The sequence below is a fragment of the Carcharhinus amblyrhynchos genome, chromosome 24 (genome assembly GCF_965287045.1).
Source record: "Carcharhinus amblyrhynchos chromosome 24, sCarAmb.v2.hapA, whole genome shotgun sequence".
Lineage (NCBI taxonomy): Eukaryota > Metazoa > Chordata > Chondrichthyes > Carcharhiniformes > Carcharhinidae > Carcharhinus > Carcharhinus amblyrhynchos.
Window position 1 is genome coordinate 42598928 of NC_137347.1, and position 288358 is coordinate 42887285.

At 41.2% G+C, this 288358-nt stretch overlaps 1 protein-coding gene across 4 annotated transcripts; it reads right to left on the reverse strand.

The window, feature by feature from the left end:
- Positions 1-43810: 43810 nt before the first annotated feature.
- On the reverse strand, positions 43811-228643 carry ahdc1 (AT hook, DNA binding motif, containing 1). Of its 4 annotated transcripts, XR_013889370.1 has the most exons (8): positions 228589-228643; positions 197361-197547; positions 195575-195675; positions 90448-90547; positions 84892-84929; positions 69722-74299; positions 46943-47289; positions 43811-46542 (listed from the first exon to the last, which is right to left on the reverse strand). XR_013889370.1 is itself a non-coding variant. In XM_080211326.1 (7 exons), the coding sequence occupies exon 6, from the start codon at positions 73529-73531 to the stop codon at positions 69758-69760; it is 3774 nt and encodes a 1257-aa protein (XP_080067452.1). In that variant the 5' UTR covers positions 73532-73593; positions 84892-84929; positions 90448-90547; positions 195575-195675; positions 197361-197547; positions 228589-228643; the 3' UTR covers positions 43811-47289; positions 69722-69757. The 4 variants fall into 4 exon arrangements, 3 of the variants coding, with proteins under 3 accessions (XP_080067452.1, XP_080067449.1, XP_080067450.1); XM_080211326.1 differs by having other exon boundaries at positions 43811-47289; positions 69722-73593; XM_080211323.1 differs by having other exon boundaries at positions 43811-47289.
- Between the last annotated feature and the right edge of the window lie 59715 nt (positions 228644-288358).

Below are 288358 nucleotides of genomic sequence, written 5' to 3' on the forward strand. Positions count from 1 at the left end.
CATCTTGGGATAGATCATTAGGGCTTATCCAGCAATTAACTGTCACTTCCATAGCCATCGCCTGATGCTTTATTTGGGACACATTCCTGCAAATTGCAGGATTACTTGTGTTTATTCTGCATTGTGAGAGTAGAATTTGCATTTGGGGTTCAAAGTACAGAGTCCTGTGTTTTTCTGTGTGCTGAACATGAAATCTTTATCAGGAATTGGAAACGGGAACCATTGATTAAACTTTTACTTGATTTTTTTCCCCCAAACATCATGTGTATGTTTGTGCTGAACTGATGTGTTTCTCTGTCTCTGAAAGGCAGATAAAGGTTCACGTGTAATTTAGAGAATCCTGAATGTTTGACAAATATAAAAATTTTGATTGCCTGACACAGGTGCCACAGTAAATAAACACAACCATATAATGAACAATATATATCCACTTTCACTCAAAAACTAAGTTAATGTAATTTAGTCTTGTGTTAAGAGGGACTTAATAGAACAAGCTATCAGGTGTGAAGGACGTGGCATATTCTGGAGAGGGTGACTAACTCGTGAAATGATGCTTAACACTCGTAGAAAGACAAGAGACAATGACAAGATATATCCAGACCTCAAAGTATCTTACTGTAATTAGAGTACTTGTGTTCTTAAATAGTATTTAATCCCAGATGTTGTGGAGATCATCGATATAACAGTTAACTACTGTCAAGGTAGAGTCAATATTATAACCTTTAAGAAACGTTACATGGAATTGAAGAATATATACAGTAATAAAACCTGTGGTACTGTATAGATTAATAAAACACAGTAAAACCTATCTCCCAAAAAACAATCATCTCCTGGAAAATCTCTTATTCTCCACAAACTTCATTCATCCAAAATTCTGCCACTCATATCCTGTTCATACAATAACTGCTGATCTAAATTAGCTTTACGATCTGACAATTCTCAAATTCCTGTTCCAATCCTCTTCCAAGCCCATGTCTTGCCCCATCTCACCAATCTCCTCCAGTCCTACAAACCTCACCAATACCTGCTTTCCTCCAATTATGGCCTTCAGGGCTTATTCAATTTCCATCACCCTAACATTGCCAGCTGTCTCAGATCTAAACTCTGAAATTCTGTACACTCTGGAATTCCCTACGCACTGGAATTCTCTACGCGCTGGAGTTTCCTACACTCTGAAATTCCCTTCACAATGAAATTCCCTACACTGGAAGTCCCAACACTCTGGAATTTGCTACACACTAGGAATTCCCTACATTCTGGACTTCCTTACACTCTAGAATTTCCTACTCTCTGGAATTTCCTTCCTAAAACTCTCATCAATCATAGAGTCATAGAGGTTTACAGGCCCTTTGGCTCAACTTATCCATGCCACCCCTTTTTTTAACCTCTAAGCTAGTCCCAATTGCCCACATTTGATCCATATTCTCTATACCCATCTTACTCATGTAACTGTCTAAATGCTTTTTCCAGTAAGAAGTCTCACAACACCAGGTTAAAGTCCAATAGGTTTATTTGGTAGCACAAGCTTTCGGAGTGTTGCTCCTTCACCAGGTAAATGAGAGAGCAGTGCTACCAAATAATATATTTGTGCTACCAAATAAACTGGTTGGATTTTAACCTGGTGTTGTGAGACTACTTACTGTCCCCAGTCCAACACCGGCAACTCCATATCATAAATGATTTTTAAAAGACAAAATTGTACCTGCCTCCAACGCTATATCTGCAACTTGTTCCAGACACTCACCACCCTCTGTGTGAAAAAATTGCCCCTCTGGACACTTTTGTATTTCTCCCTCTCACCTTAAACCTATGCCCTTTAGTTGTAGGCTCTCCTACCTTTGGGAAGAGATTTTGACTATCGCTGATCTATGCCCCTCATTATTTTATAGACCTCTATAAGATCACCCCTCAGCCTCCTACACTCGGGAGAAGAAAGTTCCAGTTAATCCAGCCTCTCCATATAACTCAATCCCTCAAGTCCTGGTAGCATCCTAGTAAATCTTTTCTGCACTCTTTCTAGTTTAATAATATCCTTTATATAATAGGGTGACCAGAATTGTACACAGTATTCCAAGTGCAGCCTTACCAATGTCTTGTACAACTTCAACAAGACATCCCAACTCCTGTATTCATAAGAACATAAGAACATAAGAAATAGGAGCAGGAGTAGGCCAACTAGCCCTTCGAGCCTGCCCCGCCATTCAATAAGATCATGGCTGATCTGTCGTGGCTCAGTTCCACATTCCCGCCCTCTCCCCATAACCCTTAATCCCCTCTCTTATCAAAAACCCATCAACCCGCATCTTAAAAATATTTAGCGAGGCAGCCTCCACCACTTCAACGGGCAGAGAATTCCAGAGATTCACCACCCTTTGAGTGAAGAAGTTCCTCCTCAACTCCGTTCTAAACCGCCCCCCCTTTATCTTGAGGCTGTGCCCCCTAGTCCTACTGTCCTTCCTGAGCGGGAAGAGTCTCTCCACCTCTATCCTATCCATCCCATTCATCATCTTATACGTCTCAATGAGATCTCCCCTCATTCTTCTAAACTCTAACGAGTACAAGCCTAATTTATTCAGCCTCTCCTCATAGCTCAACCCCTTCAACTCCGGCATCATCCTAAATGAAACCAAACATGCCGAATGCCTCCTTCACCACTCTGTCCACCTGTGACTCCACTTTCAAGGCGCTATGAACATGTACCCCTAGATCTCTTTATAGCGCCCTACCATTAACTGAGTAAGTCCTACCATGGTTCAATCTACCAAAATGCATCACCTCGCATTTATCTAAATTAAACTCCATCTGCCATTCGTCAGCCCAGTGGCCCAATTGATCAAGATCCCATTGCAATCCTAGATAACCTTCTTCAATGTCCATTATGCCACCAATCCTGGTGTCATCTGCAAATTTACTAACCTTGCCTCCTATATTCTCATCCAAATCATTACTATAAATGACAAATAACAGTGGACTCAGCACTGATCCCTGAGGCACACCGCTGGTGACAGGCCTCCAGTTTGAAAAACAACCCTCTACAACCACCCTCTGTCTTCTGTCATCGAGCTAATTTTGTATCATTTGGCTACCTCACCCTGGATCCTGTGAGATTTAACCTTATGCAACAATCTACCAAGTGATACCCTGTCAAAGGCCTTGCTAAAGTCCATGTAGACAACATCTACCTTCTTGGTTACCCCTTCAAAATACTCAGTTAAATTTGTGAGAACCATGCTGACTGTCCCTAATCAGTCCTTGCTCCTTAAAATGATAAACTGAATCCAGCTTTTGGTCACCTGCCTGGGATTTTTATTTTATCTGATTGTGTTCCTGTTAATCACCTTGTAATGTTTCACTATGTAAAAGACACTACATAAATGCAGATTGTTATTTTTATGTTTTCTCTTTAATTCTTTTATCATTTTGCTTTGCGTTTTTCCATTAACTCATCCCATTTCTTCATTTGGATCAAATTTCTATTCATTTGACCTTCTGCCTTATTTGCTTCCTGGCTGTATTTTTTCTCCTTCCTCTCTTTCCTAATGTGCTTTCTCTCTTTCCCAGTCTTTCTAGTCATTTTGACATCTTTCCTTACCTGTGTCGAACATTTATTTCCTCAGCAACAGGAATGGGGGAAGTAACAGCTACATTTTAGTTAAAATTTGAATTAAGATGGTCAAGCTTTGTGTGAGATAACTCTGACCGGAGCTGGAAGAGCGACTCTGTCTTTTAGTGAGGTTCTTTTGCTGGTTCTTCCTTTGTGTTGTGTAATCCATCAACAGCATGACATTGATCTTGAAGGTAGATTTGGAACCTCACTGTTACTAAGTGATCCGTGGATATTGATGCAATCCTTATGTGGAAAGTGGACAGGATTGGAAAGGAAAGGGACATATTTGTTAAAATATATGGAGGAACTGAGCTGAATGATCAAGATCTATTGTGTTCTGATGCTCCTAATGAGGATGAATGATGAGACATGAGCCCTAAAGCGTGCTGGAGGCTGGATCATTAGAAGTATTTAAAGTGGAAGTGAATAAATATTTGATAGATCGAGGAATAGAGGGCTGTAGAGAAAAGGAGCTGAGGCTGGCATAGATTAGCCATGACCGTATTGAATGGTGGGGCAGATTTGAAGGGGCTGGTGGCCACTCTGCTTCTATTTCTTGTGCTGTTGTGTGTAAAAACATGGTTTTTCAAAGCCAGTGGATTGGAAGCAGGAAATGAGGGAAGGAATTCTGCACCTTAGAGTCTTAGGGAAGAATAATTCACAGGTGATATGATGAGCTGTGAAATTAACATAGATACAGGGATGACAAAAGGAATATGGAACAATTAACTTATAAAATGACATGTATAAGAGAGATATTTTTAAACAGTGGACAGCCCAACTGTACAAACCTATCCTGGGAGGAAGTCCTTTTGTATCACAGTATCCCACCGACAAAAGACATTCATGGATTCAAGGGAGAGAGTGCCCTTTTCTTCCAACTGGATGTGGGGCACCAAAAAAAGGCATAAAATTTCAGAAACAAACCTATTTCTCAATCACAGTCGAGGACTAGGTGAATGGACCACTGAAAACAATCATTGCATATAAAGAAAATGTTACAGTCACCATCGAAATCTTCCAAAGTGCAGCAGATGGAAAAAGCAATATTTATCTGCAAGAATAAATCGACAATTTTAAATACCAAGCAGCAGTATTTGTAATCAGACTATTTAATTTTGTTGGAATTTGGAATATGTTTCAGGGAAGGAATTTTCCATATTAATAGTTTCTTATTGCAAAAAATTGTTATTTGTCATTTTTAATGTAATCATTTAAAGTGCCTCTGATATGATATATAACTCAGTGCATTGTGTCTTGTTCCTATAAGAAATTTAGTGTGGGTTTACAGTAGCACAATACATGATCACATCTGTCCTCATTTCAGCCCATATAAGCTATTCACAGAGCATCCGGGCAAACGGGAAACACAATGTTTTTTGACACTGGTAAAGTACAAGGTAAATACAGCGTGAATGTACAAAGTAACTCTTCCTTCTCATGTATATCCATTTCACAACAAATTAGCTATTCAGGAAATTCAAGGAACTTGTGATTTTTGGGATATGTCAGACAATTGTTCAATATGTAAAGTCTGTGACTTCATATACAGATTTGTAAGATGGTTCATTAAAATTGATGTGAATGTTTCAATGTGCGACTTTGTGGAAATATGTTCCGAATTTCTGATGTTTACCAGAATCTGTGAGCGTAACTGTTCATTCTTCAATTAAAAATAAACCCAATTTCACAAATTTAATGCCGTTTTTATTTACAACATTTGCTCACAGGATTGCAAAATACCATCAAGGATTCCTCAAGAGTTAATCAAAAGAAGATTTATTTACCATGGTTATATGCCACAGTACAGATTCCACTTCTAAGTGGTACAGTCTATATGTATCATCTTAGAATACACATGCTAGAATTTTACACCCCTGTTACTTGTGGGGGGTTTGAAATTGGATGGGTGGATAGAGTGTGGGCAGTTTTGCCATGTTTGTCACCTTCTTTCCTCTGCTAGTGTTATCCAGTTGTGGAATAGGTGACAGGTCGCACATCTACTTTTAGACTATATTTTATTATCATTCATGGGACATGGGCTACACGAGCTGACCCTCGCAATTGAGAGTCAGCCACATTACTGTGGCTCTGGAGTCACATGTGGGCCATGCCAGGTAAGGATGGGCAACACAGTGGCACAGTGGTTAGCACAGCTGCCTCACAGCGCCAGCGACCCAGGTTCGTTTCCAGCCTTGGGTAATTGTATGGAGTTTGCACATTTTCCCCGTGTCTGCGCGGATTTCCTCCAGTTTCCTCCCACAGTCCAAAGATGTGTGGATTAGGTTGATTGGCCTAATGCTAAATTGCCTCTGGATGTCAGTGGGATTAGCAGGGTGAATATATCAGGCTACAGGAATAAGCTGTGGACGGCGTTGTTATCAGTGCAGGCTCGATGGGCCAATTAGCCTCTTTCTGTTTAGAGATTCTATGATTTCCTTCCCTGAATGACATTAGTGAACCGGATGGGTTTTCCTGACAATCGATTCATGATCATCAGTAGAATCTTAAATCCAGATATTTTTCCACTGAATTCAAATTCCATTATCTGCAGTGGTGGGATTTGAACCGGGATCCCCAGAACATCAGCTAAGCTTCTGGATGAATAATTTAGTGATAATCACACAAGGCCATCACTTCTCTGATAAACTGAAGTGCATAAGTGATGAATAATTGGCCACAGACGGGTCACCCTTTTTCACACATCACTGCTTGTATTTTACAAATGGTTGGGGTGATGATGCTAAGGCTGACTGATGTACTGAGGTGGCTTGGTGGCAAGTTCAGGATCCTACTTGAAGGGGTACCCAGTGCCTACAAAGAGCATATCCTCCGACCCTCTCACTCCACCTCAGCCCCACATGCCATGACCTGCTAGTGGGCGCACTGGGAGGAACATCCCTTAGAGAAGGCAGGGCCACCAGAGGCACTAGTGTCCTCACTAACACATGCCCCCCTCCAGCCCTTTAGATCAACCCCAACACCTCCCTTCAGCAGAGCCTGTCTAGTTGGTCCTGGAAAGGTCACCGCACTCACTTCTCCTCCAGCAATACTTTTAGGGGCAGCTGAGGTTCCAGCTACTTATCATAGTTTCCAATCGAAGAGTAATCTTCTGATTGGCAGGCAGTTCTTGGCAATGCAAAATTCTGCTTTGTTTGCATGGCCTGGGTTTGGGGGGAGGGGGGCGGAGGGTGCGGTGGGCGGTGTAGTGGTGGTGTTGGGCGCAGGGAGTGCGGTGGGTGGTGTAGTGGTGGTGTTGGGCACAGGGAGTGCGGTGGGCGGTGTAGTGGTGGTGTTGGGCGCAGGGAGTGCGGTGGGTGGTGTAGTGGTGGTGTTGGGCGCAGGGAGTGCGGTGGGCGGTGTAGTGGTGGTGTTGGGCGCAGGGAGTGCAGTGGGCGGTGTAGTGGTGGTGTTGGGCGCAGGGAGTGCGGTGGGCGGTGTAGTGGTGGTGTTGGGCGGGGTGGGGGGGGTGCAGATAAAAGAAACATAGAAATGGGAGGAAATGGCCATTCAGCCCTTCGAGCCTGTGCCAGTATTCCACATAATCATGGCTAATCCTCTATCTCAATGCCATACTGTTTCATTCTCCCCATATCCTTTGATGTCTTTAAAGTCTAGAAATGTGTTCCTTTATTAAATACATTCAGTGATTTGGCCTCCACAGTTTTCTGTGGTTGAGAATGCCACAGGTTCACCACCGCACGCACCCCCCCTCCCCCCACCCCACCTCTGCCCCCCCCGGGTTAGGTTGATTGGCCATGATAAATTGACTCTTAATGTCAGGGGGATTAGCAGGGTAAACGTGTGGGGTTACGGGAATAAGGCCTGGGTGAGATTATTGTTGGTGCAGACTCAATGGACTGAATGACATTTTAGGGATTCTATGATTACTCTCAATCCCATGTACTTTGATTTTGCATATTGACCTCGTGTGTGGAACTTTATCAAAAGCTTTCTGAAAATCCAAATACATCACATCCACTGGTTCATCCTTATCTATTCTGCTAATTACATCCTCAAAGGAACTCCATAAGTTTGTCAAACATGATATCCCTTTCATAAATCCAGGGTTACTTTGTTTAATTCTGCTAATACTTTCCAAGTGTCCAGTTATAACATTCTTTATGAGAGACTCCAGCATTTTCCCTACTGCTGACGTTAGGCTCACCACTCTGTAATTCCCTGTTTTTCCTCCATCCTCCTATTTTAAATTGTGGTTACATTTACCACTCTCCAATCTGCCAGGACTGGTCCAGAATCTACAGAATTTTGGAAGATGAGAATCAACACATCCACTATTTCCATGGCCACCTCTTTTAGTTCCCTGGGATCTGGATCATCAGGCCCTGGAGATTTGTCAACTTTCAGTCCCATTTATTTCTCCATATTATTTTTTAGAAATACTAATTTCCTTCAATTCCTCCTTCTCATTGGACCTTTGGTTCCCTTGCATCTCTAGAAAGTTATTTGCGCTTTCCTCCATAAAGGCAGAACTAAAAGTAGTTATTTATTAAAGAAAAAAGAACAGTACAGAACAGGAACAGGCCCTTCAGCCCGTCAAGACTGTGCTGACACAGATGCCTCTCTAATTTTTTTTGCCTCTATGTGGTCCATATCCCTCTATTCTCTGATTATTCATGTATCTATCCAGATGCCTCTTGAACGTTGTTATAGAATCTACTTCCACCACCTCCCCCAGCAGCTCATTCCAGGCATTCACCAACCTCTATGTGAAAAATCTGCCTCTTATATCTCTTTTAAACTTTCTCCCTCTCATTTTCAACCTATGCCCCCGAGTAATTGACCCTTCAACCCTGGGAAAAAGACTCTGACTATCCACTCTATCCAAGCCTGTCATAATCTTGTAAACCTCTATCAGGTCCCCCTCACTCTCCAATGAAAACAATCCAAATTTTTTTCAACCTTTCTTCACAGTCCATATCCTCCAAACCAGGGAACACCCTGATAAATGTCTTCTGCACCCTTTCCAATGCATCAGCATCCTTCCGATAGTGTGGTGGCCAGAACTGTGCACAATACTTCAAATGCGATCTAACCAAAGTCTTATATAGCAGCAACATGATTTTTCAATTCCTATATTCAACACCCTGTCCAGTGAAGGCCAGCATGCCGTATGTCTTCTTGACCACTTTGTCCACCTGAGTTGCCACCTTCAGGAAACTGTCAATCTGCATGCCTAGATCCCTCTGTATGTTAATATTTCTAATGCCGCTACCATTTACTGTGTACTTTGCTTCTGCAATGGACATTCCACATTGCATTACCTCACATTTGTCTGGGTTAAATTCCATCTACCTCTTTCGATTTATATCCTGTTGTATCCTCTGACAATTCTCCTCACTATCTGCTACTCTCACAATTTTTGTATCATCTGCAAATTTACTAATCAGACCATCTACATTTTCCTCCAAATCATTTATATATATTACAAACAACAAAGGCCCAGCATTGATTCTTGTGATTAGAAAAGTATCCTTCCATTGCTACTCTTTGCTTTCTGTGCCCAATCCAGTTTTGTATCCATTTTACCAGCTCACTTCAGATCCCATATGACTTCACTTTCTGTATCAGCCTGCCATGAGGAACCTTATCGAAGGCTTTACTAAAGTCCATGTAGACAACATCGGCTGTCCTGCCTTGGTCAATTTTTTTTGTCACTTCCTCAAAGAACTCAATCAAGTTTGTGAGACACCACCTCCCCTTCGCTAAACCATGCTGCCTATCACTAATAAACCTATTCTCCTTCAGATGTGAGTACATCCTATCCCTAAGAGTTTCCTCCAATAATTTTCCCATCACTGATCTAAGGCTCGCAGGATTATGTCTTCTGCCCTTCTTAAACAGAGGAACGATATTAACTACCCTCCAATCCTGTGGTATCATGCCCATGGCTAAAAGGTATCGCTCTGCCATCTCTTTGTTCTCTGTTACAAATTCCACAATTTTGGACTGTAAGGGACCTACATTTGTCTTCACTAATCCTTCTCTTTTCATATGTGTACAAAAGCTTTTACAGTCACTTTTATGGTACTTAAAGCTCATTTGCCACTTTTGCCCTCTCAATCCATCTCTTTGTCCTCTTTTGCTGAATTCCAAACTGCTCCCAATCCTCAGCCTTGCTACTTTCCCCAGTGACTTTATGTGGCTCCTCTTTGGATTTAATATCATCCTTACTTTCTTTTGGTAGCCATGATTGGGCCACTGTCATGTTTTCTGCTGTTGCCAAACCTCTTAATGAAGTTTTTCAGTGCACCTTAGCCATCTCCTTTGTAGTTTCCTTTCTTTAGATTTTGTTTTAGATCAAACTGCTTGAGTTTCCATCCTAATAAAGAATTCTGTCATGTTGTGGTCACTGTTCCCTAAAGCATTCAGCATAACAATAAATCCCTGAAGGTGGCAGTGCAGTTAGAATGTGAAAAAGATGTATGAATGTTTGCCTTCATGGAATTTAGGAGTGGGGAAGTTTTGGGTTAACTTTATAAAACATTGGTTAGGCCACAGATGGACCATTGTGTGCTGTTCTGGTCACCACATTAGTGGAAGGAAATTATTGCACTGAAGGGGGCGCAGAGGAGATTCACCAGGATGGTGCCTGGGATGGAAAGTTTCAGCTATGAGGAGGGCTTGGATAGGCTGGGTTTGTTTTCACTCAAGCAGAAGAGACTGAGAGGGGAGGCACTGATAGGGGCAGCATGGTGGCACAGCGTGTTGGCACTGCTGCCTCACAGCGCCATGGATTAGGGTTCGATTCCCAGCTTGGGTCACTGGTTGTGCAGAGTCCCCGTGTCTGCATGGATTTAAGAACATAAGAAATAGGAGCAGGAGTAGGCCATCCAGCCCTTCGAGCCTGCCCCGCCATTCAATAAGATCATGGCTGATCTGTTGCTGCTCAGTTCCACTTTCCCGCCCTCTCCCCATAACCCTTAATCCCCTCTCTTATCAAAAACCCATCAACCCGCGTCTTAAAAATATTTAGCGAGGCAGCCTCCACCACTTCAACGGGCAGAGAATTCCAGAGATTCACCACCCTTTGAGTGAAGAAGTTCCTCCTCAACTCCATTCTAAACAACCCCCCTTTTATCTTGAGGCTGTGCCCCCTAGTCCTACTGTCTTTTTTGAGCAGGAAGAGTCTTTCCACCTCTATCCTATCCATCCCATTCATCATCTTATACGTCTCAATGAGATCTCCCCTCATTCTTCTAAACTCTAACGAGTACAAGCCCAGTTTATTCAGCCTCTCCTCATAGCTCAACCCCCTCAACTCCGGTATCAGCCTAGTAAACCTCCTCTGCACTCCCTCCAAGGCCAAAATATCTTTGCGCAGGTGCGGCGCCCAAAACTGCACACAGTACTTCAGCTGCGGCCTCACCAATGCCCTATACAGCTGCAGAAAGACCTCCCTACTTTTATATTCAATCCCCCTCGCTATGAAGGCCAGCATCCCATTCGCCTTCCTGACCACCTGCTGCACCTGCAAGCTGGGTTTTTGCGACTCATGCACAAGGACCCCGAGGTCCCTCTGCACCGTCGCCTGCTGCAGTTTTTCGCCCCGTAAGTAATAGTCCTTCCTACCATTCTTCCCACCAAAGTGGACCACCTCACACTTGCCAACATTAAATTCCATTTGCCATTTTCTGGCCCATTCACCCAGCCTATCTAGATCCTTCTGTAGACTCTCCACACCCTCCGCACAATTTGCCGTTCCCCCAATCTTGGTGTCATCAGCAAATTTCGACTCTCTACACTCGGTTCCCTCCTCCAGATCATCTATATAAATGGTAAAAAGCTGAGGCCCCAGCACTGACCCCTAGGGCACCCCACTAGTCACCATCCGCCAATCCGAATAGCACCCGTTGACCCCCACTCTCTGCCTCCTATTTGACAACCAATCCTCTATCCACGCTAACACCCTACCCCCAACTCCATGTCCCTCGACCTTCTGCAATAACCTCTTGTGAGGCACTTTGTCAAACGCCTTCTGAAAATCTAGAAAGACCACATCCACCGGCTCTCCTCTATCCGCCGCCCTAGACACATCCTCATAGAACTCCAGTAAATTTGTCAGACACGACTTCCCTTTAATGAAATCGTGCTGTGTCTGCTCTATCAAGCAATTCCCTTCAAGATGCCTCGCAATTTCCTCCTTAATGATAGATTCTAACATTTTATTCCTCTGCACGCTCTGGTTTCCTCCCACAGTCCAAAAGATGTGCTGGTTGGGTGCACTGGCCATGCTAAATTCTCTCTCACTGTACTCAAACAGGTGCGAGATTTTCACAGTAGCTTCATTGCAGTGTTAATGTAAACCTAATTGTGACACTAGTAAATAAACTTAAACTTAGAGTAGATTATAAGAATCTTTTCTTCATGGCAGAGGTGGCTAAGATGAGAGGTTTAAGGTCTAAGGTGAGGAGTAAGTGGTTTTAGAGGGGATCCTGAGGAAACTTTATTTCGCCCAGAGGGTCATGGAAATATGGAATGTGCTGCCTGAGAAGTTGGTGAAGGCAGGCACTCTCACAACATACAAGAAGCATCTGGACAATGCTTAAATTATCAAGGAAGAATAGGCTATGGTCCATGTGCTGATACTTGGGATTAGTATATATTGCTATTTCATGGTTGACATAGACGTGGTGGGTTGAAGAGCCTATTTCTGTGCTGTATGACTCAATACACAAGATTACTAATTAACCCCCTCTAATTGCACAATAACAATTACTGTGTTTCTTCATTGATTCATCAAAATACTAGTCTAAAAAAACACCTTGTGCACATTCTAGGAATTCATCCACTACACTATTATTGCTAATTTGGTTTGCCCAGTCTCTATGTAGATTAGTTACCCATGATTTCTGGAGCAGCCTTGTTACATCTCTAACTTCCTGTTGAGTGTCTTCCCCTGCCTGACCATTACCAGTTGGAGACCTAGATTCAACTCCCATCAATATTTTCTGCCCCTTGTTGTTTCTTAGTTCTATTCAGGTTTATTTCACATCTAGATTTTCTGAGCCAATATCCTCCCTCACTATTGCACTGATTTTATCCTTAATCAACAGTGCCACCCCTCCTCGTCCAGCTTTTTGCCCCTCCTTTCTAAATGTCATGACATCTTGGATATTTAGCTCCCAGCCTTGGTCACCCTGCAGCCACGTCAACACAATTGCAATCACATTGGACCCATTTACATCAATTTGCACTAAGTGTGTCTTCCTTATTGCGAATGCTCCATGCATTGTTGCACTTGCTTTTTTAAGATTCTGTTTGTACTGTAGCCCTATTTGCTGTTAGCCCTTGCTTCCTTTGCCATCCACTTTTGCTTTCTATCTTTTTGTCTTTCTTTTTTTTATTTGTTTCCCTCTCCTGTGTCTCCCCACTCAGATTCCCATCCCACTGACACCGTCCCCCTAACACTTGCGAATGCCCTGGGAGGATACTGGTCCAGATCCTGCTGGGGTGCAACCATCCCCCGTATGGGTTCCATCCTCCCCAGAATCAGTCCCAATGCCTCAGAAATCTAAATTCCTCCCTCCAGGGGCAGAAGCCACAACATCAGACAACTCATTGGATCTTAGTCATAGTTTTCTCCTTCCATATAATTCTCAATGTTTCATCTTCGTCTCCGTGTACAAACCAAAGTGAGAATCCTACCGATACGATGAAAAAGAATGTCCAGATTTTGAAAAGGATAGTTGAAGAGAAAATTTAACTGCAGGACACAGTCGCAATGGAGTATATCAAGTTATCACAATAATGATCTGCTCTGGCAATGGGTAATGCCAGCGTATGCTGTACAATTGGGAGAAATGATGGTTAACAAAGAAAGTTAGTGATATTATTTGTGTATCACGGCCTGGGTTTAGCGGTGATATGATAATGGCAAATATCCCAGCACACCACTGAAATTAACAACAAGTTGAAGTCCGCACATGCATGCTGAGACAAGGAAATCTGAAGTTGCTGTCTGTGATTCTACACTCCTGCAGAGAGTGCGCTGTTGAGGAACCACCCCCCCCCCCCCACCCCTACAGCCACCCCACCCCCCTCCCCCTCCCCTCCCCCCCTACAGCCACCCCACCCCCCTCCCCCTCCCCTCCCCCCCTACAGCCACCCCACCCCCCTCCCCCCCCCACAGCCACCCCACCCCCCTCCCCCACCCCTACAGCCACCCCACCCCCCTCCCCTCCCCCCCCCACAGCCACCCCACCCCCTCCCCCCTCCCCTACAGCCACCCCACCCCCCTCCCCTACAGCCACCCCACCCCCCTCCCCCCTCCCCTACAGCCACCCCACCCCCCTCCCCTCCCCCCCTACAGCCACCCCCCCCCTCCCCTCCTCCCCCACAGCCACCCCACACTCTCCCCTCCCCCCTGCACACCACCACCGCCTCCCCGCCCCCCCCCCCCCGGCCCCCAGAGTGCAATCTCTAAATAATGAGTGAATTTTACACTGTTAGTCTCACTGTAAAAATCCTCAAAAAAGTTTCAGCCTGTTGAATGACATTGAGCTGGATTCTAAATGCTTCATTATCACTGCTGAACAGCCTCACTGCCCCTGGCAATTCATTTTCGATTTGTAATGTCAGTTTTTCCCATTGTGATTAAAAACATTTAACTTTTTTAAAACAAATACATTTTTCATACATAAGCTTCTACCTTAATCCTGTCATAATGTGAGCGCCATGCGGTCACAGTGGTCATTGCTGCCTCACAGTGTCAGGGACACGGGTTCAATCCCGGCCTTGGGTGACTGTGTGGAGTTTGCATATTCTCCTCCTGTCCGCAAAGATGCTCCCCTTTCCTCCCACAGTAAAGGTGCGCAGGTTAGGAGGATTGGCCATGCTAAATTGTCCCTTATTGTCAGAGGGATCAGCTGGGTGAATGTGTGGGGTTACAGGGATAGGGCCCTGTTGGTGCAGGCTCAATGGGCTGAATGGCCTCCTTCTGCACTGTAGGGATTCTATGATAATCATTTAATTTGATTTGAAGACAAACTAAAAAGCAAATGCTATTAAGTGGGTTTAACTTGCTGGATTATGAGAATACTTCATTGTGATTTGACTATTTATTCAGCTTACTGGCTTCACTGCTGTTGGATATTTGAAGATCCAATTCGCTTGCTGCCAGGTTTAAACTGCTGTCAGGAAAGGGGAAATCCATGCCACACAGGGACTTTCTTCAAGGTCAGTGGCGAGTGAAGTTGTTTTGCTGTCCCCGACAAAATCCACCCTCCCAGGTGTTGCTGAAATGGATTTTCACCATCATTGTGATATTTTTCCAAGATGGGCAGAACCCTGGACGGTGGAAATAGCCAGCTTTCAGATCCTGGTCACTGCAGCTTGAATTTTACTGACATTGTGTTTTCTGTATACACTTGAGAAGTGATTCCAAAACACATCTGTGATCATTCTCATAATTAACAAGCAGCAATCCAGCTGTGACCTTATTCTGAAATCTGTGCAACTTCTGGTCTTAACAGGGCAATTTTACACTTGTAATTGGGTGGTTTGAACATTGATGATAACAATTAGGTTACCAAGGCAGCACAATGGAACAGGACTTTTGCACTCCAGCACACTGTGCTACAATGTAGAAGAATGTAGGTCTGCATTTATATTTCTCCCTCTAGTAAATCTTGATATTTTTTGCTGCCTCATAATGCAGGTGACAAGATAACCTACAATGGTTTAGGGAAGAAAATGGGAGAATCTTGAGCAAGTTTTCCATACTGTCTTTTTAAGAATTAATGTCACAAGTAGGCTTACATTAAATTTAAGTGTCACACATTAACACTGCAATGAAGTTACTGAGAAAATCCAGTAGTCCCCACACTCCGGCACTTGTTCGGGTACACTGAGGAGAATTTAGCGCGGCCAATGTACCCTAACCAGCATGTCTTTCGAACTGTGTGAGGGAGCCGGAGCACCCAGAGGAAACCCTTGCAGCCACAGGGAGAATGTGCAAACTCCACACAGAGAGTGACCCAAGCCAGGGATTGAACCTGAGTCCCTGGTGCTGAGGCAGCAGTGCTAACCACTGTGCCACCATGCCACCTCATGGAATTTTGTAAGGATCCTGTCATTGGCCTAACTTGTCCACATTATATAGAAAGGTCCAGAAAGATATTGAAAAAGTATATTAAAAATTAAATCTGAGCATCTTAAACACAGAGAGATGAAGCAATGTGCCAAAGTCCCAATGAGTTGAATTAAATGAATTAGTTCAAATGCATTTCTGAAGGTCAGAATCATCCAGATGACAACTGCCTCCAGATAGGGAGGGAAAACTGAAGGAAGAGTAACTTTAGTCTTCATGAGCATCTTGCGATAGCCAGCTCAAAGCAGTATGATCAGAGTGCTGGCAATCCTCCTTCTCTTTAAGAATAGCTTTCAACACAGGAAACAAGGAGAATGTGTTTTAAGAATAAATCCACTTCAATTAAAGAGAAAATATCGAAACCACATTTTGGATTCCTGCCTTTACCAATGGGAATTTCTTTAAAAATGGATCTCTGAAAACCATGATATATCAACTGAGGTATCTGAATAAAACTAGACTGTTTTTTTTTTGCAATATGTTTTATGCTCTAATTACTTTAGCTACTTTCATTTCATATTTGTTCTTCATATTTGGTGAACAATAAGATTTCATTGCAGCAGACAGGTTTAAGTGTAGCCAGCATATATGCTTTCTGCTAATTTATTCAGTTTAATGTTAAGCTACAGGGGAAGATGCTGCAATGTTTGCAAATTCCTTTACTTTTCTCCCAGTACAAAGCTGCAGAGTATTTTGCCACAAGATGTCAGCAGTTTAGATAGTGAATGCTGCACTGCAGATTATTAGGGCATTGAAATTTGGTTAAGCAAATTAATCTCTACTCCAGTACTTTTTAAATGTTGAAATTGTCAATTATGGCAGCTCTTCACATTGTGGTGAAGACAAATTTCACTATGTTTAATAGTTCTAATCAACTAAAAGATTTGGGATTAATTTTGATCGTCTTTTGTTTCCATTGCTATTGAATTCCTTGCATAATTTTTGTTTAATGTTGTGTGGTGATTACACCACTAGGGACCGGCCTGGAAGAAATATTAAACTATATTTGTGTGCCAGTGTTGAATGCGAATCATGTCCGTTATTCCTTCGATACATTTTAGATGTGTAAAATAAACCATTCCATTGGAACAGAATGTGACTGCATTAACATAAGATGAACTATAAAGCGTCTTAATGTGTTATCGCTCTTTCCTCTGTTCTTATTCAAATGAGAACACACATTTTAAAGCAGATTGCTTTCAAAATGGCAAATTGTTAATTTGGACAATGCTCATATTGTTGAAATAGAAAATGGCATTTTGCAAAACACCACAGACAACTCCAGCAGTTATCATTTTATCACCTTGGTTGGTGGTTGGAATGGAGAACTCTACCAAATGGAATGATTTGGTTACCACCAACTTACTTGAAGTGCTTTTTTCACTGAAAAGCCCACTTCCTGTTCACTAGTTTCACACTCTTTTTTTGTCATTCCCCAAAGATACGCAGAGATGACACACAGCAGGTTGCGTGTGTGAGAACAGGGCTTTATTAAAAAAAACTTTTAACGTTTCTGCCAGGGTTCCAGCTTTCTTTCAGTTTCTCTGTAACTATACCCACAGGCTCGACTAGCAGCACACAGACACACACAACCAAGCATGAAAACTCAAGTACCACATATTTTGGCCATAATAAGGTGATTCTATTAGAGCTAAAGATTTTCACAAACCCTGTCACAATTGCCACATGTGCCTTTATTGAAGGAGCCCATCTGATATTTTCCAATTGGAATTTGATCCTTTTAAGTTTACTTACACAATATTTTCATTGTTTTAGTAGAGTTTTTCTCTTACCAGCTGAAATTTGAAGCTGTATCTGTGAATAATTTTTCAATTGTCTGATCCAGTAGAATTTGAATTTTATTATTACTCCAATCATTTTGATGGAATTAGTTTTTATTCACTTCAGCCTCGCTTATACCAATGGATGAAACTCGGTCCTCATCCATCAGTTAGAAAAGTTTAAGGAAATAAAAATGTCCAACAGTAAATCTATAGTTTGAGAATCACTGGAAAAAGGAACATGGATTTACAAGACACAATTAGTCAAGGTTTAGCTGGTGTAAGATTTAGCAATGCAAATTACAAACAGATATTGTGAGAGACTTTGAATGTAAATGATCTCAATAAAATAAAACAGGAGGAAATACTGAGTGGGGATTTGAATCATTGAAGCAACAGAAGATTGGGTAGTAAGGTGTTTGCTATATCAGTGGATCCAGAGTTTTCTTAGCAAGGCTACTTCCTACATCAGAAAATAGCTTACGTCATAAGATGGACAGATGGTTGAGAGCTATCAGAAAGGCAGATGGAAATGAATCTAGAACAAGGAGCAGACAGAAAGAGCCTTGTGCATGCGTTACATTGCCACTCGTGTATAGTAATCCACTGGATCACAAAAATGGGTTCCATTGAAGACGATGCTAAGGCTCATTTGCTCTTTCCCTTCGAGAATACTAAACCTCCCAATATCGCATCCAACTGTGGACCACTGGCAATCCATTCCAGTTGCCAATCATATACTGTGTTTGGAAATATTGCATTATGTCTGTATTACATTTTCCCCTTAGAACAGTGAATGTGAATTTCTTGTCCTGCTTCTCTAGAATTTTGTAACTTATAACTCTGCCACTGCAATGTTTTTGAGTGGGAGATCCCTAGCTTATGGAACTGTTCTTGTAATTGTGCTGACAATGGAACTATCTACCTAGTACCTTCTCCCTACTATTACTACAGTTTTGCTCCCCCTTTGACTATATTTTGCCCTTCCACCAGACTTGTTTATATGACTGTCTCTTTAAGCATCTCTTATGAATCTCCCAAGCCATCATTTTCCAGGAGTTCATTTTTTTCCTCTCCAAGATCTGCCATACAGCCGGTAATGTTGTTTCCTCCCAATGAATTCTCCCTCTTAGATATCCATTCATTCTTTCCCTGAAGCCTTATCATTCTGGTGCTACTTTCCCATCCCCTATCCCAAATTTTTCAAACTTATCATAAGGTCAACCTCCTGCTCTCTCTGTTCTCTCCCCAATCAATTCATGAATGTTGTATTCCACTTCCTGGCTCCCATTGCTCATCAGTGAGCCAGCACAAAATCTGTCCCTTTCACCAGTCACAATGCTTAGGCTGAAATAACTAGAACTTGAACAGAACTTTAAGCTTGACACCTCATCCATCATCTAGGCTTATCCTAGAATCCCTACAGTTCAGAAAAAGGCACATCAGCCCATCAGCGCCCACCCTCCAAAACAGAACTCTCCCTAGGTCCACTCCCCCAGAACTTTGTGCATTGATCATGGCCAACCATTTAACCTTGTAAACTTTCAGACACTAAGGGGCAATTCAGCATAGTCAACCCACTTAATGTGCTCATTGTTTCAGGGAAACTCACGCAGGCATGGGGATAACATGCAAACTCTAATGGGACCCACTGATGATTGGACTTATCAAAGGGAACCAAGAAGCAGAATAGAACTGTCATGAGTTCAGAAACTGTGGATTCAGTAGAGTCAACTAAGATTGCACCATGACAGTCACCCAAAGCTGGAACCGAACCCAGGTCCCTGGCGCTGTGAGGCCACCATTCTGCCTATTACTTCCATCATGCTGTCCATTATTTCCAGCACTAAATCATTGCTCTGCTACGGAAACCTTTATCGAAGCTTTATTCACCTCTGGACTCGACCATTCTAACGCTCGCCCTGTTGCCCTTCATCCTTCACTGTCTAGGATTTCCAATTTGTCCAAAACTCTGCTATCTATCCCCCTAACTGCTTGTTCATTAACCCATTCTTCTTGATCCAAATTGGCTTCTGTTCCCATTGCATTAAACGTATCCACATCTCCAGTTTGTGTGGATTAACTTGTATCTTCCTTAATTTTCTTTCCTCTTCTCTCTAATAGACATCGATTCCTTAATGGATGCAATTTCACATCAATTCAATGTTACCTGGCAACTCATCAAAAAGACCATTTCTCACATAAGCATTCGCAACTTGTTGAAAGTGAGAATTAACAACAGTGAATAAACCCTATTCTCACTCAAGGTCCTTGTAGAGATTTCCAGCAATTACCACTGGATGAGATACAGTAATGACCATTCATCGGCTCATTTTATTCCCTAACTCAGGGTGTTGAGAGCAATCTGAGTTCACCCCTGCCATTTCAGCTGAGAAGAGTTCTCTGGATATTTAATGGAACAAATTATTTTACTGTGTAGTCAATAAAGGTGATTCCACTTATGCAATTTTCTCTCTTCTGGATTTATTCATTCATGGGACTGGTCGGCCAGCATTTATTATCCATCCTTAGATGCCCTTGAACTGGTAGTGGTGAGCTGCGTTATTGAATTGCTGCAGCCCACATGCTGTGGGTTGATCCATAATGCCATTAGGGAGGGAATTCCAGGGTTTTGACCCAGCGACTGCAAAGGAATGGTGAGTGGCTTGGAGGAGAAATTGTAGGTGGTGGTGTTCCCATTTATCTGATGCCCTTGTCCTTCTAGATGAAAGCGGTCATGGGTTTGGAAGGTGCTGTCTAAGGATCTTTCGTGAAATTCTGAAATTATCACCACATCATTGAAAAAGATTCTTAGTGAATACAATCCTTACTATGCCTTATAAAGACTGGCCTATTGGTGCAGTTAGCTGAAGAAATTATATTACAATAAATGCATTTCAAAAGAACATGCCTTGTTATTGGTATAAAGATTGCGGTTGGACTTTTTCACCTGTGATATGCCTTTCAATTTTTTTTTCCAGTAACTATTTTTACCTGTTTACTATAATTGAAATGGACTTTACATTGAGAAACCTGTGATATTCCATGCTCACCCACTCAGGCCCACTGGCCTTAATCTTAGTAGAGGCTGGTATTTCTAACCATCTTGTGTGTCTGTATATTTTAGAATCAAGAAAATTCATAAATATCTCACTGCATTTTAAGGTTTCTAAAGAGGCTAATTTCATGCTGCGAATATTGAGGAGGTGGGTTAATGACAGAAATATCAAACTGCTCAGATTTCCTTCTGTTCACGACCTGCTGTGACATATTTGTTTCCCAATGATGCAGGCAAGTGAATATTTCAATTGTCTCTGTCTATGCTGCTGTGTGTGATGATGTGCAGGAGAGAGAGGTTGTGATGGCCGCAGGTGGCTGCTCTTACTACTTCCATTATTTCCCCTATACGCAAACTCTTAGCCTCTGTTCGGTGTCCCTCCAGCAGTCTGCCAGTGTTCTGGGATACAGCTTTAGGGAACTGTCACTTTATACTTGTGCTTGGTGCACAATAGGACACTGGCAGAATACAATTTGATCCCATTGTTTATGGCAAAAAAAATTATTTCCCCATGATAGTTTTTATTGTCAATTTGGTGTCAATAGCATTTGCCATTGAATGGGAGGTCATATTTTAGAATTCATCAGATTTTGAGTTAGAAATTTGCCAAAGAATGACAGCTGTAAGTAAAAGATTTCAAATTTGAGAAAGTGACCACATAAAGGGCATTTTGTTGTTGTAATTAGTGAAGACTAATCATTCTTATTAAAAATACAATGAATGATCCCCATCAGATTTTATGGAAATAGTGGACAGGCAGCTGATAAAATACAAGTTCCATTCAGGTGGATTTTGTTCCAAATTCCTACATAGCACACATTATAATATTTTTTATGGCCTGTTATTAGATGGATAGTGAGGCATACCGAACATTGGCAGCTGAACCTGTTCCAAGAATGTGTACTGATACTTTCTCCCCCAATGTAATTTCGAATCTGTAAAATCCTACTTACAAATAAGGCTGCAAGGAATGACCCTGTGGGTTTTATTGTGAAATAGGAAACATAATTAATTAAAGTATGAGAGAACTGGAAAAATACTTGAATTACTTGGAGGTACTTACAGATACATCTAGTTGGATTAAGAACCAACAGCAAGTGATTATAAATACATCAAAAAATAAGTCAAACAAAAAAGATATGTATTAACCTGCAAACATCATTTAAATTTCTTTTCAGAATATTAAGTTTGTGTGTTCTAATTTTACAGCGTGTCTGTCTGGAAGTCCAGACAGTACTTTCACTGAGTAGAGAGGTGTTTGGAACATGTCCCCAGTTGTAGCACATTCTGTTTCTGTGCTATCTAATATCTTGGGCTGACTTCTAACATTTTTTATGAACTGCATTTAACTCTCCATTGAAAGTGGCTCAAATTTTTTTAGTTTTCAGCTCTGGAGAAGGGTCATCTAGATTTGAAACGTTGGCTCTATTCTCTCTCCACAGATGCTGTCAGGCCTGCTGAGATTTCCCAGCATGTTTTTGTTTCAGATTCCAACATCCGCAGTATTTTGCATTCATTCATTGTTTTTTAGTGTTTGCTAGAACTGCGAGAGGTGACAACGCAAAATAAAAGTCTCCAGAGACAAGTGGGAGCATAATATTTGGAATTGTGCACCTGGAATTATTGACTGCTGAATAGCCAATTTTAGATTCTTTTTAACCGTGTATAATTGCAGTCACATTGAAACTGCCCATGTGCTTTATGCTGATTTTCACATTTTAGCTGGTCTGCACCTTTTCTTAAAGGATTCACCATACTGACAAACACAAAGAGACTCTTCAGATCACTAGAATTTCACTGAAGTCAGAATTCCCCAGTTCATATTCTTGACCCAGCCTACACTGAAGAGGTTCATACAAGTTAGATATGGAGTCAAATTTCTGGTCAGTTTGGATCACAAACAGGAAAAAGAAAGGGTCGAGTGAAAAAAGGCTCTGCACTTGTATTGCACTTTTCGCAAATACAATGTGTCAAAGTGCTTTACTGCCAATGAAATGCCTCTGAAATGTAATCACTGCTATTGTTAATTTGATGTGGAGATGCCGGCATTGGACTGGGGTAAACAGAGTAAGTCATCTCACAACACCAGCATTCCGAAAGCTTGTGGTGTTTACTATCAAATAAACCTGTTGGACTTTAAGCTGGTGTTGTGAGACTTCTTACATTGTCAATTTGCACACAGCAGCCTCGCACAGACAGCCTGTCCAGATCATCTGTTTTTGTCATGTTGATTGAGGGAAAATATTAGCCAGGACACTGAAAAATATGCCTCTGCTCATCGTTGAATAGTGCCAGGAATCTTTAACAGCCACCTGAGAGAGCAGACAGGCCTAGGATTAACATTTCATCTGAAAGGCAGCACCTCTGAGCAATGCAGAACTCCAGGACTCCCTCAGCCCTGCACTGGAGTGTCAGCCTTGAGTTTTTTAATTCTTTAGTAGAACTTGGGCATTCCCGGCTGACCAGCATTTATTGCCCATCCCTGGTTGTCCTGGAGTTTTGATACAACTGAGTGGTTTACTAGGCCATTTCAGAGGGCAGTTAAGAGTCAACCACATTGCTGTGGCTCTGGAGTCACATGTAGGCCAGAGCGGGTAAGGACGGCAGATTTCCTTCTCTAAAGGACATTAGTGAACAAGATGGGTTTTTCTGACAATTGATAATGGTTTCCGGTCATCAGTAGATTCTTAATTCCAGATTTTTTTTCATTGAATTCAAACTCCACCATCTGCTGTGGTGGGATTTGAACATGAATCCCCAGGACATTAGCTGAGGTTTTGGATAAATCGTCAAATGATAAAATCACTAGCCTTTGCCTCCCCTCAAGTGCTCAAGTCCTAGATTGGAACTTAAACTAGAACACCTGGCTCAGAGCAGTGACTACGCAGCTGGTCACAGAATAATTCTCAGAGATATTTGCAAATCCAGAAGGCAGCAACCTGATTGAGGTCTTGTGGAAGCTATTTCCCAAGGGAAAGGGTTTATTGTTTGAAGCAGCAGTTGCCAATAGTGGAATGAATGGATCTGAGAATAATCAGGAATCAGAATATGGGACATGAGGCGATCTATATTCTACGCAATTGCTGTAATAATGAGACCATAATCCAGGAATTCCAATCTTGGTATTAGATCATCAACATTGCAATACAATAAAGTGTAAATATATAAAAGGAAAATCAATTTTAAAAAATGCCCATCAGAAGATTCAAGTGCTACAGAGTAGGCTGTAGTATTGCTAAAAAGGGACAATTTATCAAAGTTTTTCATTTTGCACTCATCAGCACAGAACCATAAGAATACCAAATTTTAAAGGGAATAACCACAGAACCCCTACAATGCAGGAGGTGGTCAATCGGCTCATTGCATCTGCACTAACTCTCCAACAGATCAAATTACCCAGGCCCACACATCCACTCATAGAACACTACAGCACAAACAGGCTCTTCGGCCCACAAGTTGAGCTGATCATATCCATACCTACCAGTATACCTACCTCCCTGTAACCTTGTGCATTTACCATGGCTAACGCACTTAACCTACCTGGGGTTCTAAGGGACAATTTAGCATAAACTTAATGTTTATTAACAAGGGGTTTGAGATTAAGAGCCGTGGGGTTATGCTGCAACTATATCGGACTTGATGAGACCACATTTGGAATATTGTGTACAGTTCTGATCACCTCACTATGAGGAGGATGTGGAAGCATTGGAGAGAATGCAGAGGAGATCTACCAGGATGCTGCCTGGTTTGGAGGGTAGGTGTTATGAGGAAAGGTTGACGGAGCTGGGGCTTTTCTCTTTAGAGCGGAGGAGGATGAGAGGTGACTTAACAGAATGATATGAAGTGGGATAGCTTGATCTTGGGTTTGGACATAGCTTGGCACAACATCAAGGGCTGAAGGGCCTGTACTGTACTGTAATGTTCCATGTTCTATATTCTATGGCCAATCCACCTAACCTGCTCATCTTTGTATAATTTATACTAGAAACATAGAAACTTATAATTCTGGAGTGCTCCATGTGCCTATCCAATCACCTCTTGAAAGTTCCTAAAGTGTCCGTCTCCACTATCAGAGCAGGCAGTGCATTCTACACCCCAACCACTCTCTGAGTAAAGAATCCATCTCGAACATCCCTCCTATATCTCCCACCATGAACCTTATAGTTATGCCCCCTAGTTACAGCTACATCCACCCGAGGAAATAGTCTCTGCATGTCCACTCTATCAATCCCTCTCATCATCTTATAAACCTCTGTTAAGTTGCCTCTCATCCTCCTCCGCTCTAAAGAGAAAAGCCCCAGCTCCCTCAACCTTTCCTCCTAAGACCTACCCTCCAAACCAGGCAGCATCCTGGTAAATCTCCTCTGCATTCTCTCCAATGCTTCCACATCCTTCTTACAGTGAGGTGACTAGAACTGAACACAATATTCCAAATGCGGTCTCACCAACGTCCAGTATAGTTGCAGCATAACCCCACGGCTCTTAAACTCAGACCCTCTGTTAATAAACGCTAACACATTATAAGCCTTCTTCATGGTTCTATCCACTTGAGTGGCAACTTTCAGAGATCTATGGATATGAACCCCAAGATCGCTTTGTTCCTCCACATTTCTCAGAACCCTGCCACTGACCCTGTAATCCACATTCAAGTTTGTCCTACCAAAATGAATCATCTCGCACGTATCAGGGTTAAACTCCATCTGCCACTTTTTGGCCCAGCTCTGCATCCTATCAATGTCTCTTTGCAGCCTGCAAGAGCCCTCCACCTCATCCACTAATCTTGGTGTCATCAGCAAATTTACTAACCCACCCTTTAGCCCCATCTTCCAAGCCATTGATAAAAATCACAAATAGTAGAGGAACCAGCACAGATCCCATGGTACACCACTGGTTATTTGGCCTCCAGTCTGAAAATTTTCCTTCCACCACCACCCTCTGTCTTCTATGAGATAGCCAGTTACTTATCCAGTCAGCCAAATTTCCTTCTATCCCACACCTCCTTATCTTCTTCATGAGCCTACCATGGGGGACCTTATCAAACGCCTTACTAAAATCCATATATACGACATCAACTGCTCTATCTTCGTCCACACCGTATGAAAAAAAAGTGTTGATGAGTTGGCAAGTGGATTTTGATTAGTAGAGGCATTTCCCTGTGGAATGCATCAGAGAACACCAAGTTTTGTTGAATTGAAAAAGATGCAATGCTTGGGACATGTTTGTATTGTCTGCAATGGACTGGGCTCTGTGTCTGAACCTATGGAGCTTCTGGCACACATATTGTGAGCCTGACAGATAATCTTAAACTGGGTTTCAGTGTAATTTTTAGCACAATCAAGGTTGTCTTAACAAGTGTTGTCCAATGATGGAATCACATCATGTTCTAAGTTTTGCAAGCAGCAGCTGGTTGAGTACAGTCAGTGCTCTGCCTGTAGTAAACATAATCCACCAGCTACACCCTGATATCACACCAGAGCTACATACATCATGTAACTCATGTGTGTGATAGGCAGAATGTATTTTAGACTTGACCGCAGCATGTTGTTAATGGCATATACCACTCATGTCGCTGCTGCATTGTAACAGTGTGAAACAGCTAGCTTCACCTGTTGCTCAAATATTTGAGATACCTTATCTTTCCAGGATAATCCAAGATAGTCTGGGCACTTTTCAGGGCCAGAAGTGGCAATTTAGGCTGATTTATACGTTGGTGCAATGTACATACACAGTGATGGTCTGATTGGGGTAGCTGTTAACCTGCAGGATGGCTTTACTGCACCCTATTATGTTACCAAACTTATCAAGTGAGAAAATGTCTCAGAATCTACTTACCAGTTGCCAATAAAGGCCCAACTTTTGGCAGGTGGGGCAGCAGGAATACCAACACTTACTCCTAACAGGAAAGGTAGATGTGCCGGTCGAGAACCCAACAGAAAATTTCTCAACTAACACGTTGTGGACGTGAGGTTTGTTTGATTGCTCCATTTCAAAGGTGATTGTGAGCGGGGAAGGAGTCCAGTGAGGTGTGTAAGGAAATTCTCATGTGCAGCTGCATACTCAACCAGCTTGCGCTTGCAAAATTCAGAATACAGGACTGAATTCTCCCCTCCTGGACTAAGATTGTTTCCTGCTACAGAGGATGACCAGGTTCCATCCCGACCACTTTAGTTATGCATCTGGGGTTTATTGTTGTATTTGAAGGCAGGGATGGCTTGATTGTGCGTGTCGCATCATCATATCTGGTGTAATATCGAAAAGGGTCCCAACATCACTGACCGACCACAGAAGGAAGAAGCTGCATCTCCGGGAACACTGAGGCTGGAAGATTGACTCCCTTAATGGCACTGAAGTTGGACGATCTGCCCAATGGATACTTCCCCCACCCTGTTGTGTTCCAGGGTCCAGGATCACTGGCAGCTTCGATCCTGAACTCTGGAGGCAGCCCCAGGCATTCTTCATGAAATCCCAGTTTCCATACACCACGATGTTCCAGACACGTTCTGGACTGGAATGCTTTCCTGCTGGCATCACAGAGAATCAGGTGTGGGGAAAGATTCTGGTTGAGCCTTCATCTGTATCCCATTTGCAGGATGCAAATCAATTTCATGCTGGCCTCCATGGCGAACATCAGCAGAAAATCCCCCAAGAAATTCACACCAGCATAAAACTGATTTTTTGGACTCCTGCCAAATTCTCCCGTCCACAGGAGCATGGGAGAACTCCACCCAGTGTCCAACATTAGATGTGATGACACAATTGGATAACAATACTGCACTATCCTCAGTGTAGTCATAATTACACTAACAACCAATTTAAGATTATTAGTCGGGCTCATTCACATTTTCTAGAAGGCTACATGTATGCAGGGCCTTATCCTTTACAAATAAAAAGAACATGTCCAAGCATTGTATCTTTTTTAACAAAATAGCCTGATGGTCAACTGCTCCCCAGTTCATTTGCCAATGGCAACATCCCAGCCAGACTTGCCTCGTTTCAAGGTAATCAGAATTTGGAGCTTAGCTGGTGCATTCTCCATGGCTATGTCTCTAATCATAGTCTACTTGCCAACCAATCAACACCCTTTCTTCTTGCAGTACAATTGTTGTTCCCTTTGTAATGATAGGTGCAATTTGAAAAGCTTCAACTGCATGTTTCTTTTTCACAGTACATAAATGTGAAACTAACCTTGACATTAAACATTCCTTTATTTTTTAGTCTTGCGTTTATTGCACAACACCAAATCAGCTGTGTTTATGTTCGAAGGAGTTAACTTCTCGTAAAAAAAAAGTGTCTGGATTGTATTGTTTTATCTAGCGATGACTTGGGAAAATCGACATTGAAGGGGCTGGCCAAAAATATATCCACTCACTTGGGCAAAATCTGCTTCTGCAAAATATAGGTATATTATGGAAAGAATGCAGAACTATCTGAAGTAGCAATCCATCCACACAGCTTGCCTTCTCCACAGGAGACACACTGGAGGCCTTTGCGATGGAGAGAGGCATAACTTCATACATGATGTCAGTGAACCTCCAGAGGCTAAAAGAAAAATCAGTCAGCTCAAACACTGTAACCTTGGCACACACTAATCCTTCGTCATTACCGCTGCTAATTTAATCTCCAACCAACATTTTCATTTAAATAGTGCAACACAATTTTTTTCTTGTCTGGTTGACAGCAGTCGTGGTCAAAGAAATATTCCCTGACAAGCTGGTTACATCTCAGAATTTAACTGTTCCATCAGCAGCAAAACTACAAGACAACGTAGACTGCAATTTCACCATTTTGTTATTTATTTAATATATCAAAAAGGAAAGAGCCATAGTGACACCAAATATCCTGGCATTTAAATTCAGCCACTAAGTTCTTTATTGATCACAGATTGAACAGAATTCTATATTGCTGATATTGGGTTTTGTTTTCAAATTAATGTCCTTCCCTTTTATCTACAGGCAGCTTCATTCATGACTGTTGCAATACATAACGGGGAGAGTGAATTTTAAACATGCAATACTGCAACAGTAAGCCAGGATAATTAATAGAAACAATTATTTTGGAAAAAGAGGGAGAGCACATCCTCAGTTTGGCAAAGAAAAATAGATTAATAATTAAGAGAAATTGTTCAATAATTAATGTATTAAATAATGAAACAATTTATAGTTTTGAAGGCTTTGGAGCATTTAGTTTTATGATAGTTTGAACATTTTACCATTTAATGTCCACAATTATTCCATTTTGCTGCAAGTTCAAGTAATCTAGCTTTATGAATATGGAATTTAGCCAGCAATAGAAAATTGTTTATCTGGCATTTGTCTCAGGTTAAAGCCAGTATCCTCAAGTCCCACTATTTTGCAGGGCATTCCAACTGGTGTTCTAAAATTTCCAGCACTAACACACAAGACAAGGAACTTTCACTACTATGTTATTTTATCGGAAATTTCAGTTTGTAAGTTTAAGTTTAACAGTGCAATACTCACTCTCATTTTTAAGAAGCTTTTTAAAAAATATTTTTAAAAAAATAACCACGCTCAGGCATTGCTGCAAAGTTTGAAATGCAAGCAGTTCTCCTTTTGCAGAAAGTGCTTTTCCTTCCAACAAAGAATTTCTGCTCCGTCACTGCAGCCATATATTTCATATGAACTGTTGCACTGAATGGTGCAATAACTTGAAAGAATAGAGATGGATCAGTCACATCTAGCGGGTTGTCATCTAATTCCTTGAATGAATCTACATTCCACACATGAACGGGCTGCCCAGTCAAATGAAACAAAAATCAGTGATACTTATCTTTCTCAGATGTCTGAGGTGCCACATACGATCTTTCTTTCCCTGCAGTGCAATAGTTCAACTTGATTTCTTTCCCCAGCAGCAGAGGAATCAGCACAGAATGGCAGGAATCCTATAAAAAAAACCTTCAGAACGCAAAAAACTTGCTATATAAATAAAAGTAAACTGAATATCATTTTCACCTTAAAAGTGGAATTAATACATTTTCAAAGGAGGCACATCTCAATAAAGAATTCATAATTCTTGGCAGCAATATGTTAAGAACTATAGATCTGTTTGAACAAATACTTAAAGATGTGCAATCTATCTTTATTTTTGCATCCAATATGACCTGGGGTGGCCCATAAGAAGTAGTGCTTCTGGTGGGAAATCTGGACTAGTTTGACTTGTATGATGAGGTAATGTTAGCATAACTGTGCCAAATGGTTTGGAAGCACCAATTCTGAATGAAAGTGAGCAAACTGATGCAGATTGTCAACACAGAAATTCAATGCTTCTTTGTTTGTGGTCCAAAACAATGATTTCTGATTTTATTGGGGCAACATAGTCCATCAATTCATGTGAAAACACAACTTTCTAATTCACTGCGAGACTGAAAGCTTGGAAGAATTCCTATGATTATACATCAATTTAATAGTCAGTGACTTCCCACGTCAGCCATGCACCGCTGTTATGCAACGTATCAAAAGCCTCCTTAAATTCCAAGTGTAGAATGTCAATAGAGTTTCCTCATCCTTGCTTAGGGATATTTTGGGGTGAACAAAAACCTGGCGTGTTAGTTGGGCATTCGGACTTCGGAATCCACATCAACTCAAACAAACTGCATTTTCCTAGAGCTTTGTTCATCTGATTCTCCAGAATTGTCTCACAGATTATCCTATAACCCATGTTAAAACTTGTCAGTCTACAGCTAAACCGGAATGTGCCAGCAAAAACAATCTGCACCACCGCCGATAATGGAATACAAGTTTTCTGCAGGTCACACAGAATTAGAAACCGAATGGTATCTGTTTTAAGAGAATCACATTTTAATTTAAGGGAGTGAAAAGGAGAAATCCATTATCGATTTCTATCTATTAGTAAAACCAATTAAGCCCCAGGTGTAAAAAAAATCCTGACAAACACATGAGGAGGAGAACAGAAGGAGAGGGAATGCTGAGAGAGAGAGAAAGAAAGAGAGGGGGAGAGAGAGCAAACAAAATAAAGAGGAAGAGAACTGTCAGAGATGATTTATTCCATGCAGACTTTGTGGATGTTTTTTTTGCCTTTGTGAGTCAAGCAACATCACACAGGGGACTGCAGAGCTCATAGCAACGGCAGGCTGGCTGGTTTCCTTGGCAGTACACAACAGAATTCACTGCATTCTCATAAGTCAGACAGGGTTGGAGGTCATTTCACTCCCTGTACTATTTTATGCAGTGACAAAAAGATGTAACATTCAACTGATCTGCATTGCATCACAACAGTTTTTTTAATTAAAAGGCTGGTAAAAGATTGCAGAGCAACAGGACTTGTGTTTGTAGCAACAAAGGATCCACAACCAAAGATATTCCTTTAAACAAACAAAATGGTACTGAATTATTGAAATTAAACATTTAGATGTGTCAATTAATAAAATAGGGATGTAACATCTACAAACGAATTAGATTGGTTCTGTACATTTTTCTCACGTAACACAAATAGACATTGTTAATGGAACTTGTCATCTTTACTGCTCCAAAGTGCTACATGTCAATGTCCTGATCAGGCCTAATCCTGCCCTCACTTAGGGCTGGATTGACTGCAGCCCATTGCAGTAGGAAATATGGAGGCTGGGACCACTTAAGCGTGACTGAGGCCCCTGCATCAGTCTTTTGGCAGTAGCCAAATCTCTGATTAATTCATAGGGCTGCAGGATTCCCAGTCACTGGTACCAGGATAACAATTACACTTGTTGCCCCCAAGCCCACAATAAGTGGTGGTTCAGGGGTTAAATTGGGGCCTTCCTGAATCCTCAGAAGGCAGTCTATCAAGTTCAGTCATGTTTGTCACCAGTATCCTGTGGGGTTGGGTTTGGGGGTGTCCTCGTGTTCAGGCATTCAGTGTGCAATCGAGACACCAGACATCAGGCAGACTGGCTGCTAAAAGCCACCCTTCTGTTCTTGCCTGTAAACCCCAAACATGATCCCCTGTCTCACCTTCACCGACTTGGGTCCCATGCTGATCCTGGGCCCCCGGTGAGTACAGCATTGGCAACAGCCACCACTCCCACATTCCCACTGGCAACATGAGGAGCTGCAGGCCTCTAAACAACTAACAATTCTAGACAGGGAAGGCCACTGGAGTGCCTGAAGGGCATTTCATTCCATTGGGCTTCCACCACAGAACACACAGTGTTACCCCACCAGTTCTCCGATTGGTAGACCCACCCGAATCCTGGTTTGGAGTCTACATATGTTGTCCATTTGGGGGTGAGAGCTTTCATTAAATGGAGATTGGGAGCAGAAACTACCTATGGCCTTCACTATAGACAGCAGCTACAAGACAAGGTCCAAGATTCATAGTAAAGAATTATGAGGAAAGTTTGAGAAAACCTGGGTTTATCACCTTTGGATTCTGCACATCAGATGAAAGGTTTATAAGGTAATAAATGTTATATAAAGGTAAATCTAATACACTTTTCAAATTGTACCAATGTATATATTTAAATTAATGATACAGAAATGTATAACAGATCTGGAATCACAACATATTGCAGCATAGAAAAGGCTATTCTGTCCACTGTGTCTATGCCAGCTCTTTAGCAGGGCTATCCAATTAGTGTCCTGATCTTTTTCCACAGCCCTGGAAATGTTTCATTTTCAAATATTCATCCATTTCCCTCTTAAAACTTATGGTTAAATCTGCTTCTACCACCTTTTCAGGCAGTGTTTTCCAGATCATACCTCACAGCATAAAAGGAAGTTTCTGTACATGTCACCTCTGCTTCTTTTGTCAATTACCTTAAATTGTTTCCTTCAGTTATCAGGTTGTCATTTTAAACAGTTTCTCTTTATTTGCTCTCTCAAAACTCTTCAAGATTTTTAACACTTTATTTCAAATCTCCCTTTCATTTTCTCTACTCAAAGGCGAACAACCCAATGTTCTCTATCTTTCAACTAACTTGCATCTTTCTTGGTAGCAGTCTAGTAAACCTTATCCAAGCCTCTGATATCTTCCTAAGGTGCAATGCACAAAATAGAACACAATGTTTCAACTGAGCCCTAACCAGTGCTTTACAAAGAATTGGCATAGATTTCCTGCTTTTGTGCTCTCGTTATATAGATAAAAATATTGCATGCCTTTTTAAACAGCCTTCTCAAACTGCCGTATCATCTTTTAAAATTGACCAGATTATAATGTCTCTCCCCATTTTTTCATCAAAATTAATCACTTCCCACTTTTGTTGTGTCATCAGCCTGTATCTGTGTGAAAAAAAAACAAAAAGGGGGAAAAAATCCTTAATATGGGGAATTCAGAGTTCAGGAACTACAGATTGTCATGGGTCTGGAAACCTCCACACATTCTCTGGTTAGGAACGGGCGGCACATTCACAATTGATCCATTTTGACACCTTCAGGCTGAGAACCAGCCTTGTGCACATGCGCAGAGAAAAAAATGCAAGTTTGAAACTGCAGGTCAGGAGATCTGAAAATGACTGACATTCTAGAGAAGATAGCCCAGGAAACTGGGTGAGTGAGTGGGGAAAGGGAGTATGTCCCAAAACACAGAGTGCGACAGAAACAGGTCCAGGGTTCTTTGTTAAAGCACAAATACAGAGATCAGAAATAGATCCTGTTGAGCAAAGTTGAGAAAAAGGAGCAGTGCAACAGGCTCTGACTGAGAGAGCTGCGAGGAACAGACTTGAAGCAAAGTGGTTTTAAGAAAAACCCTGAAGATAAGAGAGGACAGCTGGAGGTTGGTGACTCTGTGGTGGTGAGCTAAGGACAAAAGCAGCCTTTTGGAGTAGTGGTGTTCTGTTTAGCACAAATGGCAGCATGGTGGCACAGTGGTTAGCACTGCTACCTTACAGCACCAGGGACCTGGGTTAGATTCCAGGCTTGGGTCAATATCTGTGTGGAGTCTGCACGTTCTCCCCGTGTCTGTCTGCTTGGGTTTCCTCCGGGTGCACCGGTTTCCTCTCACAATCTGAAAGACTTGCTGGTTAGGTACATTGGTCATGCTAAATTCTCCCTCAGTGTACCCGAATAGGCACCGGAGAGTGGCAACTAGAGGATTTTCACAGTAACTTCATTGCAGTGTTAATGTAAGCCTACTTGTGACAGTAATAAATAAACTTTAAAACTGAAAATGTGAAATTGTGCTTAGGAGGAGGAACAAATCTCAGAAGGAGAACAAAACCCTCAGGTGCATCCTGGTTGAAGCAATCTGAGCGTGAGGGACGTAAGGCAGAGAATTCTTAGGTGAGCTTCAAATGTGAAGATTGGAAACCTTGCTAAGAAAAACAGAGTTTCTGTGAGAGTGGCTGGTTCACAGTGTGACAGGCTTACGATGTGACAGGCTCACGGTGTGACAAGTGTCTGGGTGTGTTGTTGAGAAACCTATAGAATCTGATTTGGTCACATCTGTTATTTACTTTGCAGTCTGTGTCTGTCCAGAGTTCTCAATTTGGTTCGCATGGAGCACATGCTTACTCAGAATATCAGACAATAAGAGTTATTGTAAATTGCTGCGTGCGTCTTCAAAAATCTAGATGGGGTGAAGAAATTGTGAATATTTGAATAATTCCCCTATGTTTGCATTGCAATCTTCCCAAACTTTATGTCTGGTGTAATATTTTTAATAAATGTTTTATGATGTTTTAAAAGTTCATCAGCAGACTCCTGATAACTTGTTTAGTAACTTACCTCCTTTGGTTCTAAAAGAAATAAAGTTAGGACATATCAAGGCAGGTTTCACTCTGGTGTCTGACCTGTTCTGTATGATCTGTCCTGACCTGTCCATCACAACATGTCCATCTCCACTTGTACTGACTATTCCCATCACTACATTTTTGACTTTCAAACATTTGCAGACTTTGGAATTTTGCTCTGTATATTCAAGTCCAGTCAATTAATATATATCAAAATGAATCATAAACCAACACTAATTCCTGGGGTGACACCACTGTGTACTTCCCTCCTGTCCAAAAAATCTTTCAGAAAGTTTTGTATGTATGCAGCCACTGACACTTCAATCATGTATTTTCATTTTGTTGACATATAGAACTTTATCTAACATCTTTTTAAAGTCCATATACAGATCAACCATGCTATTAACACTCTCTGTTAACTAACTCAGTCAAGCTAATCAAAGACAATCTTCAAATTTAATTTACAATTTAACAAATCCATATTGATTTTAATTTATTATGTATAGAACATAAGAACATAAGAAATAGGAGCAGGAGTAGGCCATCTAGCCCTTCGAGCCTGCCCCGCCATTCAGTAAGATCATGGCTGATCTGTCATGGCTCAGTTCCACATTCCCGCCCTCTCCCCATAACCCTTAATTCCCTCTCTTATCAAAAACCCATCAACCCGCGTCTTAAAAATATTTAGCAAGGTAGCCTCCACTACTTCAACGGGCAGAGAATTCCAGAGATTCACCATAGTTTGGCAAGCATCAATTAATTTTATCTTGAACAAATGGGGGAATCATCAGTCAAACGATTGTGGGGAATCCTCAGTTTGGGACTTCCTTACCCACTGTGGAACTTTGACAGTGGCCTGAGGAGAAGGTTGGTCGCAGATGCCTGATTGAGGCGGCTCTTCAGATGGACACTTGGATCCAGGAGGTAAAGTTACTCACATCCTGAAGGCTTTAACTATCAACAGACATCACTATTTCTAGATGTGAGTGCTAATTAGAAAATATCCAAAGCTTAGAGCTTTATTTCATACTCATTGTTTTATCTCATTTTGAAGAAAATAAGCCATTTAATTTTGTATACTTTATACTTTCTCTATTTACCCTTCCATCATTCTCCAACTGCAGCCTATTTCCTGGCATGTATCTTCATCCAGGATGGAAAGCAGACTGTAACGTCTTAGCTGCAAAATGATCAGCCAGTTTGAGAAATAGCTCCCATTAGGAATGGTGGAGGATCTGAATTTTCTTCTCCCTCCCAACAAGAGATATATAAAAATTTGATTTATGTATGAATTTGATTTGTGGCATCTAACCAAGAACTAATTAAACTCTGTGAATAAGCAACAGGATGTTGAAACTGCAGGTTCCCTGACGCTTAGGAAACCCGACTGACAGCTGGTAAATTCCTTGGGACTCAGCCTCATTATCATATTTAAAGTCCCAAACTGCCTCCTTGGATTAGGTTGGGCTCCTGTCGAATTGTTGGTTCAATTAAAGCTAAAAAATGATGGGCGGGTCTCGGCCAGGGTCGGGTTGCAGGAGAGACGTTTGAGATGTCAACTCCCTACCCAACCTAAATGTGCTTTCTTTCAGTTTTAAATTTCCTGTCAATGTTTCCCCAATACTGACAAAAGTTTCTTTCACAGTGACCAACAAGTGGAATGAACTTCAGTGCCAGCTGTGGGAGGCAGCAACATTGGAATTATTTTAAAATCACAGTTGAAATTTGTATTGGAGAAACTGAGAAGGCTTTTCCTGGTGGAAGAATTAAAATGGATGAACAGAAATTCTGAGCCTGTATCTATCTTGTGATTTCATTCACTGAAAAGAGAAAATTAATCAAAGTGGCTGAATAAGAGAAAATGGCATATTGTGCAGGAAGGCAAAGACCACTGTTCACTTCTTAACAAAACAATATTTCCTTTCAGTTTTCCAATTCACAAGACTACTGCAGAGAACAAAAAGACTAAGAAGCGGTCCTGGGCATTATCAAAATAACTGTTCATTCAGAAAGGGGAGGCTGATATATTGTGCAACAAAATTAAATCACAGATAGAAAAATAAAAATCCTTAATATCATTACATGGAGGATTAAAACATTAAGTTAATAGTTAATTATGTATGTAACTTTATCACAGTACTCTTGCGAACTAATGGATCAAATGTCCAAAACCTGGAGATAAGATTTGAAAACGGTCTTATAAATTGGCAGATTGACCCATTGTTTTAAGATGTAGTGCCTTTACCTATCAATAGATGTCACCAGTGCACATTTAAATCAAGATCAATAATTATCATTTCCAGATGCAAATATTCATCAGAAAAAAATCTCAATTTAAGGGTTTTCTTTCATATTCTTACTTTTATTTTAGAGAAAACAAATTAGCCATTTTGTTATTATCCATTTATCCCTTCCATCATCCTCCAATTGCTGCGCATTTCCCAGGATGTATCTTCACCCAGGACAGTGTAGACTGCAACAACGTGCTAACCGCAAAATGATCAGCCAGTTTAAAAAATAGTTCCCGCTAGGAATGGTGGAAGATCTGAATGTTCTTCTCCTTCCCAACAAGAGATATATAAAAACTTTATTTAGGTATGAATTTCAATTATGGCACCTAACCAAGAACTAATTAAACTCTGTGAATGAGCATCAGGATCCCTGGGGCAAATTGATAATCTTCTGGCTGAGAGTCAAATATTTCAGCACCACTTCAGCTTGAACTTGTTTTTTCAGAAGACATCTCATATAGTAGCTCGTCTGCTGTTTACATTGTCCATAAACAATTCAGTGCCGTGCAGTTACACAGTTCAGCTGCTTTTTCCTCTCAAATGACAGAAAATTTTGGCTTCTATTGTTTCAGTCTATACTTACAGGTGAGGACTAGTTTCCAGAAAGGGTTCCATTTTCGCTAACTGCTACATAAAATCAATAATTTGCCTGGGTAATGAATAAACATCCTGTTTGAGATTATTTTAGCCAATGGGTCTCATCCGGTGTGTTCGTGAATTTCTTCTTTCTCAGTTTGCAATATGACATTACACTAGATGTTGTCTGAGGCTTCAACAGCAAGCAAGTTTATTAAACAATGGAAGAACAAGTAAATGGTAGCAGTAAGAAAACATGCAGGAGTTTACAGTACTTTTTTCCAGCTTGCAATGGAAAGTAATAGTTTATAACTAGCATATTAAACTAAAAGTAATTCTTTTACACGGCATTTTTTTTCTTATAAAAATGGAAGTTATGAGGCCTAACTATGTCTCTCCATAGTTTCCGTATAGACAAACTGACCTAAAAAAGACAGGATAATAAATAATTTCAAGATACTGAAAGGGACCTACTGATACTAAATACCAGTCCTAAAAGGAGCTGCCATTCAAAAGGAAATTTCAACAGATCACATGTTTGTATTTGAACTGAAAGCTTGTCTCCTCCTGTGCACACAGCTCTTAAATCAACTAACAAACGGGCATTACAAATGTATAACATTAAGCTGACACAAAAGTTTCTGAGACTGAAGCTCATTTTTAAACCCCTTATGCACACTGACAGAAGCAAGCAAGCTAATATTAGGCTGAATCTGAAGAGGGGAAAAGTCTCCATTTTGTTGAAGGTAATCCTGGCAAACATGCTGAGGAAACCAAATCATCTAAGGGGGTTGTTAGCAGTCAACAGAATGTTAAAAAATGGAAGGACAGCACACTGGTAGGCACTACTGCCTCACTGCAAGGGACCAGGGTTCGATTCCGGCCTTGGCTGACTGTCTGTATGGAGCCTGCACGTTCTCCCCACGGCTGCGTGAATTTCTTCCGCGGTTCCGGTTTCCTCACACACTCTAAAGATGTGCAGGTTAGGTGGATTGGCCATGATAAAGTGCACCTTAGTGTTGCCAGATGTGTAGGTTAGATGGATTGGCTGTGCTAAATTGTCCCTTAATATCCCAAGATGTGTACGTTAGGTGGATTAGCCATAAAGCCTTTAAAGTTTTTTTAAAGCTTAATTAGTAGTATCACAAGTAGGCTTACATTAACACCGCAATGAGGTTACTGTGAAAATCCGCTAGTTGCCACACTCCGGCACCTGTTTGGGTCCACTGAGGGAGAATTTAGCAAGGCCAGTGTGCTTAACCAAGAATGTGAAGCTATGGAGGAGAGGGCCTGTGCATATAGACTGGGTCTGTACACGTTGGAGTTTGGAAGGATGAGGGGGGATCTTATAGTGACGTTTAAGATAATGAAGGGGATGGATAGGGTAGAGGTAGAGACATTCTTCCTGCTTAGAAAGGATAGCAGGACTAGAGGGCACCGCCTCAAGATAAGGGGGGGGGGGCTGCAGTTTAGATCAGAGTTGAGGAGGAACTACTTCACTCAAAGGGTGGTGAATCTCTGGAATTCTCTGCCCGTTGAAGTGGTGGAGGCTACCTCGCTAAATATATTTAAGTCACGGGTAGATAGGTTTTTGATAGACAAGGGAATTAAGGGTTATGGGGAGAAAGCGGGAAAGTGGAACTGATCCACTTCAGATCAGCCATGATATTATTGAATGGTGGGGCAGGCTCGAAGGGCTAGATGGCCTACTCCTGCTCCTATTTCTTATGTTCTTAAGATACCCTGTCAGAGAGTCGGCGCAGACTGGATGGGCCGAATGACCTCTTTCTACGCTGTTGAGATTCTATGACTAAGGAATGCACAAAATGCACCTCCTAAAAACAGGAATGGCCCAAATTCACTCAGCACTCTGCAGATGTCAAAAGTCACATTGACCCAACAGCTGTGGAACAGGTTCAAATCTATAGCTTTAAATAGGAAAGGCTGGTCTGTCTTCAGCACTTTCATTAAAGTCATGGAATAAGTCGTTTATTATGTGTGCATATATTGCAGACTTTTTAAAAAATTCTGCATTGAGAGGAATTAAATTATATTGTGGCTAGAACATTTCATTCCTGTCCTTAGGATGCAAAGTTGCTGATAGAAGACCACAAATTAGGTACAGTTAATAATCAAAGCATGTGTGCCAGTCTGTTTAAAGATTTACCACTCTTCCTGTATAAAAAATGGTGATATGCAAGAGGACATCAACAGTTATGTAACTGTAAAGCCTGTTGATTTTTATCTTGCTATAGCAGGTTAGATGGGATTAGTCATTTTCATGGTCTAGCAATATACAGAAGACAAAACATTCAACGAATACGTTTCTTTATTAACAATGGTGAAAATAATAGACATAAGGTACATTTAGATGAAGGCTAAATTGAATGGTTTTGACCAAGAACAACTTATTGCCCCTTTGAGTTTTTACTTGATTGTCAAAGCATGAGGAGTTATAGCAAAGAATCACTTTTTCAGTGGATACTTAACCCATTCCTCCCATTGCTGGTCAACCCTTGTTATTATAATTCTTAACCAACTCTATTATCTAGAACTCCCCCTTTCTCAAACAGCTAACAGGCTAAATAAACACAGTGGTTAACTGTTTATCATTGACCTCCTGTGTCTCTTTCCTTGGTGCTTTAATAGCATTTCTGTCTGACCAAAATACATCATTCTATTCGGCGTATCAAAGTAAAACCGGTGTTCTGACCACATGAATAAATAAATATTTACAATTCCAAACCCCACATAACATTTACTTGCTCAGTATAAGAACAATGACACTGTTTGAGAGATACTGAGTTTCTGTATAAAATTTTATCTTAGCACCAAGAACATTGTTATATGAGACTTGTTTCAATAATTTTGCTTTGTAAAAGATTAACCCCTAACACTCCAAGTTCTGGATTGTTTTAGAATTGCTGGGTTTGTTTTAAATATTAACAATGTAAACCGTTTTCCAAAACTTCCCCATATTTATTTCCATTGAAACTTATACTGTCAGTAACAACTGATTCCTCTGAAATGCAGTTTTGCAATCTGAGACATGATTTGCATCACCATGAAAGGGTAATTATTTTATCTCATCTGGAATTTAGCTAGTGCAAGTAGGAAAATCATATGCCATTTTTCCTGGTTAGTCAGTATGTTTATACAGAGGCTGTCTCAGTATGTGTGCATTATTAACATACCTTTACTCCACTTAAGAAGTTGTGTGAACATTCCATATTGATTCTTCCTCGGTGAAATGATATGGTTATATCTGGCTGAGATGGAAAACTCTGCAACAGTATCCACAGAGTATGTAATCAAGTAGATGGGTGCTAACAGCTTCAAGAACTTTAAAGCCAAAACATCATAGTAACTCAGTGACCATCTTATTTTGTCCTGTTCAGATTTCTATTTCACTGCTGGAGCAGATTGAGTTTTGGATCAGAGCAGCAATTCCTTGCTTAATGTTATCGTTGCAATTCCTGAAAGTGCAACTTTAAATGAAACAACTTTAAGTGAATCAGATTTTCATTTTATGACTAATGTAAAAGATATAGTTAGGTTCTGTAAGACTTTTCTCAAAAGAAAAGCATTAAAAATGATCCCCTAAAAGTTGAAATACTGCACATCCCTAAATTTCCATATCAACACATGAAAAAGATTATCAAATCAAATAAACTTAAAAATATTGAAGAGATTTACTAGTTCTTTCTATTTACCTCCTGCTCACCATTTCTTCCACTGGCCAACCATCCCACTTCCTGACTAGCTCCTGCTCAATGGCCTTTCTCACTCACTGCTTCCCCCTCCTGAACCCTCACTATGAACGGGGGCTCAGGAGAGGGTTGGCAACAGCGAGATGAGTTGCAAGCCAGAGGGTTGGGGAAGGAAACAGTGACAGGAAAGGCTGGGGAGTGATAGAGAGTCCGGGAACAGCAGAGAGTTTGGGAGCAGAATCCAAAATGGCGGCAATTGGGTCACAGGTTGCTACATTGGTCCCAGCATAAAATGAAGCTAAAGCAGAAGTCTCAGCACTAAGTGCACATACCAGTAGCATTACATCCACAATGCTAAAACAGAGCAACTGTGAATGACTTACATTGGGGACTTAATGTATTTTCACATGCTGCAGTGAAGACTATCTTTATAAGTAATTTGTACAAAGGATCTGAGAGAGCTACAGATGGTAGCTAGTACGTAATATAAATGTTGCAGTGCTGCACTGTACCTTTACTTTTATATATCATTTTACCTGCAGAAAGTGGCTTATTCAATATAAATTAGTCTAGTGATGTGGGCACTTTTCTCATCTAATATGATAGGAGATACTGTGGGCATCTTGTGTATTCTGTAGTAAGTTACAGGCTGTAATTTTGCCACCCCGCCCACCACAAGAATCAGAGTGGGCAAGGGGCAAGACCATGGAAAGGTCCGTTGACCTCAGGCAGGATTTTTTGGTTTCGGGATGAGCGAGGCATTAAAATCCCAGCCACTGCATTTGGATTGTACTAACTAATTCACAGAATCACAGAATTTTTACAGCACAAAAGACTATTTGGCCCATTGTGTCTGCACCGGCTCTCCAAACGAGCATCATGACTTAGTGCCATTCCCCTGCTTTTTCCCTGTATTTCGCACATCGTTTCTGTTCAGTTCTTTTCTAGTCAGTAATGAATAAAAACAGGCCAATTTTAACTTGAATGGGGATTGAGTTTGAAAGGGGCTAGATCGTTGCAGCATGACGCCTGGGCTATTTTAAACATGGGCCCAGATTTACATGCTCTATTAGGGTTCCCACCTGGAGCCAGGAGCCAAAGTTGGTGGCTGGGGTGCATGTGAAGGTGAGGCCACTATATCTGCTAGGACCCATCCAAACAGATCCAGCTGGACATGTAACAATATTAATGAAGTCCAAGAATCCACGACCGAATGAAAAGGGGTGGGGAAGCCCATGGCAAGGAAGCCCCAAAAAGCAGCCATATCAGACCATCCATAAGAAACCGTAAATATTAATTAAAAAAAAACAAAGTTTCCTTTTACCAGGGTCCTTTTTGCCACCTGTTTTTAATGGCAGGCAGACAGTATGATGCTTAGTCTGGTTTACCATGATTAAAATGTCATGCATGTTCAGGTGATGTAATTGAGATTGATCCAGTCCTTTGAATCTGGCACTGTGTTGGCTTTCCATGGCTGATCCCAGTAAAAATGGAGAGGGAGAGGGGACACATTAGGAATGTGACACAAAGCTTTGCTCCACCATCTTTACCCGTCCTTTCACAATGTTTCTACTGAGGTTAGGGTGCAAGTTAAACTCAGCTCTACAATCTTCAGTTTATAAGCGATAACTTATGGAAACTGTCAGTCTACTTGAGCAGAAGTGTTGAGTAAAGTCTATAGTGTAACAACTATTTCAAGTAAAAAGAGGCTTTGTTAAATTACTACGATCACCATCAAATTTGAAGAGCTGCATTTCAAAGCATTTACACTGTACTCCTGTTGAGAGCTCATTCTTAACCAAATAAAACTAGGTGGGGGAGGGAGGAGGGGAATCATTTATATTTTTAACAGAGACACACTATTATCAGAAATTCAGCTGTATGCCATTTTCCTTCAAGGGAAACAAAATCTGAGTATTTAATTTATAAAATTTAAGCATTTAATTTATGGCTTTTAGTTGTAAAACAGTTGAGAGAGTTATTCCTTTGCATCAATATCAAGAAAGAAACAGTTGCTCAATTAAACAATTTATGATCATGACACAAATTTCTTATCTCTCAAACAAAAGACCTAAAAATAATAGATCACGTCTGAAATTTTACAGTGATCTCTAAATACTTGAAATGTTCTTTTTAAATTTTAATGAACTAATATTGTGGATAAATTGATGATCAAAATTATTTTCCACAATTTTGAAATTAAAGAAGGGCCTTGGGATGTTTTACTTTAAAGGCACTACATAAATATTTATAAAACTTTTACTGAAAGATTTTTTTGCACCTAATACAGAATTAGATCAATTCCGTACTTTTAGTTCTTTTTCTTCATTAAAAGGCAAATCTTTTCAGACAGACCTGCATATGGATTAGCAATAACTTGAATCTTTATTATAATATTTACCTTTGCTGGAAGTAATATTTCATATAAAGCACTCAACATAATTAGAGGACAGACCTCTGAGTAATACTTGACAAAAGACTGGAGGTTTAATAGGAGAGAAAGATTCAAAATATTTCAATTTAAAGTAATTCCAGATCAGAGCTTTCCTAACTCTGTCTCCTGCACCCCACAATGTTCTTAGATGCAAGCACCATGTGGTAAAGCAATTTTTTCAGGTTACCCATGGTAATCGGGAAAAAAATGATAAAAGCATCATGATTACGAAACGTATACAGTTTAGGAAATGATGAAAAAAGAGGCATGTTTTTCATCTTGTGCTCATCAGGACAGAATCACAAGAATTCTAAATTTCAAAGGGAGCATCAATTCATGCTGCACAAGAGAAATGTGCCAAATGGTTGGCAAGTGGACTCTGATTGGTTGGCATTGCCATAGAGAATTGAACGAATTTATGCAAACATTTGGGGGAATCACAGTTCGTGGGTGCATTCCCCATTGCAACACCTGGACCAGAGTCCATTTGCCAACCAATTAGCACCCTTTTCTTATGCTGCATATATTTGTTGTTCCCTTTGAAATTTAGTATTCTTGCAATTTTGTCCCAATGGATGCAAGATGAAAAAGTTTGGCAGGATGCCTTTCTTTTTCCAAGCAGTATTACTAAATTTAGGAATTAAAACTTGCGCCAAATTAAAAGGAGGTAATGAGAATTTGGTTCATTAATACTAGAAAAGAAAGCTGAGGAAAATACATTGCACTTCCAAATATTTATGACGTATGTTTCACACCCAATATGTAATACATATACTAGTATAAAATTTCATTGTTTGCCCAAATGCAATTCTGTTCTAAGTTATAGTGCAATTTTCATATCCAATGTTCTTGGCAATCTGGCAAGGTCACAACTGATTTTGACATTGAAATTATATATGTACAAAAGAAACAGAAGTCCAAACATTGATTCCTTTTGGATCTCATTCAACACTCCCCCCAAGTATGACAAAACGTCTATCATTAGTACCTAGATTACAACTTTCTGGGAAGTTTTTCCCATGAAAGGTGCTACAGAAATGAAAATTGGTAGTATTGATTCAAATTTTCTTCATTGCAATAGAATTAAAAATCTTTCAAATCTTTCCGAGTCAAACAAAATTATATCACTTTTGATTCTTATTATTCCATTTATTTATTACCTCTTCAAAAGAAATTGAAGAGGTTTGCTTGGGAAAATCATTATTTAAAAACATTCCAAAATTGTTTAATTTCTCCTTCACAATGACTTGTCCTATCGATCCTTTAGAATGGGTTTCATTATTTTGACTGGAAAGAACTGGCTTTGCATAATACCATTCATAATTTCAGGATAAATAGCATGTATGGCAGCCAATTTGCTGAAGTTCCATAAACAGAAATGGATAATGAAATGTTTAAATCTCTGGATTGAGCTTGAACCCACAATCTTCTGAATTGGAGGAAGGATTGCTAACATTAAGACAAGGCTGAAGTCTTTAACCAGTTATTGTATTAAGGATACATTTTGTACCTTTTAAATATTATTGTCCAATGGACTCAGGTGGAAAATTACTCATTTCTACCATTTTTTTATTTGCTGACGTCCCACTTTAAAGCTAGCTAGGTCAATGGGCATATCAGAGGTGCAACTCTGTCAAAACTGAGGAAAACAACATCTTGCCTGTCATCTCGTTTTGTTGAGAAACATCAAGTCATTAGCAAAAGATAAAGAGTCCAAGGCTGAAGAATGGCTAAGATGCAACTTTCTACACACCAATGATTCACTGCCGTGGTCAACACCAGCGCAATGCACTATACTAGTCCCAAATATCAAGACGTGGAAAAGTTACCACCCTTACAATCAGTTAGAATTTGTTTCTTTTAGTCAGCCAGAATGGCACAGGGATACTGGAATTTATAAATCAACAAAACTGAGGAAAGAACAACCTACAAAATGTTCCAGCAGCTCAGTCTCTGCCAGCTCAGGGCTCAGGACTCTGGATTTGCAGCTCAGGATCTGACAAAGGATTCACCAACCTCCAAAATTAAGAGTCCTGTGAAGCAGAACTGACCAAATCAACTGCACAATATCTACCTGTCAACCATGGAAAGCCCTGAAGGGAATAATCTGACTCTCACAAATGTTTTTGTGGGTCTCTCGAGAATTTAGGCCTTTTTTTTCAAATTGCAGATGGAATCAATGGCATATGGATGTCAGCATCCCCAATGGATACATGCGTAATGATCATACTTCCTCTTAAGTAGACCACGAGAGCGGTAATGGTTCAAGTGATAAAGACCATTGCATAAGGTCAGTGACAACAGCAACTGCCCACAGCTGACATTCCACACTTGATGATTCTAACGTAAGTAAACAAAAGTTATGTTCTAATTACTGGAGAAGGATGTGATTCTTGTCTTGGATACTATCAGTAGAGGATGCGCACAGATGTTTTTATTATGCGTGTAAGCAAAAATGTGAATCTTGAAAAGACAAGGGAACAAGGGGTGAAGCAAGGAGAAAAGCTCATCTATGGTAATGCTGGTCTGTATTTTATGCGGACTGAACTAAACACAATCAGGCAGTCACTGAGTACAACTTCAAGAACACATAATGTGAAGACGATTTGTTTAAAAAATGGTTAAAAATGTTCATATTTTTCCACACAAACCACTCAATAAACAGATCAAATCAGGCAAGTCAACAGAAATGACACCCTGAGCTTATTATCATCTGTACTCCGAAATTCATCATAATACTGCATCTTACAAATAAAAAGTCAATACGAAATTGTTTTACAAAGATATATCTTTGGGTGCACACTGCATGATGGCAAAAAAATGTGCTAAAAACCAACCTTGCAACCTCACAACAATCACTACAGGTAGGTACAGAATACAATAAAAACACATCTTAAATAAAACAATATATACATTAAATACGTTATACCTTTTTCTGTCATTCCCCAGGCAAACATTTCAGTGCATATTTGAAGCACTAGCTATATCGATATAAAGAATTTACAGATACATTTGTACAGTAACATGAACTGCTGGTGCCCTGATGACACATCTACTCCATCCTTGGTTAAATACTGTTTATAAAAACTGTACATTTTAGTCTTAAAAAAACATATGTATTTATAATAACACAACATGTATTGTCACTGCATAATGAGGTGACAAAAAATGGATCAAGAGCTGTTGACAGCATTGCAATTTCAGCGATCTTTGCTGACTCCAAGCAATTATAGAGCTGCCAAAATACACACTGTATGGCATATCAGTACCATGTTTCTTGTGCGGGTCTTGTACTCTGAAGGAAAAATGAGTGAAGAATTAGTGTGATTCTTTTCCCTAATTATCCCTAATTTTGCCATTGCTGTCATCAAAAATGTACTGTGCATTTCTTTTTCTCATCAAGTACCCAGGTTAAGCACAAACCTTTTAAGTGGCATTTAGAACTTCTAACTTAGAGACAGCAAGCTCACTGATACTTCGTGGTAAAAAATACGCTCTGGAGACAATGAGGAATGGCATTGTAGCAAAAAAACATTGGTGACAATTTTACAGTATCTTAAATGGAATACATATTAGAAAGCTTTATACAGTGCACTTTTAAATTTTGAAAGAGGAACCATACTGTTTCGAAAGCGTTAAAATGAAAGATCACAAAATCAGAAGTTATATTTACACTGTACAAACATTATACGTACCAGCTGAATAAGTGCATCCAAGAATCTCATTTTTGTAGCTGTCTAAAAGATGGATTGTGTATGAGAGAAGAGTCAGCATTTTGCAGCCAGTTTTTCATATTTTTTCAAATGTGAATATAGCAACAGCTTCTTCACTGCAGTTCTCAAAGTGCAATTCCTCTGTCTGCGTCCTTCTGCTTACCTTCCCACAATTCTTTGTGATTGTCTCTGCAGGAGTCCATCTTAGTACTCTTTAAAGCCGAAATGCAGTTTTCCTGAATAAGTCAGTTCACAACAAAACTCTCCAATGAATTCATGCAGACTATGTGCGTTCCTAATTGCTCCACAAAACCCTTGATCCAATCATCCTGAAAAAATTAATGATTTTACTGTATAGCACGGTGTCCCATCACAGGATAAAAGTAACATTTACAGTTTTCAAAAATTGCATACATCTAATAATTATTACAGTCTAATAATAATAGGATAAATATAAAAAAGACAACTAGACTTGCATTAATATTTCTTTCATTACCAATGGATGTCTCCAAGTACTCTGTAGTCAATGAAGCACAGTGAAATGCAGCAATTTGTGCACAGCAAGCTCCACAAACAGCAAGGTACTAATTACCAGATAATCTGTTTTTGTAATGTTAATTGAGGGATAAATATTGGCCAGAAGACCAGGGATAACTCCCCTGTGCTTCACTGAAATAATATCACGAGATCCTTTATGTCCACCTGTGGGGGCAGAATGGGCCTTAGTTTAATTGTTCATCTGAGGGACAGCACGTCCAGCACTGCAGCACTTTCTCAGTAATGCACTGGAGTGCTAGCTTGGTTTTTATACTTAAGCCCTGGACTGGGACTTGAATCTGGAATCTTCCGTACCAGAGATGAGAATGCTACTAACTGAGCTACAGCTAACACTTATTTTAACATTAATATTTAACATAAATGACAGAATTAAACTGAAAAGTTTAACAACTCCCATACTTCAGAGGAAATCTGTATAAATGTGAACTGTTCGGTCCAAATAGTCTGGAACTGCTTTGGGGGTCAAGTCACAACACGTGCATTACTTATATTTATTCATATTGAGTTAATTTCTGTCTCTTCTCTCACTATGACTATCGGCACATTAACTTACAATCGCTTCTAGCCAGCAATTTTCCAATAACATTTCCTTGATTCCAAAAATATACCCCCAGCTCTGTGGAGCCCAACATCACTGCCAACGTCATGTTAAATAGCTTCTCCGATGTCCAATTTTAACTGTCAACAACAAAGCTGTACTTTATCACGATTTAAACCAAAATTGCTATGTTATTGATTTGGGCACTTTAGAAACTTGGTTAAAGTTGTTTTTGGCTCCACAGAGTGGAAGAAAGTTTGTTCAAGTAGCTGAATATGGGGGTATATCTTGTTATAATTTACTGAAAAAATTATTTTGCATTGGTTCTGAAATAAGCATGCCAGCTTAATTGAAAATTCGTGGAAGCAAGAGGAAATAGCTGTCAGAATACAAATTTCCTTGCAGGGATGTTACAAGTGAATGATAGATATGGAAATATCACCTTTTTTAGTACAGCAACATGATTTCGTAATTTAGCCTCATCAATGTTGTTACAATGCACCTAATAACTTGTTCTAATTCTATTTGCCTGAATTCACTTTTCTGCACTTCCAGTGACCAATGTCCAAAGACGTGCAGGTTTGATGGATTGGCCACGCTAAATTGCCCCTTAGTGTTCCAAGATCTGTAGGTTAGATGGATTAGCTATGATAAATGAGTGGGGTTATGGGGATAGGGTGGGGGAGAGGGCCTGGGTGAGAAACTCTAACTGGGAATCAGTGCAGATTCAATGGGCCAAATAGGCTCTTCTGCATGCAGGATTCTATGAAGTCTTATTAAAGGCTATGAGAAAGATCTGTAACTTAATCTTGGGTCTTTATCAATACACAAGTTGATTTATTCTCTTGTGTACATGAAGTGCCCCTTCCTAATCATCTAGGAAAAACTCGGAACTCATTGCACGAATAAAAATTGGTAGTAATCGAAAAAACTGCTCCTCTTTAATGCTGAGTTATGAAGCAGTTTCAGCTTTCCATCCATGAAGATGATACTTCTGGAATACAACATTTTCTATTAGATGGTTTTATACCACACAGACACAATGTATTTCATTGCCACAGTAAAATTATACGGTCAGTCTTCCTTGATCAGTTAAGTATTTTGATAACCATATTATACTTCACCAAACCACAATCAGGCATTTTATTTGTGAGACATCTTGCTGTGTTATGATGATATTATGGACAAGAGTACAGCGAATGGAATGTTAGCCTTTATAGCGAGGGGGATAGAATATAAAAGCAGGGATGTCTTGCTGCAACTGTACAGGGCACTGGTGAGGCCGCAACTGGAGTACTGTGTGCAGTTTTGGTCACCGCATTTGTGAAAGGATATATTGGCCTTGGAGGGAGTACAGAGAAGGTTCACCAGGCTGATACCGGACATGAGGATGTTAGCCTATGAAGAGAGATTGAATAGACTGGGTCTGTACTCGTTAGAGTTTAGAAGGCTGAGGGGAGATCTTATAGAGACTTTCAAGAAAATGAAGGGGCTAGATAGGGTAGAGCTAGAGAGATTCTTCCCGCTTAGAAAGGATAGCAGAACTAGAGGGCACAGCCTCAAAATAACAGGGGGGGGGGGGTGCAGTTTAGATCAGAGTTGAGGAGGAACTTCTTCACTCAAAGGGTGCTGAGTCTCTGGAATTCTCTGCCCATTGAAGTGGTGGAGGCTACCTCGTTGAATATATTTAAGTCCCGGGTAGATAGATTTCTGATAGACAAAGGAATTAAGGGTTATGGGGAGAAAGCGGGAAAGTGGAACTGATCCACTTCAGATCAGCCATGATCTTGTTGAATGGCAGAGCAGGCTCGAAAGGCTAGATGGCCTACTCCTGTTCCTATTTCTTATGTTATGTTCTTATGTATCACTTTTAATAAGGTGCCTTCAGTTGTTTGTTGATTTATTTTTACAAATACAGCCAATGAATCTTGATTTTAAAATGGCAAGTACTTTATCAAAAAAACCATCAAGATAACTACAACTTTGTAATCGTATGTTAATTCTCTGCAAGATGGACAATTTAGATTTTGTTATCATTCATAAAATGAATTTCCATTGTAACTCTAACCATATATCAATTCAAAGTTCCACGGTAGTCACAAAAAAAAACTCAACGGTCATTTGCCCAGTAACAAACACAAGTGGAAGAAATTCAGGTGCTATCTTTTCTGGTTACCACAAAGCAATGAAACTGCTTAAGTTTTAGACTGACTTCTATGACGAACAAGATATTAAGGGCAATATTTTCCTCTGTGTGAAGCCGAATAAAAAGAACCTGAGTAAGCATGGAAACAGGGTAAGTGTAACACCGCAATGGGTTTTTCCTCAATTTTATCACAATTTTCGAGAATTGCACTGTTGCAAAATTTAACAAAAATCACCTAAAATTTATACCCACTGTTAAATCAAGAAGGGAATAGAAATCCTGTTGCACCATACATCCACTATGGGATAATTTAGCAAGAGACAGTGGTGAATTTGCAACCACAAAGTAGAGGGTGTCACTGTGTGTATAAATGAAGCCATTAATGCACCAAACAATTATGCAGCATCCTTATAATAGTAAAGGATATTATTCCAATATGCAAATGTGTGACTATTACCAAAATGTAATACACATCAAGATGCACTTCCTGGGGAGTATGCATGATGCTTCGATTCTGAAGCAGTCACATCATCTTAGGAGTTGCTCCCTGGAAATAGAAATGATACAATGCAACCATGGGCAATAAGGCTTTTGCACAATCCCTTTACTCTAGCTGAGATCAGACACAGCAAGGATCAATACTCCAGTGTCTGGACTGCTTGTAGGGATGGGAAAAACTGCAATCTATTCCAGTGAAGCCATGCAGACCTATCATAGTATGGCCACGTTGCACATAGAGAGAAGCTTTGTCATATACTTTGAAGTGGAGCAGCACCCAGGCATGGAAAGCCAGGAGGACAACCCTGTGTAGGAACCCTGTGCAGTGACCAATAGTTGATGAGCTGAAGTAGACAGATGCAAGAGGAAATGCAAATCATTTCTAAGAACTTTGTGGTTCACACAGCAGCCTCTATGTTGAGCACATTAATAAACAGGAAACTATTAGTTGATTTCCCCGTTTAATTTTGCTGAAGAACTACATAATTTCAGTTTGATCTACGTTTGAAAAAAATAATTTCCTGTACAAAGAGTCAAAGAGATATAATTTTATTCAGTGAAAAAGTGCATGCGATTAATCTGTCATGTGTTTTTTATGATGTTTGCATCTTGTGGTTTATATATTTCTAGACATCATTTTTACACATTCTGTTGCTGAAGGTGTAATAGTGGTGGCTTGTTGCTGAGTCAATTGATGAGTTGCCTGTGATTCAGAAGACCGAGTCCTTGCATCTTGGAATAGCTCTGATTAGTCTATTTGAATGCCAGAAATATTGATATGGATTCATTGCTCTCAGAGGCAACGCCTGGAGCAATTTTTGTAGCCGGTAGCCCAGAATCGCTATAATTATCACCCTGCTCCTGTTTTTCTATATATATCACTGATGCATCTGAATATTTAACAGTGGACTCTTCAAGTCCCTCAGACATGACAACCATTAGTAAAGAAATTTGTGGATCCTTTCTCAATGTCACCACCTGCCTCTCTCACAATTGGAGCCAAACCACTAATGAAAATGAGTCTGGTTCCTGCATATTGTCACGAGTTCATAAGTTTACATCTACAACATCCAGTGTCTAGAATCACTACACAGCAGGACCTGGGAGCAGTGTTGAAGGGATAGCCATAAATGAATGGCTGTAAAGAGGCAAATGAAGAATCTGGAAGTTTCATTTTAGGGTGGGGATAAAGAAAAGTTCCAGCATAAATTGGGAAATTTTTTTTTGAAGGGGTAGGGTCAGAGAGGAGCAAGTGCAAACATGAATTGAAGGTGAGAGCGTGTGAGATTGAACTGAGGAGGTACAGGGGCAAGAGCACCAATTTAAGGGGCAGAAGAAGAGTTACAACTTTAACTGGGGGAGGTGAGGAATCCAACTTAAAATTTAAAAAAAAAGTGCAAGTGTGAAGTAGATTTGAAGGGGCAGAAGAATTAGAGATTAAATGGAGAGGGGGTGTATAATATGCATGCTTTTGGGAGAATGAAGGAGGAGGAGTTGTTTGATTAGACGGCAGGCAACTCTGTATACAGTAGGGTTGATTTTAATAAAAGCAAAATACTATGGATGCTGTCGATCTGAAATAAAACAGGAAGTACTGGAAAAACCCAGCAGGTCTGGCAGCATCTGAGGAGTGAGAAACAGATTTAAAGTTTCAAGTCCAATATCACTCTTCTTCAGAACCCAGGTTCTTCAGAACTTCAGACTGATTTTAATTCCATCTTCCTGGTGGAAACCGGGCAAATGGGCAGCTAAAAATGAGATGTAACTTACCCACACAGATCCTGACTATTTGCAATGCTGTTCTGCAGGATTTTGCAAGCAGATGAGATGCTCACTTGAAGCAAATTTGGTCCAATTAAATCAAAGTGATCCTGATGCAATTTTAACAGGGGCATGAGCAGGGTGCCACTGTGACATTTTGAACATTGGTCAATAACTTGAGGCAACCAGCTAGGAAGTATAATGCAGGATTCCTACCCTGCCTTCTTAATGACTGACATCCCTACAAAGCCTACAATGCCAGTAACTTATGCTTCACATTATGTAGCCCCACCTTCATGACTAAACACTGACTATCTAAGATGTTGCTTGATCCAAGTGTGGGTAATGATATTTGGTGCTGTACCGTGAAGTATTAGATTCCCCACGCTCTGTAAAGAGACCAGATGGCACATTATTAGTACTCAAGTAAAACCGGCATTTTCGATACCTGCAGTATGGAACACTTGTATATAGTGTTTGGCTACACTCATGCAACAAGAGAACACAAGATGAAGACAGTGCGTACCTTGGAGCTAGTGATCGTCCACCCTTTTGTAAATCTTCACCTTCTACAGCCACCCTCCATGGTATTGCCACCGTATAGGTGTCTTTAGTGGCTGCTGTTGCAATTGGGATCTTGTTCCCTTTGTTACCCTTTTGTTGAGTGCAAGTTTTGCCTTTAAACATAAGAGCAGTTGAATTCAGAAATATTTGGAACGTGCAAGGTTTTTCCAGCAGCACATCCTCTGCCATTCTGGTAGTGTGATGCAATTTGCAACGTTCATTTTAAGTTGCACTAAATTCTTCTGAACATTGTGAGATTACAGATTTTTTCATCCCAAGTACAAGCAGGCTTCTTGTGGCAGGATTCAAAATAAAAGCTATTGTATGATTCCAAAGTTGCTCACAAATTATCAAAATCACAATTGTTCAACAACTTATTTGACTAAAAATTGTCTTCTCTCAGGAACTTGTTCAGCTCTCTTAAAAGGCTTCTTAATTTCAAGGATGCCACATTCCCTGGCAATCACTCTGAAAATAAAATATTTTTGGCATGTCATAAGAAGGCAGCGAAGCAGTTTTAGCACTATTGTAAGAGTGGTGCAGCAGTAGTGGAAGAGTAGTTGGGGATGGGTGTGAAGTTGTTTACAAAGTGTTGTGGGAGGGGGCATTAGAATTTGCAGTATGGCCACATTTGGCAGATATTTGGAATAGTGGTAACAGAGGTTGAGAACACTGACAATGAGGGGTGCTTAGAGTGGGAGTATTAAAAATCAATTCTAGTCAATACATTAACTAGGGGAGGTTGAGGGGTGCTGCTGTGAAAAGTAGTACAGGCATGCCTGTGCCTGAGAGTGGGAACTGGATGTAATTGTTGAGCATGTACAGCATCTTTTTTTAATTCCTTCAGGGGATGAGTCCTGCTGGCAAGTCTAGCATTTATTGCCCATCCCATTTTGCTTTTCATGATTTAATGCAGCACAAAAAAAAAGTCATTCGGGTCATCTTGCCTGTGTAAGCTCTTTGAAAGAACTATCCAATTAGCCTTATACTCTTGCCCTTTTGCCATAGTCCAGGAAAAGTTTTTCTTTTTGAATATTTATCAAAATCCCTTTCCCAAGTTATTAGTAAACCTGCTTCCACCACCCTTTCAGGCTGTGCAATCCAGAACATCATAATTCACTGCATAGAAACATGCCCTGCCCTCTTGCCAAAGAAGAGTATCTCCTTATTTACTCTATCAAAACCTTCCAAAAAATTTGAACACCTCTATTAAACGTTTCTTCAATCTTCTCTGCTCATAAAACAATCCCAGCTTCTCCAGTCCCTCCACATAACAGAAGTTCCTCATTCCTGGTACCATTCTAGCAAGTGCATCCTCCAAGGTCCTCACATTTACCCTATATTCTGGTGCTCAGAAATGAACACAACATTCTAGCTGAAATCAAACTTCTAAGGCCTAAGCTTTGGAATTCACTCCGTAAACCACATTTCCTTACTATCTCCCTTTCCTCCTATAAGACATTCCTTAACACCAAGCTCTTGATGATCTGGCCTGATATCCCCTTATATGGTTTAATGTTAAATTTTGATAGATATGATACCGGTGAAGTGCCTTGGGACATTTTACTACATTTAAAGGTGCTATGTAAATGCAAGCTATTGTTTATAAAGGTTAATAAATGTACCCCCACACTTCACATATGCAATGCTATGGGAAGTTATGAGTAATGTATTGGATTAAGCATACATTTCCTGAAATATTTTTTCCACCACCTCACATATGTATTATACTTGTCTCCCAATTATTTACTTCATCTATTTATAATGCCCTAGCCTTCTGTATTCTTTTTAAAAGATTCTCAATTTGTCCTGTCACCAAAGTAGCTGATCATAGTGATGCCAACTCCCAGGTTCACAGTCAGGATTACGATAATAGGTGATTTTGTCATGGACAGATAAAGGGAGGCACTGACAGCGAAAAGCTGTAAGATAGATCAGTGAGGGTGGAAAGCATTAATACTTGGAATGGGAGAAAGAAAAGGCGGCACGGTAGCACAGTGGTTAGCACAGTTGCTTCACAGCTCCAGGGATCTGGGTTTGATTCCCAGCTTGGGTCACTGTCTGTGTGGAGTTTGCACATTCTCCTCATGTCTGCGTGGGTTTCCTCCAGGTGCTCTGGTTTCCTCCTACAGTCCAAAGATGTGCAGGTTAGGTTGATTGGCTATGCTAAAATTGCCCGTTAGTGTCCTGGGATGTGTAGGTTAGAGGGATTAGAGGGTAAATGTGTCGGGATTGGGGGTAGGACCTGGGTGGGATCGTGGCCAGTGCAGACTCGATGGGCCGAAGGGCCTGTTTCTGTACTGTAGGGTTCTATGTTGTATGTTCTTGAATGGCCAGAGGTCCTGGGTGGAGGGGAAGCAGCAAGCAGGATGGCACAGGAAATTATCATTGGAGGAAGGAGAAAAGGAATCTGCAATGAAAGCCAATGGAAAGGGAGGGATGAAGGCAGTCAATTTGCAATGCCCCATCCCTCCTTCCCTGAATAACTGAAATGCTTTATTAAAGTCGCAGGGAAGCCCACCCAGCACTGCAATAAAATCACATTAAAAATTCCACACATGGTCAAGGTCAAAATTGGACGGGCACAATAAATATGCACTTGGAAGTGTCAGTTTGTCAGGTTGGGCTGGGAGAGCAGGGAAAATATCAAAAACTTAGGTTGATACAACAGTTTAGGCAGCAAGAGGTTCATCCAGAAGCAGACCTTGCAGCTCGAGACAGGTGACATGGTAGAACAGTGCTTCCCAAATATTTTCCCACTATGACCCCATTTTGAAACTTCTTGGCATGACCCAAGGTGCCAACAAAAACAAAACAGCAGGACCCTAGCATTCAATTATAACATTATTCATTATTACATTTTGCACATTAATGATAAACAAACAAACCATCATATATGCTTTTACATTATTTTATGAAAATGATATATTTACTCACAAAGCCTAACTGTTCGATTCCAGATTAGGGAAGCAGTATGCTAGTGAGGAGCTCCCAAAGGTGTGTGGGTTAGATTGATTGGCCATGCTAAGAAATTGCCCCTTAGTGTCCAGGGTAGCAGAGGTTAGAGGGATTAGTGGGTATAATATGTAGGGAAACAGGCGTAGGGCCTGGCGGGGGGAGTGGTGGGGACTGTGTTCGGTGCAGACTCAATGGGCCGAAGGGCCTCTTTCTGCACTGTAGGGTTCTATGATCTACGATCTCCCCTCACCTCAACCCTCCAACTGCACCATGACCTTCCTGCCTATTCATTGATCTCTATATCAGGGATTCTTCCAATTGATTGATGTGGCACTGTCATATGTGGTCATTGGCAGACAAATATAATTTACATAGAGTCACTGGTTTACATCATGGAAACAGGCCCTTCTGCCCAAAACTTGTCCATGCCACCCTTTTTTTTAAACCCCTAAACTAGTCCCAATTGCCCACATTTGGCCCATATCCCTCTATACCCACCTTACCCATATAACTGTCTAAATGCTTTTCAAAAGACAAATTTGTACCTGCCTCTACTACTACCTCTGGCAGCTTATTCCAGACATTCATCACCCTCTGCATGAAAAAACTGCCCCTCTGGACACCTTTGTATCTCTCGCCTCTCACCTTAAATCTATACCCATTAGTTTTAGACTCACCTACCTTTGAGAAAAGATATTGACTATCTAGCTGATCTATGCCCCTCATTTTAGACCTCTATAAAATCATCCCTCAGTCTCCTACACTCCAGAGGAAAAAGTCCCAGCCTATCCAGCCTCTCCTTATAACTGAAACCATTAAGTTCCAGTAGCATCCTAGTAAATCTTTCCTGCACTCTTTCCAGTTTAATAATATCCTTTCTATAATAGGGTGACCAGAAACGTATACAGTATTCCAAGTGTGGCCTTACCAATGTTTTGTACAACTTCAACAAGGTGTCCCAACTCATACATTCAATGTTCTGACCAATGAAAGCAAGCATGCTGAATGCCTTCATCACCACTCTGTCCACCTGTGACTCCACTTTCAAGCAGTTATGAAACCTGTACTCCAAGATCTCTTTGTTCTGTAACTTTCCAAGGTATGTTAAAGGTATTGGAAAAGGGTTTCAAGAACCACATGCTACATCCAATAAATTAACTAATGATTTCCAGTAGCATTGCACACCTTAATTCAGAGGAGAAACATTTATTAACATAAAAAGCAACTTGCATTTAATGTAGTGAAACATCCCAAAGAGTGTTACCAATGAGAATTTGTAACTGGCTGCATATGGGATACAGTATTAAGGAAGATGACCAAAAGCTTGGACAACTGGAATACTCCCTGGCAGGAAATCAGTGAATGGGGGAGAGAAGTCATAGTGCAATTGGAGTATTGGGGTGAGGAGGGGTTCCTCATTAGCATGCTGCTTCCCAAAGCTAAGGAACATCTTAAAGGAGGAAAGCAGAAAGGTAAATTTCAGAATTTAGAGCCTCACAATTTAAGGCCACAGAGGGATTTGAAAATGAGGGGAAAATTTTAATATCAAGGCACTGCTTGAATGGAAGCCAGTGTAGGTGAGTGAGCATAGGGGTGATGCGTGAATTAGTCAGGCAGCATGGTCGGTGCAAGCTTGGAGGGCCGAAGGGCCTGTTCTTGTGCTATAATTTTCTTTGTTCTTGGAATGATATTTGGTGAGAGTTGGTGACACAGGGAACAGCAGTGTTTTGGATAACCTGAAGTTTAAGGAGGATAGAAGACTGTCCATGAGTACACTGGAATTGTCAAATTCTGAGGTAACAAATACCTGGATCAGAATTTTCAACAGCAGATGAGCTACAACAGGGCCAGAATCAGGCGATTCAATTAAGGTGAACAACGCAGTCTTAGCCAAGGTGAACTCATATCATTGAGAAACAGAATAATGGTGATATGAAAAAATCAAATTGAATTTCTATCACAGTGCATTGCATATGTGTTTCATATTTTCAGTGCTGAAGTCTGAGATTGCATTTGTTGTGTTTTGCACTTCGATAACAACGTCCCTTGAAGCTTGACAGTTGGAATCTTTGAGCACCCGAGTGATCAGTGCTAAATCTCAGTGAATTGTTTTCCTAAATTCATTCATGGACATGGCTGTCGCTGACTGGCCAGCATTCATAGAACCCTACAGTGCAGAAAGAGGCCCTTTGGCCCATCAAATCTGCACCAAACACAATCCCACCCAGGCCCTACCCCTATATCCCTACATATGATACCCATTAATCCCTCTAACCTATTCATCCCTGGACACAAAGGGGCAATTTCTTTGCATGGCCAATCAACCTAACCTGCACATCTTTGGACTGTGGGAGGAAACCAGAGTACCCAGAGGAAACCCACGCAGACATGAGGAGAATGTGCAAACTCCACACAGACAGTGACCCAAGCCAGGAATCGAACTCAGGACCCTGGAGCTGTGAAGCAGCAGTGCTAACCACTGTGCTACCGTGCCACCCATTCATCGCCTATCCCTAGTTGCCCTTGGAGGGCAATTAAAAGTCAACAACATCGCTGTGGCTCTGGAGTCATATGTAGGCCAGACGAGGTAAGGATGGCAGATTTCCTCAGCTAAAGGCCATAAGTGAACTAGGTGGGTTTTTCTAACAATTGACGATAGATTCTTAATTCCAGATTTTTTTTACTGAACTCAAATGCAACCATCTGCCGTGGCGGATTCAAAACCAGGTCCGCAGAACGCTAGCTGAGTTTCCAAATTAATAATCTAATGAATTAGCTAGATTATTAATCTCGGCTATTGCCTCCCCCAATATTCCAACTGTCAACCATAGGAAAATTTTCTTAGACTCGTAGCAGTGCTTTTATCTGCACCAGGAAGACAGGCTGATTTGATTTGATTTATTATTGTCACGTGTATTAGTATAGAGTGAAAAGTATTCTTTCTTGCACACTATATAGACAAAGCATACTGTTCATAGAGAAGGAAAGGAAAGAGTGCAGAATGTAATGTTACAGTCATAGCTAAGGTGTTGAGAAATATAATTGAACATTGTTAAAGAGTTTAAAAGAGTTAGAAAGGAGTTTAGAAGCATAGAACGAGAGTAAAAGACAGAATTAGAGGATATGCTGGACGCAGCTTGCAAGAAGTTGCTTTGCTTCTGCACCATTTTGGATCAAACTGGATCAAATTGAACAGGAGGTGAGGCGATATGAGGGAAGTCAGGGAGAACTGAAGGCAGAAAAATCACTGACAGGACTTGGGTGATTGCAATAGTTTCAAATGACTGCATCTCCCAGGCAGAAGGAAGCATGGAACATTTGGGAATCAAATCAAGTCAATCCTCATCATTGGGGTGGGTCCTTCAGCCTTCAAATCCACTTCAAGCAATGTTTGACACCAGAAAACTGCTGGCCTGACTTGCATCCGCAATTGCTGAGGGGCTAAAAATGAGAAGTATAATGTGTGACATCAGTGCATAATTATGGAGGCTGCTGTCATTTCTGGCAGAAATTTCCAAAGATGCAAAAACGAGTTGAGACTTGGAATTAAAGGTTCCTGATACACTGTATCTCATGGCCTTGGCTGGAGAAGTGGAACGGGTTTAGAAAATCCTTCCCAATGTGTTCTTTGATAAATACTAGAGCATTATAATATACAATGACAAATGTGTTACTATAATGCACTATTTTAAGCATTATTGAAAGAAAACAAAATGTAGGCAAAACAGAAAATTGTGGATAAAGCAGAGAAAATGCAAGAGGTAAACCATATAGTTCTTTCACATAACTGCAAAGGTTTATGAAAAGAACTGAATGGGATTTAAAAGAAACTAAAATGGAATTTGAAGTATTTTACAGTTTTTTCATTCAATGTACACATAACATACACAACATTTGTACACTGTAATTTGTACAATGATTTCAATATTTAAATAAAGCATTTCATTTGTGGATTGAATGAAAATATGCACCGAACTTGACTGTCTGACAAAGGGTGTGTCCTAAAGCTAAAGGTTAGGAGCTTAGTGTTCAAGTTCGAGATCTGTTTTCAAAGGGGATTGGATTGTTACAACCTGTTTTGTGAAGTTACATGTGTGACAAGTGGAGATGTGGAAGAACATTGGGCACAGGGAGAAGGGAAGGAATGGTGCTCTGAGTGTGAGGAAAGGTAATGGTGAATTGGTGGTTAAGAGTTTGGATTGAGTAAGAAAAGGTTAAAAAGCTGATGTCCAGTCAGTATCACCAGAGAGTTTGATACCAAGAGGTGATATGAGACAGGGTAGGAAACAGTGGTAGAGAAAACTGTACCGAGCAGCACGGTAGCATAGTGGTTAGCTCCAGTGACCCGGTTTCAACTCCTGGATTGGGTCACTGTCTGTGTGGAGTTTGCATATTCTCCTCGTGTCTGCGTGGGTTTCCTCCGGGTGCTCCGGTTTTCTCCCACAGTCCAAAGATGTGCGGGTTAGGTTGATTGGCCATGCCAAAATTGCCCTTAGTATCCTGAGATGCATAGGTTAGAGGGATTAGTGGGTACATGTGTGGGGATGTGGGGCTGGGATTATGGTCAGTGCAGACCCGATGGGCCGAATGGCCTCTTTCTGTGCTGTGGGGCTTCTATGATTGCTATGAAAATGAAGCAAACCATTTGGTAGATACTGGGGACAGCAGTTGGGAATCAAGTAGATAAGGTTGTTAAGAAGGCATACGGTGTCTTGGCGTTTATTGGTAGGGGGATTGAATTTAGGAGTCGCAGCATTATGTTGCAACTGTACACAACTCTGGTGCGGCCGCACTTGGAGTACTGTGTGCAGTTCTGGTCCCCACATTACAGGAAGGATGTGGAGGCTTTGGAGAGGGTGCAGAGGAGGTTTACCAGGATGTTGCCTGGTATGGAGGGGAGGTCCTATGAGGAAAGACTGAGGGATTTGGGGTTGTTTTTGCTGGAAAGAAGGCGGCTAAGAGGGGATCTTATTGAAACATATAAGATGATTAGAGGTTTAGATAGGGTGGACAGTGATAGCCTTTTTCCTCTGATGGAGAAATCTAGCACGAGGGGGCATGGCTTTAAATTAAGGGGGGGTAGTTATAGGACGGATGTCAGGGGTAGGTTCTTTACCCAGAGGGTGGTGAGGGATTGGAATGCCCTGCCTGCTGCAGTTGTAAATGCGCCTAGTTTGGGGGCGTTTAAGAGATCCGTGGGTAGGTTTATGGACGAAAAGGGATTGGTTTAGGTTAGTGGGTCATTGTTTTGTAACTGGTCAGCACAACATCGTGGGCCGAAGGGCCTGTTCTGCGCTGTAATGTTCTATGTTCTATGATTTAGAATGGGTGTGAGGGTCCTAGTTCAGTTGCAGGAAAAGGATTAGGTGGCCCAGTACAAGTGGGATGAGGAAGAAACTTTTAACCAATCCAACATTTAATGCAATCCAAGAGAAGCCCTCTCCTTTGCTCCTCCCTTTCCACATTCCCACTACTACTGAAGTTTACCCTACGTCTCATGCATAAATAACTTAACTCAGGGCTGTGCTTTGCAGTTTGCGTCACATGCAACCAAGATGAACTTCCAATGGCATGCAATTACTAAGACTGACTATTTCTACCTCCATTTTGTTGCCTTACTTTGCCTGTTTCAGTTCATCTGCTGCTGAAACCCTCATGTCTTGTTACCTCACGATGCAACTATTCCAAAGCTCACCTGGCTGCTCTCCAACATTCTACCCTCGATAAATTTGAGGCCATGCAAAACTCTACTGTCTTGCAGCAAATCCCATCTCCCTTCAGCCTGTAATCATGATCCACACTGACTCCCAGTCAAGCAACGGATTAATTTTAAAGCTCTCATCCTTGTTTTCAAATCCCTCCACGTCCTCATCCCTGTTTATCTCCATAATCTCCTCCAGCTTCACGAAACTCCAAGAATCCTGTATTCCTTTAACTCCAGCTGGCGTATCCCCAATTACAATCACTCCATCCTTGGTCAACAGATCTTCAATTGCCTTGGCCCGAAGCTCTGGAATACCCTCCTTACACATCTCCACCTCACTTTCCTCTTTGAGACACTCCTTAAAATCAATCTCTTCGACCAAGCTTTATATCATCTGTCCTTGTGAGTCTCAGTGTTATACTTTGTTTTATAATGCTGTTGGAAGCATTAAAGGAGTAATATAAATAAGTTGCTGTTTTTGTTGGCAGAGCTGTGATTGAGATGCTGAAGTTTTGCACTAGTGGCTCTGGAATGCAGCAGTGACAAGATGGGTCATCCCAAAGTTCAGAGCAGAAGAATGGATGGGAGTTTGGTGTGTCCGAAAGAGCACCATAAACTCTGGTGGTGTTGAAGGTGTCCTGGAAAGTGCAGAATGAGACCCAAGATTTAATAACACATAGGACAGAATCCTAAAGTTGGGGCCTCACTGTCAGAGGCTACTGTCAGCAAAATGGAAGGGATCTGCAGTTAGGTAGGACTACTGTGTGGAGGTGTTTCATCAATCTGTAATTACTGCTTGTGTTGCAGGATATAACAGCATTATGCATTGCCCTCTCTCAGCAGTAGGCATTAGTGCATACGGCAATTTTGGGAGAGGCCCAGGATTTGACAATGCAGATGGCAGGATGACAGTTTGGGTTGTGGGCTCAGACAGCAGGTGCCCTCCCATTCTCCACACCACCACCCTGCCCAATCACCCCACCAATCTCCAAACACTGGCAGTGCAGTTCAGTGCAGCACAGCATAACAATGACAGAAGTGGAAACTGTGGTCACAGAGGAAACGGAATGGCTGGAGAGAGACGGAGCTTGGGATGGAGATGAGAATTCTATAAGATGCTGATTGTGAGGATGGGAACCTTCCTCTTACACCCTTGCAGTATTTTTTTGTTCAAGCACTGAGATGGGAAGCAAGTGTTCAGCTTTTCAGGGTTATAATACCTCTCATCACAATTATTTTAAAGCACTTACAATTATTTATGGTTCTTATTCTGCAATTGCAAATAGAATCTTAACAAATTGACGCTATTTTCATCTATCAGGAAAAGAATCACAACATGAGCTCCAGTGAACTATATATTGGAATTAAGGATTACATTTAAGCAAGGGGTATGAGATTAGGTAGTTGGGTCAGCTGAAGCAATCTACATTTTTGCCATGATAATTGTATAAAATTGCTGGCAATCAGCCAACACTGCAATGGGGGAGGGGAGGTTGCCATACTGTTTGTGAGCATAAAGCTGAAGGGTTGAAGTTAAAGGCTAAAGAAAGATAAACAAGGAACCAAATTAATATTTTTAGCCACACACATGGGCTGGGACTTGGTCTGTGCTAGCCATACAATAGCAAACACAGTGGGGAACTGAGCAGGGGCTGAACACCAAGGGAGTTCCACCTACAGTGAAAATAAAGCAATTCTGCACATATTCTTTTCTTTACAGCAAGAGACAGAGAGTAGTAGTGGAAGGGTCCTTTTCTGGCTGGAGGTCAGTCACCAGTGGTGTGCTGCAGGGGTCAGTACTGGGACCTCTCCTCTTTGTAGTATATATAAACAACTTGGAAGAGGGCGTACGTGGTGTGATCAGCAAGTTTGCGGATGACACCAAGATGGCAGGATTGGCAGATACTGAGGAGGACTGTCAGGTGACACAGCAGGATAATAGATAGGTTGGTATATTGGGCAGATAGATGGCAGATGGAATTTAATCCTGACAAATGCGAGGTGATGCATTTTGGAAGGAATAATGCAGGGAGGAGTTACATGATAAAAGGTAGACCGATTAAGAGTATAGAAATACAGAGGGACCTGGGAGTGCAGGTGCACAAGTCTCTGAAGGTGTCAACACAGGTAGAGAAGGTTGTGAAGAAAGCTTACAGGATGCTAGCCTTTATAGGAAGGGGTATAGAGTATAAGAGCTGCCGTCTAATGCTTCAGTTGTATAGAACGTTGGTTAGGCCGCATTTGGAGTACTGCGTCCAGTTCTGGTTACCTTACTACCGGAAGGACGTGGAGTCTCTGGAAAGGGTGCAGAGGAGGTTTACCAGGATGTTGCCTGGCACGGAAGGACTGAGTTACGAGGAAAGGTTGGAGAAACTGGGGCTCTTCTCCTTAGAAAGACGGAGATTAAGGGGGGATCTGATAGAGGTGTATAAAATAATGAAGGGAATAGATAGAGTCAACAGTGGTAGGCTTTTCCCTAGATTGGGGACAATTACGAGAGGTCACGATCTAAGGGTGAGGGGAGAGAAGTATAATTTGGATACTAGAGGAAGGTTTTTCATGCAGAGGGTCGTGGGGGTATGGAACGTGCTACCAAGTAAAGTGGTGGAGGCAGGCACGTTGGACTTGTTTAAGGTTTACTTAGATAGACACATGAGCGAAACAGGGATGGAGGGTTATAGTAGACGGTATTAAAAAGGGTCAGAGCCTCGGGACGACACCGGAAATGTAGTATTACATGTTAACATTTTGTCCCTTTTAATCCACAGGTGTCGGTCCACCTTGTTGTCAAACGAGGGGCATGCACACAGTGGGTGGTGCGTGGGCTGCTCTTGGAGGTTTCGAGAGTGGCCTAGTACTTCGTGTCGTTGTGTATGCTTAATCCTGGACCAGCAGACGGGCACCACAACAGCTCAGTGACTATCACTGCTAGCTGTGCAGATACATGGATTTGGGCCAGTGTCTGTGGGAGTCTGCGCATTCTCCCTGTGGTTGCGTGGGTTTCCTCCGGGTGCTCCGGTTTCCTCCCACACCCTAAAGATGTGCTCTTAGGCTGATTGGTGTACCAAATTGACCCTACACTATTCTCCCCTGAATCTGGCTACATTAGGGGTTCCGTTCACATACACACAGGGCAGGGTAGGTGTAGGAAAATGCTTTGTTGAAGGGGCGGCGTGGGCTCATTGGGCCGAAGGGCCTGTTTCCCGTGCTGGGTTGTTCTTTGTTCTTTGTAAACTGAAATTGAGATGGAAAGGCAACCGAGAAGAGGACGTGCTCATCCTGCTGCCGCTAAGTCTTCAGCACTATATAAAATCCACTTTTTCATATGGGGGTGGGGGATACGATTACAATGCCTGACAGGTGGCTCCCCAGTATATACATAGGGATTGTGAATACACTGCAGTTTGAAAGTGACACTTATCCAGTTATCAGAAAGCAGGCTTGCTTCTGTTATTGAAAAATAAAAATCGCTAACATGGATGGAAAGTAATTGGAGAGTTTCACACACATGAATCTTTTCAGATTCAAACATATCCAGTCATCACACTTTGTATTGCAATCTTCCAAACTTTCGTAGTGGTCAAATTTGATGTGGCCAACTCAGTGATGTCTTGCCAAGTTGTGTGTCTCACAAAAAATAACCGATGGCGACCCCAGCCACATATGCCTCAAACAGTCCTTGCTTTTTGTGAACATGCTGTTATTCAGGACCACTAGGTCCCCAGTCGCACATTATATTTCAGAGGATTTTCATCTTTTGGTGTGCTGTACAAAACATGTGTCATTGATATTGGTTAAGGAAGGGAACTGTTGTAATGTATGGAAATGCAGCAACTTATTTGCATTTAGCAAGATCCTAAAAACAGAAATGAAATCATGTGTTTTAGCGATTTTAGCAGGACATGAAGTTCCTCTGCTCTGCTGTGTTGTCTTGATCTACTTTGAATGATGTCATGGTTGTATCTTTTGTGTCCACTGAGAGAATATAAGATGGGTGAGGGGAAGCCTTGTTTTAACATCTTACTTGTTGCATCAGCTCTGACAGTGCAGCACCCACTCAACTGAAGTTTCAGGTATCAGGATTGGGATTTGAACCCCCAGTTTTTGAACTCAGAGGTAAGGGTGCAAACACTGAGCAAGCAGCACAAGTGCTAGAGAAGTGTGAAAGGTAGCATAATTACACATGCATCCTAACTGAATGATTTACTTGTTGACTGCTGCAGATCTGTACAGCACAAACTCTACACTCCAAAGATGTGCAGGTTAGGTGGACTGACCATAATAAATTTCCCCTTAGTATCCCAAGATGTATAGGTTAGGGGGATTAATAGGGTTACAGGAAAAGGCCTGAGTGGAATCCTCTGTCCGAGTCAGTGTAGGTTTGATGGGCTGAATGGTCACCTTTTGTACTGTAGGAATTCGATGAAAATCATCCATAATAAAATCATGTTTATCTGCCATTTTGATTTGATCCATAGAAAGTTTACACAATTCACAAAAAGGGAAGAGATTCACAGAAGTCTGACATTTAATATTGCCCAAAAAGGAATTACATGAAGCACAAATGAACATTGCCAAATAATCGCCTTCTATTATTCCAATCCATATTAAATGTTTCAATGTCTCTCTTTTTAAGACATTTGTGTTTGCAAAAAGAGAGGTACTCACTTTTAGGTGTAATATTCTTCAGCCTGAATGCCTAAAGAAAATGGACTAACACAGGAGAGGTATAGGGGGCAGGGGGAAATAGCAGGACAGAATTAGCGATGGCCATTGCAGTTCGGAACTTTTTGTCCCAACTACAATAAAACATTCCTTCCTGTTATACTCCAAGATTTCAGAAATCACACGTTGAACACTAACTTAGAATCAAATTTAATGCTATTTTAATTCTTTCCCTTTGCCAGAAACAAAATTAAGAGTTCCATCAGTAATTCAGTATTCTCCATGACCCAGATTCATTCACTTTGTTTCTGGATCAATTCCAGACTACTCATCACTTATTTACCAGTTTATTATCAATTAATTGTTTTACAACCAAATCATCTTCCGTTAGAATTACACTGAACTTAGGAAACACTTTCCTTACACCAATTGTTCCCATTTGTTAATGTAAATCTTCCGTGTTGGCCAGATTTTGATTTGGTAATATTAAATTAGATATGCCAACTTGTATCTAACCTTCAAATTAATAATCCACACAAAGCACTTCCACGGGACGATTATAAAGAAACAATTGACACCAAGCTGCACATGATCTTAGGATAGATGGTCAAATGCTTGACCAACGAAACAGATTTCTTGAAATGTCCTAAAGGATAAAGGAAAAACAGAAGGCAGGATTTTCTGACCCCTTCCCTTTCCCTCCACACCTTCATGGCGGGTTTCCCACAGTGGGTGCATTTGCCGCTGGCTGGATCCTCCTGTCCTGTAATGTTCTGTTTTCAATGTCAGAGGATAGGCATATGGATAACATTGGAATAGTTTAGGTTAGAGGGTCATTAGATTCGTTCCACTGATCGGCGCAACATTGAGGGCTGAAGGGCCTGTACTGCGCTGTAATGTTCTACGTTCTATGTCCCACCAAAGCCTTTGGGCTCCTGCATGACTCGCTTGCCCTGCTGCCAGGGAATCTAGTTGACTTTGATGGGACCAGAAAATCGCACCAACAGAGATGGAGAATCTTAAGAGGGTAATCTAGAGTTTGGGACTGAAGTAACTGGAGTTGTGGCCACTAATGATGGAACAATTAAAATTGGGAATACACAGGAGGCCAGAAATGGAGGATGATAGATATCTTGTTAGATTGTGGGCCAAGAGGAGATTACAGGGTTAAGGAGGGGTGAGGCCATGGAGGGATTAAATAAGGATGAGAATTTTCAAATCAAGATGGTGCATTACAATGAACCAATGTAAGTCAGTGAGCACTGGGGTGGTAACCCAAAAATGGGTGAAGACATGAGTTAAGGTGGCATCGTTTTAGATGACCTCAAGTTTGTGGTGGGTGGAATGTGGAGGATAGACCATTGGAATAGTCAAGTTCAGGAGTAACAACATCATGAATTTGTGCTTTGTCCAAAGACTGGGCAACATTGGGTAATAAGTGTTCATAGTGGTGGCCTAATCATAAGTTTGGAAGCTTGGAAGCTTATCTTGTGATTGAACGTCAGACCAAAATTGCAGATTGACTTAATCTGAGATAGGGTGATGAATGGAGATGGTAGTTGGGTAAGAGTTTAATCTCAACTAAAGTAGTTCTGGGCACCACTCATTAGGAATTATACAACAGTATTGGAAAGAATGCAGAAATGATTTATGAGAATGGTCCTGGGCATAAGGAATGTCAGTTACAAGGGCACAGTGCTGCAACTATGTCGGTGGTGGAGTGAGTGAGTGTTTAAGATGTTGGATGGCATGCTAGTCAAACAGGCTGCTTGTGCTGAACTTCCTTAATGTTGTTGAAGCTTCACTCATCCAGGCAAGTGAAAAATATTTCATTGTGCTCCTAACCTGTGCCTTTGTAGATGGTGAAACGCTTCTGGAAATCAGGACATGAGTCACTCACAGAATACACAATTTCTGACCTTATGTAGTAGCCACAGTACCTATGTGGCTTGTCCACTTAAGTTTCTGATCAATGGTAGCCTCTCTGAAATATTGAAGAGAGGCAGATTTGGCAATAGTAACTACATTGAATGCCAAGGGCATGTAGTTAGAATCCCTCTTATGCAGATAACTGTGTCTGGCACTTGAGCAAAAAGTCACTTGCCAGATATCAGTCGAGGCTGAATGTTGTTCAGGTCTTGTAGCATGTGGGCATGGACTGCTTCATTACCTGATGAATTGTAAATGGAACCTAATACTGTGATCAGCAACAAACATTCATTTTTCTGATCTTATGACAGAGAGAGGATCATTGATTAAGCAGCTGAAACTTGGACCTAGGACACTACCCTGAGAAAACTCCTGCAGCGATGTCCTTGATGCTGAGATGATTGGTGTTCAACAACCATAACAATTTTCCTTTTTGTTATGTACGACTGCAATCAGCAGAGACTTCTCCCTCTTCTCGATTCTCATTGATTCCATTTTACTAGGCCGCCTGGTTGTCAAACTTGGTCAAATGCTGACTTGATGTCAAGAACAGCTACTTAAATGTCATCTTTGAAATTCAGCTCCTTTGTTCAATTTTAAAACTTCAGGCCCAATATCTTTCAAATCAATTGAGTAATTGGAGGTAAAATTAAACGTCATGATCACAAAAGCTCAATTTCCCTCCTTTAACTCTGAGGAAGAGGATTTTAATTAAACTCCTTCGACCAACTTTTCTTTTTTGGCAGGGAAAGAGAAACAGTTTCCTTCTTCCAGGAATAAATACAGGAAATTAAGCACTGTGATCCAATTTGGAATCTTCCTTGTTATTCACTTTCAAGGCAAGACAGTACAACACTCTGCAAAATCATGGTCATGACTGAAAGCATGCAAGGTCTTCTCACTGATATCGTAGCCAGAATACATCATACGTATTGGATTAAACAGCAAGTTAAACACAGATAAATAATGAATAGAAAGGCATAGGTTAATTAGGTCTACCCTTTTCCCTCAGTTTTAGAAGCAATAGGAAGATGGTTGACATTTGTTGTGAAAGACAAAGTAACAAAAATGATTGGTTTTTGCTGGCTTTGGGTGAGTGTTGGGCCTTGGTTGAATCAATATGTTTTCATCCAAAATCCTAAATGAAAGCTGCACTTAGACATATTGAGTAAGGAGAAATAGATTATAATTAAACATGTACATATATTTTAGGATTTTGTGTAAAGAGAAAAAATGGTACCCTAAATTGGAATATGGAAATACAATCTATCAGTTTTACATTAAACATAATCTATCACATTGTTTATAATAAACATTATTATACAGAATGCATTCATTAATGTTCCTAGAACATATGGAAAAATAATGCACTTCATAATAAGAAACAATTTTTATTACTGGCTAAATCTAGGAAATGATCAAGGAATAGCATGTTCTTACCTAATTGCACTGATTTTCTTGTAACGTTATCAGAAGTCACTGTGAAGCATTTCCTGTATACACCTCATCCTGATTTTGGTCTAGCAGTAAGCCCATTGCCGCCTGTCTACGATTTCCTTGTTTGTCTGTGTAATTATTGTCCACGTGTATAGAAGAATCACTTGATGCTGGCGATGCATTTGCTGCAGTTAACGTGGCACTAGCATAAGCAGACGTGCTGTAATCTATCGCAAGCTTCTGTGATTCTTTGTCAATTTGTGCTACTATGTTTAGAGGGATTATTTGAGGTCCAGTACTGGATAAATTATTTCTTCCCTGTATCCCAAACAAAGAGATGTCAGCTTCTTTCTTGTTCTCATCCAATGAGTTGTAAGCAGTAGAACTCTGCAAATATCTGGTGTTTGTTTCCAAAACAACTGGATTATCAGGTTCAAATTGGAGCTGTGACACTGGCATATCTCTGGTGACTGCTGATGTGGTAGGAGCAACATCTGTTCCTGAGCTGGTTTCCAATGCATCATAAAAAGCTGGATGTTTTTTCCCTTCATTTGACTCTAGATTGTCTACATATCCTGGGGTGCGCAAACTAAAAAAGTCTTGGTTATCAGACAGTAGCCTTTCATGATCTGGATTGATTGAATGTTGCAATGCTTGGGCAGCTATCTGTTGCTGAGAGCTTTGAAAGGATTCCACTTCTAATGTAGTTTGCTTTAAGTCTGAATACAAAGGAACACTATCTTGAGCATCACTGCTGGGAAATCTTGGTGAGAAATTTTCATCAGGCATTGGTGTTGAACAGCCAGAGGAATATAAGCTACAGTACTCTTTCTGATCACTTTTCTGAACTTGGAAGTTTGGGGCATTTGAAAGAGTTGGAGGCATGCTGCTATCTGCACCATAGCCGTAATCTAGACCACAGTCTGTGTTATCAGAGAATATAGGATTTGTTCCTTGAGTTTTCTGTAACAGTTTTGACTTGCGGACAACTTGTTCTCTCCTATTTGGAGCACAAAGGCCTCTGGTATTCCTTGTCTGTCTGGGTATTGTAGCCTTTCTAGAAGGAAATGGGGGAGATGCTGGAAAAACCAACTGAGGGGGACTGGACATATCAATTCGTTTGCGTCTTCCGTAAACAGCTTTTGAATCACTGGGGAAAGGTACATGATGGTTCCACTGACGCTTGGAACCAACCTTTGGTCCAGCTCTTTCAACAGGTACGGTTTCATCCCAGTCCATCATTAATTTCTCTAAACTTGAGAGACTGGATTTCTCTTCACTTGCCATATTACAAATATTAACACTTCCCTCAGAATTCTCAAATGATGTATTCAAGTGGGATGATGATTCTGTAAAGGTCTCTGGAAATGGCCTTAGCTTTACTTTCTGAGGCGTATAGTTTGAAATATCCAAAATGTCTTTTGATTCATTCAGGTTGTAATCCAACGCTGGTGAGTAATGGTTATTAAAGTATGCCATGTTCCCATCGCAAAGATTAAAACTGGATTTACAGCTCAATTGAAGTCCTCTAGAAAATGCCATCCTAGAAGTATCAGCTGATAATGGCAATGAATTAAAATATTTCTGAGATGTGTGGTCCATAGAACAGGCTGCATCAGACTGACTCTCTGAAGTTAAAGATGCTTGTAAAATCAGAGGACTGTGATCTGGCCTAAAAGCATTAAATGAAGAAACCTTATTAAAATGTAGGTTTGAACCAATTGCATGTTGGCTGTAAGTATCAGTTGAGGTGGCTTGAGAGGAAGTAACATTATTGCTTGCATCGTAGCCAAATGTACAATCTCTGTTACCTAGAAAGTCAAGACCAGAATATTCTCTGGTTTGCTGTATTACATCTGAATTACTGAAATTTGAAGCTTTTGGTCTGTAATTACCAAAATGAGCATAGTTATCTGGAGTGTGTTGACATGAAAGTCCGGCCTGTCTCGAAGAAGGTGGCTGAGGAGCAATTCTTTGGAAAGTTTCTGTGTCAGAAGTATGATACGAGGAGCCATATTCAACACTATCTGAATTATCTGGAATCATCTGTGGATAAGCCTGTCGTGTTTGATTTGCATGTTGCTGGCTACCAACACAATTAGGAGAACTGGTTTTCTCAAATCCTTCCTGATAATGCGTTAAATGCCTTGATGGTTGTGTTGAATTGCTGGCCCCAAAGCTTCCAGTTATGTTACATGATTCTTGTCCAGTTTGCGAAAATGACAAATCCATCAAATCTGAAGAATCATCTGAATCAAGTAGAGAACGGAAATATCCAGCAATACAACCAGGACTTTGTTGAGCAACATTGCTTTGGGTGGACGATAGACAACCCATCAAGTATCCATTTCTTGACCCAGAACTTGACTCCCAAATAGTATTGGGAAATGACTGTGTTGACATACCAGGGTAAGATGGATATAAACCATTCCGGATTTGCTGTTTTGAGGGATAACCTTGATTCATAGTCCAAAAGTTTTCATTTTGTCTTGCCCATTCTGAACTTTCAGCATTCATGTTCCGAAAAATTCCATGCTCTGGAAAAGGAAGTGCACGCTTGTACGGTTTCCTCCTTTGTACTGGCTTCTCTTTCATTTCTGTACCCCATTTGCATTTTCTCGCGTACAATTTTGTTTCACCTAAGAATATACGTTTTCTCTTTCCAATACCTTCAAAGAAATCGCTGAAAGTAGATGATGATTCTGCAAATTGTCCCACTTGCCTTCCTCGTGAACAACCTGCTTTTCCACCCCTCCTTCGAGTACCTGCTAATGTACGATAAAACTGAGACATGTCCTGATGCATAGAAGCCGACCTCTGAAATGATCCCGGGTCACTAGGGGACCAACACCTGGGTGGTGAACATCTACCCAAGATCAGACTTTGTTTAGTTAAAAAGGCCAATTTGGACAAAACATCTGCATAGTCTGTTGTATTGTCATTGGATCCAGCAATATACGTAGGTTGTGGTGGAGAAAGTTTATGATGCCTTGGCTTTCTTTTCACATGATTGGTAGCTTCATTGCTACCTTCAGGTAATACTTTCCTTGGTCGACCTCTTTTCCTTTTAATGACGACAGGAATATCACCTGTAGGTATCGCGGCTGCCATCTTGTTCCTCCTACCTTTCTTCACCGTTGGTAATGCAGTTGTGTTTTGCTCTGGCATAGTAACATAATGCATTTTGACTCCTGCACTCAAATTGTTGTGTGTTAAAAGTTTTTGGCACATTTTTATTTTTCTTTCTGCATGCATCAGGTACTTCTGAATATTGATCTTTGTCAGTTTAACTAACATCTTACGACTTCCTTTGCATTTAGTTTTTGGGTTCTTATTGAAAAGTGTCCTCTTAAGTGGCAACCGAGAGGCTGCTCCATAATCTTGACATCCTTCTGTGGACGCTGAAGGAATGGAAATACTCTTACAGTATTTTTCAAACTCAATTTGTTCCAAACTATTTTCTCGATTATACTGGATCATTGTTTTTTTCCTCAGCGCATACTTTTTACAAGTTGTTTCAGCTAAAAGTAATCCAGCATTTATCTCCTCTTCATTCTGGTTGTTGTGTTTCAGAATCCCAGCTTTTGAACTTTCACACTTTACGTGGTGTCGATGTTCAGGCACACTGTACAATGATGACATATTTTCAAAGAAGCTATTGTTGTTAGGTGATACTGCAGATGAGATCAGAGCTTCGATTTTAGAATCTGTGTTGGCTGGATCAAACTTTTCAAATTCAACACGCCTGCGTTCACAATGGTCTGAACTCTCCTTTCTTTGTGTACTATCCATTGCTTGCCTTCTGCTTGCCATCTGAGATTTAGATCTTATATGCAGGCTTTCTTCTGGGCTTCTAATACTGCTAGCAAGCACAACTGAAGAAAAGAAACTATACTGTAATCCTGTCTTTTCATTTTTTGCTACTTTGCTTCCATTACTTTGAAAGGTGCTGGAGTCAATTTTAAGTGTACCACAACTGAGCTTGATGCCATTATTTTGCATGTCATTAGACAAGAGATTTAAGTCTTTCATGATATCTCTTAAAGTTACTACAGGGTACAAATTATTTTTGCCATTGCCACATTTGTTTTTCAGCAATGCCACAATGTTGTTAATATTTCTTTTCCCAGTTCCCATTGTAGCATTTGGAAAACTTCTATGGAGTGTATCAGTGGACACTTTTTCTTTTGCAACTTCACTGGTTTCAGCTTTAACAATGCTGGACTTGTCTGATCCTATGTCTGACTTAAGGCTTTCCTTGTTATAACAGATTTTTGTTTTCCTAGTCTGACAAATACCAACTGAATCCATTTGAATCCCAGTATCTGGTTCTTTATAAGTGTATGCATCTGAATACTGACCATCTTTTACATCTAGAGACCCATTGGCCAAAGGAACACCTTCGGTTTCTTCAGAGCCATTACAAGGTTCCTTAGAAGCGGACATTTTTATTATGGCTGGTGATTTGGTGATGTGTGTATTCTCCTTTAGTACAGTTGAAATGGTTTACTCTCTGAATGTTAATGTTAGCAGCATTGGAATAGGTGTTGGTTTGTGAACTCCTACACTTTATGGAAGCACCTATGGTTAAAACAAATTTAAAAAAATAAAAACCAGGCTAGTTTATTTTAAACTGCCTACATATGATCTTGCTATTTATATATGTAAACATGTTTACACATAAAATATAAAATGTTGTAGATTATAGTGGCATATAACATTTGAAATCGGAAGAAAAATATTTTGTCAGATTAGCCAAAATAAGAGCACACAGCTACATTTTAAATAACGCATTCTGTTGTTCTACTCAATTTAAGGTTCGGTTCCTGGAATTAATTTATTTATTAGGGTGTTTGATCATACGATGATATTTTAGTTAATATCAGAATAAACCTCTTGTGCTAATTTGATGTGATTAGAGCCTTAATTTGAAAGCTTTAATTTAGTAGAACAATTTTAAATGAGTCTGATATGTCACAAGGTTATCTACCCCAGGCATAGCAATGTTCATTATCTAAATGATTCTATCTGTTTTATAACATGGGTCTATTTTTGATTCTGCCAATAGGGAAGACATGTGTCCTTTACTTTTCAGTTTTAGTATAAATTAATCTCATGAACATTCTTCATTGGCAAAGGATATAGTTTGGCCTGATGTATAATTCTTACACAAATGCTTTATGCCAGAAAAGTCTGGGACATAAATGAAAGAGATATTACAATGCCTTGGTGAGCATTCTTCCTTTTTCCTTCACTTCAAGTTTCCTTTACAAAAAGTTGGTTATCCCACAGAAGTCCTAATAAGGAGAGGGGGAGGGAGATCTTAGCTCATGCCATGCTCTTACTGCGCCTTAAAAATATCCAATGACACTGCCTTCACCACCTTCTGAAGCAGAGAGCTCCACGGTCACACAACCCTCAAGAGAAAGAAAGTCTCCTGATCTCTGTCTAATTTTAAAACAGTGCCCCTATTTCTGGACTCACCCACAAGAGGAAATATCCTTTCCCCATCCACCTTGTCAATGCCATTCAGGATCTTATATATTTCAATCAAGTCACCCTTCACTGTTCTTAACTCCAATGGCAACAAGCCCAACCTTTCTAACCTTTCCTCATAAGACAACCCATTCATTCCAGATATCAATCTAACATTCTGCCTTGGAAATTTTGGGAAACTAAAACCAATGCACCTAACTCAGCAGCCACTGCTTTTAAGACGCTAGGATGAAATCTCAGACTATTGCAATTAAGTTCCTCCTCTTTTAGCTCCTGATTCACAATTATTTTGGTGCTGTTATCTGTATTCTCTACAGTGAAGACAGACTAAATATATGTTCAATTCATCTCCCATTTCCTTATTATCTATTATTAATTCCCATTCTCTCTTATTTGTCATTTATATTAATTATTTGGATGAGAATTTAGGAGGCATGGTTAGTAAGTTTGCAGCTGACACCAAGATTGGTGAAGAAGGTTATCTAGGATTGCAACGGGATCTTGATCAATTGGGCCAGTGGGCTGATGAATGGCAGGTGGAGTTTAATTTAAATAATTGTGTCCAGTGGGTGCCACCCCTATAATTGCAATGGTTCCCCAACACTTGTGACAAGCTTCACAGGCAGCTCTTGTAGTTGTGACGTTACCAATACACTCTCAGAATAGTCCACACCACAGTCATTTAATCTGACCAAAATCTCTTAAATAGGCTTTTGGGATGCATTTTGATAGGTCAAACCAGGGCAGGACTTACTCAGTTAATGCTAGAGCGTTGGGGAAAGTTATAGAACAAAGAAATCTAGGGGTGGAGGTTCATAGCTCCTTGAAATAGCAAATATTCCTGGAATCAAAGGTGGACATGGTGGTGAAAAAGGCATTTGGGATGCTTGGTTTCATTGGTCAGAATATTGAGTACAGGAGTTAGAACTTTTTGTTAAAATTGTCCAAGACGTTAGTAAAGCCACACTTAGAATTCTGTTTACAGTTCTGAGCACCCTATTATAGAAAGTGTATTATTAAACTGGAAAAAATGCAGAAAAGATTTACTAGGATGCTACCAGGACTTGATGGTTTGAGTTATCAGGAGAAGCTGGATAGACTGGGATTTTTTTTTCCCTGGAGTGTAGGAGGCTTAGGAATAATCTTATTGAGGTCTGTAAAATAATGAGGACATAGGTAAGGTAAATAATGAACATCTTTTCCCAAAGGTAGGGGAGTTTAAAACTAGACGGCATAGGTTTAAAGTGAGAGGAGGGAAGATACAAGAGAGTCCAGAGGAGTGATTTTTTCACAGAGGGTGATGAGCATCTGGCATGAGCTGCCAGAGGTAGTAGTAGAGATGAGTACAATTTTGTCTTTTAAAAAGCATTTAGACAGTTACATGGGTAAGATGGCCAAACACGGGCAATTGGGAATAGCTTAATGGCTAAAAACTGGGAAGCATGAACAAGTTGAGCCGAAGGGCCTGTTTCCATGCTTTAAACCCAATGCCTCTATTTAATATTTTCCATTTTAAGTAGTTGTAAAAACGAAAAACTCTTATATTCCTTGCACTCTAATTTCTCCTTCCTAATGAATCCTTCAGTCATTCTTTGCTAATCTTTGTATTCCATCCAATCTTATGACTTGTAACTCAGTTTTGTGGAATTATTTGCTTTTTGAATTGAATATGCTTTTTTTATTTCAATTTAGTACAATCTTCAACTTCCTTAATTAGCCACTGATGGTGCACCCTTTCCTTGGAGTCTCTCTTTCTCACTGGAATGTATCTATAATGAAATGACTTCCACTGCATATCTGCTTAACCTTCATTCAATTCGCATTGTCAAGAAAACCAATAAGATGTTCTATTTCCAACAGGACATGGGCAGATTTTTAAAAATCTTATGTCTTTTATCTTCAGGATTTTGACAGCCATCACTTGTTGGACCTAACACTTACAGTGTAGCACAAAGAAAATGTGGATAGGCTTGCTATTCTCTTGAAAGAAGGACAATTCTCAGAAGCAGCAACTGAAGAAGAAATGATGTACTAGAATACTTTTATTATTTATTTGCTTTTCTCCCCTTCATGTTTTTTATATTTCTTCACCCTTGTATGTGTTCTGGGACCTGTCTTAATTTATTTCTCATCAAGTTTCTCTACCTTCAATCTCATGTCTCTCTGACTAACCACTGAGAAACAGCTGTGGACCTTCAGAAACTGAAGAAGTTTCTTGAAGGGCAGCAAAACTTTGAAATGTCAGTAATTGAATAAGGTGAAATGAAACACAGAGGAACTGAGAAAGGGAAGAGACAGTTGAAATGATTCCAATTGAATATGGCACATAGCAGTGTGTCTCAAACAATTTGATAGGGAACAGAAGAGATGGCTATTAACAATCCTGAGTAGGTATGATAATTGTAAGAGTGTATTTGAAGTTTACCACACATCCTTGCATTCTGGGGACACACTGGCTGTTAGAAATTCTTTTATTTTACTTACACTAATCCTAACTCCAGCAGGACCAGCGCGCTAACTTCCAGCCCAAACAGCCTCCTGCACTTCAGATTTCCAACAGCACATTATCTTGATTTACCCATAGTTTCCTGGCTGGCATCAACCCTTTTCCAAAAAGGAAGAACATGGGTGAGATATTTTATAGAGCCGATCTAATTGGGTGATATGGGAAACATGGCACAGTTATCAAAAATATCCTAAAGCCAGTAACTCATCTTTCACACAGAATAACCATGCCTAGATAAGTAGTGTGGACTGAAACATAATTCTTCTAGAAGCTCATTTCAATTTGGGTTCCTGAACATGTCAAATACAGTGAGCACACTAACTCTGGCATATCAAAGAACCAAAGATGGAAGATATGCCAAAACAAAATTGTTCGATGTGGCATTTGCAATACCATCTTGCCATTACTCACAGGTCACTGCCAAATATTGAATACTTTGTACAGGTACAATACATCAACTCCTGTGACCCCTAGATCATCCGAGGAGATCACTGTTGGAAATCCAAAACCATTGCTTCACGCTTCATTTTTAATCATCTGTTTATGTCCGTTACAACAGAAAGTAGGCAGATGAGCTGCTCCGGGGAACTAAGAAGCATGGCATTAATCGATTCCAATTTCCCTGCAATTCCTGTTCACAGTGTGATTTTTCAGGCTTCTGAACATTAGAGAATATAGCAGGACGATTAAAAGTGGGGATAAAGTCATTGCTATTTTTAAAAATCATCAGTTTAAATGATACCAATTTTCAGGAAATGCTCAAGCCATATCTGAGTTTCACTATAGCATCCACAGGCCCTACCAGTTATAAACATAGTACCAACTGCCCCAACTCATTACAGATTGAATTTGGGTTGGATTCAAGCCCAGGTATCAGAATTGTAAGGATGTGATGCTAACTCATTATGGCAATCATTCCAAAGCATATTCATTTTTTGATCTATAAATATCAAAGATTATTGATACCTATTTTCCTGAATAATTTAAAGGAGTTACCTACCTACATTAGAGAAGGATGGCTGAGTGAAATAGACCATACAAAATAATGTAATTATGAGACATTTTGGTGCTGACAAGCAAAATTTTAACTGGCTGTGATTTAGTTCTATTGGAAAACCATGCTGTGGACTAGAATGAATCATCTATCCCGCTCGACTATGTTAGGTTTATTGTAGATAGATTTAAGCAACAGAGCGTCTCAGTATAGACTTTCTGCTCTGAGGAAGCTTTCTGAATGAACAAATTATATTCTGTGATCCAAATGGCTAATCTTTCTCTGGTCTGGCTTTGTAGACAACAGCTTTGGCCAAACACTCAAGCATACTTCAGCTATCATAAGTAAAATGATAATGGCATCCAGCAACTCTTTGAAGTGGTCAGCCTTTCTGAATCCTCAATAACCTATTCCAAACTTAACCTATGTACAATAAATACAGTTCAACATTGCATTGTTATGTGATTAAAAAGTTAAAAGGTTAGGTGATTGATCAGGTTTAGTACTGGTGCTGAGGATGCTGACAAGACACAGTGATCTTGAACATCCATTTCTTTCTATTCTATAAAATCTATTGTGCAAGTCAACAGTAGAAGGCTGCACAAGTCTAACTGCAGGACATTGAATTTCCTACTTGTTCAATGAATAAATAACAGCAAGGATCTGAGTGCTTTATACTTTCTCAACTGTCTTTTTTGTGTGGGAAGGGCTGACAGAGGAAGGTGTCCCTGAGTGATTTTCAGCAGATCCTTCCTGGGACTTCGAACTGGATAGACAGAATGAGATGGACAAAGTAGAGTTATCAACAGCACTATTAATGATATTACATTATCTCCTACCAAGGACTGTGGTCAGATCAATGATGGCTGCTATGACTTAGCTTCCAAGTCTTTTATTTGATGCAAATTGATATTTCATTAATGATGCAGAAGCTGGTCACTGGATGAAGAAAAACTCCAATTTCCACAAATATTCATTGAACTGCTTTTGGTCATGAAGTTTACAGATGAATTTAGTTCTACCATTTAGTTGTCATGGAATTTAAGCCACAAATGCAAACAAATATCAATAATGCTAATACTTCATTCAGATATTCTGAATACTGTAATCTTGACCCTATAGTTTTGGGCCCAATCCTAAATTCTAAAGATAACTTCTATAATTCTGATAGCTAACTAGAGCAGCTGACTACTTTATTCACAACTGATTGGTGTTCTTTGGAAAAAATAGCATTCTCAAGTCTATGCTGATGAAGGTCCACGTTACATCTGCCCGTGATACAGATGCTGACTGATTTACTAAGTCTTGCCAGCATTTTCAGATTTGTTTCAGAATCTGCAGATCTTTTGCTTTATAGCAAAAACAACATGAATGTTGTTCACTGTGGAACATGAGCTCATAATCTATTAATTTCTATGGACACCAGAAGTTTTTTTTAACTCTTTAATGGGATGTGAGTGCTACTGGCAAGGCCAGCATTTGAGGCCAAACCTTACTTGCCCTTGAACTAGGTCATTTCAGAGAGCAGTTGAGAATCAACCACATTATTGTGGATCTGGAGTCACATGTGGGCCGTGTTGGGGGATACAAACATCAACTGTATATTGTTCCCATAACTTTTCTGATCCTTCCTTCAATTAAGTTCATTATTCAAATGTAGCATTGTCATGCTTGCTACTTCTACTTGAATTAGAATGATGTTGATAATTGTTTGAAGCCCTAAATATCCTGCATTCTGGACAGCTTTATATTCATGCTCCTTTTACAACTTCCTCATCGTCAATCTTATGTAACCCATTACAGGCAAAAAGGCTGAAGTGTCTTATGTTTGGTCATCAAATGCCACCCCATCTTTGATCAACAGAACAGCCAACTTCAAGTCAAATGTGCTGTTTTGTTTCTATTAGTCTCTCAAAAGAAAATAAATAAAATGAGATCTTCTATAATTAAGTGTTCTAATTAGGGGTGAAGTCATGAACAGCTGAAACACTCTTCGACTGGGGGACAAGTTATCATATTAGTAAGGCTTACAGCCAACTGGCGAGATGATGAACTGAAGACAGAATTTTAAGCTTCCTTTGCTGCTACTGCCATGGACCATCAGCAAAATAGCTATATAACCACAGATAACTAACTGAATAATAAAACAAAGATTCTATAGGAAGATTTTAGGTTGTACAATACACAGACTGGAGAGAGTCATACATTCTGTACAGAAGCAAGGGTTTTATGCTTTAAAGCATTAATTGAAAGAGTCAGGTAAAGAGATAACAGGCCAAGATGTGAAGGAGACCTGAAGTGAAGGACAACTCATGTTAATCTTTGTAATCACCTTTATATCATATAGCAAATAGTAATAGATTATTGTAAATTTAAAAGAATTAGATATTAAATAAACATTGATTCTTAGATCTCTATATATTTATATGTGTAATTCAAAATAATATTTAATTGTGCTTTATAAAGCTGCAACATGTAATAAGGGAAATCATATTTTAGTATCAGACAAATTAATTTACCTTAAGCACTAAAAAAAACACTTGTTTTTACTCCTGATGGCAATGAGGCATGACTTATGCTAGTGACCATGCCCATCCCATTCAGGCTCCCATCGTCAGCTATTGTACTACAACAAGATGGTCAGTGGGAACTAATCCCTTCCCCGTCCAAAATGATAACCATTTGGTAGAATTGCTATTAGCCTTCCAGTTTCAGAGTGGCAAAGTGACGCACTGGCAGACCACCCTTTTGCCTTCTTAATACAATGAATGGCCACATTCCTAGCCTTCATGCAACCCAAGTCCCACACTATGTAGATGCCTCTGAAATGTTTCAGCGGTATAACATTGTAAAAACAATTATTATCAGCAGTTCAAGAAAGCAGCACACCTCCATCTTCTTCAAGCAACTAGAGATGTGCAATACAGACTTGCCAGCATGCCTTAAGCCATAGAATAAGTAATGGAAAACAAAGGGATTCAAGAAAGGGAAATGAGGAGAAAATATAGCGTGGGCACATTAGTTGGGGTAAGGTGCCTCTTCCTTAAAATGGTAATCTAAGATGTCCTCAATACTGGCATCAAAATGATGTACATTATTTGGCTGGCAGATAACAGTATCAGATATCAATATTCAAACTGAATCTTACTGCTGCTACCTGCAGACTGCCCATACTTTCACAAAGCCCAATGCTATAGCTAATCCCACAGCAATTATCAATGGAAAGTCAGGGAAGAATGGGTTTTATTATTGATTGAACAAGAATACACATCTTGCCACAAAACTTATCTAGCATCATCTTAAAGAAACATTAGCTAAAATGTCTAGTTAAATATCACATCTCCAAATTAGAAATCACAGGACACTTTCACTGATTTTAATGCATTTCGCTTAAAATGCTGCATCAGCTGCATGAGAAGCTGCTTAAGGGGAAATGTATACTTTTCATTTATGTTAAACGTAAGTGCTTGTGAAAACATTGTCTCAGTTTATTGTCAGTATTATTTGAAGTAAGTTGTAAATTAAATATTCAATATTAAAGACAAATCTCAAGCTGAACAAATAATGTGCGACATGTTATGCTTATATTAAATTTGTTGAATGCAGCAGTTATATCTGAAGCGCATGTTGCAATGGTAGAACATTTGCTGTTTTAGTTTCAATATCTTTGATTATTTAGGAGGAACTATCTACAGTATATACAATAAATAGAATGATTTAAAATTGAGACACATTTAGGGAATGCTGAAACGTTTTTCTTCCTGTGTCTTGACATTTTTCTTTGCTCTCCTAAAAGCTGGGATTCACATTTGGACACAGTTCCATGGGAATGGGTCACAATGGACCACTTAACATCTGTGTTTGGATAGCAAATATGGCAGACATGCCCAACTGACCCTGTTCTCACCCAGTAACAAGTAAGATTGGTTAGAAAGATCAAGTGAAACTCAGTGTCCATTCATACCCAGCTAAGCAGTGGATAGGAAGAAATGGGAACCTCTAGCTGATTGTTTTCCTCTTTGGAATGAAGGCAATTACCACACTTCCACTGCTGTTCTGGCAGAGCTTATCTGACAGAAAACAAGGTAATGACCAAATGCTGGACTTCTCTGATGCAGAGGGATCAGTCCCACATTATCACCATGCAGTCTGTTTATTACAAAACGAGCAAGATGTCATAAATGAATAAATTGAATTTAAATGCTGGTGAATTTAAAGCCTAAGGAAGTGAAAAAAAACTTTGTAACTCTTATATTTGTATGAGGTGTTCTGTGATTTGGAATGATACTCTGAAGAGAAAGGAATTTGTCATAAGCGTAGGGCGGGTTTCCCGTACAACTCACCACATATTTTGGCTACTGGCAGGATCTACGGGATTTCCTTCCTTGGATGTACCTTCATTGCCGAATAACCTGCAGCAGGGATGCGCCAGTGGCGGACTGAGGGATTCCGCTGACATGAACAGCTGGAAGACTCCGGCCGTAGGCTTTGAAGGGAGCCAGGAACTCATGGCTTTCCAATACTAACAAATATTCCCCCAATAATTTGGTTCAACTTCTTTATTGTGTAGATGACTGGAATCAAAATTAAAATGTTTGAATTGGAATGAGCTGATTGTAGGGAAAGATCAGCCCACACAAATTTGGATCAATGCTGTTGATGATGTGCAATGGTTCTGAAATGTGATTTTCTTCCTTTAAAAATAAACATTTTTAAATTCCTGTTCTGATAACATGAAAATCATTTCATGGTGAACAACCTTCTCCGCACAGCTCTCACTCATCATTGTCCAGTACTAATCAAGGACGCTCACTTTCTCTTTCTGTGTTACCAACTGTACAGTTGTTATACATGAGGGAAACAAAAGGAAAAGGACAGAATTCCAGTCCAGATTTGGGAGCAGTTCTGTGGACAGAACAAGGAGGGCAGATTGGACACAAGCAGAGAAGCTAGCTCAGCCAAAGTAGCAGCATGAGGGCTACAAAAGAAAGGAGATTTGGCAAGTCAGCCAGGGTCAGGCAAAGGAGCTGAGTAGGCTTGGCAGGAAGGAATAATCATCACATAGCTATGCTCATTATGTCCTGTCTTGAAGCAGTCATTCAAGGCAGGCACAAAGTGAGACTTGAGAGATGAATAGGACAACAATGCCTGGCTGCTGTTCATGTTGGGGACACAGATGTGGTTTTTTTATTGCACTAACGTCCTGCCATGTAACTGAGCATGTGGGATGTACGCCCTATTAACCTTGCTCCCTGAGACCTTTGAATAAGTCATTAATTTTGGCACAAGATTACTTTCCATTCTGCAGTTAAAGGACTCTCTGATTGACTAAAGCCTATATTCACCAACTCTCCCAACTCAGTTGTAATATCACTGTCAAAATAAAGAATTGATTACCAAAAGATTTCATAATTTTGGAGCAAACATTTCAGTTATTTATTCATTTTCTTTTAGCAGGAAGAGAAGTAACTCCAATACACCCCTCCACAACTGGAAATGTCAGTATTTTGAAATAAAACATTCCTAAAGTGCAATTGTTTTAAAACTTCTTGAATGAACTATTAATAATGGTGACAGTGAGATTGAATGAACTGATTTCAACTACACTTGGTCTGTATTTTGTTATCCACCCAATATCTTGTCTAATACAACCACCTATGTTAGATTGCTGTACCTGTCAGAAACATTTCTTGTTTGATTTCACTATTAATATGTCAGAAGCTTAGCAGTGGATAAATGAAAGCAGAGTTAAGTAAGTTCACTTTATCTGTCTAAGCACAATTTTAGTAATTGTCTCAGTTTTTTAAAAAAATGTTTGAACAGCAAGGTTGATTTGAGAATGATCCTGGATTAAAATTCTTAGAAACTGGCCTATGAATACTTCTGTTTATGGTTGACTTTGAAGTTATTTTATTGGTACTCCCAAACATCAGGAGGTTTTTGATGAGATAAAACTACATTTTAAATTGATTCCTGTACCATAATTTGCCATTTTTACTTCTGTAAAGATCACAATTCCAAATCACAATTTAAGAGCAATTAACATATTTGGAGAACTAATCAATGAACCTCAATTGACGTACTAATGTTAAGAAAACCCCAATGTGGCACTGGACAACTAAATCACCAAAATTAGCTTGGCTTCAAGACTCGCATAAGCAGTAAAGAGACGCTTACCTTTAAATGCAACATTGCTGCTACTGTTCAGTAAACACCTAGGAATTGGGACAAAAAATAGAGTAGAACATTTTAGTATGCAAAAGTTTCAAATCTCAGGAGGCTATACTATCAAAAGCTAAATAAATTTTATCCAATTGCATTGGTCATGTGGGTAGTTTGGATCTGAATTAGAGGCAATGACTTTAGGTTAGAAGATTGCAATTTTACTGTTTCAGTGACTGATGAACAGGCTAGGAACCTACAATTTCAAAAGTGAGATGGTATGCACTCTCATGGCCACAGTGAATATACACACATACGGATAACCCAGGAGGCAAGTGGAAAGAAAATAAATCCACATTGATGTAACTAAAATTAAATTCAACAAAGAAAAGCAACAGAAAATCATAGCCATAACATCCAAGACCATCATCCTTCAATCTTAACACAAGCCATCTCACAACCACAAACTCCTGTTTCAGACTGTTTTGGGTGAAAGGTAGGCAATATGACCTGCCCACAAATCGCTTCATTATTTCATGGTTTCAAGCAAAATGGAGAATAAACTGCAACCCCTACCCTACAAGCTCCAGCTGGAGATTGACTAGAAATAATTTTTACTTTTAATTTAAAACACATGCAAATAAAACATTAACTTCAATTGTCCATCTTCTACCACATTTGAAAAATGTCTATCAGTTTTTATTCTTGATCAGTTATATATTGAATATATATTTTTAAGCTCATCAGGTTAAAGCCAAAATTTTCTAACCACAATGGTTTTACATGTTCCATCTAATATTGTTCTTTTCTGAACAGTGGCCCTAATCTGGCTGCCACCTTAATGTAGTAATCTTCATATACAGACACTGGTAATAACAATCACTGTATATTAGCTACCTGAATTAAGATTATAATGCGTCCAAGCAATGAGACAAAGCCTCGAGATTTGTTAACACCACCAAAATTTTGCTACCACTGTGTACAAAAATTGCCCTGGATTCTCAACTGCGCATTTTAAAGGATCCTTGTTAACTGTATTTTCTTTACAATATCTGACAACTTTCACCTCCAATGACAACACATGCATATTCTGAGCAGCCTGGTAGAGTTGTGGTCACAGCTCCACTGAGGTGCAGAACTGACAGAAGTAGATATTCCAGTACAAAGAAATGGTACTGAACATTTAAGGAGTGTTAGCATTTTTGATGAGATTACACCCTCAGCTACTGTGAGCAAACAATGCATCATTACAAGATTTAGACACACCTGTGAGCTCCAAGCCAGCAGATTTGCAGCTCACCTTTTAGTAATTCCTTAACTTGGAAAATGCTGCAATTGTGTCAATTGCAGCACTCTCCGAGTTTAGGAATTACTAAAAGATGTGCTGCAAATCTGATTGAAAACTAAAAAGATAGAAGAAGGAGAAATTTGGATGACAGATAACATCATATGCACCTGAAACTTAAAAGGAACCTTAACTTAAATATCTCATCTTCTTCAAAACAGTGCATTGGTATTGTTGACCTCCATAAGAGTCATTTGTTCCATCTCATCCAAAAGGTTCAATAGTGCAGCATTCCCTCAGTATAGCACTGGAGTGCCTGCCTTGATTTTTGTGATCAAATCCCAGAGTGTGACAAGGACTTACAATTTTGTGATCTCATCAATGTTTATTCTTATTAGTTGATATTCAACATTGAGTAATGTAGTTATTATGAAACTAAAGGTGGGCACTAATGTTGGAGGTGATCATCAGCTTATGAGCGGCACGATGGCACAATGGTTAGCACTGCTGCCTCACAGCGCCAGGGACCAGGATTCAATTCCATCCACTGTCTGTGTGAAGTTTGCACATTCTCCCTGTGTCTGCATGGGTTTCCTCTGGGTGCTTCAGTATCCTCCCACAGTCCAAAGTGCGGGTTAGGTGGATTGGCTATGCTAAATTGCCCCTTAGTACAGGGAAACTAGCAGGGTAAATATTGGGATCATGGGGTAGGGCCTGGGTGGAATTGTTGTCAGTGGAGAGTCAATGGGCCGAATGGCCTCCTTTTCCACTGTAGAGATTCTATGGTTGCATGATGTTTTTAGACTTATCTTTGAAATTTTCAAAATTATCAGTAAGTACAGGTAAATTCTGTCACTGAACGTAATTTTGAGGAGTTGAGATTGTAGAATGGTAGTATTTTACTTTATGGTTATTTAGTATTCTATAGGACATTAATAACATTCCATCCTCTTTAAACTTGAGCTCATCAGAAAATCTCCCATTCACCCTCTCTCCTTAACCTAAATTGGCTTCCAGTCAAGCAAAGGCTTCATTTTAAAATTTAAAAAAAATTCAAATTCCTTTGTGTCTTATTTTTCACTCCATAAAATCTATATATGTGACCAAAGTTTTGATCATCTGTCCTAATATTTCTCAGGTGGTCTGGTTTGTAATTTTGCTCTGAGGCATCTTAGAATATATTGTTAGATTAAAATCACCCAGTATATAAACTGTTACAGAACTATGGACTTTATTATTTAATCTTATAAACATCTTGTAGATTCAGGTTAGTTCTCTAAGTATTTAAAATTATTTTTCCTCTATATGAATGGCAGGCAAAACAGAATTAGTTACTTTTCTTTTCTGACAGTTTTTAAGATGTTAACCAAAAATATGTAGGCAGCAGTGGGTTGAACTAAGGTGGAAGAAGTCACAGAGAGCTCTAAGTGAGGCCAAGACTTGTAAGGTGCCACACTGGGGCTTGGGAATATGATCTGCAGAATTATACAGAATAACTCAATAATTATAATACAGATACGTGGGCTTGCCTACAGTGGAAACATGAAATAGTAGTGCTGACAGATATGTCATTTAACAGGCATTAATACATCCTCAAAAGAGTGCAGGCAAGATGCAAATAGATAACAGCAATGTTTGAAGATATTAAATTCTCAGTAGAGCTGTTTCAACCAATACGTTTAAGTATTTCTTCAAACTTCATAGGATAAACAGTGCATCAATAGGTACTGAAATGACAGTTGCCATGGTTATTTGAACCTTTCCAGCATACAACTCTGGGACAAAGCATGCAATCTTATTTATTTTAACAGTTAGTTAATTTCAGTTACAAACATATATAAAAAGTTCAATGAAGAAATTCAAGGTCAAATGAAACCTGAAGATGAAAGAAGTAGCCAAAATATTCTTTTCTATTAATTGGATGAATTCTGCCAGTTGTGTGTAGCTTTGAGGGACTATGGCCATAATATTTTTAAAATACCACCACCATTACAAAATCTCTCAGAATTTTTAAAAATTCACTCAAGGGATGTGGGTGTTGCTGGCAAAGTTGGCATTTATTGCCGACCCCTTACAATTAAATAGTTGATTAGGCCAAACCAGAGGGCAGTTAAGAGTAAGCACATTGCAGTGGGTTTGGAGTCACATTTAGGACAGACAAGGTGCGGTGGTCAGATTTTCTTCCTTATAGGGATTTTATCACAATCTGGCAGTTCTATGGTCATTATTACTAATACCAGCTTTTTATTTCAATTTTATTTAATTAACTGAATTTAAAGTCCCCAGTTCCAAAGTGAGATCTGAAGTCATGCCTTTGGATCATCAGTCTAGGCCTTCGGATTAATATTCAAGTCATACAAGCACAAAGCTACCATACCCGTAACTTCCATCCTCTCCACTTTCCACCCCCAAAAACAATGAGATGCCAGGGTTATACAACAGGGGATCAGAAGGCGGTTAAGTTGAGGGGAGAGCAGAGAGAAGAAGGTTAATCTTAGGTTGTTTTATTTGAACAACGCTTGGACATTAAGCATTGCTTCTGGCATCTCTGTATAATAACTGATTATGGAGAGGAGTCTCACTGCTAGTCTCTAGAATTGCCAAAGCTTTATTCCATTAATATAAAAAAGCACCGGAGTTTATCTTAATGTTGACTGAATTCAAATATTTTTTTAAAATTACTTTTAATATGGAAAACAGTATGCTGTGCACCTGCTCCAAAATCAAATACTTATTCTGCAAATATAATTTCCTGTAAATTCCTGACATGACTTTTCATGTGTAATTAGATTGAAACATTAGAATTGATAAATGCCTCCATATTCCTAAAGGAACAAAATCTAAGCTTCTGAGAAACCTTGCACCAAACACCAAGAAGGGAGCCACCCCCACCCCCAAACCACTCTCCAAAAAAAATCAACCTATCTTACTCTAATGCACACACAAAAAACATTACTTTCACTGAATATTACAAGCAAACACATATGCTGGGCTTCCATCTTACAATAATTATATACTATCCCCCAGAAACATTTGAGCTGCAGTATGACAATAGGAATGAGCTGTGCATTTTGAAAGCTGTAAAATAAATCCACCAAAGGGTTAATGGCCATACTTTCATAAACAGATTAGTCAACATTTTCAAGTGTCTTGTGAAGGGATTCCAACTTCCAGCACAGTGCCCGACGCAAAATCGAACAGACAAATATTTATTTTTTTAAAAAAACAGCATTTAGTCTTTAATATTCCAGGTGCATAAATTTATACACACATACAGGATACATCAGACATAAAAATTTACTAAATAAAGCAAACACAAGTATTACTAACCTTTTCTCAGTTGATTACATTTAAAAGCTCCAGGGAAAAAAAATCTAGAAAAAACAGCTGCATTTTGTAGCCTGGAGATAGAATTTTGCACTCTTTGGTCGCAGCTACTTTAGCTTTTTCCTGTTTTATCCATTTATTTGAGGTTTTATGTAATTTTTCTTTGTCCTCTGGTGTACTGTAGGTGGTTCTTGTTATGTAAGTCTTGTCACTACACATTGCAGACATTTTCACAAAATGCAGACCCTACTGTCGAGCTTGCTTCAGTTGTTATTACCTTCTCCCGATCCATTTGTTATGCAAGTTAAAAATCCCTGCTCTGCAACATTTTGTGCCATGGAACGTTTTCTCTCTCATCAGTGTAGTGCTGGCACACGGTAGATCACAAATGCTTTCCATCCTCCACAGCAGCTGAATGACACTTTCTTGACTATTATTTCTTTACGAATGACATGCCACTGAGCAGAGAAGACTGGTAGATTTTTTTTTGCAGGGAGCAATTTTTACTGAGCATAAAGATTAATTGGCAAATGTGTTTGTGAAAATTTCCACACAGTGCCCACCTTCCTGGATGAAGAGGGCTACAGAGAGACACCCTCAAGGGAAAAACAAATGGAAATTGAGAAAATACACACACACACACACACACACACACACACACACACGCGCACACAGCTTGGTTTGAAAAAAAACTTGGGAAGAAAAGCATTAATTTGAAACACATCAGTGTGACATCTGAGATCAATTTCCTGCATTGCCTCACTCACCAAATGTAGACGAAAATCTATTATTTATCTATAGACTATAGTGGCCTGGTTTTTTCCCTTCTCACTTTTTGCTTCACACCATATTACCAATTTTTAAATGACGAAATCCTCTTCACAGATACATCATGAGAATGCAATAATAATGAACTAGGCCCATTAACAAAGATATTGTAAAAATAAAGGTTTCATTACCTTTAGCCCCAGTACCATTTGTTCTCAAAACTGGCACAAAAAGATGCTCATTAAGCTGGAAGCCATCTGGCTCTAAGTGCTGTATTACCGAAGGAGAATTCTGTAAAAAAAAGTATAAATGATACAGATGGGAACGGCCAGTTTTCTGTTAGTGTAGGTCATTGTTAAAGTCTTTTCTATAGAATAAAACAAACTGAAAACATTGAATCATTTGCGTAAAAGACCAGTCCTTTACAAATGTAAATTCTGTGTGCAGTGTAAACAAATGAAATCGCACTGCAGTCCCACTTTTTACTGGAAATATAACATTTAGAGGTTCCTTCACTTAAACCGGGGTTGGGAGAGTGTGGGGGGAGAGAGAGAGAGAGAGACAGGGGGTCTTGGGGGGGGAGGGGAAGGGAGAAGAAAAAAAGAAACAGAGGGAGTGTGAGAGAGTGAAACACACTTATATATATATGAATTGCAAACACATGTTTGTAATTCTTGTGTGTGATCTATAGCCAGACACCAGAAAAGACTACACAATTAAGTTTGCCTCATCTTTCTCTCCTCCCCCCTCAGTCTCCCAGAGGTACAGCATGCTTTTAATTTAAGACTCTGAACACTGCCAGCATTTTAAACACCACAATTTTCCTGTTATTGTCCTCAGACACAGGCACTAAAATGCATACACAGTCAAAATAGACCACACAAATACAGTGCCCTTCCTTCAGTCTATACCACACTCCACCAGCATCTAAACATTCCTCCATTTTACTCTGGAAAGCTGGGATGGGGAACGGGGAGATGCTGATTGTGCTTTTTAGGATCAAATACCTTCTAAATAATAAATCAACTACAATTTGTCATAAAATATTTATTAATAACAAAGAACTGACTGATGGAGTTATTTAAAAATTAGACACTTTGATTTACTTGATGTTTGCAATGACGCTGTGCTACACTCTATATTCAGAGACTGCAGTTCTCGGCAAAAAAATCACTGGATGGGAGAGGGTTACGCAATTTGTCCTCTGAGCCAATTATTGGAAGAGCATCAAGACTTAAAATGAATACAGCAAAAATGGATGTTGTTAAGAGTGTCACAGTTAATCATTTGTTTCTCAATGACTCGTTTAAAGTACTCCAGCTCTCGATTCTTAAAAGAGTCTGCTCATCTTGCAATATATAGACACAGACACAGTACTCCACTGGCCTAACCAAAGTAGCAAAGAGAGCAACTGAAAGTCTGTTGCAATTTTCAGAATGTTTATGAATAGTTTCAAAGTTATGGTTCATGTCACATATTTGAAGCACTTCCAAAACCCCACAATGACAATTACAGCAAACTTCATCATCACTGTACTCAAAGTTCCAAAACTGCTCCATGAAATTCCTGTCCTGCAATTATACTGTTAATGTATAATAAGCCGCATACAGTTGAAAAGTTATTCATCAGAACTGGCTCCGTTGGCAGAACTCTCATCTGAGTCAAAAGGCTGTGGATTCATGCCCTCTCGACTTGAATCTTAAGCACAAATATGGCTGACACTCCCAGTGAAGTGCTATATTGTCAGAAGTGCCACATTTTGGATAGGATTTTAAACTGAGCACCCAGGCCGACACTATAATTAAGAAAGCCCACCAACGCCTCTAGTTTCTCAGAAGACTAAGGAAATTTGGCATGTCACTTGCGACTCTCAACAAACTTTACAGATGCACCATAGATAGCATTTTTTCTGGTTGAATCACAGCTTGGTATGGCTCCTGTTCTGCTCAAGACCGTAAGGAACCACAAAAAATCGTGAATGTAGCCCAATCTATCACGCAAACCAGTCTCCCATCCATTGACTCTGTCTACACTTCCCACTGCCTCAGCAAAGCAGCCAGCATAATTAAGGACCCCATGCACCACGAACGATCTCTCTTCCACCTTTTCCTTCGGGGAAAAAAAAGTCTGAGGTCACGTACCAACCGACTGAAGGACAGTTTCTTCCCTGCTGCTGTCAGACTTTTGAATGGATCTTCCTCATATTAAGTTGATCTTTCGCTACACCCTAGCTATGTCTGAAACACTACGTTCTGGACTCTCTTGTTTCCTTCTCTATGAACGGTATGCTTTGTTTGTATAGTGTGCAAGAAAGAATACTTTTCACTGTATGTTAATACATGTGACAACAATAAATCAAATCAAATCAAAACCATGTGTCCTCCCACATGAATGTAAAAGATCTCAGGGCATTATTGTGAAAGGCAGGGGAGTTCTCCATGGATTTCTGGCCAATATTTATCCTTCTACTAACATTATCATCATTATCAATTGGTGTTGGTGGGAGCTTGCTGTGCACAGATTAGCTTCTGCATTTCCTGCATTGCAACAGTGATTGCACTTCTAAAAAGTGCTTTATTGGCTGGAGGTTGTCAAAGGCATTGCATAAATGCAAGTTTTTCTTCCCTTTCCTTTCTTATTACTGTCTTTAATTCCCAATATTTAATAGCCAATGCAACACAGAAACGTATGGCTTTCAGTGTGCATGTGACATCTCGTCATTAATATACTATTGGTCACATGATGCTTCCACATTTAGCAATCTCTCACTTACATTGTTATTGGCTCAATAGTTTTGTCAAACATAAAACAAGTGAACTAATCAAGAAATCAAATAGCAAACCTCTGACAGGATCCAGCCCAAACAAGAAATCACAGAAATATATGTCCTATTTAAAATAGCAAATATCGGAGAAAGAATTAAAGACCACAATTCAATCACTGAGGAACTAAAACATTCAAAGCTCTGTATGATCTTTAGCTGAAGGAAATATCTTTTATGTACTTCCAGATTTCTATTAATATATATCATTTTTTTCCACTTTGTTGTATTACTTCTGCATGATCAATTCAGTAATAGCTCAACAGAAAAAGGGTCAAAATGATCACAAGGGTTTTTTAACGGTAAAAGTTAAACTTAAAAGGCAACTTTTCAAGATTTATGGTACCAGGTACAGGGTGAGCGATCAATGTACTACCACAAACCTCCATCATGACAACCCTGTGATATAGAGGCCAAAGATGTTCACCACAGATACTGCAATGATACCGCAGAGCTACTCCCAAGCTAGGCGACTGCATGATTCACGCAACTCTTCTGCTTCTTGTTACAATAATTTAGAGACAGAGTGCATCAATTTGCACTCCCGAATTAGAATTCACTGCTGTCTCCTCAGAGTCACATGTGAGAGCTTGAAGCAGTAATGATTGGTGGCCTCTCGTCCTCCAGCCTCCAAGGGACGGGAAAGACATGAAGTGCCAGTAATGCTGTGCTACGTACCATTGGACAGCTCAAATCCCCACTGCCTGGCTGAAAGCATGGCTGAGTTGATGTTATTGAATGTGACACAGAGAGCATACAGTACACATAAACCCTCAGCTCTCTTAGAGGAAGTAGGCAAACACGCCACATGTTCATGAACAAACGAGTCCATTAATAGTTTAATATCTATTGCGAATATGTCATTCTAGACACATTTGAGAATTCAGTGTAAGGTTCCTTCTTCCTTGAACACAGTATTTTGCCTTTTTCCCCAAACAGGAAAGGAAAACTTGGGTTTTATTTTGTTTTTGCCAGTAGTACTTTTTTGCAGCTCACGGCAGGACAACGTGTTTTGTAGTTTGATGGAAAACTTAAAAATTTAATCGTGAAGCCTCGAGGCTTTGTTAGTTCTGCTTGAGTTTGAAGCTGAAAAATCCAGCTTTCTATGCTTCTCTCAATCCCTCCCTATCTTAACTCTCCACCTCCCCCCAACATCCCCCCAAAAAAACGAGTTATAGTTTTACCTCCCCTGCTGCTTAAATTCTTGATGGCTGAATAATGAGCCAGTGTTCAAGGGTTCTTCATTTCATGTTTTGGAAGCCACTATCTGAACAAAAAAGGCTGTTTGTTGAGGACTCATGAGATGCACAAGTTTGTAATTCATGTACAAAATTGACAAATAATAAAAGATGCAAAAATTGTGAACACCTTATTAATTTAGTGGTACCACTACAAAAAACCTTCCCCTCCCCCTTACTGTTTGTTTCATGGAGCAATGAATCTTGTTCCTGTCTGTCACTAATACAGAACATTAAACAGAACTGAGTCAGCCATAAAGTGAAATGGAGCTCCCTCTCCCCACCTGGATATGCAAAAAACTTCTCTGCTTTTTTAATATAAGAGATTTATGTTTAGCATGTGTTAATTAATTATTTTGACATTAGCACTGCTTAATCACCAAGGGAAAAAAACTGTAGGGCCAGAAAGGCACACAGACAGGTTACACCCAGACACAATGAACCAATTACCTAATTGGCACCATATGGAGATACAGAGGCATGAGTCTCACTGGGAAAGTCTGGAGAGAGTAAAGTCAGGAGCAATGTTGGATTGGTCAAGAAGAAATTGGAGCCACCATTTCTCCAGCTCTTCTGAACCATAGAATCCCTATAGTGCAAGAGGAGGCCATTCGGCCCATCAAGTCTGCACCGACCGTAATCCCACCCACGCCCTATTCCCATGTTACTAAATCACGCTTGGGATTCAAGTGCAAATTGTTGTAGCAACTATATATCTTTGATGGGTCAACTGAAGAGAAATATTAATTTAATGTTAAAATCTGCTCAAGCCAAATTCAAACTCACTCAAATTTTGAATTTGTTTAATTAGTTATCAGATGAAAGAGCTGTTGTAGGTGTTAATATGAAGCAGTCTGCCACGGTCATGGCAAAGGAACAGTGATATGTTCTTTGTTGCAATGGCAACTGAAACCTCAGCAAATAAAGAGGAGCCTTTGGCAATATGATTTTTGAATCATACATCGTAATCTAAAATCTTTGTAAAGCAAAAAAAAATGCCATGTACTTTCAACATTGCAGTATATCACAATGCAATAATCACTTAAAATTAACATGCTAATCAACACATATAGTACTTTTAAATGCAAGTGATCTTCAAAGCCATTTTAAGATTCAAATATAGCTTTATGCCAGAATGGATTAAGCAGGTAATGTATAGTGCAGCTGTACGCATCCTGAAGGCATCACCTGTCATAATGCCAATGTTTTCATGATTACAGAAAGAATAACAGATACCTCGAAGCAATTTAAAGGCTGTAACCCAATCGAGACATTCAGATAATGTCATAAACTAGGACAGTGAAGGTCTAGTAGTTTAGGAAAAATAACTGAAGGGCGGGATTTGGCTACTCGCCTTTAGTTCACTTTCAGATTTAAGAATATTCTACATACTACTTCAGGTTTTTAAATCATCCAAATTTACTGTCTTAGTTGCAATCTGTCCTTAACTAGTGTTGCTATACATTGAATTTACAAATACTGATATAAATTAGAGAATTTTACAACACAAAGTTCAGAGTTCCTCTGTTACATATCAAACAGAGAAGGATACAACTTTTTGAACAAATGCATAGTTTAAAGAACTAAAAGCTGGAAGTGTTGGAAACACACGGTAAAGGAATTACAACCTATACAGAATGTACGCATATTAACATTTTGGTGCAATTCTTTATCAGGGCTAATAAAAATGTTCTAAACAGAATCAGAACTAAAAGATGGAAAAGAAACATGTGTATACAATAGAAAAACAGGAAGAACAAGTGTTAATCAGAAAAGAAAGACATGATAAGAAAGAGAAAGATGATAACACAAATATGGATAAAGCTAATAAAAGAATTTCAAGATTTGAAGAGTCAAAGAGAATTGTAGAATTCTGGGAGTGGAAAGGGTCTAATCACAAGGTAAGTGGGGAGTGATTGGCATGAACCACAATCTCTGGGAGTGTTTGCTCCCTGGTATGGGGCAGGGAGATCTTATGTTAAAGTTGGGGAGCTAAAGGGAAGCATTTCTGCTCCTCCTGGTTCACTAGCAGTACTGCAAAGGCATCTTGTTGCCCCCCCCACCCCCCGCCAGCTCCCCACTCCCATGGTAGTCCATCCCTAACTGCACCTGAGTTTCCTGATATGGAGCAAACCCGGCTTCCCTAGGTTAAACTGGCTAAGCACATTAGGCTTCTAGCCTCTAACTGGGACTGCTTTGACTATCTGTGCTATGCCCTGCCCCAGGACAGGCTGTACATTGATAAATTGCAGCTAGTTTCCCAATATCCTTCCAATCTTCACACAACTCCATCCAATCAATCCATTAAAATTCCATCCACCACCCCACCCACCTCTATTAGCCAAAGGACAAGTCACGGCAGCTAACTAAGCAAAACTGACAGAAAAGGCGTTTGACACAGAGGCCTGAAGAGAACTAATGAAATCCAACATCAAGGGACATAGATTCCTCCATCAGGATGATGTTCACTAGGCGATCCTCACCTCACATGACAACCAATCTTGTCCCTCCTATTAACACATCCAGTTCACATAGCCTCTTTACTGATGGAGGTTGACTATAATGATATGTGGTCATTGAAGTCAATGTTCAGTTTAGGGAGCTGCAGAATGCTGAAGATAAAGATGGGCAGTTACACTTTGAACTTGCTTTGCATAATATCAAGCAAGATGAAAAGTTACACCGAAAAAATCTTCTCTTACCACAAATTCTGAAGTGTTTCCAGCATTCCTGGCTTTTTTTTCTGATTTGCAGCATTTGCTGGCATCTCCCCACAATTTCCCCTCCCTATGTTTACAGAAACACATTTTAGCCAAGCACTCCTTCTGGTCACACAATTAAAAAGTTATGTTTCACTATCACACTTTAACGACTACCTGACAATGCAAATGTCAGTAAGCATTCCACACATTGGTATAATTTACATTAGGAAATGGCGGCACTGTGGCAAAGAGGCCAGAGATTTTTCTTTTAAGGAGCTTGCATTCTCTGACATACTGTGCAATGTTTCACACAGCCTGATACTCCACTGGCACTGAGGGTAATGCACATGCCATAGGAGGTGAGGAGCAGCATCCCACAAGTTGGGTTTATTCTCAGACCTCAGAACAAAGTGCCGCTGGGAGGAAAGTTGAACTCTCAACCAACTTTACAGGCCACAAGTATGATTTCACACAAGTTTAGGCCTCATCTGGAGTACTGTGTCCAGCTCTGGGCATTATACTTGAGGAAGAATGTGAAGGCATTGGAGAGCATACAGAGGAGATTCACAAGAATGATTCCAAGGATTAACAATGGTAGCTTTAAGGAAATATTGGAGAGGTTGGATCTGTTTTCCTTGGAGAAGAGAAGGTTCAGAGGAGACTTGATGGAGATATTCAAGATCTTGAGGGGGTATGGACAGGATAAATAGTGAGAAACTGTTCCCTCTCAACAGTACATCAAAACTAGAGGGCACAGATTCAAAATAATGGGCAAAAAGAGAACTGATGTGAGGAAAATATTTTTTCATCCAGAGGGTGGTTGGAATCTGGAACAAACTTCCTGAGAGGCTGGAGAAGGCAGGTTCGATTGAGGTATTCAAAAGAAAATTGGATTGCTAGCTGAAAGAAAGATTGTAGGGGTAAAGCAGGGGAGTGGGACTAAGTAAAATGTCTTCAGAAGGCTGCCGCAGACTCGATGGGCTGAACAGTCACCTGCACTGTGAAGAATCCACATTTTCAACCTTGCAGAATTGTAAAAAAGCCACTTGTATGCAAGATTTATCGAACAATGTTATCTCATCATTGCCAAATCCATCCATTATAGATGGGACAAATTCAGAAATAATGGTTCATATTGCATTATTTTCAGAGGTTTGAATCCAGTTTATCACCATGGACTTGCTAGCTCTGCCACATTTGGGACAACCTCCACCAATTAGTATCGAGCTTTATTCCTGAGCTGCACTGTGAATTTCTTGTTTTACCTCCTGAGATTATTACTCATTCTCCGAGCAGGAGACAAATTCTGTGTTCCTTTTCTGAGGATTGCATCATTTAATTTCTAGTAGCAGATGCCCTTGAGTATCATAGAACATAGAAAAACTACAGCACAAACAGGCCCTCCGGCCCACAAGTTGCACCGATGATATCCCTGCCTACTAGGCTTACTTACAACCCTCAATTCTATTAAGCCCCATGTACTCATCCAGAAGTCTCTAAAAAGAACCTATCGAATTTGCCTCCACCACCACCACCGACGGCAGCTGATTCCACTCACCCACTACCCTCTGAGTGAAAAACTTACCCCATATAAGATAGATGTAGATATCATAGATATGTATCATAGACCTAATGTGATAGGAAAAAACAGGAAGAAGCAACAGAGTTGAGGGGAGGGGGAAACATTCTAAGAAACAAGGGACTGAAAGAATGAGATAAACAAAAGGTTAGAAAGTAAAAGAAAAACAACAGTGAGAAAGCAAAAGAGCTGGTACACAGAAAAAGAATGGCTTGAATTTTCACCAGGAAGGTGGAATTCGTAAGTCCCACCCACAAACAAGGCACTTCTCATTTTTAATGGAGTGGGGTCCATTTCACATATTTTGCAAAAGGAATTGGCTATTTAAATCAACTGCTGCCCCACACTCATTGGATTTTGATAACCTAGCTGTGTGAAACCCAAAGTGTGCAAAGTGGAACTGGTAACAGCATGGTCTGAACTTGTCAAATTTATTTAGATAGCTGGTGGACGTGAAGAAGTAGGCTGCGCTTGTGGAGTTCGCCTTAAAATTCGCAATGGCACAAAAAAATTCTAACTGTCCTCCCTTAACCCAAGGGAGTGAGAAGGTGAGCTCCTGGTCTTGCAGAGCAATTATTGTTGCCCCTACAGACTCATGCACCGAGGTGCCAGGAAGAACACTGCACTGGTGAAGGGTGCATAACATTTTGTGTGAATGGAAGATGGACATGACTCCCTTGCACACAGAGGGCATGGAAGCCAGTCACTGACCAACCAGAGGGAGGGCAAAAGGTCAGGAGGGAGGAGAGGCTATTGCACACACACCAGGAAAGAGGTGGCAAGGCAAAACAAATAGGTATTACTCTCTGGGAAGGGTGTACAGACCTTGAACATTGTTCCTCAATATGACTGAGGATCAGAGTCGAAGGTGACCAACGCTAAGCTGCGAAGCGATGACAGACATATGGCACATGATCCAGCAACAATTTGAGCCACAATCCATCAACCCCCATACCCTGCCAAGTGGCCGTGTAGGTAACCATCACTCTCAACTTCTGTGCCTCAGGGTATTTCTACGGATCATCAGGAGACCTGTCTGATATATCCCAGTCCAACAGCAAACAGCTGCATTAAAGCTATAACTAATGCTCTGTTTGTTCTTGTGGGGGATCACATTAATTTCCCCATAGATTTGGCGTCTCAGACGCAAACAGCCACAGTTTTTGCCCAATTAGCAGGCTTCCCTCAGGTGCAGGATGTTATTGATTGTGCCCATGTTGCCATAATGGCCTCAATTCAAACTGCTTTTGTCAACAGGAAGTCCTTCTGCACACTGTACAGAAGGTTTGTGACCACCACAAAGATTTTTTTCATGTCTCTGCAAGGTTCCCTGGCAGCTGCCAAAACTTGCTCATACTATGAAGTTCCCAATTCTCTCAGCTATTTCAGTCACCAACACTGATCCATGATTGGCTTCTAGAAGAAATGGGCTAACCGTGAAGAACTTGGATATTGACTCACTTTAGGACCCCATAAAGAGAGTGTAACTGCAATAGCGACCATGTCACCAGAAGTATCATTGAGTAGGCCACTGGCATTTTAAGATACATTGCAGACGTCTCGATTGCTCAGGTGGAACACTGCACTATGACCCAGCAAGGGTATCAAGAATAGTAGTGATGTGCTGCATATTGCACAACATGAAGGAGCATACAAATCAATGACAACACCACCATGGGCAGAACTCCAACCTCTGAGTAGGTCCACTTGATTGGCGCCCCGTCCACAAATATTCACTTGCTCCATCACCGACACATAATAGCAGTAGTGTGTACCACCTATAAGATGTACTGCAGGAACTCACCAATGCTCCTTAGGCAGCACCTTCCAAACCCACAACCACTACTATCTAGGGCAGCGGGAAGCAGAACACCATCACATGCAAGTTCCTCTCCAAGCCATTCACCATCCTGACTTAGAAATATTTCGCTGTGCCTTTACTGTTGCTGGGTTAAAACTGTGGGTGTACCTATCTCACAGGGATTACAGTGGTTCAAGGCAGCTCACCACCATCTTGTCAAGGGCAATTAGGAATGAGTAATAAATGCAGGTCCACATCCCATTATGAAGAAAAAAAATTTGCAGGAAGCTCTTCTCCACTCAAAAGAGTCCTAAATGAATGAGAAAGAGACTACGAAGAGGAGGCTAGAGCTACTGGTAGCGTGGCCTTGTAGACAGGAGAGTGACATTGTCAGACAGTCCTTGTGCAAGAACAGATTTGCTAAGAGCCAGTCTCTGGTGACACATATTCAATAAAGAACTTATTTAAGAGACTGCCCCCCGCCTACAAGGGAGAGAATAGACATCATTGAGTTGGACTCAGTCACAATAATGCTCAGTGGGCAGGAATGGGAATCCTCAGGAGTCACCTTCTGGGAAACAGTATTTGTCAAATCAGGAGCAGATGTGTGGAGTTCCTTGTGGCAATGGGGGCATCAACACTTTATCAGAATAAAAATGTAGCATGAAAATGATAATGAGATATTTAGATTACAATGTTCTCTTTCACTTTTGTGTGCTTATATGCACTAACATTTTCATCCTATCAAGATTACTGGTAAGCTTTGGTGGAGATAATGGTCATGATTCTCCATTAAAAAAACTAAGTGCAACTGCCAGCAGGAAACCAGGGTGTTTTCTATTGGCGCTGGCAGCATCTAACAAATAGTATTCGTCCACCTTTTAGGGGAAATAATTGCACTGTGAAACACGCTGACCAGCCTTGCTTCATAGAGATTTTGGCGCCATCTATAAAGGGTGCCACGATCTCAGATTTAACTGACAGGCTCCCAGTTCTGATCTAAAAACTCCCCCATTCAGAGCCTGACCACCAGCAACCCAAAAGGAGACACTGATTTGGGCTTAGCAAAGGTCCTGACCTCAATCAAGCTCTCCCCAGGCTATGTTCCCTGGCAGTGCCAACCTGACACTGACACCTGCCATCCTGGACATGATAGCCTGGCAGGTGACACATGGTATGTGTCACAGCGGAGTGGTGTCAGCCCCCTCTATGACTGAAAGCAACCTCCAGTGCAGTCATGCTAATTCAGCATGAGGGGTTAAAGGTGGTCCACTCTCAAAAGGAAAGTGAGTCAATGTCTTCAAAACAAAGCAGCAGCCCGTGGGGAACAAAAACAAACAATACGACTGCCTTCTGTGAAATAGCTTGGACCTGTCAATCAGGAGGCTATTATTGAGTGAAACTGAATGTAAACAAAGCATTTCAAAGCCTTTGAGCTCTCCAGGAAAGCTCAGAAACTAAATCCAGTATTCAAGGAACTGGGCTCAGTGACCAGCTGCGGTGAAAAGAGGAAGTTCTTGAGGCCTAGTGGAATGCAAACTGTTTCCCCAGTGAACTGTTTGATCTGTTCTGAAACTGTCAATCACAGCAGTTCAAAGTGACCAGGCTGCACCTGTGGTTCATTTAGGCCACAAAAAAGAATCTCCCATGGAAAATTTACATTTCCTGCCAGTCAGAGGACTCCATAGGGGTCTGCTCACACCTGGGCCTTTGGGGAGAGAGCAAGGAGAATCCCTTCTTAAATAGGAGTGCTGCTGTGATTTGATAGGCTTAAAGCTGCCCAGGGGCCTGGAAATTAAAGTGACAAAACCATTTCAAAGGTTTCACAGTAGAGATAAATTGAAGATTTTTTTAAACTGAAAGCTGCCTGAGATCACCATGTTGTAACGATCGCCATATTCCCCATGGGCTGAAGGAGCAGTCCAGCCATGAGAACCTCACCCCAGCAAAGAGTTCAGGGATCAAACCCTTCCCCCAGGTCATTTGGGGTCCCTCCCACTGCAGCCTGGCAGTGACAGAGGGGCTTATACGCACATAATATAAACCTTGCCTACCCCCTCAGCGTCCAAGGCTCCAGATCCACACTTGTCAGGGCCTGCCCAGTTTGGTGTCCACTAGGCATTCCACTGGGGGAGGATGGGAGGCCAAAGCAGCCATGCACAAGCCCGTTACTTACATTGAATTGACATTTACAATGTATTCACCAGCTTCCTGCGAGCTTTGGGTTCCACCCGCTCCTTAGCATCCAAAGATGTGTAGATTAGGAGTATCAGCCATGGTAAATGCATGCAGTTACGGGGATAGGGCAGGGGCGTGCCTGAGTACAATGCTTTCCTCGGAACTGGTGCAGACACGATGGGCTGAATGGTTTCTTTCTGCACTTCTATGGTTCACTGAACAAGAAAGATGTCTCCTCCGAGGCTCAGGGATATCAGCATGAGTGATCAACCCCCAGGTCCTTTGAGAACCCTCCCGCTGCAAGCTTGGTAGTGGCAGAGGGACATATGTGCACATAACATTATCCTTATCCTCTCACAGAGTCCAAAGCTTTTTATCTGTGTCTAAGTCGTCCAGCTCTCACAGGCCCACCTCTAGCCTCTCACCGAGTCACCTGGACTCCAATTTTAACTTTTAGCCCAGCCCCCCCTAGATGGAATATCAGAAGTTCAAGCCAAGATCTCTTTTTTTAAGAGGGGGTAGGGTTCATGGAGCTGGAAATTCTCCTGTCTCTGTGCACCTAACACAGGAGCAACAATTTGGGAAGAGGTGCCTCATGGAATGGAAACTGGTCCCAACCAATAATAGAGTTCAACTTGTACATGGATGTGGTATTTTATTGGAGAACATAATAAATCAAACTCCAGAACTCTTTCATATAAAACCAGATATCAAAATCACAGACTTAAAAACAAAACTCAGCATCACATGTTCAACAGCAAAGTGCAAAGTTTATTTTAAATGTACAGTGGTTTAGGCAAAAACTCTACGGCACTGTGCCATCACAGGGATGGCCTCGCTGTTGTTTTCTCAGCCCCCAGATATTTGTTCAAGCCCACGAGCTGCTAATTCAGTCGATCGTCAATCCAAGAGCTCACTTACAATAAGACAATATCACTGGGAAAACGTGGGAGCCAAGGGACTGGCACACTAAAAAGGCATTTATAGTGTATCTGGAAAACACCTAATTCTGTTTGCAACATTACTTCAATCGACATATCTAGAGTTTGCATTCAAAATGTCTGTACTCATGTAAAAATGAATTACTGAGGAGTTTGTTAATAAAACTTTGAAAAGACTTGTTCCTCAACGTTCTCTGAAGGTGATGACTAATGCTATGGTACAAAAATTTGTGCAAATGCATGAGGTCATTCAAGTGCCTATTCTTTGCATGTCAGCCTTGCTGGAGCATGTCAGGAGAATATTTGGCAGCAGGATGTATCACAGCTGAGCCTTGTCCTGCCTATTTCACTCTACAAAAATAATCACCAGGAAGCCTGGGTGATCTCATCCAAGGTTTCCTTAAAAGTTGTGGGATCCTTCCCCCAGTGCCCTAGATAGTGTGTCCTAGATAGAGCAGAGGCCAGGTATAATACCGGAGTCTTACCTGTTCTGACTGTCTGAATACCACAGCAAAACATGATGTTACTCTTTAAGCATATAATTCTGTTGTGTTTTCAAATACTCAGTTTAAGATGATAGCAATTTTAAAAGGATACACCAGTAGCACACGTCTGTAAACATCATTCTCACTATCAGTTACAAATATGTGTTCCTGTAAAGATTTGACTATAAACATGGCAATCTGCAATAGCTTAAGCACAGCATTAACCATACTTTTCACCAATTCTAATGGATGATTTAGTAAATGAGACTGGCATTTCTGAAACATTCTTCTAATTTAACTCATTTATTCATAATTCACCTGGGTGGGGTAACATATCTAATCATCTTTAAACTAATCTAAAATAAAATTATGATTACCTGAGCAGCTTAGTTTTTTTTACACATCGCAGAAACAGAAAATAGACGCACAAGTAGGCCATTGGGTGCTGCTCCAATATTCATTACGATCATGGCTGGTCATCCAAATCAGTAACCTGTTCCTGCTTTCCCCCATATCCTTTGATCCCTTTAGCCCCATGTGCTGTATCTGACTCTTTCATGAAAACAAAATTTTTTGGCTTCAACTGCTTTCTGTGGTCATGAATTTCTCAGGCTCACCACTCTGGGTGAAGAAATTTCTCACCTCCATCCTAAATGGTTTACCCCAGATCCTCAGACTGCGGCAACTGGTTCTGAACTCCCCTACCATCAGGAACATCCTCCCTGCATCTATCTTGTCTAATCCAGTTAGAATCTCATACATAGCATTACATCATGACATTATTTTAATTCTAATCTTTCTATTAGATTGTGGACAAACTACATGCAGCACAATATTTAAGTGACATCTGTATCCTATTAAGACTTCAGCTCTAGCAGACTGAACTAGTCCCCTTTTTTTTCTATTCCACATTGCCTACAATAAAATACAGTCAAACATGAATAAATAATTCAGCTTGCAGCTCATGCTTGCTCTGCCATATGTGCTGTCTGCCTACAGTCGTTTGCTGCAAAAATGTTGTAATGCATACCAAAAACTGCACACGCTTTCCTTTTTTGCTCTGGGCACAGTGGAGATTCACAGCTGCATGATCAGTTTCTGCAGTCTCCACAATATTCCCCCCACCATCAAAAAAAGGGTCATTTCAGCAAAGAGGTACAATTGCCTCCTCCTCCCCATCCTCTCCCCCTTCCCTTCTTTCACTGACCTAATAGTAATGACACACACGGATGCATTCATGTGTGACAATGAGTTATGATGCATTAATCTGTATACGCAAGCTTCCTTTTGCACGGCTGTTCTCTCTGGCATGCTGAGTTGAAGATGAACAGGATGACCCTTTTCCTCTTACTTCACAGAACTTACAAAATACATTTAGTTTTTAAAAAAAGAGAAGTTTTGAAAAATTCCAGGACAACAAGGCTTCAACTGAGAGACAGATATGCTGGTATGATGCATTATACCTGATACAACTCTTAAGAGGTGTAATTGGCTCGGAGTTATGGCACTAATGGATGATAAAGTCTCAAATTCCTGTAACAGGTTTAGCTAGCTGACTGCTCCAGCAAATCATTGTCGTGACAACTCACTAATGAAAAAGACTGCAAAGGAAGAATCTTTAAAGAAAGATTTAAATCAGAAATGCACTTTCAAGAGTAACATAAAGAAAACCTTGCAAACATCACCTCCACAGCCTGATACTGGTTCAATTGCAATTGAGAATTTGGCAAAATTGTAAGCCTTTACTTAATTGGACAAACATAATGACTTAACGAGAATGGAAGTACAAGCTTCTCTTACTATTTGGTGGTCAAATGAAGGCCATCAGAATCGGTATTGCATCAATTATGCCCTTTTTTCTATCCATATATGTCAAGCGTAGCAGTGGTCAAATGCTACGGAAAACACAATGTTCTCAACTCCAACAATGTGTGGTGATCTCAATCCAGAAGTGCAAATGCCTACTGTGCCAGTATAATTGCTGCACTTCCCACACTGGCCATTGCTTGGAAAACGACTATAAATTTGAGGCTGAAGTTTGAAAGGCTTTGTGCTGTGAACGGATGCACTCTAGAAAATGGCGTGTGACCAAACTCATTTCGAGAATCGATTGTACTCAGAGGAGACAAAATCCAAGTTGCACTGTAGGATTAACAGTGAGTCAATCTACTCAGTCCTCGTGACAGGCTATCAGAATATGGTTATGATTCAAACCATGCATTTACAAATTTGCACCATTGTTACAAATGATGATAATAATAAACTTTAAAGCCTGTTTTATGCACAGATGAGGAAACCCAAGCTGATCAAAGCACAAGTGTTTTGTCCCTATTCTAGTGTCACACTGAAACACTCATTGTCATAGTAAAATATTAATGCTTAGAAGCATACATAACAGTGAGAATTGAAGTACAAAACACATTTAAAGGCTACTTCACAAGTAAAACTGTATTTTAATTGTACTTTTGATTTTATAAATCTCAAAAAAAAAACAAGGCCAGATTCTTCACTAAAGAAAATATTCTTTTAATCCGCCATCACATTCACACAAAATGCAACTGGAAATTCTTTGTTTACACTCAAAAGTGATGACAAATTATGTCAATGGGTGAGTTCTCAATGTGTTGCAGGATCAATGATGCAGCCTCCTTGCCTGTTAAAAGATGAGGACAAGATTCTTTAACTGCAGCTTTCAAAAGATGAGGAAGATCTGCTCTCACCTCCAGAGAATAACACGCACAAGAACCATGCATGATTTTTTGGGATTCTTTCTGAGCAAGGGGTCTTGGAGGGGCTGCAAGTGGTGAAGGCTAGAGAGCCTGATTTTAATAGCATTGGAGTTAACTCAGAGCAATAGAAAGAATACTTAGTTGGGAACAGCATAAGAAAGCATGCATATATCAAGGGTTAAAATCATGGCATTGCAAGGCTCCCTCATATGGCAAAGGCCCAATATTCCAGAGTTCATTATTGTCATTAAATCCAATCTGAACATTTAGTGCTTTTAAAAAAAGACCCAAGTGTAAGCAATTAAACAGATCTTAAAATTATCTTAACTGTTAGTCATAGCAAAAATGGGCTGAATGTTAACATGATGGTGTAAAGTGGGCTTATTACAATTTTAATATTACATAATAGAATATAAGGGTTGAAAATGTCAGAAGTCTGATAGTCCCCTTACAATGAGCGAAGTAATACTTTACCTATGTATTATACATGGTAAAACAAAGGATACAAGACATCAAACTTTGTACAAATACATATATAAGGTATTGTCCTAAAATATGAATTGGGAGGATGTGCTCAGTAAGGAGCACTAAAAGCGTTTCACACAACTACAATTAATCCAACACTTTTTTCCCATTATTTAGCTAAAATTCATAATCACAAAAGTTTTTCTCAAGGGCACAATTCTAATTTCTAAAAGGTGTTCAACTCCGAGCACCTTATTTTCACTCTCTCTGCCCGTTGAAGTGGTGGAGGCTACCTCGCTAAATATATTTAAGACACAGGTAGATAGGTTTTTGGTAGGCAAGGGAATTAAGGGTTACGGGGAGAAGGCGGGAAAGTGCAACTGAGCCACTTCAGATCAGCCATGATCTTACTGAATGGCGGGGCAGGCTCGAGGGGCTAGATGGCCTACTCCTGCACCTACTTCTTATGTTCTTATGTTTTTACGTTCTCTCAAAGTGATTAGTTCAAGTTGGTAAATTTTCTGGATGGTGCACCTGCCTCATGACAGCATCCGCTGAATGGCATTTTTGTTCCAGAGGCCAGGGGAGGTATTGGATTGCGCTCATTTCCCCCAGATGCAGATCAAAGGCAGCTATTAGGGGCTGCCAAGCACCGAGGCCAACTGTTTAAAAGGTTGACCCCAAATCACAAGAACTTTGTCCCAGTCGTTTTATTAAACATTGGACACTCTAGCCTTCAACACCCCCCACCAAGCCCCTTGCCCATATATGCCAACCATGCCCCCACTTATCCCCATGGCCCCTCGTAGCCCCTATGCTAATTAAGTGCAAACCCATATCCTCATACCAATCATCCTTTGCCTTTACACCTTCCATGCCAACTCATCCAATATCCACCATAGGCAGACTGCAGGAGTCATGCAAAGTGAAATAAAGTTCTAGATGTCGATTGTAGACTTCATTATACTAAAAGCCCATTCAGTACATTTCAATCCCTGCAGGTATTCAATCTCTTCTAAAAACAAATATTTGTATTTACAGCTCCACACCAAAGATACCTAATCCTTTAATAACTTATGACTTGGTAACCAAACTGTGAACTTACAACACCACCCCCATTGTGATAATGCAGGTTATAGAAAGCAACCAACGATTAATTATACTATAATCAGCATTTAATATTACATCAACAAACAACAGTTAAAACCAGTCGACTAGATTTTTTTGAAGTCTCACAGCCACACACAGGCAGTTTTAATTTAAGTTTCAAAGGGCTACCATTTAAATAACTCAACAGTTCTGCAGACTTTATTCATCCTTCATGTGTATTTATGACCTCTCTAAAGACTCATAACTCCCACACTCTGGGATAAAGCCCCCACTCCAGCAAAAACGGGTTATGTTTGAAGAAAGCACAAAGTTCAAGCTGCGCTGTTGGGTTTCCCACATGTGGGAGTCAAGCATATGCCCATTTTCCCCCCATCCTACCAAAAATAGGACCCATCAGGCACTGGGGGGAGCATCCTGCCTTCATTTTTAAAGATCCCTGAAGTCATTGTAACTCCGTGAAAATCGAGCCCCTATTCTATAATGTTAAACCAGATAAATGGATGGCCACGCAAGAGTTTATACGTAAACAGCTATACTCTCAATCAATCCGAATTGTCAAATGAGTATGCATGATTATTTCTAAACTGACTTTAAAATACACTTCTTCTGGCTTATTAAAAAAAAGCCTCACTTTTAGAAGAATAAAATATGCTGAGTGATAGAAAAGCAAGCATGAGACCCCTGTAAACCCTGGATGTTAAAACTGGGTACTTGATTCTAGACAGTCTATGAAGGAATCCATCAGATCTTTGTCCATCATCTTTGGATTTCTATATTTTCCTGCACTTATTGTCTTACTAGGATGTTAGTTATGCTATAGTATATCAATAACAATGTTTTTGGAATGATAGTATAGTTTTCCCTATGGATAAACGTTCACTCTGTAAAAAGTGCAAGCAGAGTGGCCCAACCAAGTCTGCCAATGTTTGCAATGGGTCCCCCAAGCAGTAACAGTTGCAAATTACTGCTGTAAATTGCAGGAAAGCAACAGTGTTTACAAATTGAAAGGTAAATTACATTATTTACTAATGTATCAAAAAACAAGGTATTTGTTCTTATAAAATAAATTAACAAAATTGGTCTAAACATGTAAATAGCGAGGTACAAAATGCACTGGATAAAACATTTCAGACTCCCTGCAAGCTACAGTGGCATACAACAGGTTAAAACATGAACCAGATTTAGAAGAAAACATTTCTTTGCATGTCTCTGTCTCCATTTAGTATTTTGTGACCATGACGTGTAGAGAATCATGTCACTTCATTTATCATGAACTGCACAATAGATTTGCTTTCTCAGTATAATTTGTATAAAGTCCTGTGACCCAAAACCCTGATGAAAAACATACTTTGAACGAGAATTTCACTGATCACAAACGTTAAGAATTACTTTTATAAATGGAGACTTGTTGAATAAGCAGTTTTTTATACTGGAGAACACTAATTTTAAATGATAATTTGTAATCAGACATGAGGAATTTTATTTCTCTTTATTAATTGCATTGTACTGCAAACTAAGTGTAACTTTTTGTGATAACGTTAACACAATAATCACTTTGCATGTATTTAGTTCGTAACTGATTGGAAGGAACTCACTCAAAAAATCTAACTCTGCAGTCGGTGCTGGGATCTTGTCCTCGATATGTCTCCACATTACCGACTCCTTCCAAAGAAGTGACTTCACACCATAGCACTGTTGTCCAATAAAGCACCTCACAACATTTCACTATATTTGTAGATCCAAAGTGTGTGTTCTAACACCACAAGGATGTGATCCAACTAGATCAGCAACTTAAGCTGAAGAGAAGTCTTCTGAAAAGACGCACATTGTTAAAAGCTGATGGCGCTGTGGATAAAAGTCTGCAACAGCATGAACTTGCCCCAGCAGCCAAGAGGTTTGGGAGCATGCTGTTCCAGGAACACAGCCTACTCAAAAACTCCCTAATGTTGCGACCCATTATCATTGAAAACATGTGTTACATAGGGATCTTTAGCCATTTCAAGAGAAGTCAGAAAAAACTGCAGAAAACAATTTATAGGACTTCAAGCTACAGAGCTGCAGTACAGTGAGAGTTTAGCAACTCTTTTTGTTTCAGTTTGTAGACCATATTTTAATGTGTAACTGCTACATCACTGTTACAATAAAAATTTCAGAGGAAACAATTCTTAGAAATCAGGGGCACAGTAAAGACAAAACTGTGAATCCAATATTGTGATAACATATAGGCCTTCAAAAGCAACACAAACTTGAACAACAAAAATTAGAATTAAAGACACCTCGCACACCTAACAGCAATCATCGAGTCACAATATTCAGAAAAATTAAAGAGACAGGAGAAGAAGGCCATTCAGCCCTTAAGCTTGCACTGCTATTCAGTTGGATCATCGCTGATCTGATTGCACCATTAATTCCACTTTCCTACTTGCCCCATAACACTTGACTCTATTGTAGATCAAAACCTGTCTATACTATTTTGAACATGTTTAATGACCCAGCCTCCACTGCCCATAGGTGTCGTGAACTAACAGATTAACAATCTTCTGGAAAGGAATTTCTCCTGATCCATGTCCCTTATTCTGAAACTGCTTCCTAGTTCTAGTTTCCCATGTTTTTAAAGCAAGGGAAAAAAAAGGAAAGTCCTTCAAAAAAGGCCTTTAATATTAAATGTTATATTGAAGAACATTAGATTCAGGCACATTTGATATGAAATAATTCAATATATTTATTCTGCTTACAGAGGTCTATATGTAGTTAATTATGAGGTCACCTTCACTTGTGGATCAGAGTATACCAGGTATTTATTTAGAATATTAATGCATTTTGTTGGTAAAATGGGTCCAGGAATGCTACATATAACTACGGAAGCTGTTAGTTAGATGACGGTTGAGGTGAGAGCCCTTGACATTAAGGCCGCATTAGACTGAGTGTGGCATCAAGGAGCCCTAGCAAAACAGGAATCAATGGGTATCAAGAGGCAAGCTCTCTGCTGGCTGAAGTCATAACTGGTACATAGGTAGATGGTTGTGGTTGTGGAAGGTCAATCAATTTAGCAGGAGTCCCTCAGGGTAGTGTCCTAGGCTCAACCATCTTCAGCTGCTTCATCAATGACCTTCCCTCCATCACAAGGTCAGAACTGGGAACGTTTGCTGATGTTTGCACAATGTTCGGCATCATTTGCAACTTCTCAGACACTGAAGTAGTCCGCATTCAAATGCACCAAGATTAGGCAATATTCAGATCTGGGCTGACAAGTGGCAAGTAACATTCGTGCCATACAAATGCCAGGCAATGACTGTCACCAATAAAGAGATACTAATCACCGCCCTTTGGCATTCAAAGGTATTACCATCACAGAATCCCCTATCCTCAACAACCTTGGGGTTACCATTGACCAGAAGCTCAACTGGACTCACCACATAAACTCAGTGGCTACAAGAGCAGGTCAGAGGCTAGGAATATTGTTGCAAGTAACTCACCTCCTAACTCCCCAAAGCCTATCCACCATCTTACAAGGCACAAGTGAGGGGTGTGATGGAATACTCCCCATCACCTGGATGTCAAGAAGGCAGGACAAAGCAACCCACTTGATTGGTACCACATCTACAAACATCCACTCCCTCCACCACTGACACACAGGAGCAGCAGGGTGCACTATCTACAAGGTTCATAGAACATAGAATTCTACAGCATAAACAGGCCCTTCGGCCCACAAGTTGCGCCGATCACATTTATACCTACCAGGCTATAATACTATCTTTAACTCCCAATCCCATTAAATCCCATGTACTCATCCAGAAGTCTCTTAAAAGACCCCAGCGAGTTCACCTCTACCACCACCAACGGCAGCCAATTCCACTCACTCACCACCCCGAGTGAAAAACTTACCCCTGACATCTCCTCTGTACTTGCTTCCCAGCACCTTAAACCTGTGTCTTCTCATAGCGACCATTTTAGCCCTGGGAAATAGCTTCCGAGAATCCACCCTATCTATTCCTCTCAACATTTTAAAAACCTCTATCAGGTCACCTCTCAACCTTCGTCTCTCTAGGGAGAAGAGACCTAGCTCCCTCAACCTATCTTCATAAGGCTTGCCTCCCAATCCAGGCAACATCCTTGTAAATCTCCTCTGCATCCTCTCAATAGCTTCCACATCCTTCCTGTAGTGAGGCGACCAGAACTGCGCATAGTACTCCAAGTGGGGTCTGACAAGAGTCATATAAAATTACAGTATTACCTCCCAACTCCTAAAATCAATCCTTTGATTAATGAAGGCCAGTACACCATACGCCTTCTTGACCACATCCTCCACCTGCGAGGCCGATTTGAGCATCCTATGGACCTGGACCCCAAGATCCTTCCGCTCCTCAACACTGCTAAGACTCCTTCCTGGTATAGTGCCGGAGGATTGGAGGATGGCGAATGTTGTCCCATTGTTTAAGAAGGGGAACAGAGACTTCCCCGGGAATTATAGACCGGTGAGTCTTACTTCTGTTGTGGGTAAGGTTTTAGAAAAAATTATTAGGGATAGGATTTATAGTTATTTGGAGAGTGATGAATTGATTGGAGATAGTCAGCATGGTTTTGTGGAGGGTAGGTCGTGCCTTACTAACCTTATTGAGTTTTTTAAGAAAGTGACCAAAGAGGTGGATGGGGGTAAGGCAGTTGACGTGGTATATATGGACTTTAGTAAGGCGTTTGATAAGGTTCACCATGGAAGGCTTCTGCAGAAAATGCAGATGTATGGGATTGAGGGTGATTTAGGTAATTGGATCAGGAATTGGCTGGCGGATAGGAGACAGAGGGTGGTGGTTGATGGTAAGTATTCGTCATGGAGTTCAGTTATGAGTGGTGTGCCTCAGGGATCTGTTTTGGGGCCATTGCTGTTTGTAATTTTTATAAATGATCTGGATGAGGGTATAGTTGGGTGGATTAGTAAATTTGCTGATGACACCAAAGTCGGAGGTGTGGTAGATAGTGAGGAAGGGTGTCTTAGTTTACAGGGGGACTTGGACAAGTTGCAGAGCTGGGCCGAGAGGTGGCGGATGGAGTTTAATGTGGAAAAGTGTGAGGTAATTCACTTTGGCAGGAATAACAGATGTGTAGAGTATAGGGCTAACGGTAGGACTCTGAATAGTGTGGATGAACAGAGGGATCTAGGTGTATGTGTACATAGGTCCCTGAAAGTTGGGAATCAAGTAGATAGGGTTGTTAGGAAGGCATACGGTGTCTTGGCGTTTATTGGTAGGGGGATTGAATTTAGGAGCCGCAGCGTCACATTGTAACTGTACAAGACTCTGGTGCGGCCGCACTTGAAGTATTGTGTGCAGTTCTGGTCCCCACATTATAGGAAGGATGTGGAGGCTTTGGAGAGGGTGCAGAGGAGGTTTACCAGGATGTTGCCTGGTATGGAAGGGAGGTCCTATGAGGAGAGACTGAGGGATTTGAGGTTGTTTTCGTTAGAAAGAAGGCGGCTACGAGGGAACCTTATTGAAACATATAAGATGATTAGAGGTTTAGATAGGGTGGACAGTGATAGCCTTTTTCCTCGGATGGAGAAAGCTAGCACGAGGGGGCATAGCTTTAAATTAAGGGGTGGTAGTTTTAGGACGGATGTCAGGGATAGGTTCTTTACCCAGAGGGTGGTGAGGGATTGGAATGCCCTGGCTGCTGCAGTTGTAAATGCGCCTAGCTTGGGGGCGTTTAAGAGAGCTGTGGATAGGTTTATGGATGGAAAGGGTTTGGTTTAGGTTAGAGGGTCATACTAGGCTGATACCGGAGTTGAGGGGGTTGAGCTATGAGGAGAGGCTGAATAAACTAGGCTTGTACTCGTTAGAGTTTAGAAGAATGAGGGGAGATCTCATTGAGACGTATAAGATGATGAATGGGATGGATAGGATAGAGGTGGAGAGACTCTTCCCGCTCAAAAAAGACAGTAGGACTAGGGGGCACAGCCTCAAGATAAAGGGGGGGAGGTTCAGAACGGAGTTGAGGAGGAACTTCTTCACTCAAAGGGTGGTGAATCTCTGGAATTCTCTGCCCGTTGAAGTGGTGGAGGCTGCCTCGCTAAATATTTTTAAGAAGCGGGTTGATGGGTTTTTGATAAGAGAGGGGATTAAGGGTTATGGGGAGAGGGCGGGAAAGTGGAACTGAGCCACGACAGATCAGCCATGATCTTATTGAATGGCGGGGCAGGCTCGAAGGGCCAGATGGCCTACTCCTGCTCCTATTTCTTATGTTCTTATGTTCTTATGTTCTTTTTAACTGGTTGGCGCAACATCGTGGGCCGAAGGGCTTGTTCTGCGCTGTAACGTTCTATGTTCCCTTCATATTGTACTCCTTCATCCCATTGGTCCTGCCAAAATGGACCACTACACATTTATCCGCGTTGAAGTCCATCTGCCACTTCTCTGCCCAGTCTTGCATCCTCTCTATGTCACACTGCAACTTCTGACATCCCTCCAGACTATCCACAACACCACCAACCTTTGTATCATCGGCAAACTTACTAACCCATCCCTCCACTTCCTCATCCAGGTTATTTATGAAAATGACAAACAGCAAGGGTCCTAAAACAGATCCCTGGGGCACTCCACTGGTGACCGACCTCCACACAGAAAAAGACCCATCCACAACTGCTCTCTGCCTTCTGCAGGCAAGCCAGTTCTGGATCCACAAGGCCAAAGCCCCTTGCATCCCATGCCCTCTCACCTTCTCAAGAAGTCTTGCATGGGGGACCTTATCAAACGCCTTGAAGTCCATGTAAACTACATCCACCGCTCTTCCTTCATCAATGTGTTCAGTCACATTTTCAAAGAATTCAACTAGGCTCGTAAGGCACGACTTGCCCTTGACAAAGTCGTACTGGCTATTTCTGATCATACTAAACTTCTCTAAATGATCATAAATCCTGTTCCTCAGAATCATCTCCATCAATTTACCAACCACTGAGGTCAGACCTACCGGTCAATCCCTGGTCCCTTTCTTGAAAATAGGAACCACATCCGCAATCCTCCAGAACCTCTCCCGTCTCCATCGACGATGCAAAGATCATTGCCAAGGGCTCTGCAATCACTTCCCTCACCTCCCACAGTAACCTGGGGTACATCCTATCCGGTCCTGGCGACTTATCTATCTTGATAGAATTTAAAAGTTAAAAATTCAGTGCAGCAATTCACCAAAGATCCTTAGGCAGCACCTTCCAAACCCACGATCACTTCCATCTAGAAGGACAAGGGCAGCAGATACATGGGAACACCTGCAAGTTTTCCTCCAAGCCACTCACCATCCTGACTTGGAAATATATCGCAAATCCTTCAGTCACTGGTTCAAAATCCTGGAACTCACTTCCTAATGGCATTGTGGGTCAACCCACAGCACATGGACTGCAGCAATTCAAGAAGTGGAGATGCCGGCGTTGGACTGGGGTAAACACAGTAAGAAGTCTGACAACACCAGGTTTAAGTCCAACCGATTTATTTGATAGCAAACTCACAAGCTTTTGAGGTTTCCTTCTTTGTCAGGTGAATGGAAAGTTCTGGCCTCAGACAGAGCATATAACAGCACAGACAGTTTACAGATTACTGATTAGAACGCGAATCTTTACACCTAACCTGCTATTCAAGGCTTAAAGTGGCTAACAATGTGAGTGGAAGGAGCACTGAGCACAGGTTAAAGAGATGTGTATTGTCTCCAGACAGTACAGTAAGTGAGGTTTTGCAAACCCAGGCAAATCATGGGGGTTACAGATAGTACAACATGAACCCAAGATCCCTGTTGAGACCGTCCTCGTGTGCAGAACTTGGCTATCAGTCTCTGCTCAACGGCTCTGCACTGTCGTGTGTCGTGAAGGCCACCTTGGAGAATGCTTACCCGAAGGTCAGAGGCCGAATGGCTGTGACCACTGAAGTAGTCAATGATGAAGACGAACACCTCGCCAGGGCCATCCCCACACCCCCACTTCTTGCCTTCAGACAAACGCACAATCTCAAACAGACCATTGTTCGCAGCAAACTACCCAGCCTTCAGGAGAACAGTAACCACAATACCGCGCACCCTTGCCACAGCAATCTCTGCAAGACATGCCGGATCATCGACATGGATGACATCATCCACCAGGTACACTGTACATACTCTTGCAACTCGGCCAAAGATCTCTACCTAATACGTTGCAAGAAAGGGTGTCCTGAAGCATGGTACATTGGAGAGACCATGCAGACGCTACGACAACGGATGAATGAACATCATTCAACAATCACCAGGCAAGACTGTTCACATCCTGTTGGCGAACACTACGGGCATTCGGCCTCTGACCTTCGTGTAAGCATTCTCCAAGGCGGCCTTCACAACACACGACAGCGTAGAGTCGCTAAGCAGAGACTGATAGCCAAGTTCCGCACACATGAAGACGGTCTCAACAGGGATCTTGGGTTCATGTCGCACTATCTGTAACCCCCATGATTTGCCTGGGTTTGCAAAACCTCACTTACTGTACTGTCTGGAGACAATACACATCTCTTTAACCTGTGCTCAGTGCTCCTTCCACTCACATTGTTAGCCACTTTAAGCCTTGAATAGCAGGTTAGGTGTAAAGATTCGCATTCTAATCAGTAATCTGTAAACTGTCTGCGTTGTTGTATGCTCTGTCTGAGGCCAGAACTCTCCATTCACCTGACAAAGAGGGAAACCTTGAAAGCTTGTGAGTTTGCTATCAAATAAATCGGTTGGACTTAAACCTGGTGTTGTCAGACTTCTTGCTGCAATTCAAGAAGGCAGCTCACCACCACCTTCTCAAGGCCAACTAGGGATGGCAAATGAATGCTGTCCAGCCAGCAATGTCCATGTCCCACGAACAAAAAAAACAAATTAGAATACTCCATTCAAATGTTGGTTATGGCACAAAAGGAATTTCAGCTGGTCGCAATGAGGAGCACGCTTGTTGATGGATCAGAAGGTAATGAGCTCAAGGTGAAACCGGGAAGGGGATTTTCTGACCTCCCTGCAGCATGTTTCTCATGGCGGGAGACAACAAGCAGTTAGCTGATGGCAGGATCTTCTGGCCTCGCTGCTGTCAATGGGATTTTCCATTGAGTCTAGGAAATCCGTGGCAGGAGTGCGCCATTGGCAGGATGAAAAGATCCCGCCAGTATGAACAGTGGAGAATTCTGGCCCAGATCTTAGGTTATGAACTCCCGTGTAGTATGCAGGAAATGTTTCACTGGGAGAGGCAATGTCTTCTAAATGCAAAACTGCATTGAATTCCTGAAGTGGTTCTTTACGTGGTCATTAATGATCACTATTCAAAGAGCAAGGACGTAGAACCATAGAACATTACAGCACAGAAACAGGCCTTTTGGCCCTTCTTGGCTGTGGCGAACCATTTTTCTGCCTCGTCTCACTGATCTGCACCTGGACCATATCCCTCCACACCCCTCTCATCCATGTACCTAAGTTTTTCTTAAATGATAAAAGTGAGCCCGCATTTATCACTTCGTCTGGCAGCTCATTCCACATTCCCACAACACTGTGTGAAGAACCCCCTCCCAATATTCCCTTTAAACTTTTCCCCCTTCACCCTTAACCCATGTCCTCTCGTTTTTTTTCTCCCCTAGCCGCAGTGGAAAAAGCCTGCTTGCATTCACTCTATCTATACCCATCATAATTTTATACACCTCTATCAAATCTCCCCTCATTCTTCTACGCTCCAGGGAATAAAGTCCTAATCTATTCAACCTTTCTCTAACTCAGTTTCTCAAGTCCCAGCAACATCCTTGTAAATCTTCTCTGCACTCTTTCAACCTGGTGAACCTTCTACTGGTGACAAGGTTAACTTTCCTTCCTTACTCCTTTGTGGATGACAAGATGATCAGTGGAGGTGCTCATAGTGCCAAGGATTGCTAGAGGATACAACAGGGAAATTGGAGACTTGGGCACAGAAATGGCAGACAGCGTTTAATCCCAACAAATGCAAGGTGATGCATTTTGAAGGATCATATTTAGATATGAAATTATATTGTAAATGGCAGAATCCTTAGGAACATTAACAGAGGGGGATGTGGGCATGAGGGTCCACAGTTCTCTAAAAGTGGCAACATAGATGGGCAAGGTGTTTAAGAAGGCATATGGCATGCTTGCTTTTTTTAGTCAGGACAATGAGTACAAGAGTGGACAAATGATGTTGCAGCTATAGAAAACCTTGGTTGGGGCACATTTTGAGTATTGTGTACAGTTTTGGTCACCACACTACCAGAAGGACATGGAAGTTTTGGAGAGAGTGTAAAGAAGGTCCTGGATGTTGCCTGGTCTCAAGGGTGTTGGCTATGATGAGAGGTTGAATAAACTAGGAATATTTTCACTGGAAAGACGAAAGTTAATGGGAGGTGAGAAGGGGACAGTTTAAGGGAGATGTGCGGGGGAGGTATTTCACGCAGAGAGTTGTGGATGCCTGGAATGCATTGCGAGAAGAGGTGGTGGAAGCAGCACATTAATAACTTTTAAGAGGCATCTGGAAGGTACATGAGTAGGGAGGGAATAGAGGGTTACGGACCAAGTAAGAGCAGAAGGTTCTTTTAACTTAGTTAGGATAGCATGATCAGCAGGGTCTTCTTGGAGACTGAAGGGCCTATTTTTGTGCTGCACATTTCTTTCTTCTTTAAGGAAGTATAACAAAGCTGGTTTATTACTTCATTAATATTACTAGGGTCAACTGGCAATGCAAAACTATATCTATCCACAAAATAAGTTACTCTAATGCTCAATTACTGATTGTGGTAAGATTATCACTAACTGGTAATCTGCTTAGATGGAGTTCAGACTGCACAATAAAAATTATTTTCTTCAACCAAAGGGAAAGATTTTACATTAGGAATAATAATTAGTGGGCCAAATAAAATGGTAGCTTGCAAATTGTTTGAAATTAGGTCAGCATTGTAGAATAAAAGGACTAGGTTTTCAAATAAGTGGCCATTAACTAAATGAAAGTTGAGAAGGATGCTGGACTTGCTAACTTCTACAGAAACCGCAGGATCCATATTGCTACAAAAGAGAAATCAATGGATTTTTTATAATGATTGGTGCCCAGTCCAGAGAGTATCAGATCAGATAACCTGAGAAAAACAGCCCCCTTGAGTTCAGATAAAACACTGGGCCCATCTTGCAGAAATCTGACAGAGTAATTGCTCTCTGTTTTACGATACAGTAAATACACCCGCTACATCAGCAGCTTAAAAACAAAATAATGGTTGCAGATCATGTTCGATATTGCATGGTGGTTAATTTATTCAACTGCATTTTTAAAAAAATACTGGCATTTATACATCTGGATCATCAAATCACATGATTTGTTTTCCCAGCTTGTATTCCATGTTTGTCATGGAATGGTACTGCAGTTTGAAGTTAAGCATTTATGCTAGTACCTTGCGTATTTTTATTTACCAATTTTATCATTGTTGAAAGAAAAAAATCTTCGACTACACTGGCATTTAGGAAGTTCGCTCATTGTGATTTCCAAATCTTGATTGTGGCTGTTGATCAATCACTGCAAAGATGCGACAAGGGACTTTCTGACGCTTCCACAAGCTTGCAGGCAGAGAGCAGTACAGTGCACAGCAGGCAGTGGAATCACCCTGCTGCTATTCAGATGATCTTGTGTAATTGCTGAATACACAATGCATTTTGGACCCCAATCCTGTGTTCACAATTTCATGCCAACAGGTTTCTGCACAAGCCAGAAACAGATCACCAAAAAAAGAATAGAATCATAGAATCCTTTGTGACAAGCTTGCGATGTTTAAATAACATGCAAATGGATTCCATTCAGTGGACTGTCAGCAGATACCAGATGAGGGCTAATGCTGGATTCCTCAATTGAAAAGCTTGATCATTTTCAAATTCCTTGACTGTACATATGTATTTATCACATACTTAAACATTTCACTGATATATACTTAGCATGAATAGCCAGCAAATTAAAAAGATTTTTTTTCACATTGATCTAGCCCTCTTTACAAACTGGAAGCAAAATATTGTCTAAATCCTGATGTTATTGTGATCATTCCATGAAAACCTCAAACCACTGCATTAATATAGTCAGTTTGTGGTTGCTCGATGTGTAGATTACTCATAAATGATCAACTCTTATTTTGGATCTTTTTGAAGGCAAAAAAAAATCAACCTTTATGACATTGTTCATTCATCTTGGGGAGAGCATGTTCCAGAAATCGAACAGTGAAGTAAATGTGGCATTGTCTTCCTGGGTACCTCCCTACTCAGTACCATATGCCACTGCAAGTTGTATTTTTTTTCAAAGTTCAAAATGTGCTGATAATTTAGCCACTTCTCTAGAGATGCTATTACAACTTCGGATGGATGGTGACAAAGAAATGCTTCTTAAAATAGTTGCCAATCATAACGTTTGAGTATCTGTTTCAGAAAATCCTTGCATTCAGTCCTAAAATGGCACCTTGTAGAAGCATGCATCAAAAAGATGTGGTGGAAATCTTAAAAAGTGTTGGAATATTACAGTATCACGTTAAAAAATTGTTTATTTGTAACTTTTTGTTTCTGAAAAGATACCTTATACATGATCATTAGGCTTTGATGACATTCATTCATATATAACCATGTGTAAGGACCAAAATAATGATGATTGTGTCAAATCCAGGACAAGGATTCTTGACACAAACTGACCTAAAATACGTTTAGCATCGATAATAAACCAAGTTTACAATCTTTGACAATGCTGCAGTTTCTATTGAAAGTGAGTGGATCCAGAAGGACAAATGGGATCCTGAAGGTAGTTTACATATTGGACGCACACAAATCACTCACATAAATCTTTGCACATCCCCAACAACACACATACACAGACAATACACATGGGAAAGCCGAATAGGCTGCTGCTGAATCTGGCATCATTTAGGGCACATCTGGAGTGATGTGTGTGGGTTTGAGCATAATTCTCCTAAGAGAGTGCTGGAGTCACAAAACAATGCAAAGTAAATGTGCTGGGATGATTCAGAAGAAATACTTACCACGAGATGTTTGTGAAGTGAGTGCTGCATTTGGTGGAATAAAGATGACTGGAGAGAGACAAACCTGTTTGGTGGGCTGGTAACAAGTGGATATAATTTAATAGTAGAAACATAAAAAGAAATGATGTTCACATAAACTGGGAAAGGATTTATGGAACATAAACCAGACAGTTTTCTGGAGCAATATGATTTAAAACTGACAAGGGAGGAGGCAAGATTAGAGTGAGTGATGAGTGATTAACTAGAATTAGTTAATAATCTGACAGTAAATGAACATCTTACTAATAGTGAGCATATGATTGAATTTGATAGTGTTCGAGTGTGAGACAGGGCAGTGTCAAACAAAAGTTTTACATTTAAGGAAAACTGCAAAAGAATGAGAAACGAATTGAACACTGTAAATAGAACTGAACTGTACAAGTACTTTCATATTATTGGAAAAGCTTATAAAAATGTCTAGTTTGGTTCCATTCAATGGCCTCCTGAGATGTCAAGTGGAGATGAGGTGTCTCCCACAACAGATATTTGGGGACGAGCTGATGTGATGTGATCCACAATCTGGTACTCATTGTCATAGCTGCACTTTGGAACATCCCTCATCCACTTATGAAGCAAGTGGTTCTATCATCCATGTTCAATTGAGCATAATCCACACTGTTTGAAAGAGATTGAAGACATAAATCTCTGCCACTGGGTCAATGATGAGGTGTTCTTTATGCTGCATTGGGACAGAGAGTTGCTTTCAGCTAAATGAATACTAGCTGCTGTTTCCCAGAATGGCCAGTGTAACTTTAAGCTCTTGATACATGATTCACATCTTTGTGAATGAGAAAGTTGATGCTACTCATGAATTTCTCCACCTCATGCAACATTGTGGGATCAAGGAAAATGACAGGCAGGAAAATGAGAGTCAGCATAGGGAACCATTCAACCAGAGTGAACCTAAATAGCCCAGACACCATCTCCATGACATTTTTCTGCATGTCCACAATTTGAGAGAGATTACACATTTTCCCACAGGGAAAAGCAGTTCTCTGCTATAGAGAGTAGACTAGACCACTGTGGCATGATGAGGAGAGTTGATGATAAGCTACATATAAAATATTTCAGTCTACATATAAAGATGTGGAAGCCACTGAAAGGGTGCAGAGGAGATTTACAAGGATGCTACGTGGATTGGGTGGCATACCTTATGAGGATAGGCTGAGAGAGCTCAGTCTTTTCTCCTTAGAGAGACGAAGGATGAGAGGGGACCTGATAGAGATGTATAAGATGATGAGGGGTATTGATCAGGTGGACTCTGAGGCTTTTCCCCAGGGCTGAAATGGCTGCCACAAGAGGATACAAGTTTAAGGTGCTGGGGAGTAGATACAGAGGAGACGTCACGGGTAAGTTTTTCACTGAGTGGTGGGTGAGTGGAATCGGCTGCCGTCAGTGGTGGTGGTGGAGGCAAATTCGTTAGGGTCTTTAAAGAGGCTTCTGGATGAGTACATGGGATTTAATGGGATTGAGAATTATAGGTAAGCCTAGTAGGTAGAGATAAGATCGGCGCAACTTGTGGGCTCAAGGGCCTGTTTGTGCTGTAGTTTTTCTATGATTTTTTTCTATATAGATCTGGCTAGCCAACACATGATGTAGAGATGCCAGCATTGGACTGGGGTAAACACAGTAAGAAGTCTCACAACACCAGGTTAGATCCAACCAGTTTATTTGAAAGTAATCCCACAAGCTTTTGGAAACCGTGTTCCTTCGTCAGGTGTGTGCCAACACATCGGCAGAGAGCACCTCTCTGCCATGGCACAAATGGCAGAGGAGCCCCCAAACACAGCACTTTCCATTTTCAGAGGCAGGAATGCAGCAGATCACATTTTACACATGAGCATTTCATGAAGGCAGGTGGCCATTTAAATCATCAAACTGTCTATACTCAAGTCTTTAAGACAGCCCAGGAGCGGCAACCCAAAATGCACAGATTAGACCTGGTAAGAGCATGTGTGAAGTTTGTGCATTTCTTTGAATAGCCAGGATGCCCCTTTGGAGAGGTAAGGGAACCAATTGGATATGGTCCCAGGACATCTTTAGAGGATGTCAGGAGCCCTTTGAGGAAGCCAGATGTCCTTTAGAATTGTTAAAAGTAGGCATAAACGAGGTCCTTAACTGTCAAGCTTATTGGAGTTATCAACAGATCTGTCAAAATCAACTGCCCAAATATGTCACAAGGACCTCTCAGGAGGACTTGTCATAAATGTCAAGAGGAATTGTCAAAAGTACTTGGCAAGGCAAGTATCAAAAGTATCAAAGTAACCTATCGAAAGGACTGTCAAAGGAAGCTATCAATCTATAAAGGTAGTTATGTCTGGTTTGTTAAAATAAATAACTTCTTGCTATTTCACTTTGTCTGTTCATATAAGCCTGCAGACTTCCATTACTGGATTACTACTGCATGACTATTTCACAACCATCCACCATCACAGTAGGATGCCTGCCATTTCACAGTTTGATTGGCAGCTCCAATTCATTACAGACTCTTTGAGGGGAGACTATGATTTCCAATGCTTGTTGTTATGAGGCAGTATGCACTTAAATGAAATCATGTTGCTGTGAGGCTTTATGTAGTTAAAGGAATGTAAATGTAGTAAATGTATTTTTATGAATGAGGGTGCTTTCTCAATGTACTGATATCTGCAATAGATACCAAGAACTTCCTTTTATACAAACGTGCTCTATCTTATCTGTGCATAAGTCCTGAACTCGGACCATGGTGGATACTTGGTGAGTTGGCATTGTAAATGTGGGGGCAAAGGATGTGGATGGAAGGACATAAGTTGACTTGAGTTAGCACTAAATTGACAGAGGAGATATAAAAGGACAGTGTGGTGGATTTTGGGACATAGGTTTGAACAGAGAGGCCAATGGGGGAAAACAGGGGCATAGGCTGATGTGAAAGGTTTGGGAGATTATGGTGCTGGGCACAGGGCATGAGGTGGCAGAGGTTAGCTTGGATAGGGAGTGCGTGGGGGATGAGGATCGAGGGCTGGACAGGTTTCTCATGTTTCTCTTTTCATTTGGACACAATGGCTCCAAGGTAGGCTTTTCACCCACCTTGTCTTCAGAATCCAGCCTCCTCTTCACTGCTTCCAGAGTCACCCACCCCTACCAGATCGAAAAATCTGACATTCAAGCAGCCATTTTTAAAGTCAAATTAGTTGAGCCAGGAATTCTCATGCACCCAACAAGCAGAAAAAATCCAGGCCATGGTCGTCCCGTGTGTGTTAGTTCATCAAGAACATGCCAGCAATGTCATTCAGAATGCAACCAATGTGGCAATACTGTACCTTTAAGACATTTATTTTAATCATGTTCCTTTGCAGGATGTTTCTAGCAAGCCCCTGAAATTAGATTAGCACTCAAATGTCTGTAACCTGTGCCCTCTAAATATTACTGAAGCAATATAATGGACACATACTTATTTTTAATTTGGGACTAATGCAGTGCCCTGGAGTTTTATGATCCTTTGGGGATTACTGGGTGCAGCATGATTGAAAGATCAGGCGGTGCAGAAAAGTCCAAGTTCTTTGGTTGCTATTGGAAGCAGGCAATGTCTCTGACTGTCTTTCTCTCTCCCTCCAGAAACTTTTTTGGAAAGCTTCAGGACTGGAAAGTCTCAGAGATTTGTTCCAACATTCAAAGGATCAATTCACAGCAGGTGTTAAAATGCCGAAAATCCAGCATCACAAGCATACTTGCTTTTTGTGCCAAGTTCATGGGATGTTTTGGCTTGGAACATCATAAAATTTTTACTGCAACATGTTTGAATTTTGTAACTGGTAAAAGTTATGCTGATTTTTTAAATTATATTTTAACTGTGTTATTTAATAAACTTTGTTTGATAAAAACTTCCTAGTGGGTCACTTGAATCATAACTGGAACGAAACACTTCGGGAGCCATTCTCCCATTCTGCTGCAGTGCTTTTTTGTGCAGTGGGCCGGGAGACTCTATCGGAGGCCATTTTGTGGGCTCCCTGCTGGGTGCCCAGGACTGAGTGCATCTCCCAGAGCTGGATATCTGATGCCATCAGCTCCCCACCAGAAATAGATGCAGAGCTGAATAAATTATGTACCCCCTAATTTTAATATAGTTTAAATGTCATTAGTGGGCCCAGGTCTGAAATCTGTGGGCCTGCCAGCATCTTCCCCCGCCATCCCCCCCTCCTCCCTAGAAGTGTTTAATTGAAGTGGGGTTTACAGTAGCTCTCTACTTGTGGCGAGCTGGTGCCCCGACACTGCTGGGTCGAGCCCCCCAAAAGGGTCGGGCGCTGACAGGTACCCCCTTGGAATTGACACCTTGGTAATGCTAGCCTGAGCCCTCTGGCACTGCCCATCAGACATGGGGAAATGGCAAGGGGGCAGGGCCCAATGGAGGGCCTGCGCTGCCGCTTTGCAGTGTGTGTGTGTGTGTGTGTGTGTGTGTGTGTGTGTTGGGGGGGGGGGGGGGGGGGCAGCAATTGGGGGAGGGGGTTGCTAAGTGCAGGGGCGGGGGGGGGGACGGGACTAGTAGTCCATTGGGGTGGGGGGAGGGGTGGTGAGAAGACCAGCATTGTGGGGGTCACCATCGGGAGGCTGGCAGTGCGGGAACACTGCGCATGTGCCGATCTCCACTACGACAGATCGGCGGATGTGCGGTGGCCTGCTCAGTGCTACGCTGCTGGCCTTGCCAGCAGGGATAGGCCCTGCCCACTGAATTTCAACAGGATTTATGCAGAGATACTCTGCAATGCATACAGTGTGGGAGAGTCTTCTCTAAACTCCCGCTAAAAGAAAAACAGCATGATATACTCCAGTTTTTACATGAATTCAACACTTAATGTTTTTGGGAGAACCGCTCCTTTTATGCTCACCCATGACTGACTCAAATGTAAAAACCTACAGTCCAGGCTATCTTCATAAAACACCTGAGAGTTTCGAGTCTGAGACTTAACACCAAATACCCAAAAGCAGCTTCTTGGTCTGAAATGCATCAACTGAGATGGTAATGGAGCTGTAAACCTACAGTGGGAAATATTCCAGCATTTGGCAGAATATCACCTATATCTACAAGGCCAAGGGTCCACCTGTGTGTAGTTAAGTAATTATGGTCAGCAAATAAGGTATGAGGTAGGATCAAGCAATAAAAGAGTACAATAGCAAATTGGTCATGTTATTGGACTAGTAATCCAGAGACATGAGTTCAAATTTTACAGCAGCTGGGGAATTTAAAATCCATTAAATAAATCTGGACTAACATGTGGTATAAGTAATGGTGACTGTGAAACTACCAAATTGTTGTCAAAACTCATTTGGTACACTGATGTCCTTTAGTAAGAGAAATCTGCTATCCTTTCCTGGTCTGGCCTATATGTGCCTTCAGAGTCATAGCAATATGATTATCTCTTAATTACCCTCTGGAATGGCTTACCCTTTGCAAGCCACTCAACTGTATTCAATCAAATAGGTAAATCATCACTATATTTTCAAGAGCAACTAGGAGCAACAAATACCGGCCTTGCCTATTTATCTTGCGAATTAATTTAAAAAATACTTAGAACAAATGCAAGGATCAGCAGAGATCTAACAAGGGTAACAATGAAAGTAACAGGGTGGAAAATGGGTAATGCAAAAAACTCGTAACGGATATCAAAACTAACTGCAAAATGTTTATAAATATATTAGGGGAGTGTGGCAGGAAATAGTCTCTTATAGATAGATACAGGCAAGTCTATAAATATTGTTCAAGAATACTTTGCATCCATTTTCACAGCGGAAGAAAATTACAAACTCCTGGCGGTACAAAGGAGCCTGAAAATAAGCCAAGGAGAGATGCTCGATTAATTTTTACACTAGTTAAAAATGGTAATGAAGAAAGTAACGTAACTTAAAATTGACAATTCTCCAGGTCTAATGGTTTCCATCTCAGATTACTAAGAGAAATGAGACAGAAAATGGAAAGTATTTTAATCTGAATTTTCCCAGGTTTTCTAGATTCAGTAGAACGAAACACAGACTGGTATTTGGTTGGACAGAGGAGGCAGTGATAAAGGCTTTCGGTTGGCAGAATATGACGGCTTGCACTCACTAGGGGTCTACACCAGAACCTCAGTTCTTTAATATTAATGACTTGGATGAACAGAGCGTTAAATATTCAGTCTGCAGACTACACTTAGGAAGTAATGTAAGTTGCATAGAAGAATTGAGCAGGAAGTCACAAAGGGCCACGGGCAGGCCAGGTGTGTCTGCACGATTATGGTTGATATGTGGGGAACCATGAGGTAATGTACTTTAAGGTATAGGAAAGATAAGTTAATGGTGAGAAACTAGGAACTGCAGAGGAAAAATGATTTGGCGCTTATAATCAAAAATGGTAACAGAATGTTGGCATTTATCACAAGTGATTTGGAATATAAAAGTGAAACGGGTAACATTTCGGTTGTTGTTTTGATCCCTCAAACAGTACTGCTGGCTGTTTAGGGCACCAACTTCAGGAAAGATGTGTAAAAACAAAATTTGCAGATACTGGAAATCTGAAGAAAGTGCTGATTTTTTTTTATTCATGGGACTTGGACATCGCTGGCTGGCCAGTATTTATTGCCAATCCCTAGTTGCTCTTGAGAAAGTGGTGGTGAGCTGCTTTCTTGACTATTAAGTGGCTTGCTTGGCTATTTCAGGGGACAGTTGAGAGTCAATCACAATGCTCTGGAGTCACATGTAGGCCAGACCAGGTAAGGAAGGTAGATTTCCTTCCCTAAAGGGCATTGGTGAACCAGATGGTTTTTTCTGACAATGGTTTCATGATCATCGGTAGATTCTGAATTTAAATTCTACCATCTGCTGTGGCCGGATTCAAACCCAGGTCCCTAGAACACAAGATTGGTTTCTGGATTGATAGTCAAGCAATAATATCACTAGACCATCGCCTTCCCAGGCAGCCTCTGGGGACAGAGAAACAGAGTTAGCGTTTCAGATCAATGGTTCTTTGTTAGATGTTCTGATAAATGGTAATTGACCCAAAACACTAAACGCTTCTATCTCCACAGATCCAGCCTGATCTGCTGAGTGTTTTCAGCATTTTCAGTTTATATCTCCAGAAAAATGTTGGCCTTGGGAGAGATTTTAGCACCGGTTCACCAGAGCTTGGGTTGTAATCTCTTCAGTTCAGAGGTTGAATGGGGTCTTAACAGAAGCATTAAAAATGATAGCGTTTTGATATGGTGGATGCAAGTCAATTATTCTCTCCTGTGGGAGTTTCAAGTACAAAGAGGATAAAATGAGACCTGATTCCATAAAAGTGAAATGAAAAAACAATTTTTCCAAACTAAGTCTGGAACTCTCACTCTACCCCAGTGGCAAAGAATGTTTGGTCAATTGAAATTTTCAAGACAGATCTATTCAGTTTTGCTAGTTAAATGCATTTGGGAATATGGAGCAGTGTGGGCAAATGGAGTTCAGGTACACTCTCACCTCAGAGTCGTGAATGAAGCAGATATCTAGAATGACACTTTGCTAAGGGAACGATGTACAGTCAGGTGTGTTATCATTCCGATGGAACATCAACCCATGGCACTGTTTAGATGAATGTTATTAAAAAAACCCGATGGCATTACTTGAAAAAGGTTGAAGAGCTCCCTTCTGGGTTCCTAATCAACATTTCTCTGTCTGTCAACACCATCAAAACCGTTTCAGCTGGTCAATCATGTCCTTTGCTGCTTGAGGGTCTTTAGTGTTTGCGAATTAGTTGTCCATAGTTTGTCAACTTAACAGTACTGTTTGTGAAGTGCTTTAAAATGTTTGGAGGATGTGATCATGCAATTTAAAATGTAAGCTCTTCCCTTTTAGCTATTGAAGCTGAATCAATCGCAACATTTGAGAGAGCATGAAATACACAGAAAGAACATAGAAATGGAGTTCTGGTAGGTGACTCAAACATGGAGCTATCAGCAGCAAATGGCTTTTGATACTTCAGTTTCAATGATTCTGCATTTACAAAGCAACTGCTGTAACTCTATGATACTGGACATTGCTCAGGATTCTAAAATCTTTGAGAAATAGGACTGAAGGAATCATCTTTTCCTACATTACAATAGTAGCCACACTTGAAAAGTTCTTCAATAGTTGTGAAATGCTTTGGGTGTTCTGTGGATGTGAAAAGGCAAAACATAAGTGCAAGTGTTTCTTTTCTTTTGAATTAGCACGTGATACTCTGCTAAAAATTGATTGTAACTGAGAAATTAAGCACCTGGGCGTAACAAACATGAGAAATAGCATGGAAACATCTTGTTGCCGATTTCTGCAAGGGTGGTTTCACTACAGGGGCAGAGAACTTTTAAGAGCAGGAAGTCATGTGACCAACAAGCCACTCCATTTTGTCTGATCTATAATTCGCTTTGTTACTTTGCAGTTCTTTCTCCAAAGCATATGATTGTCTCCTGAACTCATTTACAGCGCTTCAATGGCTTTTGGTCACTTACTGCTGATGTTTATTGTGCATATTTTAAGTAATTTGGTTGGAATTCCCTTTTTTCCTGTTATGTAACACCCTGATTATTTTGTCATTGAAACCATACACTGAGGCTGATGATATCAATGGTTGTTCTATCATAATCCTTTCATGATCAATTCACTGTATACCTGTTCCATTTAACACAACTTGTTCAATTTGGATTCTTGTTCAACAGTAATTATTTCAAATTTGTCACAGATCCATTAATGATTAGCACCCTGCTTGCAATGCTGCAAACAATTTATTCTGCTTTCAATTTAATCTTCCTTTGGATAACATATATATTCCCATTTACATGCATGTTTGATTGCACTTTTACATTTTCCTGCCTTTCTACATTTGTCTCTGTTCATGTGCTGCATCCCATGCACTGCATCCAAGATGTCTAACAGTAATGCTTGTGAACTGGTTGCTAAGTGGTGCAGAAATTAAGGCAAGGATAAAACCTTCCAAATTCTAGCATCAATACTTTATGTGCGGAACTACTGAAAGACAGCAGTCAGAAGATCAGTATATTCCCTTTGCTAATTTTTAAATTCTAGTATTTATCAATCTGCATTTTACTGTGGTAGGAAAACTGGGATTCTATGTCTGCTTTATAAAGAGCCTATGGTAACCATTTCCTTTCATCCTGAATGTATGATTTTAATTACAAAAATTGCAAACTTGATGTTGTACCTAAATACAGTCAAGCTTGCTGACAGTGAGTTTGTATAAAGTGAATTTTGCTTTATAATGAATTGTGATGTTTCAATGTATTTAGTGAACAGTTACAAATTGACTATTCCAATGCCAATCTGAATCCTATTCTGTTTAGTGATGAAGTTACTCACAGATCAATAAACTACAGTAGGTATTGGTGTTTAGGGCAACCTTTGAAATCTTCAAAAAATTCTCCAAAAACAGGAGCTGTAGGGCAGGATTCTCCGATCTCATCCATGGCTGCCCACTGCAAGTGAGAATGGAGAATTTGGCATTCCAGCCAAAACGCTATTCACTTTCAACAGCACCAAAGAATCCCAGCCATGAACGAGGTTGGAGGTTTCTGGCAAAGGAACATGTAAAAAGATGAATCATGAGCATGGGTAGTCAGCATCTCCCTCATTCGGCACACAGGGATTGCTCTGTGTGGGTGTGTCTAAACTCACATGCATCTTGCAATACAGCTTGTAATGCCTGCTTGATCCTTGGAACCCTGTTATAAAGTAAATAAACATCCCCTTGTGGGGTAAACATAGAAATACAAAGGAGCAGGAGAAGGCCATTCAGTCCTTCGAGACTGCTGTGCCAGTCATCATGATCATGGTTCAACTCAAAACCTGATACAGCTTTCTCCCCATAACCTTTGATCCCATTCGCCCCACACGCTATATCCAACCACCTCTTGAATATATTCAATGTTTTGGCATCAATGTAAAAAAGGAGGTTAACTACTAATGTAAGTATGGCATGTTGTGGCTGAAAGAAATAGGGAGGGAGTAATCACATAATACACTCAGTATATGCAAAACATGGTGTTTGGAGTGGAAAAAATGGGGTGGATGTATAGGCTGCAATCCGTGGTAAACGCAAGATATCGCTATGCTTTGCCATGACAATGGATCATCAAGGATCTTTACTGCAAGAGTTCCTGAATTCAACTGCACTGAAGGAACTGTGCTGAGGGATAGCAGGTGCTAGTGGGAAAGGGATATATGATGTACAAACCTAACTCATGCTTCTCTATTGTCTAGTGACCAAATGAACAATGGAATTGACAAGGATTTTGAGAATGCCACTTTGTACACAGAAGTGGAACAAATTCAGTAGGTGTGTTCAGAATAAGGAAAATAAGTAAATCTATCAATATTTTGAAGTGATGTGAATAACAAAGAACAATACAGCACAGGAAACAGGCCCTTTGGCCCTCCAAGCCTTCGCCGCTCATTGGTCCAACTAGACCTTTCGTTTGTATCCCTCCATTCCCAGTCTGTTCACGTGGCTATCTAGATAAGTCTTAAATGATCCCAGCGTGTCCGACTCCACCACCCTGCTTAACAGTGCATTCCAGGCCCCCACCACCCTCTGTGTAAAATACGTCCTTCTGATATCTGAGTTAAACCTCGCCCCCCTTCACCTTGAACCTGTGACCCCTTGTGATCGTCACCGCCAACCTGGGAAAGCGCTTCCCACTGTTCACCCTATCTATGTCCTTCATAATTTTATACACCTCTATTAAGTCTCCCTTCATTCTCCGTCTTTCCAGGGAGAACAACCCCAGTTTACCCAATCTCTCCTCATAGCTAAGACCCTCCATACCAGGCAACATCCTGGTAAACATTTTCTGAACTCTCTCCAAAGCCTCCATGTCCTTCTGGTAGTGTGGCGACCAGAACTGGATGCAGTACTCCAAATGTGGCCTAATGATGATGATTTTCTTGGTCCAGAATATCACTCTTGACATGGCTGTAATAAAAACAAATACTGTGCAACTTATTTTGCATTCCAACATCCCACGAGTTGAACAGAACTAAAGCCAATTTCCTTGTTCCAACTTTAGACTTCTGTGGGAAATGCATTAAATGTAATTAAGTTACACAAGCGGCTGTATTTTCACCTCCTGATTGGAACAGTTGGAATAGAGTCAAGGAAGTTAAAACCTTTAAGTTTTTTTACTGCAAAAATCAATTTCCTCTCACTTCTGGACCAGTGGGCGGATGAATGGCAGATGAAGTTTAAGTTAGACAAATGCGAGGTGATGCATTTTGGTAGATTGAACCAGGGCAGGACTTACTCAGTTAATGGTAGGGCATGGGGGGAGAGTTACAAAACAAAGAGATCTAGGGGTACATGTTCATAGGTCCTTGAAAGTGGAGTCACAGGTGGACAGAGTGGTGAAGAAGGCATTCAGTATGCTTGGTTTCATTAGTCAGAATATTGAATACAGGAGTTGGGACGTCTTGTTGAAGTTGTACAAGACATTGGTAAGGCCACACTTGGAATACTGTGTGCAATTCGGGTCACCCTATTATAGGAAGGATATTATTAAACTATAAAGAGTACAGAAAAGATTTACTAGGATGCTACCGGGACTTGATGGATTGAGTTATAAGGAGAGGCTGAATAGACTAGAACTTTTCTCTCTGGAGCATAGGAGGCTGAGGGGTGATCTTAGAGGTCTATAAAATAATCAGGGGCATAGACAAGTTAGTCAGTCAATATCTTTTCCCAAAGATAGGGGAGTCTAAAACTAGAGGGCACAGGTTTAAGGTGAAAGGGGAGAGATACAAAAAAGTGTCCAGAGGGGCAATTTTTTCACTCAGAGGGTGGTGAGTGTTTGGAACAAGCTGCTAGAGATAGTAGTAGAGGCAGGTACAATTTTATCTTTTAAAAAGCATTTAGATAGTTACGTGGGTACGATGGGTATAGAGGGATATATGCCAAATGATGGTAACTGGGATTAGTTTAGGGGCTTTAAAAAAAAAGGGTGGCATGGACAAGTTGGGCCAAAGGGCCTGTTTCCATGCTGTAAACCTCCATGACTCTTCTCAACGCCGAAGTGTTTTGTGTGGTTTTTTCACAAGTCAGGAAAGCTTTGGATCTTGTAAGCCCTAAAAGAACCTTGTCTCATTAGAGTTTGTGACCACGAAGGAAGCTTGCTGAGGAGTGGACATTATGAAAGATAAATATTAAATGTTATAACTTCAAATATCACTTAGTTGTTTTATTGTAATGTAGATGTGTTTTAACTGCAGTGATTCATAATAAGGCTCTGTCCTGAAAAAGCAAGTCGAACATTACATTGACTACCACAGTTTAAGAGTTAAGGAGGATTTGAGAATTTTGCCCATTGCATTCAAAATTGTAGAAAAATGTGCTGGGAAAACGCCTGTCATTTTTTCGACTAAGATTTTCAGTTTTAAAGAAATACTATTCTTTTGAAAGTAAAAAGACAAAGCATTTGCTCTATTCTACTGATTGACAGATAATCTGCTTTGAAAAAGAAATTCAACACCATCTACATCTTGACTTAAGATGCTGTTTTAGTTTCAACAGCCTGCATGCTTGTTTCCAAGGTTTATTATAGTTGAACATATTACAAATGCTTGGCTGAGTTTCAAAAGCACAAACCATTTACCTTCAAGTAGCCTCATTTATTATAAAAAAGGAAATGTTATACAAATACTTGTTAAATAATGATTCATTTTGCTTTGTTCTTTCCTGACTTGTCCTGAGTTTGACATATTCAAAATCTTTTTTACCCATTCCCTTAGAATTAAAATCTTTGTTTCTACCTCCATTGTTTCTTGCTATCTACCCCAACAGCACCCTTTAATAGTTTGAGGACCTCAATCAAATTCTCCTTAACTTCTCAGTTCTAGGAAGTTTGTGACTCTCTCCTCATATTTGAACTTGGAGTTCAGGAATCATTCTGGTAAATCTATGCTGTACTTCCTGCTTACAATGACTCCAAGTCTAACCAGGGTTTTGTATAGCTGAAACATGACTTCTACCTTTTTCTATTTCATTCTGCTAGATAAGAAAACCATTGGCCTTTCTAACTATTTTCTGGTATTGGCAAATCATGGTATATACCTCGAAGCCCAAATTGTGTTGGCCTCCAACATTTCAATGTTACACAATTAAAAAGTATCAAACGGGGCTCTTTCTAAGTCCAAAGTACATGACCTATCATTTGTCTACACTGAAATCCATTTACTGATTTTGCTCAGTTACTGAATCTAGCAATGTCACTTTGCAATATTATGCTTCCATCTACACTGCTTACAGTGCCAATTATCTTTGATGTATCTAAAAATGTGAATATGTAGTTTTCTATCTGATCAAAGTCATTAATAAATATGAATAGTTCACGCCCCACAGATCCTGTGGGACGCCACCTGTAACATTCCACCAATTAGAGTCCCATCAGCCTGTCTCTCTATCTCCTGTCATTCAGTCAATTTCCTAGCCATGTCAATAATTAGCCTTCAGTTCCATGAGCTTCAACTTCAATAACAGTCTGTTATGAGAAACTTCATCAAATGTTTTCTGGAAATCCATATAAATAACATCCATTGATATTCCCCTATCCTCTACTTCTATCTGTTAAAAATATTTAATCAAGTTTGTCAGGCATGATACATTCTTGACAAATCCATTATAGATCTCTCTCACACACACACACAAACAATCCTATAATCATAGTTATGTAGCAATTTAATTTATAATCTATTTTAAGTGAAAAACCCTTTACCTCAGGAAGTCTGTCATGTCATCAGTTTTCTGTATCTACTGGTTATTCATTTTATAAACCATCCTCTACAATAACCATTGGCTTCTTTTTAGATATTGATCTGTCTTTTGGAAGTTAGGATAAGTGGTCCCTGAAAGTATTGATGGTTTTAAAAGGGGCTATTCATGCAGTGAAGTTTGATAGTCACTGCAAAATGATATTGTGAGTAGTCTAAAGAAGATACACAGCTGAACTTCATAGTTTACTGAAAAATAAACCAATAGTGAATTGGACTTCATGCTATACGCCCACATAACTCAATAGTAGTTTGCCGAAAAATAAACTAAGTCAAACATTGAATCCTCTAGATAAAATAAACAACGGGGCTCCACACATTTAACCATTATGTTTGCTAAGTAAAGTTGAGCTAGAACACAGTTCAAGCAATCTTGTTATAGCGCAACTTTTGATCTAACAAAGTGCTGTTGTAATACTAGAATCTTATTGAGAGGGATTCCATCATATTACATCAGTCACATAATGACACCATACTTCCACATACCAATATAAAATAAATATGCAATGGTTTAAACAGACTTACAGTTTTTAATATTTCCAAGTTAAACACACATCAAGAACTCTCAAACATACAACACACCAAATTCCACATATTAATGCTGCCAAAATCCACAGCCATTTTGAAACAAAACTGGGACAGGAAGATCAAATTCAATGGTAGGATGATACGAAATAGTTCAGACATTCGGCCCATCAAAAACTGTACTGGTGCTTATTTTTGCATGCAAACCATCTTGTCTAATGCCAACTCTTTTGCCCGCTATCCTTTAATATTCCCCTTTGTCATGCAAATATACAATTATCTTGTAAAAGAATGTAGTTTTTGCAATGGTTTGAAGTATGATTAGCATCTGGAAAAAATGTAGCCTTTTTAATTCTGAGATTACCTTAAATTTATGCCCCCTTGATATTATACAAAAACTAAGATACAAGGATTCATGCAAGCGAGACGTCATTTCACGCCAGACTGACTTCAATAACTGGAAACAGTCTGCACATGACTGAAGCATTCGGCGCCAAAGTCTCCACTGTGGAGCACGGAAATGCAAAGAACTATGTCTTCAAATTACCACAGAAAAGCATCGCTGGAAGCAGCATGTGACAGTTGTCCCGGTATTAAGGAATGACGACCTACAATGCCTTACTCAATTTGGACTTTGTACACCCTTATAAAGAAGATGCAAATCATTGACAATGATGCTATGTCTAAGAAACAGTATTACCATTTCACTGACCAGCAGTGGCAGTCTATTCTTGTCATAACTCAAAATTTTGAAGACCTCTATTAGATCAACTTTCCCTGCATTACTGGAATAATCCCAAAATTCTCCTTTAACTAAAATCCCTCATTCCTCAGTACCATCCTATGAATTATCATGTGATTGCTGCTTGCCTTGTATAAACACCACTGGTCTACCGAAACAAAGTTTGCACATTCTGTATAGGATTACCAATTTTCTCAATTAACAGTTCCTATGGTTCTCTAGTCAAATAGTCTTTCTCTTTCACAAACTAATTTAATCTGGTGCGCTTCCATCCTTTGAAACTTATTTTAAATTTTTATCTATACCACTTTTGATGTTTGAGCCAAAGTACTGACTGCGGAGGCCTTCATTTGAGCCCAATTTACACATGCTTGAAGCACAACATATTCCAGCAAGGATATTGATCAAAGAGTCAGAATGCTGGCCGGCTCCCCCTCACCCCCATCATTGCCCTCATCACCCCGCCCCCCCCCTCAATTCATAATCACAGTTTTAGAATACTCATTGTCTAAAGAAAACGTCAGTGTTTTACAAACACAATAGGCAAAACAAAGGAAAAATTCAATTTGATGGTCAAATGAACAAGAAACAGTCAAAGAACAGGATAGCTAGAGGAGAGATGCACAATGTGGGAAAAGAATTCTGGTGGAAGGGGACGAGTAGTTAAGAACAGCCTCCAATGACAAAATCGAGCGTGTAGTCAATTTGCACTAATGTGCCTCAGTGGCAAGAAAGCAAAAAGAAATGTATTTATAAAACACCTTTCAAAACTTCCAGAACATCACAATATTTCACAACCAATTGGGCACTTTTGATGTATAGTCACTTTTGCAGAAAATGGACAACCAATTTGTACATAGCAAGCTCCCACGAACAGCAATGTGATAATGACCAGACAATTTTCTTTTGTGATGCTGATTGAGAGATAAATATTAGCGAGGGCACAGGAGATAAGTCCATGGTTCTTCAAAATAAAGCTGTGGGATCTTTTGCTTTCACCTGAAGGAGATGTTGGGGCCCCAGTTAACCTGTCATCAAAACGATGTAATCTCAAAGTGCAACACTCCCTCCAATCGCATTGGAATGTTTTGGTTTTGTGCTCAAGTTCTGGGGGTGGGTCTTGAACCCACACCTTTTTGACTCAAAAGCTAGCATGCTATCAACTGAGCCATCCAGTGGCTGACATACCAAGAGGGCACATGCAGATCCACACACCGATGGAGTTCACCAACATAGGGTGAAATGAGGCCAATGGAGACAATTCATGAGAACACAAAAAGTCAATGGAGCTTTGCAAGGATAGCATAATGGTTGCACAGAACCTTACCATACAGATAGAATAATCAGGTTTGGAGATGTTAGAGAAAGTTAGATTTCCTTTCTGTACATTTAGAAGCTGGAAATCCATTAAATTAAAAAGTCTTTAAATGGAAATCCTTTGAAAGTGGATAACTTTCAGCATTGCACTAGATCCTAAAAACATCATAAAAAGGGGCAGTGAAAACCTTATCACTTCCCTTTCCCATTGAAAACGTGTTCAAATTTAAAAGAAACATCAACAAATGAACAAAAGTTTTGTAAAGTGAGACAAGTGACCAAAAGAATATTTAAATTGTCTAATAAAATCTGAATGATAAAATTACACACTCATGGTCATTTACAGAGAGCAAGGGACAATTGTTTCCCAATTACAGTTGCTAAACCTCATCAACATTGGCTTTGCCACACCTTGGAGATGCATTTATTTTGAACAGAAAAGCTTTCACAGTTGAAGCCAATATTTAAAATATATATAGCTTCTTTACTGCTTGATGTTGCTGCCAACAGAATATTGCACATCGAGGGCAATTACTCAATTGGGAAGAAACACTAAATTCCAAGGGGCGATGGCTTTTCAACCAACCAAATCAGTTTCCTCCCTGTCCACCTCTCCTGAAGGTGCACCAGCTCCTGAGGAACAAGCCATTTATCCCCTCAAGCAATGAGATCATGGCAGATCAGCAACCTAACTTCATTTGCACTAGTCTTCTCCCCACATCCCTTCATAAATTTGGCTACACAAATCTCATCACCTCAGATTGAAAAATTAACTACAGGGTTAACATCAATTGCCATTTGCTTCAAACTTCCACTATTCTTTCCTGAAGAAAAGCTTCCTAATTTCACTCCCGAAAGGTCTGGCTCCAATTTGTAGATTACGACAACTGGTCCTACAACCTACAAATATCATCAATAGCTTCTCCCCATTTTATACGCCTGATCTCCTAATGCCCAGCCTGCATTAGAACATTAGAAGGGATTAAAATGGATTGGGGAGGGGGTTGAGGAGGACCACCTCCAATCCCAACCTAACTTCATATCTGCATGCGTTTTCCTGCAAGGGTCACTGAATATTGGGAATAGAAAACGATGGCCAATTTCATCACCGATGGAGACATTTACACCTCAGCTGCTTATTAAACTAGCTGAGGTTTAGAGGAAGATGCTAGCTTATTTTGATTCATTTCAGAATGCTTCATCTTCTGTACACTGAGCATAACATCTGACTAGGAATTATTTGGTATTGGTGATCTGGCTGTAAGAGCATAACATTCCAACAAAATGAAATGAGAAGTAACAGAAACAATGAGGAAGTTAAATTTTAATTTCAATAACCTGAAATAGAGAATCTGGTAACAAATAATTTATTGAGATTCACAATGTGATATAATCAAAAACAGGATCAAGGAACCATTAAGTCAATAAGTTGGAAAAATGTTAAACATAGTAACAACAATATCCATGAACTCCCTTAAAAACTACTACTCTCATTCTTTCCCATGCATTCACTTGCACCTCCTCAACCTGTGCTTGACTAATGCTCTGTCTAACTGCAAACAGTTGCAGTTTTTTTGCTTTCCTTTCGCTAACTTCAATCACTATCCTTCGCCACTAGCCATCTAGCGAACCACCAGATCAACTGCAAGTCGCTGCTGGTCTGATTAAAGACTATTTATGGAAATGATGGGATGTACAAACATCTACTCCACCCAACAGTGTTTGATCAATTACTAGTTGATTCCACATCAGGAAATTAACCTGAGTGACCCATTTATTTTCTCATAAAAGAATTTTGATTGGACATTACTACATTGCTATTCAGATGCTGATTACTAATCAGTACAGCACCAAATTGATTCCTGTGCAAAATTTAGCCAGGGTTTCCATTCCTGATCCACAATCTCCAACCCCTGCTGAAATGCACATGGTCATTAAACTAAGAACAAACTCCAGCTTAACACTGATGCCCACAATATTGGCAAATAGCCCATAACATTCATGAAAAAGCTGCATAATATCAAATGGCAAATCTAAGTCAATGTCCTTAGAAGAGAGAAGCAAATTGGAGGGAGAAAAAAAACGATTCGTGCAAAATATCTTACTACTGTAAAATAAGAAACAAGTACAAACCTGCCAATCAGCCGGCACTAGGTGGGAAAGCAACTAAAATGAGGTACCCGCTGTGCTTCGGAGATATTTAAACAGGTAAGGTGCACATAAACAATGGGAACAATTGTCTTTAACAATTGGTGCAGTAATAACAACTTGAAAAAAAACTTAACTCAAGCTGCTACTGAGGTGTTAAGGCTGCCTTTGCTGTTAACCCTTTAAATTCTGAAACCATTTCCAGTTTTCATTGCATGCACCGCCTTTACACCGCCACCCCCCCCCCCCCCCAAAACAACATCTGCCCCTACAAAAAAATTGAATTTTTAATGTTGAGTCTTAAAGAAAAAAATTGAATTAGAACTTAGCTACAAAAATGCTACTGTATTCCTCAAAGGATTAATTCGGAATTACCATGTTTTTGAGATGATTTGACAAGAAAGAAAAATTAAAACATACTAGGGAAGTTCCACTGATGCTGATCGTGATGCATTCTCTTCCTGCAAGCAAAGGCACTACATTTTAAATCTTGCCTCTATGGGGCATTGCAGCTGCCAGTAAAAATGAGACGTATGCCATTTTGTGGTTGGTGGAAAAAGCACAGGGTTTGCTTGTTTATGTGAAATGAATGTAAAAGTTACAAATGATTAAAACTGTGCTTCTTTTTATTCCTTTATCATTTTACTTTAAGAGAACTACTAGCAAATTAATACTAATGTTCACCTCACCATAGGCTAATCAAATCCAGCCAAGATCAAAAGTGATCCCAATCCGAGTTTCACCCAAGGGACTGAAAACATATGAGGTATGATTAACACAAACCTGTAAATTCATGAACCCACTCCGCCACAAGCAAAAAGCATACCCAAAAAAGTGTGAAAAATGTAGACAAGGTTTTACAGACATTGCACAGTATATAATGGTGCAGTAAACTCAATTTCTCAAGTCTAGACATTCTGGTTATTATTTTTAAGACAGTAGTGTATGCAGCCTTTCAATCAATGTTCTGTAAATGCAGCTTCAATTCCTCTGACATCACAGCTCTGCTTTGGATCCTTTCTCCATGGCAACACAGGTCAGAGTGCTCAAAGGGAAATCAGCTGCTCCAGTCAGAATTCAAATATTAAGCTGAAATATAAACAAACACTCAGCCAAATGATGTTCACTCCAGCCGAGGGAGTTGAGCTTTTGTTAGATGCCAAGTCATGTGGATTAGGGTTTTCAGCCCTGAAGACTAAAACCTGTCTGGGTTTCTCTTCAGTGTACTTCAAGTGTATGATTTCAGAAACTGCTAGCTGATATGCTATTTCTTTCTCCCCAGAACATTCTCCTAAAAGATCACACCAACAGTCTCACTACGCACAATCTAAGTGTAAAGGTTAATTATCCAAGCACAGGTTCATGAGAGGTCTGTGGGCACAAATAAATTGCAGTGCTCCCCAATCCACATGCTTTAATTGCACTGGTTCATAATGAAGGCAAAATTGTTGCCAGATGACAGCCCCAGCACCATGAAAAATCATCACATAAGCATAAAGTCAGAAGACAAAATTCAAACAGCACATTTCCAGCAGTACACTATTCCCACCACCCAGCCAAAAAAATGGGGCAGTATGCTAGGGAAATGTTTGTACTTCTTTAAATGTTTGCACTCTAATTAACAATGAAGTATACTATTTAAAAATGCTTTTACATATCTCTACTGAATAAGCATAACCTTGATACAACCACTGTACAATACTCACACATGAACAGCATCAAGTCTGTTTTTTTTCTATAGGGACTGTTCTAGTTGCTAAGATACTACCAGCATTGCAAATGGAAATGGGTCAGTAAACCTGTAGAGAGATACTGTGCTACTCCAACCATGCAGCTGTTACGACACAGATCTAAATCCCCTTTAATATTTATTGCCTGTAGTGTAAGCTTCACTCTGAGTACTGAGTGTTTACTGAACTTTGCACCATGTCCCTCCTCTACCCCCACAAGGCGTTACTGCCGAAGCTATCCTCATGCTATTTTCTGTAATTTTCTTCTGTGGTTGATCTAAATTAAACTGAGGTTTCCAATGTAGACTTGTTCCACAGAATTGTAATCGAAAACTGTACATGGAAAACTGTACATGGAAAACTGTACATGGAAAACTGCAAACAACTACACAGATATTTGCATGGGTGCAAATGGTCAACAACAATTTATTTAAGTATCTGTTTCCTTTATTCCTCATAAGATAAAACACTTGTGAAATAATTATTCAGCATCCGATCAACATGCTGTCAATATGTAAAGGCTCTTTGCAGCTACATCCATTAAAGGTCATTCATCATTAAATCAATCTCCTGTCCCATTCAAGCACCTCAGATTTTGATTAATTTTGACAGTTAGGCCTTCACCTTATTAAGAATAGAGTGCCACAATCTGGACTGCTCATTTCTAGATTTGTAAAGTATGTAGTAATTAGCACTGGAATAAAAAATGTCTTGAGGCAATATTTTATATCACTGTACACCCTGACTTGGAATGCTTTTAATGGCGTGGGGAAACTTGATCAGTTTTGGATCTGTTCAGGTTAGTAAACAGATCTATTTTACTAGAATATGCATAAACAAATCAAATTATGAATAATGAAATATGTATACAAATAGTCCTCCAAGTCAGGAAGAGAGGGTCAGAGAATGAATAAAGACACTAATTCAGACCAAAAAATAAATTATAAAACAAAAGAACTGTAGAGAATAAGAACAGCAAGCTTAACAGGATGTACTGTAACTGCAATGGAGATGTTCCAATCAATTAGAATTGATTTACATTAAAAAGATTGCTAAAAACGAATCAACTAACTCAGGCTCCATCAAACTAATATGAATGGAGTAATATATTCCACATTCAGCTCCTTAAACTCAATTTTCAGAGGAATTTACAAATCAGTTTCCACTTTAACAGGAGTTCGGCTCATGAAAGGCAAAGGTATCGTGGCACAATGGCTGGCTCCTGCCTCAGAACCTGAAGCTCCGGGTTTGAGCACCACCCCAGGACTTGGATGCCGAGAAAAGTGCAAAACCTGTACCTTATCAACTTGCAAATTTTTCAAACACATTCTAGTGGCAGGTGATAAAAGTAGGAGATAACTGGCCTGCTACATGATGACAGGAAAACTGAAGCCTCCACCCTCACTCTCCATACCACCAGACCACAACATGCATGCAAAATTCCATACTGCCGCATCAACTTGGACTTACTGTGTGACCGGCAATACACTACTGCCACTCATGGGGGCCGAAAATTGCGAAGTGGACTCTCTGAATTTATGAGAATTTTTATTCTCTATTACCTCAAAATAGATGAGAACTAACAAAGAGACGGCAACATAACAGCTCGAGTTCCTCAAACCTTTTTGAAAGCATTTTGCATAGTATTGCATAAGTTCCATTTGCCATGGCTATTTGTTTTAAAATAAATAATCAATCATACTCATAGCTGAAATGTAGTTGATAAAATAGACAAATATTGTGCTCAGTTGTTTTAGCAGTAACACATATAAAGCATGTTTCTCATGAACAAAATGTTGAAAGGTGAAAAGAAGTCCCATTTCCCTCTGAGGTATCTGCACTTTCTCTAATTTGAGTCTCTTGTGCATATCCCATTTTTAATTGCGCCACCATTGGTAGCTGTACCTTCAGTTTCCTCAACACCAAACTCCGGAATGCCCTCCCTACACCTCTCCACCGCCATCTTTAAAACTTTCCTCTAAGCTTATCTCTTTCACTAAGCTTTCAGTTATCTGTCCTAATATCTCCACGTGACTCAGTTGCTTCTTTGAAATGCCTTGGGATATTTCATTATATGACAGATACTATATAAATACAAGTTTTTATTGTTGGCACAGGGCACCTCTTACCAGACCAAACAAATATATTGGAGATACTCTAAATTTTCAGATACAAAAATTTCTGAGGTGGGAAGGAATGAAGAGGCAAACTTGATAATTTAACAGGAACATAACCTACGGGAATGTCTCTAGATACTTGAGCACAACAGCAGATGAAGTTGGGGAAGTAAATATTATGGTAAAAGGCACATTCATCGAAAGCTTCCACATAAGCTCAAGAAGCTGATTTGCTCCTTCAGTACAATACATATATTCCCAAAAGATGGGAAACACTTTGGCTCTTAAAATTTATTGTGAAGCTGGATACAATTAAAAAAGCACTTGGAGGGAACGGAAAGTTTGAACATGGACAGGCTGTTCCCACAAAACATGCACTGAAATGTATTTTGGACCTTTGTTGGTTCGCTGGTTGATCAATTAGGTCAATGAATCAACACAGAGGGCTTCATCTCATATGTCTACTTCTATAATATTAAAAGCAATTATAGTCAACAGGTTGCACTTTTCTAATAGATTTACTGAATTGGAATGTTCAATAAATCATTTTATCAACAATCAGAATATTCAATCGTTAAAATGCTAACTAATCACCTCTAACTAATAATGCTACCCTTCAAACCACAATCTACAACCTAAGCGCAAAAATCTAGGCTGTTACTCCAGTCCAGAATCGAAGGAGCACTGCGCTGTCTGAAGTGTAGTCTTCCAGATAAGACTTCAAACTAAGGCCTGGTCTGACCTCTCAGGTCAATGTAAAAGATTTCATGAGACTATCTGAAGAACAGAATGGGATTTTCTTTCTGGTGGCCTGGCAAATATTTCATCCTCAATCAACATCACACAAAAAGACTATCCAAATGTGATCACATTGCCATTTCTGGAAGTTTCATATGTGTAACTGGCTGCCACAAGCTAAACTGCAATCATAGTTCCTTGGATATAAAGCATTTTGGGGAGCTCTGAAGTGCTACGTAAATACAAATCTTCCTTTTATGTGTAGTAAGTCAAATAATGGCTGGGATTCTCCAACCCCCGTTTATGGCCAATGGGAGAGCTGATTTGAGGCAGAGAATCCAGCAAGTCCCCAAACAGCTTTTACTCCAGTGGGATTTCCCATTTAGGTTGTCCCAATTCTTGCCACTGACATGATCGGGTGCCTGCCATGAAAAGTAAGGAACCCCATCACCATTCATTTGCTTTATTGTATTTTCATGTTGTTCCAAATTTAAACAAGGGCACTTTAAGGGACCAATCACATGCCAATCCAAACAGCCTGTAAACAGCTTTCCAATAAAAATCTAACCTGGACATCTTTGGACTATGGGAGGAAACCCCACATAAACACGGGAGAACATGTAAACTCCACAATCACCCAAGGCCAGACAGAACCAGAGTCCCTGGCACTATGAGGCAACAGCGCTAATCACTGTGCTACGATGCCACCCCGTGTGCAGGCTAAGAAGCGACGCTATCCAAAAGCGGTCAACAGAAAGCAACCTAAATCTAAAGAAGGCTTTAGAAACCATGGTCTCCATCGAATTGGCAGCCTAGGAAGTTCAACAATTAAGTTTGAGCTTCAGAATCCTTAAAATGTCAGCTGATACCCAAATACTGACAGAGGTTCAAAACTGCGACCAACATGCAAGAACTGAGCATGCCGCAACAGATCGCTGGTGCAGAAATTGGGGTATATTGAATGTGCTTGTTGGAGAAAGAAACAAGTTCCGAGCAAGAACTATAAAAAGCCAAGAACCGAATGTATCGTATAGAAAAGCAAATAGAGAGTAAAGTATTGATGCAACACAAAAAGGGCATGAAAAAAACTAGGGTCACAGTCAGAAGTTGAACTATTATTGAACATATTGGCTTTGCTGATGTAACAAACCCATACTAGGTGACTCCTTTACTGGACAGACAACTGCTGAAAATGGAGTGAACACTGAAGCAGCAGTTTTGTTGGTACCAGAAATCATTTACCAAGAAAAGCTATGACATATTGTCTTGAAACCTTCAAAGATGGAGTAATGGTTCAGTTAAGGGCCATATTGACATAACGTGCAGTTGAACGGGCAGACCACAGACCTGACCCTGCACATTGTTAAAGGTATGCAGCATTAACAGGGAGAACCTGGCTGGAAAGGATCAAATTAAACTGGGCCATGGTGAATCTCATGTCAAATTCTTAAGCAGGTCTCTGAAAATTCTAAATAAACTTGCCACTGTCTTTAATGTGGAGCTGGAAAGCATGAAGATCTGAGCCAAGTTAAAGATTAAGGATAAAAATTAAGCCAGATGCTTAAAGGCTAGTTGAGTGTCATACACACTCAGGCCTGAGGCTGAGCTAGAATTAGACTGGCTGGTCAAGTTGGGAGTCCTCAAACCCAATTGGGCCATGCCAATAGTACAATAGTAAATTCACTATCAATCCAGTACTGTGCGCAGAACAGCAATCTCTCTTTGCTGGGTTGGCTGAAGGCCAATACTTGAGCAAAATTGTCCGTAATCAAACTTATCTCCAGATGAATGTGGATCTAGGTTCACAACAACATTTGACAATCGTGACACACAGTATAAAAGACTTCAATTTAGCATTACATCCATACCTGTTATTATTCCAAGGGCCATGAATCAAATTTTAAGTGGATTAGGAGTTCAATATTATTTAGACAATATCTTAGCTACTGGAAAGAATGAGGAAGAACATCTCCACAACCTAGATGTCACACTCCAGATTACGGATTAATAGAACGATAGATAAGTCTGAATTTTTCCAATTTTGTATTGATTATCTGGGTAATGTTACAGATACAGCACAAATCACCTTCGAAGATCAAAGCTATTACTGAGGCACCTGCATCTCAAAACGTCAATCAACTCTTATATTTTGATCTAAATAAATTATGGAAAGTGTCCCCCCAATCTAACAACTAACCTTAAACATGTACACAACTTGTGTCAAACCAGGAAATGGAAATGGCTGGATCAATGCAAGAAAATTCTTAAAAACTAAAGGAGGCATGACTAAAGTTTTGTAACGAAAGTGTGATACATTGCCATAGGGAGTGGGGACTGTGGTTTCTCTACATAATAACCAATGGTGAGAAGAAGCCAATAAGCTTTTGCATCAAGAACCCTGAACAAAGCAGAAGTGAACTTTGCACAGATAGATAAAGAAGTTCCCAGGGATCATTTCCAGCATCAAACGAATACCTATGTGGAAGAAAACTTACTTTATTAATGGATCATCAACCACTGACAGTGATATTTGGGCCTGACACTGGGATTCCATTTCTAACAGCGAGCCAGATGCAGAGATGGGTAATGCTGTTGTCAGCACACACATATAATAAAATATTGCCAATCAAATATCCATGGGAAAATTGATGGACTTTCCAGATTACCCAATGAGTCGTCAATCAACAACTTGAGTGGAAACATCTCCTAATTCAAGCAAGTAGATAACCACAGGACAAATTAAGATGCATACCAGAAATGATCTATTACTATCAGATGTTTGGACACGGTACTTTGTGGCAAGGCTGCGGGAGCAAACCAGGAGGTGAAGCCACATATCACCTGAAGACACAAACTATCCATACAAGCTGGTTCCTTCCTCTGGGGAATGAGGGTCATCATTTCACCATTACTAAGGAAAAATATAGTATCCCAACTATATGGAGGTAATTTTGGTGTAGTAGGATGAAGGCAATAGCCAGAAGCTGTTTCTGGTGGACAGGCCTTGATACCCAAATCGAGGAGAAAGCTGGGATGTGTTTGCCTTGTGCACAAGTACAGAACCTACCACCAGTAATGCAACTGCACCCAAAAGAGCCTTGGCAAAGAGTTCATATAGATTATATCAGATTATTTGAAACCTGTATGTTTCCCATTGTAGCCGACACGCATTTGAAATGGCCTGAAATTGCCATTATGAAGACAATATCGTCAGAGAGAACAAAGGACTTTTTGAAAGTGAGATTTTTGAAAGGACTTTGCAAGTGACAATGGACTGCAGTTCATTTTGCAAGAATTCACATACTCTTCAAAGGACAACAGGATTCAACACATTCATAGAACATAACAGCGCAGTACAGGCCCTCTGCCCTCGATGTTGCGCCGACCAGTGGAACCAATCTAATGGCCCTCTAACCTAAACTATTCCAATGTTATCCATATGCCTATCCACTGGCCATTTGAACGCCCCTAAGGTTGGCGAATCCACAACTGCTGCAGGCAGGGCATTCCACATCCTTACTACCCTCTGAGTAAAGAACCTACCTCTGACATCCGTCCTATAATTACCACCACTTAATTTAAAGCTATGTCCCCTCGTGTTAGCCACCACCATTCGAGGAAAAAGGCTCTCACTATCCACCCTATCTAACCCTCTGATCATCTTGTATGCCTCAATTAGGTCACCTCTCAACCTTCTTCTTTCTAACGAAAACAACCTCAAGTCCCTCAGCCTCTCCTCATAAGACCTTCCCACCATACCAGGCAACATCCTGGTAAACCTCCTCTGCACCCTTTCCAATGCCTCCACATCTTTCTTATAATGTGGCGACCAGAACTGTACGCAATACTCCAAGTGCGGCCGCACCAGAGTTTTGTACAGTTGCAACATGACCTCACCGCTCCGAAATTCAATCCCTCTACCAATAAAGGCTAACACACTGTGCACCTTCTTAAGGATCTTATCAACCTGGGTGCCAGCTTTCCGGGATCTATGCACATGTACCCCAAGATCTCTCTGCTCGTCGACACTACCAACAGTCCTTCCCTTCGCCCTATATTCTGTACTTCTGTTACTCTTTCCAAAGTGAATCATCTCACACTTTTCCGCATTCTACTCCATTTGCCACCTCAACCCAGCTCTGCAGCTTATCTATGTCCCGCTGCAAACTGTTACATCCATCCTCACCGTCTGCAACTCCTCCGTCTTTGGTGTCATCTTATATTTACTAACCCATCCTTCTACACCCTCATCTAGGTCATTTATAAAAGTGACAAACAACAGTGGCCCCAAAACAGATCCCTGGGGTACACTACTTGTCACTGAACTCCAGGTTGAATATTTCCCATCAACCACCACCCTCTGTCTTCTATCAGCTAGCCAATGCCTGATCCAAACTGCTAAATCCACTCCTTATCATCCTGCCACAAACGGACAGTTTGCTGAAGGTGACTCAAAATCAAGGTCATTGTCTAAACAATTGAGCCAATTCCTGATGACATACAAAAATACTATACATTTGACAACCAAAAGATCTCCGGCATTGCTCATGATAAAATGCTAATTACGCACTGCGTTCGATTTGCTTAAGCCAATAGACACAAGAGAAACTGTCAAGAAGAAACAGCGTGGTTTCTGTCAAGAAGAAACAGTTATACGACATGATAACAGGACTAAATGCCATGTTCTTCATAAAGGTCATGAAATATTGGCAAGGAACTACATCAGTGAGAAGGGGATACCTGCTATCGTTTTAGCAAAGACGCCACACCATACAAACACATGACGATGTAATATAGAGAAGAAATGCAGACCAGAACCAGTCTGCCAGAGACAGAAACAATCAAGAGTCCACAGCAAGCTGTGCCAAGTGGAGGCCTAGACATACCTGAGAACTTGACCATACCCAGAACACTGGGGAGGACAGTAGCTCAATTGAGAGCATTTTAACATCAAGTCAGCCACCAAACCATGTAGACTCCAATGCAGACAACCACGGACAATATCCAAAATAAATCAAAAACATCAAAGATGGTAGTCAATATGAGAAAGCAGACACCTGAGGTTCACCAACAACCACCAGAAATCAACGTCCTCTGGAACATCCAATCTACTGACTGTTGTTTATTAATTGTTCATATTGACAGTTTTGATTGTTAATATTATATCGTATTTTATTGCAGGAGCAGCTGTCATGAAGGAAGAAGGAAGTGTTGTGCATTCACATTGTTATTATCGAGAACAAAGGTACTTTAAGGGACCAATCATGTGACATTCTGATAACGTCATACACCATTTGCACAGGTGAATGGGCAGTATATGCTAACAGCTTGTAAAGTAAATGCTTTTTCAATATAGCCCTTGTTTGTTTGTTTGTTTGTATCTCCGTGTTCTGCAAGCCTATCCTGGAATCCCTGCAGTGCAGACAGAAGCCATTCAGCCCATCAAGACTGCATTAACTCTCAGACAAAGCATCTAACCAGGCCCTATCCTCTTAACCCCACACATTTACCCCATTAATCCCCCAACCTACACAACTTGGGGGGGCAATGGGGCAATTTAGCATGGAGAAAAGATGCAAACTCCACATAAAGATTTAGTAAAAGCACATAGATATAAACTGAATACTTCGTAATGGTGCTCAACTCCGCCCCCCGCCCCCCCACCACCCCCGGCTCCCAGCTCATTTGAGTCAGTGGGATTCGCAACAAGTCCTGCAAAAGAGCCAGGGGCTATGTTGGGTAGGTTAATGGGGGTAGGGTAGGGTTTCCCATGTCCATGGAGGATGGTGGGGTTCCATGTGTTTGTGGAGGTGAGATTCCCCATGGGAATGGGGGGATGGAGGCTCCCCCCATTAGTGGGGGCGCGAGGGGGGTGGTGGTGCATTTATTTTAATCAGGGAGCCATTTAAAAAAGTGGGACCTTGGGTCAGCGTGAGAGTGCATGCAGGGAGAGAGACAGCATGTTCATGCTTGAGTGTGTGGGGAGTCCCTTGGGGTTTCAGCGGTGTGAGGAAAGTCGAGGCTGGGGGGACGGAGCTGGAAGCGAGTCTGTATAATAGCAATCAGAAGTCAAAAGTCATAATGTGGAGATGCCTTGAGGTGGGCACAGTAAAAAGTCTTACTACACCGGGTTAAAGTCCAACAAGTTTAATTGGTATCACGGGCTTTCGGTGCACTGCTCAGAAGTTCAAAAGTCAAAAGTGGTTTTAAACCTTCCACTTTTTTCTGGATAGCTATTGAACATCCAGAACCATTTGAAGTTTGCAATTTAAACCATGAGTTTTGGTTGGTTCCTAATGCAAGGCAATCATTACATGGGAACCTCTGGACTTTTGGCTCCTGGAAAATTCAAAGTTATGTAAAACAGACTGTCTGAGGCACACAGCCTCCCCGCAAAACTATCTGTGCCCCACCTTACCAAAAACCAACCTCCCCACAAAACTGCCTGCCCCACCTTATTCAAGGCCACTGACCCAGCTCTTAGAGGATCAACACGGATATTACATGGGAATGTCCAGGAAAACAGCAATGGTAACACAAATCAACATCAGTACAATGTGAATGCAGGGTTTTTCACTAAATCACTGAATAATTATAGCATAGGAGTCCAATCAACCCATCACATCTATGCTATCTCTCAATTCATCTAGTGCCAGTCCCCATCTTTGTCCAATACAAATGCATGTTTTACTTTTCAGATAATCTAATTCTCTTGTGAATACCTCGGTTAAACCTGCCTCTACCATACTCGCAGGCAGTGATTTCAGATCTTAACGACTAACTGCATGAAAAAGTTTCTCAATCTCCATTGCAATATACCTGGATTTCCATAGGCATTCAATAAGGTGCTGCACAAAAGGTAAATAAACAAGATAAGAGCTCATGAATTGGGGATAATATATTGGCATGTATAGAGAACTGGAAGCAGGGAGTGGGCATAAACTGGATTGGAGTGGGTAGTTGAGTGCCGCAAGAATCTGTGCTGGGGCCTCAACTATTTACAAACTACCCTGACAATTTAGGTGATGAGACAAAGAGTAATGTGTCAAGATTTACTGATTATATAAAACTAGGTGGGAGTGTAAGCTGTGGGGAGGATACAGAGTCAGCAAAGATATATAGACAGATTAAGTGAGTGGGCAACAAGATGGCAAATGGAGTATAATGTAGAGAAATATGAAGTTATTTACTTTAGTTATAAGAATAGAAAAGCATAATCTTTTTCAAATATTGTGAAACATGAGAATTAATTTTCAGACAGACATGTGTGTGATTGTACAAAAGGAATGCAGGTACAGCAAGCAATTGGACAGCAACGTTAATACAAAACAATGGTGAGGACTTCCTGTACATTTATAAAATAATACAACACAGGAGACCATTCAACCTATTGCACTGTGCCAGTTCTTTGACGGAGCTATTTAACTAATCCCAGACCCTTGTCTATTTCCCAAAGCTCTGCAAAATTTCACTTTCAAGTAGATATCAAATGCCTTTTGAATGTTACTCTGAAACTGGTTCAGGAGCCTCGAAGACAGCGCATTCCAGGTCATTGCAACAATTCACCACATAAACAATTTGTCCTATTTTCCCCACTGTTGTTTTAGCCCAGGACTGGAGTCACGAAGTTATTTAACGATTCAGCTCCTTTTTCGCACTCTCTAACCTCGAAGAGCAGTATCCAACTAGAATTTGATTGAGCCCAAACAAACTCTTTTCATTTAGGTCTTACAGCCAGCCATAGAAGCTAATTCCCATCAGTGTAAGCTAGATTTGCACAAAGATCCCAGAAGTAAAAGGACAATGTCATAGCGAGGTGGATTGAATATAAAAGTAGGGAGGTCTTGCTGCAGCTGTATAGGGCACTGGTGAGGCCGCAGCTGGAGTACTGTGTGCAGTTTTGGTCGCCGCACTTACACAAGGATATTTTGGCCTTGGAGGGAGTGCAGAGGAGGTTCACTAGGCTGTTACTGGAGTTGAGGGGGTTGAGCTATGAGGAGAGGCTGAATAAATTAGGCTTGTACTCGTTAGAGTTTAGAAGAATGAGGGGAGATCCCATTGAGACGTATAAGATGATGAATGGGATGGATAGGATAGAGGTGGAGAGACTCTTCCCGCTCAGAAAGGATAGTAGGACTAGGGGACACAGCCTCAAGATAAAGGGGGGGGGGGCGGTTTAGAACGGAGTTGAGGAGGAACTTCTTCACTCAAAGGGTGGTGAATCTCTGGAATTCTCTGCCCGTTGAAGTGGTGGAGGCTACCTCGCTAAATATTTTTAAGACGCGGGTTGATGGGTTTTTGATAAGAGAGGGGATTTCGGGTTATGGGGAGAGGGCGGGAATGTGGAACTGAGCCAAGACAAATCAGCCATGATCTTATTGAATGGCGGGGCAGGCTCGAAGGGCTAGTTGGCCTACTCCTGCTCCTATTTCTTATGTTCTTATGTTCTTATGAACCCAGCCCCTAGCACTGAGAGGCAGCAAGGCTAACTACAGTGACGTCCCATTCTTGAGACTGAACACATCATCTTTTATTTTAGTACTAAATGAAAATAATTGCATCTAGATTTGAAACAAAAATATTTTTGTAATATGTTCACTAACTGAAGATCAAAATTTATGGAAATGAGACCAAATGAATGTGTCTATAGAATTATTTCAACATTACAGTTTCCCACTCAGCCATATTTCTTTAAAGCAGATGACACCCAAATTATTTTAGCACTTCTCTGAATACAATTTTTGGCTTACTACACTAATCACCTTTGTTGGCATTAATGCCTACCTAGCCTTGGAAGCAGCTGCCAAATGAAAGCTAAACAAAACGTGGATTTCCTTGTCTGAGATTTATGAATACTGTATACCATATTAACACAGTCAACTTTTTTTTATTTACTTATTAATCACAAGTAGGCTTACATTAACACTGCAATGAAGTTACTGTGAAAATCCCCTAGTTGCGAGACTCTGGCACCTGTTGGGGTACACTGAGGGGGAATTTAGCAATGATCAATGCACCTAATCAGCATGTCTTTCTGGCTGTGGGAGGAAACCACACCACCCAGAGGAAACCCACGCAGACACAGAAAACGTGCAAACTCCACACACAGTTTCAGGTTTTAGATACCTGGATCATTGGGATCTCTTCCAGAGCAGGTGGCTCCTGTACAAGAAGGGCAGGTTGCATCTAAACTGGAGGGGCATAAATATTCTGACCAGGAGGTCTGTTAGTGTCACATGGGGGGGTTTAAACTAGTTTGGCAGGGGGGTGGGAATCAAAGTAAAGGTGAATTAACTGAAGTGGAACAAGAAAGAAGGGCCAACAGGACTCAGAAAAAGCAGGCAGGGTGTGATTGCTGATCAAAGAGGGTCTCGTGGACTGAAGTGCATTTATTTCAATATAAGAAGTGTAACAGGTAAAGCAGATGAACTTACAACTTGGATTAGTACTTGGAACTATGATGTTGTTGCTATTACAGAGACTTGGTTAAGGGAAGGAGGTGGTATTGGGGTTCTCAAGAAACATTAAGGTAGACAAGTCCGCAGGATCTGATGGGATATACCCCAGAATACTGAGAGAGGAAAGGGAGGAAATTGCTGGGGCCTTGAACGACATCTTTATATCCTCACTGGCTACAGAAGTGGTGTGATGTGGATATGCCGGCATTGGACTGGGGTAAACACAGTAAAAAGTCTGACAACTCCAGGTTTCAGTCCAACTGATTTATTTGATAGTAAATTCCCTAGCTTTCGGGTTAGCCCCTTCGTCAGGTGAATGGAGAGTTCTGGCCTCAGACAGAGCATGTAAAGCACAGACAGTTTACAGATTACTGATTAGAATGCGAATCTTTACACCTAACCTGCTGTTCAAGTCTTAAAGTGACTCACACATGAGGACAGTCTCAACAGGGATCTTGGGTTCATGTCGCACTATCTGTAACCCCCGTGACTTGCCTGGGTTTGCAAAACCTCACTCACTGTACTGTCTAGAGACAATACACATCTCTTTAACCTGTGATCAGTGCTCCTTCCACACACATTGTTAGCCACTTTAAGACTTGAACAGCAGGTTAGGTGTAAAGATTCGCATTCTAATCAGTAATCTGTAAACTGTCTGTGCTTTATATGCTCTGTCTGAGGCCAGAACTCTCCATTCACCTGACGAAGTGGCTAACCCGAATGCTAGTGAATTTACTATCAAATAAATCGGTTGGACTGAAACCTGGTGTTGTCAGACTTTTTACAGAGGAGGTCCCAGAGGATTGGAGAATAGCCAATGTTCTCCCTTTGTTTAAGAAGGATAGCAAGGATGATCCAGATAACTACAGGCTGGTAAGCCTTACGTCAGTGGTGGGGAAATTACTGGAGAGGATTCTTCGACACAGGTTTATCCCAATTTGAAATAACCAGACATATCAGCAAGACACAACATGATTTTGTTAAAGGGAAGTCATTCCTCACTAACTTGACAGAGTTTTGTGAGGAAGTGGCAAAGATGACTGATGAGAGTAGGACAATGGATGTTGTCTACATGGACTTCAGTAAGGCCTTTGACAAGGTCTGTCATGGCAGACTGGTGCAGAAGGTGAAGTCACACGAGATCAGAGGTGAGCTGGCAAGGTGAATACAATACTGGCTCGGTCACAGAAGACAGAGGGTTGCAGTGGAAGGGTGCATTTCTGAATGGAGGGCTGTGACAAATGGCGCTCCTCAGGGATCAGTGCTGGGACCTTTGCTTTGTAATATATATATATATATATATATATATAAAAAAATGATTTGGAGGAAAATGTAACTGGATTGATTAGTAAGTTTGTAGATGACAAAGATTGGTGGATTTGTGGATAGCAACGAGAGCCATCAGAGGATACAGCAAGATGTAGATCGGTTAAATTTGGGCAGATGGTGCTTAATCCAGACAAATGTGAGGTAATGCATTTTGGAAGGTCTAATACAGACAGAAAATATACAGTAAATGGCAGAACTCTTAGGAGTTTTGATGGGCAGAGGGATCTGGGTCTACAGGTACACAGGTCACAAAGTGGCAACACAAGTAGAGAAGGTAGTCAAGGTGGCACATGGCATGCTTGCCTTCATCGGCCAGGGCACTGAGTTTAAAAATTGGCAAGTCACGTTGCAGTTTTATAGAACCTTAGTTAGGCAGCACTTGGAATGTAGTGTTTAATTCTGGGTGCTACACTACCAGAAGGATGTGGAGGCTTTGGAGAGAGTACAGAAAACATTTACCAGGATGTTGTCTGGTATGGAGGGCATTAGCTATGGGGGAGAAGTTGGACAAACTTGGTTTGTTCTCACTGGAGTGACGGAGGTTGAGGGGCAACCCAACAGAAGTCTACAAGATTATGAGGGGCACGGACAGAGTGACAGTCAGAAGCTTTTTCCCAGGGTGGAAGAGTCAATTACTAGGGGGCATAAGTTTAAGGTGTGAGGAGCAAGGTTTAAAGGAGATGTGCGAGGCAAGTTTTTTTTTACAGAGGGTACTGGGTGCCTGGAACTCACTGCTGGGGGAGGTATTGGAAGCAGATACGGTAATGACTTTTAAAGGGCATCTTGATAAATACATGAATAAGATGGGAATAGAGGGATACGGTCCCTAGAAGGGTAGGGGGTTTTAGTTCAGTCGGGCAGCATGATTGGTGCAGGCTTCGAGGGCCGAAGGGCCTGTTTCTGTGCTGTAATTTTCTTTGTTCTTTGTGACCCATGTCAGGAATTGAACCCGGATCCCTGGTGCTGTGAGACAACAGTGCTAACTACTGTGCCGTCATGCCGCCCAAACTTGCAATGTCATGACGCTATTTACTAAGGGAAAAGTTAATCGGAAAAAAGTAATTGCAAAATATTGTTCTAAATTAAGAACAAAATATTAATTCAGATTTTTATTTTGTGCTAGGAAATCCAGACACCAATTGATCATGCCTAGGCCCATTAATTTCTTACCTCCCCATTAATGTTTGCTTCCACCCATGTTTCACCTTGGGACCTTTTAATGAGTTTAAGGCAGTAGTATTTAAATACAAGTTTTTTTGTTGCATTAGCTAATCACCAGTTCTTGATTTACCCCATCAACTGTTGCTCTCAACTTGATGTAATGTGGACCCCTAACCCTTCAATTACATTACTCACAATAAAATACATCCAAGGCAAGAGAAATATGGCATCTGCTGCAGGATGCAAGGAAACCACAAGTTGATTAACTTGAATAGGATGATGTTCCTATTCATAAACCAAATCAAGTTTTAACACTTTCTCTTTGGGTGAGCAAAATGTTGAACCATGTAACAGAAGGCATGGGCATTTTTCAATACTTTAATTGACAACTGAACATCACAAGTGGGACCATTTTCACTGAGCAATCAGCCCGCAGTGAAGTCAGCCGGCATAGGAAGATTCCACAGGGGAGTTACCAGATAAAATTTAGTACCGAGCCACAAGAAGCAACATTAGGACCAAAACAGTTATGTTTTGAAGAGCACCATAAAGGAGGGAAGCGAGGTAGAGGGGTGGACAGGCTTAGAGACAAAATTCCAGACCTTAGACTCTCAGTGGCTGAAAGTGCAAGGATCCCTGATTGAAAAGTTGCAGTGTAGGGGAGGCCAGAACTGCAAGGATCGATGATCTTGTTGGGTTATAGGACTGAAGGAGGTTACACAGATAGGGAAGCCTCTTCCATGGAAGTATATTAAAACGAGGATGAGAATTTTGAAATCCAGCCACAGTTTATTCCAATGGATCCATTTTTAAAGGTTGTACAACTCTTAATTAAACTTTGTCAATTTCTATGGCTTAATTGCGATTGTCTATGCAATGTCAATTTCCAAACTCTTCGACATTCTGCAAAAAGTTCAAATAGATATGCATACATATTAACACATGGCTGGTAACTTGCATCATCTTCTATTTTCATCATTTTCCCCTTCACACGATTGCTCCCCTGGATGATGGCAGGCCACCCAGGAAAGAATTAGATTTGTCAAGTCTGGAAATTACAAATACATAGTTGAGGGTTCTGACAGTTAAAAGGCCAATTGTTACTATTACTGTAAAATAGGAACACAGCTCTGAAATGTGACCAGAGAGGCTGTGGCATAGTGGTAATTGGACTAGCAGTCCAGAGGCTGTGACAAACATTGTATAGGTTTAAATTTCACAGATTTGAATCCAATCAATGAATCTGAAATTAAAAGCTGATCCAATGGTGACCATGAAACCATCACCAATTGTTGCAAATCAAACCATCCGGTTCACTGATGCACTTTAGGGAAGGAAATCTGTTTTCTTACATGGTCTGGCCTACATATGACTCCAGATCTACTGCAATGTGGTTGAATCTTAAGTGATCCCTGAAATGGCCAATCAAGCCCTCAGTTGTATCAAACTGCTACAAAGTGTGCAAAAATCAGACAGACCATCCAGCATCGATCTAGGAACTGGAAATGACAATAGCACACTCAGTCCTGTCAACCCTGCAAAACCTAGAGCCTTCTGCCAAAACTGGGAGAGTTATACACAGACTAGACAAGAAACAGTATGACATAACAATACTCATGGAATTGTACCTTATGCCCCACAAACATCCCTGGGTATGTGCTGTCCCATTGACATGGCAGATCAACCAGGAGGTAGCAGCAAAGCATTATACAGTTGGGTGGGAGTTGCCATAAGTGCCATCAACATTGACCCAGGACCCCACGAAGCCTTATGACATCAAGTCAAACATGCGCAAGAAAACCTCCTGCTGATTACCACTTGCTGTCTCTGCACCCTCCACTCAGCTGATGAATCAGTACTCCTCTATGTTGAGCACTACTTAAACGAAATACTGAAGGTGGCGAGAACATAAACTGTACACTGGGTGGGGAACTTCGATATCCATCAGCAAGGGTGGCTCAATAGTACAACTACTGACTGAGCTGGCAGAGTGTTAAAGAATATAGGCAGGTCTTCAGCAGGTGGCGAGGGAGCAACAAGAGAGGAAATCCCACTCAACCTCAACTTCATCAATCTATCTGCTGCAGATGCATCTGTCAATGACAATATTGGTAGGACTGACCACCACACAAACTTTGTGGAGATGAAGTCCTGGCTTCACAATGAAGACACCCTCCATCACTGAATCGTATAGTGTGGAATTACCACCTTGCTAAATGGATAGATTTCAAATAGATCTATCAACTCAATACTGGGCAACCATGAGGCACAATAGGCCATAGCAGAATTGAACATAACCACAACCTGCAACCCAATGGCCTGGTATATCCCCCACTCTATCATTACCATCAAGCTGGAGGAACAACCCTGGTTCAATGAAGAATGCAGAGTGGCGTGCCAGGAGCAAAACCAGGCAGATCTAAAAATGGAGTGTTAACCTGGTCAAGTTGCATCACTTGCATGCCAAACACTGGAAGCAACATTTGATAGACACAGCTAAGCAATTCCACAACCAATGGGTCAGATTTAAGCTTTGCAGTACTAGCATATCCAGTCTAAAATAACGGTGAACAATTAAACACATAACTGAAGGAGCAGGCACTGTAAATACCCCACCTTTGATGTGCAAAAGACAAAGATGAACATTTGCCCTATCCACAAAGAGCAAGGCAAATCCAACCGACCAATTACTACCCCATCACCCTACTCTCGATATTTGGCAAAGTAATGGAAGATGTCAATTACAATACTGTCAAGTGGCACTTACTCAGCAATAATCTGCTCACTGAAGCAGGGTTCAAGTTCAGCCAGGACCATTCAGCTCCTGATCTCAGCTTAGGTTCAAACTTGGACAAAAGAGCAGAATGCAAGAGGTGAGGTAAGAATTACTGCTCTTGATATCAAGGCAGCATTTGATCTAGTGTAGCATCAAGGTGCTCTAGCAAAACTGAAGTCAATGGGACTGGGGTCAGAATGGTGCAGAAACTTTCCCATGGTTATAGTGTCATACTTTGTACAAAAGAAGATGGCTGTTAGAGATCAATTATCTGAGTCCCAAAACAAGAGTTCCTTCAGGTAGTGTCCTTGGCATAACCATCTTCAAGTGTTTTGTCAATGACATTCCCTCCATCAAAAAGGTCAGAAGTAAGGATTTTTGCAGGTAACTGTAAAATATTCAGTCAGCATCATTCACTACTCCTCAGATGTTGAAGCAGTCCGTGTCCACGTGCAGCACATTCAAGGCCTGGACCACATTCAGGCTCGGGCTGACAAGTGGCAAGTAACATTTGCATCAGACAAACATCAGGCAATGACACAATGAACATGAATGAATCTAACCCTCACCCTTGACATCCGATGGCATTATCATTGCTGAATCCCCATCAACATCCTGGGGGTTACCATATGTTAACATGTATACATGGATAGAGAGCTTAAGGACATCATCGCTGCAGAGCAGCTGGTGTGCAGCAGCAGCTTCTAACTGACATAGCGCTCGGCCTGGTAGCAAGATGACATATCAGCCAGACATAATAAACAGTCTCAGATCATGCTACATGGCATAGGTTAATCCTTGACATTCTGGTCAAACTGCATCTGAGAGTGTAGAAACCACAATGTGTTGACTGCGCAGAAGATAAATGCAAAAATCTTAGTCCCGCTGGCGGCGCATGCTTGCCATGGGTTTCCCAGCAGTGAATGGTGTGTTCAGTGGAAAATCCCGTTCGCAACAAAGTCCCATTACCAATAGCGCTCGACCTCCTGCTGCAGAGAGGGAGAAAAATCCTGCCCGTGTTGCAGAGATTACACTCAAGTAATGAGGTGGTAAGCAGACGAATCCCTGATGGTGAGTTTGCAGCACATAATGAGTCAGTTCAGTGAATGGGGCTGCCCATCGAGAGATCCAGCACCTGGTTAGCTCAATAAGGCAAGGCAAGTGGCCAGGGTGAGGCCAGAACAAGAGTGAGCGAGTGATAGTCAAAAAAGAAAAACAGAACAACCATCATAAAAACCGGGCCACAGAAGGTTGTGATCATTGTTGGTGGCTTCAGGAGTTGCTGAACAACAAACTGAATGAAACAAGGAGGAAGATCAAAGGGATATTTTCAAAATTCAGAAATTCCACAAGTTAAATTGGGATGTAGCTGACCTACTATCAGAGTTCAAAATGTTTAAAGAGCATGCAAAGCTTTTGTTTCTTGATTCACGTGTTTGAACCAGAACAGCAAGCCATAAAAATTTGACTAGCGTTTGGCAATGAGGGTCTGCAAAAACTGAACATGTCAAGATTGACAGAAAGAAAGAGCTATCGGATCCCCAAAAGATGGACTACATTGGAAGACCAGTTCAGAATCAGGTTAAACTTTCGCTTCCATGTCATTTTGTCAACAGCTGACAATTTGTTAGCAGATGTAAAGGAAGGAGTATATCACGTGCTTTTTCAGATGAAGAGCTGGCAAACAAAAAGTTGATCACATCCATATCCAGGGAAGCATTCCCAAGGTCTACTGGACAAGCCCAAAATGCATAGAATTAAACAGCTACTCAAAGATCAGCATATGTATGAAGCAATATTAGCAGGTCAATGGATCTTACAGGTCCTGAGTACAACCCCAATTGTTCACGCTTTTACTAGAACATTAGAACCTAGAAAGACATGTGGAAAGTGACCGTCTGAGTGCACTGAGGAAATGCCCAGCTTTCCATCAATTCTGCAAAGCATGTGGCAGCAAGGGCCATTGACAGCAGCACTGCACTGGCTAAGAGACTGATGCAGCTACAAAGAGCTATGCATTGATCCAAATGACCCATACACAACGGCTACACTCAAGCAATAAGAATGACTGCCTGGTATCCCATCTGAAACATAGCCATCATTCATTTATTTTTCAATTTTATTTCTTAGTCACGAGTAGGTTGACATTTACGCTATATTGAAGTTACTGTGAAAATCCTCTAGTTGCCACACTCCGGCACCTGTTAGGCTGTACTAAAGGAGAATTTAGCATGGCCAACGCACCTAACCAGCACGTCCTTCAGACTGTGGGAGGAAACTGAAGCACCCAAAGGAAATTCACGCAGACATGGAGGAGAACGTGCAAACTCTGCAGTCACCCAAGCCGGGAATTGAACTCAGGCTGGCGCTGTGAGGCAGCAGTACTAACCACTCAGGTTACCAAAAAACCAGAAAAATGATGATGACAAAGAGATGAACAGCAAAGACATATTACACACCCAATCTCATGGAAAACATGGTGTTATTGCACCATCCAAACTGTTTGCTAAGATTCAAGTTATCTGCTCTAAGTAAGTTGCCGGTTACTCATTATGAGCCAAGATTGACACGGGGCAAGTGACAACATAGTAGTCCTGCAAATTCTAAAAGACATGAATCCACAGATGTGGAAAGTCATGGCAAAACCTACTACTGCACAATTTTCAGCTTTCAATGATTCACTAATTCCAACTATTCCTGGAGCACAAATATAAACAATCCTCCTGGGTATCACAGATGTTCGATATCAGCGAGACCAAAGGCCCAGCGATTGTACGTCTACCAATACGCTGTGAACTCGTACTAGCGATAATCCAAGGCATTCGTGAGACCTCATACAGCATATTCCACCATATTAAGATGTAAAAGACACCAACTGTTCACAAGGGATTGTGCGACTACACTGTGGGTTCACTTATTAATTATAGGCCCATGTGAATGTATATACATAATAAGAACATAAGAAATAGAGGCAGCCTCCACCACTTCAACGGGCAGAGAATTCCAGAGATTCACCACCCTTTGAGTGAAGAAGTTCCTGCTCAACCCCGTTCTAAACCGCCCCCTTTTATCTTGAGGCTGTGCCCCCTAGTCCTACTGTCTTTTTTGAGCGGGAAGACTCTTTCCACCTCTATCCTATCCATCCCATTCATCATCTTATACGTCTCAATGAGATCTCCCCTCATTCTTCCAAACTCTAACGAGTACAAGCCCAGTTTATTCAGCCTCTCCTCATAGCTCAACCCCCTCAACTCCGGTATCAGCTTAGTAAACCTCCTCTGCACTCCCTCCAAGGCCAAAATATCTTTGTGCAGGTGCGGCGCCCAAAACTGCACACAGTACTCCAGCTGCGGCCTCACCAATGCCCTATACAGCTGCAGCAAGACCTCCCTACTTTTATATTCAATCCCCCTCGCTATATATACATATATACATGGATAGAAAGCTTGAGGACTTCAGAGCTGCAGGGTTGAGTCTGCTATGTTCTGTTACAGCTAGAAGTGAAATGGAGACTGGATCCTATGACACACTTCCCTTAAAGTGATGGCATGCTGCTATCCCTTAAAGACATATTACAACCATTACCTGCAATCTCCTCCAAGTCTCACACTACCCTGACATGGAACTACATTGCCATTGCTTCACTGTTGCTGAGTCAAAATCCTGGAAACTACTTGCTAACGACACCATGGGTGTTCCTAAAACACAAGGACGGCAGTGGTTCAAGAAGGCAGCACATCAACTCCTGAAGGGTAATTAGTAATGAATGCTGGCCTAGCCAGTTATATCCCTTGAACAAAAAAAAATGCCACTTTGATGCAGTAGCAAATGACTTAGTTTTTGGAAAGCCAAATCACTGAACCTCTTTTAACACCTTGGATATTACAATATTCTTTCATGGGACTCATCTCCCGAAGGAATTCTAAAAATTTGGCTCAATTCATATCTGATTAATTGTTGGTTCTGTGATTACTCTTCAAGTGGCTTAATAGTATACATTATCTATGAGTCATCTGTATTTTCTGAGTGGAATGTCTGTGGAATGAGTTTTAATAATATTACGTAACATTTTTGTCAAACATTATTTGAGAAACAAAGTAGCAGTGAATAACAGAACATTGTAATTTCACAGAGGTCTTGAGTCTGAATCAAGTACAGGTCGATTAACATCCCTTTGTCTGCTAGCTGAAGGCTCCTAAGTGCTGAGGTTGTGTAGTCCAATCCCAACGCTTAATAAATAGAAATTTACAGCAGGAAAATTGCTAATAACTTGCTACCATTTGGCAATTTTATTTTTGAAAGAAAAGACAAGTATTTGATATGGGAAGTGAAAGGTCACACTAATACAATAGGGGGTCTCTAGGTGGGGAATTAAGAAAGAGAAAGCACGAAATAAGCAAAGCTATTTAAGCCTATTATGCCGTGGTTTCAACAGATATGCAATCTTTGTTACATTGGAGGAGGTCCAAACCATCTAAATTGCTTGAGACATTTAAAGTACATTGTTGGATAGTGGAATGGGAACTTCATCTGCTTACAGATCTACAATACACAGTGTAGGTAGGTTTACTGCTATAAACAAGAATGTATCTGACCCACTGCATGAGTAGATACTTGAAATATAACAAGTGACATAAAATTCGCTGCAGGAAATAATGCCCTGAGGCATGGTACATCGGCAAGACCATGCAGATGCTACGACAGTGGACGAACGGACACCATGCAACAATCACCAGGAAGGAGTGTTCTCTTCCTATCGGGGAACACTTCAGCAATCAAGGGCATTCAGCATCTGATCTTCGGGTAAGTGTTCTCCAAGGTCTTCAAGACGCACGACAACTCAGAATCACCGAGCAGAAACTGTTAGCCAGGTTCTGCATGAACGAAGCTGGCCACAACCAGGATCTTGGATTGCAAAATCCTACTAACTGTCCTGGCTTGAGACAATTCACATCTCTTTAACCTGTGATTATCCCTCTCTCCACTTGCATTGTCTGTATTTGTAAGGACTCACATTATAACCATTATCTTACAATTGCATCTCTGTCTATATATGCCATGTCTGTGAACATAACTCTCCACTCACCTGAGGAGGTGCAGCGCTCCAAAAGTTCATGATTTCAAATAAACCTGTTGGACTTTAACCTGGTGTAGTGAGACTATTTACTGTGCCCACCCCAGTCCAACGCCGGCATCTCCACATCGTAAAATTCAGAGGTCACCAAAATCTCAAGGTTCATACAATGTGACTAATCATTGAAACTACACTCTCTGCTTCTAACTTTATTTGAACATTGGAATCATTTCCAATTAGCCCCATTCTATTACCAGGTGTGTAACTGTGAGATTAACAGTCTGTTCATACCTCTCTAAAGCGAACTGCCAGATGACCACAATGCCATGAGATACAAACTTTGAACAATGCAACTGGCATCCTGAATAGACCCCTCCCCTCCCAAAAAAAACTGGTGAGATCATTAATTTTGAGAAAATGGTAAAAAGTCAATGTTAACATGATTGAAATAATAAATGAAACGTTAACAACCATTCTCTAACTACTGCTACACAGTTCAGTTCTGGAATAGTCGGATACAGACATCTGAATTTTTACATGTGCTTAAAATTATTTTCTTTCCTTTTATTTTTTGACAGAAAGTACGTATGTCGATCAAGGATGTAAACTGTGGAGAATCTCATGGATTCTCAGCAATATTAGTAAGTCACTGTTGGACAAAGAGTCAAGGTGCCTGTTAAGTATACCCTACTGGAAGCTAATGGTATCCTAAGATATGCCTTTTTCTTAAAAAGGAAAACCCATCTGGAACAATTTATAACTTGAATTTTGTTTTTAATGGATGTGAACTTCTTATGAGATACTCCATCCTTCTCTATTCCTTTATCTATACAAATATAACACAACTGTTTCAACGACAGATGGTAATAGTAGTTTTTGGCCAGTGGCCTTCCAAATGATTCAACACTAAGCTTTGGAGTCATAGTATGCTGAAACTAGTCCTTGCATTTACAATTGGCTGGGGAGGTGCAAATGTGATTCTGCTTAAATCAAGTAAAGCCGTTTTAGCTTAACACAAGAAACATTAAAGGTCCTGGAGGTGAAGAGGTCATTCAGCCCATCAAACCACTGCATCAAGCACCTTACATCTCCCATTATAACACTCAGCTACGTTTTGAATGTTGCATACGTTCTTTCCAATATACTGAATTTCAATTTATTTTTGACGAATTTATGGGTATTGCATGTGAGTGAAACCAGATCAGAACCACTTCTGAACATGTTGCAAAATACACCAACCACTTTGCAACACTTGCCCAATATGTCATTATGACAAAGGCAACACAATATATTTATGACCCCATTTGTGGAGGTATACTACATGAAATACCCGATTTAAACTACTTTTTTTTCATTGTAACCTTCTTTCTAGATAGCTGGCAGGATGTAATAATAAATGAGGGACATCACAGAACATCAGAAAACATTGTAATGGAGGATCACCTGAGGCTATCATGAACTTGCAACCAATGCAAGGCTGAAATGTGACACACTCGGCACCTTCGTGCCCATTTTGTGGAACTGCCCAACTTCAGACCATTTTAAAAAGGATAACAGGCCACCATAAAAGAGCAAGACTCTTACAAAACTCAAAAAATACAGACCTGAACACAAAGCCAGACTGCTACTTCAAAAGCTTTTAACAACCCTCTGGATTACTTTAAAAGCATTGGTAAAATAAATCCTATGAATTCTGATGTCTTGTAGAAATGAAACTGCAAGGTTATCTATGTGGAATTTTGTTTTAACCATTGGAATGTTTTGAAGATTATACTGTTAATTAAATATGTCCTTATAAGAGCCAACTAAACCCAGGAAAAGTACACAGGGAAATCACCACATCTTGAAGTTGAGCCACTTATCCTTGCTTGTCTGTCTGTTTGTTTTATGAAATGCAGCATGTACCAACATACATATTGAATATTATTCATGCCTCTCATTGTCAATGCTCACTGGCAAGCTGAGGCTTAGGTTCACAGGTCTCTGAAAATTTAGCTCAAAGGCTGAATATTTCAACAAGGTTAATTTCATTTAAGTTCAGACACCAGCTATCAAGATTGTTTATTCTACCCCAACCTCTAAAAAATAATGGTGCTCTCTGGAATTTGCTTTTGTAGTTTCAAAACTTATGACTGCCAGATAAAGACTTCAACATGAATTATGCTGCTCACAATAGATTGCTTAATGTCAGGAAAAACTTGAAGTTGAATACCTGAAAAACAATTTAATAAATATATCGTAAATCAGTATGGGAAACTTGAATTAGTCATTTTTAGCAGAAAAGCTTATGATTTATTGTCAAGTTCTTTCCCCCATATGGAAAGCGTGACATAACCAGCTGCAGTAGGATGGACTGAAGCAATATTGTACAAGACCAAGTAAGCTTGCCTGGGTTGAGTAGCACATTTTATAAGACGTCACTATAAATTAAAGAAGAACATGGTATGTAGAACCACTTTGTTAACACCCAAGCTTTAAATATAAACAGAGCACACATTTCAGAAACCTTCCCCACCTCGAGGACCAGGTTTTTTGGCTTGTGGTCTGCAGGAAATTCCTAATGATCTTCATCATGTGTTCAGAAAAAAAATCTTCCTGCCAAGTCTACCCTAAAGGACATATGTTGAACATTCTGCGCACATTGTACGCTTGCAATCCTCCTGCCTTTCTCAAAAATCCTGTGTCCTCTGTCCACATCACCCATGTTAGAGAAACTGAGTCCACCACTGAAGGGCTGAACATGATTGCAAATGCCATATCACAGCAGTTATTATTTTTGTCCAATAAGCCTTTACATTTTTTATTACACCAGGTTGTTGTTTAACGACATGAATTTCTTCCATATTTGCTGGTTTTCCCTGGCTAAAAGCCAGCCTGCTAGGCTGTCAGCTTCCTGCTGTGTCGGAATCACGTGGCAGTGAGTGCAACCTAGTAACACCCAAAGTACTTGCTGCTCGATGCTGTTCAGTCATTAGAGACTAACAATTCTTTTGAATGCTCAGCAATACACAGCACTTGGTGTTCTTCCACTGTGGACAGATGTGAAATGTTCCAACACAACGGTTCCTTAAGAATTTAGATTTGTATGCAGCCACATTCAGCAAATTACAAACAAACCGTCACCATTGCGGCTTCTTTACAGACACAAAATCTGACTGATCCCAGTCATAAATAGACGTGCTCCACCCGCATCAGCACCCCACCCCCTTCACAAATAGTACATAGTTAATTTAAAATGTTCGAGTCAATCTACTAAAAATCCCATGCACAAAAGATCGCATCACTAGTAGCACTGTGTGCTTGTTCACACAGCTTCAATTCTGCTATTTGTTACTGCCTAATTCTTTCAAGGCTATTGTGCTACAGGCAACAGTTGCTGCCTAGTACCTAGTTTGATCATTTGTGTGCGAGACTAGACAGGAAGTATTGACATGGAGGGTGTGGGGGAAGGAGGGGAGGGAAAGAGGGGAAAGCGGCATCACAGCTGAATCTGATCATGCTGTCAACCAGTACACACACACACTTTGCAGGTGGGGACACTGGATGGCATTTAGGAGCAGAAACCTTGACTGATTTTCCCTTCGACAATGAGACTAAAGTTTCCCATTCCAACAATTGCACTGCCTGAAAGCCGCTCACTCGGTCAGTACAGCTTGGAAATTAAATTTCAAACCTTCTTGGTCACTGTAGCTCAGCTCCACACTAGACTATTTATTATCAGAGCTACTGGAGGAAGCTTTCTTGCGTATAGCATACATAGGTATATATTATTAAAGTATTATTGAGGCAAAATTGCTTATTTTTCCAAAACTTCTACCAAAAAAAAACACAATTGATTTTTGCATGTCAGATATTGATGAAGTTGACAAAATGTAAATAACATTTTGATATTAGTCAAATTAAGGGTTTTACATAACTCAAACCACTGGATATCTAAGGGGCAGGGGGAAATCTCATGATATGTAATTATAAGATTCTGACCCATAGTGAAAATTGCAAAGGACAAATCTCATGTAATTTATGAACATCTGCAGGCCCAAGTGGCTAAATTGCCATTTCTAATACTTTACTTCATGAAATACGTGTAAAATGTTGCTGAAAAGAGCATTTATAAAAATCTATTGTTGTCACTTCCCTCAGAGATCAATGGTAACATTACAACAGTACAACAAACTGATTAATCCCTCATTAAATACATACTGTGGTGCAGCAACTAGAACATCGCTGTATAATTGGTGACAATGCTGTTCGTCATAATTCTTGAAAACATTCAATGTTAGAAACTACCATCCTATTAGACATCATTCTGTTTATACGTTAACCAACCTGTCATTCATGGAGAACTTTTAAAAACATGGCCACAATATCTAAAGACCAGATTGTTAAGATGACCATTCTATTCTCCATCCAAACGCAGTCTGCTGTTAGTGATCACAGGATAGTCTATCTCAGGTAGCCCTGTATTCATACAGCCTCAGAACTTTATCAGCAACAGATTGGACAGTGACAAGCACTAATGCAGCTTGCAAAGTTCACTGTTTTATTTTCCTTTTATCATTAATGAACCGAAATTTCAATTTTTACAAAGGCAACTAATTGAAAGCAGAACTACAAACCTAATATTTGAAAAAAATCTACAAATCTAATGGTATAGACATTTTCTTACTCCATCATTTTTCGCAACTTGTCTTTTGAAATTCATTTTCTTCAGTTCAATCCTCCTCTGCTCACCTCCGCCCCCCACACCTCAAGTCACCACTATTTCTTCTTTCCTAAACAGTAGAAGCAGTTAGCTATCCATTACAGTGTTGGAATGTAGTAAACTGCACAAATGATTCCAGCACAAGGTTTCCATTACCACCAGCATGGTAAACAGAACAGCCAGGAAAATAAAACCACCTGGTTCTGTTCAGGGAGAGCTCAGAATATCCTGACTCTGCGCACCAAGACAGCCTTCAGAAAGCACAGACCGATAAAGCCAAAAAACATGTTACTGCTTCCAACAAATGGAGTTTCATTTGTTTTATAGTTCACTTTGACAGATCACAGCATCTGTTTTGCTAGTGGGAACATTTTAAAAAAAAAAGCAAATGGAATGTAAATTAATTAAGAATGTGAATGAATAAATATACATTGTGCTCATGCTCCACATTACAACTACTTTGCTTGAGAAGACTAAAGCTTAGTGGCATATTATCATAGCAACGAAACATGCTGCCTTTAACATTTTTCCGCAGCAGGATTAACTTGATTTCAACCAGATCCACCTATAGATTTGAATTAGTTTGAAACGCATGATTTTTTTTAAAAAAAGGGACCAATCTTCCAAACTGCCTTGCCCACATTTACTGCAAGACAAGTAAATCATTTCTTCCTATGCAGATGTAATTAGTAAAGCAACGATTATAAAGTCTCTCTCACTCCAAGCTGTGAGAACATATTGAAGTTGCTGCATCAAAGTCAATTTGAGGAATGTAGAGTTTGCATATTCATGTCACTGACCATCAAGCTGTCAATGACAGAATCAAAGCCTGGAAACAAAGATCACAAGTTGGCCTGCATTGCAGCTGTAGGATAAGTTTGCACTTTGAGTGGAAAAGTCCAAAAATGCAGAAGAAAATTTAAACTGCAGTTATTTTCTGTATAGTATTAAAGAATCAGTGAAATAATCTACAGCACCTACCACCAAAGCCAGGTCCTTGCGAGAAAAAGTCACAGGTTACTTCGAAAGCATAAGGAGTGGCTGGTCTTGTTAATGTTGAAGGTAACAAGCTGGAGAAGGCTGACCTGCATTGTGGCCCAAACAGTTTTTCGTCTCAGAGTGAATAAACATGTCATGCACTCCACACAGTAACATTCCACCCTAAGGACATAAGAAGTAGGAGCAGGAGTGGGCCATCTGGCCCCTCAAGCCTGCTCGCCATTCAATCAGATCATGGCTGATCTTTTTGTGGACTCAGCTCCACTTACCCATTCGCCCATCATAACCCTTAATTCCTTTACTATTCAGAAATTTATCTATCTTTGCCTTAAAGACATTCAACAAGGTAGTGTCAACTGCTTCACCTGGGCAAAGAATTCCACAGATTTACAACCCTTTGGGTGAATAGGTTTCTCATCTCAGTCTTAAATTCTAGGTGACCTAATTGAGGCATACAAGGTGATCAAAGGATTGGATAGGGTGGACAGTGAGAGCCTTTTTCCTCGGGTGGTGATGGCTAACACAAGGGGACATAGCTTTAAATTAAGGCGTGTTAGTTATAGGACGGAAGTCAGGGGTAGGTTCGTTACTCAGAGGGTCGTAAGGGCATGGAATGCCCTGCCTGCAGCAGTTGTGGGCTCGCCAACTTTAAGGGCGTTCAAATGGTCAGTGGATAGGCATATGGATAACATTGGAATAGTTTAGGTTAGAGGATCATTAGATTGGTTCCACTGGTCGGCGCAACGTCGAGGGCTGAAGGGCCTGTACTGCGCTTTAGTGTTCTAAATCTGCTCCCCCTTATTTTGAGGTAGACATGTCCTCTGCACACTTTGCTCCACCACTCATCCAGGTATCCTCTGCAAATTCTGACACACTACATTTGGCCCCCAACTCCAAATCATCTATGTAAATTGTAAACAATTGCTGTCCCAACATTGATCCCTGAGGCACACCACTCATCAGCCAAAAAGTCACCTTTACCCTCACTCTTTGCTTTCTGTTAGTTAGCCAATCCTCTATTCATGCCAATACATTACCCATAATACTGTGCACCTTTATCTTACGCAACAGCCTTTTCTGCAGCACCTTGCTGAATGCCTTCTGGAAATCCAAATACACCAGATTCAGCGATTCCCCTATGTCCACTGTGCTCATAATGTCCTCAAAAAATTCCACTAAATTAGTTAAACATGATCTGCCTTTCATGAACCCATACTGTCTCTTCCCCATGGGACAATTTCTACGTCTTGCTATTTCTTCCTTGATGATAGAGTCAAACATTTCCCCCATCACAGAAGTTAAGTTGACCAGCCTATAGTTACCCACCTTTTGTCTCTCTCTTTTTAAACAGTGGCTTCACACTTGCTGTTCTCCAATCTGCCGGAACCACCCCACCGTTCAGCAAATTCCATTCTCAACTAGTTTTCTCATTTGAAAAAAAACGTATTCCATTAGATTATGGCTGATCTGTGCCTGATCTCCATCTGCCCGCTTTGATTCAGTAAGCCTCAACACAATCACCTTGCAAAAATGTAATAATCTCAGTCTTGATATTTTCAACTGACACCAAAATCTTAGCAGCCTCTTTTTGAAGAGGGGTGAGGAGAGTGGTGTGAAAGACCATTTATATACAATGATCTGGAAGAGGGGGCTGAGTGTAGGGTGACGAAATTTGCTGATGACACGAAGATGAGTGGAAAAGCAAATTGCGTGGAGGCTGTGGAAAGTCTGCAGAGGGATCTGGATAGGCTCAGCGAGTGGGCAAGGACCTGGCAGATGGAGTACAATGTTAGCAAGTGTGAGGTTATCCACTTTGGCAGAAATAATAGTAGGAGGGATTATTATTTAAAGGGCGAAAAGCTGCAGCATGCTATGGCGCAGAGGGACCTGGGGGTCCTTGTGCATGAGTTGCAAAAACCCAGTTTGCAGGTGATCAAAAAGGTGAATGGAAAGCTAGCCTTTATAGCAAGGGGGATAGAATATAAAAGCAGGGAGGTCTTGCTGCAACTGTACAGGGTACTGGTGAGGCCGCAGCTGGAGTACTGTGTGCAGTTTTGGTTGCCGCACTTGCACAAGGATATTTTGGCCTTGGAGGGAGTGCAGAGGAGGTTCACTAGGCTGATACCGGAGATGAGGGGGTTGGACTATGAAGAGAGACTAAATAGACTGGGTCTGTACTCGTTGGAGTTTAGAATGATGAGGGGGGATCTTAGAGATGTATAAGATGATGAAGGGGATGGATAGGGTAGAGGTAGAGAGATTTTTCCCACTTAGAAAGGATAGCAGGACTAGAGGGCACAGCCTCAAGATAAGTGGGGGGCATTTTAGATCAGAGTTGAAGAGGAACTTCTTCACTCAAAGGGTGGTGAATCTCTGGAATTCTCTGCCCGTTGAAGTGGTGGAGGCTACCTCACTAAATATATTTAAGTCACGGGTAGATAGGTTTTTGACAGACAAGGGAATTAAGGGTTATGGGGAGAAAGCGGGAAAGTGGAACTGATCCACTTCAGATCAGCCATGATCTTATTGAATGGCGGGGCAGACTCGAAGGGCTAGATGGCCTACTCTTGCCCCTATTTCTTATGTTCTTACAATGTTCAAGATTTCCACTATCCTTGAGAAAACCAACAAGTTCTACAAATTAATAGGTCAGTCTTAAGATGTGCAGGTTAGGTGGCTGGCCGTGCCAAACTGCCTCTTAGTGTTCCACAGTTTGTAGTTTAAGGATAAATATGTGGGGTTATGTGGATACCTGGGTGGGATGCTCTGCTGGAGAGTTGGTGCAGACTTCATGGGCTGAACGGCCGCTTTCAGCACTGTAGGGATTTTATGAAGAAAAGGCTACCAGTGGTCTAAATTTACAAACTCCTCTTTTCATCAAGTGATCTGCACATGCAACGATTTCCAAATAAGATAGCGAAGGTAAAATTCCTAGAATTGTTGAAGAAGTAATTGGATAATGCAAAGAGATCTTTCTGGTTGGGCAAAGGTAGAACGTTGAAACAGCTACTGTTTACAAAATGTCAACAAATCAGGGAAACTGGTCATTAAATAAAATGAATCAATTTTTCTCATGAGACATTAATCTTAAGGTTTTCTGGATTTTTATATTCACTACATCTTAGAAGAGGCCAGTATGAGTCAATAGCCTGTGATCTGATGACAAAGTTAAAAATCACCTGTCATTAACATTGAAAAATAATTTCTTCCTAATACTGTGATTTTAGTCCAGTTGACAAAGTGGCCAACATTTTGCAAACTGTGTTAGTGAGCCAGGTCAGTACGTTATGGTCATGGTCATATTAACATACTTTTTAAATTATTTACAGATTTCTAAGTTCATGCAAGTGAAAAGCTACTCACGGGGATTGAGAACTAGCTTCAGTACGAAGTGCCCTCCAGTAAGAACTTTACTACAACAGTATGGAGGAAAGTGCACTATATTCTGCAGGAATTAACACCGTGCTTTAATTGTGGCTTTAAAGAGCACCTAAACAACAACTTGAATTTATACAGTGTCTTTAATGTAATAAAATGTATCAAGGTGCTTCACAGGCAGATAATAAAACAAAATACGACGACAAGGCACTGATTATTTTTATTCGTTAATGGGACATGGCCATCGGTGGCCAAGCCAAGATTTATTGCCCATCTTTAACACTCTTAAGATGGTGGTGAGCAAACTTCACTGCAGTTCACCTGATGGAGGTACATTCATAGTGCTGTTAAGAAGGGAATTCCAGGCATTTGGCCAAGCGACAATGATAAAACAGTGATATATTTCCAAGTCAGGATTGTGATTGACTGAGAGGGAAACTTGCAAGTGGTAGCGTTCCCATGCATCTGTTGTCCTAGTCCTTCGAGCTGGTAGAAGTTGAGGATTTGGAAGATGGTGTCAAAGGAGCTTTAGTAATACCACTGAATGTCAATGCGATATTGTTAGATTCTCTCTTGTTGGATACAATCATCGCCTGCCTGACACTTGTATGGCATGCATGTTATTTGCCAGTTGTCAGCACCAGCCTGAGTATTGTCTGGATCTTGCTACACATGCACATGGGCATACACATGGATGGCTTCTATCTGAGGTGTTGAAGATAGAGCTAAACATCGTGCAATCCTCAGAACGTACTGTTACCTTACAGAATGTCATTGACGAAATGACTGAAGACGGTTGAGCCTAGGACACCAGCTGAGGAATTCCTGCAGTGATACCCTGGGACTGAGATGATTAACAAACACAGCAAACTTTATTAAAGCTAGGCATGGCTCCAACCAGTGGAAAGTTTTCTCACTGATTGCCTTTGAATTTACTAGCTTGATGTCACATTTGGTCAAATGTTGCCTTGATGTCAAGAGCAGTCACACTCACCTCAAGTTCAGCTCTTTTGACTATGTTTGGACCAAGATTGTAATAGGGTCAGGAGCTGAGTGACCCTGGCAGAATCCAAACTGAGCATTAGTGTGCAGGTTATTGCATAGACAAGTACCACTTGATAACACCGTCAATGACCCCTTCCAAAATTTTGTGGATGTTTAGATAGACTGATGGGGCGATAATTGGTCATAGGGCAACGTTAGACAGAAGACTATGAACTTGAACAAATAGGTGGGTCTTAATGAGTGCCTGAAAGAGGGAAAGAGAAGTTGAGAGGTTTAGGGAGGGAATTTCAGAGCTTAGCCCACAGGCAGATGAAGACAGGGCCACCAATTGTGGAGCAATTGAAATCAGGGATGGGCAGAATGCAGGAATTAGAAGAGGGCAAATATCTTGGAAAGTTGCGGGGAAGAACAAAGAACACAGAAAATTACAGCACAGGAACAGGTCCTTCGGCCCAGCACAGACCCCGCTGCCCAACTTAACTAAAACCCCTACCCTTCTGGGGAAACATATTCCCCTACTCCCATCCTATTCATGCACTTGTCATGACACCCCTTAAAAGTCACTACCCTATCTGCTTCCACCACCTCCTCTGGCAACGAGTTCCAGGCATCCACTACTGTGTAAAAAATCTGCCTCGTACATCTCCTTTAAACCTTGCCCCTCACACCTTAAACTTAGGCCCCCTAGTAATTGACTCTTCCATTCTGGGAAAAAATTTCTGACTATCTGTCCATGCCTTTCATAATCTTGTAGACGTCTATTAGGTCTCCCCCTAATCTCCGTCACTCCAATGAGAACAAACCAAGTTTCTCCAACCTCTCCTCATAGCTAATGCTCTCCATTGCAGATAACATCCTGATTACATCCTTCTGGTAGTGTGGCGACCAGAATAGAACACTATGTTCCAAGTGCGGCCTAACTAAGGTGCTATAAAGCTGCAACATTACTTGCCAATTTTTAAACTCAATACTCCGGCCAATGATTGCAAGCATACCGTATGCCTTCTTCACTATCTTCTCCAACTGCACTGCCACTTTCAGCGACTTGTGTACCCCCAGATCCCTCTGCCTATCAATACTCTTAAGGATCCTGCCATTTTACTGTCTATTTCCTATCTGTATTAGACCTTCCAAAATGCATTACCTCACATTTGTATGGATTAAATTCCATCTGCCACCTCTCCACTCAAGTCTCCAACTGATCTATATCCTGCTGTATCCTCCGATGGTCCTCATTGCTTTCCAGAAATCCACCAACCTTTGTGTCGTCTGCAAACTTACTAATCAATCCAGTTACATTTTCCTTCAAATCATTTATACATATTACAAACAGCAAAAGGTCTAACACTGATTCCTGAAGAACACCACTTGTCACAGCTCTCCATTCAGAAACGCACCCTTCCACTGCTACCCTTTGTCTTCTTTGACCAAGCCAGTTTTGTATCCATCTTGACAGCTCATCTCTGATCCCATGCCACTTCACCTTCTGCACCAGGAGGTGAAGAAGAAAGGAGACAGGAAGGGGCAAGGCCATAAAGGGATTTGAAAACAAGGATAATAATTTTAAAATTGAAATGTAGCTTAAGAAGGAGCTTTCTCAACCATACCAGTGGGATTGCTTCTACTTTTCCATATCAGCCACTCATGTAATCACAGAGAACGAATGCTAATTTAGTTCTATTTATGACAGATTAGGAGCTTACACTCCCAAATGCCAAAATTGAAATCAACCAGTTTAATTTACCTTCCAGCCAGGGACCAAGAAGAAAGTTTTTGGAAATTCCCTTCCTAACCAGCTGGGCAATTTTCAAAACCTGGTCTGACAGGTCTGAGGGCAATATGTTATTTCTAACTAATGATGGCTCCTCAAAAGAGAATGGGATACCTGCCATGGAGTCTTGGAGTAGAGAAAGTGAGAGAAAGAAAAGGGGGACAGAGAAAGTGGTCAAGTCAGTGCAAGGTAAAGGAGATGAAAAGGGAATGTAAAAGGACAAAAAGGGAGGGTGGGAAGAAAGATCCAAATGCACTTTCTACATCAGCAATCATTATAGTCAACGACCAGGTCAGTCTGCAGCCAATTTTAAGCTTCCTCCTTGCTCTTGTCACTTCAGTCTTCATTATCCACCCTGCTTCAAACTCAGCTACACCATGAGTGAAACAGGCTCGCCACTAGGGGCATCCCAGTCAACACTCTCTTCCCAGCTGTTGAGGTCAAAGCTGATCTCCTCACAGCAGGCTTTCAGAGCATCTTTGAAACGTTTCTGTCAGCTACCCTGTGATCTATGATCAGTCATGAGTTAGGGGTAGAAAGCACACTTCAGAAGGTGAGTGTTCGGCATTCTAATGCAGTGGTCTGTTCAGCTCAGTTGCTGCCTCTAGGTTCAGGACACTTGCTTCCTGGAAGATGCTTCTGATCCATCCAGGTGATGTGCAGGAGTTCCCATCGGCAGTGCCGATAGTGTATCTCAAGGTTTCTCTGGTGTCAGTGATACAATACCCAGGTTTTGCATGTTTCAGATTTGATGTATTATTGTTACATGTACTAGCATAGTGAAAAGTTTGATTTGATTTATTAACACATGTATTATCATGCAGTGAAACGTATTGTTTCTTGCATGCTACACAGACAAAACATTGTTCATAGAGAAGGAAATGAGAGAGTGCAGAATGTAGTGTTACAGTCACAGTTAGGGTGTAGAGGAAGATCAACTTAATGCAAGGTAGGTCCATTCAAAGATCTGATGGCTGTAGAGAAGGAACTGTTCCTGAGTCGGTTAATATGTGTCCTCAAAGTTTTGTATCTTTCTCTTGAAGGAAAAAGGTGGAAGAGAGTATGTCCAGGGTGTATGGGGTCCTTGATCATGTTGGCTGCTTTTCCGAGGCAGCGGGAAGTGTAGACGGAGTCAATGGATGGGAGACTGGTTTGCGTGATGGACAGGACAGAGTTCACGACCATTTGCAATTTTTTTTTAGTCTTGGACAGAACAGGAGCCATACCGAGCTGCGATGCAACCAGAAAGAATGCCTTCTACGGTGCAACTATAAAGGTTGGCAAGAGTCATAGCAGACATGCTAAATTTCCTTAGTCTTCTGAGAAAGTAGAGGCACTAGTGGGCTTTCTTAACAACCGTATCAGCATGGAGGGACCAGGATAGGTTGTTGGTGATCTGAACACCTAGAAACTGGAAGCTCTCAACCATCTGGAGGACATACTGGGAGGGCAATTGCTTTGTAGACTGTGACCTTTGTCTGTCTGCAGATAATGGTTAGAAAAGATTCATCTGGGCAGCTTCCCAAGGAAGGAGCTTGCACACTGGACCTTGTACAAGATCTTCAAGTCTACAGTTGCTGACTGGGGCACATGGTTATCAAGATAGCAGAAATTGTTGACTGCCTCCAGGGGCTGACCCATAGCTGCAATTGTGAGGAATTGGTGTGACCCTCAGTTTTGGTTGGAGGAGCACCTTTGTCCTATTGGCATTCAGATGCAATCTCAGGTTTGATATACTTCTTCACACAGGCCCAACGTGGCTTTTAGTTCTTCTATGTATGCCAGGATAACAGTTATCCACATACTGGAGGTCAGTTACAGTCATGCACGAGGCTTTAGTCCTCACTTTCAGCCTGAAGGTTGAAAAGCTTCCCATCAGACCTGAACTCAACTTGGACCTTGGGTGAAAGCGGATTGAAATTATGCAGCTTCTTCATGACAAAATGACTGTCACTGTTCTTTGCAAAAGTCTGTGATGTCTTTCAAAGAACAAAGAAAATTACGGCACAGGAACAGGCCCTTCGGCTGCACCAACCATGCTGCCCGACTTAACTAAAACCCCTACCCTTCCGGGGACCATATCCCTCTATTTCCCCCCTATTCACGTATTTGTCAAGATGCTCCTTGAAAGTCACTATTGTATCTTCTTCCACCATCTCCCCTGGCAGTGAGTTCTAGGCACCCACTACTCTCTTTGTAAAAAATCTGCCTCATACATCTCTTTTAAACTTGCCCCTCACACCTTAAAGCTATGCTCCCTAGTAACTGACTCCTCCACCCTGGGAAAAAGTTTCTGACTATCCACTCTGTCCATGCCTCTCAATCTTGTAGATTTCTATCAGGTCTCCCCTCAACATCAGTCGCTCCAGTGAGAACAAACCAAGTTTCTCCAGCCTCTCCTCATAGCTAATGCTCTCCATAGCAGATAACATCCTATAAATCTTTTCTGTACCCTCTCCAAAGCCTCCACATCCTTCTGGTAGTGTGGCGACCAGAATAGAACACTACATTCCAAATGTGGCCTAAGGTTCTATAAAGCTGCAACATAATTTGCCAATTTTTAAACTCAATGCCCCGGCTGATGGAGGCAAGTATGCCGTATGCCTTCTTCACTAACTTCTCCATCTGCATTGCCACTTCCAGTGACTTATGTACCTGTACATCCAGATCCCTTTGCCTATCAATACTCTTAAGGGTTCTGCCATTTACTGTACATTTTCTATCTGTATTAGACCTTCCAAAATGCATTACCTCACATTTGTCTGGATTAAACTCCATCTGCCATCTCTCTGCCCACATCTCCAACTGATCCATATCCCGCTGTAACCTCGGATGGTCCTCATCGCTTTCTGCAAATCCACCAACCTTTGCGTCATCCGCAAACTTACTGATCAATCCAGTTACATTTTCCTCCAAATCATTTATATATATTACAACAGCAAAGGTCCCAGCATTGATCCCTCAGGAACACCACTTGTCACAGCCTTCCATTCAGAAACACACCCTTCCACTGCTACCCTGTCTTCTTTGACTGAGCCAGTTTTATATCCACCTTGCTAGCCCACCTCTGATCCCAAAAGACTTCACCTTCTGCACCAGTCTGCCAATGATGCCACTTCCGGAAGTGGCATCAAACAAGGATGTGTGCGCTTGCACCCACTCTTTTCTCCAATTGCCAAGTGGTCATCCCCAACATGTTAATCCAAAAAGGACCAGGTCTATGTTTTAAGGAATTCTTTCCTTTAATTTCCTATCCCATAGAGTTTCATAGAATATACCCTGAATTCACACCTCCCTCTATTACAGCTGTCAGTCATAAATCATTCTGCATATTATAAACATTGTTAAAAAGTAAATAATGCCTATTTTGGTAATAATTTCACATATGGTCTAAAATATGCTTTAAAAATTGCTTTAACTTTCACTTGTGCAACATCGTGATTGCAAAGATTTTTGTAGGAAACATAAGATTTTGTTGCTATATACATCATGGCCTGTCACTCAATTGGGGTGGCATGATGCAGATGCAAGTTGAATGCAGTCACTTGTATATCTCTACTGACTGTATGTCCACGCCATGCTCCAGTGATTAACAGTTCTCAGCACTAATATCGCCACAAATCTTGGATAACTACAGAAACAAGAAGAATGTTACACCTCTGTTTACTGTTAAGTGTTATTAAAATATTTGACTTTTATTTGTTTGAATTGCGAGAAGTGGTATTTCCTAACTCCATCAAAGCTGCCTCTGGGTCAGAAATGAGAGCCAATGGAACAGTTAGTTTATCAGTGTGTCTGGCAGTACTTGGAAAATGTATTTAGGCAGTGGGTAATCAATTTATTTTCATCTGTAGTGACAATGAAGAGGGTACAGTTGCATAATGGTTATGTTAGTGAACTAGAAATCCAGAGGGCTGGATTGAAGGCTTAGCGATCCACTACAATTCTGCCTTGCCATTCAATAAGATCATGGCTGATCTGAAAGTGGTTCAGTTCCACTTACCTGCCTGCTCCCCATAACCCTTAATTCCCTTATTGATCAGAAATCTATCTACCTGTGACTTAAACATATTCAATGAGGTAGCCTCCACCGCTTCAATGGGCAGAGAATTCCAGAGATTCACTACCCTCAGAGAAGAAGTTCCTCCTCAACTCTGTTCTAAACTGACTTTCCCCTTATTTTGAGGCTGTGTCCTCTAGTTCCTGTTTCCTTTCTAAGTGGAAAGAATCTCTGCCTCTACCCTATCTAGCCCCTTCATTATCTTTTATGTCTCTATAAGATCCCCCCTCAGCCTTCTAAACTCCAATAAGTACAGGCCCAATCTACTCAATCTCTCCTCATAAGCTAACCCCCTCATCTCTGGTATCAACCTGATGAACCTTCTCTGTACTCCCTCCAAGGCCAATATATCCTTTTGCAAATAAGGGGACCAAAATTGCACACAGTACTCTAGTTGCAGCCTCACCAGTACCTTGTACAATTGCAGCAAGACCTCCCTGCTTTTATATTCCATCCCCCTTGCGATAAAGGCCAACATTACATTATTCCAATAAAAGGAGAAAAATAACTTATCAGTAATGACAAGACATGATTCGATCAGATTGTCACAAAAACTCATTTGGTTCACTATCGTCCCTCAGTGAAGGAAATCTGCCATCTTTATCCAGTCTGGCTTACATGCAACTCCAGGCCCACAGCAATGTATCTTCTGTTTAGCAAGACAGTCACTTGTTTTCAAAAATGCAGCTCATCACTATCTTCTCAATAAATGCTGGCCTGGTTTGCACCTACATCCTACGATTGAATTTTAAAAAAGGAACAAGTGGGTAGATGGGTCGTACTGCACATCTTCATTTCATATTTGATAAACTTATCTTTTTAAAATATATCAGAGGAACCTTTTGTGACATCTGAATAAAATTATTTGTATTGCATATTTGAGGATAACATTTTCCAATTATAAACTTCCCCAAAAGAAACCATGACTAAATGTGGAGTCCAAAGATGCGCAGGTTAGGTGGACTGCCACACTAAATTGCCTCTTGGTGCCCAAAGTTGAGTAGGTTAGGTGGATTAGCCATGGTAAATGTGCATTGTTAAGGGATAGGTAAGAGTGACGAAAGTGATGAGCCTGGGTAAGATGTTCTTTTGGAGAGTCGGTGCAGACTTGATGGGCTGAATGGCCTAGTTCTGCACTGCAGGGATACTAAACATAACAGCACTGGTACACCATCAGAACACAAGAGTCTGCTTTGCAACAGGTGCTAGCAAAGGGAGGCAATTGTATGGGGTCAAGTATTTGACCCATCCTGCTCATCTACCAGATGGTCATGGAACAGTCAAAAGTTGCCGCACACAAGGGTCGGTTAGAAATAGGAGCAGAAGTAGACCATATGACTTAGAGCTTCTGCCACCATTCAGTACAAAAGTAACTGATCTTGGGCTTCAATTCCATTTTCCTGCCCTCTCCCCATATGTGGAGATGCGGGCATGGACTGAGGTAAACACAGTAAGTCGTCTCACAACACTAGGTTAAAGTCCAACAGGTTTATTTGGTAGCAAAAGCCACTAGCTTTCAGAGCACTTGCTGCCCCTTCGTCAGGCGAGTGGGAGTTCTATTCACAAACAGGGCATATAAAGACAAACTCAATTTACAAAATAATGATTGGAAAGCAAGTCTTTACAGGTAATCAAGTCTTAAAAGGTACAGACAATATAAGTGGAGACAGCATTAAGCACAGGTTAAAAAGATGCATATTGTCTCCAGACAGGATAGTTAGTGAGATTTTGCGAGTCCAGGTAAGTCATGGGGGTTACAGATAGTGTGACATGAACCCAAGATCCCAGTTGAGGCCATCCTCATGCTTGCGGAACTTGGCGATCAGTCTTTGCTCAGCGACTCTGCGCTGTCACGTCCTGAAGGCCACCTTAGAGAACGCTTACCCAAAGATCAGAGGCCAAATGCCCGCAACCACTGAAGTGTTCCCCAACAGGAAGAGAACATTCTTGCCTGGTGATTGTCGAGCAGTGTTCATTCATCTGTTGTCGTAGCTTCTGCATGGTCTCCCCAATGTGCCACGTCTCAAGACATCCTTTCCTGCAGCGTATCAGGTAGACAATGTTGGCCAAGTTGCAAGAGTATGTACTGTGTACCTGGTGGATGGTGTTCTCACATGAGATGATGACATCCATGTCGGTAATCCGGCACATCTTGCAGAGGTTGCTGTGGCAGGGTTGTGTAGCGTCATGTCACTGTTCTCCTGGAGGTGTTTGTTCAGATGAGGAGGATCGCAAAAGACACTTCCAGACGCTGGAAGATGCCCTCATAAGAACAGGATGTGGCGTTCGACTCGCCAAATCAACAGTTCCGATGCGCCCAGCGAAAAACCGCACCGGCCTCCTCAGAAGACAAACACGGGACACGCTGGACAGAGCGCCCTTCGTCGTCCAGTACTTCCCCAGAGCAGAGAAGCTACGACATCTTCTCCACAGCCTTCAACATATCATTGATGAAGACGAACATCTCACCAAGGCCATTCCCATACCCCCTACTTCTTGCCTTCAAACAACCGCATAACCTCAAACTACCCAGCCTTCAGGAGAACACTACCCAAGACACCACACAACCCCGCCACAGCAACCTCTGCAAGACATGCCAGATCATCGACACGGATGCCATTATCTCACATGAAAACACGGTACAAACTCTTGCAACTTGGCCAATGTTGTCTACACAATACACTGTAGGAAAGGTGCCCCAAGGCATGATACATTGGGGAAACTATGCAGATGCTATGACAACGGATGAATGAACACTGCTTGACAATCACCAGACAAGAGTATTCTTTTCCTCTTGGGGAACATTTCAGCGGTCACGGGCAATCGACCTCTGATCTTCGGGTAAGCGTTCTCCAAGGCGGCCTTCACAACACACAACAGCGCAGAGTCACTTAACAGAGACTGACAGCCAAGTTCCGCACACAAGGATGGCTTCAACCAGACTCTGGGTTGTCACATTATCTGTAACCCTCACAACTTGCCTGGACTTGCAAAATCTTACTGTCTTGGCTGGAGACAATACACATCTCTTTAACCTGCGCTTAACAGTCTCCCCACTCATTGTTTGTACCTTTAAGACTTGATTACCTGTAAAGACTTACATTGCAATCATTACTTTGTAAATTGAGTTTGTGACTTTATATGCCCCGTTTGTGAACAGAACCCCCACTCACCTGACGAAGGGGCAGCAAGCGCTCTGAAAGTTAGTGGTTTGTGCTACCAAATAAACCTGCTGGACTTTAACCTGGTGTTGCAAGACTTCTTACTGTGTCTCTCCCCATATCCCATAATTCCCTGAGACACGAAAAATCTGTCTATCCCAGTTTTGAATATATTCCATGATGGAGCATCCATAACTCTCTGGAGTAGAGAATTCCAAAGATTCACAGCCCCTTGACTGAAGGAATTTCTCCTCATCTCAGCTTGAGATCCTTGGCTCCTTATCTTGACATTATGCCCCATGTTTTAGATTCCCAATCAATGGAAACAATCAAGCCCCTTCGGAATTTTGCAGGTTTCAAAATAGATCAGCTGTCATTCTTCTCAACTCCAGAGAATACAAAATACTGTATTTGAAACACAAGAATATTTAAAATAAAGCATTTATAAAGAATATCTGTAATAAAAAATATTTTAATAAGCAGTTACACATTGTCTTTAAAAAAAGTCCCTACTTTATCCTTTCACATCTAGTAACAGACTTCCCTGTATACAGAATGAGCTGCAACCATGGTTTCTTTGAAATGAACGTAGTCTATTTGTTTTTATTGTTGCTTAGTCAGCACCCAACCCTCACCTGTCATAATTCCTTGACATGGCACATGATCAGCAGGAATTTATTGTACGCTGAAAGAAGTGGGTAGGTTACAAATTAATATAAGAAATAGGAGAAGTAGGCTATTCAGTCCTTCGAATTTGATCTAGCATTTAAGGGGAGGCAGTGGCACAGTGGTATTGTCACTGGACTAGTAACCCAGAGACCCAGGACAAGAGCCAGGAACCTGCGCTCAAATTCCACCGTGGCAGAATTCAATAAAAAGTAGCTCTTATGATAACCACGAAAACCATTGTTGATTATTGTGAAAAAAAACCCAACTAGTTCACTAATGTCCTTTAGGGAAGGAAATCTGCCATCCTTAACTGGTCTGGCTACACGTGACTCCAAATTCACAGCAACTCTCAAATTCACTCTGAAATGGAGAGCAGTTAGGGATGGGTAATAAATACTGGCCCAGTCAGTGACACACGCATTCCCTGAGCAAATAAAAAAAAGTTATCATGGCTGACCTTCTGCCTCAACTTCACCTCACATTATTTCCTTTAATATCCCAAAACATCTATCGAAAATATCTCTAATGGTGAATTACACAATGACAGTACTGATTTTGGCATCACTTGCATTTATTCTGTTAGCTTCAACTACAATTTGCTGCAAGCTGAATTGTTCTTAAAATAACAATCATCCATTTTTTACAATCCTCCCCACGAGGGGACTCTGCATAGCTTCACATCTGTCATAATGCTGCCATAGACTTCCTGTGCACTACAGGAATCAACTATTTCAAGGGAGAGCAAAGGAACATTGAACTGGGCCGAAAACCCTCAATTTCTGCTGCAAAATATTCAGTATATTCTAAGTAGCACATGTGTCGCAGAGCACAATAAACTGACACTGAGTGAAACAGCTGTCAGCTTCTTCCCAATATGACAGCAATGCAGAGAAAGCAAGAATGCTCTTCTAACTGCCCTTATGGGGTGTAAGTGAAGAATTCAGTACAAGATCACATCTTGATCCACCAACATTAAACCATTTTTTTCTTTCATACGACGCTGCATTGCATTCACGCTATTTTCTGTCTAATGCTAAGCCCGCATGTTGCGCACTTTGTCTATTGATTCCAACACCAATACACGAATCTGGCTGGGGAAGTGGGGTAGCTTTATTAGAAGATGACAGAAACAAAAAAAGGAAAAAACATTTATACAGCACAATAGGTTGTCTTAAAGCAGTTTACAACCCTTAAGGTACTGTTAAGTTAGATATCGGAGACAAAGAAAAGCTATTCCATTAACTGACAGCACAAGGACTAGGTGGCACAAATTTAAGGTTTCAAGCAGGAGTTGAGGAAGATTTCTTTTAACATAGCAATTGGTAATCACCTGGAACTTTCTGCTTTTGTGGGTGGTGAAAGTATAGATGATGAATGATTTCAGAAGAAAACTGGGTGGCATTTGAGGGATGTAAACTTTCAGACTTACGGGAGGGTAAAGTGGGAGAATGGAACAAACTGGATGATTCCATGGACAGCCAACATAAACTGGATGGGTTGAATGGTCTCTTTCCCTGCTGAAACGCCACAACTTTCATTGTAATCACTGCTGTAATGTGGAAAAACACAGCAGCCATTTCGCTACAGCTAGCTCTCACGACAGAAAAATGACAGTGGCTAGGTTCCATAGAGGGGTAAATATTGATAGGACAATGGGCAGGATTCCCTCCATCCAGGGGGCAGATGGGACCAGGATTTGATGCTGCATCTGAAAGACAGCACATATTGAACATCTAAAATAAAAGTATGAAATTCTCAAATTACAAAGCAAATCAACCAGTATCTGAAAAAGATAGGTAGCTTCACCTCTCACGAGCACCCAAAAATTTAGCTATATTGTTCATTCAGTGCTGGTCAATCTGCTGTACATTTCCAGTTCTTATTTTTGAATCTGAGATGGTTACCAGTCACACAAGTTAAAATCGCAAAATGGTGAAACTTCAACTTGTATTCAGGCCTTCAGTGAACTACGTGTTTGCTTAAATAACAATGGTGATTACACTTCAAAAGTCAGTCAAAGGTTGAATGTTGTCCAGGTATTGGACATGGACTGTTTCAGTACAGCAGAAGTTGCAAATACTGAGCACTTGTACAAGCAAACATCCCCCTTCTGATAGAAAAAAGGTCATTGAGGACACAGCTAAAGATACCTGGGCCTGGGACATTACCCTGAGGAACTCCGCCAGTAGTATGTTTGGGGTGAGGTGGCCGGTCTCCAACAGCCACAAACACCACCCTTTGTGCTAGTATGACTTCAAGCAGTCTGGTTTTCTCCCCGACTCCCACTGACTTCAATTTTGCTGGAGCTCTGTGTGCTACACCCAATCAAATGCTGTCTTGATGTCAAGGGATGTCATTCTCACCTCCGGAATCCAGCTCTTTCCTCCAAGCTTGGACCAAAGTTGTAATGGCATTAGAACCCTGACAGAATCCAAACAGAATATCAATGAGCAGTTTTATTGCTAAGTAAGTGCTGCTTGATAGCACTATAGATGGCATCATCAGTTTGCTGATGAAGAACAGATTGATTGGCCAGTAATTGGCTGAAATGAATTTGCCCCGCTTTTTGTGCACAGGACATTCATATTGTTGGGTAGCTTCTATTTCTCTTTGCTGTTAGCCACCCATATGCAGGGCTTTAGTGTTGAATTAAAGATATCTAGGCTCAAACACTTCCAAATTAATCTATCTTGCATAACTGCCTTGGATAACAAGAAATATTGTGAGCCTAGTCAAAGTGAAAAAGGAAGCATCTGTCAAGGTGAGGAGGCTGGGAACACACAAAGCAAGTGTGGAATACCAGGAAGGTAGAAAGAAAAACTTAAGCAAGCAGCTAAAGGGCAGCTAAAAGGGATCACAGAGTCATTGGCCACCAGGACTAAGGAAAATCCCATGTCTTTTTATACATATATAAGGAGCATGAGGATAGTGAGGAAGCGGGTTGGCCCGCTCAAGGACCAGGGAGGGAATCTACACATGGAGCCAGAGGAAACGAGCAAAGTATTAAATGAGTACCTTGACAAGTGGTGTTCCTCAGGGATCAGTGCTGGGACCTTTGCCGTTTGTAATATACACATATATATAAATGGTTTGGACGAAAATGTAACTGGTTTGATTAGTAAGTTTGTGGACAACACAAAGGTTGGTGGATTTGCAGATAGCAATGAGGACCATCAGAGGATACAGCAGGATTAAGATCGGTTGGAGACTTGCAATGGAGTCAACCACGTTAGGAGTGCCAGATGCAGGCTTTTCACAGGAATCAGCCTGCATCCTTTAAAAGGTACTCCCAAAAACAATACAGCCTGGGTATGGGGTTGGGAATCCAGGATTCAGGTACCACCCACCATTTTTAAAGCGCTCATGAGCAAACACGGCTCAGTGAAAATCTAGGCTATTGTTTCCTGTAACCGGGGAACCTAGAACAAGATAAGAGTTTCAGGGTAAGGGGCCATCCATGTAGGACTGAAGTTAGGGGAAGTTGCTTCACTCAAAGGGCTATCAATCTTTGAAATTCTCTACTCCAAAGAATTGTGAATGTGTCAACATTCTGAATATGTTTAAGGCTGGAATAAACAGATTTTCAATCTCAAAGGATATTGGGAGCTGGTAGGAAAGTGGCGTTGAAGCTCACCATCAGCCACAATCAATCCAAAAAGCAGAACAGACTAGATAGGATGTATGGTCTTTTGTTTCTATTCCTTGTGTTTGTACACAAATGTAAACAAGGAACAAATGGTTAAAATGAAGAATATTACACACTTGGTGATTAAACACAGGTGGCCTGAACTTCTGAATACCAAATACCCAAATGTGTTAACTCACCAACATGAATCACTGAACAGACATTAGGAACCAAGATGTTGTGCACAGGCAAATATTGTGATGCTGTGTGCATGTGTGCGGCTTTACAAAGGAAAATACATTGTTTTTATACGAGAGAAATAATGATGCTATGACAGGCAGAATGGACCTCATGCAGCTACAAATCCACAGAGCTTTTAAACAGTGCTGCCTCTGAAAGCACCTCGATATAACAACTAATTTGGATTTATAAAGTGCTGGAACAATTCAGTTTTACACAGAGCCAAACCAATTCACTGCACCAAATCTGCCACCTTTTCTTTGAAGAGTTTGATTTTGGCCAAATTGTGTGATATTTACAAACTTGGACCATTGATGCAATTAGTGACTCTCAGTTGCTAATCAAAAAGGATTAAATTTTCAGTGAAAGACAGAAATGCATCCAGCCTGTAATAGAAGCAAATTAAAATACAACCTTCTGCAGTTTTTTTGTCACTGAAGCAATGTAGACAATAACAAAGATTCACTCTGCTCACTCCATCAGTCCAGGGAAGATGTATTGGAAAAAAATCTCTAAATTGGGAAAAATTGCCAACAGTTTATTAAAGTAGCTCATGCATACTCAGCTTAGATAACATCTAGTGAGCTGCTGACACAAAACCATTTGCCCCACCCAGAAAAGGCTTGGGGATATTTTTAAAATCAGTACTCCCTGAAATTCCAATGAAGAGACATTTCCCAACACCTCTGCAGCTCTGATAATGTACATATGTATACGTTGCTCTTGTCCTAGTCTCAGGTTATTGTGCACAGACACAATTATCACAGTGTGTAACTATCACAAATTCTCATTCCAATAAAAATGAATGTCAGCTTTTTAATAATTAGAGTTTCTTCTTCCATTTTTACTAAACAAATTGTGCCGTCTACAAATTTTTGCAAAAAGCACTAAACCCATTTACTAAAAACAAAGAACAATACAGCACAGGAACAGGCCCTTCTGCTCATCAAGCCTGCGCCAACACATGATGCCTTTCTAAACGAAAGAGCTTTTGCCTCTGTATGCTCCATATCCCTCTATTCCCTATCTATTTACATCTGTCAAGATGCCTTTTAAATGTTGCAATTGTTTCTGCTTCTACTACCTCCTCTGACAGGGCATTCCAGGCACTTAACACCCACTGCGTAAAAAAAACTTGCCTCTCTCATCTCCTTCAAACACTCTCCTCTTACTTAAAGCCTATGTCCCCTAGTAATTAGCATTTCTATCCTGGGAAAAGTACTACATCCATCCATGCGTCTCAATTTTCTAAACCTCTATCAGGTCACTCCTCAGCCTCCATGCTCAAGTGAAAACAAACCAAGTTTGTCTAATCTCTCCTCATAGTTAATACCTTCCAAATCAGGCAGCATCCTGGTAAACCTTTACTATATCTTCTCCAAAGCCTCCACATCCTTCTGGTAGTGTGGTAGCCAGAAATGTATGCAATGTTCCAAACATGGCCTAACTATACTACTACAACAACATGACTTGCCATTTTTTATATTCTAAACCCTGACCAACCACCTTATCCACTTGTGTTGCCATTATCAAGGAACTGTGGACCTGCATGCTGAAATCCCTGGATAATGCTTTTAAGAATTCTGCCATTTACTGTTTACTTCCCTCCTGCATTAAACCTTCCAAAACACATTTGTCCGGATTAAATTCCTTCTGCCATTTAAGGCAAACACAATGAAACCTGGCCAAAGTGAACACAGATATAAGAATTATTCCATTAACTGTGAAAATAAGTGGATTTAACACTATGAACAACCTTGACTAGCCAATATTAGGAATAATTTGAATATTAACTTTTCAGTGTTTAGCCTCTAAGGAGCTTTGAATTACAACTCAAACATCAACACAAGCAGTTGTTTCTAGTAATAAAGGCTTCAATACCGGGACTTAATAGTTTTGAGTTATAAGGAGAGGCTGGATAGATTGAGACTTTTTCCCCTGGAGCATGGAGGCTTAAGGGTGATCTTATAGAGGTCTATAAAATAATGAGGGGCATAGATAAGGTAGATAGTCAACATCTTTTTCCCAAAGGTAAGGATGTCTAAAATGAGAAGGCATAGATTTAAGGTGAGAGGGGAGAGGTACAAAAGAGTCCAGAGACACAATTTTTTCACACAGAGTTTGGAGAGTGTCTAGAAAGAGCTGCCAGAGCTAGCTGTAAAGGCAGGTACGATTTTGTCTTTTAAAAAATAGACAGTTATATGGGTAAGAAGAATATAGAGGGATATGGACCAAATGTGGGCAATTGGGACTAGCTCAGTGATAAAAACCGGGTGGCATGGACAAGTTTGGTTGAAGGGTCTGTTTCCATGCTATAAATCTCTGACTCAACACGATCTCTCTCTGCAGTAGTCTTAGGATTGTAATCATTCTCCACCTCCCCACTTCTGCACAGCAAACATAAAAACCTTTTTTAGGGATGCAGTGAGGGACTCTACCCCAGCTGAAATTTAAAACTGGTAACATCGCCTGTGTCCAAGTTAAGGGAAGCTCCCAATGAACTGGAAAGATACAACACTAGTACTCCTAGGCAAACAATGCACAAGTGGCTGAAAATACTTCAATCCTTGTCTCCCATTTTCAGTCAGGTAATAGAAATCATTCTCTAGACGTAAGCAATCCAATCTGAATCAAACTCACAATCTGAAGCAAAGTACCCAATAAATGCTTTTTGGATTACTGTCTCTAAATCACACACTAACTCAGCGTCAAGAACAGAGCAGTCTTCAGTTCATAAAAACCCTACAATGCAGGAGGTGGTCATTCAGCCCATTGAGTCTGCACCAACAACAATCCTACCCAGGCCCTATTCCCAAACCCCCACATATTTTCCCTGCTAATCCCTCAAATATACACATTCCAGGATACTAAGGGGCAATTTATCACGGCCAATCAACCTAACCTGCACATCTTTGGACTGTGGGAGGAAACAGAAGCACCCAGAGGAAGCCCACATGGGGAGTACATGCAGACTCCGCACAGACAGGGCCCAAACCTGGAATTGAACCCAGGTCCCTCAAGCTGTGAGGCAGTAGTGCTAACCACCCTGCCACTGTGCCACCCAAAATTACAGTTATACGGTCAATTCAACTTCCACCATATTTTATAAGAACTAGGAGCAGGAGTAGGCCATCTGGCCCCTCCAGCTTGCTCCGCCATTCAATAAGGTCATGGCTGATCTTCTCATGGACTCAGCTCCACTTACCCACTTGCTCACCATAACCCTTAATTCCTTTACTGTTCAAAAATCTATCTTTGCCTTAAAATCATTCAACTAACATCAAAACGTTAGTCGTTTATGCTAAATCATCAAGATCCTGATGCAGTAAAATTCCTGATAGTGAAATTTGTTATGACAAGGCACATGATAAAACAGTTTCAGTGTACAAATGTGTAAAATACAATTGCAGTCATTGATAATTTATAATTCATGTACACTGGTGTTTGTTACCATCTGATTCTCTCAGGGCATCATTTAAAAAACATATACTAATATACCTTAAGCTTCTTTCTGTAGAGGGCATTTTTTTGTACCGTCAATAATTTAGTAGAAATTTAAATTTTTTTTATATAGCAGACAATAAAACTAAAATCTTTCTTCACAGGATCTGAAATATTTATAAGCAAATTTGTACAGTACTGTCTGCTCTAGTGCACGATGGAGCTTGTGTTACCTTTTTAGTCTAAATAGACCATATTTTAAAACTACCATACATCAAAAAATCAAATCAATTCAACAACACCTGTCAACATCTTCCAAGCTTTTCCAACAGTTCCTAATAGCCCTTCAAAAACACAGCTCATCTGTCTGAAAATAGCTAGATTTTTTTTTAAATAAAAAGAGCCAGAAACACCCACTAGACAGGCTGTAAAAGACAAATTCTGTCTCAAAAACTTTCGGCCCCAACACTGAAGAGTTTTGTTAGGGATCAGACTGTATTGCCTATAATAAAATCATCTACTGCCACCCATGAAGGCACAGATGATAAACAATGCAATTAAAGAAAGTTCCAAATAGGGTCAAGGCAGCTCATTTCTTGGACCCCAATGGTGGAGCAATATAAATCAGAAGTGTGCAAGGGGTGAGAATTCAAGGAGTGCAGAGATCTTGGAGGATTGTAAGGCTGGAGAAGCTTACAGGGCAAGATCATGGAAGAATTTGGATGGAATTATGAGAATTTTTAACCCAAGGTATTGTTGGGCCAGAAGCCCAAGGTATTGTCTGTCAGTGAGCACAGGAGTGAAAGGTAAAACAAGAAAACCAGCAAAATATTATGGATGTAGAAACTGAAACAAGAACAGAGGTTGCTGGAAAAACACAGATCTGGCAGGATCTGCAAGGGAGAGAAAGCTTCGAGTCCTTTTGGTTTTCATCAGAACTGAAGAGAGAGCATGTGTTGGACATTAAAATGTGGCTGAGACTGACTGCAACAAAATATAGCAACTTTAAGAACAAAAGATAAATGGTTTGATATGGGATGAGGCGGGGGGAGGGTTGCATAGAGAGAATATATGTATGGGATACTTTTTTTAAAAATGGGTTTAAAATAGAGAAAGATCACAATCTAAAGCTGCCAAACTCAACATTGAGTCCCAACGGCTGCAATGTGCCTATCCGGGAGATAAGATGTGCTCCTCGAACTGGAACATCATAGCACGCCAAGGACAAACACGTGGGCTTGAGAGCAACGTGCTGAGTTAAAATGGCATACATCAGGAAGGTTAGGGTGACGCTTGTGGACTGTGAAGGTGTTCCGCAAAGCGGTCACCCACGCTGTGTTTAATCTCTGCAACTTCTACAAGGCAGGCAGCAGAGTTTCAGATGAGTTTAAGCTGACAGAGGATGCAGTACAAAATCTCACAAAACCAGGTTAAAGCCCAACAGGTTTATTTGGAATCATGAGCTTTCAGAGCACTGCTCCTTCATCAGATGAGTTACCTGATGAAGAAGCAGCACTCCAAAAGCTCATGATTTCAAATAAACCTGCTGGACTTTAAGTTGGTATTAAGGGACTTCTTACTGTGCCCACCCCAGTCCAATGCCGGCATCTCCACATCATGGTTACAAAGGATGGGCATTCACATATAATTCAGTCAGGTAAACTATTTCCCCCACCACCGCTGAAATTCACAATTTTACACCGATGTTATAAATGGAGGCGTTGACATGCCTCCTCCATTCTTGTGAGAAGAATTAAAGAATGGATCATGGCTACAGCCTATAACTTGCTAATGATGTCGGAAAGAACAGCTTAGAGACAGCCCCTCCTTATAATATGTTTAACAATCTATTCCCTTTAATGCTGTTAATTACATTCATATTTGTTGATGTATTAATAAGATTAAGTGATATTGCTCTGCTAGTTTCAAGGCGTCATTCTGTGGAGCTATTTCTGCTTTTCAAATGGGCACATTAAGGATCAGCATAACAGCTCTGCATAATCTATAAAGCACACAAATGAAAATAAAACATACATGGCTCATTTGTCTTTTGCCACTCTCAATTAAAAACATATCTCTAAATGTCATATTTTCTAAGAATTTAATCGTTGTCCGACCATTCCAGAATATTGGGATACTTCAAAAAACATTCAAACCTTATTAAAAGCAACAGGAAGCTAGCCCCTGCCTCCCCCACAATCACCTGCAACCTCTGTCCACTGCCTCAGTCAACCTGTGTTTCCCTTCAGCACAGACTTCACTAAAGCTCCTGAATTTGTTGGGATCTCAATATGACCGACGTGTCAGGCCGCAAACCTGACTAAGTTGGCCAATTGTGCTGACCTTTAACTCAGACCCTCTCCCAGATCCACACATACAGAGCATGTGTTGTGAAGAAGAGCCTTGAGAAAATAGTGTGTGTAACTTTCCAGACTCTCTCCACCATTTCTACCCTTCTCTTTACCCACCGTCGCCCCCACCTCTATCACCCTTGGCCTCCCAATATAAGCATTCCTCTAAGTGAGGGAGATATTCAACTACAATATCCCAGTTTATATCCTTAGGGGTCCTAGGTTGATAATGAGGTGGGTGATAAATCTATGACAACAAGGCCAAGGTCTCTTGAATGTGTCTTCAGATTGGAGGAAAGCCCAGCCATCTCAAAGAGAGTTTACAGACCTGGCTTTCATTGCTCCAGTCAATGTTACCGTTTAATTGCCACACCCCCTGCCCCACCATGTGTACTTACAACCATTACCCTCTAAGCTCATTACCATTCCCGTTCAGACCCCTCCTGTTATCCACACCCCATATTTTACCACTTCCATAAATTCCCCTCTGAGGCTGCCTGCTCGCTATCTGATCATGATCCTGTATCTGGCACCTTAACTCATCCTACTCTCATTATTAGTGTTCCTCCCACTTTCCAGTACCCACAGTACGTCACCATTTACTCTCTCTCTCTCCCTTAGCCAGGCTCCCTGTTCTGTGCCCCTTTGAGTTCCACCACCCAAACATTGCCTCACTGAGCAACACTCCCAAAGAGGAAACAAATAGTAGCTATTCACCTCAACTCCAGCAAGTTGACTACTTCACCTGCTGCACACAGTTTATCTGCACTCATAAATCTGAAGGCACATATTGTTTGCTCAGCAATAACTTAATTGGGAAAGGAACCCATTTATGATGAGCCAACTTTTTGATGAGCACACATGACATAGAGATGTGTGCAAATGCGCTTCCCAATGTTTGCCATGAGGAAGCTCAACACACTTCAAGCTCCAAGCTTTATTGCAAAAGTTCAAACCACCTTCAGGAAGCTACCCACTCAATGAATTTGCCAGCCTAGCTTCCTGCTCCCAGGAGCAGCACAAGATTCCCCCCTGTGGATCAGAAACACAGAAATTGCTTCTGCATTATAAACATGACAGTAAAATTATTATTGCAATACAATGTCCTTGTCAAGGGGACAAGCAGACATGGCATTTTTATATGAATCGCACCACAACAGAAAAACATCAATGCGAGGATTACTTTAATACATCACAACACAAGGTAACTTACTAGTTTATGCCAGTAAGTTATTAGGAGAGGGCTGAAGTTTTAAATACTCTTGAATAATAGATTGCATAATCTATTATGAAGTTGCATGCTTAAAGCTTAACTGTTCAGAGAAATCTTTAGGGTGAAGAATACATTTAATTTTCAACAGGACAATTTAAATGAATTGGCAACAAAATTCCATTTTAACTTTAAATTCAAATTAAATTAAATCTTGGTCTCTTGAGTAGCCCTGATTTTAATTGCTCCACCATTGGCAGTCATACCTTCAGCTGCTCAGGATTGGAGATTTGAAATTCCCCAATTACACCCTGTTGTCCCTCTATCTCATTTTCCTCCTTCAAGATGCTCCTTAAAGCTTGCTTTTTTGACCATTGGCTCTAAAATTGCCTCCTGAGGGGCTTGCTGGGATGTTTTATTCCATTGGACGCACTTTATACATGTAAGATGTTGTTGTTGCTGTAAAACTTGTTTGACTTAACATTAGGTGCGAGATTAAAAACTAGTTACCATACAATTTCCAATTATCTAGACTCCAAACATCACATTTTCAATTTCTCACGCGAAGTTTTAGAGGGCAAAACCATTTTAAGGCAAATCCTTGCTCAGCTAAATCTCATTCCTGGCAAAAATTAACGAGATAGTACAACAAAGAATTTGTTCAAATGATCTTACTAGTAAAATACTTGCCTTCAGTCCAGTGTCTTGGGTATTGTTACGCTAAATTTGCAAGAGCAGATTTCGGGAGCGTTCAATAAACTGCCAGTTTCCATTATCAACCACTGGGACCCCTGTGTTATAGTGGATAATTAAATGTCACGATTTATAAGGTAAGAAAATAAATGTCTAACCAGTCATTAGTTTAATATTTCTGAGATATTAGTTTTAATGGATCGTTTAAAGATAGCATTTCTGCCTGACCTTTCTAATTTGCATATCACGAGTCATAATAATTAGAATAGGTGGTCTGACATTAATATTAAACCCTTGAACAAAATAAATAATTACAACGTAGAACAATATCACAACTGATTCAACTGTTCTTTCAAACTGAAACCACCTTTAAGAGAAAATAGCCTTTACTAATCCACAAGTCAGCATATCTTAGAGCTATTTATACTCCTCCAATTTTCTCCTCTTGAACATCCCTGAATTATAATCACTGTCCCTGGCAGCCACCCTTCCAGCAGCAGAGACCCTAACCACTAGAATATCCTCCTTCAACCTCTTGTCTCCTCTCAGAATTTCCTAAAATCTATTTCAATGAGTAAACGTTTGGTCATCAGCCCTGATATTGTCTTAGATTTTTAGAGTGGAAAGTTTATTTATTAGTGTCACAAGTAAGTTTACATTAACACTGCAATGAAATTATTCTGAAAATCCCCTCTGGTGTCGCCACACTCTGGCGCCCGTTCGAGAATTTTAATGGCCATTACACTTCACCAACACATCTGTCAGACGGGGGGAGGAAACCAGAGCACCCACAGGAAACCCATACAGACACAGGGAGAACGTGTAAACTCCGTACAGTGACCCAAGCTGGGAATTGAGGCCAAGCTCCTGGCGACGTGAGGCAGCAGTGCTAAACACTGTGCCACTACGCTGTCAAATTTTGTTGATTACACTCATAAATGCCATAGCATGTTTTATGAAATTAAAGGTGCTACATAAATGCAAGTTGTTCTTGCAAATCCATCCTGCTCGTTTGCTAAAATTGGCTGGAATATTAAAATCACACCAAGTGTTGTTGAATGGCCGCCTGATGCTAACAGTCTAGACTCACATATGGTGAACGGACTGAGTGAGATAACAGAGTGTCAGCGGAACTGAACCCCAAGCCAGTGTGATTACCTTCAGGAGAGTAAATTGCCTGGAATGGAGAAGGAGAACGTATGAACTCAGCTGCCTTGCTTTCAAGGAGTGGTGATTAAAAGTTATTACATTGCGGCATGCTTACACCACAGACTCCTAACCTGTGAAGCTTGCCCCCATGATGGTTCATAAACAATCTCGGGATCGCAATGGCTTTTTAACACTCAATAACATGCTATAACAGAACTAAACATTACTGGTTCACTCCCCATGCATGCAATAAAAGGAATGGCTGTACATTTTTTTAAGTTCTAAGTTAGAACAATCAATATTAATCACAAGCAATCACTCTTAAGCCCAAAATGTCCCCAGAATTCAAAGTGTTATAGAACAAACCTGAGGTATCAGACAAATGGATAACAGACAACATGAAACATAAATCCACTTGGTATACAATTTACCAAACTCTGGCTAATTATCTTCCAAGTCAGCTTGCACTATGATACAACCATAAATAGTCAAGTTGATATATATTTAAAACCTGCTTAAAGGATGGGACAATTTTCTGGAACAAGTGCCAGTGAAACTTCTATGCACCCACTCTTAGCAATTTAAATGCACATTTCTAGCATGTAAAATGCTTACTCAATGAATTTGGCCTCACCTTTGTGCTCGTCTCCAGCACTCCCCAGGCACTACAGATAATTAGTGCTATGCAGTGTACTCCTGCTACCTGTCTTACACCAACTGTCTTCTCTGTTGGTAATCACTGCATTGAAGAATCATCTTTCTTTACTTTTGAAAGCTGCATCCTCAGTAGATTTTTTTTTGTGAATAAGATGCTATAAATACTGCACAAACAGAAAAGCACAAATATGATTTTATTATCAGTCCAAGGACTTGAAAGAATTTTCCTATTAGAAGACAAGGCCAAGCAAAATTAATCCAGACCACAGTTAATCTTGTAAAATATGAAGCTGGCAGTATTTGACCAAGCAGTCTCTCAACCTGAACCAAAGCCAAAAAGCACAATGTAATTATCAGTTACCCTCACTATATAGATGTGCATGCAGAAAAAATAGGACACTGTTCAACAAAATGGTTGCTGTACGGATACCAGGCAAATATTGAAACAACCCAAAAAAAATGATTTTTGGATCCTGTGAAACCTGATTACTGCAATGTCATACAGTCACAGAATAATCTATGACACAGAGGATGGCACTCCCCCACTTGGTTACCGTAGCCCTGCAAGTTTATTTCCTTCAAGTGCCCATCTTGTTTCCTTTAAGTCATCGATTTGTACTCCTATGCAAGCTCTCAAGTCAATATGTTTAGCACAGTGTCAACGTGCGTACCAAGTCTAGCATTATAATGCCCCGTGGAGGGAAATGAAACCAAAAGTAGTTTAATATACCCATCCTTTAAAACTATCTCTGTACCTGTCTAAACAGCTGGACTACTAATCTAAAGTAAACAAAACAGCTCTCATATTTTGCCAAAATAAACAGCTTAAAATTAATATTTAGAACATGTCAACTGCATTAAAATATTTAAATTAAGAAATAGCTGCACCATCAACAGGGAGGATGGTTTGAGACCTTAACCTGGATTAAAATAAATTCCTCTTGCACCATACAAGGAAATTATTTATGTTCAGTAAAAATTCAATAATTTTTAATTGTTCCTTGTTTTCAGTTTGGAGGACTCATCTACTTCGAAGACACATCAAGATTTTTAACTGAATGCCAACTGCCAGATTAGCATGGAAAAAACGGAAACATTGTTCTGTTTAAGGCATTTAAGAGTTTATTTGCCCTATTCACTTTTTTTAATTCATGGGTCATAAGTGTCATTGGCTGGCCAGCATTTATTGCCATTCCCAGTTGCTGAGGGCAGTTGAGAGTGGCTCCAGAGTCACATGGACATAAGAACATAAGAACTAGGAGCAGAAGTAGGCCCTCGAGCCTGCTCCACCATTCAGTATGATCATGGCTGATCTTTTTGTGGACTCAGCTCCACTAACCAGCCCCCTCACCAAAACCCTTAGCTCCTTTACTGTTCAAAAATGTATTTATCATTGCCTCAAAAACATTCAATGAGCTGGCATCAACTGTTCCACACATTCACAACCCTTTGTGTGAAGCTCCCTAACTCGGTCCTAAACCTGCTCCCCCTTATTTTGAGGCCATGTCCCCCAATTCTAGTTTCACCCACCAGTAGAAGCAACTTCCCTGCTTCAATCTTATCTATTTCCTTCATAATCTTATATGTTTCTATAAGATCTCCCAAATTCCAATGAGCACAGCCCTAGTCAATTCAGTCCCCCTTCATAAGCCAACCCTCTCAACTCCAGAATCAACCTAGTGAATCTCCTCTGCACCCTCTCCAGTGCCAGTATACGTAGGCCAGTATATGTAAGGATGGCAGGTTTCCTTCTCAAAAGGACAGTAGTGAAACAGATGGGTGTTTCCTATAATTATCAATGGTTTCATGGTCATCAATAGATTCTTAATTCCAGATTTATCCACCATCTGCAGTGGACCGGATTCGAACTGGGGTCCCCAGAACATTAGCTGAGTTTCTGGATTAACAGAACATAGAAAAACTACAGCACGAGCAGGCCCTTCGGCCAACAGGTTGTGCCGAACATATCCATATCTACTAGGCTTACCTATAACCCTCCATCTTACTAAGTTCCATGTACTTATCCAAAAGTCTCTTAAAAGAACCTATCGAATCCGCCTCCACCACCGCCGCTGGCAACCGATTCCATGCACTCACCACCCTCTGAGTGAAAAACTTATCCCTGACATCTCCTCTGTACCTACTCCCCAGCACCTTAAACCTGTGTCCTCTTGTGGCAACCACTTCAGCCATGGGAAAAAGCCTCTGAGAATCCACACGATCAATACCTCTCAACATCTTATACACCTGTATCAGATCACCTCTCATCCTTCATCTCTAAGGAGAAAAGACCGAGCTCTCTCAACCTATCCTCATAAGGCATACCACCCACTCCAGGCAAAATCTCCTCTGCACCTTTTCTATGGCTTCCACATCCTTCCTGTAATGAGATGACCAGGACTGAGCACAGTACTCCAAGTGGGGTCGGACCAGGGTCTTATACAGCTGCAGCATTATCTCCCGACTCCAAAATTCAATTCCTCGATTGATGAAGACAAATACTCTCGTGTTCATACCACTAGGCCACTGTCACCCCCATAAATCCACCATTTCTCATGTCTCAGTCAAGCTTTCTATCCTATTTTATATTCTGACTCTTCTAAATGGGGCAGTCTGGAAGTACACGCGGGCATTTCCATGTCCATCATCTTTGTATTTTCATAATTCTGGTCTACTATATGTATATTTTTCTAACGTGTCAATAGTAGTCATGATGTGGATATGCCGGTGTTGGACTGGGGTAAACACAGTAAAAAGTCTGACAACACCAGGTTTAAGTCCAATCGATTTATGAGTCTACTATCAAATAAATCGGTTGGACTTAAACCTGGTGTTGTCAGACGTTTTACTACTTTTCTAACATCAGTGGAAGAATCTTCAGATACTATTCTGTTCTACCCTTTTCAGTTTTCCATCCTTCCCCACATCTTCAAAAATCACCTAAAATTCTAGCTCTCCATCGCTACCCCAACCTAGCCTCACTCCTCCATAATGAAGACTGGGAGAATGACATCAACTTCTACATCCACTCAGTGTGTAAGAAGCCAGAAATAACAGCACAAATTCCGCTTCTAGCCAGGGCATCTGGAAGAAAGACCACCTTTGTCAGAAGATTTCATCCATATAAAAATAATCCTGTTCCTTTTGATCTTAGCATTAGTTACAAGACAGCATGAGGAACTAAGAAGCATTCAATCTTCACTCTCTGGAGGTCTTAAGTAACTCACCGTGACACAGAATAAATACGCCTAACGCCCCAAAGAGCTACTGATCGTAATGCTCCTGATATTTCATGTACCGAAATACATCCCACAATTATTGGAAAATTCTACACCCTGATGAACATTTTGCATGGAAAGATCATGGCATCCAGTTTCACATCAAAGTGATTAATTTAAACTTTTCTGTCTGGCAGGAACAGGGTAGACAGGTGGGTAAAATGACAGTGTGGTGCTTCCTTTTTGATCCTGACATATTCATGCTTACCACCCTCAGGCAAGCTGGGGCTTTATTAATATTTCAGCGTCAGCGTCCAATGACACATTCAGACCCTGACGCAATTTTAACCGCTGATCACAGTGGTTGCTCACATGGTGGAGCCAACAGAAAAAGCTTGTAGCAAGCTTAAGCAGCATCTGTATAAGCTTTTTAAAAAAAATGTAAGCTGGGAGGAACAGGAGTGCCAGGAATTGTTCCTTGGAGTCTATGGCTGCAACCTACAGCTTCTATATCCTTGTGCCAGCCAGGTGGGCGTGTTGGGCAGATTCCCATTCCCAAGTTATGTTGTCTTGCAAGTTTCTCACAATTCACCAGCATCACTTAACTTTAGAAGTCTGTCATGCGTTTTGAGAAAGGGACATCAAAACCTTTTGTCCTGCATTCATCAGGACACTTTGCAATACCAATACAAAGGGAAAACAACAATTTATGGTTGTCACTTATTTTGTTAAGCCGAAGCAGATGCAATGTGCGTACACGCTCTGCAAGAACAGGGCCCTGTGTAATAAGATATGTACTTTCCAGTACACATAACTGCGCCACACTTGAGCACAACAGACAATCTTAAATTGGCTACCATAATTTTTAAAGGGCATATCAAAGGCATCCTGTGGGATGACGACTACCCTGATTAGATCATGCTAACTCATGAACGGGCCTAAGGCCCTAAAAAATGTCCAGTCTACCTCATTAACGTAGCCATTTCACACTGTTACTATGAAGTAGCAACATGAGCGATATTAACCACCAACAGAATGCTACCGTCAAGTCTAAAATACATTCTGCTTATCACATCAATGTGGAATGTGGTTTATGAATTTCAATGCCGGGGTGAAGCAAGGTATGTAAGCTGTATTTCTCAAACACTGGCAGATTGTATCAAACAGCAAGTCCCAGCCACTGATCACAATAAGCAAGGTACAGACTGGACCCAACCAACCTGTGCTTGGAAAATTCAAAACACATTGTTCAACATTTGATGTGATTCCACCATTGATAGGGAGGCACGGAGGTACACTAGTTAGTACTGCTGCCTCATAGCACCATGGACCCAAGTTCAATTCTAATTTTGGGTGACAGTCTGTGTGGAGTTTGCATGTTCTCCACGTCTGATTGGATTTCCTGGTTTCATTGTACAGTCCAAAAACATGCACGTTAGGCGGGCTTGCCATGTTAAGTTGTCCTTTAGTGTAGATTAGGCATGGTAAAATGTGTGGGTTGCAGGGGTAGGGTGGAGAGGAAGGCCAGGGTGGAATGCTCTTTTGGAAAGTTGGTACAGACCCAATGGACTGAATGATCTCTTTCTGCACTGTGGGGATTGTATGATTGATTATGTAGCAAATGTTGTCCAATGTTCAGAATTATGTTGACAACCAGTTTAAAACTGTCTGTTGGGCTCACGTGTGATGCAGGTATGTGTACTGGAGGGTACATATGCTAATACAGAATGCTCTGTTCTTTGCAGACAGAAATAACATGCGAGCACATTTCACCCGTTTCAGCTAAAAACAAAATGACAGCCATTTGCTGATTCATCCCCAGGGCAATACCTTTATCAATCAGGGCCAAGGTGCCTGGCTCAAATTTAAAACAATGCTTGACAGTTATCTGTCGATCAGTATCAACTGGTGCATTCTCCATGACAGCAACTCAACCAGAGTCCATTTGCCAACCAATCAGCACTCACTTATACAGTATAAACTGTTTCCCTCTTTTACTGGTATTTATATGAATTGTCACGGAGAGAGCAAGACAAAACTTCAATATCTCTTTTTTCAGCGATACTCAAGTTTTGTACTACCACCTGACAACTGACTATGCGACTACATTGAAAGTTTAACAAACCAGTCCCATAAGCTGGGCGACAGATGAGTGATTAGTAGATTCATTGCTTCGTGGTTCTGTTATGTAACCTGAGCCAAATGACTATATTCATTACAAACAAATTTTAAAGAACGGCACTCAAAACACCACACTTTCAAACTACCATCCAATCCTATGTAGCACAACAGTGTAGCATCCGTTACAAGTGACATAATGCAGATTAAACCTTCCTGCAAAGATAGCAGTGCCTTCAAAAATTAATATTTCTACACTAAAAATATGCTGTATATAACAAAACACCTTCACCTTCTGTGTCATTGTACTTGTTCACTTATACTGGGCCACAAAAATCACTTCACAACAACAGAATATCAAGAGGAGGGTAAAGTATCCAGCACAATCTACTAAACTTGGCACTTACTGTAATTTTAACCTAAAATGTTACAATTTTCCTGCCGTACTAAAATTCTATTTGGAATCCAACAAGGAGAAATACAAAACAAAAAATGCTGGAAATACTCAGCTGGTCAGGTAGCAGTTGTGGAGACAAACATAGTTAACCTTTCAGGTGGGACTAGGACAAAGGAAATTGTGTGACAGGGTAGAAAACAGGAGCGATTAAATGTCAGAAGAGTTCAGATTTTGGTCAGAGCCAGCCATGCAACAACATTAACTCCTCAGCTATTAGCATTAGTGGTAAAATATTACAGACAATAAAGAAATCAAGTTGTACTAATAAAGCTGCCTGGTGAGTTACTGACTTGCTATCTTCCAATCTATAACACAATGAGTTTGGAGTTACAACACATATTTATATAGACTCTTTAAAATAAGACGACTTCCCTCCACAAGGCACTATTATAAAACAAAACGGGACATAGCCACATAAGGAGATAAAGCTTGGTCAAAAAGATAGGTTTTAAGAAGCGCCTTAAATGAGGAAAGGGAGGCAGAGAGATGGAGAAGCGTAGAGAGGGAAGTCCAGAACTTTCGCAGACAGCGAAAGACATGGCTATCAATGGTGGAACAAGGGCAGCACAGCGGCACAGTGGTTAGCACTGCTGCCTCTCAGCGCCAGGGACCCAGGTTCAATTCCCGGCTTGGGTCACTGTCTGTGTGGAGTTTGCACGTTCCCCATGTCTGCACAGGTTTCCTCCAGGTGCTCCGGTTTCCTCCCACACTTCAAAGATGTGCAGGTTAGGTGGATTGGCCATGATAAATTGACCCTTAGTGTCCAAACAGATTTAAGTAAGGTAGTAGGGGATAGGGCAGGGGTGTGGGATGCTCTGTCAGAGAGTCAGTTAGGCGCAACAGGCCAAATGGCCTCTTTCTGCACTGTAGGAATTCTATGAATTTAAATCAGAGAGACCAGAATTAGAATTACAGAAAAATATACTTTAATTATTCTAATGCAGTTAGTTCTACATTTGCAAATAGACACAAATAATGCACACTTATTATTTTCTGAGGTCTGCATGCACACAGGCTAAACTTCCAAAGTTGGGGAATTGCTGTGAAAACGCTTACTGTTAGCGAGACTTACATTTCCATAGTACCTATCACAATGTCAAAACATCCCAAAGTGTTTTACAGCCAATGAAACACTTTTGAAGTTTTGTCACTGTTATAATGTAGGAATTATATAAAACAATTTAATATCTAATGCAATTATGGATTTAAAATGCTGATAGATTTTTGGTCATCTGTTAAAGGTCAGGTTAAGGAACGTGACTAAGTAATCACCAAGCTTCACACGTGTAATATGGGATGGGTTTTAAGCTGAGAAAATGAAGACTATATCATCCTTTCTCAAAACAGGATGATCTATTCTTTCCAACTCAAGTGTTCCTGTTTCAACCAAAATGAATATTTAGTCTCAATTTCAACCACAGCTTTGGCACATTAACTCGCCAGGTGACAACCTGATGGGCACATCTGCAGAATAAGTAAAGATCCAAATCAACTGAACTATTTTGACAAGTTGAAAAAAATGCACACTCAAATTACTCCCTATTTTACAACAATGAACACCTGATCTGTCTTTAAAACCAGTCAAATCATTACAACCATTTTATGAATATAAAAGGAAGACAGAATATGAACATGAATTCAAATGACTCCATTGAGTAATAATGATATAAGCACTCTGATGTACACCTGCTTAATACAAGCTTCTGCTGTTCCTGAGGCAGGAGCCTACAACACATCACCTTAGGCTCAGATATCAATCTCCTTCAGAGGAAAAAAGGAGGCCAAATTGTCACAGCACCAAAGTGTTGCTGACACTGCAGTCCACCACACCTCATTTGATGTGAACCACGTTAAAATACAGTAGTGCATAAAAACTCTTTAAAGCTGAGTCCATCAATTTTTTTGTTGCACTGAAAGAATAAAAATCCCAAATAATTTTTTTAAAAATAAGCTTATTCTGAACTTGCAAATTAACAGGAACGGAATCTTACCACCTAGAAGAAAAACACAATCACTTTCTCTCAAAAAAGGATGATCTATTATTTACTTTGTTTAGTGCCTTTAGGACCTCAGGACATCAGAAGGAGGATCTTTAACATGTATTCACTGTGATAATGTAGAGAAAGGCTGCAACTAATTGGCACACAGCAAACTGCAATGAACTAATTGACCAATGTTTTAATGCAGTTGGTTGTGGAATAAATTTTGGACTAAATAATCGGAGAATTCCCTGTTTTTCTTCAGGTGGTGCCATGAGATCTTTAATGTCCACATCAAAGATTAGTGTCAAACGATTGGCATTGGTTTGGCAAAATCCAATAGCCTAACTTTACATTCAATAAATGAGATTAAAGACAAAAGATGCTCCTGTGAATTGAACCATTTCGGAGCTAGGAATGTTTTTTTCTGGAGTCTTTGCTGCTTTTAATTGAAAAGGAGAGTAATGTTACACAATGCACAAGAATGCATTATTCTGCATTCATTAGTGGGTCTATAACTGTTCAAATATGATTGGCTACTGATTTACAAAAATGCATTTTGAACTAATCAGGCACACAATATCATGTGATACTTTTTGTAATGAGCACATGCTGGATGCAGTTTTTCCAACATTTAAAAAAATACATTTAGAATTATTTCCATAGCCTAAATTCTGGTGCAAAAAAAAAGCTTACCATTATGCCGTTTCAAAATACATTTTGTTCCATTAGGCTAAAAGTATGTGGAAGATTGCTTAAGATTTTTATGCTTATCGCTTCCCCATTCACACAATGCTTTCTAGCTTTACTCAGAAAATCAAGTCACATGAAAATAAATTTCAAAATAGTTTTCTCAAAAAAGTCACTATTTCCAACTTCAGCAGGGATGTTAAATGCTCCATCAAGGGTTTGGATGCCCTCGTTATGCACCTAAAGTTAACAGCTCAGCTCATCATGTTAATACCAACTTGTTTGGTTTAATATTTTCTTAAAGGATTAATAGTTTTGGAAAAAAAAGTCACACTTCAAATTCTCATGCATGGTATATTGCTTTTGTTTAATTTTGCTTTGATTTCGGGGAGACTGCCATGCTAATACAAAAATATAATTAATCATGAAGAGCATTTGACTATGAGCTGGCAGTTGTCTCTTCAAGCATAATGACATAGGTCAACAAATAGCCCATGTACTTGGTATCTTGCAGAAATTCATTCTCTTCTGTCTCATCTGTTTTTATGATGCTTTCTATTCTGTCACTTTTTCTGCAGCAGACGGGAACATAATCAATGGGTGTCAATTATACCAAGCACTCAGGATGGGCACAGTTCAATTTCCACAACTGTGATAGACCAGATCACCAAGCAACATCAGAATACACCGAATCCAAAAAATATAACTTTTAAAAATTCATAATTGGTGGCACACTGATGCCAGTGGGTGAACAATCAGACAACTTATGTTTTGCAACATCTCACACAGTTTGTCAAACTTAATTTGGTCAAAACAAGAGTTGTCAGAGTCCCTTCTCCATAACATCCATAATGTAAAGAGTGGCTCGAATACTGGAAGTCCATACATAATATTTGGTGGGTGCCCACTACAATGTCCATATTTGATGAATACAAGTGCTGTCAATCGGCTTCAAAGCTCATATAACTGCTATAAAATTAATTTAAGATTATGTGTGCCTATGAGCATGTCTGTGCATGTGCGTGTCGGGGGGCAAGTGGTTGGAGAGAAAATTTTTCCAATTTATTTTTTCTCAGTTGGTAGTGGGGTTTTAACTATTTTGTTTTGCCTCCTGCAGGAAATTACACAGCTGCTGGTAGAGAAGTACATGCAGTTCCACTGCTTTGCATATCATGAATGTGTGGAGTGAGCTTGGAATGAATTTGGATAGGTTTTGCTACTGGTTATTTGCATTTCTGCATTCTACTGCGCACAATGTTCAGAGATCCATAAGTATAGAAGGAAATTGGCTTATAAAAGTGTGGCAGGAGGGGAAGAATTAGAATAAAAACGTTGCTGTTTACTTGACAATTGACAGCAAAATTGATGATATATCTTCTTTTCTGCAAAGCTTACATACCATTATTTGACAAAAAAGGATTTAAGTATAACTCATGAATTGATTACTGAACACCTCACACCTTGTTCTTTATTAGTAATGTTTTATAAAGGATAAAATAAAATCATTCCAGTCAATAAAATTATTTTGACACTATCCATGAATGCAATGGACTACAAGTATGCTTTTGTGATTGTGATGTTATACCATTGAATGAAACCATCCTTATATTAAAAGCTAGGCTGTTAAAGTTATATTTATGCTAATATACCATGTTCAAAAAAACTAAAAGATGTCCAATGGACATCTTTTGCACAGGAATTTGAGTGACAGATCAAATGTTGCACAGTACCAAAGTCTTTAACCGTATCTAATACAGTCAGACACGTCATACAGGAGTGAACTGAACATGCTTGAATCCACATTGGTTTGCACCTTGAAACAAATTAAGTTGAGCCAACCTCTAGCATGTTTGCAAATACTTTATGCTCCTGCATTATGTACTGGATGACTAATGGTTGAGGATGGGGATGCTCATGATATCTGATAGTTGACTGGATATGGTTTGCACTAATGGCATTGATTGTGGATCTCTCTCTACTTACAGCTTATTATTTTTGGTACTTATGTATGGAGCCCTATGAAATATCTCCATTTATGTTTGCACCTCAATCTAAAGATGCTTTTCCTACCATGCCCTTTTTTGCATTCTGCCTTGATCCAGACTTAGGCTCCTCGCCTGATGTTAATCGACGAGTGATGGATCTGCTAAAGCATGTAGATCTTCTAATCAAGATTCAGATCACACGTCATCCTTGGAGCCTATCACCAGTTGCTCAATCCCATACGAATCCAACGCATGACCACCCACTCTCCCTTCCACCTCTCAACCCCGTGACTGCTTATATAATTGTTAACTCTCTATCCTTACTTCCATTCACACTCCCACCTCTGTTAAAAGTTCGCCAAAATGGTTCCCTCCACTCTAATCATGCCTGTCAGTCAGTCATCTAATTTGTCCTCTAACCCTTTGACTAATTTCCCCCAGCTCGCTGTCTCTGTCCCTTTCAAAACCTCCTGCAAAGTATTGCTCTTGGACCATGTCTTTAGTCACCAAACCTCTCCATTTTCCTTTTGTTCCTCCACTCAGTATCCCCCTCAGAATAAATGTTTTCAAGCATTTCTTTGGACAAGAAACACTGCAGAAATGCAAGTTGTTGAGAAAGGGGCTGCTCAGTGGGGCAACATACATCAATGGTCCAAGGCACCACACGGCAAGGAGCAGGTCTGGCTCTGATCGCACAAAAAAATTTAATTTTCAAGTTTTGGCTGCCTCATTAGATTAAGTATGGTTCAAGAAGGATATGAAAGCCATTGAAAGGGTACAGAGGAGATCTACAAGGATGTTGCCTGGATTGCTGCAATGCCTTATGAGGATAGGTTGAGGGAGCTAGGTCTTTTCTCCCTGGAGAGAAGGATGAGAGGTGACCTGATAGAGGTTTATAAGATGTTGGGGGGTATAGATAGGGTGGATTCTCAGAGGCTATTTCCCAGGACTGAAATGGTCGCTACAAGAGGTCACAGGTTTAAGGTGCTAGGGAGTAGGTACAGAGGAGATGTCAGGGATAAGTTTTTCACTCAGAGGGTGGTGGGTGAGTGGAATCGGCTGCCATCGGTGGCGGTGAAGGCGAACTCATTGGGGTCTTTTAAAAGACTTCTGGATGAGTACATGGGATTTAATGGGATTGAGGGTTATAGATAGGCCTGGTAGGTAGGGATATGATCAGTGCAACTTGTGGGCTGAAGGGTCTGTTTGTGCTGTAGTGTTCTATGTTCTAAACTGCACGATTTCATTAAACTCTAATTAAACAGGCAGAATGTTCTGCAGGAGTCCCTCAGGGTAGCGTCCTCGGCCCAACAATCTTCAGCTGCTTCTTCTCTTTGTTATAAGGTCAGAAGTGGGGATGTTCACTGATGATTGCACAATGTTCAGCATCATTCATGAATCTTCAGATACCAAAGCAGTCCATGTTCAAATGCAACAAGATCTGGACAATATCCAGGCTTGGGCTAGCAACTGGCAAGTAACATTCGCGCCACATGAATGCCAGAAAATGACCATCACCAATAAGCGACACTCTAACCACCACCCCTTGACATTCAATGCTGTAACTATCACTGAATCCCCCACTGTCAACATCCTTGGGGTTACCTTTGACCAGAAACTCAACTGGACTCACAAACAGTGGCTACAAGAGCAGATCAGAGGCTAGGAATACTGTGGCAGGTAATTCACCTCCTGATCCACAAAGCCTATCCACCATCTACAAGGTAGAAGTGAGGAGTGTGATGGAATACTCCCCACTTGTTTGGATGGGCGCAGCTCCAACAACACTCGAGCTTAACACCATCTAGGACAAAACAGCCCACTTGATTGTTTGTAGATGTGGTGTCATTCAACCGCTCCATCACCGACGCTCAGTAGCAGGGTGTACTATCTACAAGGTGCACTGCAGCAATTCAAAGATCCTTAGACAGCATCTTCCAAACCCACTTCCATCTAGAAGGACATGGGCAGCAGATAAATGGGAGCGCCACCACCTGCAAGTTCCCCTCCAAGCCATTTGCCATCCTGACTTGGAAATATATTGCTGCGCCTTCATCGTCGCTGGATCAAAATCCTGGCATACCCTCCCTAATGGCATTGTGGGTCAACCCACAGAACACAAACTGCAGTGATTCAAGGCAGCAGCTCACCACCCCAAGGGCAACTAGGGAGGGCAATAAATGATGGCCAGCCAGCCACATCCGTGTCCCACAAATGAAAAAAAAATGGACCAAGATAAAGAATAATGAAATGAAGTTGCATATTGAGAGTCATAAAAAAAAACTCTTGTACAAATAATCTTCTGTAGGTCCATTTGTAACTTACTTAGGCATGACAGTAAAAAGAATAAAGAGTTCAGCAAAGAGATCTCTTTATTAATAAGTAGACATCGAATACAGTACTCAATTCTAAACTACAGCACTGTGGTGATATGAGGCAGCACAAGGTCCTATCTACAAATTAGTTGACCAACCTTTGAGTTCCTTGATGGAAGTATACAACTCCCACCTACAACTAGTGAGCAAAATACGCGTTTTTTTCCAACTAGAGATTTTTTACTCTTCAGGAAGTGGCGTGGGATAGAATGTTTCCAATATTCAGTATAGCTTGACATTAGTTGTAGTGTAAGATGCAAAGTGAATCCCTCTCTGCTTTCCCTCCAGTAATGTACTTTATTGCCAAGCACAACACTATTTTTTTTTGGGTGAGGGAGGATGTATTTAGACATTAGTCACTTTTGCCATATCTTTTGGTGAGATTGTTATTAGTGCAGAATTAGGGCCAGAGTGCCATGTTTGGATGCTTCAACTTGACATTAAAGATCATACGGCACTACTAGAAGAAAAGCATCAAGTTCCCCCAACTATTCATCTTCCCTCATCCACCACCATCATATATAAACTGACTAATCATTACACTGCCTTTTGTGTGACCTTGCAAAATGAAACACTATTAGCAGCTTTGACCAAATACAAATAGTAACTACATTTGAAAGCAATCTATAATTTGAACAAAATGATGTGGTATGGTGTTACACACGTGGAAGTCCTTCTTTCAGGTGTAATAACTGGAACTGGAGTTTTGCATGGTTATGCCAAGAGTTTATAGCTATACTTCACATTATTTGAGACATGGACACCTCTGCTACCTCTATATTTAAATCCCCAAATTCACACTATTGAAAAGTTCAATGCAAACACAATTCATCACTTCTGCTAAATAACAAAAATTGACTGGTCGAAGAAGCTGCCATACTTCTACCTTTTGACAGGTTAGTAAATGTCTATAAACACTGTCAAGGTGTTCACGTACTTCATTTGTTTATTTATCAAGATACTTGAGATGAAATACTACAAGCCCAGAACACCACGAAAATTGAAAAAGGACAGATGACAATGAATAATTAGCAATAAGATGGATGTTTAGGCAGGTACGAATGTTACATTCGTACTTTGCACAAATCATATCATAAGAATCGACTCTCAACTGCCTGTGGGCAACTGAGATGGGCAATAAATGCTGGCCAACCAGCAATAACCATGGCCCACAAATGAATCAATCACACTGCTGTGGCTCTGGAGTCACATGTAGGCCAGACCAGGTAAAGACAGCAGATTTCCTTCTCTAAAAGGACATTAGTGAAGGGGATGAGTTTTTCCAATCAACAAGTTACATGGTCATCAGTAGATTTTAATTCCAGATATTTTTAATTGAATTCAAATTCCACCATCTGCCATAGCGGGATTCAAATCCGAATCTGGATCCCCAGAACATTAGCTGAGTTTCTGGATCAACAGTTTGGCGGTATTACCACCAGGCCACCATCTTTCCTTTAACTCTCTTATTCTAAATGTAGGAGTGGATTTTACAATAGCTCTTAAATTTTCAACAGCTTGCATTTACACAGATAGCAATTTTAATTTAGTAAAATGTCCCAAGATGCTTAACAGGAACATCAGCAACAACTGAAATCAAGCCAAAATAAGACATTAGCATAGGTGACCAAACATTTGGGTCAAGGAGGTAAGCCTTAAGCAACATTTCAAAGGTCAACAGACAAGTGGAAGGGATAAAGCAGCATGGAACTTAGGTCTGAGATAGCTGAACAGATGGTCAGCAAAAGTAGTAGGTACGCAGAAGAGGACAAGAGGCCAAAGTTACAGGGTTGCAGAGTTCTCGAATGGTTAGAATTAGAGATACTGAGCACGGAGGACAAGGAGGAATTTGAAATGAAAATGACAATTTTAAAATCAAGGAATTGGTAGACTGGGAGCTGATCTAGGTCAACAACCACAGGACCCGATTTAAGTTAGGATGTAGGTAGAGTTTTGGATAAACTCATACTTATGTGAAATGAGGAAAGGCCAACAAGGAGAGCATTGAGACAGTCAAATATAGTTAATTAACAATAAAAGCACTAGCAGCATGAAATTCTCGTTCCTTTAGTTGGTAAACAATTAATATAAATGTTTCAAGGCTTTCATTATTCTTTGCAATGTTTCACTTGAACAGTCAATGCATGAATTTCACTGGTAGAGAGGGGAGGTTATACTCCATGATAAAAAGCAGTGGAGTTGCTACCAGTTGTAAGTGGAATTAAGTCACTATGAATTCAGTTTCTTTCAGCAGCATTAGTGATCTTATGGATAACCCAATGCTTCATTGGGCAATTCCACAGGCTTTAATGGCCACACACATTAGAAATCACAAGGTGAACACAGAATTATTGTACACACCTCTACCTGAACAGCAAATACTTGATTTCTTAAATGAAGAGAAATGTTATTTTTTAGCAAGTGTAATAAAATTCCTGACATGTTCCTGACAGGGCTAAGGAGTTTAAACAGGACAAGGAATGCAATGTTTTTGACATTCCCACCTGGCATTACTTCAGCCAGAAACGGTCAAAATAAACAAGTGGAGGGGGCAGCGAGATCAGCAAATCCAACAACTCAGTCTTCATACATGTTACATCAAGACCCAGGTACTGATGTGGAGAATGGGGGAGGGGAATTATTTACCTGGGGCTTCAGATAAAATGCAATTTGGTTTTAATTAGGGGGAATAGTTTCATTCCTGAGAGAGGTAACAACACACCTGGTTCCCACTTCAGGCAAAGTACATTTTGGAGTTCAATTATGCACCTGGGTATTTGCCACTAGAGAAAATTGAGGATTCTGGATGAGTAAAATGTAAAACTATATTTGATCAAAAATATCACTAAGGCAGAACAGAAAAGCTTTCCACTCCTGGACAAGACCACTTTAGTACGTGTCCTGTTCTTAGTCTTGATCATTCATCTTCAGAAGTGTGAAATGATACATTTTGGTAGGAAGAATAAGGAGAAACAATTTAAAATAAAGAGTACAATTCTAAAGGGGATGAAGGAGCAGAGGAACCTGGGAACGTGTGATGCAAGACAGCAGTCTTCACTGTGTTTCCACCAAAGATTTTTTATTGAACTGATCGCAAGATGTTTACCTCATGGTGTAGTCACATGACTACAGAAAGCCTGAGGAGTCAGACTAGTTACACTTCAAAACCCAAAACGTCCCCCTTTTCATAACTGACTAAAGATATAAACATCTTTTTCCCTGCAAACAAAAGACATACGCATGCATGATCCTGTTACCCTCTATATACCTACTGTTAGAACATAGAACATTACAGCGCAGTACAGGCCCTTCTGCCCTCGATGTTGCGCTGACCAGTGGAACCAATCTAATGACCCTCTAACCTAAACTATTCCAATGTTATCCATATGCCTATCCACTGACCATTTGAATGCTCTTAAAGTTGGCGAGTCCACAACTGCTGCAGGCAGGGCATTCCACGCCCTTACTACCCCCTGAGTAAACAACCTACCTCTGACATCCGTCCTATAACTACCACCCCTTAATTTAAAGCTATGTCCCCTCGTGTTAGCCATCACCATCCCAGGTGAAAGACTCTCACTGTCCACCCTATCCAATCCTCTGATCATCTTGTATGCCTCAATTAGGTCACCTCGTAACCTTCTCTCTAATGAAGATAACCTCAAGTCCCTCAGCCTTTCCTCATAAGGCCTTCCCACCCTGCCAGGCAACATCCTGGTAAACCTCCTCTGCAACCTTTCCAATGCCTCCACATCTTTCTTATAATGCGGCGACCAGAACTGTATGCAATACTCCAAGTGCGGTCGCACCAGAGTTCTGTACAGTTGTAACATGACCTCAGCTCCGAAATTCAATCCCTCTACCAATAAAAGCTAACACACCGTACGCCTGAACAACCTTATCAATCTGGGTGCCAACTATCAGGGAGCTATGCACACGTACCCCGAGATCTCTCTGCTCGTCAACGCTACTAAGAGTCCTTCCATTAGCCCTATATTCTGTACTCCTGTTACTCTTACCAAAGTGAATCACCTCACACTTTTCCGTATTAAACTCCATTTGCCACCTCTCGGCCCAGCTCGGCACCTTATCTATGTCCCTCTGCAAACTATAACATCCATCCTCCCTGTCTACAACTCCTGACTTTGGTGTCGTCAGCAAATTTACTAATCCATCCTTCTACACCCTCATCTCGGTCATTTATAAAAATGGCAAACAGCAGTGGCCCCAAAACAGATCCTTGAGATACACCACTTGTAACTGAACTCCAGGTTGAATATTTCCCATCAACCACCACCCTCTGTCTTCTATCAGCTAGCCAGTTCCTGATCCAAACTGCTAAATCACCCTCAATCCCATGCATCTGCATTTTCGTCCACTAACAATGGTTTGGTATATTCATGCTCCTGTCCTACTCCGACACCCTCCTACAACTCCTTTATCAGTACATCAATGACTATATAAATTCCACTTCATGTTCCTGTCTGGATCCGGAAAAATTTATCCATTTTGTTTCCAATTTCCACCCTTCTGTCACCTTCATGTGATCCATCTCCGACACTTCTCTTCCCTTTCTTGACCTCTCTGTCTCCATTTCTGGTGATAAACAGTCCACTAGTACTTACTACAAATCTATAACTCCCACAGCTACCTTTACTACAACTCTTCACACCCCATATCCTGTAAGGACTCCATTTCATTCTCTGAATTCCTTTGCCTCTGCCGCATCCAATCTGGTCAGATGCTTTCAGACCTGCTCAGATTTTCCAGCATTTTTCGGATTTTGTTTGGGACACTAGTCAGTCTCTACACATGCATTATACAAACAGAATCTTTAAATAGTCAGGTACCTTATGGAATGCATGCACGTTGCTTATTTTTCAGTGTGATGTCCTTTGCCTACAGAGTGTGTTGTTCCCATAGCACTTGTATCGTATATAATTCTTCAGACTTGTCTGCTGAAATCTCTCCAGTGGCAATCAGTCTAGGCTTGATTTGCCATTTTGTGGCAAAACATATGCACAAAATGCTTTTGCTCCTTGCAGTTAAAACACTGTTTTCCTGGGCAATTCTTCTTTTCCTGTCTGTGCTGTCGTCCACAGTATTTGCATCCTGCCCTTTGTCGGTAATTGCTCAGCCCTTTCGGCCTGCATCATCTCTCAACATGATGTCCGCTCTATGCTCTAGCTGCCGTTTCATAACTTCCACCTTTCAACACGTATCTACTCTTACTATGTGGTCTCACTCCTAGGACTATCTTTTTGGTGTCCAAATTCACATGATTCTGCTAGCTGTGTTACCACCATGATGTACTGTTCAACGGTCTCAATCTCATTCTGAACTGTTGAATACATGTCTTTCATATGTAACATTTATGATGTCTAGTATGTGCATGCAAGGCTTTCACTGTCTCAGTCATCTTTTCTTTGCTCATCTGTTAGCAGTCCTTCCTCAGCAGTGTTGGAGTGTAGCTACTCTTCATTAAGTGTGTTGTAATCTTGACGCTGTAACTGGAAAAATTGCCAGTTTGCCTTGTATCATTTTTCAACTGGACTGGAGATGCGATTAGAAAATTTACTCCAGCCATCTTTACTCACTCAGCTTTTGTCTGTGCTTCCTTTTTTGCCGCAGCCAGGAATTTCACTTGGAGCCTGTGTGCTTTTCGTTTGTCTCTTGAAGGTTTTGCTCATTTTCCTTTGTTCTTTCCAGCAGCCTTTCTGCAGACTTGAACCTTGGGTTCTCGATGTCTTTTCTGCTCCTTATGTAAGGTTCAAAAATCCATATTTTGCCATTCTCTGATACCAAGTTGCAAGTATAAGGACAGCAATCTTCATTAGTGTGTTTCTGTGAAAGGCTTTTTGTTGAACTATTTTATTAAAGATGTCTGCTCCAGGGGCAGATACACAGCATGGTCGCATGATTATGGAAAGTCTGAGACGTCAATCAGATTGGTTATATTTCAAAACCCTAACAATGTGCAAAATTTTTGAAGGTGGCAAGGCAGGTTGAAAAAGTGGGCAAAAGGATAGTGGGTTCTATAAGTAGATGCACAGTGTAGAAAAGAAGTTGCAATGAGACTTTATAAAACACAAACTCCTATAAATCAGAGTATTATATCCAATTCTGGGCATTTAGGAAGAATGTGAAGGCACTAGAGAAAATGTAGAAAAGGTTCACAAGAATAGGCCTGACAATGATGGACTCCAGTTACATGGAATAGATTGTAGAAGCTTGGGATTTTCTCCTGCAGAATGAGAAAATTGGGAGGTGATTTCATAGAGGTGCTCAAAATCATGAAGGATCTGGATATGGGGAGTAGATAGCAAGAAACTGTCCCCATTGGTGGTAGACTCAAGAACCAGAAGGTTCACTAGCTAAAAAATTAAAAGTTACACAATGACTTTTTAAAAATGCAATATGGTTACAATCTGAAATTCACCACCTAAGCAAGTGGCACAATGGTTAGCACTGCTGTCTCACAGCATCAGGAACCCAGATTCAATTCTGGCCTTGGATGAGCTTCTGTATGGAGTTTGAACATTTGCCCATGTCTGTGTGGGTTTCCTCCGGTTGCTCTAGTTTCCTCCCACAGTCCAAACATGAGAAGGTTAGACGGATTGCCCATGTAAAATTGCCCCAGTGTCCAAAAATGTATAGGTAAATGGTTGGAGGTTTACCTAACACTAAACAGGCTGGAAGTCAATCATCTCAGTTCCAGGAAATCACTGCAGGAGTTTCTGATAGTGTCCGCATGCAACCACCTTCAGCTGCTTTATCAAAGACCTTCCATCAAAGGTCAGAAATGAGGGTTGTTCGCTGATAATTGTACAATGTTCAACACCATTCATGACTCCTCAAATACTCGTCAATGTCCAATCACACTGGATCTTATAGAGATGTATAGGATAATGAAGGGGATGGATAGGGTAGAGGTAAAGAGATTCTTCCCGCTTCGGAAGGATAGCAGGACTCGAGGGCACAGCCTCAAGATAAAGTTGGGGGGGGGGGGCAGTTTAGATCGGAGTTGAGGAGGAACTTCTTCACTCAAAGGGCGGTGAATCTATGGAATTCTCTGCCCGTTGAAGTGGTGGAGGCTACCTCGCTAAATATATTTAAGTCACGGGTAGATAGGTTTTTGATAGACAAGGGAATTAAAGGTTATGGGGACAGAGCGGGAAAGTGGAACTGATCCACTTCAGATCAGCCATGATCTTATTGAATGGCGGGGCAGGCTCGAAGGGCTAGATGGCCTACTCCTGCTCCTATTTCTTATGTTCTTACGTGGCAATGCACGTTGATAAGATAGTCAAAAAGGCATATGGTACGCTAGCCTTCATCGGCCAGGACACTGAGTATAAAAATTCGCAGGTCATGCACTTTTGTTATGTCTCATTTGGAATAGTGTGTACAATTCTGGTCGCCACAATGCCAGAAGGGACATGGACATTTTGGAGTACAGGAGAGGTTTATCAGGATGTTGCCTGGTCTGAAGCATATTAGCTATGAGGAGAGGTTGAATAAACTCGGTTTGTTCTCACTGGAATGACGGAGGTTGAGGGGTAACATAGTAGAGGTTTACATTATGAGTGGCATGAGCAGAGTTGATAGTCAGATGCTCTTTCCTAGGGTAAAAGAGTCAAATACTAGGGGATATAGGTTTAAGGTGCGTGGGGAAAAGTTTAGAGGGGATGTGCGAGGCAATTTTTTTTTTTACATAGAGGGTAGTGATTGTCTGGAATATGTTGCCCAGCAAGGTGATGGAAGCAGGTACGATAGTCTAATTGCCCCTTAAATGCCGCTAATACATGAATAGGATGGGAATGGAAGGATATGGATTCTGTAAGTGCATTCAATTTTAGATTAGGCGGGCATCGTGACCAGCGCAAGCTTGGAGGGCCAAAGAGCCTGTTCCTGTGTTGTACTTTTGTTCTTTGCCCAAATTCAGCAAGACCTGAACAATATCTGTACTTGCGCTGGTAAGTGGCAAGTAACATTTGCATTATACTAGTGCCAGGCAAGACCATTTCCAACCAGACAGAATTTAACCATTGCCCCTGGCCTATCAATGGCATTACCATCACTGAATTCCATATCAACATCCTGGGGATTATGCTTGGCAAGAAACTGAACTATAAATACTGTGCCTACAACAGCAGGTTAGCGGCTAGGTATCTAGCAGCGAGCAACTCACCTCTTGACTCCCTAGGCCTGTCATAGAATACCTATTATGCACAAGGAGGCCATTCAGCCCATCAAGCCTGCACCAACAATCCCACCCAAACCCTACCCCCATAACCCCACATATTTATCCTGCTGATCCCCTGACATCTCCCTAACAAAGGGGCAATTCAGCACAGCCAATCAATCCAACCAGCATAGTTTTGTTCCAACAGCAACTTTGCCTAGATGAGTGCAGCTCCAATAACATCCAAACAACTTATCATCCAAGACAACGCAGCCCATTTGATTGGTATCTCATCCACAAACATTACACCAATGCACAAAGGCAGCAATGTGCATCAATGTGCACCACCACCTACTGCAGGAACTCACCAAGCCTCCTCAGACAATACATAAACCCCAACCACTACCATCTTGAAGGACAACATTAGCAGACATGAGATCACCACTTGGTGGCTCACCAACCACCATTCTAACTTGGAAAAGTATCACTATTCCATCACTGTCACTGAGTCAAAATCCTGGAACTCCCTCCCTAAAAATATTGTGGGTATCATATAGACTACTTAGGTTCAAGAAACAAACACAGAAAATAGATGCAGGAACAGGCCATTCGGCTCTTTGAGCCTGCACCACTATTCAATATGATCATGCACTTTCAGTATCCCAGTCCTGCTTTCTCTCCATACCCTTCAATCCCTTTAGCCACAAGAGCCATAACCAGCTCCCTCTTGAACATACCCAACAAACTGGCCCCCAGCAGCTTTTTGTGGTAGAAAATGCCACAGGTTCACAACTCCGAGTGAAGAAGTTCTGCCTCATCTCAGTCCTGAATAGCTTACCCCTTATTCTGTATTAGGGGTTACGGTAACCTAACCCTAACCTCGACTTCTGCACTTCCCCAACATTGGGAACATGAGAGATCTCCTCTCATTTTCTAAATTCCACTGAGTACAAGTCCAGTCAATACAGTGGCACCTCACAGCACTAGGGACCCTGGTTCAATTCCAGTCTCAGGTGATTTGTCATGTGGAGTCTGCACATTTGAGTCGGTGTGGGTTTCTTCCGTGTGGTCTGGTTTCCTTGCACATTCCAAAGGTATGTAGATTACGTTGAGTGGCCATGCTAAAACTGCCAATGTGTCGGGGGATTAGCAGAGTAAATATGTGCAGTTATGCAAATAGGGGCTGGTTAGGATTGTTGTTGGTGCGGCCTCAATGGTCCGAATGGCCTCCTTCTGCACTGTAGGGATTCAATGATTCTACATGAAGAGTGAACTATCACGTACTGTTGCCATAGATTCACCATATTGCATATTTTCTGTTGCTGTGAAGCTGTACAGCAGGATAAATGTATTATAATTAAAACCAAACCTGCCTCACTTTCGAACTGGGAGTCCAGTTTCAGACCACCCACATCAGATAGTCTCTCACTGCCTATCCTTCATACCGACTGCATTATAGCTGCAACTGATGCAAAGCCCACATTTTAATCTTTAAAATTGAAGTTTAAAGAGTTCCCAAGTGATCCATTGGACTGCTGTTAAATTTTTAATGTTAAAAAAGAGCCAAATGTCCTGTCAGCCCTTTACTAAGATCAAAAATCTTACCAGCTTTCAGACTGCAGTTAGCAGAGCTCTATGCTTGTATAAGTATGCAGACAGAGTCCTCAGCTGTCTCAACCCAATTCTCTGAACATTCTTTCCTAAACTCAACTTCAATATTTTTCCTCCATGCCTTTACAAGCCTCATCAAAAATCTATACCTTCAGTCATCTGTTAACTCTTTCACCCACCTCTGTTCATTTCTCCTGTGTAATGTTTCTATATGAACTGTGCATTACAAGTCTAAGCTGCTGCTGGTTTTTCCTCTCTGACTTGAGGGGAACTGCAGTGGCGGCAATATAATTGAGTGCTCTAAAACAGGTATCGGTGTCAAACCTATATCCACAATATAAAGACAGCATTAGGAGTCAATAAGCAATGCCTACATGCAGCGCAAGGATTGATTGTTCTAGCAGGTCAAATGTAAATAGTCCATGCCCAAATACTTGGTCAATATCTGGCAGTAAATCAAAAGAATAGGGTATTTTCAAAGCTAAAATGAAAAATATAGTTCTCCACTTCAAAACAGGTTCACATAACATCACGACAACCAGTGGCAGCCTTTTTCACATTCCTTAATTACAACAGTTCTCAACCAGCCATTTTCTAGTAACTCAGGGTATTACAGAAATGTTTCATGTTGGTTCGACACATGCAAATTGAGGTGTGGTCATCAAGCTTTTAATTTAAAAACCGCATCAGAAGTCGACATCCTCAGCACTAAGATTTATTGACGAACTGGGGAGTTTCCTCTTTGTTGGAACATTTACTACAGTTGCAGCTGAAAAACCCAAGCAATGGCCCAGTGTCAAAGCCCAGTGACTGGTTATAGAATTTCACTAGCCATAAAAGCAGCAATGTTTAAAAACAGTAACTTATCTGAACCCAGTGAAGTGTTAAATAATTTATGGCGGACCATTTAAAGGCTCACTTGGCACAGCCCCACCCCTCCTAAACCCAAATCGCTTCCCAAGGGAATGTAGGTCAGCATAAGCGGGCAAATAAACCAAAAAACAGAACAGATGGGCAAGGACAACACCCCACCAACAACCACCTCACGACTCCCTCATTCCTCTACTGAGCCCTGTAGTACAAAAGAAAAAAAGCTTCATAGCTTAAATACTCATTGCTTCCAGCACAGTGCAACCTGCCAAGAAACTTAGTACATCAATTTACTCCTCCTGTAAGCAACGTATAATTAACCCACACAATGACTTCATCAAATATTTCTGTGAATGTAGACTCTTGAAAAAGGTACAATAAAAATAAATTTTAAAATGCATTTTATTGTGGCAACACCTTTTAATTAATACTGTTTTGCAAAGATTTTACACAATAGAAATTCTGTAACATGCTGAACATTCAACAAAAGCCTGGGTTAAGAAAAATATTTTATTCACAATATATCAGACTTAAATGCCTTAGGGTAAACCAATGGATTCTTGCTTATCAGTAAGTACCCAGGTGCTGCAAAGAACTTACTTCCTCAGATTATTCAGCTTTGCAATCATGTTTCCTGTGAATCTAATTTTTTTACATTAAGAAATTAAACTACCTTAGATGTAGCAGAACATTGACAAAAAATGCTGCAGCATGCAGGAAGTTGCTATTTTCTTCATCAATGTTACTGTGGCATGTCGAGAAAGAGTTGGCACTGTAAGGTCCCAAGAGGATTCTAAACAAAGCTTCTAAAATGTAAAGTAGGCAAAAGCTTTATATAATCTTTTCAATACTCAAAGAGGTAAGAAATATAATGAGCAGAATTTTGTTTAATTCTGGAGACTGTGAATTTAAGCTGTGCTTTGTGAAACTGCACAATCATCATTGGGGAATACATTTGGGGGACGTGGAGTGGAGGTGGTTGGTGCTTCAAAGAATTTATTACTCTTGTCAAATTTTCTCCATTCAATAAAATACATTCACTTGCCAATCTTACTACGCAACTAGGGCGTGATGGTGATGGGCAGAAAAAAATTGTACGGAGATAGTTTAAAATTTTAAAATTTCAAAATTTAAGATAAGCATTTAAAAGGATAATCAACTACATTAGGATTTATTCTTAAGATGGTGTTAGCTAGCACTAAGAGACTGAATCTAGTTCTGATCATTGAAATGAACCACCTGCTGCTTCATTAAACCACGACATTTATGGTCTCGGCAGTTTCATTAACTAGAAGGGTTGAATAAGCATAGCCGTCACTGATACAATTCTTCCTGATCTCCTGTAACTGCTTCATCCTCCCTTACAGAACCTTCCCCATCACTTGCCTGTGCTATCATTTCACCTCCTGCTGTTCTGAATTGAAACTTCTAAGATTTTTTTTAATGTTTGCAACATAATGTTAGTTTAAAAAGGATAGTGCTGTCAGGGCATAGAATTTAGTTGTTCAGTTCACCTTCACATTTATCCTGGTCAGGTGCTACATTTCTGAATTATCGCAGGTTAGAAACAAGCTCTTCTGGTATCTTTTGCTGCACAGAGCCAATTGGTTACCCAATTCTGAGCAGATTTAATTCTTAAAACGCACTATTAATGTAGGAGATGGGCTGGTGGCTAATAATACTCTATTTGTAAAAACTCCATGTCAGGCAATGAAAAGCAACCATTCTGGGGACTGGATAGTATAACAGGTTAATATGTTCTTTTATTTCTGTAATTTAGTTTCAATCACACCCTGACTAACAAAATTAAACCTGTTTTCTCTGTCAACCCTGAAGATTTCAAACTCAAATGAATTTAAGTATTAATGTAGTTCTGACAACCACAATGTAAAAGTGCCTATAATTAGATACTAAAGAAACGCCCAATCCGTTGTCAAAAGGATGGCAGGTTGAAAGATGAAGAATGTTGCAGTGGAGGGAGGGAAACAATCTTTTCTGGAGCTAAAGTTTTCATGGATTTTCCAAGTCTACAGCACAAACCTTCACTCACTTTTCATTTAATCCTACCAGTTGAAGCACAAGATTACCAGTAACTGGTTGTGCTCCATCCAATGATTAATATCCAAGACACAAACACTTGGAAAACTCTTGCTAGGAAAGGATTTCATTCTCTAGCAATTAGATTTGCATGTGTGCAAAACTCACTCCATTCAAAGCTGCCAGTAAGAATTTTACCATCTAATATGGGGTGTACAACAACTGAGAAATTATGAAGGAAATGCAAAATGAAGATATTGCCTTCATATTATCAGAAAGATTAAGTAAATGAAATAAACTAAATCCAGTCAAAGGTGACCTTAACGCCAATACATAATACTGGTCCGATGAGTAGTCACTAAAATTTAAAGTTGGTTGGTGGCAATGATTTCATGTTGGCAGAACCAGTGACTTCACCTGGAAGTTTGAAAACTACAGTAATTCAGGGCATCTTGCACTGAACCACAGGTGATTTACTGGAATTTTCTGCCATTTAAAGAGAGTTTGGAAGCACTGAATGGACTGCAAGATTGCAACATACTTGGTGAACAAATACAAGTTATGCTATAAGCATGAGATTCCTGCTTTGTCGCAACTCTTCACCACAGTAGGCACTATTATGAAATGATGGATTTGTACTCAAATAGCAAAATCTTGGCTGGAAATGAATATTTAAATTAGCCAACTATTTCTGTGCTTCAAAATAAAAAGATTCAGACTAAAAGGCACAAATAATATTTATATCTGGCTCTTGAAGCCTCAAAGAGTACAGGAATCTCCCATGGCAACAACACTATTAAAATTGTATCACCATAATTTGTGGGGTCTTGAGCAACACCATGAAAGCAGGGATTCACAGAGATTGGTTATGATACATATTTAAATGGCACTCTTAAAAGGGAACTCAGACAAGAGAAAATCCACTGTGCTTCAATTTTGTGTTAACAAACTGCCCTTTTGACTTTGGAAACAAAACTATAAATTCAGCCCAAACTGGCTAAAAACAACTTCTACTGACTATAAAAGCTCCGCTTTACAATGGTTCAGCAGGTCACAACCTGATGTCCAAGGAGCACAATGTCTGTAACCGGCAAACTCAAACAGGTCACAGGGAGAATTGTTTGAAAAGCTGAAAATACCAATAATACAGTCACTCAAGGTCAGAATCAACATCAAAGCAAAACATAATCAAGTCCATGAAATAGTTGTTATAGTACTTATTTGAGACAAGTATAATTCTCTTCCATTCGTGGCATTACCTGGGCCAAATTCACCTTTAATAATTTAATTAGTTTTGGATTTAATTGTTAACAGCTTTCTTTTAACACAAAGACAATTCCAACTGGGAAGGACAGAAGCTAGCAAGCTTCTGCCTGCAATATTCATGCCACTTCTGGTCGGTCACTAGGAGTGATTCGCACGATACAAGTCAATTTGCCCACCTTTCCATCAGCCAGGCATTAACACTCATTGCTACGTTCAGTGAATCTGAGAGAAGTCAGTATCATCACTACAATTCAGACCCAGCTCTCCTGGTCGATGAGATATTACACAAATATGCTGCATCACTGTGCATGAAATAAACGTGATGTATTTATTTATGCTCCATTAAGGTACAAACTGACTATAATGTACCAAAGCACCAGAAACACAATAGTGATTTCAAGGAGGATACATATGTCTGCCGGAGCAAAAAAACCTACAAGTAAATCAACGTTTATGCTGCTTCAAAGCTGTAATCATTTAAATATTATCCAAATGTATGCTACAGAATCACAATGTTGTATGTATAATTTTACATATGCAAACGCAGGCAACTGGCAATTCAGAAGCTCCTAGGTGTCACACCTGCACCCCTGCAGAAATGAATCATGAGGTAATTTACATGTGTTGTTGGTTATAGTAGTAACAACTTGCTGCAGTTGTGTAGTGTTTGTTTGTTTCTGGAGTTACTATTGCTGTAGGGAGGACGCTTAGAAAAATCATATAGACCATAGGTGTCTTTGTAGGTATCATTTTGTTTCTGTGATCGACCTCAACTAGTTTTAATCACCTGAAGGGGATTCAGAGAGTAATTCACCAAAATTGTAAGCATCTACACACAAATACATCTGGATAAACAGTGTATGAGTATCCACTAATATCAAGCCTCAACTCGCTGCTTTCTACTTTCCCTGTGTACAATTCAAGAAAAAAAGAGGGCAGAGTGTTATAATTGCAAAATCTAAGCCACTAAGAACACATCTGAATTGGAACCGGCTCTACAAGACTGAATTAATATTCAGCATCATGGATCTCAAACAACTGTATGTGAACAGGTTTCATCCAGAAAAAAAGAGCTCGAGAAATTTCAAGACCCAATATTAGTAAAAACAGGATTCACTCTCTTGAATTTTGGTGTGTACAATGTTTGGGGATACATGGGGAATGATGCACACTTCAATTCCAAGCTGCTTATGTGCTTAGTCAGTGGAGGTAGTTAAAGGAACAGTTTGTTCCCACATATTTGTTTAACTTTCAGAAGAACATTTTTACTTGAATATGACTGAACTGCAAAACCACAAACTTAAACTCAAATTCCATTGGTTAAGAATATTCCTCAAAAAGTAAAATATACATACATGTTCAAGCAGGTAAAAATGAACAAGGCATAGCTCCTCTAACATGAGCTACAGCACAAGTTTTGGCAGACAAGGCATGACTCTTCTGAATTCCTCAATCTACTGCAACACCATTAAGTGCTGCCCAGATTAACATAAGGACATAAGAAACATGAGCAGCAGTAGACCATACGGCCCATCAAGTCTGCTCCACCATTTAATATGATCATAGCTGATCGTGGGCTTCATTTTCCCGCCCACTGCCCATATCCTTTCATTCCCTGAGAGAACAAAAATCAATGCAGAAGGGAAGATAAATTATATATATTCTTTAAAGCAGCTTTTTCATTTTCCTCCCACTTTTTGATCAAATCCCATGTATCATTTCCTGGATGAGAAGGTAAACATGCAATCTGCCTCAGTTCTCGTTGCCAACATCATCTCATAAGTGGCCAACATCAGATGCACAAGGATGCTCCCAACTTCTGACTATGGTTTGTGCAAGAAGAAATCACATCAATTATTATCCAATCTTTTCTAAAAGATGATAATGGAAAAATAGGAATACCCTAAGACAATACTGACACATTCTAGTTTGTATACAACATACACATTTGAGAGTGTATCACATACATAAACACACATGAATCTTTTGGGAGTGGCTTTGAGATTACCAATTATAATCTTTAAAATATTTTTATATTTTCAATCATTTACAACATAAGTATATGCCAGGATCACTGTGCAGTGCAATTTTAGACATAGAACAAAATTAAACACATAACTGGTTAGACACTTAACTAAAGCTTTGTCTTTTAGATGGACGTGAATGTAGGATTTTCTTTTGAATACAGGTCCTCCTAATTTAAATTCATCCGTTTCTTAATACTACCTCCAATCAATCTTTTATCAGCAATACCGAAGGAGAGATAGTCTGGAGCAAAGATCTCACCATTGCCAATAACACATGCTGATTCTGGATGAACTGCCGTGTGCATACTGCTCCCAGGGTTTATGATAATCAAACATTATAATATTTAGGAAATGACTGACACACCATATGCAAACTTTACACTCCCTTCATGGCTGATTTCAAGGGAGAGCTGATTGAAGAGAACAAGTACTTGTGTTACAAGGTGATCATTCACCAGACAAACATTACTTCTTTTCAGTCAGCTGTCTTATCCATACACCTGACATAGGCTCTTAAGCATGGCGCCAAAATAGATGTGATCAATTGGCTCTTAGTTTTGCAATTCTGAGTGAAGCCTGAGCTTTAAAACTGAATATTTTGTCACTTTATTTGGAGGCTAATTGCAATCAGATTTTTAAAGATGTATGACCATGTTAAATTACTTGATGCCACACATACAATACATACATAGATTGAAGACACCTAAGCTAAAACCTATATGAAACTAGGCAGTTAGCTAAAATAGTACCTTAGTTCCCAGTTGCAACAATTAGAATCCAAGTGCGTGCAGGGAAGATTAAACAGAACAAAAACCAGCACTAAACGAAGATCTTTGTACGGACAAATCATGTGGAACGCTCAGACTCAATATAGGCTAATGGTTGAATAGTTCAACCCGCATAAACAATGTCATCATTTTGTATGAATGTTGTAGACTATCAGATCCTGTGGTGGTCACCCTGAGTAACACAACCTTCAGTAACCTACCTGGAAGCAATAGATGAACACTGCCATTGCAGCCTTACTGGCGTTATGTAAGGTATAGTAAGGACAACATCGTGTTCCTGCTAGTGCTGACATATTAAAATAATTGCAGACTGAGACAGGGCAGGCAAAATGCAATATTCTGTAAAACAGATTCTCCTAGTATTGTTCTAAGTATCACGTATGCTGTATATAATAATTGACCATGCAAGTTGCAAGACCACAGCATAATCAAAAGGTTCTGATGAGCCACAGGATTGAAGCAAATCTGGTTTAAGGGGCTTCACACTAAGCAAAGCTGCAATATCTTCTTAGACAATTGGTCCATAATGTTTTCCATGCAATCTTTACTGCGTAGATCCAATTTTTAAACTATATATTCTCCAGACAGCTGTACATCTCCCACAGGAGCATTTTCAGTCTGTGATCACCACCTAGATCCGTATCTTCCACTGCCAATGATGCTAGGCTTTGCCAATCAGACAAGACAAACACTACCTTACAGGTTAGATAAGAATTGCGATGTAGCCAAGTGAGACTGCCTGGTCTGCTGTCCGGATATTACAAGGTTACTGTTTGGCAGCAATTTCGCCAGCTATTTCATTACAACAACATCAGCAAGAGTAACATCTTAATCTTCCATCCCCTGAAGAAGAATAATCAGACAGCTGACTCCGGCACAAGAGTCGGCTTGTCAACAAAATAACGTATTTAATTCCGAAAAGGCAGGTTTGATCAGACGTTTTAATTGTACAACAAAAAGTTATTTTAAATAAAATACATGAGGCTGTTGAGGGGTTGCTGCAAGGCTGGATTCGCAATGCATCTGGCTTCACTGTAAGCGCCTCCGAGCAGCAAAAAAATCCACCCCCCCCCCTCCCCAAACTGTGTCTGGGGCCAGGATAGAGGGGCACTAGCGGGATGGCAGCGCAAATACCGGGCAGCACCGCCGCAAGTGGGACGCAATTCAAGCGGAGGATTGGAAGCGAATGCATGAAAAGGGCGCTGCGTTTTTTAAAGGTCCGGCACGCAGTGGATTTGCAGCAATGCTGCATTCCGGCGGGGGGAGAGACACAGACATGGTGGGGGGTGGGGGGGGAGAGACAGACAGAGTGAGAAAGAGACAGGGAGAGAGACAGAGTGAGAAACAGACAGGGAGAGAGACAGACAGAGTGAGACACAGAGACAGACAGACACAGACAGAGTGAGTGAGAGACACACACACAGCGTGAGGGGAGAGGAAGCTCTCGACATTTTTATAAAAAATAAAATGCACCGTCGCCCTGATTCCCCTCAGCATTTCCCCCGCTGTGAGAAACCCCCTCCCTCCCGCCCTCACAGACGGGCTGTCGGTGGCGGGACGCCGCGCTCTCTAACGGAAAGGTGAGCTAAGCCGCTTTACCTGCAGCCTCCGCCCGGCTCGCGCACCTCCGACTAACCGTCCCGGCAGCCGGCAGCGCGCATGCACCACCCGCCCGGCCCCCGCGCAGGCGCCGCCTCCTCCCCCTCCCGGAGAGAGAGAGATGGCAACATCTCCTGAGCATGCGCAGAGCAGCAACCCCCCCCAGCACATGGCTGAGAGAGGTGTGAGAGGCAACTGGGTGGAAGAGATTGAGGGGTGGTGTTGGGGTTGTGGAAAGCGATGGGAAGGGAGAGGTGAAATAGATGGGTTGGTGGGATAGAGAGGGAGGGTGAAGGGGAGGGAGGGTGAAGGGGAGGGAGGGTGAAGGAAGAGACTGTAAAGCAGGTGGAGAGGGGCAGAAGAAGGGAGTGGGACAGGGTGCAGATGGAAGGGACAGGGGAGGAAGGATTATGGAGCAGAGAGGGTGGCGAGGGATACAGAGGGTGCAGAAGGAGCAGGGAGTGGATAAGTTACAGAGGGAGGATAAGAACATAAAAAGTAGGAGCAGGAGTAGGTCATCTAGCCCCTCGAGCCTGCCCCACCATTCAATAAGATCATGGCTGATCTGAAGTGGATCAGTTTCACTTACCCACCTGCTCCCCATAACTCTTTATTCCCTTATCGATCAGAAATCTATCCACCCGTGACTTCAACATATTCAACGAGGTAGCCTCCACCAATTCAATGGGCAGAGAATTCCAGAGATTCACCACTCTCAGAGAAGAAGTTCATCCTCAACTCTGTTCTAAACTGCACCCCCCCCCCCCCCCCCCACACACACACACACACATTTTGAGGCTGTGCCCTCTAGTTCTGGTTTCCTTTCTAAGCGGGAAGAATCTCTCTACCTCTACCCTATCTAGCCCCTTCATTATCTTATATGACTCTATAAGAACCCTCCTCAGCCTTCTAAACTCCAACGAGTACAGGCCCAATCTACTCAATCTCTCCTCATAAGCTAACCCCCTCATCTCCGGTATCAACCTGGTGAGCCTTCTCTGTACTCCCTCCAAGGCCAATATATCCTTTTGCAAATAAGGGGACCAAAATTGCACACAGTACTCCAGTTGCGGCATCACCAATGCCTTGTACAGTTGCAGCAAGACCTCCCTGCTTTTATATTCTATCCCCCTCGCGATAAAGGCCAACATTCCATTTGCCTTCTTGATCACCTGCTGCACCTGCAGACTGAGTTTTTGCAATTCGTGCACATTATGCATGGAGCAAAGTGGTGGAGAGGGATAGAGAGGGTGCAGAAGAAGAAAGGACTAGGACAGAGTGCAAAGGGAGTGGTCAGGAGAGGGAGGATTATGGAGCAGACTGGGTGGAAAGGGATAGAGCAGGGAGTGGGACAGGATACACAGGGAGGGGTCAGGGGAGAAAGGATTATGAAGCAGAGTGGGTGGAAAGGGTGAGCATCCTGGGAGTTTAAGATATCCAGAGTCTTTGTTATTGAAAAACCCACTCAATTTGATAATATCCTTTTAGATTAGTTTCAGGAAAGTGTATGGATTCAACATTGGCCTGGAATGTTTCGTTTGTTTCCTCTTGAGATATGGAAGTGGTTTCCACCCACAAAAGAAGTCAAGTGACCATCAAATGGCCATATTTTGAAACCTTTTTGTGGTTAGTTTTAAAATAAAGATTAGAAACATAGAACAGTACAGCACGGTACAGGCCCTTCGGCCCTCAATGTTGTGCCGAGCTATGTCCAAACCCAAGATCGAGCTACCCCACTCCCTATAATTCTGGTGTGCTCCATGTGCCTATCCAATAACCGCTTGAAAGTTCCTAAAGTGTCCAATTCCACTATCACAGCAGGCATGCATTCCACACCCCAACCACTCTCTGAATAAAGAATCTACCTTGGACATCCCTCCTATATCTCCCACCATGAACCTTATAGTTATGCTCCCTAGTAACAGCTACATCCACCCGAGGAAATAGTCTCTGCACGTCCACTCTACCTATCCCCCTCATCATCTTATAAACCTCTATTAGTTTGAAATTCAGAATATACTGTGTCACTACTTGTCCCCACCGGACAGAAAATAAATTGAACCTGGATGACTTTTTTAGGAGCATAGGAATTAGGAGCTGGAGTAGGCAATTCTGCCCTTCAAGACCACTCCATCATTTAACATGATCTTATCCTGGTCTCAACTTTATTTTCCTGCCTGTTCCCCATAGGCCTTTATCCCACTTTTCATCAGAAACATATCTATCTCTTTCTTGAATCAGTTGATTGGTTCTGCCTCCAATGCACTTGGGGCAGTGAGTTCCAAAGGTTCACGACCATCTGAGAGAATTCTCCTTATCTTAGTTTTGAACCTACCTCCTTTCGTTCTATATCAGTGGTTCTTGTTCTAGACAGTCGCACAAGGGGGAACACCTTCAACGTCCACCTTATTAATCCTCTTTAGCATTTTATATACTGTACCTCGATCAGATCCCCCACATTCTTCTGAACTCCAGCGAGTAAAAACCCAAGCTAGTCAACCACTCCTTTTCAAACAACCCTTTTATCCCTGGAATCAATCTGGTGAATCTTTTTTGAACTGTCTCCCTCAAGTAAGAAACCGAAACAGGACACAATACTCTTGAAGTCTCACTAATGCCTTATACAACTGTAACAACACTACTTTTAAAATCCAGCTCTTTTGCAATATATGCCAAGATTCCAATTGCCTTTCTTATTATACGCTGTATTTACATACTCACTTTCTGTAATTCTTGCACAAGAACATCCAGATCTCTCAGCTCTGGCACACATTGAATCTGCTTCCTATTTAAATAATAATTTGTCCTTTAATTTTTCCAGCCAAAATGGATAACCTCACAGTTATCCACATTAAACTCCATCTGCCATATTCTGGTCAATTCTCCTAGCCTATCAATGACTTCCTTGTGAAATAAAAATAAATGGACGCGCTCACTTCGCACACACGTTCTGACACACATTCCGGAATCTGGTACCGCTGCATTTTTTCAGTCTGTTTCTTAAAGTCCCCAGTTACCTGTTATCCAGATCATTTTCATCAACCTCTCTAAGCTAGGTGTGGGAGATTTTAACATCAACAATCATATGACTCCCAATGCATGGGGAGGCGGTGGAGTAGTGATATTCTCACCAGACTAGCAATCCAGAGATCCAAGGTAATGCACTGGGGATTTGGATTTGAATCCCACCACGTCAGATGGTAAAATATGAATTCAATAAAAGTCTGGAATTAAAAGTCTAATGATAACCATTAAACAATTGTCTTTTAAAAATTCCATCTGGTTCAGTACTGGCCTTTAGGGAAGGAAATCTGCCTTCCTTACCCATCTGATCAACTTGTGATTCCAAACCCACGGCAAAGTAGTTGATTCTTAAATGCCCTGAGGGATGGGCAATAAATGTTGGCCCAGTCAGCAATGCCCACATCCCATGAACGAATGAATAAAAAAGAATTAGCAGTTCGGCAAAGTTCAAGCTCCACACTAATTTCTAGGGAGAAATTGGATTTTGCAGATTTGGGGCCAACTTAAAGCTTATTGCATATAACGGCAGCAGAGTAGCACAGCTTTACAGTGTTGGGGACCTGGGTTCAATTCCAGCCCCGGTCACTATCAATGAGGGGCTGATTGTGGACAAGTCCCCAGGACCGGATGGAATGCATCCGAGGGTTCTGAAAGAAATGGCGGAGGTGATAGTGGATGCCTTGGTGGTTATTTTCCAAACGTCGCTGGATTCCGGGGAAGTGCCGGAAGATTGGAAAACGGCTAATGTTACGCCGTTGTTTAAGAAGGGTGCCAGGCAAAAGGTGGGGAATTATAGGCCGGTTAGTTTAACGTCTGTGGTAGGTAAAATGTTAGAATCCGTCATTAAGGAGGAAATTGCGAGGCATCTTGAAGGGAATTGCTTGATAGGGCGGACGCAACACGGTTTCATTAAAGGGAAGTCGTGTCTGACAAATTTACTGGAGTTCTATGAGGATGTGTCTAGGGCAGTGGATAGAGGAGAGCCGGTGGATGTGGTCTTTCTGGATTTTCAGAAGGCGTTTGACAAGGTACCTCACAAGAGGTTATTGCAGAAGGTCAGGGGACATGGAGTTGGGGGTAGGGTGTTAGCGTGGATAGAGGATTGGTTGTCAAATAGGAGGCAGAGAATGGGGGTCAATGGGTGCTATTCGGATTGGCGGTTGGTGACTAGTGGGGTGCCCCAGGGGTCGGTGCTGGGGCCTCAGCTATTTACCATTTATATAGATGATCTGGAGGAGGGAACCGAGTGCAGGGTGTCGAAATTTGCTGATGACACCAAGATTGGGGGAAAGGCGAATTGTGCGGAGGGTGTGGAGAGTCTGCAGAAGGATCTAGATAGGCTGGGCGAATGGGCCAGGAAATGGCAAATGGAATTTAATGTTGGCAAGTGTGAGGTGGTCCACTTTGGTAGGAAGAATGGTAGGAAGGACTATTACTTACGGGGCGAAAAACTGCAGCAGGCGACGGTGCAGAGGGACCTCGGGGTCCTTGTGCATGAGTCGCAAAAACCCAGCTTGCAGGTGCAGCAGGTGGTCAGGAAGGCGAATGGGATGCTGGCCTTCATAGCCAGGGGGATTGAATATAAAAGTAGGGAGGTCTTGCTGCAGCTGTATAGGGCATTGGTGAGGCCGCAGCTGGAGTACTGTGTGCAGTTTTGGGCGCCGCACCTGCGCAAGGATATTTTGGCCCTGGAGGGAGTGCAGAGGAGGTTTACTAGGCTGATACCGGAGTTGAGGGGATTGAGCTATGAGGAGAGGTTGAATAAACTAGGCTTGTACTCGTTAGAGTTTAGAAGAATGAGGGGAGATCTCATTGAGACATATAAGATGATGAATGGGATGGATAGGATAGAGGTGGAGAGACTCTTCCCGCTCAAAAAAGACAGTAGGACTAGGGGGCACAGCCTCAAGATAAAGGGGAGGCGGTTTAGAACGGAGTTGAGGAGGAACTTCTTCACTCAAAGGGTGGTGAATCTCTGGAATTCTCTGCCCGTTGAAGTGGTGGAGGCTGCCTCGCTAAATATTTTTAAGAAGCGGGTTGATGGGTTCTTGATAAGAGAGGGGATTAAGGGTTATGGGGAGAGGGCGGGAAAGTGGAACTGAGCCACGACAGATCAGCCATGATCTTATTGAATGGCGGGGCAGGCTCGAAGGGCTAGATGGCCTACTCCTGCTCCTATTTCTTATGTTCTTATGTTCTTATGTTCTTATGCATGTTCTCCCTGTATCTGCATGGGTTTCTTCTGGGTGCTCTGGTTTCCTCCCACATTCTGAAAGACATGCTGGTTACATGCATTGACCTGAACAAGCTCTGGGCTATGGCAACAAGGGGGAATTTCACAGTAACTTCATCGCAATATTAATCTAAGCCTTATTTGTGACTAATAAATAAACTTTAAAAAATTAATTTTTTTTGTCACTTTGCCCTTTCATAGTTGATTCTATAACCCAGAAGTCTCATAATTTTGATTCTGATCCATTGCTGATTTATTTTTCTAGGGTAATGGTGTGGTGTGTATTGTTTTGAAACCCGCAGAAGGTTTACAGGTTCTCCCCCTACGTCTTTTTCTCAGTAGGTTTGGTTCTTTTTACAGAAGTTCCAGATTTGTTTGTATGCCTCCAATCCAAGTTCATCGGCACTGAGAATAGCAACCATTGTCTGATCATAGCTGGCAGAGCTGTCAACAAGCAGTCCAAAATAAAACTGACAGGCCTTCCCTGCTCTGTGACTCTGCCTCAGGAGTGTCCAAAGCTTTGCTGGCCAACATATCTGAGCTGCCAGTTTCACAAAGGCTGTGAAGAAACTTTCCACGTGCTCTTCTTCAAACTTGGGGGGAATATTTTAGGAAATTGAAGCTTGTCTCTGGTCTGAGGGTATTTAATGTACCACTAGATAAAGCCAAGTCCTCTCTAGCTACCTCAATCTGCCTCAAGTTCCTTTCGTTCTGTGGCTGGAATTTTGCCTCTAGCTTTTCTAACTGAAAAACTCACTCTCACTCTCTCTGTCTCACTCTCACTCTCTCTCTCTCTCTCTCTCTATCTCTCTCCTGGGATTCCCTTTGCGTCACTTTCTCTGAGAATTCTCTATTTTCCATCCCTTTTCTTGCCTGAAATCCTAATTCTAACTTTCACTGCTTTCAGCAAACGTTGACTACGATAACCTGGTCCGTGTGAGATACCAAATCTGAAGTGAGGCCATGACAAAAGTTTATTGTAAAAACTATATTAAAGATCACTGGAATAGTTTTGAGAAGAGGATCAAGGGATATTGGGGGAAGGTGGGATCAGTTGGATTATCAACTATTATCATGATGAATTGCAGGGAAAGCTCGAAGGGCTGAATGGCCTCCAGCTCCCATTTTTCTATGTTTCTGAAGTCTATGGAGAAAGAAAAAGACTTTGGTGTCATAGGTATTAACTCTACAGGTTCATAACCAAAAAGCTATAACTAAACCAAACAAGAAATTGGGCTACATCCATTAATTTATTTAACATTAATTGAAATGTGCCACTGTGTCCTTCTACAAGACATTGGTTAGGCCAATAGAAAATATTCTATCCAGTTTCTTTTATCCTCCTACATGATGGATGATATGGAAAGTTGGGCAGAGAGATGGAGTTTAATCCGGACAAATGTGAGGTAATGCATTTGGAAGGTCGAATACAGAGAAGAAATGTACAGTAAATAGCAGAACCCTTAAGAGTATTGATAGGCAGAGGGATCTGGGTGTACAGGTACGCAGGTCCCTGAAAGTGGCAACACAGGTGGAGAAAGTAGTCAACAAAGGCATACAACATGCTTGCCTTCATCAGCCGGGGCATTGAGTTTAAAAATTGGCAAGTCATATTGCAACTTACAATAAAACCTTAATTAGGCCGCACTTGGAATTCTGGTCACTACATTACCTGAAGGATGTGGAGGCCTTGGAGAGGGTACAGAAAAGATTTACTAGTACGTTGCCTGGTATGGAAAGCATTGGAGAAACTTGGTTTGTTCTCACCGGAACAACAGAGGTTGAGACACAACCTGATAGAAGTCTACAAGATTATGAGAGGCAAGGACAAGAGTGGATAAAAGTTTTTTCTCAGGGTGGAAGAGTCAATTACTAGGCGGCGTAGGTTTAAGGTGCGAGGGGCAAGGTTTAAAGGAGATGTACGAGGCAGATTTTTTACACAGAGGGTGGTGGGTGTCTGGAACTTGCTGCTGAGGGAGTTATTAGAAGCAGATATGACAGTAAGTTTTAAGGGGCGTCTTGACAAATACATGAATAGGATGGAATTAGAGGGATTATGGTCCCGGGAAGGGTAGGAGATTTTAGTTCAACAGGGCAGCATGGTCGGTGCAGGCTTGGAGAGCTGAAGGGCCTGTTCCTGTGCTGTAATTTTCTTTGTTCTTTGTTTGTTCTTTGAGACTTTGGAAACTGCTCACAGGAGGAACACCAGGTTGATTCCAATGTGAAAGCACCTTTTCTACCCAAATGGACTTCAAATGTTTAGTTTAAATTTGGCAGAAAATCAAAGGCTTGGGCAATTTGATTAAGTCCACAAAATAACAAAGGAACTGGATTATGTTGACATTGGCAAATTATTTCCATCAGAAATAAAGCTGGGGAGGACAGGGACTCATGTTTAAATGATATGAAAGGGCAGAACCAATAACATACTGAATGATACGGCAAATGCTGATTTGTTGTATACCTTCAAGAGATAGTTATTGGGTGGGATAGAAATCACATCATACAGGACAATGTGCCAAGTGGTTATTGTGCACTCCCAGACAGTTTTGATCTTGTTCTTAAGCGGATGACGGATCCACCAAGTGCCATTTCCAGGAGATTACTTGGCACTTGGTGGATAGGGACTAGATCAGATGGTGGCACAGTAGTTAACACTGCTGCCTTATAGCGCCAGGGACCCAGGTTTGATTCCAGCCTTGGGTGACTGTGTAGTGTATTCACATTCTCCTCGTATCAGCATAGGTTTCCTCTGGGTACTCCAGCTTCCCCCCACAATCCAAAGTTGTGCAGAGTAGGTGGATTGGCCATGCTAAATTTCCCCTTAGTGTCCAAAGATGGGTCGGTTAGGTGGATTAGCCATCGTGAATGCATGAGATTATGGGGATAGAGCAGGTAAGTTTGAGCTGCGGAAGACACTCTTTCCATCAGTCGGTGCAGACTCAATGGGCCAAATGGCCTTCTTCTGCACTGTAAAAGTTCTATGGTTCTATGAATATCTTCAGGATGGAGGTGATAGAGTCGGGTGGGCCAGGGGTTGCGGGATAGAGTGGGGTGCTTTGCAAGAGCATTTGATAAGATTGGGCATTGCTGCAACACGTGTAATCAAAAGCCAAATGAATGTGATAATCCAAGAAAATGGTTCTTTGTTGTTGAGGTATTAATAAAGTTCAGCACTAAAAAATAAAGTCAGATAGGAATATAATAAAGATCAGGAAGATCAGGAAGAACTCAATGGAAGAAGGAAAAGAAAGCTCTGAAAAAGTGAGTCGAGAAGAACTTTCAAAAGGTTTCAGAGAATGATTTAAATGGAAGGAAGAAACACATGACAATTGCTGAAAGATGTCTAATGCAATATCACAGGATTCTGAGTTTGAGCCTCAATCTTTTACCATATTTATCAATGGTGTGCAGGAAGGAACAGAGAGTTGTATATCCAAGTTTGCTGATGACACGAAATTAATAGGTAAGTAATGCAAAAGTAGAGAGGAAGCTGTAAAGGGACATAGACAGATTCAGTGACTTAAAACTACGGCTCAATATTGACAATAAGAGGTCATCACTTCATCCCAAAGAAAGATAAATCAGGGTATTTTCTAAATGGTGAAAAACTGGAGACTAAAGAGAAACACAGAAATTTAGGAAAATGCTGAAAATACTCAGCAGGTTTGGCTGCAATTGTGGAGAGAAAAAAACAAGTCAACATTTCAGGTCAATGACTTTTATGCAGAGATTTGGGAGCCTGGTACACAAATCATTAAAGGATAGTAGAAAGGTGAAAAAAAATCAGAAAGACTAATAGAATGTCAGCCTTTATCTCAAGGGGATTATAAAAGGGAGCGAGGTATGCCTCACTGGGATAAAAATTTGGACAGGCCCCATCTGGTGTACTTCATTTGGTTTTGGCAAGAAAATATATTAACATTGGAGAGAATGCAACACAGATCCACCAGAATGACATCAGGGTTTAGGGGGTTAAATTATAAGGCCTGGCTGAAATATCATGGCTTGAGTCCCCTTCTTTTGAGGGATGATTTAATCAAAATACTAAAGGGCTGGATTTCCATCTTCGAGGCAAGTAGCGGGAGTCAGGAAAGTATTCACAAAGGCAGGACTTTTTTATTTGGGAGTTGGATGCATGTCAAAATTAGTCCCATCACCTCGGAAAGAGTTTGGAGATGGCCATAGGGGCTGGCGGAGGCAGAAAGGTCAGATTGCAAAAGGCTCACCTCAGCACTTTGGAACATCATCCCCATTGTAATAAAATCAGAAAGACTGTCACTCCTCACAGCATCTCAGTCCCCACATACATGCCCTTTCCATGTTATTTCATGCTTTCCACCTATTTGCATGGACCCTCACACTCCTTCACCTACCTCCTGCAACAAAAGGCTTGACTGAGATACCAGAGATCCATTGGAGTGTTAAACCAGCTGTACCTCAGGGAGAACATTACTTGATTGTCAGCTCTGGATCTCTGATCTATATATTGTACAATTTTTATTTACACAAGGTTTAGAGGTTGCAAGTGCTTGCAGTTTCTGTTATTGATGCTTTAGACGGTCTGGCTGATTTACACTTCTTTTGGCCTGTATTAAAATGGCTGTTTTTTTAAAAAGCTGTTTTAACAAATCCTATTGTCACTCTAGACTGGATGGTTCAATGAACAGAGTGTGTCATTGCTGAATGAACTTGGAAGTGCAATAATTTGGTATAGAGAGTTTGAGGAGTAATGGGGGGAGGTGGGTGACAAGGCAAAGTTTGGCACTGAGGGCACAGGTAAGCCATTTTGAGATTACTTTACAAAAGGTTTCCTCACCTGGATGCTGTAGACCACGACACTTTTAAAAGTTGGCCCAACTGCATGAAAATTGCTGTGGACTAGCACAGGCCCACCCTCTCAATAGATCAAGATCATAAGTGTAGAGTGTAGGACTAGCCCAGATCCTTAAACAACACTACTGAAAATCAGAAAGTCCCAGGAATGGGATAAGGAATCCCAGGATCAGGTCCCAGCCATAAATTTCAGCCCTTCAGTGTCTTTCCCTGCTCCATAAAAACCCAGCCCAAAATGTTAAGCAAGACAAAATAGAATAAATGCAGAGAAATTATTTCCTTTGATCTTTGTTATTTGTAATATATTTAAATGACTTGGAAGAAAACATAACTAGTCAGATTAGCCAGTTTGCAGACGACACTAAGATTTCTGGAGTTGCAGCTAGTGATGAAGATTGTCAGGAAATACAGCAGGATATAGGTAGGCTGGAAAATTGAGCAGAGAAATGGCAGATGGAATTTAATCCAGACACATGCGAGGTGATGCATTTTGGTAAATCCAATTCAGGTGGAAGCTGTAAAATAAATGGCAGAACCATCACGAGCATAGACCCACAGAGAGACCTGGGAGTACAGGGAGTCCACAGATTCTTAAAAGTTGAGCAGAGCTGGAAAAAGTGTGAGGAAAGCAATATGGCATGCTTGCCTTCATCGGCTTGGACATCCAGTATAAAAGTTGGCAAATTATGTTACAATTATGTAAAATTTTGGTTAGGCCACATTTGGAATATGGTGTCCAGTTCTGGTGACCACACTATCAGAAGAAAATGGTGACTTTGTGGAGAGTACAGAAAAGGTTTACCAGGATGTTATCTGATATAGAGGGTATTAGCTACGAGGAGAGATTGAATAAACTGGGATTGTTCTCCCTGGAAAGACGGAGGCTGAGGGGGTGACCTGATAGAAGTTTATAAAATTATGAGGGGCATTGATAACATGAACAGTTGGAAGCTTTTTCCCAGGGCAGAAATGGTAATTACAAGGGAGCACAAGTTCAAGATAAGGGGGGAAAGGTTCAGTGGAGATCTGCGGGGGAAGTTTTTTTGCAAAGGGTGGTGGGGGCCTGAAATGCACTGCCAAGTGAGGTGGTTGAGGCAGCTACATTAGCGACGTTTAAGACTTATCTGGATACTCTCATGAACAGGTGGGAAATAGAGGGATATGGGGGGTATTGGTCTAAGTAGGACAACGTGATCAGTGCAGCCTTGTTCGGCTGAAGGGCCTGATCCTGTGCTGTATTGTTCTTTGTTCTTTGTTGATGGCAAATCATGAACAAGGGAACATAATCCCTAAAATTAGAATTTGTTATTGAGCAGGGAATTTAGGGAGCATAAAATGCAGTGGGATTCTGAAATTCTCTGCTCCAAAAGGCTTTGGATGCTGGGACATAAGCATTTTCAAGACAAAATATGATAGCTACTTTCAGGTTAAAGTATCCTTCTGATAGTGTGGTGACCAGAACAAAGCAGGTAACTGGTGTTAAAATACAAATCAGCCAGGACCCAGGATCTAATTGAATGGCAGAGCAGGTTCAAAGTGATGAATAGCCTACTCCTGTTCCAAGATCTGAGATATACTTGGGAGTTAAGATCAAAACTAAATAATGTGCTAAATAATAACTAAATAATGAGGCCCAGGTTAATGATCTGGGACATGGAATCAAATCCCACAATGGCAGCTGGTGTAATTTAAATACAGATGATCACATGTCGAATTGAAAACTAGACAACAACAATGCTGGCCACAAACCTATCGTCGCTTGTTTTAATGACCCACCTAGGGAAGGAAATCTGTTGTCTTTCCAGGTCTGGCCTATGTGTGACCACAGCAGTTGACTCTTAAATGTCCTCTGATATGTTATGGCAACCCACAGTTCAAGGGGAATTAAGGATTGGCAACAAATTCTGGCCTTGTCAGCAATGCCCACATCTCATATAAGAAGTAAAAATCTGTAACTCAATTTGTGACGGTTTTACTTCTCAGTCAGAATATATGGGTTCAGGTCTCCACTCTAGAGACTTAAGCACAGCAGTCTAGACTGATACTACAGTAATAGGAGAGTTACTGTGACAACTATGGATGAAGCATTAAACAAGCAACTCTCACTCTCTTTGGTGGACAGAGTCCTATGGTATCATCCTGGAGAAGTGCCGGGAGTCAGGTGGTCACGTTAGAGTGGGGGATGTTATCCCTGGTATCCTGTGCAGTATTTATACATTAATCAGCACCACTAAAACAGACCAACTGTCTGGTCATTATCACATTAAAAAAAATTGTTCTTGTATTGTAGGTGTTGCTGGCTGGGCCAACATTTATTGCCCATCCCTCAGGGCAATTAAGAGTCAACCACATTGCTGTGGGTCTGGAGTCACATTGGGCCAGACCAGGTAAGGATGGCAGATTTCCTTCTCTAAAGGGCATTGCTGATTTTGGGATCTTGCTATTCTTAGTTTGGCTAGCAAGTTTCCTCCAGTTTAACAATGACTATACTCCAAAAACACCTCATTTGCTGTAAAGTGCTCCAGGATGTCTTGTGGTTATGAAAAGTACCAAATGGGAATGGAGAAGTTGGCATTCCAGCCAAAACTCTGTTCACTTTCAGCGGCACCGGAGAACAAGGACAGAGATTTGCAAAGTTTGTCACACATTAAAAGTAGGGTAAATGGTTATCACAATAAGAAGTGGCAGAAGCTCAGAAAAGCTAATGGTATTGAACAAGAAACAGGTTTGAAAGGACCCATCAAGGCATAGACGGTTTATACCAATGACTATGTTCTGACATTGCTTTTAAATCAAATATTGACTCTTACGAATCATGGTGACATAACCTGCCATTGTCCTAAGATAGAAGTTCCAGAAAATAGGGTTTTGAAGGAAATCTTAACAGAAACTCAGATGTGGTTGTAAAAGAAACTTCATTCACTGAGCAAGATGGTGGGTGGTTTATGAAAAACAGACTCTACAATCATTAACTTCCAAGTACATAATTCTCAAAAATGCCAAACAAAACAACAGGAATTCCAGGCACTTTCAGCAAGTACAACATAGGCTGAGATGAACAACAATGAGATGAGATGCAGAGAAAGCAGCAACATCAACAGGGTACTGCTGTTTTGATTTTTAACTTAAACCTTTGGGAACAAAAAAAAGTACCACCACAAAATCTTCAGTTAGTTTTATTTTAATTATGGAAGAGAAAATATGGAATCAAAGCTACAAACTCTGCAGCAAAAATGTGCAGCTAAGAATGTACACAGTCTTATGAGGCATATGGGTTAGGTTTTCACAGCTTGACATTAGTCTTCAATTCTTGAAACCAGTCCCATAATTTCACCTTGTGCAGCCGACTCAAATTTCCCCACATTGTTCAATGTTACTGTCTGGTTCAGTGCAATAATGCGTCAAAGTGTTCACTTTAACCTGGGCGAAAATAAGTTTCCAGTCCTTTTAATAGGATCAGTGATATCCCTACTTAAGAAAGCAGGCAAGAGTGCTTGATAACAGCCCGAGACTAAGAATTGCCTGATAGGAATAGCACCAGAGAGGAATTTCAATTGGATTGTGGGTGGGGAAGAGGTGGGTGGAGGTGGAAGTGCAGGGTAGTTAGAAAAGGAAGAGGAAACAAGGGCTGGCAACAATAGGGTTATAGTACAAACACTAAGGGTAACAAATGTTAAAAAGACAAGTCTAAAAGCACTGTCTCTGAATACATTCTCAATAAATTAGATGAACGAACAGTGCAAATTGATATAAATACTGCACTATGATTGTGATTACGGCCACATGGCTGCAAGGTGACCAAGGGTGGAAACTGAATATCCAAGGGTACTCGATATTTAGGAATGACAGACAAAAAAATGGGTGGGGAGGAGTGGCATTGTTAGTAAAGGATGTCAGTGCAATAGTGAGGGAGGATAATGGCTCAGAAAATCTAGGTGTGGGCTCAGGCTGGGTGGAGCTAAGAAGCAACAGGGGGCAGAAAACATTAATGGGAATTATACCTAGGTCTCCAAACAGTAGTGGTAAGGCAGGGGAAGACATTCAACAAGAAATTAGAGACGTATGTAACAAGGGTGCTACAGAAATCATGAGCGACTTTAATCTAGCTGCCCTTTAATATAGGCTGGGCAAACCAAATTAGCAATAATAGCGTGGTTGATGAATTCCTGGATTGTGCACAAGATGGTTCTTTTAGACAAATATGTTGTGGAATCAACGGGGGAACATGCTGCCCTAGATTTGATATTATGCAATGAGAACGGGTTTATTAATAATCTTGTTGTGCAGGGTCCTACAGGGAACACTGACCACAGCATGATAGAATCTCTCATTAGGATGGAAAGTGAAGAAGTCCAATCTGAATCTCGGGTTCAGAATCTAAACAAAGGAAGTTACAAAGATGTGAGACAGGAGTATGTTCATACAGATTGGGGAACTTCATTAAAAGGTTTGATGGTGGATAGCAAAGATTAATGTTTAAGGAACAAATGTGTGCATTGCAACAGTTATACATTCCTTACTTATACAAAAACACAAGAAAAGAGATTTAACCATGGCTAACAAAATAAATTAAGGACAGTATTAGTCCGAAAGAAAAGTAAGAGTTGCTCAAAAAAGTAAGAAGGTTAGGATTGGGAGCAGTTTGGAACACAGCAAATGATAAACAAGAGATTGATCGAGAGAAGAAAAATAGAATATGAATAAACTTGCAAGGAATATTTCCAAGTTTGCTGATGACACAAAGCTTGGTAATGTGAGTGGTAAAAAGGATGTTAAGAGGCTTCAAGGTGATTTAGATAAGTTGTGTGAGTGGGCAATTACATGGCAGATGCAGGATAATATAGATACATATGAAGTTGAATGGCAGAGTATTATTTAAATGGTGGAGAGAAAATAGAGCCAATGTTTTGAATCTAGATGACCCTTCGTCAGAAGAATCACCCAAACTCAAAATGTTGGCTCTATTCTTTCTCCACAGATGCTGTCAGACCTACTGGGGTTTTCTGGCATTTTCTGTTTTTGTTTCAGATTCCAGAATCCACAGTATTTTGCTTTTATTATATAAATGGCGATAAATTGGGACATATTGTTGTACAAAGGAACCTTGGTGTTCTAATACACCAGTCACTGAAAGAAAGCAAGTGGTTAGGAAAGCTGATGATATGTTGGCTTTCATTGCAAGCAGTCTTGAACACAAGAGCAAGGATGTCTTGCTGCAGATTCACAGGCCTTGGTGAGAACATAAGAACATAAGAACATAAGAAATAGGAGCAGGAGTAGGCCATCCAGCCCTTCGAGCCTGCCCCGCCATTCAATAAGATCATGGCTGATCTGTCGCTGCTCAGTTCCACTTTCCCGCCCTCTCCCCATAACCCTTAATCCCCTCTCCTATCAAAAACCCATCAACCCGCTTCTTAAAAATATTTAGCGAGGCAGCCTCCACCACTTCAACGGGCAGAGAATTATATCTGAAGTGATATGTGATTCTCCTTATCCAAGAAAGGATATATTTGCCATATAGGGAGTGCTGTGCAAGTTCACCAGATTAATTCCAGGGATGGCAGGATTGTTGTATGAGGAGAGATTGGGTCGACTGGTCCTGTATTCATTGGAATTTAGAAGAATGAGAGGGGATCTAATTGAAACATTCTGACAGGGCTGGACAGGCTAGATGCAAAACTAATGGTTCCTCTGGCTGGGGGAACCTAGAACAAGTGGTCACAATCTCAGTATATGGAGTAGACCATTTAGGACTGAGATGAGGAGAAACATCTTCACTCAGAGGGTGGCGAACCTATGGAATTCCCTATTGCAGAAAGCTGTGGTCACCAAATCACTGAATATACTTAAGTAGGAAATATTTAGATTTCTAGACTTGAAAGGCATCAAGGAGTATGGGAAAAGCATGGGAACATGGCACGGAGGATCAGCCATGATCCTATTGAATGGCAGAGCAGGATCGATAGGCTGAATAGCTTGCTCTTGCTTCTATTTTCTATGTTTCTTTGGCACAGTATGTTTGAGCCTTGCCAAGCTACAATAGTCTGTGGGTCAGAAGCAGCTGATAGATCCAATGCAACACACATCTGGCAAGAGCAGATGGAGAGTCTTCTGTGATTCACCTTAAGTTGAACAGTTAAATGGCTGTCGATCTTAAAAGGATTGATTATTGCTGTTACAGGGGTGCTACATCGCTGGAGGGCAGAGAGCAAAACTTGCTCCTTTTGATTTTGAAGCAGCTGCCTTCTCCTCTTCCCAGAACAAGATTCTGCATCTGAACATTTCTGCTACTTCATATAGCATTAGAATTCCAAACGCGCCAAATCTCATAGTTTTGGATGTTGTTATTTCACAAAAGCAACAACTTGTGAATGTGGTCTGCTGAGATAAGCAATCATGCTTAACATTTATCTAAAAATGTTAAAGTTAAGATCGTTTTGTAGCTGTGGAAATAGTTACTCTGTGTGAGAGTCATTGTATAAATACAAACAGTTATACTTGATGAGAAGTGAAATTATCAGCGACACCAGCCACAAGCTAAAATTAGCCCGAGAAATAATGAATGAATAGACTGCCATCTAGTGCAGTAAATAATTGGCTTGGAGTAAGTGTTTAAAAATGGATTAAATCAATGCTTGAATCATCAAGGAATAGAAGGTTTAAGGGAGCAAAGACTGAAAGAGAGTCAGATTTATGACCTGAAACATGACCTGGTTAACAAAATGAAGTGGATATGCTGAATAGCCTTTCCTTGTGCACCAATACATGGGGTCAGTCTAGGAAATAACAAAGCCATTGAAATCACATTTCCAGGGATTCTGTTGATTTTTATCATGTTCATCAACTTGATCTAATGTAATACACACTGGTTACGTTATTTTCTGGTATTTAACTGTTGATTATCACTTGATACTTGATTACACCTGACACCAAGGGGATATTTGATCAAACTGGGAGCCAGATAATAAAATCCTTACCTGGCATAAAGGGAGATCGTTGTGGTTGTTGGAGGCTAATCATCTCAGTCTCTGGACATCACTGTTGGAGTTCCTCAGGCCAGTGTACAAACCCAATCATCTTCAGCTACTTCAGCAATGACCTGCTCTCCAGCACATGATTAGAAGTGAGGATGTTTACCAATGACTGCGCAGTGATCGGTTTCATTTACGATTCCTCAGATAATGAAACAGTTGCTAAGATTAATTTCATGGGACGTGAGTGTCGCTGAATCGGTATTTAATGCCCACCCCTAGCTGCCCTCCGTTTTAGAAGGCATTTGAGAGTCAACCACATTGCTGTGGTTCAGTTGGCCAGACCAGGTAAGAATGACAGATTTCCTTCTCTAAAGGATATTAGTGAACCATTTGAGTTTTTACAAAAATTGACATGGATTTCATGATCATCATTAGACTTTTAATCTCAGATTTTTATTGAATTCAAATTTCACCATCTGTCATGGCAGAGTTTGAACCCAAGTCCCAGATTTTGTTCTGATTCCAATGACAATACCACTACACCACTGCCTCCCCTAAAACAGTCCTTAATATACAATAAGACCACTTAAGCTTAGGCTGATAAGCAGCAAGCAACATATGTGACATACAATTCAGGCAATGACCAACTCCAACAGGAGAGAATCTAACCACCTCTCCTTGACATTCAATGACATTACCCTTGCCGAATCCTCCAAAATCAACATTTAAGAGATTACCATTGACCAAAAACATACCTAGACACATGAATACTGTGGCTACAATAGAATGTCAGAGGCTTGGAATTCTGCGGCAAGAACTCATCTCCTAGCTCCCCAGAACCTGTCCACTATTTCCAGGACTGATGGTGGACAAGTCCCCAGGACCGGATGGAATGCATCCAAGGGTTCTGAAGGAAATGGCAGAGGTGATAGTGGATGCCTTGGTGACTATTTTCCAAACCTCGCTGGATTCCAGGGAAGTGCCGGAAGATTGGAAAACGGCTAATGTTACGCCGCTGTTTAAAAAGGGTAGCAGGCAAAAGGCAGGGAATTATAGGCCGGTTAGTTTAACGTCTGTTGTAGGAAAAATGCTTGAATCCGTAATCAAGGAGAAAATAGCAAGGCATCTTGAGAAGAATTGTTTGATAGAGCTGACGCAGCACGGTTTCGTTAAGGGGAAGTCGTGTCTGATGAATTTATTGGAATTCTATGAGGATGTGTCTAGTGCGATGGATACAGGGGAACCGGTGGATGTGGTGTTTCTCAATTTTCAGAAGGCGTTTGATAAGGTGCCGCAAAAGGTTGTTACAGAAGGTTAGGGGGCATGGAGTTGGGGGTAGGGTGTTAGTGTGGATAGGGGATTGGCTGTCAAATAGGAGGCAGAGAATGGGGGTCAATGGGTGCTATTCGGATTGGCGGTTGGTGACTAGTGGAGTGCCCCAGGGGTCGGTGCTGGGGCCTCAGCTATTTACCATTCATATAGATGATCTGGAGGAGGGAGCTGAGTGTAAGGTGTTGAAATTTGCTGATGACACAAAGATAAGTGGAACGGCAAATTGTGCAGAGGGTGTGGAAAGTCTGCAGAGGGATCTAGATAGGCTGGGCGAATGGGCGAGGACCTGGCAGATGGAGTATAATGTTAGCAAGTGTGAGGTTATCCACTTTGGTAGGAATAATGGTAGGAAGGACTACTACTTACAGGGCGAAAAGCTGCAGCATGCTACGGTGCAGAGGGACCTCGGGGGTCCTTGTGCATGAGTCGCAAAAACCCAGCCTACAGGTGCAGCAGGTGGTCAGGAAGGCAAATGGGATGCTGGCCTTCATAGCGAGGGGAATTGAATATAAAAGTAGGGAGGTCTTGCTGCAACTGTATAGGGCACTGGTGAGGCCGCAGCTGGAGTACTGTGTGCAGTTTTGGGCGCCGCACCTGCGCAAAGATATTTTGGCCTTGGAGGGAGTGCAGAGGAGGTTTACTAGGCTGATACCGGAGTTGAGGGGGTTGAGCTATGAGGAGAGGCTGAATAAACTGGGCTTGTACTCGTTAGAGTTTAGAAGAATGAGGGGAGATCTCATTGAGACGTATAAGATGATGAATGGGATGGATAGGATAGAGGTGGAGAGACTCTTCCCGCTCAAAAAAGACAGGAGGACTAGGGGGCACAGCCTCAAGATAAAAGGGGGGCGGTTTAGAACAGAGTTGAGGAGGAACTTCTTCACTCAAAGGGTGGTGAATCTCTGGAATTCTCTGCCCGTTGAAGTGGCGGAGGCTGCCTCGCTAAATATTTTTAAGACGCGGGTTGATGGGTTTTTGATGAGAGAGGGGATTAAGGGTTATGGGGAGAGTGCGGGAAAGTGGAACTGAGCCACGACAGATCAGCCATGATCTTATTGAATGGCGGGGCAGGCTCGAAGGGCTAGATGGCCTACTCCTGCTCCTATTTCTTATGTTCTTATGTTCTTATGCAAGGATATTTTGGCCTTGGAGGGAGTGCAGAGGAGGTTCACTAGGCTGATACCGGAGTTGAGGCGGTTGAGCTATGAGGAGAGGCTGAATAGACTGGGCTTGTACTCGTTAGAGTTTAGAAGAATGAGGGGAGATCTCATTGAGACATATAAGGTGATGAAATGGATGGATAGGTAGAGGTGGAGAGGTTCTTCCCGCTCAGAAAGGACAGCAGGACTAGAGGGCACAGCCTCAAGATAAGAGGGGGGGGCATTTTAGATCAGAGTTGAGGAGGAACTTCTTCACTCAAAGGGTGGTGAATCTCTGGAATTCTCTGCCCGTTGAAGTGGTGGAGGCTACCTCACTAAATATATTTAAGACGTGGGTAGATAGGTTTTTGGTAGGCAAGGGGATTTCGGGTTATGGGGAGAAAGCGGGAAAGTGGAACTGAACCACTTCAGATCAGCCATGATCTTGTTGAATGGCGGGGCAGGCTCGAAGGGCTAGATTGCCTACTCCTGCTCCTATTTCTTATGTTCTTATGTTCAGGAGTGTGATGAAACACTCTCCACTTGTCTGGATGAGTGCTGCTCCAAAAACATCCAAGAAGCTCGACACAATCCAGGACAATGTACTCTATCCAAGCTATAAACATTCACTCCCTCTACCACCGACGCATGTTGGCAGCAACATGCACCATTTAGAAGGTGCACTGCAGCAACTTGTGAAGGATTCTTTAACAGTAATGTCCAAAACTGTGACTTTCACCACCTAGAAGGTTAAAGACAGTAAGGGCATGGTGATACCACCACTTGCAATTTCTCCTCCAAATCACACACCATGCTGAATTGGAACCAAATCATCAATCCTTCATTGTTGTTGGGTCAAAATCCTACTAACAGTACTATGGATGTACCTACACTGCACAAACTATAGTGAACATACAAACATACAAATTAGGTGCAGCAGTAGGCCACTGGGCCCCAAAAGACTGCTCCTCCATTCAATGAGCTCATGGCTGATCTGTTTGTGACTTCAACCCCACCTGTCTGACTAATCCAATAACCTTTTACCTCCTTGTTAATCAAGAATCTATCTAGCTCTGCCTTAACAATATTCAAAGACTCTGCTTCCACTTCCTTTTGAGAAAGAGGGTTCCAAAGACTCACAAACCTCTGCGAGAAAGATGTTCTCTTCATCTGTCTTGGATATTGCCATTTATCGCCATTCCTTCAGAGTCGGTGGGTCAAAATCCTGAATTCCCTCCCTAACGACATTGTGAGTCAACCCACAGCATGTGGACTGCAGCGATTCAAGAAAGCAGCTTACCACCCCTTCTCAAGGGCAACTAGGGATGGGCAATAAATGCTGGCTAGCCAGCGATGCCCATGTCTCATGCATGAATAAAAAATAGAGTCACTCCTCTTCTTTTTAAACAGTGATCCTACTTCTAGATTCTTCAACAAGAGGAAACATCTTCTCCACATCCATCCTGTTAATATTCCTCAGAATCTTAAAGGCTTGGATCAAGTTGCCTTTTCCTCTTCTAAACTCTAGTGGATACAAACTTATCTCTCTAATCTTTCCTCATAAGGCAATTTGCCCATTCCTGGTATTAGTCTAGTAAAGAATCATAGAAGCGCTACAGTACAGAAGGAGGCCATTTGGCCCATCAAGTCTGCACCGACCACAATCCCACCCAGGCCCTATTCCCGTACGCCAAACATCTACCTTGCTAATCCCTCTGACACTAGGATCAATTTAACATGGCCAATCCACCTAACCCACACATCTTTGGAACTGCTTCTAATGCATTTACCTCTTTTTGTAAATGAGACCTATACTGTATACAATTCTCCAGATGTAGGCCGGAATTTCCTGGCCTCATTTGCCTTGTCACTGTTGCCAGCGAGAATAGAGAATTTGGTGCTTAGCCAAATCTCTGTTCATTGTAGCAGGGCCAGAGAATCCCGGCAGCAGGCAAAGTCAGATAATCCAGCCCAATCTCACCACTGCCCTGCGTATCTGAAGCAGAATCTCCCTACTTTTGTAATAAATTCCTCTCACAATAAATGAAAACATTCTATTAGCTTTTCCAATTACTTACCATTTGTGGTTCATGCACTAGGACACGCAGAAAATCTTTCTGCAGCTCAGAGCTCTGCAATCTGTCACCATTTAGAAAATAAGTTTTTTTAATTTTCTGCCTGCCAAAATGGATAACTTCACATTTGCCCACATTATATTCTATTTGTCAGACTTCTTGCCCACTCACTTAACCTAACAATGTCCTTTGTAGCCTCCTCATATCCTCTTCACAGCTGACTTTCTTTCCAATCTTGTCATCAGCAAATTTAGCAACCTTACCTTCAGTAGCTTCCTCCAAGATGTTTATAGAAATGGTAAAGGTTGAGGTTCCAGCACTGATCCCTGTGTCAAATCACTCATCACATTCAGCCAAACAGAAAAAGATCCATTTATGCCAACTCTGTTTCCTGTTCAATCCGAGCAATATGTTACCCCCTGCACCTGGAGCTTTTATTTTTCTCAATAACTAGCTGATCAAGAAGGACACTTTATCATCAACTTTTCAAGGGCAATTCGGAATGGGTAACAAATGTTGGCAAAGCCAATGATGCCCACATTCCATGAACAAATGAAAAAACTATAATCATTGTTTCTTCAGCGTATACCCATCTTCAAAGTAGTATAGAATGCAATATAGAGTATAGTATAGAATGCAATATATCAATAATTGTCAGTATTGACCCTGATTTAAAAGCTCTCCTAAACAAAGCAAAATCACCCCATAAATTACTAAAACTATATACAGAGTAAGTATTTGAAATTTGAATCTTATTTTGCAATTCAACTGCTGGTTAGAAACAAGTTGATGTTGATTCTGAAAGCTGATATCAACAGCTTAACCCTTCTGTGACTTTATTTCCTTCTGCCTATCCTAGGCATTCATTACTCCCTGTTAATCACTTTTGTGATTGTGATGACTCACAGGATTTCCATGGGGAAAACTCCTCTGATCTCCCTGTAGGTCTTGTGGGATACAAGTTCCTGTGGTAACAGGTGATTATTACCCAGGTGGAGGTTGTTACCCAAGCCATTGATAAGGGGGATTCCAGAACGGATCTGCAGAAAAGATTGTACGAGGTGGGATTCATGTATGTGAACCATTGGGTTGTGGTTTAACTTTATCATTTGTAATAAACATTGTTCCTTTCCAGTCAGCTTCCTTAGTTGTTACAGTGATCAATGCAGATTTTATATATTAAATTCCCTGATGAAGGAAGCTATCATTACAGAAATAAAAATATCTACTTGTACATGAATAAGTTGATGTTGGAAGGTTCAACAATTGGCATTATTACAGTTCCCCAGATCCCATTTTTTACTGTTTATCTCCCCAATAAAAGCCCTTACTGCAATATGATAAAACCTCCTCATTCTTCCATATAGTTTCTGTCTTTGATATTTTATCAGTCTTTACTAAGCTTTGGAATCATGAATATTATATTTCTTTGTTTCTATTTCAATTTAATTTTCTAGTTCTTCTTCTGCCTTTTAAAAACTCTAGCGTGCTCCTAAACTTTGGTTTAACACAAATTCTCTCCCATAATCAACACATTAATTCTCAGCAAATGTCCAAAACTTCTCATCTCAATAAACATTCCTCATAAACTTATCAATATCTTCATTTTTCATCTGAACAAACCAAGTATAATCTCCACAACCTAAAATAAAAATAAGGTGCTTGGCACATTACACTAACTTTGTAAATTATTTTTAAATGATTGGTTCAACTGTTCTTAATTCGCATCATGAAACATGCTATATTAAGTGTTGGCACATTGCAATAGCTTAGCAGACTGCCTTTTTCCATCAGACCCATATCACTTTGTTGATCACCATTTTTGATGAGTTGGCATGATATTTGGATGTCAAAATCTGTCTCACAGAAAGATAAGGCTGAAACTTCACTGGCAGTTAAAACTAGAAAGTACGATGAGTTTAAGACACAGTTCACTTGCATGAGATCTAAAGTGACAATTAATTGTTTCAGCATATCTTACCTTTAGAAGTTTTGTCTAACAAACATGCGGAATTGGCGAAATGACAGTGAATTTGTTTAAGTGACAGTTAAAAATGTATGGCTCTTAAATAAAACACACCGACAGCTTGAAGCGTAGGTGCCAGTTCTTTGAACGATTTGTCACCTGTCGTACCACATCACAAAGTGCTAAAAACCGTTAGTGGTTCTTTAGTACTTCTTTCAGTTGTTGACATTTGTAAAATGAAAGTTAGAAAAGAGGTTGCTCGAAAACTGAATGTTGGTAATTTGAAAACGGGGACATACCCGGCTATCAGACAATGCTGCACTGAGGAAAACTGATAAAATGCGGATGGTATTGGAGACAGCATTCTTGCTGTGAAGAATACCAGTGAGAAGGCAGATGGGGGTAAAAAACATTGCAACAAAATTGGTGAGAGCTTGGTTGGACACTGCAAGGGGGAATCCAAAAAATAGCTTAATGGGCATTAGCACAACCAAAAAAAAAGTTTTTATTTGTCAAAGCCTTAAGGTTATTAGTAACAAACTTGTGAAGAATTCCTTACTCCAGGTCCAACCTGGATTTAGTGAAGATAATAAAGAAAATGTTGATGTATTGCCACAGGTTTTATAATGATAGAAATGCATTATCACTCAAGGGCTGGGTGTAAAGGATATACAGAACAGCAAAGGGAAGAGAGAATCCAACAAGTTGGCTCAAAAGACTGTAACTTTTTTTATATAAAACATGGAGGAAAAGAGTCACAGCATGCTAATTCGTTCAAACAACGAGTGAAAAATATGTATTAAACATGAAAAACTTAGGTAATGATATAATATGCCTTTACTTCCCCCCTTATCTTAACAAATACACACATATTTTAAGATTAACATGGATAACAATGTATACCTTAAACTATAATGGTCTCAGTAACACAGTGTCCCTTTAAACATGCAAGATGGCTGTGCTCAAATACACTCTCCATTCTGAAACTCAAGTGAATGTCTGTGGATTTCTCCTCAGAATCCCCCAGACCCGGATGATTGTCATGTGAAAGTTTCTAAACTGGACTCCCAAAAACAGGCTTAAAATCTTTGTTCACAATGAAGGGGCAGCACGGTGGCACAGTGGTTAGCACTGCTGCTTCACAGCTCCAGGGACTTGGGTTCGATTCCCAGTTCGGGTCACTGTCTGTGTGGAGTTTGCACATTCTCCCCGGGTCTGCATGAGTTTCCTCCGGGTGCTCTGGTTTCCTCCCACAGTCCAAAGATGTGTGGATTAGGTTGATTTGCCATGCTAAAATTGCCCCTCAGTGTCCTGAGATGTGTAGGTTAGAAGTATTAGTGGGTAAATGTGTAGGGATATGAAGGTAGGGCCTAGGTGGGGTTGTCAAGGGGTGATGGTTAGTTTCTCTTTGTTGGAGATGGTCATTGCCTGGAACTTGTGTGGCGCGAATGTTACTTGCTACTTGTCAGCCCAAGCCTGGATATCGTCCAGGTCTTGCTGCAAATGGACATGGACATGCTCCAGTATCTGAGGAGATGTGAATTGTGCTGAATCTTGTGCAATCATCAGTGAACATTCCCACTTCTGATGTTCTAATGTTTACCCATGCAAATAAAAATCCCTTAAAACCACCTCTGTTTTCTCACAACTCAACTCATTCCTGGGATGAAGGGGCTTACCCAATGAAGAAAGGTTAAACAAGCTCAAACAGGTTGGGCCCATACCCATGAGAGTTTGGAAGAATGAATGATGAGCTAATTGAAACATGTAAGATCTTGAGAGGACTTGTAAAAGTGGATGTTTCCTCTTGTGGAGAGACTATCTTGGGATACAGTGTAAGAATATGAAGCCTCCTCTGTCAGATGGAAATGATGATTTTTTTTACCTCCCCAGAAAGAAATGGAGATTGGATCATTGAATTTATTCAAGGCTGATTTAGATCGGTGTTTGATTGACAATGAAGGCAATATGGGGGATAGAAAGCAGATCACAATGTCTTCCCAAATGGCCTCCTCCTGTTCATAAGTCCGCTTGCTCTTATATTCCCACTGTTTACAAATCTGATCTTTTAATATTTTCAAGAAGTTTTTTATTCATTCATTGGATGTGGGTGTTGTTGGCTAGGCCAGAATTTATTACTCATCCCTAATTGCCCCTGAGAAGGTGGTCATGTGCTGCCTTCTTGAACTGCTGCAGTCTATGCAATGTAAATATACCCAGAGTGCTGTTAGCGTGGGAATTTCAGGATTTTGACCCCGTGATAGTGAAGGAACAAGGATACATTTCCAAGTCAGCCTGGTGAATAGCTTAGAGGGGAACCTCCAGGTTGTGGTGTTCCCATGAGTCTATTGCCATTGTTTTTTTTAAATTGCAGTAGTTATGGATTTGGAAGGTGTTGTCATAAAGAGACTTGCTAATTTCCTGGATTTGTAGATAGTACACGTGGCTGCCCCTATTTATTGGTGGTGGAGGGAGTTAAAGTCTGTGGATGGTGTATCGATCAAGCAGGCTGCTTTGTCCTAGTTTCTTGAGTGTTATTGGAGCTGCACCCATCCAAGCAAGTGGAGAATATTCCATCACACTCCTGGCTTGTGTTTTATAGATGGTGGATAGACTTTGGGGAATCAGGAGGGTGAGTTACTCTTTGCAAGTTTCCCAGTCTCTGAATTGCTCTTGTAGTCACAATATTTGTATAGCTGGTCCAGTTCACTTTCTGATCAATGTTTATTCTCAGGATGTTGATAGTGGGTAATGGAAATGCGATTGAATGTCAAGGGGTGATAGTTAGTTCCTCTTTGTTGGAGATGGTCATTGCCTGGAACTTGTGTGGCGCGAATGTTACTTGCTACTTGTCAGCCCAAGCCTGGATATCGTCCAGGTCTTGCTGCAAATGGACATGGACATGGTCCAGTATCTGAGGAGATGTGAATTGTGCTGAATCTTGTGCAATCACCAGTGAACATTCCCACTTCTAATCTTATGATGAAAGGAAGGTCATTGGTGAAGCAGTTGAATATGATTAGGCCAAAGATACTACCTGAAGAAATTCTGGCAGCAATGTCCTGGAACTGAGATGACTGACCTCCAACTATCACAAGCACCTTCCTTTGTGCTATGTATGACTCTAACCAGTGGACAGATTTCCCCGATTCCCATTTGACTCCAGTTTTGCTTGGGCTCCCTGATGCCACACTTGGTCAAATGCTGCCTTGATTTCAAGGGAAGTCCCTCTTGCTTCACCTCTGGAGTTCAGCTCACAGGTCCATGTTTGAACCAAGGCTGTAATGAGGTCAGGAGCTGAGTGGCCCCGGCAAAACCCAAACTGAGCATCAGTGAATAGGTTACTACTGAGCAGGTATTGCCTGAAAGTGTTGTTGATGACCCCTTCCATCACTTTACTGAGCATTGAGAGTAGATTGGTGGGATGGTAACAGGCCAGGTTGGATTTGTCCTGTTTCTTGTGGACCAGATTTTCCACATTGCCGGGTAAATGCCAATATTGTTGCTTTACTGGAACAGCTTGGCCAGAGGCACGACATGTTCTGGAGCACAAGTCTTCAGCATTATTGCCAAAATGTTGTCAAGGCCAAGAGACTTTGCAGTATCCAGTAATTTCAGCCAATTCTTGATACTACATGGAGTGAATTTAGTTCGCTGAAGATGGACATCTGTGACTCTGAGGACAGCACAGTGTTTAGCACTGCTGCCTCACAGCGCCAGGGACCCAGGTTCAATTCTGGCCTCGGGTGCCTGTACGGAGTTTGCACATTCTCCTTGTGTCTGCATGGGTTTCCTCCAGGTGCTCCAGTTTCCTCCCACTGTCCAAAGATATGCAGGTGAGGTGGTTTGATCATTCCAAATTGTCCCTCAGTATCTAAAGATGTAGGTTAAGCTAAATGCATGGGATTACGCAGATAACATGGAGGGGAGGGACAGGATGGGATGCTCTGAAGAGTCAGTACAGACTCAATGGGCCAAATGCCCTCTTTCTGCACTGTAGGGATTCTGCGATTCGATGGTGCAATGGTTCTGTAGAGACCCAGATGGATCATCCACTTGGCACTTCTGGCTGCAGATGGTAGAAAATTCTTCAGCCTTTTCTTTTGCTGGGCTCCCCCTCATTGAGGATGGAGATAATTCCCCCAGCGAGTTGTTGATTGTTATTTAATAAATAAGGGACAAAATGTATTTAGCAAATTAATTTGAAGAAAGGCAGAGAATGAAGTGTCTGAGAATCTGAAATCAGTGATTGCGGCATCAGGAAAAACATTTCACTCACTTATGGGGAAGAGTAAAAGAGGAATCATCAATATAAGACAGTCAGCAAGAAATCAAACAAGGAATTCAGGAGAAACCTTCATAGCTAGTGAATGTTGAGAATGTGGAACTCGCTACTATAGAAAGTGGCTGAGGTCAATAGTATGGATACATTGAAGAGAAGATTGGGTGGCCTATGAGGGAGAAGGGAAGACAGATTTATGTTGAAAGACCTAGATGAGGAAAGATGTGAGAAGAATTGAGAGGAGGGTGAATGATGGCATGGAGTAGTTGGCAGAATGGCCTTTTCTGTAATATATATTCTGTTAATTCCATGTAATTGTTAGCAGAAGCTGAACCAAGAAGAGGGCCAGAGTACTTGTGGGGAAAGGATACCTGCTCCTCTTGGTCCACCCATCATGTTGTAAAGGTGCCTACCTGACACTTCCTGCCTCCTTTCAGCTGCTGGGTTTCTCCAGTCCTCGGAAACTTTGAGCTTTAATCTGGAACCAAGATAAAAACTTCGACAATTAGCCTTACTAAAATATTTTAATGACCATTCCACCTCAGGATAACAAGCCTGTCACTCAGTCCCCAACCCACCCCTGTAAAAACCAGAAGTGGGCATTTGGAAGTGGATTGGACACAGGGTTCCCCATTGTGACATTTTGAACCCCCCTAATTTGTCTCACTTCTATCTAATTTTGTGAATTAAAATGATCTCCTCCATCACAGTCCCCTCCCAACCACCAATATTTCCTGTTGAGATGAGAAGAAATAAAGATTGACTGACAATAGAGAGATTGGGTTGAAGACAGGCTAGCTAACAGGAAAGAGCTTTCCACACCCCCCTGTAGCGTGTATTGCATTGGTGGAAGTGGCTAGCCATTGGCCAGCAGCAGGGGGTTGCCATCTGCAGGACTGGAAGATCCCACCAGCGGGAATGGCCGGCAAATCTGGCGCAGGGTGTTGGTGTTTTTTTCTGGTTGGCAGGATGTGATGACTAGTGTGGGACAGGGTTTAGCATTGGGGCAACTTTTAATATTTATATAAATGACTTGGATGAAGGGATTGAAGGTAACATTGCTAAATTTGTTGATGAAAACAAGATGGTGAAGAGGACATCAGGAGGTTACAAAGGGACATAGATTGGTTAAGTAAGTGCGCGACAATCTGGCAAACAGAATGTAATGTGGACAAATGTGATATTGTCCATCTTGGCAAGAAGAATAAAAAAGCTTATTTTCTAAATGGTGAGAGGTTGAGAGGGATCTGGGTGTCCTAGTGCACAAATCACAAAAAGGTGATTAGACAGGTACAATAAATCATTAGGAATGCTAACGGAATGTTATCATTTATTCTGAGGGGAATTGATTGCTAAAAGTAGGGAGATTATGCTTCAGTTGTACAGGACATTGGTGCAACCACATCTGAAGTACTGTGTAAAATATTGGTCTCTTTACTCAAGGAAGGATGTAAATGCGTTTGAAGCAGTTCAGAGAAAGTTCACTAGACTATTACCAGGAATGGGCAGGATGTCTTATGAGGAAAGGTTGGAGAGGTTAAGTTTGTATCCACTAGAGTTTAGAAAAATGAGAGGCAACTTGGTCAAAATCTTTCAGATCCTGAGAAGGTCTTGACAGGGTGGATGTGGAGGGGATGCTTCCTCTTGTGGGAGAATCTAGAACTAGGGGGTCACTGTTTAAAAACACGGGGTTACTCATTTAGGAGAGAAATGAAGTGAACATTTTTCTCTCAGAGGGCTGTGACTCTCTGGAACTCTCTTCCTCAAAAGATGGAGGAAACAGAGACTTTGAATATTTTTAAGGCAGAGCTAGATAGATTCTTGACTAACAAGGGGGTGAAAGGTTATGGGGGGTCAGCAGGAATGTGGAGTTGAAATTACAATCAGATCAGCCCATGTCTACGTCAACTGGGACGGAGTAGAGAGGGTTGAGGGCTTCATGTTTTTAGGTGTCCAGATCATCAATAACCTGTCCTGGTCTCCCCATGCCGACACTATTGTTAAGAAAGTCTATCAATGCCTCTACTTTCTCAGAAGACTAAGGAAATTTGGTATGTCAGCTATGATTCTCATCAACTTTTATAGATGCACTATAAAAAGCATCTTTTCTGGTTGTATCACAGCTTGGTCTGGGCTCCTGCTCTGCCCAAGACCGCAAGGAACTACAAAAGGTTGTGAATGTAGCCCAATCCATCACGTAAACCAGCCTCCCATTCATTGACTTTGTTTATACTTCCTGCTGCCTCAACAAAGCAGCCAGCATAATTAAAGACCCCACACACCCCCCGGACATTCTCGTTTCCATCATTTTCCATCAGGAAAGTTACATATGTCTGAGGTCACGTACCAACCGACTCAAGAGCAGCTTCTTCCCTGCTGCTGTCGGACTTTTGAATGGACTTACCTTACATAAAGTTAATCTTTCTCTACACCTTAGCTATGACTGTAACACTACATTCTGCACTCTCTCTCGTTTCCTTCTCTATGAATGGTATGCTTTGTCTGTATAGTACGCAAGAAACAATACTTTTCGCTGTATGTTAATACATGTGATAATAATAATCAAATCAAATCAAAACCATGATCTTATTGATTGGCGGAGCAGGCTTGAGGGGCTGAGTAACCTACACCTAATTTGTATGTTCTTATGTAAAACAGCATGATTGAAGTCAGAGTTCAGAACACGTTGGATAATAGAAGCTGGGCTGCTATTATTTTCGGTAGTTTGACTGGTTGTGGCACCCAGAGCTGTCAGATAAAACAATGAGGGTATTTCTCACATTTGTACCTGTTTAAAGTGGCTCCATATGTCTGCCTCCACAGAATTCCCATTAAAACAAAAGAACACAACCAAGTTGAGAATGGAGAGCAGCTTAATGTGCATTTCTGTCAAAGATCAACCTCAGGATTGATATGAAAAGAATCCGATACAAGCAGTTCCATTAACTATCGGGAATTGTGTCATGTATCTTCCTTTGTTCTTTCCCCAGTTCAAAACCTCTCAACGCAAAAGTATTATTTTAGAAACCAGGGAGCTGAAGCTTTTGTCACCTAAAGCTCCAAATATTTCCAAGGGAACATATTTTTGGAACTGCCCCCTTCCTCCTTTCCCCAGAGAATCTTGTCCCATAGTTTTGTCTTTTTGTATCCTGAAGAAATTCAAGATCAAAAGGTTGAAACCTCTGGTAGAGAAAATCCTTTTAAAGGCAACCGCCATCTTTCTTTTGTTAAGTGCTAACAGACACTATACCAAGAAGGTCACAGTCTTGAACATGCTGTTTTCAGTCATTTTAGTGGAAAAAATATGATCATTGTTAGTTTTCACTTGCTCAATTTAGGGCTTACTATATAAGGATTACAATATTTCATTGGAACAATAAGAAGTAAAATGGACCAAGCTTTAGCAGAATAATGGTATCATTAGCATTCAGCAATCTCAGTGCAGTTTGTTAAAAGTGAGTCTGCGGCTAATGAGACAGCCTCCTAACTGTGCGCTGTAAGAATATTACTGCACGACTGTCACATCATAGGGTTCTCGAACCGGGTCATTTCCCCCAGGGCAGTTTGCAGTCCTACAAACTGCGATACCAGTAGACAACCTTGTCCAACCTTTTCACTTTACTGCAAAACAAAATCAAAATATTCATTTTGAAATGTGTGTTCATCAGGCGGCACACACTGTATTACCAATCCTTCTTCACAGTTGTGTTCGATCCACTTCCGTGGAAAGTGAGTTTGCAAAGCGATCGGGCCCCATTTCTTTTTATAATCTAGCCCTCCCACAGGACACGATTACAGGCGATAGTCATGTTTATAGCCTCCCCAGCAATGATGTTTATCAGTTCTAATGGACATAAACACTGGATGCATCAAGATTATCTTCAAAAATCAATGGCACCAATTTGAATGAGTCATCCTGCTACTGAATACCCACAACCTTCTTGGTAGTTCCATTTGATCCCTCCCTTCTTGGTAGTTCCCTCTTTAAATCAACAGCAGATGTCTGCACATTATCGCCATTCTTAGCGAGTTGCACAAACGCAAATATGTTGGTGACACCCTTTATGATGGAAAAATCTGTTGCCTCCATCAATTGACAAGATTAAAAAATGTTGGATCAAAGTGGGCTATAGCCCAGTAACTCTGCCCTGGGTATTAATAGTCAAGAAATAAATGAGAGGCTGACTGTAGAAGAAAGAGCAGCAAAAACTATTGTTATCTAGCATTACTGCTGTATTAATATGTTATGTAATAGGTCTTTTGATTTAATTCTTATCTGTAATCCATTTCATGAATATCTATTGTGTGTCCATTTTGACCAACCTTAATTATATTTTTCTTCCTTGTACAAATCTGTCAACTTATTTGCTTTTTAATTGGTTTCCTGTAATTTCCTTAATTTACCAATTGTATTCTGACAAAATTATTCTCCTCCATTTTAAATTTTTTTTTAAAAAGTTTATTTATTAGTGTCACAAGTATGCTTACATTAACACTGCAATGAAGTTACTGCGGAAATCCCTTAGTCGCCACACTCTGGCACCTATTCGGGTACACTGAGAGAGAATTTAGCATGGCCAATGCACCTAATCAGCATGTCTTTCAGACTATGGGAGGAAAGCGGAGTACCCAGAGGAAACCCATGCAGACATGGGGAGAATGTGCAGACAGTGACCGAAGCCAAAAATCGAACACGGGTCCCTGGCACTGTGAAATATAAAACATAGAAAAACTACAGCACAATACAGGCCCTTCAGCCCACAGTGTTGTACTGAACATATCCCTACCTTAAAGATTACGAGGCTTACCTATAACCCTCTATCTTACTAAGTTCCATGTACTTATCTAAAAGTCTCTTAAAAGACCCTATTGAATCCACCTCCACCACTGTTGCTGGCAGCCCATTCCACGCACCCACCACTCTCTGAGTGAAAATCTTACCCCGGACATCTCCTCTGTCCCTACTCCCCAGCATCTTAAACCTGTGTCCTCTTGTTGCAACCATTTCAGCCCTGGGAAAAAGCCTTTGACTATTCACTCAATCGATATCTCTTAACATCTTATACACCTCTATCAGGTCACCCCTCATCTTTTGTCTCTCCAAGGAGAAAAGACCGAGCTCACTCAACCTATCCTCATAAGGCACGCTCCCCAATCCAGACAACATCCTTGTAAATCTTCTCTGCACCCTTTCAATGGCTTCCGTATCCTTCCTGTAATGAGACGACCAGAACTGAGCACAGTACTCTAAGTGGGGTCTGACCAGGGTCCTATAAAGCTGAAACATTATCTCCCAACTCCTAAACTCAATTCCTTGATTGATGAAGGCCAGTACACCAGACGCCTTCTTAACCACAGCTTCAACCTACACAGCTGCTTTCAGTATCTGATAAACTCGGACCCCAAGATCCTTCTGATCTTCCACACTGCCAAGTGTCCTACCATTAATATTGTATTCTGCCATCCTATTTGACCTGCCAAAGTGAACCACTTCACACTTATCTGGGTTGAACTCCATCTGCCACTTCTCTGCCCAGTCTTGTATCCTACCAATGTCTCGCTGCAACTTCTGACATCTCTCCACACTTCCACACTATCCACAACACCTCCAACCTTTGCGTCATCAGCAAACTTGCCAACCCATCCCTCCACTCCCCCATCCAGGTCATCTATAAAAATCACAAAGAGTAAGGGTCCCAGAACAGATCCCTGGGGCACTCCACTGGTGACCGACCTCCATGCAGAATGTGACCCATCTATACCCACTCTTTGCCTTGTGTAGGCAAGCCAGTTCTGGATCCACAAAGCAATGTCCCCCTTGAATCCCATGCCCCCTCACTTTCTCAATAAGCCTTGCATGGGGCACCTTATCAAATGCCTTGCTGAAGTCCATATAAACTACATCTACTGCTCTTCCTTCATCAATGTGTTTAGTCACATCTTCAAAAAATTCAATCAGGCTCGTAAGGCATGATTTGCCTTTGACAAAGCCATGCTGACTATTCTTAATCATATTATACCTCTCCAAATGTTCATAATCCTGCCTCTTAGGATCTTCTTCATCAACTTACTGAGGTTAGACTCACTGGTCTATAATTTCCAGGGCTATCTCTACTCCCTTTCTTGAATAAAGGAACAACATCCGCAATCCTCCAGAACCTCTCCCATCTCCATTGATGATGCAAAGATCATCGCCAGATGCTCAGCAATCTCTTCCCTCGCCTCCCACAGTAGCCTGGGGTACATCCCATCCGGTCCTGGCGACTTATCTATCTTGCTGCTATTCAAAAGCTCCAACATATCCTCTTTCTTAATATCTACATGCTCAAGCTTTTCAGTCCACTGCAAGTCTGCACTACTACCACCAAGATTCTTTTCCATAGTGAATACTGAAGTATTCATTAAGTACCTCTGCAATCTCTTCTGGTTCCATATAAACTTTCCCACCATCATACTTGATAGGTCCTGTTCTTTCATGTCTTATCCTCTTGCTCTTCACATACTTGTAGATGCTTGAAGCAGCATATTTAAAGCAGCAGTGTTCACCATTGTGCGACTGTGTCACCCATTTATTTTCCACCTAATCACACTCCACAAAAGATATCCAATTGCAATGCAGCGAAAAAATATCTGACCACTCACATTACTGGAGAAACGTTTCCCAGCTGTTTTGCCATTCTGTCTCATTTAGCTTTAGGCTGATAGTAAAACTCTGATAACAGTGTGTTAGGAATACTGGACTTTATAAGATGCTTATGTTTAAATGGTCTACTTTAATTCAAGGTAAAATTGAGAGGGGGATTTGTGACTTCCTGCAGAACCTGCCCAGAGACAAGCCCATGTTATCTGGTTGCCATGGAAACAGTGGCACATGTCAAAATGTATTAAAAATACAGCGCAAATTTTAACATCTGTGTACAATTCTGGTCACCCTATTATAGAAAGGGTATTATTAAACTAGGAAGAGCACAGAAAAGATTTATTAGGATACTACTGGAGCTTCATGCTTTGAGTTATAAGGAGAGGCTGGATAGACTAGGACATTTTTTTCTCTGAAGCATAGAAAGCTGAAGGGTGATCTTATAGAGGTCTATAAAATAATAAGGGGCATAGATCAGCTAGATAGTCAATATGTTTCCTCAAAGGTAGGGGAATCTAAAACTAGAGGGCATAGGTTTAAGGCGCGTGGGGAGAGATACAAAAGTATCTGGAGGGGCAATTTTTTCACATAAAGGGAAGGATGTGGTGTAGTGGTATTAGGGAAGGGTGTGGTGTAGTGGTATTGTCATTAGACTAGTAATCCAGAAAGCCTGGGCAAGATCTGGGGACCCAGGTTCAAATCCCACCATGGCAGATGGTGAAATTTAAATTCAGTGAAATCTGAAATTAAGAATATACTGATGACCATGAAACTATGTGCAGCACTATAGCACAGTGGTTAGCACTGTTGCTTCACAGCTCCAGGGACCTGGGTTTGATTCCCAGCTTGGGTCACTGTCTGTGTGGAGTTTGCATATTCTCCTTGTGTCTGTGTGGGTTTCCTCCGGGTGCTCCGGTTTCCTCCCACAGTCCTAAGGTGTGCAGGTTAGGTTGATGGCCATGCTAAAAATTGCCCTTAGTCTCCTGAGATGTGTAAGTTAGAGGATTTAGTGGGTAAATATCTAGGGAAATGGGGGTAGGACCTGGGTGGGATTGTGGTCAGTGCAGACTTGATGGGCCGAATGGCCTCTTTCTGTACTGTAGGGTTTCTCTAATTCTATGAATGTCTGGAACAAGCTGCCAGAGGTAGTAGTAGAGGCGGGTACAATTTTGTCTTTTAAGAAACATTGAGACAGTTACACGGGTAAGATGGGTATCGAGGGATATGGACCAAATGCAGACAATTGAAACTAGTTTTAGGATTTAGAAAAAAGGCAGCATGGACAAGTTGGGCTGAAGGGCCTGTTTCCATGCTGTAAACCTCTATGACTCTGTGTCTCTATGACTGGGATCTAAAAGAGGGTGCAGGTATTCATGTTGCATACAGACTCTATCTCTCAGGGAAAGAAGATACATTATCGGGACTGTAATACCAGGTCAGGGGAAGGGACTGTTTTTAATTTGTCCTCTGAGCTGATGGAATGCATCATGTGATCAAAGAATGAAAGCTTGTGGAGAGTTAAAAAGCAAAGAGTCACCAGTGGGTGCCGTATTACTGGATGTCTATCTGATTATGCTCAGATATTTGAATGAAGGGGGCTTTGTTTAGACTGGAAGATACACCCCGGTGGGACAGGGAGCGGAGATCCTGTTAAAGACGGGTGGAACTTGGGAACTTTAAGCATAAATGTGGTGAGCCATTCAAATGTTATTTGACTTTGGTAGGGCTGGAAGATTCCACCAGCGGGAGAGGTCAGGAAATTCCAGCCTATATTTCTATTGAAGGCATGGTGCAATGTATGTAATGAGCAATTTACTGGAGGGTTTCCTGCTGTGTTAAGAACTTAAGGGGAGTATCCTTTCAGTTGAACGTGTTAATTGCCTTCTATGTAATTTTTAATAGGTATTAATTTTTAATTTGTTTGTTACACTAAAATTTTTAAAACATGACATCTTGTTGGGAGATTCTTTGTGTTCATCACTAGGAAATTTATATATCTTTAAACTTATCAGTGTCTGTGAGGATTGTAACAAGTGCTGCTATAAATGTTAGGAATCCCTAAGTGAGTGAATTCTTACAAGCTCTAGGAATATTATGATAGGTTACACTCTGATGTAGAGAGAACTCGGTCACTGTTGGTTACAGAATTGATTGAAAAGACCTCAGCCAGAGTTCTCCAGCTGTCCATGCCCTGCCTGCACTGCCAGCAAGAATAGAGAATTTGGCACTTAGGGCACAGGCGAATCCCAGTTGTAGATAAGGTCAGAGAATTCAGCCCCTTTGGCGGAATTCTCCCATCCCACGGGGGTTTTGTGGTGGGCAGGAGTGGAGAATCGAGCAGGAAACAAAAATTTGGAAGCCTGCCAGTGTAAAATCACAGTGTAATTCTCCCAATGGTAGCTTAATAACAGGTTGGTCTTCCCACTGGCTGGTGGCAAGAATGTTATTTGCACTTCACGAATGCTCATTAAGAAAGCTGCTTGCCAATATCCCATCAGGAACTTCCAATCTTGTGTCACATCAGCGGGAAATCATTCATCTAAAACCTGATTGCTAAAGAGTGGCATACACAAGGTGATCATTAACTTTCAACAGACTTCAACAAAGACAAGGGATCAATGTGGAAGAAGGCTGATTTCTGGAATGGCAGGACTGACATATGAAGAGAGACTGGATCCGCTGGACTTGTACTCATTGGAATTTAGAAGAATGAGAGGGAATCTCATAGAAACATACAAAATCCTGATGGGACTGCTCAGGCTAGATGCAGCAAGAATGTTCCTGATGTTGGGGAAGTCCAGAACTAGGGGTCTCAGTCTAAGAATAAGGGATAAACCATTCAGGACTGAAATGGGGCAGAATTTCTTCACTCAGAGTTGTGAACCTGTAGCATCCACTGCCACAGAAAGCTGTTGGGATGTTATTAAATGTGTTCAAGAGGGAACTGGATGTGGGCCTTGTGGTAAAAGGGATCAAGGGGTATAGAGAGAAAGCAGGGGTGGGATACTGAAAGTGCATGATCAGCTATGATCATATTGATGGTGGTGCAGCCTCGAGGGGCCTACTCCTGCACCTATTTTCTAAGTTTCTGTGAGGTGTGCGAGGAGGAAGGAGAAGGGCAAGGGCAGACGATCGGAGGCAGAGGGATATATAGGTGGCTGAAGAAGACAAACAATGGAAGCAGATGGAAAACCGAGGGGAGAGGGCTGGATCCTGACGTGAAAAACTTGCAAATAAAGGAATCTAAGGGATACCACATTGTTTACTGGAAGAGGATGCAGAAAGTCTCTGGATATAGTGGGTAGAGGTCCAAGTGGGATATGGTTGCCTCATAGGTGATGGGCTTAGTGGGGAAGGTTGTTGAATCAAGGAACAGACATCTTCTTGAGGGTGATAACTTTTCCTTCTGTGTTGCTGACATCCTGCACAGTGAGCTGGATACAGTGATATGAGAGTTCTGGAAAGGGATTTAAATGTAATGCTGGGACCTTTGAACCCATCAGCTGATGATGGATGGATAGATCAGTCACCGGCCTTCCAGGAGATTCCAAGGGTAATATACCTGTGAATAATTAATGAGGTTCCCGGCATTCCGGCCAGTGGGAAAGGCACCACCAGAGCTGAGCCTCTTCATTTAGCCTGAAAAATGAGAATTCCACCCCTTGGACCCGCTCTGCGTGCCAACTCTCCTCCACTGAAAATTCTCAGTTGTATCACCCCCTCCCTGGGACGTTCCAGCCTGTAAGTCTTGCCTTAAGCCAATTGATGGCCTGATGGCCTTTAAACTGGGCATAACCTCAAACTAAAGAGACGATCCTTTAAAACAGAGATGAGGAGGAATTTCTTCAGCCAGAGAGTGGTGAATCTGTGTAACTCTTCAGTGCAGAGGGCTGTGGAGGCCGGGTCATTGAGTGTCTTTAAGACAGAGATAGATAGGTTGTTGATTAAGAAGGGGATCAGGGGTTATGGGGAAAGGGCAGGAGAATGGGGATGAGAAAAATATCAGCCATGATTGAATGGTGGAATAGACTTGATGGGCCGAGTGGCCTGATTCTGTTCCTATGTCTTATAACAGGCTGCAGGGCTACCTGTCCAAGCGAAGGTGGGCTCAATATTGACGTTTACACTGGGTAGATGGGACAGGCGAGCAGGAATCTGTAGACATCTCCAGGGTGTAAGCTTAGATTTCAAGCTAGATTAGTTCTTTGGAAAATTAAATTCCATACAGAATCAGAGTATTATAGAATGGCTACAGCACTGAAGGAGATTATTCAGCCCATCAAGTCAGCGCTGGCTGTCTGCAAAAACAATTTAGATGATCCTTCTCTCCTGTCCTTTCCCCACAGCCCTGTAGTTTTTCCCCTCCAGATGTTTATCCAATTCTATTTTAGACTGGCCACTGCCAATTTCTCAGGAAGTGCATTCAGATTGGAACCAATCACCGCAGGAAATGTTTTCCTCCAATAGTCTTTTTCTGTGGGTTGAACACTAGGAAGTTGCTGTTTAACACTATGGAAGGGTGAACATGTTCAAAGGTTGAGATGGATGTTATTAAGTCATCATTTCAGATGAAAGCGCTGAAGCTTTAGGAAAAATAATCATTAACTTCCAAATGAAGGGGGAGGAGTTGTGGCTCCTGTAAACTGGTCACCCAAAAATCCAGCTAAAAGCTAGTGCTCTTGGGGACTAATGTTGAGCTAAACTGGCAATTACTGGAGTTTGTCTCGTGGCAGCTGCCATCAGTTTTTGAGATGAGTTGGAAAATATGATTTACACTCGCTACAGTGAAGCAATGCTCCTGTGGTTTTACGAATGTCATCTGTTGATCTGGCTGTTACCAAATCTCATGTGCTCACCCATCCAAACCAAACATGGATAATGTGATATTCCCTTACACATTATGATCGCAAGGTAAAATGAAGATGCCCATTACCGATGGTAAAGATTCTTATCCTCTGTCTCTTCTATCCTTCATTTGTGAATTATGTACATTTACACAGGCATGCAAGATCAATAATTATTGGCAAAACCATTGTCAATGCTGTAATTCAGTACTGAATGCATCATGCACAAGCTCTGCCAATCAAAGTGATGATGAAACTGGTGCATTGGACAATCAAGAATAGTTACCAAATCTTCACTTAAACAACTTTAGTGTTTGTGGAGGTTGTTACAAATAAAAGGTTGATATGTTTGTTATGTTATGGGACTGGCTGTTTAACTCAGGGTAAAATGGAGGAATGGCGGGGTCACATGACCTGTATTCTGAATTCTGCCCAGCAACAAGTTTGGGTGGCGTGGTTATTCAAGGTCAAAGTGGGGCCCAGGTTGTTTTAGTGAGAAGAAGATGCAAGGTGTTCACATCAATGGACTGAAGCAAAGGCATAGCCCGGATGGCACACTGGACAAGCTAAACACAGTGAATGTTACACCTGGAATACCAGCTGTTGACCAGCACATAAGTATTAAACCAACTGATGATCAATCAAGAAATGCCTACAACATTTTGTCAACTAACAGTCTACCTGTAATCATTACAGACATGTTTTAGGAATTTCCTGTATTATAAATGGATATACTCAAAACCATCTATTTAATTTCAAGATAGATATAGGGGGGTGGGGGTGAGGAGTTTGAAGGATAGTTCATTTCTACCTGCATACAAAACCCATGTGATTCATCAAGCCATGGCGATGGGTTTTATGAGAGAATAATCTATGGGAAACCATTGTAGGATTGGGATTTAAGCTTTCCTAAGGTATTCCTAAACCTCACAAACACAATCAGTGTGCGAGAATCTGAGAGACAGAGAGAGAGAATAGAAAGAGCGAGGTAGCCAGTCTCTATTGTTCACCATGCAGAATGCTGCTGGGGTTTTCTGCTCAGATTGAATAGATTATGTTCATGAGGCTTTTAACAAGGCTGGAAGGTTCTCCTACCTTTAGCGATAAGGATGAATCTCTCATCGTGGAAGTCATAGAGTCATAGTGTCATTGAGGTTTACAGCATGGAAACAGGTCCTTCAGTCTAACTTGTCCATGCCACCCTTTTTTTAAACCCCTAACCTAGTCCCAGTTGTCCACATTTGGCCCATATCTCTCTATACTCATCTTACCCATGTAACTGTCTAAATGCTTTTTAAAAGACAAAATTGTACCCGCCTCTACTAATACCTCTGGCAACTTGTTCCAGACAATCGTCACCCTCTGTGTGAAAAAATTGCCCCTCTGGACACTTTTGTTCATTCAGGGATTAAAAACAATTCAGCTCGAAAAGGGAAAAAGCAAGCAATCCCTCTGGAGCTGAGAGTAACAGGATGAGGATTTCCAATCATTTCAGAAGTTAAATCGGGGATCTTTTCTGGAGTTTAGAGTATAAGTGGCCGATAGAATAGTGACTTTAATTTGATTTGATTTATTATTGTCACATGTATTACTATACAGTGAAAAGTATTGTTTCATGCATGCTATACAGACAAAGCATACCGTTCATGGAGAATGAAAGGAGAATCTCTTAATCTATCATTATGAGAAAAATCAGCTTAATGCAAGGTAGGTCCATTCAAAAGTCTGACAGCAGCAGGAAAAAAAATGTTCTTGAGTCGGTTGGCACGTGACCTCAGACTTTTGTATAATTTTCCTGATGGAAGAAGATGGAAGAGAGAATGGCTGGAGTGTATGGGGTCCTTAATCAGACTGGCTGTTTTTCCGAAGCAGCGGAAAGTGTAGACAGAGTCAATCGATCAGAGTCTAGTTTGCGTAATGGACTGGGCTACATTCACAACCCTTTGTAGCTTCTTGTGATCTTGGGCAGAGCAGGAACCATACCAAGCTGTGATACAATGAGAAAGAATGCTTTCTGTGGTGCATCTGTAAAAGCTGGTGAGAGTCGTAGCTGATATGCCAAATCTCTTTAATCTTCTGAGAAAGTGAAGGTGTTGGTGGACTTTCTTAACTATAATGTCGGCATGGGGGGAACCAGGACAGGTTATTGGTAATTTGGACACCTAAAGACTTGAAGCTCTCGACCCTTTCCACTTCATCCCCATTGATGTGGACAGGAGTATGTTCTCCTCTACGCTTCCTGAAGTCAATGACAATCTCCTTCGCTTTGTTGACATTGAGGGAGAGATTATTATTGGCGCACCAGTTCACTAGATTCTCGATCTCATTCCTGTACTCTGTCTCATCATTGTTTGCGATTTGACTCACTACAGTGGTGTCATCGGCAAACTTGGAAATCGAGTTGGAGGGGAATTTGACCGCACAATCATAGGTGTATAAGGAATATAGTAGGGGACTGAGGACACAGCCTTGTGGGGCATCGTTGTTGAGGATAACTGTGGGGGAGATGTCGTTGCCTAGTGTTACCAGTGCTTAGATATAATTGTATTTGGTTTATGTGTTTTTACAGTAAAAGTCTTAAAACTTGAAACCTTATCATGTGATCCTTGCAGCCAGTTACTGGATATTCAAATATATTTTTGTAAAGTTTTCAGTCTCTAGGGGATCATTATGAGCTTTCTACTCGTGATATTAAATCTACTCAAATATTAATGTCAACAGCAAAACGCAAACTGTTATTCGGTATTCTGTAATTATTAGGGCAATATTGCAGAACTTCATCTACATCTTCACTCACACAGATTCACTGTGCATCAGTAGAAGGTGACTGTAACAAAGCAATAGCTTTGCCAACTAGTGTAACTCAGTGTTTTCCTGGAAGCAGACTGCTTTGCTGAAATAAAGACTTAATGGGATAAAATAGATTCATCCTGCACAAAGCCTTGCTAAACATCTAATGAAATTCACCTAGTTTTAACAACACATCTTTGTATGACTAATGAATTCTATTTCTGGTTCCAAAGCACTGCATACTGGAGTATAGCAAGATAAATTGGGGTCAGAGTGCCATAGATATTCTCCTTGGCATGCACCTCTATTATTGTATACAGGCGTTCTGTCAGATTTCCAGGTGCAAAGACAACACAATTATTGCAGTAACATGAAGTGTTGTTACAAATGACATCCAGCGATGTTGCAAAGTGATGTGCCAGCACTTAAAGTAAACTTTTAGTTCAGGAATACATATATTTGTGTAAAACCATAATCTAACAACATGAAAATAATTATGGCCAGGCTGTTAGATTTTATTTTAATTCACTGTCCACCAGTGCAGGACTGTTAGTGACACCATTAAAGTCTGCTATAAAATTGAGCAATGCTATGAGAGTTTGAACTTGCAGTTAGGGCTAGTGTAATCCTTGGAGAATCATGTCACTGGCTTCACTTTTGCTATAGCTTTTCTTATTCCAATATCACTAGTGACAATTTATTGCATGTAAATATACAGAATGTCCAATTTGGTTCCCGTGTGCATAAGAAACATGGATTGGCTTGTGCTCGATTTCTGGTATAATCTGGAATAGGGAGCTGCCATGCCAAAACTGATGGGTGAGAGGACCAGACAAAATTAGTGCTTATAAATATCAGGACATCTCTGCTTTGCTGAAGACACCAGTTGCAGCCCAAGAGATAATGTGCCCGGTACACAGGCGATAAGGATTGGCAGACAGGAACGTTGAAATCCAAGTAAGAATGGGGGCAGTTTTTGCAGAGGAGGGAGGGTGGTGGGGAGGAGGGTGAATGGGGATCAGCAGCAGACGACAACTAAACAAGTGATCAAGGTAATCCCTCCTGCTCCTTCTGGCTGCAGGTTCAGGTGACTTTCCCAAACTGTTCCTTTATGGACCACTAGTCTTGTTGCTTCTCACTTGAGAAAACCAGTTTTGGGGCAGGGACTTGAAATAGGCATTCGCTCCTTTCTTTGCAGACAAGGGGTCCAGGACCTGTTTTGGATTTGGTGTTGGGGGACCCTCTGGATGATGACAGGTTCCCCCAATAAGGAGCACGACACATACCCAGTGAAGAATGAACAAATACACAGAGCACTCCGTGCTGACCTGGCAGTGCCCATTTTAAAGTAGCCCAACAACTTGGACTAAATTGCATGAAGGTGGGACTGAAAATCTAGTTATTTTGAGTAAGAGCTGGGGTACTTCCAACATTGGCTGAGTTGCCTTTGTTTTGCTGCAAAAGGTTTGTTCACAGCAGGCCCTGAATAACGATGTCAATGCATAATTGCTTCATTTTACTTATTCATTCAGAAGAAGTGTTTGTATTGAGTCAGGCAGCATTTAATGCCTATCCCTAATTGCCCTTGAGAAGGTAGTGATCGGCTGACTCCTTGAATGGCTGCAGTCCATGAGGTGTAGCCACACCCACCGTGCTGTCAGGGAGGAGGTTCCAGGATTTGGAGCAGTGACGGTGAAGGGACAGTAATATATTTCCTAGTCAGGATGGTGACTTGGAGGGGATCTTCCGGGCGGTAGTGTTACCACGCATCTGTTGCCTTTGTCCTTCTTGGTGATAGAGGTCATGGATTTGCAAGGTGCTTTTGAAGGAGTCTCAGTGAATTGCTTAAAAGCATCTTATGGGTGGTATATACTGCCGCCATTGTGTGTCAGTGATAGAGAGAGTGAATATTTAAGATGGTGGATGGGGTACTAATTGAGCGTGCTGCTTTGTCCTGGATGATGTCGAGCTTCTTCAGTGTTGTTAGAGTTGTAGACATCCAGGCAAATGGACATTATTCCATCCCACTCCTGACTTGTGCCTTTAAATGGTGGAAATGCTTTGGGAAGTTGGGAGGTGAGTTATTCACTGTAGAATTTGCTCTGACCTATTCGCGTAGCCACAGTGTTTATATGGCTAGTCAAGTTCAGTTTCTGATCAATGGTAATCCCCAGGATGTTGATAATGGGGGATTTCCATTGAATGGGCAATGCCATTGAATGTAAAAGGCAGATGGTTAGATTTTCTCTTTTAGGAGATGGTGATTGCAAGGCATTTGTGTGGGACCAATGTTATTTGCCACTTATGGGCAGGCACAGTGGCGCAGTGGTTAGCACAGCTGCTTCACAGCTCCAGGGTCCTGGGTTTGATTCCCGGGTTGGGTCACTGTCTGTGTGGAGTTTGCACATTCTCCTCATGTCTACGTGAGTTTCCTCCAGGTGCTCCGGTTTCCTCCCACAATCCAAAGATTGTGGGTTAGTTTGATTGGCCATGTTAAAATTGCCCTTTGTGTCCTGAGGTGTGTAGGTTAGAGGGATTAATGGATAAATGTGTAGGGATATGAGTGTAGGCCCTGGGTGGGATTGTGGTCAGTGCAGACTCGATGGGCCGAGTGGCCTCTTTCAATACTGTTGGCTTTCTATGATTTCTACAACAGGAAGTTATCAGCTCAAACCTGTATAATGGCCAAGTCTTGCTGCGTTGGACATAGACTGCTTCAGTATCTGAGAATTCCCAAATGGTGCAGAGGCAGCATGGTGGCACAGTGGTTAACACTGCTGCCTCACAGTGGCAGAGATCTGGGTTCAATTCCTGACTTGGTACATTGCCTGTGTGGAGTCTGCATGTTCTCCCCATGTCTGCATGGGTTTCCTCCAGGTGCTCCAGTTTCCTCCCATAGACGTGTTGGTCAGGTAGATCGGCCATGCTAAATTCTCCCTCAGTGTATCTGAACAGGTGCCGGAGTATGGCGGCTAGGGGGTTTTCATAGTAACTTCATTGCAGTGTTAATATAAGCCGACTTGAGACACTAATAAATAAATGTGAATCATCAGCAGATATCCTAATTCCTGACCTTATGGAGAGAAGGTTGTAGATGAAGCAGCTGAAGATGGTTGGCTAAGACACCATCCTGAGATACTCCAGCAGAGGTGTCCTGGGACTGAGATGATTGATCTCCAACCATCACAACCATCTTCTTTTGTGCCAGGTATGACTCCAATCAGCTTCAAATGTGATATACCAACGGACGCAGTCAACGTCACTCTTTAGTTTTACAGAAAAATTCATAATTTTACATAGAGTCACAGAGGTTTACAGCTTGGAAACAGGCCCTTCGGCCCAACTTCTCCATGCCACCCATTTTTTTTAAAACCCCTAAACCAATCCAATTGCCTGCATTCGGCCCATATCCCTCTATACCCATTGTACCCTTTTTAAAAGATAAAATTGTACCCGCCTCTACAACTACCTCTGGCAGCTTGTTTCAGACATTCACCACCCTCTGTGTGAAAAAATTGCCCCTCTGGACACTTTTGTAGCTCTCCCTTCTCACCTTAAACCTATGCCCTCTAGTTTTAGACTCCTCTACCTTTGAGAAAACATATTGACTATCTACCTTGTCTATGCCCCTCATTATTTTATTGTTCTCTATAAGGTCACTCCTCAGCCTCCTACACTCCAGAGAAAAAAGTCCCAGTCTATTCAGCCTCTCAATCCATCAAATCCCAGGGGCATCCTAGTGAATCTTTTCTGAACTCTTTCTAGTTTAATAATATCCTTTCTATAATAGTGTGACCAGAATTGCACACAGTATTCCAAGTGTGGCCTTACCAATGTTTTGTACAACTTCAACAAGATGTCCCAACTCCAAACCCTGGTATTATTTTGATGAATCTGCACTTTGTTCCTTTATAGGCTAGGATATCATTCCCCAGGTTCAATCCCCAAACTGCAATGTAGTATTCCAGCTGCATTCCCTGTTTTTATTCAATCGTGGGACATGGGCTTCACTGACTGGCCAGTATTTATTACCCATTCCTAGTTGCATAAGAACACAAGAAATAGGAGCAGGAGTAGGCCATCTAGCCCTTCGAGCCTGCCCCGCCATTCAATAAGATCATGGCTGATCTGAAGTGGATCAGTTCCACTTTCCCGCCCTCTCCCCATAACCCTTAATTCCCTTGTCTGTCAAAAATCTATCTACCCGTGACTTAAACATATTTAGCGAGGCAGCCTCCACCACTTCAACGGGCAGAGAATTCCAGAGATTCACCACCCTTTGAGTGAAGAAGTTCCTCCTCAACTCCGATCTAAACTGCTACCCCCCCCCTCCCCAATCTTGAGGCTAGGAAGATGGTGGTGAGCTGCCTTCTTGAAACTCTGCAGTTCACGAGCTGTGGGTGGACCACGGCACGTGACCCTCTGATAAAGGTTGACATCCTCTGGTCATTCACGCCAGTGGGATTCTCTGGTCCTGCCACCAGCACACCCCCTCCTGCGGGTTTCGCAATGGTGTGGGGCGACATTGATGGGAAAACCCATTGACAGAGACGGGATCTGAGAATCCCGCCACCAGCGAACTGCGCACTATCTTCCACCACCAGGAAACAGGCAGCAGGGAGTCTGGAGAATCTCACCCTCGGGCTCTGTATAATTGAAGTATGAAATTCCATGACCAAAGCAGCCATCCCGGAGAGTTACCTTAACTGTGGATTCACAAAGTAAATATTTTAAAATAATGATGGGGGGACATCCCCAAACCTAAATTTCCCACCACTTTGCATAAGAAGGAAAAACGACGGCGTAAATTGATCTCTATTTATCCAGATATGTCATAATTACAGTATTGCATGTCAGTCGACCTTGGTTTCTGGTCCACGTACTTTTAAAGAAATGCATTCTTCATTTCAAAGACACGTCCCTATTTAATATCTTGGGATGGTTTTTAAGGTTAAATTAGTTTCAGACAGTCAGCCTACAGAGATGGCCAGCAACATTCTGCTCCAACTTCACTTTTATAGCTGTGGTTTGCCAGCTGTCAGGGAGGCTTTTAAAAATGAATTTTTTAGTTATTAAATTTTAGTTATTAAACAAGGAGCACATGTTTGGAGAAATTTCTAGATTGCTGGATGTCCCGTTTACCGCACATTATTTTTATTGATGCACTTTGCATTCTAACATCTGAGACATAATGGCCGGAATTCTACCACCTTGTCCACCCAGAATCGGTGCGGGCAAGGATCTGACAACGGAAATCTCCATTGACCTCGGCAGGAGTTTCTGGTCTTGCCCGAGCGAGGTTGTAAAATTCCACCCAATGAAATAGACCCAAATATATTTGGATCTAAACTATATTCTGTCACTGTTAGTTTATCGGAAAGACATTGTTGAGTCAGTTCAAATGCTGTAGAGAAACTTTACCCTTCTTCCCCGTCTGTAAGTTGGGACAGATTCAGGTCGATCTAAATTACATTATAAACGTCACAGCATTTATACAGACACTTCTGTTTTTTGTCATTTCATTTTTATTTCTGCAGTAAAGTTGTTCGAAAGATTAACTTTTTATTTGGTGTAATTTATTTGGATTTTCATGAGGCCTGCGATAAAATAACACATAGTGGACTCATAAGTAAGGTCAGGACATCTAAACCACAAGACAAGCTGCAGAATGCATAGCAAGATGGCTAAAGAATAACATTCAGAGACTAGGGAAATGAAGATAGTTTCTCAGAATAGCAAAAGGTGGGAGATGATATTCCACAAGGATCAGTGGGTAAGCCAATGTTGTCTAATATTTGCTGTGCCATAGGTTTGGAAATATAATTTCATAATTTGCGGATGACACCATATTAGGATGTCTTGTTAATACAGAGGAATACAAAGTAAAACCATACATTAATGAACATGCAGAAGCATCGTCCTGATTGGAAACATTGGCTCTATTCTCTCTCCACAGATGCTGTCATTCCTGCTGAGATTTCCCAGCATTTTCTGTTTTTGTTTGGTCTGCATGTATTGGCCCAGGAAGCTTGGGACAGCCTGTCCCGGCCTGATTCAGGCACATTTCACTCGGACTGAGGCAGTAAAGCCAACTGGTACACAAATTCTGAACCCATCAGACACAGCCCCACCTCCACGCTGCTCCCAAACAGCACCCAAAACAATGCAGTCCCATCATCAACAACCCATCCCTTTCACACACCCATTGCTCAATGTTAACTTTCATCTTATCGTTCTTCACAAGACTAAAAGCCATTTGACAGGCAGCTAACAATAACTGCACGATGGAAGAGTGAAATCATTTCCATGGTGCATGAACATGACACAAAAATGTAACCTTATGTTAAACACTTGTGCAGCTGCAATTCTTTACTCTTCCTTTTGTAATTGCTCCTTCATGATGTTACCCCTGTAGCTTCAGTACAGCTGGGGGCAGTCTGTACAGATCCCTGCTCACAGGTACAGCCTGCTCCAACAACTGACCCATCTGCACCCCTCAAATAAGGATCAGAATCGAATACAAGGGGTCAGAGGTGGGAAAGCTTTGAAATGTTTTTTTTTTACTTTTTCATGTGTTGTGGGCATCACTGGCAAGGTTAGTATTCATCCCAAATCACCCTTAAACTGAGAGGTTTGTGAGGCCATTTCAGTGGGTGGTTAAGAGTCAACTACTGCTGTGGATCTGGCCTCACGTGTTGGCCAGACCAGTAAAGGATGGCAGATTTCCATCCATCGGGGACATTAGAGACGATTTTTTTTACAGTGATCTCTGAGTTTCATGGTTACCATTAATGAGGTTACTTTTCAATTCCTGATTTTATTAATTGAAGTTAAATCCCACCGGCTGCTGTGCTGGGATTTAAACTTGTGAGGCCAGAACCTTGACCAAGGTGAGACTTTCCTCAGTCTGGTGTAAAGTGGCAGTCTGAACGTGTGGTTTATTGGTGAGGGCCAACATACACTCGATCACCTGCATGTCTGATACCCCTCGAAGGTCATAGAGGCATTAAAAGAGGCCATTCAGCCTATCGGATCCAATCTTTCTCTGGATGTAGCCATGAGCGTGAAGGCTTGAGACATCATGGCACATAGAGATGGACTCCTCCTGTCTCTGTGCACCTCCTGTCTCTGTGCACCTCCTGTCTCTGTGCACCTCCTGTCTCTGTGCACCTCTGGAAATGCTGACTGAACCTCACTCATTTTCTGCTATCTTTGCAGAATTGTTCTCTTTACTGACAGCTCCCTCAGGCTCAACATCTGTGTTCCACTGAGTAGGTCTTGGAGACTCCTGTGCCCTCAGATGGCATCTCGACACTGCTGCCCCTGTATCTACCATCTGCTCCTGGTCACTTTGTGATATGTGAAAGACCAGGTGACAATTCAGCTACCTGATTGGCAGGTTTGTACTTCTGAGCTGGCGAATGGTGTACCTGAGTCCTGAAACTGACCATCCTCAGGATGAGTGACTTTCCTTGAGGAAACTGCATCCTCCTCCTGCTTCCCTCCAGAAAGGTGCTTGACGGGCCTGTGGGGGAGGAAGGATATCAGTTAGAAGCAGCAGGGTAAGAGGCTGCTAACTCATCATTGCGCACTTCATCAATTTCCATTTCCTACCTGATATTATCATGAGCGTGTGTTGCATGCCATGTGACTGTGTGATTTTTATTTCTGTCACAGGCAGTTTGGAGACCCCCGTCTCTCCTTCATCAATGGCCACACAAGCTGGAAGTCAGTTTATTTCCAGCGCCTCATCGTCCTCTGCAGTTGTCGAAGCAGAGGCAACCGTTGTCTCGTGTTCTCTTTTCTTGTAAGGAGGGACAGAGCTCTGTGAAAAATGGAATGTGATGAGAGGATTGAAGGAGAGCATTGATGCAGGATCGGGATAGGTGTCACATTTCATTAGGATGAAGGTGAGTGTCATTGATGATGGATGGCGAGCTCGGGATACAGAGGATGGCTTGACAGAGAGGGGTGGGTGCACCTACAAAGTGTATTGATCTGAGGAGTGAGGTGCAGGAGCATTGGGAAGGCCATGTGAAGGAGGCTTATGGTTAGATATACATCAGGATGTAGTTGAATGTGCCATGCCACTCACCTTTTCTGTCCTAGTTAGGTTATTGGATTTTTTACCACACCATATTCCAAAGCGTGGCCCCTGACCTTCTCAGCCACCTCCAACTGTAACTGTTTATTTTTGGAGGTGCTTCTTCCTCCCATCCACAGGGAACAGAATTTCTCTGTGGGCCTTTACAGCTCACAGCATCATATTCAGCGACACTTTGCTACAGCACAGCTCTGCATTGCTGTGTTGTGTCTCTGTTCCGGTAGCAGCTGGCAATCTCCACCAAGCTTCAAGTCCGCTCACGTTCCTGGGATAGGTTGATGTGGTTCATCATTACAGCCTCTCACTCCAGTTGGTCAGGAGGTCAGATGCAAATGCACTGGTGGCGTTATAAAGCCAGATATGCTGCTGAAACCTCAGGGGTCCCCATGCACTGCAAAGCTCTTCACTGCCGGCAGACCAGGAAGTTAAAATTCAGCCAAAGTGTCTAAATGGGATATAGGAGTAAAGAGTTTTGGGGTTACAGTTACACACACATATGGCATCCTTCCACCTTATAGGACCAACATGATGGTGAATTCGGTTAGGCATCGCCCGGTGTGGCTCAGGGTACCGACACTGGCATGACAATCTTGATTTCTATTTGCTGCAGAGGGTGGAGGAAGTTCACGATTTATTGGTCTCTGTTTTCTCCGCTGACCTCTTGTCTAGCTGAACTTTTTGGTTCTGCTTCTCTCTTCCAAACAATCAGTGGTCACGGTCTCCCAGATTCAAATTGTTCATCCCGGATTGTAACCACTCACTGCAGAACAGAGTTTTCTTCATTTCTCCCTTTGATCCGTTTTCCAATCACTTTAACCTGTCTGCTCTGGTTCCCAACCCTTCTGCCAATAGGAACTCTTTCTTCACCTACCTAGTCTGGATCTCTCATGATTTTCAACACTTTTATCAAATTTCCCCTCAACGTGTTCTTCTCTTTGGAAATAATCCCAGTTTCTCCACTCCCTCGATGTAACCTTTTGGTCTGTGCTGGAGATAAACTTTTTCACATCTCACCCCATCGGTGACATTAAAATTAATGATGTAGATTAACAAGGTCATTGAAAAAAGCAAAGAAAATACTGGGATTCATTTCTAGAAAGATAGAATTGAAAAGTGTTATGTTAAACCTGGCTGGAACCTTAGGGCACACTAGGGTGGGATTCTCCGGCTGCGCGCACCCCAAGACCAAAAACTCCTGCCCAAAGTCAATGGACCTTTAAATGATCTGCCGAATTTTCTGTCCCGCCTACTATGATTCCTGTGGTGAATGGAATGGGAACATTCCACCCTAACAGATAATAAGGGGATCAGGAGTTCTGAGGAAAAGGCTGGAGAATGAGGATGAGAAAATGATCAGTCATGATTGGATAGCGGAGCAGACTCGATGGACCGATTGGCCTAATTCTGCTCTAATGTCTTATGGTCTTATAGAAGCATTGAGAACCATTCAGATCCCTGTATTATAACATGGATATAAAGGCACTGGAGAAGATGCAAAAGAAGATTTACTGCAGTGATATGGGGAAGCTATAACCGTAAGGAAAGGCTCTCCTGTAGAAAGAGACAAGGTTGTTTGGGGGGGGTGGAAATGGGGTCCGGGTGGTGACCGTACAGAGATTTCTAAATTTATTAAAGCGTTTGATAGGACAGATATGGAGAAGATATTTCCCTGATGGAAGAGACCAAACTGAACAAATAAAGATAGCCACAAAAAAAATCCAACATGGATTTCAGAGAAACCCCTTTACCCAGCAAGTGGTGAGTACATGGAACTCCCTGAACCACAGGAAATGGTGGAGGGCATTAACATTGATGCATTTAAGGGGTAACCTGATAAATACCAGAAGGAGAAAGGAATAGAAGGAAAGACTGATGGGGTGAGATGTGAAAAAGTTTATCTCCAGCACAGACCAAAAGGTTACATCGAGGGAGTGGAGAAACTGGGATTATTTCCAAAGGGAAGAATATGTTGAGGGGAAATTTGATAAAAGTGTTGAAAATCATAAGAGATCCAGACTAGGTAGGTGAAGAAAGAGTTCCCATTGGCAGACGGGTTGGGAACCAGAGCAGACAGGTTAAAGTATTGGAAAGTGGATCAAAGGGAGAAATGAAGAAAACTCTGTTCTGCAGTCAGTGGTTACATCCGGGATGCATAATTTGAAAAGATGATGAAGACAGACTTAATCATGACTTTCAACAGGGAATAAGGACGGGGTAAACACCTGAAGGGGTAAAGGATCAAGACTGTGGGGAAAGAGAACAAGCTGAGTTTGCTTGCAGAGAGCTAGAATGGGCTTGAGAGTCTGATTGACCTCCTTCTGTGCTGCAATCATTCTATGAATGGTCTGGTTTTGAAGTGTAAATGCTGTGTAATCTGGTGGTGATTACTTACAGAATGTGCTTCAAAGATTTGTTGCAGAGAAATATCTTAATACCATAGCCATGTTTGAGGTCACCAAAAATCAACATGCAGAAGGTATAACATGAAGATATTGTACTCATTATTCGAGAAAATATTAATAACTATATTTTGAACAAGAACTTAGGTCAAACTTAATCACCAGGTTATTCTATCTGTTGCGATGCTTACCTTTTTATCCAGTCTCAGGGGTTAATGCACAAGCAGAAAACTGATTCCAATAAAAATACGGAACAGTGTCTGAAAGGAATTCAGATACGACACCAGCTACATCTGACCTCGCAGAGAAATAAAAGAGGGACTTTAACATTTCAAATCAATCACTTACTGACTGACGAGAATGTAGCTGGACTGCAGCTCAGAAACCCAGCCATTACGTCTGCAGGCAAAGCTGACTGGAGCCTGGGTTTTATCTCAGACTAGCCCACATTTCTCAGACTAGCGCACTGCACAGTGATTCTTCTAATATATGTCAGTCATCCTATTGTGTGCAATACTCTTGCATCACTCAGATGTCGCCTTAGGTGACCTCAACATCTATTTTTCTTTCAGCCAGAGCAAACCAGATTTCTGCACCGCTCATCTCCCTCTGCTGAACTCACCATTAAACAGACTCCTGCACTGAAATATATTACAGATCTGCAGCAGAACAAGTCGGGAAAGAGAGGGGTGCAAGGTAAGGCTGTTGGATGAGGTGCCACAACAGAATCTTTGAAGGTTGGAACATCTTCAGAAGTTAATTGAAGATTTCGGATGCTGGGAATAATCCAAATATTCAACTCCCGACAAAAGTAGACACTGATCAAAGATCACACAAAAACAAATCAGCAAGACGTCTGAATATTGTCTCAACTGCATTTGTTAAAGATGAAAGCTTTCCTTTCACCCAAAATTTGCTGTGCTTATGAACAATCTTCAAGTAAATTTTTGTCAAAATGGACCGCTGAGTGATCACTGTGTACAACCCCTGTGACTCCAGCTACAAAGGCACATCAGTAATTCAGTGGGAATTATTGCCGAACACAGGACCCCATCTACCTTTAATGAGTTGAATGCAGTGGTAAAAATGTACTACACCTAATCAGTTTAAGAGTCCAAACTGGATCCTAAATTTAAATGATTAATTTTCCACATGCCTGTTTAACATTCATAAAGAGTAGATGACTCTTAATGAGAGGGCCCTTGTGACAAACACAATAGAGCTTTTGTATAGCTGTTCTTTGGATGAGAATACTGCAGAATGTACAGGTAACAAAACTGGCTACAGACTCAATGTTCTCTTCAGCCGATTCCTATTAACAGCATGCCCATTAGTTGCTATCCCCTGTACTAACGAGCATTCTGCTGTAGATTAAGCAACATTAGTAGCTCCCAAGTGAAGATGTTTTTAGTCTATAAGTATTAGAATTAGATTAATGAACTCTTGTCTGAAATGGGTGTTAGAATCATTTTCAGTTTTCAAAATGGTCAGCAATATGTAACAGGGCTGAGAAAAATTTCGAATGTCACTGCCCACAACCCTATTTTGCTGTTTTATTCATGCTAACTTGAATTTTTAACAGAAAATTATAACAAATCAGTTGACACACCTATGGTTCAACACATTAGGCTCATAAAAATAGCAAAATAATGAAAATAATAATCAAATTTATTACTTTATTGAGGTTAAATGAGCTACAATAATATTTGAGAAGAGTGCAAAGTTGTTCATTTGGGAGGATGATGTAACAGGATTATTAATCACCCCACGTCATACAAAACTATAATATTATTAATGGTTTGGGGTATCATCTTCCAGAGTTTTAAGATTAACAAAACTCCCAGGTCATTAAATGACAAGTTCAGCACATTAGCAATCTTTAATCTGTAGCCAACTGTCCAATAAATACTGTTTAGAATGGAAAGTAGATGTACAAACTGTAAATGAAAATGTCACATACAAGAAAGAAAGACTTGCCTTTCGTGAGCATTGAATCCTCTTGCAGCTTTTACCCTTGTGAAGCGTAGTCACTGTTACACTGTAACAAACACAGCAACACAGTCAATTCACACATAGCAAACAAGGAGATGTAGTGGTGTGGTGGTACTGTCACCGGACTAGTAATCCAGAGAGCCAGGGAAATGCTCTGGGAACCAGGGTTCAAATCCTGATAGCGAAAGTTGAATTCAACAAAAATCCAGAACTAAAAGTCTAATGAAACCACTGTCAATTGTCGGAAAAACCCATCTAGTTCACTAATGTCCTTTAGGGAAGGAAATCTGCTGGTTTGACCGACGTGTAACTCCAGGCCCACAGCAACGTCCTCAGAAATGGCCTAGCAAAGCATTCAAGAGTAATTAGGGATGGCCAATAAATGTTGGCTGAGTCAGCAACACTCACAACCCTGAATAGAAAGCTCCCTCAAACGGCAATGTAAGATCAGGTAATCTGTGATATTGATTAATGGATAAATACTGATAAGGTTCCTTCAAAATAGTGCGATTGGATGTTTTAAATTCAGCTGAAAGGACATTTGAGGCCTGGGTTTAAATTTTCATCTGTAGGATGTGCACATAATTTATGATGCTGCTTTTTGTAAACAGCTCTGGAACTCACACAGGTGAGGTCCCAGAGGATTGGCGGATTGCAAATGTAGTACCGTTGTTTAAAAAGGGTCAGAGGGATAACCCAGGGAATTATAGGCCGGTGAGCTTGACTTCAGTTATAGGCAAGCTAATGGAGAGGATCCTCAAGGATAGGATGTATGAACATCTGGAGCGCTGCAATCTGATCAGGGATACGCAGCATGGCTTTGTTACAGGGAGGTCGTGCCTTACGAATCTAGTGGAATTTTTTGAAGAGGTGACAAAAACGGTTGACGAAGGACAAGCCGTTGATGTCGTCTATATGGATTTCAGTAAGGCGTTTGACAAGGTCCCTCATGGTAGGCTGATAGAAAAAGTGAAGGCTCATGGGATACAAGGCCAGGTATGTAGATGGGTGGAGAACTGGCTTGGGAGGAGGAGACAGCGAGTAGTAGTGGAAGGCTCCTTTTCCAATTGGAGGTCTGTCACCAGTGGTGTGCCGCAGGGCTTGGTACTAGGACCTCTTCTATTTGTGGTATATATTAATGACTTGGAAGAGGGGGTAGGTGGTGTGATCAGCAAATTTGCTGATGACACTAAGATGGTTGGATTGGCGGGTACTGAGGAGCAGTGCCTGGCAATGCAACAGGACATAGACAGGCTGGTAGATTGGGCAGATAGATGGCAAATGGAATTTAATCCGGAGAAATGCGAGGTGATGCACTTTGGCCGGAATAATGTGGAGGGGAGTTATACGATAAAAGGTAGAACTATCCGGAGTATAGATACGCAGAGAGACCTGGGGGTGCAAGTGCACAAGTCCCTGAAGGTGTCGGTGCAGGTGCAGGATGTGATGAGGAAAGCGTATGGTATGTTAGCCTTCATAGGAAGAGGTATAGAATATAAGAGTAGGAGTCTGATGTTGCAGTTGTATAGAACGTTGGTTAGGCCTCACTTGGAGTACTGCGTCCAGTTCTGGTCGCCGTACTACCGGAAGGATGTAGAGATCCTGGAGAGAGTGCAGAGGAGATTTACCAGGATGCTGCCTGGTATGGAAGGGCTGTCTTACGAGGAAAGATTGAACGAACTTGGGCTGTTTTCCCTTGAGAGACGTCGGCTGAGGGGGGATCTAATAGAGGTTTATAAGATTATGAAGGGGATAGATAGAGTAAATGGTGGTAAGCTTTTTCCGCTATTAGAAATGGATAGAACGAGGGGTCACGGGCTTAGGGTGAGGGGGGCTAGGTATAAGACAAATATTAGAAGGCAGTTTTTCACGCAAAGGGTAGTGGGGGTGTGGAATGCACTACCGAGTAAGGTGGTGGAAGCAGGCACGCTAGGGTTGTTTAAGAGTCACTTAGACAGCCACATGAGCGGGCTACATATAGGGGGATATAGTAGGCCTTACTAAACATTGTAGGCTTGGGAATACGTTTTGCCTCAGGATGTTACAGTCTTTGCCTGTTTAATAATGAATTTTTTTGTCTCCACAGGCATTTAAGTCCAGCAAGGGGCATGCATGCGGCAGGTTGTAGTGGGCTGCTCTTGGATGTTGCTTCGGGAGTTGCCTATTGCTTCATGTCGTTAGTGTGCTTAAACTGGACCATCTCGAGGGCAACATGACAGCTCAGAGACTATCTCTGTTGCTGTGCGGACACATGGATTTGGGCCTGTGTCTGTGGGAGTTTGCACGTTCTCCCCGTGGTTGCGTGGGTTTCCTCCGGGTGCTCCGGTTTCCTCCCACATCCCAAAGATGTGCTTTTAGGCTGATTGATTGGGTACTAAATTGTCCCTAAATTGGACCTCCCTGATCCTCGCACATTAGGCCTAGACTAAAATCATGAATAGGTCACTGGGACAGTGGGACGGCGGCGCGGGCTCGTTGGGCCGAAGGGCCTGTTTCCCGTGCTGTGTTGTTCTTTGTTCTTTGTTCACTAATATGCACAAACATAAGAACATAAGAACATAAGAAATAGGAGCAGGAGTAGGCCATCTAGCCCTTCGAGCCTGCCCTGCCATTCAATAAGATCATGGCTGATCTGTCATGGCTCAGTTCCACATTCCCGCCCTCTCCCCATAACCCTTAATCCCCTCGCTTATCAAAAACCCATCAACCCACGTCTTAAAAATATTTAGCGAGGCAGACTCCACCACTTCAACGGGCAGAGAATTCCAGAGATTCACCACCCTTTGAGTGAAGAAGTTCTTCCTCAACTCCGTTCTAAACCGCCCCCCCTTTATCTTGAGGCTGTGTCCCCTAGTCCTACTGTCCTTTCTGAGCGGGAAGAGTCTCTCCACCTCTATCCTATCCATCCCATTCATCATCTTATACGTCTCAATGAGATCTCCCCTCATTCTTCTAAACTCTAACGAGTACAAGCCTAGTTTATTCAGCCTCTCCTCATAGCTCAACCCCCTCAACTCCGGCAACAGCCTAGTAAACCTCCTCTGCACTCCCTCCAAGGCCAAAATATCCTTGTGTAAGTGCGGTGACCAAAACTGCACACAGTACTCCAGCTGCGGCCTCACCAGTGCCCTGTACAGTTGCAGCAAGACCTCCCTACTTTTATATTCAATCCCCCTCGCTATGAAGGCCAGCATCCCATTCGCCTTCCTGATCACCTGCTGCACCTGCAGGCTGGGTTTTTGCGACTCATGCACAAGGACCCCCAGGTCCCTCTGCACCGTCGCATGCTGCAGTTTTTCACCATGTAAGTAATAATCCTTCCTACCATTCTTCCTACCAAAAGCCAAGACCTGGGCCAGAATTTTCTGGCTATTCTCTCCAGCAGGATCTTCTGGTCCTGCCGATGATGAACCCCCGCCGTGGATTTCCCAGGGTGCATAGAACAGGAAACCCCGCTGACAGCAGTGGGGCCGGAACAACCTTCCACTGACCAATGGCAGGTCACTCACCTCTGCTGTGGTGAAACATGCCACAGGAGTACTGAAAATCCTGCCTCTTACATGAACTTGAGAGCTGAAGACCCCGTCCCCACTGTAAAGGCAATCTTAATCATCTTTACAATATTAGCAACAGATACTTTCATTGCCTGCTTTCTTACTGATTGGAAGCTAACATGGACTGAATAGAAAACTACACAAGGGAATTCACTGCACAGGATTTTGCTGACAGACAGCTCAAGGTTCCTCACATGCAGCTAATATTTACAGAAAGAAATAATATCTTTTATTTGGAAATCTCATTTCCAGTGACACAGCATGAAAGAAAGATCCTTTGTAAACGTTTTCATTTTCCAGAGATAGTAGAAGCCTAAGTTTTTTTTGATTTTTTGTTCTGCGTTTATAAGAAATTAAAGCAAACTAACTGTATCTTTTCATTATTTCTATTAAGGCACACTGGAGAAATGGAAGGAAATGAGAATGCTGAATGCCTTCAAATGGAGAGAGGGGGCGTTGGGGAGGTGGTGAGGTTGCAGAAGGGGAAAGAAGTTGTTTAATTTATTAGAAATGTTGCAATCCCCATTCCCCTCTCTGTTAATGCCAACCTAGGGCTTAGATTCCTTTCTTTTGCATATGTTCACGCATCCCTGCCATGGAGAATGTGGCATGGAGAGTTTGAAGGATTTTCAGGCAGAACAATAACTTGCTGAACCACATTGTGAATGTCCCTGACAAGAATTGGGATAAAAATTACACAATGGTGTAAAGGTGAAAAAAGTATAGGTTTACATTTACCTTGCCCAATAACCCGTTCCAAAAATGTCTTGAAATGCTTTACAACTATTAGTCAATTTGCAACACAGCAACTGCTGTAGCATTGGGAAATTTTCCAGTCACTGAAAACATCAGAAGAAGCTACAAGCAGCATTGAGTTGCTTGTGCAATGAATCGATCTATTTTGCTGAGGGAGGAATGGTGACTGGGGTAATGTGAGCAGCACGATCTTTAATGTTTGGCTGGACTGTTCGAACAGGAGAGGGGACAACAGGTTAAATGCTCCGCAGGGAAGTCCCCTCAACAATATGGCATTCCCTCAGTAACGCAGAAAATAAATAAGCTTTGCGGCATCATTTAAACAAACAGACTGTGAGTGAATGCGGTACAATTTTTAAAATCCAATTATGGGATGTGGGTGTCGCTGCCTAAGCCAGCATTTAATTCACATCCCTGCATTGGCAAGCTGTAACCAATTGGGTGCAACAGGGCTCAATCACTGGGCCCCAACTGTTTACAATCTATATTATTGACTTGGATACACGGGTAGTTGGTACTATAGCCAAACTTGCAGTTGACATTGAAATAGTTGGGATAGTAAATTGCAATAATGAAATAAGAAATTTACAAATGGATGTGGATAGGTTAAGTGAATGGGACAAAATTTGGCAGGCAGCTGGAGTTTAATGTGGATAAGTGCGAGGTGATCCATTTCCATACGAAAAATACGAGGGCAAATTATTATCTAAATGGAGAGAAACTTCAGCGAGCTTCTGTACAGAGGGATTGGGGTGACCCTGTGCATGAATCACAGAAAACTACAATGCAGGTAAAGCAGGTAATAAGGAAGATAAATAGAATGGTGGCAT

Bases quoted from the DNA above. Each gene is read 5' to 3' on its own strand.
- ahdc1 (XM_080211323.1), bottom strand. From the start codon at position 74,164: ATGTCCGCTTCTAAGGAACCTTGTAATGGCTCTGAAGAAACCGAAGGT.